The 214,737-nt window shown below is 42.2% G+C and overlaps 3 protein-coding genes, 1 long non-coding RNA gene and 1 pseudogene across 8 annotated transcripts; 2 read left to right on the forward strand and 3 right to left on the reverse strand.

Annotated features, from left to right (window-relative positions):
- Window positions 1–1,299: 1,299 nt before the first annotated feature.
- On the reverse strand, window positions 1,300–66,937 carry CUNH11orf65 (chromosome unknown C11orf65 homolog). Its single transcript, XM_040977243.1, has 9 exons — window positions 66,908–66,937; window positions 57,250–57,338; window positions 46,298–46,390; window positions 28,602–28,655; window positions 28,276–28,476; window positions 26,784–26,914; window positions 14,608–14,778; window positions 5,046–5,101; window positions 1,300–1,710 (listed from the first exon to the last, which is right to left on the reverse strand). The coding sequence occupies exons 2-9, from the start codon at window positions 57,328–57,330 to the stop codon at window positions 1,559–1,561; spliced, it is 939 nt and encodes a 312-aa protein (XP_040833177.1). The 5' UTR covers window positions 57,331–57,338; window positions 66,908–66,937; the 3' UTR covers window positions 1,300–1,558.
- Window positions 66,938–81,752: 14,815 nt separating this feature from the next.
- On the reverse strand, window positions 81,753–102,918 carry POGLUT3 (protein O-glucosyltransferase 3). 3 transcript variants are annotated; one of them, XM_040976897.1, is made up of 8 exons: window positions 102,698–102,918; window positions 94,646–94,843; window positions 92,048–92,334; window positions 89,277–89,493; window positions 87,693–87,889; window positions 85,741–85,935; window positions 84,253–84,357; window positions 81,753–82,729 (listed from the first exon to the last, which is right to left on the reverse strand). In XM_040976897.1, exons 1-8 carry the CDS (start codon window positions 102,906–102,908, stop codon window positions 82,604–82,606), a joined length of 1,536 nt encoding a protein of 511 aa, XP_040832831.1. In that variant the 5' UTR covers window positions 102,909–102,918; the 3' UTR covers window positions 81,753–82,603. The 3 variants fall into 3 exon arrangements, with proteins under 3 accessions (XP_040832831.1, XP_040832832.1, XP_040832833.1); XM_040976898.1 differs by lacking the exon at window positions 84,253–84,357; XM_040976899.1 differs by lacking the exons at window positions 87,693–87,889; window positions 89,277–89,493.
- A 4,467-nt stretch (window positions 102,919–107,385) lies between these two features.
- EXPH5 (exophilin 5) lies at window positions 107,386–181,319 on the reverse strand. Of its 2 annotated transcripts, XM_040977245.1 has the most exons (7): window positions 181,078–181,319; window positions 139,569–139,729; window positions 136,937–137,099; window positions 128,089–128,122; window positions 127,222–127,239; window positions 115,062–115,197; window positions 107,386–112,727 (listed from the first exon to the last, which is right to left on the reverse strand). In XM_040977245.1, exons 1-7 carry the CDS (start codon window positions 181,194–181,196, stop codon window positions 107,452–107,454), a joined length of 5,907 nt encoding a protein of 1,968 aa, XP_040833179.1. In that variant the 5' UTR covers window positions 181,197–181,319; the 3' UTR covers window positions 107,386–107,451. The 2 variants fall into 2 exon arrangements, with proteins under 2 accessions (XP_040833179.1, XP_040833178.1); XM_040977244.1 differs by lacking the exons at window positions 127,222–127,239; window positions 128,089–128,122 and adding an exon at window positions 123,967–124,015.
- Window positions 110,005–147,689, forward strand: LOC121154282. Of its 2 annotated transcripts, none has more exons than XR_005883474.1 (3): window positions 110,005–110,312; window positions 121,074–121,166; window positions 147,323–147,689. It is a non-coding gene; the product is annotated as an uncharacterized LOC121154282 (long non-coding RNA). The 2 variants fall into 2 exon arrangements; XR_005883473.1 differs by lacking the exon at window positions 147,323–147,689 and adding an exon at window positions 132,868–133,249.
- Window positions 181,320–212,225: 30,906 nt separating the features above from the next.
- On the forward strand, window positions 212,226–212,315 carry LOC121154329 (annotated as a pseudogene).
- Window positions 212,316–214,737: the final 2,422 nt, after the last annotated feature.

Here is a 214,737-nt window from a genome sequence, read left to right on the forward strand (position 1 = left end):
TGTCCATTAGAATATTAATGACATTCTTTATAGATTTACCAAGGTCAGACCTAAAATTCACCAGAAAACAGTAAAGAGATCAAATAGACAAAGAAACCTTCAGCAAAAAGAAAAATGAAGGCATAAGAATTGCAACAAAGCAAAACTAGACCAATGAGATTAGGTAAAACTAGGAAATTTCTGCACAGTGAAGGAAACGGCGTAGAAAGAATTTACAGAATTGGAAAAACAAAATTAATATCCATACCATTTCTATACATATGTGTGTGTAGAACTCAAAAACAACAACAGTGCTATGACAAAGCATGTTAAGTCACTGGTTGTGATACTGGAATTCCATATCAGAGTGCTGGTTTGAGTTCTGACTGCTCCGCTTTTGATCCAGCTTCCTGTTCATGTGTCTGAGAATGCAGCAGATGATGGTCCAAATGATTGGACACCTGCCCACCCACGGGACATCTGGCTGGAGATTCTGATTGCTGGTTTTGGCCCGGCCTGGACCTGGCTGTTACGGTCATTTGCAAGAGTGAACCAGTGGATGGAACTCTCAGATAAACAAATATTGCCCCCAAAATTCTAAAAAAGACAATCTCATCAAGAAATATAAAAATGAGGGCTTTTGTGGTTTTGTAACAGGCTATTCCTCTGCTTGTGAGGCTGGCATGACATTTGAGCACCAGTTTGTGTCATGGCTGCTCCACTTCCAATCCAGCTCCCTACTGTGACCTCGAAGAGCAGTGGAAGATGGCTCAAGTACTTAGGCCCCTGCACCCACATAGGGAACCAGAAGCCCCTGGCTCCTGGCTTCGGATGGGCTCGGATCTGGCCATTGCAGCCATTTGGTGATCGACCAGTAGATGGAGATCTCCCTCTTTCACCTGCCCTCTATAAATACATCTTTCAGATAAAAACAAAACAGTGCAGACACATCATGGGCTCCACCAAGAACCATCATTGGGGACAGACTCCAGAAATGAAAGTTTAAGAAGAGAAATTGGCAACAATGAAGAAAGCATGCAAACAAGACAGATAAAAATCCTAGGAGCAAAGACACAACTTATATATAAAACAGCAACCAGGTGACTAACAGATGAAAAAAAAGGAAAAGACATCTGGAAGAGTGAGAAGGCTCAGAGTTGAGAGGAAGAAAGGACAGTGGAGAAATGGAAGGATTGGGAAACAGCAGAGGGAGCAGGCAATGCTCACTGGACTTGGGATAAGTGCACAAGCAGCCCTACTGTGCACAAACGCACTTGACTGTGTCTCATAAAGGAAAACTACCAGTTGAGCCTTTTATAGTACCTAAATATAGTATCTTTATTTCAGTGTGAATGTTAGAATAGTGAAGAATCTCAGAAATTCAGGAATAATTCTTACATCATTCCTGACCATACTTAGTCCAATATTCTGTTTTCTGACATTTACTTTACTGGACTATATTCTGCACTATGTGTGTGTGGCCATTTACATATACACAAGTCAATCCAGTTGCACTAACTTTCCTTTGGCTGTGACTGACAGGATAAGAGCTTGAAAGGCAGTAACTTGGAAAGAATATTTATAGTCCATATGTGGAGTCAGGTGTTACTCTGCCAAAATTTGACTGATCATAAATATTTTCGAGGAAACGATCATATGGTACTCCCATTTGTAGATGTTGCACATCTTCATAGTTATATGTATCTTTCTGTTCTTGCTCAAACCTGAAACCTTAACAGAAATGACCAATGGTTACAAAGATGATAGGTGTGTAACAGACTCATCCCGCCTGCTGCTGTCTGGTTTCACTTCCCTTCTCATTGCTCACAGAGCAGTTATCTTTACACACTGTTCCAGTGACACCGTAAGCACCCCATGTTACTGAGTTCATCCTATTCTTACTATTCTCATGTGTCATTACTGATCTGTACAGAAGACTGAAGGACCTGGGTTGGAGACTTGATCCACCAGCAACTAGCTGTGGAATTCGATCTAGGTTATAAAACCCTTAGACCTCCAGTTGACACCTTGCCGAGTTTGCTCCTTTCTTTCCCCAAACCTCCCCATTCTTTGCAGTAGATTCCAGCCATGAAGACTGGGTGCATAAATGACTATTTCTGAAGATTGTTTTTCTAAGTGTCACCACCAAACTGGCTGAAGTCAGATTCAGCTAGACTCAGACTGACCAGCCTCAGGAGCCATGGATGTGCAAAAAAGCAGGACTATGACCAAAAATGACACCTCGAACCCAAGTGGTGGTCCCATCACAGAGCCACGACAGGGGATCAGTGAATGGGAATTGAAGAACCAGGCAGCCATAGGAAATGAAGGTTCTGAGGAGAGCCACGTTGCCTGCCTCGTGGGCTGCCCGGCCCGGCCCTGGCCACAGGCATTCATGGCTCCACCCATCACAAGGTTCCCAGGCGGATGTCCACATCCCGGCTTCCTTCCTGAACCCATACCACTTTCCCCAGAAGCCCACTGGGGAGAGGAGACTAGAGTTTCTACCCTCATCTCCCTGCTCGTTGGCCTTTTCCCAGAAGACCAGTGACTCCAGCTGCATTTCTGTGCACCACGGGCAGCAAATATACCTCCCATCTTGTTCCCTAACAACCTTTCTCAGTCGCCACGTTCTCATCTATAAAATGGGCTAATAATGGCACCTGCCTCATCATCTCCTTTGTTTTTTTATTTTTATTTTTTTTTTTATTTTTTTTTTAAAGATTTATTTTTATTATTTTTTCATTGGAAAGGCAGATATACAGAGAGGAGAGACAGAGAGGAAGATCTTCCGTCCGATGATTCACTCCCCAAGTGAGCGCAACGGGCCGATACTATGCCGATCCGAAGCCGGGAGCCTCTTCCGGGTCTCCCACGCGGGTGCAGGTTCCCAAAGCTTTGGGCCGTCCTCTGCTGCTTTCCCAGGCCACAGGCAGGGAGCTGGAAGGGAAGCGGGGCTGCCGGGATTAGAACCGGCACCCATATGGGATCCCGGGCGTGCAAGGTGAGGACCTTTAACCACTTGCGCCACCGCGCCGGGCCCTCATCATCTCCTTTGTGAGCATTGTCTAGAACTCAGCATGGCCTGGTATTTTAGTTAGTGTTCCATAAGTATTCACTAACAGTGCTTCACTCACAAAGAGATGCCTCTTCCCTCTTCAGAACTAAATAGCCTAAATATACGCTAGATTTGATCTTTTCTTGTTTCTTGAAAAAGTGGCTTGCACTCTTTCGATGCCAGCATCTTCATGACTCTACTGCTTAAAATGCCTTTCGCTTGCTCCTACACTGCCATCCTGTATCCTTCCTTCGTTCCTGTGCAGTCTTTTAACGCAGTCATTTATAGTTTACTTTCTGTACTTGTCATTTTTTAACATTCTCTTATTCTCTGAGCTGCCATTGAGAAGCCACTGTATGCTACAGAGTTCAGAAGCAACCTAAGAGCTTCCTGCTATAGACAGTTACCTGTAATTGACCCATCAATCCTTTAATCCCACGAAATCCAAACATTAGGCAATAAGGTCAGTGACACAGGATGATGTATGTGAGGGGAAGAACAGCACGTGCAAGGGTGGACGCCTGGGACACAGCCTCAGCCAGGGGTCAGTTTAGAATCTTAGCCCAGGGGATGGAAAGCTGTGAGGGGCAGCCAGGCACAGTCACAGTTAAGAGCAGACTTCCTGTGCTCATCTCAGTTCAAGTCGTGGCACGCCCATGAACTTCGAGCAAGTTCATGTATACACACATCTTCTTTGCCCATCTGTACAATGCAGATAACAGGGCCTGCTCTCACAATCATGGCTTGGAAAAAATTTGCATTAATATTCAAAGTATTTTGGTATCATACTTAGGAAAGAAGAATTTGTTAAATAAATCAAAGCATTTCAATTGTGCCAGTTTAAATGTGTAAAAGACCATCAGGTGCTGTGTGGAGAGAGGACCGGTGGGGCATTTTACAAGCTTGTGGAAGGATGAAGGTGGGGAGGAGTGGGGTGCTGCAGAGGCTTAGACATAAGCAGGGAGAGAGGTGCACTCTGAATAATGTGTCATCTGCTACGCCCGAGTCCAAGCTGTTCATGTATATTACTAACTCACAGCAACCTATGAACAGGGTGCTATTTGTTGCTCTTATTGTTACATGTGAAGAAACCAAGTGACTAGTGGTCTCAGATCACAGAGGCAGCCAATAGGAGAGGCCAAAATTAAGCCCAGACAGTCCGAAAAAGATTGTACAGCTGCAACGTCCCTGATTTTCTGCTTTTCACATGACAGAATCTGCATACTTGGATAGTGTAAAAACCACAAACGGGCTTTTGCTATGTTAGAACTACCAGTGTCTCTGGGATTGATGATTCACTTCCCAAACCTGCTACCACTGTCAGCTCTTCAGGGTTCTGGACCACTAGCAGGATGCAAGTGCATCTGACAGCTTTTCAACATGTTAAGACATTTTAACAAATGAGGTTTGCTCATTAAAAAGTACTACTGAGGGCCCGGCATGGTGGCACAGTGGTTAAGGTCCTCGCCTTGCACACCCGGGATCCCATATGGGCGCCGGTTCTATCCCGGCAGCCCCACTTCCCTTCCAGCTCCCTTCCAGCTCCCTGCCTGTGGCCTGGGAAAGCAGTCGAGGACGGCCCAAAGCTTTGGGACCCTGCACCCTCGTGGCGTGGGAGACCCGGAAGAGGCTCCTGGCTTCAGATCGGCATAGCATCATCCGTTGTGCTCACTTGGGGAGTGAATCATCGGATGGAGGATCTTCCTCTCTGTCTCTCCTCTCTGTATATCCGCCTTTCCAATAATAAATAAATAAATAAATCTTTAAAAAAAAAAGTACTACTGAAACCATAATATCTATAACTATTTAAAAAGTGTTCACTTTAAAAATGCTTTTATTTCAACTAAAACGGGCATTTTTCCCTTTGTTAAATAGCATTCTTACAGATAAAGGTGAAAATGACTTGGCCAGTTCTTTTGCATGTATGTTTTCTTCAGGACACTGATACGCCAACGGCACAGAAACACATACAGGTGCATGATTTAATCCATCATTAACAGTCACCTACCTTGGAAGTTAGCTGAAGAGTTGCTTGTGGCAATCTCCTTCCAGCTGGCAATATACCTAAACAAAAGTATATGGACATTCATTAAATTATATTGATTCACTAGTAAGTAATAAGTTGAATCACTGGCACATACTTGGGATACTTCAAAAATTCCACATTCTCTAAGAAACCTTAGGTTAGTGGTGACAAACTCACTAGTATCAGTGTTTAACATGTATGACTTTTCCCACTGTCTAATCGTTAAGTGAAGCCAAGGCAGTCTTCAGGACAAAGAATTACATGAGGTATAAAAGCAGAATCGGCCATCTACCCTGGTAGGGTTCTGGCTCCCTCTGATCCTGTCTCCTGCAACATCGTGCTCTCAGGTGAGTGACTATTCAGATCTTAGTAATTCTAATGGAACCATATGGACAGAAAGTTCTGCATAGCCACACCTAATGTCTTTGATATCTCAGGGAAACTAAAGCATGTGGCTTATGATCTCATTAGAACAACAGTTTCGTCTTCACAGTATCTGGAAAGCAGAAAGGTAACCTCCAAGCAGGAAAGACGCAGCTGTCACCGTAGCTTCCCAAACAGACTGACCCGAGGAGAAAGGGAGAGGGGGATGTGAAAGAAGTTGGTGTGATGAATAGGAAGGGCGAGGGGGACCCCAAGAGGTGTGTGTCCTGTGACGGAACTAAGGTCCCATGCACCCAGGTGGGGTAAGCCCGTTCGAGGACCTCAATAGGCAACTCATCCACTTGACCTTAAGCTTAGCCAGACTTTGTTTTCTGTGGTTGCTCAGGAACATGATGAAGAGTTGAGTGTCAACTGCCTTTCTGCCTTGGATTTATATCAGGTGGTTTTCAAAAAGTCCACGGAGAACACAGATTACAAAATGGTCACATACGGATTTCAAGATTTTTAGCACCAAAATCAACTCATCTTTATTTCCATTTTCCATAAGCTTTTTGGAGTACCTTCCTATACTTAGGGTTTTTGGGGTTTTTTTTTCTCCCTTCAGGAACCAAAAAAAAAAAAAAAAAAGATTTTGATCAACAGAATGCAAAGTTCCTGGTTAAGCACTGTGACGCTCTAGGACAGGCTACCACATGGGGTCCACATGGCTTGTCAGATTGCCACACTTTAAGAAGAAAGGAAGAAAGGAGAAAAGCAAGGAAAAATCACACAATGGCATGCCAAGTGGCCCCCAGTTCATGTCCTGGTTGCTCCACTTCTGATCCAGGACTCTGCTGATGGATCTGCTGGGAAAAGCAGCAGAAAATGGCTCAAGTGCTTTGTCCACTGATGCCCACATGGGAGACTAAGAAGAAGGGCCTGGATTCCACCTGACTGTTGTGGCCACCTGAGGACCATGCCTGTCTGTCTCTCTCCCTCCCTCCCTCCCTCTTTCCCTCTCTTTCTCTCTCTCCTTAACTCTTTCAAACAAATAAATATTTAAAGCAATACGCAAAGAAAAGAATGAACGAAAGAAAGCAAAGCAAAAGAAATTGAGAGGATAAGAGGAAAGGAAGGACAAGAAATAAAGGGAGAGGGAGGGAGGGAGGAAGGAAGGAAGATCATAATTGGAATTATATCTCTGAAGTATATTGATTCTGTTAAAACCTTAAGTAAAACTAAAATAAAATTAAGGGGGGAAAAAAAGAATGCCTGGCTTGAATCCAGGATATTCTTCTGTTGATTCAGCTCCTTGCTAATCCTGGGAGGCAGTAGACCCTGACTTCAGTACTTGAGTGCCTGCCAATCATGGGGCAGACAGTGACCTCGGGGTCTCTGCTTCCAGCCTGGCCCAGCCCCTAAACTGAATTAGGAAATGGAGAAATCTCTCCACCACCACTCCAACTGTATTTCAAACAAAAAATGAGCACCAAAAATATATATATATTATACAAAGCCCTTAGTTTCTGGGGCACAAATATGCCATATTTGAGGACAATCATTGGCCCTGCTTTAAGATTAGAATGCGAATTTATTCCATTACTTAAATTCTTTTAAGTCATACCAGTACATTCTCAGCTTTAGAAATACTTATATGTTTTAGTAACAATCTGGTAAAAGTGCTAGTATGCTGTTTATATTATGGAGAATGTCTCATCAAGAATCTTAGATAATTAAAAATAAAGTGTATGTGAAATCTACAAAGAATCCCTTCAGGGGTATAAACTTAACATTTTAAAATGAATTTTTTAAAAGATTTTTTAAATTCGAAAGGCAGATTTACAGAGAAGAAGATACAAAAAGAAAGATCTTCTATCCGCTGGTTCCCTCCCCAAGTAGTGGTAATGGCTGAAGCTGAGCTGATGCAGTCTAAAGCCAGGAGCCTCTTCTGGGTCTCCCACATGGGTGCAGGGTCCCAAGGCTTAGGACCATCTTCTACTGCTTTCCCAGGCCACAAGCAGGGAGCTAGATGGAAAGTGTAGCAGCAGGGACACAAACCAGTCCCCATATGTGATACCAGCACACACAAGGTGAGGATGTTAGCCACTAGCTACCACACCGGACCCAAAACATTAACACTCTGCTAAAAGTCCCCACTAATGAAAAGCCGAAGGACTATACCACAGTATTTTGAATAGTTCATTGAAAATGGACTAGGTGCTCCGATTTCAGTGTTCTCTCCCTTCCCAAAAAAGCACCTTAAAATCAATGTGTATCAAGGGTTGAAAATTGGCCATAGAAATGGCATATTATGGGGACTGGGGCAGCGGCATGGCAAGCTGACCCTCTGTTAGTACCGGCATCCCATTTTAGCACCAATTCATGTCGTGGTTGTTCTACTTCTGATCCAATTCTGTTTATGCCCTGGGAAAGCAGCAGAGGATGGCCCACGTCCTTGGGCCCCTGTGCCTACAAGGGAGAGACTGGAAAGAAGCTCCTGGCGCCCAGTTTTGAATCTACTCAGCTCTGTTCATTCTGGCCTTTTGGGAGCAAACCAGTAGATGGATTACTTTCTCCTCTCTCTGTAAAATTTACCTTTCAAATAAAATTAAGAAACTCTTTTTTTTTAAGAAAAATACATATTATAAAACTATGCATAAATTTCAATTCTTAGTACCAAATGAACTTGCCTTGTAATTTCATTATTTCATGAATTCTTTGATTTTCCTGTCATTCCAATGCTCTGACTGGAAACAAAAGACTCTAAAAAATGTTCTTTAAGCAATTAGTGGTTATCACTTCCCTTAGAGGGATTAAATGTCAGATTTGGAAATGCTCTTGAAACCAGGCATCACTCAGTCATATCCAGCCAGCTGGAGGATTTGAAGAAACTACGCAAGGACTGTAAGGGCAGAATGCATGGCGAGGAAGGCGCATGCATGTAACACCTGCAGCAGCCATGGCGACGTCGGTAGCTCTGCCTGGCTTAATCCTGTCAGTGCTTCTCATCAACAGTGCTGGTAGAATACTCCCTCATCATTCTAGAGTCTGCATTTTTTTTTTCCAGTGGAAAACCTTCCTTTCAAAGGTTCCCAGTTGGTGCCAAATTATGAGCATTATCCAACTCAGAATGACTCGATACAAGTTGTACTTATATTAGAAACACATGGTACCTGCATTTTTAAAAACAGAAATCTTCAGCTACTCTTACTTTATATAAGCTGAGTGTATCCATCCCACACCACACAGAGCACAGAATTGAAGAGACTACTTCCACTCTTGGATTAGTCTCACCTGATATTTCCACTTAGACCCATTTGGAAGACTCGGACAAAGCTCCTGGCTTCAGTCTGGCCAAACCCCATTCTGTTGTGACCATTTGGGGAGTGAACCGCTAGGTGGGAGAGCTAACTTTATCTTTGTCCTTCAAATAAACAAATACATCTTTTTTTGTTGTTGTTAAAGTAAGAGATAATATCCAGTGGCTGGTGCCATGGCATAGTAGGCTAAGCTTCTGCCTGTGGAGCTGGCAGGTTTGAGTCCTAGCTGTCCCATTTTTGTTCTCTCTGCTCATGTGCACAAAAGCAGCAGAAGATGGTCCAAGTACTTGGGCCCCAGACATCATGTGGGTGACCTAGAAGAAGCTCTTAGCTTCATGTGGGTCCAGTCAGGTAGTGAACTAATGGTTGAAAGATCCCTCTATATCTCCGTCTCTTTCCTTTCTCTGTGATTGCCTTTCAAAATAAATTAAAACACAATCATTTAAAAAATAATATCCAGGGCCCAGCACAGTAGCCTAGTGGCCTAAGTCCTCACCTTATGTATGCTCAGATCCCATGTGGGCACTGGTTCATGTGCTGGCAGCCCTGCTTCCCATCCAGCTCCCTGCTTGTGGTCTGGGAAAGCAGTTGAGGATGGCCCAAAGCCTTGGGACCCTCGTCCCATGTGGGAGACCCAGGAGAAGCTCCTGGCTCTTGGCTTTGGATCTGCTTAACTCCTGCCATTGCAGCCACTTTGGGGAGTGAACAAGCGAATGGGTGGATGGAGGATCTTTCTGTCTCTCCTCCTCTCTGTATATCTGACATTCCAATAAAAATTTAATGAATCTTAAAAAAAATTCTAAAGGTGGAAGCTATAATGTCAGCCTTTACTTCTTTTCACAAGAGTTAAAATTGTGTGGAGAAGAGGGGGATCGTGGGGAGACACACAGCGGGGTCTACTTGGAATGGCATTGTGGGGATAGAGCAGGGATGTCTCTCAGGTGAGTTTTTGAAATCCTGCTTTCCTAAGCGGTCCGCAGAAACAGAAGAACGGTAAGCTTCCTTCGGGACTAGGGAGAGGAGCTTTCACTGGTCCTTACTTAGTTCCAACTTTGGATCCCCATCCTTTCTTGCAATGACCATCAGGGTCGCTCCGGAGCCCCCCCACCCCAAAACACACATGCATTAGACAGACAGAACAACAAGGAAAGCTTAGACCCAGACAGGAAACGGTCAGCGTGGACTCACACATGCCTTACTAGGTAGGACGCAAAGATTAGTTACTCCTCACTAAGGTACTGAAGATTTCTCTGCACACCCCTCCTAAAACTGTTCTGTACTTCAAGTGTTGACATATGTTTTGTTAGTTATTAGCCAGTTTAGACTGTCCCAAAATCTGCCAAGTTCAGCACAATTATGCTTCAACACTAAACTGCTGAATGCTAAAATGAAAATAGTCACAAGACAGCTGAATAGCACCCTATAGCCATTTTAAGGTGTATAAAGCCAGTAGTATATAAACTAAAATAGAAATGTCAATGAAGTAGTCACAGGATGTAGTTAAGAACTTGCATTTTTTAACATATTTGTTACTTGATACCATGTCAATTAATTTCATAATGTTGTAAATTGTTGTTGATGTTATGTTGGGGCTTTTAATTGATCGGGATGATATTCTACCAGCTCTAATTTCAAACCTTAGATGGTCTCCCCAAGCAACCATTGAATTTATCTGGACAATAAGATGCTGGATTCTATGCTTGCAATGAAAGAATCTTGACTGATTTTGAACTGTAATACTGCACCAAGGTGGAGGAATCCACCATGGGGGGAGGTTATGGGGAGGGGTTGGGGGAATCCCAGAGCCTATGAAACAGTGTCACATAATGCAATGTAATCAATAAAAATTAAAAAAAAAAAGAAATGCTGCTCTGCCTTTCCTCTAAACTGTTAGCCCATTCACCAGCAAGTCTCAGTGAGAGAGGATTAAAGATCCATGCCTGATGCCCGGTCATTACTGGAATACAAATGATTAAACAGCTGCATGTGAGGGAAAAAAACCAAACAGAATTTTGGTCTACAGAGGATGGTCCTCGCTCATCTGCCCCTGGTCCCTTCTCTGGTACTACACAATAGAATGGGGGTTGGCCAGACTGAAGCCAGGAGCTCCGTCCGAGTCTTCCAAATGGGCCTAAGTGGGAATACCAGGTGACACTAATCCAAGAGTTGAAGCAGTCCAGAAAAGCCATGATGTTTTTCCTATGTCAAGAAAAAATTGCAACTTCTCATGTTTCACCCAGAAAGATTACAAAAACAGATTGAAAAATTATTTATATTATTCATTTCATGTTTCTAGCCTTTCTTAAAAATCTCAAAGTAAAAACAAAGCAGAGTTAGACTAAGGAATAAGAATAAAGTCTGGATAGAGAGCAAAGATGGTGGAATAGGTGGAATATAGATTTACACAGGTGGAGGAGGATTAGCCGAGACAAAGCAGAGAGGCTGCGATCCCAGGAAACAGCAGAGGACAGGGCGGCAGCAGAGGGATACCTGGAGACCTGAGGACATGGGGAAGCAGCTAAAACAGTGGAGCACTGTTGCAAGGACTGGACACCCCAGCAACAATCAGCGAACAGCAATTGGAACTCTATGGCAGCCAGGCAGGAATGGGAGTTTGCCAGGAGCTCAGGAGGTGAACCCAGCCATAGCATTGCCCATCCTGCTGGGTTGTTTAGTTGGACCACGAGCAGAAGTGGCAGAGTGGCAGAGCCCAAGCAGTTAGATGCAGCAATAGGGTGGATGTCATGGCCCTCACCAGTGCCACATCAGGAACCATTTTGTGTACTGAGGCATAGCCTGTGGAGGTGGAGGAGCAACAGCGAACTGTGCATGCACTAAGTCAGTGCATGCACTGCCAGCTCAACACATTGCACTGGTCCCACTGGGAAAACAGTGCCAACTTGGCATCCTACAGGCTCTACCCAAAACAGGTCCAGGTGGCCTCCAGGCCTAACTGCCAGCAGGTTCCAGCAAGAAGGGAAAGAAAAAAGTATCTGTGCCACTGGCACCACTGACAATCCTAGGACAGCTGGCGTCTCCCTAGCCCCAGGTACTGCTCAAACCAGGAGTGGGAGAAAGGCTGTGCATGCAACAGTGTGGCCAATCACAGGATCACGGTGGGTGGAGAGTGGTGAGCCAGGAGCTGAGGCTATGGAGATCCTGGTGGACACCTAACATGAGAGCCTGGGACTGAAACTTGCTGGAGGGAGTGACATGAGCAGCTGCAAATAAAGAAATAGGTACTGAATGGGATCAGTAAAATTGACCTGTAGACTTGTTGGCAACACAGCTTAAAAATCAAGCCTGGCATGATAGCCTAGTGGCTAAAGTTCTTGCTTTGCACAGGCAAGGATCTGATACGGTCACTGGTTCATGTCCCAGCTGTTCCACTTCCTATGAGCTCCCTGCTTGTGGCCTGGGACAGCAGCTGAGGATGGCCCATGGCCTTTGGATCCTGCACCTGCAAAGGAGACCTACAAGAAGCTCCTGGCTTCTGGCTTTGGTTAGGCTCAGCTCTAGCCATTATGGCCACTGGGAGAGTGCATCAGTGGATGAAAGATCTTTCTGCATCTCCTTCTCCATACATCTTCCTTTCCAATAAAAAAAATGGCCCCAAGGAGAATCCATTAATCAGAGTTGCAATGACTAAGAACAAAAGAGACAGACACAATGAATATTACTGATGCTTCCCTCCCAAAGGAGCAAAAGTCTTTGTCAATCTCACAGTTAACTGAGAAAGACATTGAGGAACAGGGGGATAAAGAATTTTTAAAAATTCTAAAGTTCATTAAAAACAAGGAGAACCTTTTCAAGACATTAGAAGGGGTGGCAATCCTTCCAAACTCTTTCTATGAAGCTAACATTACTTTCATACCAAAGCCAGATAGAAACACAACAGAGAAAGAAAGAAAATTATAAACTAATCTCTCTGATGAACATAGATGCAAAAACTCTCAACAAAATATTCAATGAATGGGATATATATCAACAAATTGAAAAATGAAAACCATGTGATCATCTCAACAGACAGGAGGCATTTGAAAAAAATCCATGCTAAAAATGAATTTTTAGCACCTCATGCTAAAAATACTAAATGAGACAGGCACAAAAAGAACATTCTACAGCACAAAGCAATTTATGAAAAACTCAGTGCTGAATCATACTAAGCCATGAGCCTGGAAGCTTTCCCACTAAGACCTGGAACTGGAAAAGAATGTCTGCTTTCACCACTGCTATTTACTCAGCACATATTGGAAATTCTCACTAGAGCTATTAGGCAATAACAAGAAATTAAAGGAATTCAAATGAGTAATGAGGAATTAAAATTATTCCTGTTTGGACCCAGCATGATATCCTAGTGGCTAAATCCTCCCCTTGCATGCGTGGGATCCCATATGGGTGCCAGTTTGTGTCCCTTCTGCTCCACTTCCCATTAAGCTCCTTGCTTGTGGCCTGGGAGCAGTGGAGGATGGCCCATGTGGGAGACACTCAAGAAGGTCCTGGCTTCTGGCTTCAGATTGGCTCAGCTCTGGCTGTTGCAGCTACTTGGGAAGTGAACCAGTGGACAGAAGGTCCTTCTTTCTGTCCCTCCTTCTTTCTGTATATCTGTCTTTTCAATAAAAAAAAATTTTAAATTATCCCTGTTTTTATACAACATGATTGTCTACATAGGAGAAACAAAAGACTCAATTAAGAGACTACTCAAACTCATTTCAGTAGCAGGATATATCAACAAACATAAATTGATGGTCCTATTATATGCACAAACAACTCCATAGCTGAGAAAGAACTTGTAAATACAGTCTATGGAATACTATTCAGACATTAAAGAGAGTGAAATTCTACCCTTGCAACAAAATGGTCCCAACTAGAGACCATGACGCTCTGTGAATGAAATAAGCCAATCCCGAAAAGACAGATATCATACGTTCTCTGATAGAAGCCAACCTTCAAGTAAAATAGAAGATCATAGCTATGTAGTAGATATTCACGTACATATATTCATCCAGAGGAGCTATGTATATTGGAGACTAGCATACTTAGAGGTGAAGATACATAGCAACATGCATTTCTACTCCTAAATAAAACATGGACTCCCAATGAAACTGGAAAATGTATCTTGGAAATAAGATGCCAGACTTTACACAATTGTCCATAGCCACATTGTTGTGATACACTTATATAGAATGATGGACTTGTGCTATTGTTAAAGGACTACAGGGGGAAACCTGAGGGAAGAGCGAATGGGGAGGGCAAAAGGGGAATTCCCTGAAACCTGTGGAACCGTGACATGAAAACAAATGCTTTGTTCCAGATATTTTTCCTTTAAATATTTTATTAAGAATGATCAAGTATTTTCAATTAAATATTTGACCTTTGGGCTAAATTAGTCATTCGTATTTTAAACAATCAGATTTATGTAATTTTTGAGCAGGGTTTTTTTTTTTCCCCAAGCACGGTAGAGATCTACTAAAAATGAGCTAGAATGTTATAAAGAAAATAAAATAAAGTCTAACAATAGCAAATATCAGATTCTAAGTTAATAGTTCCTATTTTGGAGTAATTCGTTTTTCTATCCCTTATTTTTCCCTTTTAAAGTGAGTAATAAATATTCATTGCTTCTTGAAGATTATGTTTCTGGGCCCAAAATTCAACAAATAGGAAATGCCATGCAGAAAAATACATGATGATTGCTCCTTTCTCCCAAAGACAGAAACATACAATAAAAAAAATTCTTTAAATTATTCCTGTTTTTAGACAACATGATTCCCTACACCGGAGAACCAAAAGACTTCAGCAAGAAGCTACTTCAGTAGCAGGGTACATCCATGGACATAAACTGATGGTCCTAATATACCCACTCATCAAAATCCAGTGCGTTGGTCCAGTTCAGCACTTCATCCACCTCCCATTCCATCACTGAATCGATTCCACCATCTTCGACAGCTCTTACGAGCCCTTTTGTTGCTGTGTGAATTAAGTTTAGCGTTTCATCACGTGTTGCCTTAGCTTTCAGAGTTCCTGTGTAATACCTACACAGAGCAAGAGTGGGAAATCTCTTTAAACAGATTACAAGTAAAAGCAGCTCAAATATATGGTTATTTGCAAATCAAACTATTTATTTACATGTTTGATCAACTATAAAACATACTTATTTTACTTGTTGGTCAGAGTTACAGAGCAGACAGAGAAAGAGATCTTTCAACCTTTGTTCACTTCCCAAATGACTGCCAACGGCTAGAGCTATGAAATTCAGTATTTTGGTGAGGAGGAGGAGTTGTAGAAAATAACTTGCTCAAACTGAAAGGAGATGTCACTTAAAAATTATTACTCAAGAGGGCCTGGCACAATAGCCTACTGGCTAAAATTCTTGCCTTGCATGCACCAGGATTCCGTATAGGTGCTAGTTCGTACTCCAGCTGCTCTACATTTCATCCATTATCTTGTTTAATCCTCTTTTGAAAAAGATAGTTATTTGTGGCAGTTGCTTTTTGTTATGCTTTTGGATAAACAAGTTAAAACTTGAAGATTGTGCTCATGAAAGCCATAGTGGGTGTAGGACAGGCTGGGTTAGGTTTCTGCTCCCACTGGGCCACATGAGAGCCGTGTCAGGGCATGGACTAGGTGTGGCTGGGCTGTAACACCCAACAGTAAGAACCGGGTTGGGTGTGCGCCAGTTGGGCAAGGCTGCTGGTTCCTGTTAGGACAGGTGGTGGACTAAGTCAGCCTGAACCAAGACCCACCAGTGTGTGCAAGATCTGCCACTGAGAGGAGACCCGATAGAGGAACTTGGGGAACTCCTTTGTCAGGGCACAGTCCCTGCTGGTAAGCCCAAGAGCCAAAGCAGGGACCAGGTTACAGTAACTGCCGGCATATGTGTGGCTCAGGTATGGGGACAAGTGAGGCTGGGTCAATTCGTAACACTCGCTGACAGATCTGAGACCCAGAATGGGGTGCAGGAAAGGCTGGGTCTGGTTACGTTAGCAGTCAGTTCACATTAGGGCTGGCACTGGGTGCTGACTGCACCAGGTTGGGCTGTAGCTCCTGTCAACATGAGCTGGAATGGGGGCAGATCAGGCTGGGCCAGGCTATAGCACCTGCTAACAAGCACTGAGATGACACAGGCCATGCCAGACTGGGCTGCAGCACCTACCAGCACACACCAGATTGGGGCAGAAGAGGGGATGTGAGCCTGGTAGGGGAATAGTGGGGACTCCACTGCTGGGCTACCACTGCTCATGCTGGGAAGTGTCAGAGCTATAACTAGAGGCAGATCAGGCTGGGCAGGGCTACACCTGTTGGTCTACATGTGAGCTGGGTTAGGTGGAGAGCCAAGCTAGGGTAACCGATTGTATCCACTGTTACAGGTATGAGCCAGAATAAAGGCAGGCGGGTTGGGCTTTGCTGCAGCATCAGCTGGCAAGTGCTAGGACTGGGGCAAGTCCTGTTGAGCTAGAAACCGCAGAATCCCGTGGAGTACAATATTCAGGGCAGGGAGTGGGTCCAACGGGGGAGATTGTGGGCTGCACTCTGATGGGCTGCAACTCCCACTGATGAGGATGAAAACCAGGACTGGGGGAGGGCCTGGCTGGAAGGCCATGGCACCTGCTGGCAGGAGTGTGGGCTGGAGGGTGAAATAAGTTGGGTTGTTTAGGCTTCAATGCTCAATGATGTATATGAGATCTCAACGGAATGTGGGGCAGACCAGATCGGTCCACTGCACATGCTGGCAGGCACAAGAACCAGAGCTGGGGGGCTGGCCCAGTGGGGGTTATTAGGGGTCACTCTGACTGGGCTGTAACTCCCCTTGTGGCACATGAGGGTTGAGTGTGTATTGGGCAGGGCTTGGGGGGCTGCAGTATCATTTTGTTGAGGATAGAGGACAGAATAAATTGATCAACTACCCCAGTAAAGTTTGAAAGCAAATTTCTGGGCCAATGGAAACTCTGAGGTGAACTATGACAGCCCATGGACCTCAGAAGGATTTCCTCGTCCATGGAGTGGAGACATCAGCAGCATCTCAGAACTATGGAAACCCCATGAGCAGAACCCTCAGAAAATGCTCCACAGTGGGGACGCTGGGATGACACTGGGTGGCAGTTCCCCATCCCCTGGGTAATGTGGCAGTTGGGATGCTGGGCATGGTTTCTCCTCTCGTCTTCCCCTTTCCCCCATACACAGGAAGAAAAAGAAAATGTGTAAATAATGGTTTTATCCACTATCCCCTGATTCTTGACCCTTTCCATCCCCCCAAACAAACAAGCTTGCTGAAGAAATTGTTCAAGATCATACTGGTAGCAAGTATGTGCCAGGATCAATGTTCCAACCCGATTCCAGCTTTCTCAGCAGCACCATCTGCCATTCATGTGTGCACATCGATTGGCGGCTCCACGACACATGAGTGAGAGGAGAGGTTAGTAGGCTGTGGGCTGTTCCGGGAGAACTGCAATACTTTACACACTGTTTAATGAAGGGGGGAGGGGTCTGCTGAGAAATACAACAGGGAATTCCTTTTTTTCTTCTTTTTGAAGATTTATTTATTTCTATTGGAAAAGGCAGAGCTGCAGAGAGCAGAGATAGAAACATCGTTTCATCCATTAATTCACTTCCCATGTGGCCACAAGGCCAGAGCTGAGCTGATTGGAAGCTAAAAAATTAGGAACTTCTTCTGAATCTCCCACACCAGTGCATGGGCCCAAGGCTTTGGGCCACCCTCTACTGCTTTTCCAGGCCATAAGCAGGGAGTTGGAAGCAAAGTAGAGTGGCTGGGATGGGACACATATTGCCACCCATATGGGATCCCAGTTCTTGAAAAGGGAAGATTACCCAACTGAGCCATTATGCTGGGCTCACATCAAGGACTAACAGGACATAACAGCACATTTACACAAGCCTGGGTGGAACAGCCTACTGTACCATCTAGACTATGTGGTATAATCTATCATGCCCAGGCTTTGAAACCTACACAGTACAAGGTTGTATTAAATACCACAGGTGATTCTAACACTTAGATCCCAGAACCAGCCCTGCTGTCATGAGACCAAGCATTCTAACAAAACCCAAAGCCTCCTGCTTCAGGTCAGTGCTCACAGACACAGTCTGAAACCCACTGCTGCATCAGGCAGTGCCTTGTGCTGTGGTGAGCTGGACTGGTTCTGACAAGCAACACTGCCAGCCTTGCCTGGGCCTGTCGTGCATTCCTGAGACTTTACCTGTTCTAATGACTACGACAGCCATGCATGGACCTAACTTAGTGCTGTTCTGGAAGCCTAAGGGACTGCCTTTACCACCTTTCCTCCATCCCTGGGTAGACTGCAAAGAACTGCAGAACTGTTTTTGGGATTCAGTATCAGGATACTGCAACCTAACATCAGGCACGTCTTAACAGTTCTGTCCCCAGGCAGAGCCTCTGGACTTGGCTCAGTGCTCAGTGGAGGTCTGTCACTCTAACAGACTACACACTTCCCAGAAAAACATCAGCTGTGGCCAGATGCTGTAGTTCAGGCCAGCATTAGGAGACCTTTGAATGACTGAGCCTCTGAAGAACCTTGGGGAGGACAAAAGGATAGAAAGCATAACTAGTATGATTAAAAAAAAAAAAAAAAGCTTTTCAAACTTGGAGATACACCCATCGCAATACAGGAAGTCACCCATCAGATTTCACACCAGCCACTCTACCAAGATGTTAATAAAGTTCTCCAAGATTAAAGACAGAGGATCCTCAAAGCTATAAAATAAAGAGGGGCACATGTATTTGACCACATATTTCAGCAGAAACTTTACAGGTCAAAACTGAGACAACATTTTTACAATACTGAAGGGAAAACAATCTAACACCTACTAGCCAAGAATTAATGTATCTGGCCAAGCTAACCCTTAGGTGTGAAACAGAGACTGGGGTTCCTAGAAACACAGAAACTGACAAATGATCACTCCCAGACCTATCTTACAAAAAATGAGAAAAGGAGTTCTAGATTAAGCAAAGAGGCGTGAACAGTAAAGAAGAAAAACAGTAAAAACAGAAACTCACTAGGTAAGACTACACAGTTTCAGAACTTCACAGAAGTACAGTACATAAATAATTTATATCTGCATTATGAAGATTAGAAATCAACCTAAGGGCTGGCATTATGGCATAGCATATTAAGCTACTGCTTGTAAGTCAGCATCCTGTATCAGAGTACTGGGTCAAGTCCTGGCTACATGGCTTCTGATGCACTTTCTGATAATATGCCTGGGATGGCAGCAGAAAATGACCCCAGACCTTGGACCTGTGCCATCCATGTGGGAAATCCAGATGAAGTTCCAGGTAACCGGCTTAGGCCTGGCCCGACCCCAGCTGTTACAGCCGCTGGGGAGTGACCATCAGTTGGAAGACCTCTCTATCCATCTTCCCCTATCACTTTTTCAAATAAAAAAAATTAGTTACATCTTGAGAACGATAAATACAAATAATTATAGGTGAGTTTTGTTGACATACAAATATGTGTGATGGGACATCAGAAATTCAAAACTAAGATCAAGTATCATATGCAGTGACTAAGACACCAGTTGGCATCCCATAGCTAAGTGCCTGGTTTGAGTCCGAGCTCTGTTTGCCATGTGGCTTCCTGCTGATGCACATACTGTGTAGCTGCAAGCCACAGCACTACGGAGTTTGGCCCCACAAGAGAGACCTGGACTGAGTCCTAGGCTCCTGGGCTTGGGCCTGTTCCAGTCCTGGCTGCTGTGGCCATTCAGAGAATGAGCAGCAAGTGAAACACCTCAGTCTACTTCTCTTTCAAACAACTGATCTTTTAAAAATTTTAAACGTGTGAAGGAATGGAGCACAAATGTAGATTTCTTTCACTGATTTTCACACATCAAAAAATGAATTTAAAGTTTCTATCACTTCATTATAAGCATAATGCTTTTTGTAATCCTCATGGTAACACAAAACAAAACAAAAAAATCTTTGATACACCAAAAATAATATGCAGGAAACCAAACTCATCAATAGGGAAAATAATTTAACCATAAATGAAAATTGTAAGAGACAGAGATAAGCTACAATGAAACTAGAAGCAGAGCAAAAATCACAGGAATTACAAAATCTCAACAAATCTGAAAGAACAAAATTCATATTGAGCACCTTTTTGGACCACAATGAGGCAAAACTAGAAATAACAAGGAAAACTTTGAAAATGATATGAACACACAGGAATTAAACAACTTACTCCTTAGGGATCAGAAGTCAAATGGATTGAGAAAATTAATTCAAGAGGTTAAAATATTTTTTGAAATGAGAACAGAAAAATGACATTAACAGGGAAGTTTATGAGCAAACAATGGCTGCAGCTGAAGGCAGGAAGGTCTTCTATAAACAACTTCTTGCTGTACCTCCAGAAACTTGAAATTCAATTTAAAAATCAGAGCAGAAACAAATGCAACATATACTAAAAACAGCCCAGTGAAGTGAAGAGCTTGTTCCTTTTAGAGATCAGCAAATTTGACAAGCCCCCACGTAGAAAAAGAAAACTATGAGGGAAAAATCAAAGATGACAGAGCAGATGCTGTAACTGGCACCATGAACATATGAAGCATTGTTAGAGATTATTACAATTACACCCCGACAAGTCTGATAACCTAAAAGAAATGGACAAATTAGTGGATACACAAATCTCACTGTGACTGAATCATATACGGAATCTATAAACATTTCAATAACAAACAGATTGAATCTGTTGTAAAAAACCTCCTGAGGGGGAAGAACACATCAGAGCAAGATGATGTCACTGCTAACTCGGAAATAATTGAAAGAAAAACTAATAACAAATTTTCTTAAATTATTCCAAGAAATAAAAGATGAAGAAACTCCAAACTCATTCTAGGAGCTCAACACTACCTTGATAGGAAAATTAGACATGGGGCCTGTGGCGTGATGGCTCAGTGGCTAAATCCTCGCCTTGCATGCACTAGGATATCATATGTGCACCAATTCGTGTCCTGGCAGCCCCACTTCCCATCCAGCTCCCTCCTTGTGACCTGGGAAAGCAGTTGAGGACGGCCCAAAGCCTTGGGACCCTGCATCCATGTGGGAGACCTAGAAGAAGTTCCTGGATCCTAGCTTTGGACTGGCTCAGCTCTGGCCTTTGTGGCCTCCTGGGGAGTGAATAGTGGAGTAAAGATCTGTCTCTCTTTCTCCTTGTATATCTGTGTTTCCAATACAAAAATAAAATAAATCTGCAATAAAAATAAATCTAAAAAAAAAAAAAGGCATGGAAACCATGAAAAAAGAACCTGATAAAAGAGCATAAAAATCATGAAGAAAACAAGTCAGTTCCAACTCATGCGGCTGGCATTGTGGCATGGAGGGTAAAATCATTGCCTAGAAGGTTGGCATCCCATAGCTCCTCTTTAAAGACTCAAGTGCTGTGTTCTTGCAACTCACAGGGAGACCTGGATGGAGCTCAGGATTCTTGGCTTCAGCCTCATTCACTCACTCCCAGCCATTACATCCACCCGGGGAGTGAACAAGTAGATCAAAGACCTTTCTGTCTCTTCCTCTTTTCTTATTTTGTTACTTCTACATTTGAAGATTTGTTTTATTTATTTGAAAGGTAGAGTTACAGAGACCGGGAGGAAGAGACAAATATGTCTTCGATTCTCTGATTCATTCCCCAAACAGCCACAAGGGCCAGGTCTGGGCCAGACCAAAGCCAGTGAAAAGAACTTCTTTTGAGTCTTCACCTGGGTGCAGAGACAAACACTTGAGCCATCCTCCACTACTTTTTCAGGCACACTTTTTCTGGGAGCTAGACCAGAAGTAGAAGATTGAGTACTTGAACTCCCACCTCTATGGGATACCAGTGGCACTGTAACCAGTAGCTTAGCTTGATATGCCACAATGCTGGCCCCAATACATGAATCTTAAAAAGAAACCCAATAGCACATTTAAAGCATTCTTTGTGAGCAAGGAGGTAAAAATGGCTTAGCTTATGAAAACAATAAACCTGGTATGTCAGATGAATAGAACACAGAAAAAAAATCATATACATCTCAGATGTAGAAAAATAGCTGAAAACATACAGAATTATTTCATAATTGTAACATTGAACACATTAAAGAAGGAAACATCTCAGAGTAATAAAGGTCATATGTAACACGCTTAAAAAATATTATGCTGAATGAGAAGCTCAAAGTTTTTAAAAATCTGGAGCAAGACTAGGATGCTACTTTAGCCATCTGTATCCAACACAGTTTTCAAAAGTCTTAGGAAGATAAATCATGAGAGAATAAAATATAACAACCCAATTGGAGAGGAGGAAATCAAATTCTCATTGTTTTCACATGACATGACCTTATCTGTCAAAAGCCTCAAAGATTTCACCAAAGGATGGCTCAAGGCCTTGGGCTCCTGCACCCAGGTGGAAGCCCCAGAAGAAGCTCCTGGCTCATGGCTCATGGCTTAGGATCAGCTCAGTTCCAGCTGTTATGAGCATCTGGGGAGTGAGTCAGTGGATGGAAAGTCAACCTCTTTCTCTGTCTCACCATCTCTGTGCAATTCTCCCTTTCAAATAAAAGCAAGTAAAACAGAATCTTGGCTCAGTGCGGTAGCCTGGTGGCTAAAATCCTCACCTTGCATGCACTGAAATCCCATATGAACCACAAATCGTATCCCAGCTGCTACACTTCCCATCTAGCTCCCTGCTGTGTCCTGCGAAAGCAGTAGAAGATGGTCCAAAGCCTTGGGACCCTGCACCTGTGTGGGAAACCCGGAACAAGCTCCTGGTTCCTGGCTTCAGAGAGGCTCAGCTCCAGCCATTGCAGCCACTTGGAGTGTGAACCACCAGATGGAATAATGTTTCTCTGTCTCTCCATCACTCTGTAAAATCTGACTTTCCAATAAAAATTTTAAAAGTCTTTTTAAAAGCAAGTAAAACAGAATCTTAAAAAACAGACTGCACCAAAAATTGTTAGTGAATGAAGTGTGCAACTAAATCAGTGTATAATAACCAGTAATTTTGTTATATTCCAATAGTAAATTAGCTTAAAAAGAAATCAAAAAAGCAATTCTATGTCTAATTTCTGGAGAAACATACAGGTCTTTACATTAAAATTAAAATATAATACCAGAAATTGAAAAGGACACAAGGAAATGGAAAGAAATCCCGTGTCCATTGATTGGGGGTATCAATATTCTAAAGTGTCCATATTATCAACAACAATATGCAGATTCAATGCAATTGTATGTAATAGAATCTAAATGACTTTTGTTATGGAAGTAAGGGGACACTACTAAAGTTGTATCGAACAATAGCAACAAAAAAGACCCCAAATAACCAAAGCACTGTTGAACAGAAATAAAACAAGCAACACACTTCTAAACACACTTCACAAAGATGTGGCAATGAAAACAGTTTGGGAATGGCGTAGAGGCAGTCGCTGAAAAATGCATGGCTTTTGGCCGGTGTGAGTACCTGACCTGTTGGTCTGGGGGTGTGGGTTTGCAAAGGCCCTGGGAGATGAGATCAATGGGGGCATGTGGAGACCTGGGGGGTCCTGCCCAAGCACATGAAGTGAGCCTGGGGATTTCTGCATGTGCTTGTTCCCAGGAGGGGTTAGGGGAAGGAGGGGAGGGCCCTAGGTTAGCATGCTGGCATGGAGTGCTGATGGACTGGGCTTTGGGAATGTGAGCATGCTTGGGTCTTAGGTTGGCAGAGGGGTAGGATCCCAGACTGGCACAATATGTCAGAGGACTGGGTCTGCGGACGCATCTATGAGCTTGGGTCCCTGGTGAGTTGGCAGAGCTTCAGGACAGCCTGCCACCCAACCAGAAGACTGGGCTTGGAAGGCCAGGGTGGGGAACCTATGCACCCTTGGACACAGGGACCGTGGATTGAGCAGGGAAAGGGGAATAGGGGTGTGTGGGAGGGAGGATTACTGAGGGAGTATGTTGTAGGTAAGGAATGGTTTCTGGGGAACTTCCACCAACAAGGCCACAATACTTACAGATAAGCAAGGGGGCTGAGACCCAGTGGCTTGGAGGAGGGAAGCTGGGTCAGACCGATGCACCCACCTGCATGGGAGACCTGAGCTGGGCTACCATCAACCACCACCTTCTGGTACACACTAAAACTAGGGCTGGGGGCCTACCTGGCAGGGCTAGATCATAGTACCAGTCAGTGAATATCAGGACAGGGGATGGGTCATATTAGGCTGGGCCATGACATCAACCAGAATTCCAGAGAACTAGGTCAGGGAGCAGATTCCAGGGGGATATGTGGGTTCACCCTTTAGGACTGCAATATTTGCTGGTTTGCTCAATGGCTGCAGGTAATAACAAGCTGAGCTAGGCATGACCATGGAATCCCCTGGCACTCATTGGTACCAGGGCTGGGAATAGGCAGAGTTGGTCCAGGTTGCAACACCCATACATGCACTCAAGAATAGGGTATGCAGCAGGCTGGGCTGCAACATTCACCAGAACACACAAAGGGTCAAGACAGAGGGGCCTAACTGTGTTGGGTAAGGGACTGGCAACCACTGAGACATGTGAGATCTGGGTCTAGGACTGGGTCTGGTGGGGGAACTTGGGAAACTCCCCTGGTGGTACAAAGCTCCCATTGGAAAGCATGTGATTCATGCCTGGGTATTGATCAGGCTGGGTGAGGCTGCTCTACTTGTCAGCAAATGTGTGGGTTGCACCTGGGCTGTGCTGGGGTGGGGGCAAAGTGGGGAGGATCAGGTAGGGCTGGACTAAAACTCAGACTGGCATTTGCAGGAGCCAGGATGGCATGCAGGTCATGCTGGGCTATGCTAGCACATTACTGGTTTGCATGAGCCAGGGATAGGGACAGACTGGGTGGAGCCAACAGATGCTCATGCTGCAGCAGCCTAGCTCTGGGGAATGGGCTGTACCAGGCAGGATCAGAGCAGCCACCAGCACGACAGGATCTGTGGCTGGAAGGGGGCCTGGTTGGGAAGCTAAATGGATGCCCGGGGGTTGGGTTGCAGTTCCCACTGGTGAGCGTGAGAGCCAGAATAGGGGCAGGAAACTGGGCTGGATGTGGCTGCCGTATACCTTGGTATGGGTGTAGACTGAATATGGGGCGTGCCTAGGCTACAGCAGCCACTGGTGTGAAAGCAGGATTGGTGTGGGATGGGATGGGATGGGCTAAGTCTTGGCACCCAAGTCAAGCTGGGCCAAGGAGCCACTGGTGTACATGAGACCTGTCACTGGGAGGGGACCTGACAGAGGAACTTGGGGCATTCCTGTCAGGACATATAGTCCCTTCAGCTGAGTACAGGAACCAAGACGGGTAGAAGCCTAGACCAGGCCAGGTTACAGTACCTGCTAGTACTGTGGGTCAGGTCTGGGGATGGACCAGCCTAGGCCATTTTTAGCATCCACTGACAGATATAAGAACCAGGATGGGGTGCAGGACAAGCCTGGTTGGGCCATAACACCAGTCAGTTCACATTAGGGCTGGGACTGGGGGCAGACTAGGCTGAGCCAGGCTGCAGCACACACTGGCAAATGCTGAGGTCAGATGGCCCATGCCACACTGGGCTACAGCATCCACTAGTACATATAACACTTGGTGGGGTGAGTCCTGTGGGGAGGAGGTGGTGGGGCCTCCCTGCTGGGCCATTACTCCTGCTGGGGAGCATGAGAGTTGGGACCCAGGGTGGATCAGGCTGGGCATGGCTGTTTTGCACCTGCTGGCTTACATATCAGCTAGGTTGTGGGGAGAGCCAGTTTGAGCTGATCCATCATGTCTTCTGGTGTATGCATGCTCCAGACTAAGTGCAGGCTGGTAAGGCTTTGCTGCAGCATCAGCTGGCAAGTGCTAGAAGTGAGGGAAATTTTTTGTCAGGCTGAACCACCTAGAAGTTGCAAGATCTGAGGCTAAAAGTGGGCCTAGTGGGGAAGCTGTGCACATCCATCTGACGGACTGCACATCCCATCAGTGAGCATGAGAACCTGGGCTGGGGGTCGACCTGGCTGGACAGGCAGTGGCACCCACCACTGTAAGTGTGGCCTGGATGGTGCAGTCAAATGGGCTGAGCAAGTACAAAAGCCAAATGGGATGTGAGATAGACTGGACCAGTCTGCTGCACATACCATCTTGTGCAGTAAACCAGTCTCACCCACTTTGCTCTAATATTTGACCCTTCCCACCCTAATCAGCTATGTAAATATCAAAAATTTTTTTTAAAAAAAAGTAAGAACTTTTAGTTTTGTTTACGGGTAACTTAATTTTTCTTTCAAAGTTCATGTTTTCTTTAACTTCATACTTATTGACCTCATTTCATGGCTTCTCATTTAAGGGAATATATAGTAATGGAGTAATAGAGACTACCAGATCCAGGTGTGAAGATACAATGCAGCATGCATCCTGCTTCCAAATCAAAGATAGACTCCCAATGAAACTGTTGGACATGTCTAGACAATAGGATGCTGGACTGTCTGACATTGTACCAGCAATGTCGGGGCACACTTAAATAAGAGATTGATAGAATTATAACTCCTTAAGAAGGACTGTCTATTGTAACAATATGCATACATTGGGATAATCAGTCGGGGGTGGGAATCCCAGACTCTATGCAATTGTACCATAAAATTTAAAATAAAAATTAATGTTTATGTTTTCTGTGTTCTATTTAAGAAATTTTACATTTTAAATGGGTCTTACTGCCCAAAACTGAAGTCACTACTATTTTCTCCTTCCATTATTTTTAGCTGCATTATGGGTTTGGCCTTTCTATTTGCATCTATAAGTTAATTTCATGTGTAATGTGAAGTATGAGTCAAGGTATATTTTCCTGCATTCAACATCGCATTTCTTGAGGTTATGTTTTCTCCATTTCCCCGATACCATCATTAAAAATCAGTGTGGGGGTGGGGTTTATTTTACCTTGTTTCATTGATCTATTTGTCAACATCACATTATGACTACAGGAACTTGACAATTCTTCAAAATCAGATAATGCAAGTTCTCCAATTTCTGTAGGTAAGATACTGTCTCAGTCACTGAGTATCGTTCGTACTTACATTTGCCTCATCCATTCTATTTTTTTAATTTTTCTCTTCCTTTCCAAATCTTGTCTTCTCTTCAGTTTAGAGAAATGGAATTCACTTTCCTTTTTTTCTTGCACAATCTCACTTTCCCCAAGTATCCAAAACTATCGAGAAATGAAAACACAAATATTCAAAATGCTGAAATACTGATTGCAAAATTATCTGGTTCTAAGCAAGAACGTTTGTGTTTAATATGAATTTAGGAAAACAGTAACAGAAGAGAGGATAGGTTCTTTAAGGCATTTCTAATTAAGTGTTGCACCAGTAGTACTTTTGAGCTTCCAGAAGCATATGCTATAGAAAGATTTTAAAAGTACTAGTGTATTGGGGAATTATTTACTGATTGAATGAATGGACATACACATACTCTAAGAAAGCCTAATCTTGGGCCCGGTGCGGTGGTGCAGTGTTTGAGGTCCTCACCTTGCACGCCCGGGATCCCATATGGGCACCGGTTCTATCTCGGCTGCCCCGCTTCCCTTCCAGCTCCCTGCCTGTGGCCCGGGAAAGCAGTCGAGGACGGCCCAAAGCCTTGGGACCCTGCACCCATGTGGGATACCCGGAAGAAGTTCCTGGATCCTGGCTGTGGATCAGCATAGCATCGACCGTTGCGCTCACTTGGGGAGTGAATAATGGACAGAAGATCTTCCTCTCTGTCTCTCCTCTCTGTATATCCGCCTTTCCAATAAAAATAAAATAAAAAAATAAATCTTTAAAAAAAAAGTCTAATCTTCTCACATGAATATACCTGGCATGTTCTTGGCCGTGTTGCTGTGAAATGACTGATTCACAGAATACAATTAGCCAGCACTCCCCTGCACCTGCTCCCACCCCAGAACACACTAGTCCCTCGACCAGGTCCCCAGGCCGCTGTTTCCTTGCATGACACATTCTGCAGTGTGCCTACTTTTCTTGCTTCCAATTCTTACCTGCCCTACCCATCATGCATACATACTACATAACAAGAAGAGTTTGCTACCCCATCCCAATACCATGTATTTTTCCCCTAAGTAAGCCACTCTAAAACATCCTCCTTATGCAACACCTTCCTATTGAAGAAGCAAACTACTTGAACGAAAGGACTGGTTTCTTAACCATGGTCTTCTCCAGCATCTGCGATACTTGTTATAGGACATAAAGAAAGCCTGTTGAATGAATGCACATCTTGATTTTCAATGTTCATGCTTAGCATGAAAACATATTGCAGGCTGCAGACTGCATCTTGAGTATGAAATTTGCCAGATTTCAGAGAATATGCAAAGATATTCTAGTTGACAAAGCTGATTACTAAAAGAAGCAAAGGGATGGGAGGAAGCTCACTGAATTGCTCTACCTTGAAGTATTTCTAACTCCAGAATAGTCATCTGAAATCTTACCAGTTAAATTACTAAGATTACCTTAATTAAAAAAAATTTCAAGAGAACAAATGGATTTCTAAGCATATAGTGTTCTTATTTCTTTTTACCTTATCAGAGACAATTCTCCAGCCGTTGTTTTCTATGCGCTGGTACCAACCACTCCGATCTTCTTCCTGAAGCTCGTTATTTTTATCATGAGACACATGCTTTACTGAAAATTTTGTGTAATCTCTAGGGCTATTAGCACACAAATCTTCAATATGTCTGTGAGTGAAAATTTTATAGTATATATCAGGTGGAAATTTATCCTGTATGTGGAAAGATTTCAAAATATCATTGCAATGCCAGAAAGGTATGCATTTTAAAAATTAAAGCTTTTAATTTCATATAGATGTGTTTTAAAACCAGTACATAAGAAGTCATCTTTACTTACTCCTCCTAATCTGAACCGTACATGAATGCCAGCTGCAGCATCCAGGAGCTCTGCCTAGAAGAAAACATACTCTTCTTCAATAGTCTGTATACATCAAAGTACTACTTGTCACAATTATCTTAAATTACTGCTATGCAATACAGAAATATAAAGACCATGTAATTTGCTCATCATAAAGCTGAACTTTCAAGTCTGACCCTCAACATGTGATTTTATATTATAGGAAAAGTCAGGAGGAAAAAGACTGGTTTGCATGACTTCAACATCAGATGACAATTTCTTAACCAGCTTTTGTTCTGTCAGAAGCCCATGTTTAAATTTCTGTCAGAGGTGTACATAATAGATACAACTTTAGTGTTCCACACTGAATGCAAAGTAGGAATCAAAATTCTTGGTCTCTTATCAGAAGACAATTCAAGCTTATTTCCTGATAATGTGAGTTGAAACATAGATAATATATTGTCCAGTCTGTAATGCTTGAAAGATAGTTTGTTTTGCAGAATTTTGTCCTCCTTAAAAAGCTTGTGAATTGAAGTGTGAGCTTCTAGCATAAAACGTTTTTTCATTTTGAACCATGACACTATGCTACCTTAAAAAAATGAAGAGGACAAATTTTAAGAGTACAGCCATACAACGCCATCTTGAATCCCTGTTGGTCCAGGGTCCTCTGAGGCAGCCAGGCAGCTTCACCCAGAGTTACGCTGACTGAGCCTTATTTAATAGCCAGGTGAACCTGCCAACCTCACGCAGCACTGAGAGTTGTGTAAGAAGTTCACCCTGAGTGGCTACCCTCAAGAACCTTCCAAGGAAAGTCAGGAGGCTGGGTTCACCTGTACTGTTTCCCAGACTGCAACTGTGCAGCCAGCCTTGAGTGACTCAGCCCCAAAGTCCCCGAGATTCACACAAACAGCTCTGTTCACTGCTCTGTGTTCCTGGGAAGTGACACAACAGGCCCCGAGGTCTGCAGTAAAGAGGAGAATGGGCTGTCCCTCCACCCATGACCCTGCGGCACTGGGAGAGCCTTCCACGAGTGACTTAGCTCAAGGAAGCTCCTTAGAAGCACCTCAGTGTACTCATCCAGCTTTCTATGCCAGGAAGCCGGGCATCCTGACTTCACAAGCTTGACCCACTGAGGCCCAGGAAAGATACAGGTGGTACTACTCATCCTCCTACCCCTCAGAAAACATCCGGGCAGCCTGACCTGAATGAGTTTGCCTCTGGATATCCAGTAAAGCTGTTCATAGTCACTGATGTTTCTCCCAAACTCCGTTTTGTCCATGGAACTTGCAGGTGCGCTGTTACTGGCATGCTGCACTGTACCCACGGGGCACGCCTAATGTGGCCTTCAACAACTGACATTTACCATTGCTCTGCTGTGACATGAGCTGACTTGCTCACATTGCCTGCTGGAAAGGCCTTGCCCCAATATGTGGGAAGTCACAAAGGCCCACAATTGGCAATCACACCATCAGAAAATGCTCTTCTTCTACCTGCTGATAGAATGGTACAACACCTGTAATGTTGATTATAAATGACCAAGCTACATGAGCATTCTCTTAAGGCAGCCATCTGGAACAAAGCCCAACAGTTTTTCCAACAGACTTCAAACATGAGTGAAAATCACCCTGTAAAGTTTGTAGAAGTCACTGAGGTGCACACGTAAGGAAACAAGCATTAAAAGCAAAAAGGTGTGACATCTCTGCAAAAACACAAGATTCTAGCAACTCCCCCCCGAAGAAAAGGAAACTGAAAACTGTCAAATAATCCAGAAACAATATTCTAAGGACACATAACTTGATACAAGGAAATTTAATTATCAGGAAGATCATTTCAAGAAACTCAGCTAAGAGACAGCATTCCAGAGAATCAAAGAGAAATCCCAGAGCTAAAAGAGAGCAAATGAAATGAAAATACAATTGAGAGCTTAAACACCACAGTGGATTAAACAGAAGAGAGCTTTTGTAGGCTGATGCAGATCTTTTGCCATAGGCTAGTCATAAATAAATAAATAAATAAGAATCAGTACAGCTTACAAGACTTACAAGTTATTGGAAAATGTATAAACCATCACTTAAGGGTGTTTCAGAAGAGGAGAAGGGAATAGACCAGAAAAACTGTCCAATGAAACAATTGCTGAAGGCTTCTAATATTTAGGCTGAAGTCACTCATAAGACCTGTAATAGACTTCAACAAAAGCTATCCTCTGAGGTATTACTACAAACTATCAAAAGTAGAAGACAAAGACTACCAAAACTAAGAGAAAAGCTCCACGGATGGAATCTTAATAGACTTTGTAGAGAATTATTAATGAGTCAGGAGAAAATTGGATGATATGAAGGTACTTCAAAAAGTTTCCTTTGGGGCCTGGTGCAGTGGCCTAGTGGCTAAAGTCCTCACCTTGAACGCATTGAGATCCCATATGGGCACCGGTTCTAATCCCAGCAGCTTCACTTCCCATCCAGCTCCCTGCTTGTGGCCTGGGAAAGCAGTTGAGGACGGCCCAAAGCCTTGGGACCCAGCACCTGTGTGGGAGACCAGGAAGAGCTCCTGGCTCCTGGCTTTGGATTGACGCAGCACCGGCCGTTGCGGTCACCTGAGAATGAATCACTGGATGGAAGATCGATCTTCCTGTCTCTCCTCTCTTTTTATCTGACTTTGCAAAAAAATGTTTCCTTATGTATAGAAACTGCACGGTCTTTCATCCACTGATGGCTATCTGGGTTGATTGTGTATCTTGGCTTATATGAATAGTGCTGTTGTATGAACACCTCACATGTGAATGAACCATCTCCTGGATGAACTCAATCTGTTTCCTCCAGACACGTATCCATAAATGCAACAGCAGGTCACATGGTGGATATATATTTAGTTTTGGGAGGCTCTCCATTCTGTTTCCATAATGGCTGCACTAATTTACACTCTCACCAGCACTGCATAGCAGTACCTTTACTTCCACATTCCCACCAGAATGTCTCATTTGTATGCCTATCATCTTATTTTGGTTTTGAGTTGTATTTCTCACATGGATAATTATATTGAGCATCTTTGTAAATATTTGCTGAGCCTCCCTGTTTCTTGAGAAATTTCTAATCAAATCTCTTGCCCATTTATTAACTGGATTTTTGTTATTATTGAAACTTTGGTTTTGAAATCCTAATAATCCTGTATTACTGAATGGCCTTAGAATGTTTCACTCCTTTTCCATTTTTTTTTAAAGATTTATTTTTATTATTTTTTATTGGAAAGGCGGAAATACAGAGAGGAGAGACAGAGAGGAAGACCTTCCGTCCGATGATTCACTCCCCAAGTGAGCACAACAGCTGATGCTATGCTGATCCAAAGCCAGGAGCCTCTTCCGGGTCTCCCACGCGGGTGCAGGGTCCCAAAGCTTTGGGCCGTCCTCGACTGCTTTCCCAGGCTACAGGCAGGGAGCTGGAAGGGAAGCGGGGCTGCTGGGATTAGAACTGGTGCCCATATGGGATCCCGGGCGTGCAAGGTGAGGACCTTAACCACTGTGCCACCACCGCGCCGGGCCCTCCTTTTCCATTTTTAAAGAAGAGCTTGAGAAGAACTGGTGCTGGGTCTGGTGCATTAGCCTAGTGGCTAAAACTCCTTGTCTGGCACTGCTGGGATCCCATATAGGTGCCAGTTCCTGCAGCCCTGTTTCCCATCCAGATCCCTGCTTGTAGCCTGGGAAAGCAGTAGATGATGGCCCAAAGCTTTGGGACCCTGCACCTGTGTGTGAGACCTGGAGGAAGCTCCTGGCTCCTGGCTTCAGATTGGCACAGCTCTGGCTGTTTCGACCACTTGGGGAGTCAATCAGCAGGCAGAAGGTCTTTCTGTCTCTCCTCCTCTCTGTATATCTGACTTTCAAATGAAAATAAATAAATCTTAAAAATAAAGAGAGAAGAACTGGTGTTAATCCTTCAGCATTTAGAAGAAATCTGCAGTGAGGCCATATGGACCTGAATTTTCTTTGCTGGAATTACTGATCCAACCTGATCATTTGTTACTGGTTTGATATAGTTTTGATATTATAGATGTTCAGAGATTTCTCCTGGGTATTGCAATTGTTTAAAACACAGTTGGTGATAACAGATCCCACTGATTCTTTTATCCCTTTATCTCTTGTTTGCATCTTCTAGCTTTTCTTGCTTACTTAAGCTGATTCAATTGTCTATTGATTTTATTTGATAATGGAACTCTTATTGATCTTTTGTACTTTTTCATTTTTCCACTGATCTTTGTTGTTGCCTTCCAATTTTAGATTTGATATTCCTTATTTTCTAGGGTCTTGAGATGCTGCATTATTAATTATTTGATATCTTTTTTCCCCCAAATATGGGCACTAATTTCTAGAAACTTCCATATTGGTACTGCTTTTACTGTATTCCAGAAGTTTGCGTGTGTTTCCTTTTTTTTCAAATATGTTTATCATTTTGCTTTCATTTTCCATGAACAATTGGAAGTGTATTCATAGTCCTAAAAGAACAATGCCAACGAAGAATACTTCATCTGGCAAAGCCATCCTTCAGACATCAAAGAGAAACAAAGATGTCGTAAGAAAATAAACGGCTGCAGGGCTGTATCTCAGTGCCCAGGACCCAACAGCAACACTGAAGCAAAAGGACAGCTAGCATCCTGAAACACCAGTGTAACTCAGCAGCACAGCAGAAATGCAGAACAGCCTGCATTGTACAAAAAAAAAATCAAACTACAAAAATGAATAATAAAGGAACGTAGAATAAGCAAAACAACCAGAAACATTTGGCAAATGAGTATGTCTTTGCTTAGCAATAATAACCTTGAATGTAAACGCTTTAAATTAAAAGGAATAGACTGCTTGAATGGAATGAACAGGATCCAATGATAAGCTGCCTCTGATAAATCCACTTTACCAGTAAAGACAAACAGACTGAAAATGAAGTGATGGGGAAAAGCCCCACATAGTGTATAAATGGAAATCAAAAGTAAGCAACAGTAGCTATGTTTTTACCAGTTAAATTAGGTCTTAACTAAAAAGTTACAAAGGAAAACAAACCAGGTCACCGAACAGTAATCAAGGGATCAGATCAAGAAGATGCAATAGAGCTGTAAATACATACACACCCAACAAAAAAGGTACTCAACTGTATAATGCAAATATTACATCTAAAAAGGAAAATGGTCTCCAATAGTAGAGACTCCAATACTGCAATTTCATCAGTGAAGATCACCTAGCCAAAAATTAAAAAAAGGAGAAGCATCGAATCAAAGTAAACTGTAGAGCTAATGCCCTTAACATTTACACAGTACACACTTTCTTCCATTCAGTACATAAAATATTTTTATGATAGATCATATGTTAGGCCACAAAGCAAGTATAAGTTCGGAAGAATCAAAATTCTAGTACTTTATCTACTCTGACCACAATAAAATATGATTCAGATTAAAATAAAAAAGTAAGGAATGGACAAACACATGCAAACTATTTAGCATTCTCATGAAAGAACAATGGACCAAAGAAAAAGATCAGGAAGGGAATTTTGGAATTTCTTGCAACAAAATAAAAATTAACACATAACATATCAAAACCTGTGGCACATAATAAAACTGCTACTAACAAGCAAGTTTATAGGCATAAACATGCACATATTTTTAAAAGGCTTCAAATAAACAACCTAACAGTGAAAAAAAAAATGAAGGAATTCGCTAGGCAAGAAGTCAAAACCAAAAATTAGAAAGAGCATAAAAAATAAAATGAAGATAAAAATACAATATCAATAAAACGAAGAGTTGCCTTTCTGATAAGAAAAACTGGCAAAACTTTATAGTCGTATTAACCAAAGGATATGAGAAGACCTAAATCAGACACCAAATACAACATTATAATTGATACCATAGAAATTAAAAAATTAGGACATGTGTGAATTACACAACTAAAGGGAAAAGCTAGAAGACATAGAAACAGTTGTAGACATGCAGCCCATGAAAATTTAATCACAAGGACACAGAAAACCTGAAAAACCCATAAAAAGTAATGACATTGGATCAATAATAACATATCTCCCCCACAAAATCCCAAGTTCCCATTGCTGAGTTCCACCAAACTTCCAAGGACAGATCAGCAATAGTTCTTCTCAAATGATTTTTAAATATCGAGAGGGTGTAAAACCTTCCATATTAAGCTAATGACCCAGCATCACCCTGATCACAAGACCAGAAAAGAACGTGGCAAAATAAGAAAGCTAGAGGCCAATCTCCCTGATGAAGGAAGTTGCAAAAAATTCTCACAAAGCACAAGGAATTGAATCCAACAATACAGCAAAAAGATACACCATAATCAACCGGTATTTTTCTAAATGATACAAGTATGGTTTGAGTCATACAAATAGATGATTCATATATAACAAAGGACAAAAACCATACATACATTTGTCTCAATAAATGCACAAAAAGCACTTAATAAAACTCAACATCCCCTAAAGATGGAGTCCTCAAAAACTGGAAACATACCTCTTACAACATAGTCTACATATGACAAACCCACACCTAACTTCAATCTGTGTGGAGAAACTAAAAGCACTTCCTCCCTGACCAGGAATGCAATAAGGAATTTCAATCTTACCACTCTTATTTTCAATATATTAGAACTATAAGGTGAAACATACAGAAACAAACACACATAAATCAGCAACTTTCTCATACCTCTTTAAGAAATTTTCTTACAATGCAATTAGGAGGCAAACGATACTTTCAATAGATACAAGATAGTATCTAGGAAAAAAATTAGCCAAGAATGACAACCACGGGCACCCAGTGTGGTGACTAAAGTCCTTGCCTTGAACGCATTGAGATCCCACATAGGCACTGGTTCTAATCCTGGTGATCCCATTGCCCATCCAGCTCCCTGGGAACTTGTGGCCTGGGAAAGCAGTCGAGGACGGCCCAAGGCCTTGGGACCCTGCACCTGCATTGGAGACCCAGAAGAGGCTCCTGGTTCCAGGCTTCTGATTGGCTCAGCTCTGGCCATTGTGGTCACTTGGGGAGTCTAACATTGGACAGAAGATCTTCCTCTCTGTATATCTGACTTTCTACTAAAAAATAAATAAATCTTAAAAAAAAAATGACATCCACAACAGTCATGAGAAACACCAAGAAGACTAACTGAGGAGAACACCAAGAAATGGAAAGACAGCTCATATCCATGGCTTGGAAGAATTGGTAATATTGTTAAAATAACCATACCACCCAACACTATAAATTCAGTATAATTCCTGTCCACAGACCCACAATTCTCTTTACAGAACAAGAAAAATAATCTCAAAATTTGAACAGAATATCTGCAGAGACCCAAACAGCCAAAGCAACACTAAGCAAAAAATGCTTCATAACATGCAAGACAATGCCAACAGCACAGCATGGTCCTGGTGCGGAAAGACACTGAGACAGAGAAGCCAAGCATAAATCCACACATTTAGTTTTATCTTCAAAGACAGCAGAAATATACACTGGAGAGTGTAGAACCATTTGATAAATGGTGCTGGGAAAAACAAATATCACATGAAAAAGAAAAAAAAAAAAAACTGGACTCCTCTCTTTCATCCCATACAAAGAATAAATTCAAAATGGGTTAAACACAAATTTAAGACTAGAAGTTCCAAAAGCACTGAAATAAAGAACAGAGGAAGTGCTACAGAACACAATCTAAGCAACACCTTTTGATAGGATCCAAAAATCACAGGTAACAAGAGCAAAAGTTGCCAAGTAGAATTATTCAGACAGGGAGCTTTCGTACAGCTCACAATCAACAGAGTCAAAGGGCAGCAGAGAGGATGGGAGGAAATGCTATAGCCGCTTCATCTCACAGTGGTAAATTATGAATATGTAATTTTGCATGTTAAAGCAACAGCAAGAAACCAACGCTTTCTAAATTTTTTATTAAAAAGTGAACAAGTGACCTGTACCACTTCATGCCCAGATGCTCCACCTCCTACCCAGCTCCCTCCTAACATGCCTGGTTAAGTGGCATAAAATGGCACAAGAACTTGGGCTCTGCCACCCAGATGTGAGGTCTTGGAGTTCCAAGTTCCAGGCTTTGTTTTGCCTTTGCCCTAGCCAATGAACTCATTTTACTCATGTAAGAGGCAGAGTTAGAGAGAAAGAGCTTTTCCATCCTCTGGTTCACTCCCTAAATGTCTACAACAAGTAGGGCTATGCCACGCTAAAACCAGAAGTTTTTTCCTGGTCTCCCATGTGAGTGCAGGGGTCCAAGCACTTCAGCCATCTTTGGAGGCTTTTCCAGGTGCATAAGCAGAAGGCTGCATCAGAAAAGTAGAGCATCCAAGCACTGAGCCAGTGCCCATATGGGCAGTGGCTCAACCCACTATGCCACAATGCCAGCTCTGGAGCAGCTATACTAATTTCAGATAATGCTAAAATCAGGGCAAGTAAAATCAGTGTTAAAGAGAATCATTGCCCGGTAGAAGAGGTCACTGCTCTGATGCTATAATGATTCCTAATGCATATGCACGTCACAGAAGGCCTGAGTATGTGAGGCAAGTCCAATCGAAGTACAGGAAAAAAATATAAAGGGATCCACTATTGTAATAGAAGATTAATATTCTTCTACCAGTAAACAGCAGATTGAGCAGGCAAAACAACAAACAAGACCATAATCAACTGGATATAACTGAAACCTGTAGAAAACACTTTATCCAGCATCAACAAAACATACATTCTCATGCTCCTATAGAATATTTAGCATAACAAACCACACTGCAGGCCATAAAATACATCTGAAATTTAAGAGAATATAAATCAAAATATATTCTCAGCGCACAGGGGACCTGATCTAGAAACCAGTAGTAGAAAGATAATTAGGAAACCATAGGATATTAAACAATACACTGTAAGCAAAAATCCAAATAAAAATTGTAATAAAATTGATAAACTTCTGATCAGGGCAACAGACAGAAAACAGAAAACACAAATTATTAGCGTGACAAATCACAGAGGACCAGCATTCATGAATCCACACACACTAGCAGGGGAGTCAAGATTTACAATCCTCTGTTGACAGACATTAACCTAGGTGAAATGGACCAATGCCCATAAAGACACGATTTTCCAGCTTATACAAAAAGAAATAGACAATCTGAATAGGCCTATGTGTAAAAATTGAATCAGTAATCAAATCCTTTCAAAACAGCACGGGCTCAGATGGGTTCAGGAATGAGCTCTCCCAAAGCTTTCATGAGCTATAAGAGGTGTTTGGCCTAATGGTTGAATGTCCATGTCCCACACTGGAGTGCCTGGGTTTCTGCTGCCTGCTAAGTCAGGCCTTGATGGGGCGCCAGTAATAACTCCAATGCTATGTCCCTCTACCCATGGAGGAGAACTTGACTGACTTCCGGGCTCCCGTCTCTGGCTCAGGCTGCCAGTGTGCGGAATGTGAATCAGCAATTAAGACTGCGCTATCATGTGCACATGCTCTCTGCATCTCAAACAGATCTTTAAAAAAAAATTTTTTTTAAATAAATTGTATTATTTAAAACTCTTCTAGAATACAGAAGCAAAGGTAGCATATTTTATGAGGCCAGAATTACCTTCATACCAAAACCAGTCAGGCATAAGAATGGAAAACTACAAGCTAGTAGTTCTTATGAGCACATGTGTGAAAATTCTCAAAAACATTAGTGAATCTAGCACAACCGTGTGTAAAAAATCATACATCATGACCACGTGATAGTTACAAAGCAACAGTCATTAGACAGGAGTAGAAAAATAGGGAACTCAGAAACAGGGCAGAACACACATGACCACTGCTCTAATTATAAAGGTAGTGCTGCAAAGCAGAGGGGATGACAATTGACATTTTTTTCATTTTTTACTGGAAAATCAGATGTATAGAGATAAAGCGAGACCAAGAGAAAGATATCTGATCTGCTGGTTCATTCCCCAAGTGGCCGCAACAACCAGTGCTGAACTGATCCGAAGCCAGGAGCTTCTTCCAAGTCTCCCAAACAAGTGCAGGGTCCCAAGGTCTTGGGCAGTCCTCTACTGTCTTCCCAGGCCACAGGCAGGGAGTTGGATGGGAAGTAGAGCAGCTGGGACAAGAACTGTTGCTCCTATGGGATCCTGGCACATGCAAGGTGAGGTAGGCAGCTAGTTCAGGGTTACCAGCTTGGAAGCCACTCCCACACCATCATCTAGGGGTTCCCTCCTGCCCACCTGTGACTCTCACCTATCACCTGAGAGGGGGTGGTATTGCATTGTTGCGTAACCACTCCCCTCATATAAAGGCTATCAATATAGCTAGAATAAGGCTATAAAGAAGGCTAAAAGCCCCTATATAAAGGCTCACGATGAGGAGGGGCTCTCTCTTTGGTTGGGTTCCTCTCTGGCATTCTGGACACTTGCCTTCCCAGTACCTGCCTGCTCTCTGGCTTCCGGAGGATAGGGAACCCCCGAGCATGGCCCCTGTGTGTCTGTATTCCTCACCTTCTGCTCACTTCCGGGGCAGGTCAGTGAAGACAGCAATGTAAGATGCTTTGTATTTCTAATTTGTGTACTATCAGGAGCTCCAGGAGAGGTGAGGCCTAGCAGTAATGGGATGTGGGCAGAGAAGCCGGGGAAAGGTGGATGTCTGCAGCTTTGGAAGTGTACCCAAGTTGTTCACTGTATGTCTCTTAGGGTAATTTATATTACTGGGGAAGCTGGGACATAGGTCTTCAGCTTAATGGATGGACTTCAGGGTAATGACCATTTGTTCCTCTTGGGGTTATGACTGACTGGATTGCCATGTGGATTTGTGATTTGCTATTTATAGAGTGCCCTGTTATCACCAAGCTTGGTTAATAAAGGCTCCTTAATAAACTTTAGACTTGTCTGGCGTGATCTCGCTTGCACCCTGCAATAAGGACTTTAGCCACTAGGCTACCATGTCGGGCCCAACTGTCTTTTTAATAAAATGTTTAATCAACTGGATATCTCTATGGAAGGACATAGATGTTGACTTCTCCACGCTACACGAAAAAAAAAAAAAAAATTAAGCCCAGTAGATTCAAGATCTAAGTATGAAAGGTAATTCTGTGAAGTTAATCCGAGAAGGTTGCTTGAGCTTAACTTGGGAAAGGTATAGAAAAGGCTTATACTCACAGAAAAGATATTGGTAAGTTGGACTTTATGAAAATTAAGAACTTGTTCACTGGAAGACATTGCTTCAAAATAACCTAGGGCTTGTGGGAAGTGGTCGAGATGTGGATAAAACAGGAATGGCTATGAATTGCTAGCTGTAAATCTAGCCAATAGGTACATGGTAGCTTGTTAAATTCTTTCAACTTTCATGCATATTTAAAATTGAAGTGCTATCAAACATGTATTTATCTGTGGGCACTGCTGTTTTGATGCATATGTGTGCACTGTTTAATATCCAAGTGAAGGTCTGTGCATCTTAAGATTTTTAGTTTTGATTAATAGCAGTCACTATTTCTGGGGCACACTGCAACACCCACTGTGTGGATACAACGTGTAATGGTCACTTCTGGGTAACAAGGAAATCTATCACCACCACCTTAAAACAAAGTACATTTTCTTTTCTTCTTTTGTGTTCTGTGTAACAAAATCTGTTGACTTTGTGAATGATTAGGCCTTATGTTTAACCCAGTAGGTACACAGTGCTTAGAAATTTCAGTGCTTATAGGAAATGCCTAGAATTCCAAGAACCCAGATAAGGAAGGAATTTGCATCCACTAATCCAATGTCAAAGAAACACACCCTCATCAGGAATTTATCACCACTGACTGACTTTAAATCAAGAGTTGGATTTTAGATCAAAGGGGACTCCATCAAGAGGGCTATCATAACTGACCTTGGCATTGTGCCTGACAATAAACTAAGCCCATTATTTCTCCCTAACCACTTCAAATATTTATCAAGCTGATAATTATCAAGTTGAGATTATTCAAAAAAATTTCTCTACCAGCTATTTTAAATCAAGCTAACACTTTTCATAGCAAAAATCCAAGGAAGGACTTCCTTAAGAATGAGTAGACCAAAAAAAAGTGTGTTCATAAGTTATCTGACCAAGGGCTTGAGATTGAACCCATGTGACAGGATCCAGCCCCTCCTGGCTAGCCTCTGTAAGTCCAACGTGGCCTTCCTGCCCTTTATCAAAAGGAACTCATTGCTTGAGAGAGTGACACAGATGGCCTCGCTGGACTCAACTGATTTGTTTCACCAACAGATAAAATCTTGGCCAATATGATCTGGAACATTGGGTATAAGGGAATTCAAGCTCCAGGAAGAAAAATTCCGTATTTGGGACAGAAGGTAAGTATGATAAATATAACGCCCATATCAACTGGAACCTGGGCATCATACACATTTTCTTAAGAGCTTACCACTGCCAATCAATCAAAGCAAGGTCGCAAGTACCACTGCCCAACCAGGAACTTGGACACAAGCCGGAATTGCACCTCTCAGCAGCTCCTTTAGGAGCCCAGGAATTATACAACTACCCAGCCCCTTGCTCTATGCTTTGCAATAAATACCTATTTTCTTTCATCACCCTGATGTCAGTGCAGGCTCAGGTTTGGACAAGTCCTCCAACTAATCAGAGAGGTAGCAATACCATTGCACATTGTTAGTGGAAATATACAATGGCACAAGTACAATGGCGACACAGCTGTTCTTCAAAAATAAATCACACAATTCTGCAATTCCACTTCTAGATGTGTGCCCATCTTCAAAGCAGCGATACTCATTACAGCAACCCAACCAGCTGCTGAAGGATGTATTATAGCCACACAATTGAGTATTATCACATCTGAAAAGGAAGGAAATTCTGTAATATGCTACAGTGTGAATGGATTTTGAAGATTTTGTGCTAAGGGAAATAAGGCAAATAATACATCATTCCATTTACATGAGGTAATTAGAGCTGTCAAGTACACAGAGGCAGAAAGATTGATGGCTGCTAGAGCTGAGAAGAATGGGAATTTATTATTTTTAAAATTTTTTTAAAAGCTTTATTGTAAAGTCAGATATACAGAGAGGAAGTCCTTCCATTCAATGATTTAATCCTCAAGTAACTGTGACGGCCGAAAGCCAAGAGCCAGAAACTTCTTTTGGGTTTCCCATGCAGTGCAGGGTCCCAAGGACTTGGGCTGCCCTCTACCGCTTTCCTAGGCCACAAGAGGGGAACTGGATGGGAAGTGGAGACACTGGGATACAAGCTGGTGCCCATATGGAATCCTGGCGCTTTCAAGGCGAGGACTTTAGCCACTAGGCCACCTCGACAGGCCCTAAAATTTATTTGACAGGCAGAGTTACAGAAAAAGCTAGAGAGATCATCTCTCTATTGGTTCATTCCTGAAATGGTCAAATGCCTGGGGATGGGCCAGGAACACCATCCAGGTCTTCAGGATGGGTGCAGGGGTCCAAGCACCTGGGTCATCTCTCACTGCTCTCCCAGGCACAAAGGTAGGGACTGGACTGGAAGTGGTGCGGCCAGGAGTTGAACCAGCGCCCATACGGACTTTAACCTTTTATGACACAACATCACCTGCTATGAAGTTATTGCTAGGGAGTGAACTTAGGGCGTCAGGTCTACATCATAAAAATATTTGTGGAAGTGGATAATAGCTGTACAACATTATACATTTATTTATTACTAATGAATGATATACTGAAGGGTGGTAAAGATAGGAATATTTGGGATTGGGCATTTAAAATAGCAATCTTTTTTTTTTTTTTTTTTTGCATCCCACAATCTTTTTTTTTTGCATCCCACATCAAAAAACATGTTTAATTTCCAGTTTCAGCTCCTAACTGGCTTCCTGCCAATGCAGAATCTGGGAGGCAGCACTGATGGCTCTGGTGATGAATTTGGTTGCTGGCGGTCACATGTAGACTTGAACTACGCACCTGCCTCCCATTTTTGGCCCTCCGAGGGCTACTGTGGATATTTGTAGAGGGACTCAGTGAATTGGGAGCATTTTAAAAAAATCTTTCTCTCTGCCTCAACAAAAATTTAAGAATGAGAATAGTTATGTCTTATTTACCAGAATAAATTGAGAAGACAATTAGTTAAACAATAGAACTGTTGGAGCCGGCATGGCGAAATAGTATGCTAATCGTTCATGCTGTGTATCAGCATTTTATGGGTACCAGTTCAGGTGCTGGCTGCTCCACCTGGATTTTTTTTTTTTTAAGATTTATTTATTTTTATTGCAAAGTCAGAGAGGAGGAGAGACCAAGAGGAAGATCTTCCATCCAATGATTCACTCCCCAAGCAGCCTGAATGGCTGGAGCTGAGTCGATCTGCAGCCAAGAGCCAGGAGCCTCCTCCGGATCTCCCACTTGGGTGCAGGGTCCCAAAGCTTTGGGCCATCCTCGACTGTTTTCCCAGGCTGCAAGCAGGGAGCTGGATGGGAAGCGGGGCTGCCAGGATTAGAAGTGGTGCCCATATGGGATCCTGGCACATGCAAGGTGAGGACTTTAGCTGGTAGGCTACCACGCCGGATCTGGGTGCTCCATTTTTCAATTCAGCTGTCTGCTTATGACCTGAGAAGGCAGTGGAAGATGGCCCAAAACCTTGGGTCCCCTGCACCCACTCTGGAGACCTAGAAGAAGCTCCAGGCTCACAGCTTTGGACCAACCCACCTTTGACCATTGCAGATATTTGGGGAGTGAGCAGTGAATGGATAATGTCTGTGACTCCTTGTTCACTACCTCTGACTTTCAAGTAAAATAAATAAATCTTAAACTAGGACTCTTAAAAGCTGTAAGAAGAGGGAATGCAATACACATATAAAATTTGAAAAGGCAACTTCAGAGAAGTGGTTCAACCTCATAAATATCAGAATGCATGCAAACTGACAATACATCGAGAGTTTGAGGATGAGGACCACTAAGGGTCCCATACACTTAGCACACATAAATAAGCACAGTAACCTCTAGAAAGCAGCTTGATATTCTCTCCTAGAGTTGCAGGCCAGCCTGACTCATTTACCAGTTCTGTTTCTAGGTGGAATGGAAATCCTAACAAATGGGAATGAGAACATTCCAGAAGCAGTTATTACAATAGCTCCAAACTGGATGTCCACTCCTCTGTGGGGTGCCCAGGGTTCAAATCCTGGATCCACTTTGGATTACAGTTTCTTATTAACACAAAGTCTGGGAGGCATCAGGTGACAGTTTGAATACTAGGATCTTGGGCCCAGTGCAATGGTCTAGCAGCTAGAGTCCTCGCCTTGCACATGCCGGGATCCCATGTGGGTGCCGGTTCTAATCCCGGCAGCCCCACTTCCCATCGAGCTCCCTGCTTGTGGCCTGGGAAAGCAGTCGAGAATGGCCCAAAGCTTTGGGACCCCGCATCCACATGGGAGACCCAGAAGGAACTCCTGGCTGTTGGCTTTGATTTGACGCAGCTTTGGTTGATGCAGCCGCTTGGGGATTGAATCTCTGGGTGGAAGATCTTCCTCTTTGTCCTCTTCTCTAGATATCTGACTTTAATAAAAATAAATAAATCTTTTAAAAATAACAAAATATATAAAAAGAATACTAGGCTCTTTGACACTTGTATGGGAAACCAGAAGTTCCGAGTTCCTGCCTTTGGCCTGGCCCAGGTCTGGCTGTGTCAGGTGTTTGGACAGTGAGTTCACACACAGAGGATCTCTCCATGGCTATGTCTCTCTTTCAAATCAGTGAAGAAATACTTTTAAAACTCAGAAGACTAAAGTTCAACGTCAGAACCAGGGAGTTGGCTGTGATTTGCTGGTATGAAAACCTCAAGCTGAGTGATGAATACAGAAACATATGGCGATGACTTGAGCAATACGTTCATACTTGATGAATTTTCAACATGTAAGACTTGAATAGCGGAGGTTTTAGAGAGACAAACATGAACACACTGAAGTGATAATGTAGTCACATGTTTTAAGATAAAAGATTCTATATCGACAAAGTCCTTACCTCTTTAGGATTAAAGTACTTCAGTATGTGACGTGGCTCCCCTTGTCTTTTTAAATTAATCAGACTCTTAAAGTGCTCAAATACAGCAAGATTCTAAAGGTTCAAACAGAGAAATTTTGGGGCGTGGGCTTGACCCGCAGACATGGCTGGGGGGAGGCGGAGCTTGGAACTGGAGGTGTGGTTCCCCAGTGCCAGGAGGAGGCTGGGGTGCTCCCACCAGACCACCTCTAGCTCGGTAAGCACCAGGCGGCCTTCATGCTCACTCGGGGGGCCCTCCGGCGGCCAGTGCGCCAGTTGGCGCCAGGCTTCGCCTGCTGGCTGCCCGACCAGGGAGCCCTGGGAATTTGGTTCTCTGAATGCTGCTCAGACAACTCCATGCCGAATCTGCAGTGTTTAGGGGACGCGAAGCAACCCTAAAGATTTCCATTGATGGTAAATCTTCCTCAGATGAACCTGTAACTAATATGGTCTCACCCCACGTGTTTTGAATGATTGTAATACCCAATACACTCTCAAATCCTTGCGACACACAACAACTGGATGGGAGCAGAGAAATCTCTCATCTCCTTGAAAAAGTTAGGAATTCGTGAAGTGTAACCTACAGGAACTGGACAGGTATCTTATAGTCGACAGATTCAGAACAGCATTAGACAATAGTAAAAACTACAATGACATACAGGGGGAATCAGGAGCGACCCCAATAAACTATTAACAGGTGGTCATATGCACAGAATAGGGGAGAACCCCAGAGCGGAGCCGCAGGACAGGAGGAGGTTTGTATCCCACTCTTAAGGACTCCCGGACTCCCATCAAGGTCTATCGGAACGGGCACCAAGGACATCATCACAACTGCCAAAGAGAACACAGGGAACTGGAATGCCTTCGGATGCCGAGAACCCAGAGGACAGACATCCCCCTTCTTTGGACAAACTACATGAGATGAAAGAAGCCCGAGTCCTTCCACATAGGAACCAACATCATCAGAACCACAGCCAAGAACCACGATCGGTCATCAGAATGAGAAGAACAATATACTTCCCTTGGGACATGGGAGAGGAGCCTTCTCCAGTCCTTGCCCAGTTCCAGCTCTGGGCCTCCACCCTCTATAATGACCAACAAGGTGGCTCCAGAACCCCCTTCCCCCCAACACACCCACACACACGCACACAGACACTCACACAAATAGGGATAGATAAGCAGAGAACAATAAAGAAAGATAGGTCATCAAAGACTCACACATACATACATACACAAAGAACAAGTACTCATCACCAAAGTTTGAGAGGTTTCTCTGCAACTCCCCCCAAACCAGTTATGCACTTCAATGGTTAAAATGTCACTGAACTAGGCACAGGAGGTTCTTAACAACCTACATGTAATTTTAACATATTGTTTACTCAGTGCTGTGTAAATTAATTCCATAGCGATATATATTGATGCTGCTGGGGCTTTTAATTGACTGGGATCTTGCTCTTTTGGCCCTGCCTCCGGACCAGGGAGGGTCTGCCCGAGAAGCGGATGAACTTATCTGGAGAATAACATGCTGGACTCTATGCTTGGTATACGCTTGCGGTGAAGGTGTCTCAACTGATCTTGAACTGAGGTCTCACAACAGGGTGGAGGAATCCACCAGGGGGAGAGGGGTGGGGAGAATCCCAGTACCTATGGAACTGTATCTCATAATACAATGTAACCAATTAAGAAAATGATAAAAGATTCTATATCGACAAAGTCCTTACCTCTTTAGGATTAAAGTACTTCAGTATGTGACGTGGCTCCCCTTGTCTTTTTAAATTAATCAGACTTTTAAAGTGCTCAAATACAGCAAGATTCTAAAGGTTCAAACAGAAATTTTATGGTCAAAACTTGATTTTTTTACTTCTAATTAATTTTTTGCCTAAGTAGTGAAAAAACCAAAAACCATAGACTTATATACAAAAACTGTATTTTAGGTATATTATGTATTAGGGTTTGCTTTGACAAGCTAGCTGGTATTGCTCTTGTCTCAACCTTGAATTTCCAACTATGTGACTGTCAACTATACTCTAAAATTTTGTTCAGTTACCTGTCTACTCTATATAGAATATTCTAGGAAAAAAACCAAATATAGTGCAATTGCTAATAATGCCTATCTAGGTTCAATTGTTAGTAGTTAATAGGTGCATGAACCTGAACATGTTGTCTAACCTCTCTGTGGTTTCTTAATCTAAGAAATAATTTTAAAAAAAGAAATAAAGAAATGGGAGGTCATAGAGTACAGACATGTTTGAGATGATGGAGAATCATTAGACAGGGTAAAGCAGAGAGAGCAGATTACAGAAAAAGAAAGGAGTCAGGCAGTCAACAGGGAGGTACTTGGAGACTCCCTGGACACAGGAAAGAGGAAATGATGGGGCGGTGTTACAGTGAACAGAAAACCCACCAGCAACCAGTGAGCAGTGATCCCGACTCCAGTGACAACTAGGGATCCAGCAGTGGCCACAGATCAGCCCTTGTGGCAGCCAGGTGGGAGCTTGGGTTTGCACAGGGAGCTCAGGAGGTGAAGGCAGGCTGGCACTGGCCAATCCTGCTGAATACTTTGGCCCAACAACAAACAGAAAGGGAGCTGCAGACACAGTGGCCCGACTGGTGCCAGGTCAGAGCTAACAGCACAGGGATCAAATGTTGGAGTGGGCACACTCCAATCAAATGCCCAGCTAGTTACACCAGGCTGATCCCATGGGGAGGACAGGGCCAGCTTCACGTCCTACAGAATCTGTGTGGTCCCCAATTTGGAAGGTCAGCACTACCAAAAAAACCATTTATCTGGGACAGTTGGCTTCTTCCTAATCCAGGATAATGATCGAACATAAAAATTTACTTCTACCTATAGACAATACATCCTAGAAATCTGTGCTAAGGAGAAAAATTCGCCAAACAGGATTGCAATGTCAAAAGTTAAGAGAAGAGACAGAGGCACAATGAATGTTACTGAAGACTCCCTGGTAAAGGAGCAAAAGTCTCTACCACCTTCAGAGTTAACTGAGAAAGACACTGAAAATATGAGGGACACAGAAAACTCATAATAAAGCTTCTGACCAACAATGGGCGGCACACAATACAGGAGGTCAAGGAATTTAAGAGATATGTCACACAGGAAATGAATCAAGTGAAAGCTGACATTTCAGAAAAGAATACAGTGGAACAAATTAAAAGTACAATGGAGAATCTCAAAAACAGAATGAATGAAGAAGAAAGAATATCAGAATTGGAAGGTTTTTCTTGTCAGAAGGAGGAAAACAAAAAGCTGGTAGCAGAGCTAGGTCAAGCTAAAAAAAAAAAAAAAACCCAAGAGTTAAATGATATGATTAAAATGCTCAATGTAAGAATTATGGGGAGTTCCAGAAGGTGCAGAAAAAAACTGTGATTAAAGGTGTATTCATAAAATAATAAATGAAAACATCCCTAATCTGGAGAAAGAAAGAAAAACAATATACAGGAGGGTCACAGACCTCTCAACAGATTTAATCAAAACCAAACCTCACCAAGACACATGATAATCAAGCTCTTCTCAGTTGAACATAAGGAAAGAAATCCTTAAATGTGCACGTGAGAAAAATCAAGTGACCTATAGAGGAACCCCAATCAAACTCACAGCTGGCCTCTCAGAGAAAACCCTGCAGACAAGGAGAGAATGGCGTGACATATCCCAGACTCTAAAAGAGAAAAATTTTCAGCCCAGAACATATCCTGCAAAACTCTTCTTTGTCTTTGAAAATAAAATTCTTCCACAATTAAGAAAAACTGCAAGAGTTCATCTCCTGCAAACTTGCCCTACAAGTAATACTCGAAGTTCTCATGAAAGAGAAAAGGAAGAACAGCTACCAAAACCAAAGGCAAACGTGGAGAACGCCCCACTACAAGGCTAAGAGAAGACTCAAAGAACAATCCATTACTAAGATGACACGATTCAATTTTTTTTCTCCAGAACTGACCATGTTCTAGACCACAAAACAAACTTTAGCAAATTAAAAAAATTGAAATTATACCACGCATCTTCTCACACCATCATTTAGTGAAGCTATAGAGCAAGAAGTCAAAACACCTAAGAAAACTTGCAAACACATGGAGATGGAAAAATATGTTACTAAATGAGCAGTGGATTAGAGAGAAAATCAAAGGGGAAATTAAAAAATTGCTTGAAACAAATGAAGGCATCAACCTATCAAAACTTTTTCTTTGAAAATGTAATAAAATTCTTCCACAGTAAAGATAAATTGAATGTGCCTCTTCAAAACCTTCCCTACAAATAATACTTAAAGATGTTCTCTAGACAAAGAAAAGGAATAGCACTCACCAAAAACAAAGGCAAATGTGAAGAACATTCCAGTAAAATAGCATCAGAAGACTAAATCAATGAACAGCCCATTACTAAAATGACAGGACCAAATTACCACCCATTCATATTAACCCTGAATATAAATGGCTTAAACTCAAACCAAACATCATAGATTAATAGACTGGATTAAAAAAAACCCCACATCTATTTATTGCTTACAGGAGACACATCTCACCATCAAAGATCAGCAGAAACTATTTCATGGATTTTGATATTTTTGTTAGTTTCATCTCTTGGAAACAATTTCTTCTGATACATTCCTCAATGACTCATAGATCATACAGTAGCATCACTGTCTTAAAGAAAGTTCTTCATTTTCTTTTTCATCTCTTCAGCTACACATTAGTCATTCAATAGCATGTTATTTAACTTCATGGCATTGTGATTTTCTATATTTCTTCCTGTTGTTGATTTTGTATTGTGGCTTTTGATTAAGGGGATGTATAGTAATTATGTAGTGGAGACCGTCATATCCAGATGTGTGGATACAATGCGGTATGCATCTCTACTTCCAGACTGAAGATGGACTCCCAGTGGAACTGTTTGCTGTATCTTGACAATAGGATGCTGGACTCTCTGCCATTGTCCATACCCACAATGATGGACATATGATTGTATGAAGAACTATACTATAATAACAATATAGGGAAATTCAGTGAGGGGAGGAATTGGGGAGGGATTAAGGGAAATCCCAGGGCCTATGGAACTGTATCATAAAATGATAATAATAATAATAATAATAAAAGCAAAATTTAAAAAACTCATGGGGTACAATCAAGGCAGTGTTAAGAGGAAATTTCATCTGAATCAATGTTTATGTTAGGAAACTAGAAAGTCACTAAGTAAGTCAGCTAACCTTATAGTTGAAGGAACTAGAAAAACAACAGCAAAGCCATCCCAACATTAGTAGGAAAAAAGAAAAATCATCAAAATAAGGGAGGGAATAAACCAAATAGACACCAAGAGTATGGTTTATAAAATCAATGAATCAAAGAGCTAGTTCTTTGCAAAAATCAACAAAATAGACTACACACTAGCCCAATTAATCAAAAAAGGAGGGGGAAGATATGCATCAATAGCATCAGAGAAGAGAAAGGAAATACAACAACAGATACCTCAGAAATACAGAAAATTATTAGGAACCATTATAAGTAACTATATTGCAACAAATCAGAAAACTTACAACAGATGGACACATTTTGGACAGATACAATCCACCAAAATTGAATCAAGAAGCAATTAACAATCTAAATAGACCTATAACTTGCACTGAGATTGAATCAGTAATTAAAGCCCTCCCAACCAAAAAAAAAAAAAAAAAAAAAATCCTGGACCAGATGGCTTCACTGCTGAATTCTATCAAACGTTCAAGAGGAAACTACCCAATCCTACACAAGCTTTTCCAAACGGTAGCAAAAGAGGCAATTTCTCCAAACTCTGAAGCCATTATCATCTTAATACCAAAGCCACATAAACAACAGAAAAAGAGAACTACAAATATCCTTGATGTACATAGATGCAAAGATCATCAACAAAATACTAGCCAACAGGATCCAACAACACATCAGGCAGATCATTCACCTGGACCAGGTGGGATTCATCCCAGGCATGCAGGGATAATTCAACACTCGCAAATCAATAAATGTGATACATCACATCAACAAATTGAAAAATAAAAACCACATGATCTTCTCAATAGAAAAGATGCAGAAAAGGCATCTGATGAAATCCAACACCACTTCATACTGAAAATCCTTAGCAAGATAGAAATAGAAGGAACATTCTACAACACAATCAAAGCAATTTATGAAAATCCCAATGCTAGCATCATTTTAAATAGGGAAAGATTGGAAGCCTTTCCACTAAAATCTGGAACTGGACAGGGATATCCACTGTCACCACCACTCCTCAATATAGCATTGGAAGTCCTTGCCAGAGCTATTAGGCAAGAAAAAGCAATTAAAGGAATGCAAATTGGAAATGAGGAATTGAAATTATCTCTATTTGCAGATGACAGGCTTCTCTACCTAGGAGAACTGAAAGACTCAGTCAAGAGACTACTGGAACTCATAAGAGACTTTGGCAGGGTAGCAAGATACAAAATTAATGAACACAAATCGATGGTACTAGTGTACACAAATAATTCCATGGTTGAGAAAGAAATTTTAAGTACAGTGCCTTTTTAAAATAGTGGAGAAAAATCTTAAATACCTAGGAATTAAGCTAACTAAGAAGACCTCTATGATGAAAACAATAAAACATGAAAAAACGAAATAGAAGAAGATATTGAAAAATGCAGAAACTTACCATGTTCCTGGATTGGCAGGATCAACATCATCAAAATATCCATCTTACCAAAAGTAATATGCTGATTCAATGCAACCCCAATCAAAAGCCCAACAACATTCTTCTCAGAAATAGAAAAGATACAAAAGTTCATCTGGAAGCATGAATAGCTAAAGCTATCCTGAAGAATAAAAATCAATCTGGAGGAATTACAATTCCAGACTTCAAGACATACTACAGAGCAGTGGTTATTAAAACAGTCTGGTACAAGTACAGAAACAGAGAAGATCGGAAGAACAGAACAGAAGCACCAGAAGGGAGCCCACACATGTAAAGCCAACTCATCTTTGAGAAGAAAACTGAAACAATTCAGGCAAAAAGCCTGGTCTCTTCAACAAATGCTGTTGGGACAACTGGATAGTAGCTTGCAGAATTAAGAAGCAAGACCCCCACCTGTCACATTACACAATAATCAGCTCTAAATGGATCAAATGCCTAAATCTGCACCTAGAAATTATCAAACTACTGAAGGAAAACATAGGAAGCACTCTACAAGAAACAGGAAGAGGGAAAGTCTTCTTAGAAAAGCACAGGCAGTCAAATCCAAAATGAACAAATGGGGCTACATCAAACTAAAAAGCTGCACAGCAAAGGAAACAATTAAAGTGAAGAAGCAACCAACGGAATGGGAGAAAATTTTTGCACATTACACAAGTGATAGGGGACTAATATCCAGGATTTACAAAAAGCTTCAGAAACTCAGGGACAGTAAAAAGAGTAACCCTGTTAAAAAAATGGGCAATGGAAATGAACAGTCCTTTTTTATAAGAACAAAATCAAATGGCTAACAGATGTATGAAAAGACATTCTGGTTCTCTAGCTATCTGAGAGATACAAATGAAAATCACATCAAGGTACTACCTAACTCCAGTGAGACTGGCCTATATTCAGAACTCAGCTAACAACACCTGCTGGCGTGGGTGTGGATGTGGGGAGAAAGGTACCCTCCTTCACTGCTGGTGGGGGTATAGGCTAGTATAACCACCATAGAAATCAGTATGGACAGTGCTTAGAGGCAAATAAACCTGCCATATGACCCAGCTATCCCGCTCCTAGGAATATACCCAAAAGGAAATGAAAACTGCATATGAGAAAGGGATCTGCAATCCTATATTTACAATAGCACAATCTGCAACAGCAAAGACATGGAAACAACTCAGATACCCATCCAAAGAGGAGTGATTAAAGAAACTGTGGTATGTCTACTCCATGGAATATTACTCAGCCATTAAAAAGAATGAAATTATACCAATTGCAACTAGATGGTCCCAACTAGAAACCATTATGCTTGTGAAATAAGTCAATCCCCAAAAGACAAATACCACATACTCTCTAATATAAGGAAGCCATCATGCAAAGTGGAATGTATAGTGATGGAGTAAAGGAGACTATCATATCCAGATGTGAAGACACAATGCAGCATGCATCCCTACTTCCAAACAGAAGATGGACTCCCAATGAAAGTGTTGCACATGTTTAGACAATGGGATGCTGGACTGTCTGACATTGCCAGCAATCTCGGCCACAGTGACATAGCAGACTGACGGAACTGTAACTCCTGATGAAGAATGCACTGTTGTGACAACATGGGAAAAATCATTTGTGGGGGTGAAAACTGGGAGGTGCGGAATCCCCAAACTGCAGAATTGTATGATAAAATTCAAAAATTAAAATAAATGTAAATAATAGCTACCTCACAGAGCTACCATGAGGAATAAATGAGTACTGTAAGACACACTGGACAGTGCCTGGCAAGAGAAAGCATTCCTTCCTCCTTCCTCCAGTCATTCCACTGATTTAAAGATCTTATCCACTTTTCAGATTAGTACCAATTTAGCCAACTCCCAACGATTTTTTAAAAGATTTATTTTTACTGAAATGTTACATATACAGAGAAGAGGGAAGACAGAGAGGAAGATCTTCTGTCTGTTGATTCACTCCACAAGCGGTCCCAATGGCCACAGCTGAGCTGATCTAAAGCCAGGAGCTTCTCCTGCGTCTCCTACACAAGTGCAAGGTCCCAAGGCTTTGGGCCGTCCTCAACTGCTTTCCCAGGCCACAGGCAGGGAGCTGGATAGGAAGTGGGGCAGCTGGGATTAGAACTGGTGCCCATTTGGGATCCTCGCACATGTAATTTGAGTACTTTTAGCTGCTAGGCTATTGTGCTGGGACCTCAACTCCCAACGATTTTTACACCTTTGAAAACTTTTTGATAATTCTCTCCTTATTAACTCTTGATAAACTGCCTATTCCTCTAATGCTTATTCTTAATGAAATAAAGTAAAACCAAATTAAATTCATAATACCAACATGAAAATCTGAAGCCCTGTTACAATTTTGCAATGCCAGTTGAAATTCTATTACTTGCAAGGAAAATATAATTTTCCTGAAATTCAAAATTTAGTTTCAGGAAACATAATTAAAAATTTAAATAGTATCTGCTGCATATGTCAATTTCTATATTTGTTTTAGACTAGTACATAGGTTACATAGGTTACTCCAAAAACAAGTTAGAACAAAAATAATTTATTGCTTCTGTTTGGGTGGGTGACTATAGTCAGCTGCCAGCCCAGCAGAAACTGGCACATGGGCACTAATTTGTGTCCTGGCTGTTCCAATTCTCATCCAGCAACCTGCTTGTGGCCTGGGAAAGCAGTGGAGGATGGCCCAAAGCCTTGGGACCCTGCACCCATGTGGGAGACCCGTAAGAAACAACTGGCTCTTGGCGTTGTCAGATTTAGACAGAGGAGGAGAGGCAGAGAGAGGAAGATCTTTTATCTACTGGTTCACACCCCAAGTGGTGCTAACAGTTGTAGCTGAGCTGATCTGAAGTCAGGAGCCTCTTCCAGGTCTCCCACATGGTCCTGGGTCCCAAGGCCTTGGGCTGTCCTGCACCGCTTTCCCAGGCCACAAGCAGGAAGCCGGATGGGAAGCGGAGCAGCTGGTACGTGAACCTGTGGCCATATTGGATCCCAGCACATGCAAAGCGAGGACTCTAGCCATTATGCTATTTCACTGGGTCCAATAGTTTTTTTTTTTTAGACACAAATACACTGGAGCATCATTCAGTGCTGTATGCATTGATGCTATCCTGGACCACAAGTCTTCACACTCCTTCACAATTGGTGCACTGATGGCAGAGTCTTATCTCACCTTTTTTGTTTATAGGATTCCTGTATTTATTTTCAAGATAACACGCTATTTTTTTTTAATAGGACTTTCATTATCAAACCATCCCTGCTGGATGTACCTTCTTTTTGTGCTCTGGTTTGCCTTTCTGGACAGTGGCCTTCATCATGGCATCCACATCAGTTGTAGGAAGTCTGTTCAGCTGTCCCTTGGTCCCCTTCCCAGGGATGAAACAGATTTGTGGTCCCTGTGTTGTCAGCACAGTGATCAAGGTGCCTACCAGAGGACGCAGGGGAATCTGGAATGTCACACACGAGGACACACAACATCCGCTTCGACATCTTGGTCGCTAAAAAAGAAAAACTGCCCTTCACTTCTCAAGGACAGTTTCACTGGACGTAACCAACATAGTTTAAGGTTTTGTGTTTTTAAGACCTGGAATATTTTAGCTCATTTTCTTCTGGCCAGTAGTCTAATTGATTTTTATATTTAAGTTTATGCATTTCTCTTCCTTTTGGATCCTTTATTTGTCCTTAACTTTGACAGTTTGGCTATAGTGTGTCCTGAAGATCTTTTTAGGTTCAGTCTGATTGTGGCCCGTTGAACTTCCTGTACCTGGATGACAACATTGTTTCAAGACTTGGAAAGTTTCCAATGAGAGCTAGGCTTCAGTGCCCTTTTCCTTTCATTTCAGGTACGCCTATGAAAACATGTTCTTTAAATGGTATCCATTATGGCGATACATTGGAGCCTGCAGAGGACACCTGCTACCATGACAGAGGATGAAGGATTGAACAAATCTATCAACAACCCAGTCAAGAGTTGGCAGTGAATACTTGGACAAACGGAGACTCTAAGATGAACTGTGTCAGTCAGTGGATTCTGGAGAGATTAACATGATAGGAGTGGCAAGATCGTCAGCAATTCAGAACTGTTCAATTATCGAAACCACTAGAGCAGTACCCTCAGAGCATGCCCGCATCAGGGACCCAGGGATGGGTGGGAGGCTGGGTGTGGCTGCTCCCTGTCTTCCCCCGTCTTTCCCCTTCCCCTAGACACAGCAATGAAAGCAGAGAATGTAAAAATGATGATCTCACCCATTTTCCTCTAGCCCTTGGCCCTTTGCACCCTAATAAAATATGTAAAAAATTATCAAAAAATTAAAAATGGTATCCATGTTCCATTCAATCTTTTATATATATATATATAAAACAGATGTCTAAAGCAGTATTTTATGTGAAAGGCACAGTAATAGAAAGGAAGAATGGGAAAAGGAAGGAAAGAGTGTTATACATTTGCTGGTTCAATCCCCAGATGGCTGCAATGACTGGGGCAAGACATTGGATGAAAGAGGCTCCATCAAATGAGATTTTTCTGTGTGGGAAAAACAGTATCATGTGAGAAGATGCCACCAGGCTTTCAGAGCTGGAGAGGAAAAGTCAATGCCTGGCCTCAAAGTTCCCTGATCCCTTCCTGGAGGATGAAGGCACTGCCTCCTTGAAGGTGAAGCCGACAGCCAGTTACTCTTCCCCAAATCTCACACCAGAAGTCTAGCCATCCACCTGCTACTCATTGCTAACTCTATTTCTGCTTTTTAAATCTCTGCTTTGCTTGCTTAGCTGAGATACTAAGTCAGCACGCAGACCTAGTAGCCTGAGAGGGTAGAGCCTTCCTGCAGGCAAAAACTCCTGGTGTGCCTTTTACATCAGACTTGGTCACTCCTGGTGTGCCCCCATAGCCATTGCCCCGTGGCTCCCAGCCACTTGGCTTAGCCCGCCAAATTTACCTGTTTAAAATCTGTCTGCTGCACCAACAGAAACCTGCCAACTTGCTCTTTTTAAAAACAGTTAAACTAACCTGACATGATTATGTAATTATGTGGAATTGGCCTGAGGTGTATAAAAACCCTATGAATATGCTGTTTGGGGCCATACTGGAGTGAGGGGTGTTGGTCCCAGCCAGCCAGCCGGTTGGTCAGTAGGTTGGTCAGCCAATTGCCTGTTCTCAATCAGAAACACAAACTCAAACATGCCGAGTTTGAATAAATCACCCTTGTGCATTTGCATCAACCTCGGATTCCTGGTGACTTCTGCGGACCTCAAAATCTGGGTACAACACCTGCTTTACAGAACCCATTCTTTTGCCCACGGATTAAGAAACTAAGTCTTTTTATTTTTTTTTTTAAAATGCATCTAATAAGGTTACTACTGCCATATGAAACGATGGATCTGGGCAAAGTTAACTGAAAACCTTCTAGAAAGAAGTCACCATTCTAGATGCCATTGGGAAAGCTAGGGGCTCATGGGAAGAAGCCCAAAGTTAACAGGAGCTTATAAAAGACCCTGGCTCAAACTTTCATAGAATGTTAAGAATTCAGTCGAAGTGAGTATAAACGTGGTGGAAAAGGAGACCTGAAACTAGAAGTAGAGCATGATTGCCTGGCTGAATTTTGACAATTTCAGGAGAAAACCTTTAACAGGCCATTTGCTTTGTAAAGGGAACAGTTTCTTGAGATAACGTCCACTCCTGGTAAAGGTGTTAACGTGCAAAATTGAAAGGACAAAGAACTTGGTGTATTCCCTAAACTGAACAGCAGTGGGATTTGAGAGGACAAACTCCAGGGTTGGAAATTCTGTCATTTTACAAGTGCCTAGCCCGTTCAGGAACTTAGTTTTCATAAAGCAAATTAGAAAACTTATTTAAACTTTTGAAGTCTGTCATTAAAGAGATGGTAAATAAATCTGCGAATACACTAACAACTATTGAACTGTATAGTTATAAACTGACACGTTTTATAGCATGTACATTTTTAACTCATAAAGCTAATAATAAACTTACAAGAAAACGCCTCCAGGCCTTTTGAATGACTCTGGCAGCTTCTTCCTGCTGCTGAGACTCTGTTTCCTGTTTCTTGTGCATTTGAAATCCTAAGCAACCGTAAGCAAAAAGGTGTTTTGTAACATTTGATATTTCAAAACTATCACTACAACTCAATGGAAACTGGAAGATTATATGAATAACAATACATTGAGATTTTGCACCTAAATACTTGGTTTTTTCTCAAAGATTTATTTATTCTTATTAGAAAGGTGGATATACAGAGAGGAGGAGAGACAGAGAGGAAGATCTTCCGTCCGATGATTCACTCCCCAAGCGGCTGCAGCAGCTGGAGCTGAGCCAAACCAAAGCCAAGAGACAGGAACCTCTTCCAGGTCTCCCATGCAGGTGCAGGATCCCAAGGCTTTGGGCCGTCCTTGACTGCTTTCCCAGGCCACAAGCAGGGAGCTGGATGGGAAGCTGGGCCGCCGGGATTAGAACCGGTGCCCATATGGGATCCTGGCACATGCAAGGTGAGGACCTTAACCACTGTGCTATCGCACCGGGCCCACCTAAATACTTGTAATAAAATTCAGTCACCTATTACTGATTGGACATAGAAAATATAAATACAAATGATACAATGACAATTCTGCATAGCAAGCCTTACTATTGTGATTGTATTTAAGGTCAAGCTTCAAGGCACAAGGTTTAGTAGCAACTAGTCTAGTCTTGAACTCAAGTCTGTCTGGAAAGTCTGATCTGTTTATACATGCTGTTTCATGACTTCCAAAGACATGTCTCCACTTACATGTAGAGTTGTAGCTTCATGTACAAGATTTTCCAGGCCCAAGACCTCAAATTAGAGTGTTATAGACTTTTGAGTCTTAACTTCATTGACTAGTTTCAGGTTCACCACTAAACTGTCAAAACCATTAACACTATTAGGAAGCAAAATATCATTAAGATGAAGGATTTAGAAGTCAGGAAAGCATTATGCTTCAAGTTCGTAAAAAGTCACATTAAGCTAAATTCTCACCTACGCTGTTTAAACATCTCTAAAGCAGCGCATTCAAAGCGCAGGTGCTGCTCCAGTGTCGCGAGGGCAGTGCAGCCCACACAACCTGGAAGTTACTGTCCATGACCTGTGTACCACGGCTGCACTCGTTTCAGTATAAATAACGACAGGAAATACCTAAGATTTGCAAATAACTTCCTTCTTTTGGTAGTATTCTTAAATATGACCTTAGAAAGATTAGTGAACTGAAAAACTGAAAGTGTCTTGAATTCACACTGTTTATTAAATATAATCATACACACATAGATTAACATTGTTAAGTTTCAAGTTCATTCCTTTATAGGAAAGCTTTACAATAAGCTCCAAAGCAGTGGTCAGTTTCACAAATCTGAGTTTGCACTAAAAAGGGTACAAATAATAAGAGTAAAATCGAAAATTTAAAAAGGCCCTGTATTAGGGCCTGGTGCAATAGCCTAGTGGCTGTATCCTCTCCTTGCACACACTGGGATTGCATAGGGGTGCCGGTTCATTGGTTCATGTCCCAGCCGTTCCACTTCCCATCCAGCTCCCTGCTTGTGGCCTGAGAAAGCAGTGGAGGACGACAAAGCCTTGGGACTGTGCACCCGTGTGGGAGACCTGGAGGTAGCTCCTGCTGTTGTGGTCATTTGAGGAGTGAACCAGCAGACGAAAGATCTTTCTATCTCCTTCTTGCTGTATTTTTGCCTTTCCAATAAAAAAAAATAACAAATTTAAACAAAAGGCCTTCTACTAAACACATGGGAAAAAATGGCTTTAGTTAATCCCAGAGTTATTAATACATGCCACATAAACTATGTTGCACTATATTTATAGTAATACTTTGTTCTCAGATGCTTTGTCACAATCCAAAGTGAGTACATTTCATTAAGTTAAAAACAAATTTAAAACACAACATCTATTACTTGAAGAACCAAAGCCTTCAAAATTATTTAAACTTCTAAAAATGCATTATTTAGAGATCAAACAGAAAACCTGTCTAAAGGATGAGTCACTGGAAAAATGAAAGAAAAAAATCCATTTGTATACTTTTAGTTAACACTTATTTGGGGGCTTAAAGCTAAATGTTATATCATCAAGTTTTTAAGAAAATTGACATTCCAATGCTCAGTGAGGTTTCTCCAGGGATGTGGTTCCATGCAGACAGGGAAGGGGTCGTGTCTGCGTCCGAGCTGTAATACAGCATGTTTAACTCAACAAATTCCACCTCGTACCTAGTTGTGTGATCTTGTATAAGTTGCTCAGAGAACAGAAGCATCTATTTCATAGAATTGTGAGGATTAAACCAGGTAATAAGGGTAGTGTTTAGTATAATTCCTAACTTATCATAAGAACCACTCAAATGGTATGATTGCTAAACAGTTTTCCCATGTCAAGCCTATTTCATACATTACTGTCATCAGAATATGATCTAACTGAATAATTTAAGCACAATTATTCCCTTACCAAGAATGAGAACAGAAGAAGGTAAAGAATGATGCTTGGGTCTAAAGGTACATATTTCTTCAAGGAACCATATTTTATATTCTGGCCAGCAGGTGGAAAAACAATGAAACCTGGTTCATTTGTATATTTCAGGACACTTTAGGAAAAGCATTTTCCTTGTGAATGGTATAACTAGCTGTAATAATTAAAATTTTTAATATTAATAGTCATTAAAGAGAAAAGGCAGCTATCTGAGATTGGTTATAACTTTAAAAAATCTTACATTTCAAATTTAAGATATGGGATGTGGAGAATCAAGATGGCAGAATAGGGTAAGGACACATTTAAATGGACAGAGAAACATTTAATCAGATGAAGCAGAGAGGACACCTTCCAGGAAATAGAGGACAGAACAACAGCAGAGGGGTACCTGGAGACTGACAGACACAGGAAAGCAGTGGACACAATGGTGTAGTGTTGCAGCGACTGATACTCCAAGCAGCATTCAGCTAACGGCCATCTGAACTCCACCAGCAACCAGGTAGGAAGGGACTTTTCACTGGGAGCTTGGGAGGTGAACCCAGACAAAGAACTGCCCATCCGGCTGGTTTGCTTGATTTGACCAGGAGCAGAGACAGGGCAGCAGATCTAGATGGACAGTGCAAGAACAGAGTGGATTTCATAGCCCAGTCAGCCCCCTGGAGCTGAATTGGGCGCCATTTAGCTTAAGGAGGAAAGGGCAAGGGAAAGGACGGAGCTTGCTCTGAGCTGGGAGTGAACTCATTTCGGACTCAGTGAACTGCATCAACGTAGCATTCTACAGGTTCCACCCAAGACAGGTCTGGGTAGCCCTCAGACCTGAGGGCCAGCAGATCAAGAACTCTAGCAGTGGTATGGCGCGTGCCATTTTGTACACTGTGGCAATAGCTTTATGACTGCAGAGGACAACAGTGAGCTGCGCATGTGCTGAGGTCACAAGAACTCACTGAATTCCATGGATTGGAATTCAGGTCCTGCAGGAAAATAATACCGACTGTGACATTGTACCGGTCAAAATAGGTCCATGTGGTACCCACACCTAACGTCCAACAGGTTCCAACAAGATCAGTGCCACCAACAACCTAACTAGATAGGACACCTAGTGTCTCTCTAATCCTGGGACCTGCTCCAACCGCAAGTGAGAGAAAGGTTGCAGAGACAACAGTGCAGCCTCAGCACTGTATCACAGGAGGTGGAGAGTGGTGAGCCTGGAGCTGGGGCTGTGGAGACCACGGTGGAAATCTAACATAAGAACCTAGACCTGGGGCCCGGCGCGGTGGCGCAAGTGGTTAAGGTCCTCGCCTTGCACGCCTGGGATCCCATATGGGCGCCGGTTCTATCCCAGCAGCCCCGCTTCCCTTCCAGCTCCCTGCCTGTGGCCTGGGAAAGCAGTCGAGGACGGCCCAAGGCTTTGGGACCCTGCACCTGCGCGGGAGACCCAGAAGAGGCTCCTGGCTTCGGACCAGCATAGTATCGACCGTTGCGGTCACTTGGGGAGTGAATCATTAGGCGGAAGATCTTCCTCTCTGTATATCTGCCTTTGCAATAAACAAAATCATAAAAATAAATCTTTAAAAAAAAAAAAAGAACCTAGACCTGGAACTTGCTGGAGGTTGTGGCACAAGTGGCTGCACCAACTGCAATAAGTTGTGCACCAACTGCAATAAGTAAAATCAAACTGTAAACCTGTGGGTAACACAGCTTAGGAGAAGACTCTGCTAACCAGAAGTGCAATGACCAAGAGCAAAAGAAGAGACAAAGGCACAATGAATATTACTGAAAACTTCCCTGCAAAGGAACAAAACCCTATCCCAACCTCAGAGTTAACTGAGGAAGACATTGAGAAAAAGGGGGACACAGAATTCATAAAACTCATTTTAAAGCTTCTGATCAAAAAATGAGAAGCACATGCAAGAGTTAAAAGAATTTAAGGAAGCAATAAAGCCAATCAAGGCTGATATATCAGAAATTAAGAACACAGTAGAGCAAATTAAAAGTACAGTGGAGAATCTCCAAAATAGAATGAAGCAAGCAGAAGAAAGAATCTCAGAACTGGAAGATATTTCCTGTCATCAGGGGGAAACCAACAAAAAGCTGGATGCAGAGCTGGATCAGGCAAAAAAAAAAAAAAAGTATTCAAGAATTGAAAGACACTATTAAGAGGCCAAATATAATAGTTATGGGAGTCCCAGAAGGTGCAGAAGAAGATGAGTTTGTAAATGTATTTAATGAAATAATCAAGGAAAATTTTCCTAATCTAAAAAAAAGAATTGGGAAACAAGATCCAGGAAGGGCACAAAACTCCCAACAGGTTTGATCAAAAGCGATCTTCACCAAGACACATGATCATCAAGCTCTCTTCAACTGAACGTAAGGAAAGATCCTTAAATGTGCACATGAAAAAAAAATCAATTGACATATAAAGGAATGCCAATTAAGTTCACAGGAGATCTCTCACAGGAAACTCTTCAGGCAAGAAGAGAATGGAATGACATATTTTCCAGATTCTAAAAGAAAAAAATTGTTGGCCTAGGATAACATACCCCACAAAGCTTTCTTTCATCTTTGAAAATGAAATAAAATTCTTCCAGAGTAAAGAAAAGCTAAAAGAATTTGCCTCTTCCAAACCTGTCCTACAAATGATACTTCAAGATGTTCTCTTGACAGAGAACAGGACTAGCACCTACCAAAACCAAAGGCAAATGGGAAGAACATCTCAGTAAAATGACAACAGAAGACTAAGCCAATGAACAACCCATTCCTAAAATGACAGGACCAAAGTACCATCCAAACATATTAAACTCTGAATGTAAATGGCTTAAGCTCAATCAAATGTCATAGATTAGTAGGCTGGATTAAAAGACAAAACCTATCTGTCTGGAGGAGACACATTTCACCAAAAATCAGCAGAAACTATATCTCATGGGTTTTGTTGTTTTCTGTTAATTTCAGTTCTTCAAAAAGACTTTCTTCTGATTAAATCACTCTGACTCATAGATCATGCAGTGGCATAATTTTCTTCAAGAAGGTTCTTGATTTTCATTTCTTTAGCTACACGTTAGTCATTTAGTATCATGTTATTTAACTTCATGGTGTTGTTAATTTTCTTTTTTCTCCCTGATGTTGATTTTGTTTTGTGGCTCTTCATTTAAAGGGATGTGTAGTAGCTGTGTAATGGAGATTGTCATATCTAGTAACATGTTATTTAACCTCATGGAATTGCAAATTTCTAATTTTCTATTGTTGATTTTGTATTATGACTTCTCATTTAAGGGGATGTACAGTAGCTGAAATGGAGACTAACATCCAGATGTGAGGATACAATGTAGTGTGCATTTCTACTTCCAAAGATGGACTTACAATGAAACTGTTTACTATATCTTGACAATAGGATGCTGGACTATCTGCCATTGTCCATGCCCGCAATGATGGACATATGACTGTGTATGAAGAACTACATTTTAGTAATGATATAGAGGAACTAGGTTGGGGGGGAGGGAATTGTGGAGGGGATAAGGGAAATGTCAGGAGCCTATGGAAGTATATCATAAAATGATAATAATAAAGTGTTAAAAAAATAAAATATAAGATATGGGATGTGTCAGCATTATACTGCAGACACTCCTGTACCAGCCCAGTTTGAGTTCCACTATTCCACCTCCGATCCAGCTCCCCACTACTAGGTCACCTCTCACTGCTTCCTTTACACCAACATGGAAGACCCAGATGGAGTTCCAGTCTCCTGCCTTCATCCTGGCGCATGCAGGCTGTCGCAGCCATCCGGGGCCTGAGCCAGAAGAAGCAAGGTCCTTCTCACTCTCTTCCTCAGTCTCTGTCAACTCTGCCTTTCAAGTAAAAATAGTGAATTTTGCATCATAATGGTCATCACAATTATTCTTCTGTTTATGTGCCTTTTTTTTTTTTTACTGGTCATTACACTGAAGCAAGTTATTTCAGTTTTCCTGAAGTAACCACAGAATCAGGACAACCAGAGAACAGTCTTAAGAGATAAGAGGACACTTCAAAAAATCTTACAGAAAAGTAAAATTAAATGTTGGTTGACATAGAATTTGAAAGCCATTGCTTTTTCATATACACATTTGCAATGAAGTTTTGGAGACTTCTTGCATAATCACGTGGGAAATGGAGTGGAGTGGTTTGCTTACTGGAGCTGTTTGGCTATAGTAGGGTCAAATCTAAAATTTTTACATATTTTGTGAAATGGTGCTGGTGTTGCAGGTAGTGGCTTAACCTGCAGAGCTAGAACAACAGCTTTTTTGAGATGTTTTTAAAGACTTGAAAGGCACATCAGCAGAGTTAGACAGATCTTCCATCTACTGCTTCACTCCCCAAATCACTGCCAACAGCCAGGTGTCGGTCAGACACAAGCCTGGGACCAGGCACTCCATCTGGTCTCCCATTGGATGGCAGCAGCCCAAGCACTTGAGCAACCACCTGCTGTCTGGCCAGGTGTGGTGTGCTAGGAAGATGGGTCGGAATTACAACAGTAAGAACTTGAACTGGCACTATAGTATATGAGGTGTCACTCTACCACAATCCCTGCTCCTGAGAACTGTTCTTAAACATAGCTATTGTTACATTGATAAACTGAGACTTAGATAACGGTAATCAACACTCAAGACATATAGTTATTTTACTACTCCTTGGTGTGTTTTCAAGTTTCTGATCAATGGTACTAGCGATAGTTTGGGCTAGGCAATTTTGCATGGCAAAAAACATCTTATGTATGGTAGGACATTTAGTAGAGCTCCTCTCCTTTATTCAGACACCAGTACCACAGTGTTGACAAGCAGAAAACGCTTCCAGAAACTGTCACAGGTGAAGGCACTGGACTCACGCGTGCTAGGAATCCTAGGAGAATATTTTAAAAATCTATTGAAGATGGAATTAAAGTTTATTTTTACTCATACACAATGTAATTCATGCATAATTTCTTTGTAATATACATTTAAGTCCCATGACCTATTTGAAGATCATTTGTCAAGTTGTTATTACTGCCTATTTCTTCCCAATTCCTGAACGGACATATCAATAACCTGACACTGGCCACATGTATCATTTACATCACAGAAATGATCGAATATAAGCCAATATGAACCGTTTCATTTTTTAGAATTAAAATGTAGTAAAAATATTGGTAATTACGACTTTGAAATGTTGACTGCTCATTATGGCCATCATAAAATACTGAGCCAATCACCTTCTAGTGTTTAAAATCATCTGGCTCAGAAACAAGTCATGTCCTTATTGAAATGAAATACACCTCACTTCAACAGAGATAATGCTCTTAACTGTGTCCAGCATTGCTGAAGGGACCCGTAAATAGAGGATGAAGAATTACATTCATCTTCAACAATTGCACTAAGTTTTGGCTGAGTAGCAGGACCAAGTCTTGGATGGACTTGGGAATTTGGAAGATTGAATCACCAGGGCATAGCAACAGTTCTTTGGGGGTGATACAAGGAGCTGAAAAGCAGAATGGTAGGAGGCGGCTGGGAATGCATTTCTTTAACAAGGGAGAATCCGAAGTATTATGTAGTATTGAAGGAAAAATTAAAGCTCCAAGAGAGAAAATTAAAGGGTAAAATTCTGAGTAGCTTCAAGCAGACAAATCCCACACCAGAAAAGGAGAGGTTGCAGCAGGGGCTGGGGAGCAGCTAAGATGGACTTCACATAGCTATTCTGAAGCTTTAAAGAGGGTGACCAAGAAAATCCTCCAGAAGTTCTAAAATACTACAAGCTACAAAGAAGTATTTTCCTACATTTAGGTACCACATGCAAGTTTACAGATAAAAAACGTCCCTGTCACCCATTTGGGAGACATGTGTGCAGTTCTTGCTCCAGCCTGTCCTGGCCCTTGCTGCTAAAGGCATCCAGGCAGTGAGCCAGTAAGGATCTGACTCTCACCAATCACTTAAATAAATGAATCTTAGATTTCGCAAGTGTGTTGTCTACTCTGGGAAGTACTAGGCCAATGGTCGCCCATAGCTCTACCATTTGTTATAGCTAAAGAGACAGGGATTAGAAAAAGATTTAAGAAACATGTCACCATATCCTTCCCCTGGGGACCAACTCCAACGCACCTTCCACACTGGGAGCCCAAGATCCTAGGAAAGCAAAGCTGATCCCAGAACATGCAGAAAACAAGCAGTGTGGCCACCTCCACGGCCCTGGGATAGCCATAGGATGTCATTGTAAAGACATTACCATGGCTGACACCCCCACTTTCATTACACACTTGATGCTGAATACCTTGTAGTCTTCCACAAAAGACCAGATTGTGGGCAGTCACAAGAGTCCTGATTATCTGCCAGGTCCTGCCAAGTTCCACCTAGAGCACCAGCTGCCACCCCTACAAGTCACATGAAGGGTGAGCCCAAGGCTGAAGCACTCCCGCTCCAACTGGAACTTCCACTTCACGAAGTAGTCCCAAGTCTTCCGCTAACCTTAACCTTCCCCTTGAATTAATTGTCAGCTGTGGGAGAAAGCAGCATGGACTCCTGGCTGCCCAACACACCAGCTGACTTCACTTTCTGAATCAAAGCCGTGACATGCGCTTGGGCTGTAAAGCAATTCTCGACTTTTCTGTGATCAGAACCTTTGTTTCCTATTTTGGCTCCCCACGCTAAATTCTACAGAGCAAACACGTTTGATTCATGGTTTTTGCCAATTTCATCATCTCACCTCTCTATCTTTGGTCCCCTGCACTTAGGTTGGCTACCCTTTCCTTTTCCCACCTCCAAATAATTTAATAAATAGTTCTAAGATCATTTCATGTATTAAAACAGTAAAATCTTTCTAACTCCAGGAAACTGATCATAGGTATTCTCCCTCAGCCAGAGCTGATGGGGGAATCCAAACTCCCAGGGTGGATTTTCAAGGGAACCCAGACAGGCAGGACACGGAAGGGCCCAACAAGAGATTAATCCAGGCAGGGTCCTAAAATTATATACTAGGGGCTTAGAGGTAGACTTTGTTGATCTTTTTAAAATGTTGCTTCTCCAAGCAACCAACGGATGGGGCGGGGCTATGGAGTTTATGGGAATTTTAAGCAGCACCACCAGGCTTAGCGCAGCCACCCAACAAGCCCAACAAACGGAGTAGCAGTACCCCCTAGGCCGGAGAGGCCACTGTCTTCACCTGCCAAACGAAGCTGGCTCCGGATCCTCTCGTTTCCTTGGTAACGCAGCAAACGGAAATAACCTAACCGGGTTCCGTTAAGCCCCGCCTTCTAGCCTTAGGTTTTGCTTTATCCTGTTGCCGAGGTCCAGAGATCTTAGAGGCGTAGTAGAATACAGCTGAAGCTGTCACATGCTCGCCTAGTGTCAGAGGCTTAGAGGTAAAGGATGAAAGGAACACCCAAGTCATTATAACGAGGTTGGGCTCAATAGATTATGAAGTCTGGTGACTTCAAATCTTACAGAAGTTAGAAAGCACTTAAATGTAGTATTTACTCATTTTTACGGAGGAAAACTGTTCCTTCTAGTGGGTTGACAGGCTTGGATCTAGATGGGAGAATCAGTGCATGGGGCTACATTCAGTGCCATTTCTTAATTCACGGTCTTTAGCTGGTAATGCCTAAGCCAGTTTGTAGTGAAAACCAATGACTCCGAGTTTTCAAACAGCGTTAAGTTAGGTAGGGTCTGACTGCAGCTTAGCTAGTTCAACTGTGGGTTTTTGGGGTCCGTATCCCATATCCTGGGGTCTAAAGATCAAATCTGCTTCCGTCTGGGTTTCCTGAGAATGGGCACCCTAGAAGGCAACAGATAACCACCCAAGTGTTAAGATCCCAGTCACCCACAGAGGAAACTTGGATGGGGCTCCTCATTCTTAACATGGCCTGGCCCAACTCAGGCTGCTTTGTCTGTTAGAGAGTGACCAACCATGAAAGCTCTGCCTCTCCAACTCTGCACACTTTGACCCACCCCCTTCCTTCTCAAATCGTTACGGGAAGCACAAGTTGACTTGTTTGATTTCTGACCAACGTGGTGATGCTCTTGTCAGTCCCGAGTTCTTGCCCCTGTAGTTTGTTCCCAGAATCCCATCTCTGCTCTTTCCCTCCTTACACAGGCAAGCAGCATGAGCAGTATACAAGCAGGTCAACATCCCAGGGGAAACAGACACTCCACATATAGGAAAGTCATTCGTACGGATGCCTTTTAGGGCTAGTTCGGGGAACCTAACAGCTCCGACAGTTCTTTAGAATCACCGCTACAGCACAGTCATATTAAGCCAGCGGGTGCACTTTAGCTCACATCCCACGTAGTTGTGTTAATGCACGGGGTTATGAGTAATCAGTGTGAAACTGTAGTCATGGAAACATACATACTCATACTGAAGGATCAACCTAGTTGATATTGGACTTATTAAAATTTAAAACCGCAGAAGTATACAATGAGAATATTTTGTATTTCACTCAGCTGTGTACTTAAACGTAGATAGAATAATTTTGCATGCATTTTGGTATAACTTAGAAAATTAAAATTGTAAACCATAAAATGAAGCCAGCACATTCAGAACAAGGATTTCTAGTGGCAGAAAGTTTAACAGAAACACATTTAAGGCATACTACCCTGTCAAAGTAATACTCAAAAAATAATCTCAGAATTAGAGTATTTCTGAAGATTTTTGAAAGATGCAGGGCCTAGCCTCTTGGCTCCGTGGGTTACCTTGCTGCCAGGATTCCTCTTGGGTTGTGGATTGAGGCCCTGCTGCTTTGCTTTTTTAAAAAAAGATTTTTATTGCAAAGTCAGATATGTATATAGAGGAGGAGATACGGAGAGAAAGATCTTCTGTCTGATGATTCACTCCCCAAGTGACCACAAAGGCCAGTGCTGTGCTGATCCAAAGCCAGAAGCCAGGAGCGTTTTCCGGGTCTCTCGCGCAGGAACAGGGTCCCAAGGCTTTGGGCCACCCTCAACTGCTTTCCCAGGCCACAAGCAGGGAGCTGGACGGGAAGCAGGGCTACCGGGATTAGAACCGGTGACCATATGGGATCTTGGCGGGTTCAAGGCAAGGACTTTAGCCGCTAGGCCATGGCACTGGGCCTGAGGCCTTGCTGCTTTGCTTCTGATCCAGCTCTCTGCTAATGCCCCAGCTCTGGCCATCACCGCCATCTAGGAACTGAGCTGGGAGAATGAAAGGTCAGTTTCTGTCCTAGTCTCTCGCCCCCTTGTCTCTAACTCTGCCTTTTCAAATAAAAAAATGAGAGAGATAAATCTAATGATTTATTTTTATTTGAAATGACAGAGTTACAGAGAGGACAAAGATCTTCCATTTACTGTTTCACTCCCCAAGTGGCTGCAGTGGCCAAAGTTGGGTCAATTCAAAGCTGGGAGCCAGGAGTTTCATCTAGATTTCTCACCTTGGTGCAAGGTCCCAAACAGTTGGGCCGTCTTTAGCGGCTTTCCTAGGCACAGTGGAAAGGAGCTGGATCAAAGAACAGCCAGGTCTTGAACTGGCATTCATATGGGATGCCAGTGCCTCAGATAAAGGCTTCACTTACTATGCCACAGTAACAACCCCTCAAAATGTTTTTTCTTTAAATAGACAATACTTAGTACTTGATTGTTTATGTCACCTCTAACCTGACCCAAAAAACCATGATTTCTATGTAGAAGTGTTGGGCCTTCTCTTAACTGCTATAATACATCTAAACTCCTTCCAACTCTTAAAAAAATAAAATTACCCAGGCCTGGTGCTAGGACTCATGGGTAAATCCTCACCTGGCATGCTCCAGGATCCCATATGGGAACCAGTTCATGTCCCGGTTGTTCTATTTCCTGTCCAGCTGCTTGCTCATGGCCTGAGAAAGTAGCAGAGGATGGCCCAAAGCCTTGGGACCCTGTACCCATGGGGGAGACAAAGAGGAAGTTTCTGGCTTTTGGCTTCAGATCAGCTCAGCTCTGGTCATTGCAGCCACTTGGGGAGTGAACCAGTGTAAAGATAGAGCTTTCTCTCTGTCTCAGCTGGAGCTGAGCTGATCTGAAGCCAGGAGCTTCTTTTGGGTCTCCCATGTAGATGCAGGACTGCAAGGTTTTGGGCCATCCTCTACTGCTTCCCAGATCTTAAACAAGGAGCTGGACAGGAGGTAGAGCAGCTGGGACATGAACCAGCATCCATATGGGATCCTGGCACCTGTGAGAATTAGCTCATTGAACCATCATGCCAGGCTCTTAAATATCCCATTTCTTTTCTCTGTGATTTTTGGCACTGGAACAAGCTTCAGTAGTGGGCAAAATACCCCTGGATGTGAGTGCAGAATGTAACCATGGAAAATCTCAGGTAGTAGACTACCATAAGGATACACGTAGGAAATGAGCATGCAACAAAGATGGGAGCCATGCAGTGGCCCAAAGGAAGCAGAAGGGATCATCCATCAGGCACAGATGCTCCTCAGGCTTAGCGGTTTGAAGCAGAGGGCAAAAAATTGTTATCTTTCTGATTATTTCCACAGAAACAATCCTCCTTATCCCCGTGATAGAGGAATTTCCCTGTTGCTTTCTTAATAGGAGCTTACCCATCCACAGTATTAATAGCAATGAATCAGTATACCAATAATAAATTTCATGTTTGCACATGTATGTACACATATGTACTCAAGTTATAGTTCCATTTATTCTTAACATGCCAATACCTGTTTCTGTTTTGTAAGCCACTTTAAATTCATAACCAACGGGCTACTTATTGTTAGAAAGATTACCATCTCTTGGCCTTTTGGCTGAAATCAGGTGTAGAATGCATGTTGGCAAACTACTGTTCAAACAGAACTACAGCACAACACATTAATTCCCTATTTGCCTCATTTAGCAAGTTTTGGTGCTAAAAATACTAGGCCCCAGGGGCAATTTAAGGTGCCACCATTTCAACATGGTTTGTGAGGGAAAGTCCACTGGACAGCTGATTGGAGTGGAATCTGGGACATCACCAACCGGGGCATTTCAGAAGCTGCTGCTTCAGACCCTAAGCTGGTCATTGTAGCACTCCGCTTCTGGGGTCCATGCACTTCAAAACTACCCTTGGGTCCTGTTTCATTTGAGGGGAATTAGCTGTGAGTCCCAACTGCATCTTAACACATTCTGGAGTCGAGGGATTGAAAGACATTTTTTTAAGACCAGTTTAACTTAGTAGCGTTTATTCAATAAAAAATAAATGCTAAGCAAATGAGGATGAAAACTCCAAGCAACATTCATCTGATAATCTTTGGGAAAAAAACCAGAAATGAAGCATAGCCAAAATTTAATGGACTACAAGCTAATCAACCAATCAGTTATAGCCTAGTTAGCTGCTATCTCTTAACCAGTTCACTGGCATACCAGGCTTTCTGTAACCAGCCAAAGCTCAATGACTACATTTGAACGCTAATGGTTTGTCCTGTTGGGTCCAGTGGCGGTGCCCAGTGCAACTCCCTTCCATCCCAGAGTTTGTTGAACAAGTTTCCATCCTGAGCCATGTCCCCCAAAGTGAGTTCACATCAGTGACACTGTAGGTCACCATGCATCCGGGTCTCCAGTGTTGACACAGCCACGGAGTACATCATTCTTACATTTGTGTGTTTAAGCTCTTGTCATTCCAGCTAGAGAGAGATCACTTACCAGTTGACAGATGGTCTATGTGGACATTTGTGGAATGGACATTTATGGAGGGAATGCTGCTCACCAGCGTAAACTGCTCTTTTGCTGACTTGGAAGGTAAGACCTGGAATGTGGAAGATGCACCTAAGCCAAGTTCTCCACAAAGCAAACCAGTTAAAGAGTCACTTGACAAGGAGTTGTTCAGTTTTTAAAAAAACACCCTGTTGTCAAAACTTTGGGGTGGGGGGTGAGGAGTAGTGGAGTCTCCTCATCCATATGCAATTACAAGCATTAGTTACTGTGTAAACTCCTCTATGCTTAGCTAATAATCCAGCACTCCATAACCTGGTTCAATTAAAACAAGGCAGCGAGGTCTAGTTGCTGCAAGTTTAGCTACTAGCTTTATCTTGTCAAGCAAAAACGGTAGGTTCAAAGAAGAATTAAGAGTAACAGTTCCATCGCGGCATCTTACTCTGTCTCAGGGAAATCTGGTCCCAAGGTGCTGCCTTAGGGGAAGCTTTACCTTCAAGCCTCTAGCAGGTGTACTAGGAGTCCACAGCGGCTCCCTTGTATTGAGTTAGGGATCCAAGATAACAGATCCCAGGCTTGTGCTGTGGCATAGTAGGCTAAGCCTCAGCCTGTGATACTGGTGTTCCACATGGACATTGGCTTAGAATTCAGGCTGCCCCACTTCCAATTCAGCTCCTGTTTATGACCTGGGAAAGCAGTGGAGGATGCTTAGTCCCCTGTACCCAACTTGAAGACCTGAAGAAGCTTCTGGCTTCTGATTTCAGCCTGACCCAGACCCAGTCATTGTAGCTCAAGGAGCCAAGTGCATCGAAGGACCAGGGAGCCATTTAGAGGCCAGGGCTTGTATCTAACCTTGGAACACCAAGTGGCAGACAAAAGTCCCCAGTGCTATCTCTCCTTTGTGTCTCCCTCTGGTTACAAATAAAAGAAAGCATCCCTGTCTTTAATACTATCTCTTCCTGATGCTTTCCTTGAGTTGTAAGTAACAGACCAAAGCATACCAAGATGCTGTGTTAATCTCTTCTCCCTTACTTTTCTTAGAATAATTTTTCTTTTGTTAGTAAAACTAAGAATTGCTAGCTTCACATAAAGCTTAATGAAAGCATTTGTGAGACACCTGTGTTCTTTTGGGGGATAAAAGTCTGTATGTTCAATAAAGTGTGTCACCCTGAAAGTGTGGATGATGGCCGCAGTGTAGATGAATAAAAATCATTTCTCTGTTAAGCATCTCCTTGTTGTCTGTTCGATTAATCCAGACAGCAGCCATTTGGGGAGTGAACGAGAGGATGGAACATCTCTCTATCCCTTCCTTTCAAATAAAAATAATTTTAAAAAAGGTTGCACGCTCCTGAGTTTTACTGAAGTGTGGTTTTGAGTACAGTTTGGTGTAGCACCCATAATGAGGGTTAAGAGCAGTTTTCTGAGCATTAACCAACAAGCCATCCAAAGCAATTCCATTTTCATTTTTAGTTCTTAAGTTCCACCATTGGTTGGGCTGGCTTGCGAGTCTGCATCATCATTTCTCTAGTATTCAGTCAGTTCCTGCCCCACCAGATGTGGCTTGGCTTCAATGATATGACCTCAAAGCCATCCGAACCTGTACTTGCTTTTTACATGAACTTTCTCTTGTGCAGAAATCTTTGCCTGGGGCCTGGCAGCGTGGCCTAGCGGCTAAAGTCCTCACCTTGAATGCGCTGGGATCCCATATGGGCACTGGTTCTAATCCCGGCAGCTCCACTTCCCCTCCAGCTCCCTGCTTGTGGCCTGGGAAAGCAGTCGAGGACGGCCCAAAGCCTTGGGACCCTGCACCTGTGTGGGAAATGTGGAAGAGGTTCCTGGTTCCTGGCTTCGGATCGGCGTAGTACCTGCCATTGCAGTCACTTGGGAAGTGAATCATTAGATGGAAGATCTTTCTCTCCATCTCTCCTCCTCTCTGTATATCTGACTTTGCAATAAAAATAAATAAATCTTAAAAAAAAAATCTTTGCCTGTAGCTATTTGCTAAACATTTTAGAAGAGAATTAAGACATTCACTGTGCAACAGAATTATGACAGAAAAAAATCAAAGTTCATTATAACTTGCAATTGATAAGGAAACTCGTTCAAGAAACTGCATACATCTTCAGAAACCTAAAAATTATAACCAAACACACCAGAAAATAGATTTCTGAATTTTTCATGATTTCCAGAAGACAAACACATCCATAGAAACAGAGCTCAAAGATGAAACATTTGACAATGCTTGCCATATTACTCAACCTGTCAAATACATCTGGTTAGTCAAATGTCTTTCACATGTTCTAGAGTCTTTTCTGGAACAACCCAAATTCAATTAAGTTAAAAGATTTTATCTAGACTTTGATTCAGGGAAATTTGTCTGGCATATCAGAAGTTCAAAACTTTTAAGATCATAGGTCACTGCAAAATTATTCAAAAGGATTATCAGAAAAATTAAAATGCCAATACAGAAAGCCACAGAACCAGAGGAAGAAGTCCAGCTGCCTATGAGCTGTGTAAGGTCTCCTGAAGAACCACAAGGCCCTCAAAGCTCTATTCTGTATTAAGTGCAGGTCAATTCCCCAAGAAAACTGTTGTCTCAACATGGGGAAACAAGCAGCAGTTCTGCGTACCTCTGTGTCCAACTAACGTGCGATTCTTAGACTTACCTTCCTTGCATTAGTCATTTTGATGACAACATCCCTTTTACAAAAGTTTTCTACATTTATTTTATTTACATTTGGTTATCTCCCCTGCCAGGTAAGTATTATTTTGTTTACGTTTGGTTATTTGTCAAACAATTCTCTCTCATTTTGGAACTTGCTGTTCAACTTCAGTCCCAAGTTTTTTTCTTTCTGAAAAAACATCTTTTAAACCCTATACCTTCACCTAAAAGTTTTAGTTTCCTGCATAAGGAGTTATTTTCTCTTAATTACATGTATTGGAATTTCAGCTTAGTAACCTTAATTTCTAGTGAGAGCTTTCAAAGGAAGCAGTCCTGATTTGCATTATATTAACATCTTATGATCACCATGTCACCCCCTAGAAACATGTTTCCCTGTAATAGAGCCCTTTTTGTGTCAGATCCCGATACACTCAATTTCCTCACATGACTAAAAATAAAATGGTCCACTAGAACTTAGTGAACATCAAATACTGAGCTGTAAAAATCAATCCTATATTTTGCTTTACTAGATGGCAAGTAAAATGGGACATAGCAAACCACTCTCCTATTTACAAATATGAATGAGTGAACCATCCTTTATTTCTTTTTCCACAATAGTAAAAAAAAACCCAACATAAAATTAATTACCTATGTTATAGTATACATTTGTTTCCTCTAGAATCCTCCATAAGGGGAAAAAGCCCTACATCTACTTTCTTTGTTGTTACATCTGTGGCCCTAGTAGAACATGTCACACATAAACAGTCCAGGATCTCTAGCCTCACAGGGTATCAGCCTCAAATGACTTGTGATTTTGTTAAGCTGTGTCTTCCAGTTAGCCTAGACAAGTTCCACATGGTCTTGGAAGCAGTGAGCAGCTGTTCTCAGGATGTCTAATACCATGCTCCCACCAAAGGTAGTTAGGAAGCCTCCCACAACGAGAATCAGTCCGCTGGAGGACCACAGGATCCTCCAAGTGTTTAGGCCCCTGTCGTGACTCAGGAGAGCTGAATGAGGCTCCTGGTTTTATCCTGGCTGTTAAGGCCATTTGGGAAGTGAACCAGCAAATACAAGATCTCTCTCCTTTTCCTCCTTCCCTCCCTCCCTCCGGCTTCGTCCTGACTCTCAAAGCACATCAAGCAAGCTAACAAGCAGGCTCCTGGCTTTGACCTGGTTCATCCCTAGCCATGCCAGCACAAACAGAAGATTCATTGTTCTCTCTTTCTCCACCCCCGCCTCTGTGATTTTGTCTTTCAAGTCCATATCATTTTAATAAGGCAGGTTCCATATCTTACCCATCTCAGGAAGACCCAAATATTCTAACAGTAGCTACTGCTTTCCTTCATCACAGTGTGACACCAAGATGTTAAGTCCTGGAAAAAGACTCCTAGAAAGATTCCACTCTCCTCCCATTTACATACTTCACAGGTCACATGTATGCTCCAGTAGCTCCGAGCTGCCCGCACACTGTAATGTACTGCTGGACACTAAGTTGAAGGTACCTGAAGGACAGCACACTGCTGGCCCTTTCCATTTGCACACAGGCCAGACTCCAAAGCGATTCAACCATTACCAATCCTCTGAAGACTTACCACAGGAGAGGAGTCACCATAGCCTAGGCCACATCCATTCGTCTACTCCTCTAAAACCAACCAGTTGTCTCAAGAACAATCTTTGAGCCAGACTTCCCTCCAGGACAGCCCCTCTTCCTACTTTACCAAGTTCAATTTCAGACTGACCAGGTCAGACACCTGAAACTTCACTGTCCTGCTTCTGTCACAACTTTCAAGCCCAGGCTCGACCCAAAGTCTTGCTTACACAGTTCAGCTCAGAGCACAAATCTGTGGATTTTTGGAGGCCAAGACAATATTGGCTCACCAGCCCCAGACACGCAAGAAAACGGCGAGAACGGCAGGCTCGGTGAGCACAGATGCCCGGTTACCTGGGGCTTCCGAGGAGTCAGCCGAGGTCAGAGCCTGCAGCCAGCCGGCTCCCGGAACGGTGAAAACAGAAATTCCGTAGGCTAACTCTTCTTAGTAAGGCTTATTTGAACAAAGTGAAACAGGGAAGCTTTACAAAGCAGACCCCTCTCACAACCAAAGGAGATTCTAAGAGCACTGACCAGCGCTTGTCTGGCTGCATTTGTAGAGAAACACAAGTGAGGGCTAGATAATAACTTCAGTGGCTACAGCTGAGTCAAGCAGTGGCTTGTAACAGCAGCCTTAGCTAATTCTTCACACCTTGATTAGCTAATTGGCTGCAGGGCCTCTGGAACCAAGTGAAGCTCAGTCACTGCTGTTAAACTCTATATGGGTTTGGCCGGCTTACCCAGTGTAGATGCCCAGTCCATATTCACGACTTCCTATAAATTTTATTTAACAGAAGGAACAGAACATTTTGATTGTGGCAACATGAACAGAAGTTTTATAAGTCTTCCTGTCATTCTGAACTATTCCCAGTCAGGGAGTCACTTGATGAATCGTGCTAACTACACAGGATAAGAACATGGGGCAGTGGCCAAGACATTTTCCTTGTGGGACTCATGTAGTTCCCTCCCAGGGAGCAGGGCATCTTAGTGCTAGTGGTGCTAGCAATTGGCAGCATTTTGATTTCCTCCCTTCTTTCCTTTCCTTCTTCCTCTCTCTCTTTTTTTTTATGTTTCCATTGAGGTCTCCTACCTGGGTAGGAGGGACCCAAGCAGTTGGACAAGCTTCCACTGCTTTCCCAGGCACAGTATCAGGATATTGGATTGGAAGCAGACCAATTTGGACTTGAACTAGCACTCTGATGGGTGAGGCTGGCATCTAAGCTGTGGGTTAACCCACTGTATCACCATGCCAGCCCCAGCAGGTGAGTTTGATCACTGGTGACAGGAAGATTCAGCAAATGGGATAGGATATAGAGAACAACTTGTATGCTTCTCAAACCCGTTCTAAAGCTCAGAAATTCTTGCTCCTGAGTTTAAAGATAACAACCCTTGAAACCACAGAGGGAAGCTTACCTTAAAATACTCCAACACATGACATGTCCTATGATAAATTAGAAGGGAGTTGGTTAATGCTTATTTTTACAGAAAGGCTCAGGTGTTTGTCCCACACCTTCGGGAGTGAGGGTAGTGCTTGTATTACCGCTTTGTACCCTGACGTCAAGTCTCATGGTTGCAGGGTCCTCGGCTCCCAAGCCTTGAGAGTTGCTTTGCGTTATAAACACACTGGTATTTAAGGACTCTCATTCTATGCACAGAGCTTCAGAAACCCTTAGAGCTTTTGGGTAGAAGTGTGTTTGTTGCAGTGTTGCTGGACTTCTGTGGTGTGCTTCTGTGGAGCTGCAGAATGGAGTTGTCCATCTGTAAGTCCAAGCATGAGATCAGAGTTGGGTTTTTCAACAGCCTGCCTCCAGGAGCTGGAGATCGAGCAGATGACACGTGGTGTCTGTGGAATGAGATTTCTATGACATTCTGGACACCGAGGCACACTAGAACTTCCTGGTAGCTGGACACAGATGTACTGAGAGGGGTGATGAGTACTGATGAGGCCCAAGGAAAGTATGTGGAGTTTACTACCTCATTCCAGATCTCAGCTGAGTGTTATCCAAATTAAAATTGTCATCAGGTACAGGTATTTACCAACTTATGATGCTTCAGTATAAGATGGTCTGCTTTTGCAATGGTGTGAAAGCAACATGCTCTCAGTAGAAATTGTACTTTGAATTTTGATTTTTTTTTTCCACCCTGGGGTTAGCAGTATGCTCTAGGAGACCTCTCAATAATGGGAAATGGTGAGTTGCAGCTGCTAAGTAAGCCATGTGATTACCAAGGGAGAAAATCTACACTCCACAGTGTCCTGTGTTGCTCAGCTGTGATGGTCGGTAAGTGAGTGTATAAAATGCATTTGAAATTGCAATATTTCTAACTTATAAAGGATTTATCAGGACTGGCACCTTCATAAGTGGAGGAGCACCTGTACAAAACTCTCCAGGGTTTTTGAGTTCTTCCAGTGGCTCATCAAACCCTGAAGAGGGCCTGGGAAGCCCTGAAGTGAGCCAGCTGCTCAGAATTGGGAAATGTGTTGTGACTCACACTTGCAGCTGGTGTCTGTAAGGACAGACATGTGGAGGATGGATGCTAATAGGCGGTTAGCAGTATGGAAGTACAAGCTGAACGTTCCTAACAAAAACCCCAAATCCAAAATGCTTTAAAATCTGGAAACTCTTCAGTACTAATATGCTGATAAAAAGTTTCAGATTTTGTTGTGTTTCAGCTTTTCATATCAGAAATGCCCAGCTGGTAGTCTTTGCAAATATTCCAAAATTTGCAAACTTCTGAAATCCGAAACACTACTGTTTCCAAGTACTTTGGATAAGGAATATTCAACATATACACCTAATTTCAGGGAGAACAGAATGGGCATTTCATGAAAATCCTCTTCCTCTTTCTTTCTCTCTTCCCCTCACTTCTGGCTGTTACGTCCTCCTATCTAACATGTCTTCCCTATCAAGCCACCTCCAGCCCACTTCCAGCTTCCACTGGTTTATGCGAGGGCCAAGTATGTGCTGGGCAGAACCAGGCTGGACTGCAACACCCATTGGTTCCAGTGGAAGTCAGGGCTGAAAACAGAACCAACCCAGCGATCGCAACCACCAGCTGATCAGGGCCATGGACTGAACCAGGCCCTGTACCTCCTAGTACATACAAGAATCTGGTCAGAGAACACCTCAGAGTTTCTTTGGAGATCGTCCCAATTGAAATGCCAGACTCAGAGTCCTAACCAAGAAAAGACAGAAGACGGAACAGGTCAATCAACCATCTCAGCTATATGTTGGCAGTGAAATACAGGGCAAACGGAGACTCTAAAATGGCCTATGTCAACCAGTGGTTTCTTCAAAGGCCTCACAGTGCTTGGAGTGGCAAGATTGACAGCAATTTATAACTGGTGAATTATCAAAACCACTTGAGCAAGAACCTCAGAGCATACCCTACATCCGGGACCTGGGGAGGGTAGGAAATTGGGTGGGCCTTCTCCCTTAATACCCCCCTTCAAACATGAAGGAAACAATATGGAAATAATAGTCTTACCCACTTTCCTATAGCCCTTGAACCTTTTTACACTAATTAACTATGTAAAGATTGTCAAAAATATAATAAAAATAAATTTTAAAAAACATAAAGGAAAAAGAAAAAGAAAGAAATGTGACTCTTACCGGCCAGTTCTAGGAGGAAATGTTTCAGCTTCATTGTTAGCTGCCTCTGCCACTTGTCTCTGTTGAGAGGATTCATCCTAGAAGAGCCTGCTATGAGCCCAGTGTCAGCAGGGGCCCCACCAGAGGTGGAAGACAGGTAGAGGCAGCTAGGGGTGGGAAAGGGGGACTCTGCTTCTGAGCACAAAAGAGGGGTTTCATGATAGCTCACTGGCCTATCCTCCGCCAGTAAGTACAGGCATCCCATATGGGTGCCAGTTCGTGTCCTGGCTGCTGCACTTCAAATCCAGCTCCCTGCTTGTAGCCTGAAAAAACATTGGAGGATGGTCAAAAGCCCTGGGACCCTGTGCCCACAAGGGAGATCTGGAGGAAGCGCCTGGCTTCAGATCGGCTCACTCCAGTCATTGTGGCCATTTGTGGAATGAATCAGTGGACAGAAGAGCTTTCCCTCTCTGTCTCCCCTTCTCTCTGTAGATCTGTCTTTCTAATAAAAATTTTTAAAGAGAAATTTCTATGCTGGAGTTTGGATAGTTCTTTGCTCAAGTAATGTAATTTAAATCAAACATACCTCATCACCAAAAGGATGGTTTTTCTACTCATTTGGGATTGAGTGGTGGTAATACAGGTTTTGCTTCATTTATTCATGAAGACATAATCAAAAAGAAAATTAGACCAATTTTGTGATGGAAACACCAAGGTTATAGGTGGTGACATTTTCTTTAAAAATAAAATATCCTTCATAATAAAACAATAACAGTATCTTTTTAAACTTTTTAAAAATAAAATTTACTTTATTTAAAAGTATACATAATAAAAGTATACATATGTCCCATGATACAAAATAAAAGACACAGCAGACTTAAAGAGCATAATGAAAAATATAAATACCTGTTCTCATTTCCTAATTATATCCTTTGTGCATTTATTATCTTTTCCAAGGTTGGAATTTTTCTTTTACAATTTGATTCATTCTTATAGTAAAAACAATTTAAATATCATAGAAATGTTTATGACAAAAACTTAAAATGCCTTTTTTCTTCATCTTTCTTCCAAATTTTCAACTACTTGGATACATTTTTATTTTTTCCATACTGTTTCACAACACATGTGCTCTTCATGCCACAACGGAAAGCCATTTGATAGAAATAAAAGATACTTATGGAAATTAGTAAGTAAAGCTTTTGTTAAAGATATGAAGTTGATGTTTTATAAGGAATGTGGATTTTTAGTATATGAATAAGTTAGGCTCTAGGTATAAGAATGTAAACTGCCTGCCAGTGTACAATTTTTTAAAAGATTATTTTTATTGGAAAGGCAGATATACAGAGAGGAGGAGAGATAGAAAGAAAAATCTTCCAAAAAATTGAGTCATCTCCCAAGTGGCCGCAACAGCTGGAGCTGAGCTGATCCGAAGCCAGGAGCCAGCAGCTCTGGTTTCTGAGTCTCCCACGTGGGTGCAGGGTCCCAAGGCTGTGGGACATCCTCAAGTGCTTTCCCAGGCCACAAGCAGGGAGCTGGATGGGAAGTGAGGCAACCAGGATTAGAACCGGTGCCCATATGGGATCCTGGCACATGCAAGGCAAAGACCTTAGCCACTAGGCACCGCACCAGGCCCCCAATGTACAATTAAATAAGACTCCTTGAAATGCAAGGCATTCTGTTATAGTATTCATCACTGGAGTTGGGAGCAATAAAAAGTAATAAAAAGCAAAAGCAAAATTTCCTGCAAGGTCTGTTTTGGAACCAATGGTGCTGATTTCTCGTCCCAGCAGTCTACATTAGCAGGCGGCTTGAGTCAGATGTCAGAGCTTGAAATCTAGGCCTTATATATTGCCCATAGGGTGTCCTCTGTGTGAGAGTACTTCCAAAAGTTCATAGAAAAATGGGCTTAAAAAGTAAATTCACTTTGGTGCTGAAAAGCTTTGAAATTCATGTATATTTTTTTATAATATGAACTTTTAAAAAGATTTTTATTTTTTTATTGCAAAGTCAGATATACAGAGAGAAGGAAAGACAGAGAGAATGATTCACTCCCCAAGTGACTACAATGGCTGGGGCTGTGCCGATCCGAAGCCAGGAGCCAGGAGCCTTTTCTGGGTCTCCCATGTGGGTACAGAGTCTCAAGGCTTTGGGCTGCCCTCGACTGCTTTCCCAGGCCACAAGCAGGTTGCTGGATGGGAAGTGAAGCTGCCAGGATTAGGACTGGCGCCCATATGGGATCCCTGTGGGTTCAAGGCAAGGACTTTAGCCACTAGGCCACAGTGCTGGATCCTATTATATGGATTTTTAAGATCTTGGGTGTATGGAGTTCAAAATTTTTGGCACCAAAATAAACTTACCTTTTAATTCCATTTCCAAGAATCTTTTGAGGTGCCCTTGTACGTTAAGAACTATGTTGTCTTTAATGTGTGTAACTGAGGTAGTGTAGAAATTAGTAGCTTAAGGCAGTTTTTCCTTCTTGTTTGACGCAGGCCTCGGTTAACAGAAAGATACAAGCTGCACTTTAAACCACATTCCACCACTGTCTCCACACTACCTTTAATACCAGTCACCATCTTCTGTAAATTACTTTTTTTTGGACCTTCCAAGAGGAAGTTAGTGTCCATTTTAAAGAATTTTATTTATTTTCATTTTATTTGAAAAACAGGAGGGAGGGAGATGGGAAGGTGGGAGGAGGGAAAGAAGCAGTGAGAATATCTCAGGTACTGGTTCACTCTCCAACTTCCTAAACATCAGCTACAAATGGGGCTGGGCTAGGCTGATGCCAGGAACCAGGAGCCCAATCCAGATCCCCCACAAGGGTGACAGACCCGCCCCACCTGCTGCTCCCGATGAAGTGCATTAGCAGGAAGCTGGACTGGAAGCTGAGGAGCTAGACAAAGCCCCTCCTCCAATGTGGTGGTGCTCTACTGCTGTCTTAAGCACCTGCTGACAGGCCATGATTACTGATGCTAAAAGCAGCTTCTAAGAGGGGAGATCGTGCGCTGCAGCGCTCTGGAGGGGGCTTCCGAACAAATACTTTCTTGTCATAACTGGAAGTGGCACAAAGTGGACAAAGAATGGAAGGAAACTAACACATGGGGTGAAAATGGACTCAGAGGCGGTTTACAGCTGGGCAGGACCCTATCTGCTACAGTCTCAGGCTTTCCGTTCAGAAAAACCATGATGCTGATAAAACAAGCTAATATTTACCTAAATATTTACCTAAAACAAGCTAATATTCAAAGATATTTGGTAATAGCTGCTCAAATACTGCCATGCGCAGCCGCATGATGGCCACTGGGTGACGTCTTGTGTACTGTTGTCCTTCACAGCTTGATGCCCATCCCAGGGCTTGTTGGAGCTGATGTACACAGGACGCCGAACGTGGGCTGACTACAGCTCTTCTCTCGAGGGCTTTTTCCTGTGGCACTGGCAGAGGGAAATGTCATCATCCGGCTGAGGCACGAGTTCCATTCCCTCACGTACTTTGGGTTTGCTGGACTGGCGCTTGGCATATTCCTGAAATGTGTATTTGAAGGCAACAGAAAGATTAGTCCACACTTCAGTGCCTACTGCCCCATACCTCTACTTTTCTAGTTCCTGTGTCGTTTCAGACTCAAACCAATGGCTTATTCCATTTGCGTGCATTTGAACTTGAGTAGCCATAAACTCTTCTGCCATATTTGAGAATCTAGCAAGTGACCCCGGTACGCAATTTTATGTGTTGGTGGGCATCGGAAAACAGGGTGGCCGAGCCTACAGTTCATGCTTGAACGAACAGCTCTCAGGATCTGCTCCACTTGTTAAATGGATGACTGGCTTTGTAGGATACACAAACCAGCAGAGAAAGATGATAAGCTTCTCAAAGTCAAGCCAGAGGACTAGACAAGTGTCCCCGGGAGGCCGGCGGCTGCACATATTTAACAATGGTGACAGGCCTTTGTTTGACATGTTGTCCCACCCCAGGCATGGACCGAGACATTCCTACAAATCAGATATTTCATTCATGGGCTCTGTGCACATATAGTGGTACATTCCTGGCATGGTGTCAAATCCAAGAAAATGTTGACACAAAGAGGTGAGCCAAAAATATTTTAAAGAAAGATTCTTATTAAAATCAAAGCTGGACAGGCAGAGGAAACAAGAGCTGCTCATAATAAATGATGGTATAATTTATCCTTTTATTTTTCTGAGAGAGGGTAAAAGCCACGGGCACATGAGAAAATGTATTTTCCCAACTCAATGTGTATTTATTTTCTTTCTTTCTTCCTTCCTTCCTTTCTTCCTTCCTTCCTTCCTTCCTTCCTTCCTTCCTTCCTTCTTCTTTCTTTCTTTCTTTCTTTCTTTCTTTCTTTCTTTCTTTCTTTCTTTCTTTCTTCTTTCTTTCTTCCTTCCTTCCTTCCTTCCTTCCTTCCTTCCTTCCTTCCTTCCTTCCTTCCTTCCTTCCTTCCTTTCTTTCTTTCTTTCTTTCTTTTTTCTTTCTAGCGAGATCTTACTGAATGAACCACAAAGCAGTTACTTAAAGATATGGTCCACAACATCCTGTAGATTTGGCACAGGCTGTTATAACGGGTACAGCATTTTTCATGTTTGATTGCTTTAGGTAGACACCAAGTATTTTGCTTTTCACAGTGTACTGACAGCAATGAATTTTAAGCAACAAGGAGGAGGAATTTCAGCAAAGTGAGCTTCATGACCTCTAACTAGTTCAATTTTCTCACTTTCCAGGTGAGGAATAATACTGACATTCACAGAACATCTGCACAGAAAACCCACAAGGTGTTTCACAGAGAGCCATGTCAAGATGGGAGAAGCTTCTATCCCACATTCCTAAGGGCTTCAAGCACTGTTTTTCATAATACTGTGGATTAAAAATAAAAAAACAAACAAACAGAGGCCACAAGAGATTCACAATAGTCCTATCTTTGCTGTGGCTGGTTCTGCAACAGTGCTACCAGATGACCGTGAACCGCTTGGGAAGAATCAGACCCCACGCGAGGTCTGCGGGCACCTGACCAGCTGGACGCATGTTCTCCACTGACCTGTAGGACGCTGTAATAGTAGCAGTAGAGCCTGTGTGGCTGGAGCAGTTCTCTGGCCGTCAACTGCCCTGCTTTGGCAATCTTCTCGGCTTCTTCATCATTTTCCTAAAAAAAAGTTTTTTAAAACCCTGAATGAAAATCCCTGTTGTGACCCACAAAGAAATCCAGGGGTGAGCCCAGGGTTGAGCGTGCACAGTGTGAAACTTGGAACATAATGGAAATAAAACAAGAATGAAGTTAGGAAAATACAGTGCCTCCATAAGCATCCCTGTTAGAGACATGGTCACGCAGCTGGGACCCAATTCCACAGCTGCAGTAACCTTCCTCTGCACCTGCTGCCGCAGCCCCCCTGCAGCCTGTGATGATCTCGGCTCTTCCTAACTCGCCAGCAAGCAAACCTGCAGTTCTTCTCCCATCTCTCCAGCCTTGCCTTGTCCGCTTGAGAACAGAATGAGTCTGTTCTCACACTACGACATCCTTTACAAGGGCCTGGAGATGTGGCTCAGTGAGTTAGGCTGCCACCTGCAATGGGTACCTGTTAGAGTCATTACCGCTTCATTTCCAAGCCAGCTCCCTGCTAAAGGCCTGGGAAAAGCAGCAACTGATGGCCCAGGCACTTGGGGGCCCTGCCACGTAGGTGGGGGACCTGGAAGAAGCTCCTGGCTTCTGGTTTTGGCCTGGCCCCTCCCAGGCTGTTATGGCCATTTGGGGAGTGAACCGATAGATCAAAGACTTTCTGTCTCTTCCTCTCACTGTAACTCTGCCATTCAAATACACAAAATATGTAAGGTTTTAGAGTCAGAACATTGTTATAACATGGTAGTTACAATAGGCTATCTTTGTTGTAATTTAAAAATCCAGTCATTAGCACCAAAGGGCTAGTCTTGCAGTATCAGAAACAGACAAGGTGCTTAACTATATTTGTGGAAAATATGAACTTTGTGCCAGGCTGCCCACAGGAAAAGCCATTCCAAGCCACAGAATCAAATCTGCCTTAGGCATCTAGTTATTTCCATAACCAAGTACAGCTTCTTAGAATGAGAGGGTACATTTTATAGCTTTATATTAAAAAAATAAAGTTTCAATACTTTGTATTATTTTATAGGAAATTTGAGATTCTTAGAGAGGATACAGCATACATTCATTAACATCCTGTGGGTTTTTTTTGTCACTATCTTTTTCTAAAAAAAAAAAGGCAAGCCATATTTGTGAAGGGTTTTCTGTACGAGACACTTGCACTCTAGTATTCTCAATCTCTAGTTTGCATTTCATATGTTCTTGTTTGTGTGTGTAATTATGCATAGTACTTCATTTAGAAAACCTATATTCTAGAACACAGAATGGGTCTGATGTTGACAGTTTCAAAACCATTCATACTTCCTTTGGTTCCTTTATGCCAAACTGATCTGTGCAGTTACGAAACTCATATAACTGTCTAAAGAAATGAAATGTTACTGTCTAAGGAAATGAAAACTGTGGGATACATACCTTGGCCCATTTCACTTTCTCTAGTACATCACTAAGATTCCTTTTAATGGGAACATAATGTTTCCAGGGCTTCAGTGCCATGTAGAAATGTTCGTAATACGGCGAGTCCTGCTTCAGAACCAGGCTGTCGCCCAGCATGAGATAGGGGTATCTGTAAGCAGCCACAGTCCCATCCACATTCACCTGATACTTGTACTGAGGATGTAAACAAACATAAAACAAGCAACACTTTAACAGTCATTGGCTCTACGTGGCTTCTCATCAATACTGTAACACTAAACACAAAGGAATTATGATTGCTTTCCAACTTGCATGTTGGAAAGTTTTATAACACATTTTTCCTTCGCATCAAAATCCTAAGGAATCTTTAGTGGATGGGTTTTAAGAAATACAATGCACACAGTACTAGGTTTTCTACTTTCGCCTATAGCTACAGTGCCGTGATGTGCTTTAACAGTAAAATGTTAAACTTGTGACTGCTACTAAACGACTATATTACTATAATAGATAGGGGAGGGGAAACAGTGGGAGGGAAAGACGAGGAGGAAAAAATGGGATGGGGAGGGTGGAATACCTGTACTTGTAGTACTGTATCATGGAAAATAATAATAACAATAAGATAATTTTTAAAAAGAAAAAATACAGTGCACTTAAAAACAAGATGATAAATAATCTCAGGAATCAGAAATGAGTGTCTGTTTCAGTTATGTCAGTGATGGGGAGATCCAGATTTATACCATCAGGTATTAAAACTGGCTGTTAAAATTATTAAAATGAAGGGCCTGGAGTGATGGCTCAATTGGCTAATATTCCCCTGGCAAGTGCCAGGATTTCCCTACGGGTGCCAGTTCATCTCTTCGCTGTTTCACTTCCCATCCAGCTCCATGCTTCTGTCCTGTGAAAGCAGTAGAAGACAGTCCAAAGCCTTGGGACCCTGCACCCACAAGGGTGACCCGGAAGAGGCTCATGCCTCCTGACTTTGGATCAGCACAGCTCTGGCCATTGTGACCATTTGGGGAGTAAACCAGCAGATGGAACAGCTTTCTTACTGTTTCTCCTTCTTTTTGTAAATCTGCCTTCCCAATATAAATACATAAATCTTTTAAAAATTAAAATTGAATAGTGATAATAATTCATATTTTCATTTACATGTTATTTCATTTGTTCTTTATCTTTAACCTGTGAAACAGGAAGAAGGCATTATCTTTATTTTATAGTTTTAGAGTCAAGAGAGAGAAATGTGGAGAAGTACATACTTTGTATATTTACTGGATCAATAACTTTTATTTACATATCAAAAACATCTTTTGTAGGTATTAGGCCTCAATCAGTTGTAGCAATATGAAGCAGGTATGACTAACCTTCCCTCCCTTTCTGAAATCAAGAAACTTAGTAAACAGAGAAATGCGTTGCTCTCTATTGTCTGTGTTCACACCTCTTGTTTTTAATACATCAAGTCACACTGAAATTATGAGGATATTCTCCCAGATATGGTAACTAATTTATCACATTATTCCTATTTTTGTCTCCTTTGAAGTTCTGCTAACATTCTGAGGACCTTGGCAGTTTAGAGACCAGAGTTGGTCCCGCCTTCATCAACAGGGCAGGATCGGAAACAGGAGCTAAGTCCTGATCCCATTTCTTAGCTTCAGATGTGGGATTCACACTCCATAAACAAAAGAAATTTGAGATTACTTCATTTCTAGTTGATTAAAACAAATTGAAAAAGAGAGCAAGAGAATAACCCCAACTTGACCCTTGTACTATATTTTGAGCACCAAACTTATGAGATATTTGATAAAGTTAACATCAACAACAACAAAAACGGAAATCACAACTTTCTGTGTCTGATAAGAAAATGTAAAAGCATGTGTCAGTTCACAAGATAGGAGAAATTTAGACTTAAACAAATTTATTCCTTCATAACCAAACAGGAAGACTGAAAGGCATACCTTAAAGAAATCAAAGAAACCTATCAACTTGGCTTTTCCAAGCTCTTTTTCTTTCTCTTGGAAAAAGAAATATCCTGTAATTCCTGCATCTAGTAGCTGCGGATTCTCTTTGGAAAGCTGTACCAACTGGAGCCTCTCCTCTCGGCTATCTCTACCTCTGAAGAAAGCTTTCTCTGTTTTATTGATCCAGGAAGGGCCTAGAAGTTTGAGGCCACAAAAAAAAATATATGATTATGAAGTTGACATTTATATGATAAATACAGACACCTTTAATCTACCACTGCTAATTAAGATGTTAAACCCCTTCTAATCAACAATTCATTTTTAAAAGTAGATGCTGAAATATATGGAACTGGGTCTTAATTTGCTTGAGATAACTTTGAAGTTTAGATTTTTGAAAGCAGTCCTTTCATTTGCTGTATTAACAAATGCTCTGATTTCATCCACTTCTCAACTGATGAGCTTTCACATAAGAATTGGTGCTTTCTTTTGTACACCACCAACAAACATCCAAAATGACACTGGACCAAGCTCAAAGCAAAAAGAGATTTAATGATCTGTCCCATTCACAAAGGCATCAGCTTCTCCCACCTTCTGTGTTTCAAAACTAAACTTGTAATAGGCCTTTATTCTTAGACAAAGAGGCAAGAAAGAACTGTATAACTCAGCAATGCCCACAATCTTTAGCACTTGACACTGCTCAGCATTCTGAATGTAGGAAAGACGATACTAGGCCAATAGAAGAGAAATACATCTTATCTTTCCTGGAAGGGAAACAATCTTAAGTGTTTTGATTAAGCTGCAGACAAACGTCTTGTTTAATGCCTGTCATGTGTTCCTTAGAACATATCATAAAACACAGAAATTGGAGGGAGTTACAACTTTACTGTGCTAGGACACTGCTTAGAAATGCATTGTTATCAAATTAAGTCAGTTTTAGCTTCATGTTATCTTTAGAGTTTACAAAAAATATATCAAATCATCTTTACTAAATAAGTCTACTGAACCATACGTTATAAAAATAAGGCAGGGTTTGTTCTAGTCAAGGAGTTTGGTTTATTGAAAGGTGTGCTGTGCCATACAAGGGTAAAGTCACCAAATGGGGGGAGGGTGAGAAATCAGAAACTAAAGGATGGGGAGAATTCCTTACAAAACATTAGAAGCAATAATATCTAAATTACACTGTTATCACCATTCTCTCAAATTCATGTATCATTTATTACTTTCAGAAATTCTTTCATCTCAAAAAAAATTTGTTCATCCCACTCAGCATTATAAAGGCAGTAGAACTGGAATTCAGTTACAACTTTACCAAATACAAATTTTTAAAATGGTATTTATAAGTGATCAACTCAACACAGTCTCAGTTAAAGTAGGTGTGGGCATTAGTACCTTAAACAGCATTTATCTTTAATTCCTGGACTAGAAAATTCCTAAACAAACCCTTGATTTTTTAGGGTGCTGTTTTCCTTTATTCTTGGTTAGCAAATTAGAATGGTTATTTAGTTAATATACATTTCCTCTGGATAACCCCCGCACTTTTCCTGACTCCGTACTTTTTCTTAAAGATTAACCTTAACATACCTGTGTTTCCCTGAAGAGAGAGGAGATCATTTGTAACACCCCTCATTGCTTCAAGTGTGGAATGAGTGATGTCATAGGTTGGAAGGATAACATCTCTTGAATCCTGGGAGCCACACCATGAAATGATTGGTACAGGGCCAGGGGTTTCATTGACTTTTCGATGCTCCAAGGGCCAATCGCCAAGATTGATATAAAATTCTAAGTCTGGGAGGATGACCTAAACAAACAAAAGTGTCAATCTCAGTGCTAAAAAGACCTCCTTCTTCAGTACTAAGCACTGCAGTTCTTTGGCTTTTCAAGTATTTCTGATAGAACCGACCATCTGAAAACAGAAGAGAATATTTCTCGACCACTGGAAGTATTGGAGAACCAGAGATGAGGATGGCTCAAGGCAAATTCACTTAACCAGGTGTCAGCTGACTATGGAGTAGTTATAGTTTAGCATTACAGCAGTGAAAACCAGGCTCAAGACACAAAATGATAGTAGGGCGAAGGTGACCGTTATTTAAATTAAGAATGGACCTCAGCCACACATTCAGGAGACTGAAGAAGTTATATCAAAAACTTGGGACATGGTATCAGGAACTTCCTATCAGGAAAATCGTCTTGTGGTTTGGGAAATGTCCTTGATGGTCTCTCTAGGTGAAAGACCACTCTGCCTCATCAGGAACAAGAAAGGAACTTAGAATTCAACTGTGGTGGGAAAGGAGGGGATGAATAACAAGACAGAGGAAGTTACTGGGGAATATGGAGCGCCTAAAAGATGAACCAAGAATTTAGTAAGAGGTCAAGACCAGAAGATCAAGGACAGCCAGAAATTCCCAGAGGCAAGCCTGACTGTGAGTCTCATTAATACAGGGATGTCTTTTTACTTTAAAAAATGTTTGAGACCCCACATGATGGCTCAGTTAACTAATCGTCTGCCTGTAGGCACCGGCATTCCATATGGGTGCTGATTGTGTTCCAGCTGTTCCACTTCCCTTCCAGTACCCTTTTCATGTCCTAGAAAAACAGCAGTAGAGGATGGCCCAAAACCTTGGCAGTGTGCATGTGAGTGGGAGACCCAGGGAAGGTTCTGGGTTCCTGGCTTTGGATCAGCTCAGCTCCAGCTGTTGCAGCCATTTGGGGAGTGAAGCAGTGAATGGATCTTTCCCACCCTGTGTCTCCTTCTCTCCATACAAATCTGCCTTTCCAATAAAAACAAACACATCTTTAAAAATTGTTTATGAATTTTAAAGGGACAGATACACATAGAAACTCCCATTTATTGGTTCCCTCCTCAAATGTCTGCACAAGCTTGGGCTTGGCCAGGTCAAAGTCAGGAGCCAGGAAGTCCAGCTAGGCTTCCCAAGTGGAAGGCAGGGAACCAAAACTTGGGTCATCACCTGCTGCCTTCCTGGGAATGCAACAGCAGGAAGCAGGGATGGGGAGTGCAGCTGGGACTTGATCCCAGATACTTCAGTATGGGATATGAGCGCTCTAAATAGTGTCTCAACTGCTCCACCAAATGCCTATTTTTTAAATGCTAGGATTTTTATTTGTTTCTTAAGTATGTGTTGGTTTTTGTTTTCTTTTTCATTTCTTCATCAACACATTGGTTATTCAGTAGTGTGTTATTTAACTCCATGGTATTGTAATGTTTTTAACTTTATTTCTGTTGTTGATTTTGTTTTATGGCTTTGCATTTAAGGAAATGTATAGTAACTGTGTAATGGAGACTATCATATCCAGATGTGAAGATACAATGCAGTATGCATCTCTACTTCCAAATCAAAGATGGACTCCCAATGAAACTGTTAGACATATCTCAACAATAGGATGCTGGACTGTCTGACATTGCGTGTACCCACAAAGTCAGGATATACTTAAATAGCAGAATGATGGATTTCCCACTGCTTATGAAGGACTATAGCATTGTAATAATATGAGGGAAATTAGTCTGGTGGATGGAATTTGGGGAAGGGATAAGTGAAATCCCAGGGCCTATGGAATTGTATTATAAAACTAAAAATAAAATAGAAGAAAAATAAAGTATGTGTGGGTACAAAATAATCCCTATTACCCTATCCTTCAATAAAATGTGTCATGCTCACTATTTTAAAGAGGCACTTGAGATAAAATGAGGGACTGGTTTTGTAGCATAGTGGGTGTAGCCACCACCTGCAATGCTGGCATCCCATATGGGTACCAGTTTGAATTCCCAGTTGCTTCACTTCTGATTTAGCACTCTGTTAGCGGCCTCAGAAAGCAGCAGAAGGCGGCCCAAGTGCTTGGTTCCTGAACCCATGGTGGGGACCTAGAAGCAGCTCTGGCTTCTGCTTGGCTTAATCCTGATGGTTATATTCATTTGTGGAGTGAATCAGCAGATGAAAACTCCACCCCTCCCCCCACCCCCCGTCTCCTTTTCTCTGTGTCACTCTTTCTTTCAACTAAATAGATCAATCTTAAAAAAAATGAAAGAAGGAAAATACTACGTTCAAATCATTTTGAGGAGAAAAGAATGGCAGAGGGGGGAAAGTGAACAGGGGGAGTATTAAATGTGGAAACTTAAAGAAGTGCCTGTGAGGCTGTAACATCCGAGAGCTGACGGAGATTTGGGGTGGGGGCACCTTATGGCCTGGCTACTGGGAGCGGCTTCAAGCCACTTCTTTTAAATCACAGCAAAGAAGTTTCATTTTCATATTTTTGTCATTATAATTCTGAACATTTAAGTGCTATAATGAAACAATTCAACAATTTGACTGTCGAGGTCACTTCTTTTATCCTCTTACCTTTCTTGCCAGTGACAGCAAAATCTCATCAGAGAACATTTTGAAGTCTGTGTACTTCCCTAAAGATCTCCGGTAAATGCGATTATCGAGAATAGTATAATGAACAACGGCGCCCCTCTCATCCCCAAACCTCTTAGGGATTTCTTTTAGCATCTGCTGAAGATTGATGCTGGGGAAGGAAGCAAAATCCTTGGCAATCTGAGGTTCCTCAGTTGGACAAGAAAGGGTTTTCTGCCAGACGTGGGGCTCCTCCTCCGGACACTCACAGTACTCGTGGTACACTGGTCCTAGGGGCACAAGGCACAGGAGACCATGTTTCATTAGCAAGCACACAACACAGGGAGCTGTTTTTGTCCCTGATGTGAACGCGGGGGTGACTTCTTGGTCAGTTTGAAGATTGTCCACAGATACACTCCCCTAAAGAAATCTTGGTCAGGGTTGCATAGTCCTGACTATTATCCACTTTTGCAAACACCACGGACAACCCAGTATAGCACATGCTCTCTTCTCATCTAGTCTATTCCCAGGCAGTTAGTTGCCTGGTAAATTCATTTCTAGTGAGATATGTATGGTTGATGAAAATAAAACAATTTTGGCATGGCGCGGTAGCCTCGTGGCTAAAGTCCTCGCCTTACACATCTGGGATCCCATATGGGTGCCAGTTCATGTCCTGGCTGCTCCACTTACTCCTGCTTGTGGCCCGGGAAAGCAGTAGAAGATGGTCCAAAGCCTCAGGACCCTGCACCCACGTGGGAGACCCTGAAGAAGCACCTGGTTCCTGGTGCTAGCTCCTTGGGTTGCTAGGTTCTGGCTGGTGCGGCCACTTGGTGAGTGAACCAGTGAATGGAAGATCTTTCTCTATGCTTTTCCTTCACTCTGTAAATCTACCTTTCCAATAAAAATAAATTAACATTAAAAAAATAATTTGCCTTTCAATAAGGAAAAAGAGATGATGTTAAGCTTTAGGCTTCATAACAGCAGGAATGGTACCCTTTAAAACAAAAAATCAAGACGGCTTCTCCTTCATCAGCACATGTCAAAGAAGAAATGTACACAGCTAGTTGGGGAGAGCTCTGGTACTGCAACTTGAACTGATCAACCAGAACATTCAATTAAAAAAACTAAACAAAAATTATGTGAATTTTATATCTTGTTGCAATACATATCTATATTTTACATGAGAAAAAAATTAAAAAGCAAGACATTTTTTTTAGGATTTGTATTTTAGACCAAAATGAGTAACAGGGACTGACCTATCTAAAAATAAAAACAACAGATGGAATATATGAAACAGGTGCTGAGACACAGGACATGCAGCAATGTGGGATACAGGGCAATGAGGCCGAGAGGAGAAAACCAAGGAAAGTGAGTCCTGGAGTTGGCACAGTTTACCATTCAAAGCAATTTCAGGCCAGAGTGGGGGTGGGGTGGAAAAGCAGGCAGAACCTTACGATCTCACTGACTTGCAGAGCTGCGCTCAGTGCTGAGGGATCAAGTCAGCTATAATTTCTAGGACAGAGATGTGCACATACAGAGAACCCCCAAGATCTGAATAGATACTTACCACAAGAGGAAATACTAAATGGCTATCAAATATATGGTATCACTAGCTAGTAGGAAAATGCAAACCCAAACCACAATGAGATATCATCTCACTCCAGCTGGAATGACTGTTATCAAAATTGCACGAAAGAACAAATGCTGGCAAGCATGCCGAGACAAGGGAAATGCAACACACTGCTTGCCGGGAGCAAATTAGTACAGCCACTGTGGAAAGCAGTGTGGTGGCTCCTGAGAAAACCACAAACGAATGCACTACACACACGATCCAGCCATCTCTTCTGGGTATACACATGCAAAGGAAATGAAGTCAGCTTATCAAAGAGGAACCTGCACTCCCATGTTCACAGCAGCACTATTCGAATAGTCTAGCCATGATGTCAATCTAGGCGTTCATCAATGGAGGACCAGATAAGGAAAACGTGGTATCCATATACAATGTGATGTAATTCAGCCACACACAGACACACACACACCAAAACCAAAACCAAAACCTTAGCATATGCAGCAAAACTGATGGAATTGAAGATTGTAATGTTAAATGAAGTAAGATACAGGAAGACACATTTTCTCTCATTTAGAAGTTAAAACAAATCATAGTTAGATACAAATTCGTATGTATGTATTAGATCTGAATTTGATAAGTAATTACTAAGTGTTGGGAAGGGTTGGGGAGAGCCCAGGAGGTTGGCTAATTCATGGGTACCAGAACAGAGCAGGGTGAAGAACAGTGGTAACCATGGTTCATGACAGATTCTACACTGCACTCATTGATCCTGCGAACAGTAGAAAGACAAGGACACGGAAATGCTAACTGTCTATTATGATCACTTTACACTGTGTGTAAGTCCTGAAATATTGCAGCATATCCAGTAAAACTGTACAAATATCCATGTTAATTCAAAATTGAAAGATAAATGTAAAAAACTGAGTTCCAACTAGGTAGACAATGTTCATTTGGTGGCACATGACTTCAAGGACATCACACACCATTGTGGAAGGCCTGTGACGTACAGCTAAGCTTGTAAAATCACTTACCTTTCAAAATGTAAGGAGACTGCGCCACGTGTTCACCGTCATACAGCACCTCTATTCTTAGACCTTCACTCACAGTTTCATACATTCTGTATCTCACCAAAAATGTTCCATCATTCCTGTCCAAAGGCTTAGGGACATGAATCCGGACTAACTCTTTAGGAGAAAGAGATTTCACTACTACTTTGAATAACGTTTCACCTGAAAAAAAAAAAAAAGAACTCTATGATTTCATCATTATCACATTATTGGACAGAGGCCCTATATAGAAGTCACTTTTTGTGGTAGTATCAATGGTAAATAAAATCTTTTCAACTTGGAAGAGCTACAACTGACTCATGTGTTCAAACGAACGCTTTGATTCAACATTTGATTCATAAAGTCAATAATGACTTATTGAATGAACGAAATGGATTCATTAAAAAACCATTAAAGCCAAAGTAGTTGAAAAATCCATACACTCAAATATAAACTCGAAGACTAAGTCTTCAATGGCATTCACCCATCTCCTTGTGAATTATACAAGTTCTCTTTGTGCAGCATTTAAGTATCTAAGAACTCTAATTTCTGAGAAAATGTCTCCCTTTTTAAATTCAAATTCGAAGTTATATTTCTAAACCCATTTCATGAAAAGCAAATCATAATTACCAGACTCTATGTAAACACACACACGATTACATATCTTTGGAAAATAACGGCATTTACTTGAATCTGTTTCTTTACCTTGAAATGAATAAGTTACAATATGATATTCTCCTCCAACTCCCAAATTCCTTGGATTTTTTTTTTTTGATTCGGCTAAAAAATTCCTTCTTCACAAACTCACCTTTCCTATCAGCAGATTCATTCAGGCTTTGAAGCAACACCGAGGGTTAGTGTTTCTGTGCTCTAGGAGTATGCTTTGCAGCACTTTGTATGGAAAACACTGGGAATAACACTGAAGGCTCCGCATCACAGGGTAAGCCAAGGACGCCGTGAGTCTCTGAAACCCACTGTCCCGGCAAATAGTAACCTGTGACCGAAGTTGTCTTTCATCCCACATCTATCCTATTATTATGAATTAAGCATATTTAATAGAATTTTAAAAATAATTGAATAATGCTATATCTCCTATTCTTAGTTTCCAAACCCAATCAGTATATGATTCTACTTTCTTTTGAACTTTAAGGATTCTATTTTTTTTTCTCCTGGCTTAGGAAAACGTTTTCCAGCCTCTTCAGCTTAGTAAGAAGAAGGTGGTAGCTAATTTCTTGCCATTAAGTAATAAGCACCAAAGTTACACATTTTATGATGTCAGAAAAAATATGATAAAATTATGGAAGAACATTCTAACATAAAAGAGCCAACAAAATATAAACTAAACATAGGGAATATTATAAAAAGATAAAAATTGAATGTTAATTGAAATCCTATAAAACTCACAAATTATTGCTTTGCATCCTTTCCCACTTCGGTTTGAAAATCAGGAAGGTGGGCTCTGGAAATTAGAAAGTTACTTCCGTTGCTTCCTCTCCAAACCGGAAAGAGCCAAAAAGAACTTTTTGCCTCCTAGTTAACTTTTCTTATTCTCTATAAAGCATTATTTTAATAAATAAACCAGGTACGCGATAAGACTGTTTTTTAATTATTTGAACTTTGTATTGGAAAGAACTAGACACTCAGAAAAAAAATCCTATAAAGATGCCTCATTATTTGAGGATTGAAAATGGTAATTACATCATTGCTTTCTCACAGTTAGAGCAATTCTGTCTGAGGTAGTACCTAAAAGTTGTATTTTAAAATGTGTTGGGTCCAGCATGATAGCCTAGTAGCTAAATCCTTGCTTTGCATTCTCCAGGATCCCATATGGGCTCCTGTTTGTATCCCGATGCTCCACTTGCCATCCAACTCCCTGCTTGTGGTCCGGGAAAGCAGTCCAAACCTTTGGGACCTTGTAACCATGTGGGAGACCTGGAAAAAGCTCCTGGCTTCAGACAGGCTCAGCTCCAGCCTTTGGAGCCACTTGGGGATTGAACCAGCAGATGGAAGATCTTTCTCTCTGCCTCTCGTTCTCTCAGTATATCAGCTTTCCCAATAAAATAAAACAAAATAAAATAAAATAAAATAAAATGTATTTACAAGTATAAAACTATAATAAAGCCACTGAAGGCACAAATATATATACTAATTATTATTGTTTTTATAGTATTCTTAACTCATTTGCAAAAATGATTTGTTTCAATCAATGCAAAATAGCATTTATTGGTACTGAAATAGAAATTAGCATTTTTTTAAGATTTGTTTATTTTTACTAGAAAAGCAGATTTACAGAGAGAAGGAGATAACGTACAGAAAAGATCTTTCATCAGCTCGTTCACTCCCCACATGGCCACAACGGCTGGAGCTGACTTGATCCAAAGCCAGGAGCCAAGAGCTTCCTCCGGGTATCCCATGCAGGTGCAGCGTACAAGCTTTTGAACCATCTTCTACTGCTTTCCACAAGCAAAGAGCTGGATGGGAAATGGAGCAGCCAGCACACTAACTGGCATCCATATGCATTCTAGCACATGCAAAGCAACGTTCTAGCCACTGAGCTATCATGCCAGGCCCAGAAACAAACAATTCTAACTGCATATAAGAAAAAGGTAAAGGGGCATTAGAGTCATGGTGGATCAAGCTACTGCCAGTATCCCGTGTAAGTGTTGGTTCAAGTCCCAGCTCTTTCATTTCTAATCCAGCATCGTGCTAATGTGCCTGTGAAGGCAGCTTAGAAGTACTCGTACACACATGGGAGACTTGGATGAAGCTCCTGGCTTCAACTAGCCAGGGCGCTGTGGTCACTTGGGGAGTGAACCAGTGAATGAATGATCGTTCTCTGTCTCTGTAGTTCTGCCTTTTAAATAGATAAATAATCTTCAAAAGATAATTGAGAAGAGTAAAGTATGAAATGACTTCAAATGGAAGGAATGTGAATTCTTATTTGCCCTGGGAGCTAAAAGAATCAAATAAAATTGAAAATCAGCTTGAGCTTTCTACTCCACAGATTTCAATTTCATTTAGGAAGAACAGAAAGATGGGAATTCTGTCATTGTGTAAACAAAAGGCAATATGGACAGCTCACATCCATAGCATCACAAATTCTGAATACTATTGATGTGGAAAAAATAACAAAGGCATTTCTTACAATTTACTTTTTAACCTCTATTATGGGCCAAAGATTAGCTCATCCTTTATATCATATGTATTTTCTTTTAAAAAAATTAATTTATTTATTTGAAAGAGTTACAAAGAAAAAGAGACACAAAGAGAGAGGTCTTCCATCTGTGAAGCCAGGAACATTCGGGTCTTCCACATGGATGGCAGAGGCCCAAACACTTGAGCCATCCTCTACTGCTTTCCTTTCTTTCTTTTTTAAGATTTATTTATTTATTTTAAATTGGAAAAGCAGGTTTGTAGAGAAGGAAATAAAAATCTTCTGTCTGCTGGTTTACTCCCCAAGTGGTCACAATGGCAGGAGCTGTGCCAATCCAAAGCCTGGAGCCAGGAACTTCCTCCAGGTCTCCCACATAGTGCAGGGTCCCAAGGCTTTGGGCCATCCTTGACTGCTTTCCCAAGGCACAAGCAGAGAGCCAGATGGGAAGTGGAGCAGCTGGGACATGAACCGGTATAAATATGGGATCCTGGGACATGCAAGATGAGGACTTTAGCCACTAGGCCCCCCCACTTTTTCTTACGTCACTACCAGGGAGCTGGATTGGAAGTAGAGCAGCTGGGAATTTAACCAGTGACAATACAGGATGCTGGTGTTACAGGTGGCAGCTTATTTGTTGCTATGCTATAGCACTGACCTCCATACTTCCATACATACTTTTTTTTCAAAGACTTGAAAGTACAGAGAATGAGAGACAGAGAGAGATCTTTCACCTGTGAGTTAACTCTACCCAAGTGGCTACTATGACTGTGCTGGGCCAATCCAACACTGAGAGCAAGGAGCTTTTTCTTAGGTCTGCCATGGTGATGCAGTGGTCCATGGACTTGGGTCATCCTTACTACTTTCCCAGGCCACTAGTAGGAAGTTAGATCAGAAATGGAGTGGCCAGGACTGTCGTCTGAACTGTCATCTACTTTAGATTCTGGTGCCACAAATGGAAGATTAGCTTGCTACACCATTGCACTAGCTCTAGAAAACAAGTTTTTTTAAAATAACTTTCTTTCTTCAAACGTTTCAACCATTCCTCCTTCTGTCCTTTCTTATTGATCTACAGTACTTACTCAGTCCCACGGCCAGACAACATTCTAGATGCTTGGAATAAAACAGCATCAACTAGACTTGGGGAAATGTTCACATTCAGCCAGTGGAAAGAATAAATACAGTTATGGTGGGGACAGCATTGTGGCTGAGCATGTTAAGCCACCCCATGTGACGCCTGGTATCCCGTATGAGAGATGGCTTGAGTCCCCGTTGCACAGGCTGCTGATACAGCTCCCTGATAATGCTGGAAAGGTGGTGGAAGATGGGAAAGCAGAAGGGTATCTATACATCATCAATCTTTATTCTGTTTCATTTAGATCTTGAAGATAGAAAGATTTGAGGATGTGCCAAAAGGACAGAAAATCTAAGAAACTGGTGGGGTAAGCTTTCCGTTACCACAGGCAGCTTTGTAACTGCATGCTAGGAATCAAGTGCCTGGAAAGGAAACAATGGAAGAGACTGCAAGTACAGTGGTCTGAAAGGTCTTTGGCAACTTGGTAAGTCGCTAGTGTTCTTTTTTAAAAAAATATTTATTTTATTTTTATTGTAAAGTCAGATATCCAGAGAGGAAGAGAGACACAGAGAAAGATCTTCTGTTCAATGATTCACTCCGACCGCAATGAAAGGAACCACAATGACCGGTGCTATGCTGATCCAAAACCAAGATCCAGGAACTTCTTTCAGGTCTCCCACATGGGGGCAGAGTCCCAAGGCTTTGGCCCATCCTCAACTGCTTTCCCAGGCCACAGGCTGCAAGCAGGGAGCTGGATGGGAAGTGGGGCTGCCGGGATTAGAACCGGTGCCCATATGGGATCCCGGCATGTTCAAGGCGAGGACTTTAGCCGCTAGGACACGCTGTTGGGCCCAGCTAGTGTTCTTTTCTCACAATTTCCTTTCCTGGTTAGGAAAACATTTGAATCAATTTGGAGAAAAATTTTCTGGGGGAAGTAAAGAAGAATATGAAAAAGGAAAAATTCCTAATTTCTTGCTGTAACCAGTGAGAACACAGATAAGTATAGAAATCAGTTCTTTTTCTTTATTTTTAAAGATTTATGTCTTTTTATTTGCAGATTTTTACAGAGAAACAAGGAGAGCAAGATCTTCCATCTGCTGGTTCATTCCCCAAACGGCTACAATAGCCAGAGCTGAACTGATCCAAAACCAGGGGCCATGAACTTCTTTCAGATCTCCCCCATGGACGGAGGGAGCCCAAAGTCTAGGGCCATCTTCCACTGCTTTCCCAGACCAAAAGCAGAGCTGGCTTGGAAGCAGAGCAGATGGGATACAAATCACTCTCCAAGTGGATGCGAGTGCTACAAGCAGAGGACTAGCCTGACATTATTAATCTATGTGTTACTTTAAATTTTTAACATTTTAAATTGTGGTAAAAAAAAGTGCATGAAATTCAACAACTGAGTCACTTTAAGTATATATTTCAGTAATATCAAGCATATTCACAGTGCTGTGCATTAAATGCCCCAGAATTTATTCTTTCATCTAAGAGGCATATAAAGAAAAAGCTCTCATCTACTGTACATTCCCCCAAAGCGTGGAATGGCTAGGTCTGGGCCAGGGTTGGAGCCAGGTCAGGAAACTCAGGCCAGAGTGGCACACATGGGTGGCAAGAACTGGCTGCCTGAGTCATCCCTTGCTGCCCCCTTGGGTCTGCTTTAGCAGAAAGCTGTAATCTGGAGCTGGAGTTAGGAATTAAATGGAGTCACGGTGACATGGGGGCTGTGGCATCCCAAAGGGCAGCTCAACTGCTTTTTGTTGATATTTAACATACATGTTTGGAAGTGGATTGTCATGCAAGTGGATTGTCACTCCCCCAAAAAATCTATGTATATGCTTATGTTCACATGTATACAACTTTGAGTCCCTTATTGTACAGTGTTTCACATTTCAGTCAGAGAGACAAAGAGAGGGAGACAGACAAGAGCTCCTCCTTTGCTGGGTCACTCCCTAAATGTCTAACAGCTAGGGCTGCCCAAGGCTAAATAAACCCTGATGCTTGGGACTCAGCATTTCTGGGAGGGGGTAGGAACCCATGTGCTTAGCTCTTTTCCTGGTTTCCCAGCATCAGGAAGTTAGAAGTGGACACAGAGTGAGTGTTCAAACAGAAGCACTATCATATGAGAGGCAGGTGCACCTGCGGGGTCTCTACTCCTGTGCCCAATGCCCACCTCCTATTTAAATTTATTGGATAATCAGAGTCAGAAAGAGAGTGACAGAGACAGTTACCCAGCTTTTAATAGAAGCAAACTGTGGCTGATGCAGCCCACTGGCTCTTTTTTGCAAAACCTGTGAGCCAAGAAAACTTTTTTACATTTCCAAATATCGGAATGGGAAGGGAGGAAAGCCAGAGATGAGGAACACTTTTGAACTCGTTCCCTGATCCTTCAAAGAAAGTTTGCCCAATCCCAATACACTCTTGGAAATTGGTCAGCTACATCACAATGATCCTATCCTAATGCAAACAAAGCCCATGAAACCAAAAAAATCAGGGTCTAACTGACAGACATCAAAGACGATTTTGGAAATGGCAACCAGTCACATACAAACTCTCAATCACACAGCAACTGGCACTGACTCGGTTAAGGAAGGCATGAGTTCTGTTACACCCAGCTCAGAGACCCACAGTGGCCCGATTACCCAGTACTAAAACCTGTGCTTGGTATTCAAGGCCCTTGAAGATCTCTGCCACAACCCGCCAGCAGCGTCTGCTTAGCATCATTAAATGAACCCATTCCAGGAACATTACAGCTCCCTACACCTGTGTGTGCACATGCTGGTGTGTCCACCGGGACCTTGCCCAGCAAACTCTGCTCCTCTCTGCTTCTTCAAGTCCTCCCAGCCTTGCAGCTCTTCCGCGTTTCTCCTCTACTCTTTCACTGCCCCAAACACACGTTCTGCGACTGATTGCAAGTCCGGCATTTTCATTCTTATAGCCCTAGCAGAATAGCCGCCACACACACAGCCAGCCAACCACCATTTCTTGAATGAATGGAATTTTAAACATGGAAAGTGAATGTTTGTGTCTTAGATTCTCTGCTTTGCGTCATCTGCTCACCCCCTGCCTGCTCCTGCTCCAACTTCAGAGGAGGGGACTCTGGGTCACTCCTATAAAGTCCGTTGATAACACAAGGTGCCAGCCGGCTGGAGCCCTACAGCCCTACGCGTAAGACACAGATTAGCAATCCTGACTGGCAACAACTTGAAACCAGCAGGGCAAGTCGAAAGGAGCTGCAAGTGAAGATGTGAGCAACAAGGGAGGCAGACCTGGTAAAAAGGATTCAGGACAGGGTCCACCCTCCGGTGTGGGAAATGTTCTGGGACTTTCTACTGAGTTTCTCCAGCAAAAACTGAGAAGAAACCAAAGCTGGCTCCTTGGGGCCTACTGCCTGACATTTCATAAAAGTTGGCATTCCTGTTTCAAACCCATCAGGCCCCTGCGATGCTGGGAGATTCTGGGAGTCGATGACTCATCGGGCAGGCACGCCCTGCAGGCTCCCACAGTTGAGGCCGAAGCCGGAGGCAGCTGGACAGGCTTCCATCGCAACACCCGGGCCCATCCATCCGGCTTAGAGACCGTGGCCGGGCCCTCGGAGTCATCCATTCATTGCACAAACTTTCGTGGCGACTCTCGCCTGCCCGTGTGTCCGGAAGGGAGGTGGAGGCGCAGCGAGCATGGGCAGAGCCCAGAGAGGATGGCAGGCCCGGGGGAAGAAGGACGTCACGCAGCCCGTGGGCCGGTTCCCGGACGGCGGGGCGCGCGTAGGGGAATGGGCAGCGGGGCTAGGGAGGCCCGCGCGGCTGGACGCTACCTGGGGGCGAGCGAGTGAGGTTCTGGCCCTCCGAGTTGACCGCCTGCACGTAGAAATAACGGACGGGCAGAACGACGTCCGCCTGCAGCCCGGGCCCCCACACCAGGCTCCGCGGCGCGCTCACCCGCGCCTCGGGCACCCCGGCGGCGGCGGCTCCCAGCAGGGCGAGCTGCAGCACCAGCAGAGATGCGGCCCGGGGCAGGCGGCGCATGGTGGCCGGGCCGCTGCGCTCCGACTCCGCGGTGGCGGCGAGGCGGGCTCGGGAGCGCCGCGGGCCGGGGCTGGGACCCACCGGAGGCGGGCCGGAGCTGTGCGCCGCCGCCCGCTGCCTGGGGGCGGGAACTCGGGCAGGCGCCAGGCCAGCGTGCGCGCGCCTCCTCTTCCTCCTCGCCAGGAGGAAAAGGGTGCAGAGTGGTTTCCCCGCGAGACCGAGGGTGCCTGGGTGCTCCCCGCGTGGCCGCGGGTTTGCCACGGCTTCCCTCACCTCCCGTAAACCGCAATGCCTGCGACTTGGTAAAGGACGCAGACCTGATAGTCCATGTTTGGGGAGCAGAGAGAACCCTTCTTGCGGGAAGAACTTGGCCGGGTTTGAGGGAAACGCCTTCCCCAGGGAATCACAAACCTTTACAAGATGCAGAGCCAAAGCCACCTGCCCGCGGTCTGTTGTTTCCTCTGCTCAGTCTGACTGGAGTGATTCCCTTCACTGCTCCTCTTTTCCTCATTTTTCCTTTTAACCCACAGCACCCCCACACCTCTTGGTCAACAAACTTGTTGAGTCTCCAAGCCGTTTGGGCCAAGTAAAAAAGTGGGCCCTGGGGCGGCAGCAGACGGAGTGGCATGGCAGGCCTGTCTAAGCCTGGTAGCCGAGATTGCCCTCAAAGCCGGAACCTACCTCTGGGAAGGGATGTGAATTGTTGGCATTGGCCTGCTACCACTGCTGTAAGCTGAAGGGGGATGCTGGAATACAGCCTGACGGGACCTAAAGGCCGGTCTGCCCTCTCTTCTGACCATCCAGTTTACATTTTGTTCACTGCTTTTCCTCTTTTGTGTGTACTAAGGTCTTGAACCAATTGGAGGGAAATGTCAATTATTCTAAGCAGAGTGTGCAAGGAGAACTCATTTTGGAAACCACATAGTATTTCTGTACCCTCTTGGTAGACCTCAGTCCCAAGTCTCTACCAGGCACCGTGCCACCTTCGGTCCTTTTCAGCTTTGGCTTAACACACTGTGCCACAATGCCTACCTTAAGCCAGCGTTCTTAAAAACCACCTGTATGTTAAATCTCATTCAATGGCCACCAGTAATATTGGTTTGGATACTTCTGCCATCCTCCCCTTTATATTTTTCCTGAAACTTTCACGACTGAAAACCATCTCTTGAGAATATAAGTAAAACCAAATCAAATAGTGCATCTATTTAAATCATTTATTTTAACAAGGCATTATTTTAAATTTACACAGTCTTGTAACATATTTCATTCCTGGAGAACAAATATGAGACTAACTACGTAAAAAGATTATTTGACAAAGTTTTAATGAAAGCGCTAACAGCTTATTGTGTCAGAAACACAGAACTGGCAGTCACACAGAGGTATAAAATGGCAATGCATTCACACATGTAAGATATGTACATACTTACAATGCATATTAAATAGAATATTCTGGAGCATCATTCTAAGAATAAATTCAGCAGTCAGGCCTGTGATGGAGGATATTAAGTGTTAGCACCCATCTTCACCAACTTTCTGTCTACACAAAGAAGCTTTGCTAGTAACAGTAGGAGTTTTACTAACATCAATGTATTTATAATGTAAGTGTAAATTATTTAGAGAAACATCTCTAAAACCTAAGTTCCACTATTTTATTTATTTTTTTTTAATTTGAGAGGTGGAGAGAGAGAAAGAGAAAGAGCTCTGACCACATGTCACTCCCCAAAGAGCTGCAACAGACCCAGTAGGGTCAAGTCCAATAATCAATGCCAGTCTCCCATGTGGGTGACAAGGACCCAATGACTTGAGCCATCACTGCCATCTCCCGTGGTCTGCATTAGCAGGCAAGCCAAGAACATAAGCCAAGAGAGAAAGAGATTGAACCCAAGGCACTCCATGTGGGTGGGTGTCTTAACTGTTACCTTAACCACATTCCAAACATCTGCCCCAAGTTCAATTTGAAATGGACGTTGTAATATAAAACTACGCTTACAAAGTCTGATATCTAAACAAATGGCTATTTTACAAAGAACTTGTTAATACTTACTAGTACTGATTTCCTTGTGATTTGCTCCATTTACATAGTTATTTTAACAATGATTATGCCTTTCAGAAAACAAGTTGTGGATATACAAATGGCTACCAACAAAGATGCCAAAAATGAACTTTAAAAACCAACAATTTATATGTTAAAATACATTAAAATTTGTGCCACTTCTTTAACGAAGTGTTTTATAAAAATATAAAACTCTAGCAGGTGCTATTTGTTCAGGTTTTCTTGTTTCTCGAGCCAGACCAACAAGCAAAAACTACAAACAGTGCAACTGAGCACAGTCATCACTCACCTTTGAATTCAGAAAGCAGATTTTGAGCACAGAAGGCCCAGGCTCCAGAGCACTTGTGTGTCTCTTTCTTAAGAAGATCTGTGACATAGCCTGAACTTATGGAAACCTCATTCACTTTTTGCAGCATACTTATTGACTCACAGTAGCTACTGAAACAGAACTTACAAGCTGATCATTTTAAAAATCAAGAATTTTAATATTAAATATTAACAGAATATTTTAACATTACATAGAAAAAACATATTACATATGAAAAATTTAAATAATTTGATAAATAGAAAAAAGAACTTACACATGTACATTAGACAAGTAATAAAATATTAGCTATTCTATGCATGTTCTAGATTGTCTGTGTCCTTCCAAAATTAGTATGTTGTAAAGTTACTCTCCCAATTCATAGCTAAGGATATTTGAAGCTGGAAGTTTTACAGTATAGTTAGCTTCAGATGACACAAGAGGAAGAGACTCCAGCTAAGCACTTGCCCTGTCTTGCCATGGGATCCCTTTCGCCCTGTTATGACGCAGCAAGAAGTCACCAGATGCAGAGCAGATACGCAGATACTAGTGCCACACTCTTGGGCAATCTTGCCTCCAGATTGATGAGACCAACACACTAAGAGACCCTACAAATTTGAGTGGAAACAGTCTATTTAAAATGCTGTTGTCCATGTAAGGAATATTTGCATCTTAGTTATCTCATGCTCATTAGTTCTGAATTTCCTAGAGAAAGATAATCTCACTCTGGAATTTTGTTTTTAGGCAAGGCAATGATTAGAGGGGAATAATAATAATAATGATATAGTAGCTATTTTTCTTGGATTTCTGTCAGTTCCAGATCTCTATATGGCTCACCAACATCTATCATTATTCTTAATTTATATGAATGAAACAGCATAGTTGAGAAAAATGAAAAATGACATGATGTCAGGAAGCAAATATAAAACAAATGAGATAAAATCTTCATTTAGATTGACCACTCTGGTGTTGAATCATAACTACATGCTCTCCATGGTTCTCTGCAATTTACTGATCTTCATTCTGAATTAGGAGAGAAACCCTAGATGTTCTGTATGACAACTAAAGAGTTAGGTAAGTTAACTTGTCAATATTTATCAAAGGGATTTACTCTTGATAAGTTGCCCCTGGAGCGACTGTTAGAATTTCCTGAGGGCTTGGTAGATGATCCTCAGAGGAGCCTGTGGACCCCAGCAGTCAGATCTGAACTGACAGCATTAGGTGTTTGGCTAGGGATCCCATTTTGTACTGTGCTAAAAATGTCCTGAAAAGAAGTGCTCCATCTTAACAGTTTTCTTAAAGAAAATAGTGAAATTGGTGTTTCTGGGAAAACTGGAAGAACAAGTTGCTGTAAGAGTTGTTGTAAAGGTAGGTTACATCTCGTAAAAAAAAACTTTACTTACTTCTGACCCTCAATTCTAACTCCTTCCCAAGAAATTCTACTGCCAAGCCACTTGCCTCTATTGTCACGTGGCCTGGATGAAAGTCCTTGGCTTGATTACAACTCCATCCTCAATATTTCACTTATTCCCTTCTGCACCTACCCCCTTCCCAAACTGTTTTAGAGGAATTTCTAGGAGTGCCAAGAGAAATTCAGATCCTCATCTGTATCTTCCTGTGCTTCCTGGGCTCCACTACAAATATAACCAGATCCCCTTAGAAAAACTTTCATCTTCGCTTTAAAGGGAGAGAAAAAACTCACTAACTTTCTAAATGTTGATTAATCACACAGATAAGAAAGTGTACCCCCCTGTCATGGTCCCTATATTGCATCTAGTATTATGAATATAGAGTGTGGACAGGAAGGAAAAATACAATTTGACAGTTGTGCCAGATGATTAATAAATTTTGCATGTGCTGGTGATACTGAGTAAAAATCACAATGAACATGTTAAAAATTGGGGAGACAATAAAGCCCCAGTCAAAATTAGACCTTGTGTTAGGAATTAAAATAAGTTTAGGAAGGCAAGCCAAAAACATATTCAAAGGGAGAAGCACTCAAATTGGAAATTCATTGTTCTGGAATTCAGTAATGTAGAAGGCAAAAAAAAAAAAAAAAAAGGAATTTGGGTCATTTCAGTGCAGATATTGCCCAGACCAGATATTTTCATATCTTGTCTTCTCATGGCCACACAGATTTACGCTAGAGTCTTATTAAAAACCTTTGTATCTAATTGAGAAAAGTCTCACAGTTCTGATTCTTTGTCGTTTTCATCCAGATAGTATTCATCATCTGTAGTTGTGTCAGTGTCACAGTCTGAATCCACTGGGTCCTCCTCATAGATATTGAGGGGCTCACTGGGGGACAAGTCACCTTCTGGCACCTGACCATCAGGGGAATTTGAGCTTAAGGAATCTGATGGTTTGGGAGAGTTGACTATATCATCTTTTAGGAAGCCAGGGTTCTTAAGAAAACTTGGTTTCCACAATCTACCTTGTGTGAGTGACCTCTTAACATTCTCTAAGAAAGCCAGCTGTTGTTCTTTCCCAAAAATCCCATAGTCAATAGGCCTGGAGATAGAATTTGCGGACCTGGGACCTGCTTTTGTTCTGTCACTATACAAAGACCAATTTTCATTTTCATCACAGGAGGGAAGTTCAGAAACCGATTTGAATCTTCGACTGTACCCATTGTTCACAGAGAATTCGTTTCCAAGGGTCAAGCAACCCAGGGCATGGTCAATAGAGGTGCTTTCAGAAAAATGGCGTTCTCTGAGTTTTGCGGGATGACTTTTGTGTAGCATGTCACCATGCACATTGATGCTTTTTAAACTCTTGGAACGATAGAGTTGTGGCTCAGGACCCCCTTGTGGTGATGAAAGATTCCTTTGTCGCCGCTGACAGCTGGCCAAAGGGATGCTTGCTGTCCATTTCTGGGCAGGCTCCAATGGACAAGGAGGGCTCAGCGTCCTCTGTGGGAGAGAGTAGCCTGTATCCCTGAGGCTGGGAGAGGTGAGCTGGGCCAGGCACCCTGACTCTATTTGAAAAGAGTGAACAGCTGCTGCTGCTGCTTCTTTAGAATTCTCTGACTTGGGTGATGATCCTGAGAAACTTTTATTAAACTCATCCTGATGTACTTGTGAAATGCTGCTAGACCTCTGAGCTCTGCTCCCTTTTACAGGAAATTGGACAGGGCTTTCAGACTTCTTGACTTTCAGCCCAACCTTGCTCAGCATGCCTTCATCGGTGGAGTGTGTAGACTTTGGGATGGGTTCAGGCAACAGCGAGTTGCACTCCAGGCTGCCAATATATAAGTGGCCAAAGGCAGATCTGCTTGCACTCTGGGGGGAGATGGTGTCTAGATCTTTTCTGGGGCTTAAATCTTGAGCTGGAGATTTTCTACTTGCTTTAGACATGTCTGCCAATGCATGTGTCACTGAAGATCTCTGTCCTCCCTTTCCTAGGTCATCCACCTGGGTTTTATTTCTTTTATTTCCTCCTTGCAGTAAAGGTTGAGTCCATGTTGGCTTCTGCAGATCCTTGGCAGCCTGCCTGCTCTCTGTTGGGTTCTTCTCCTGCCCGCTGGGAGGTAATTCTCTCAATTCAGACCGTACCTTTTTTGTATCTGCTTCATCAGAGCCAGTGTCTTCAATAAGCTGCAGTTTATTCAGTGCTGGTATAAGGGCAGAGGCTTGACTTTCAGACTCATGAAGTGCTTCATCAGTCCTGTTTTGGTGTTCCATTCTGATGTTTTCTCGGACTTCCCTAGTCTCTGATCCAGTGGGGCTATCATCTATAGCTGCGTGTGCTTTTGGTGGGCATGTTCTACTCCCAGTGGCTGTAATGGCTATACCACCACTTTCTGTACATTCCCCAGAACTCTTTCTGGCTTGGAAATTTTCATCATTATATTCTGAATGGGCTGAGACATTCTGGATACCTGAATTAACAGACGGTTGACAATTTTCAGATTTTTCATCTGTAGCTGTTTCTCCTTGAAGCACCAATGAAATATGCAGGATTTCACTTTGCAATTTTTTCTCACTTTCTTTCCTACTTTCAAGATCACCTAGAGATGTTTTGGCTAATTTATCTGGAAAAAGTTCCTGAGTTTTAGATCCCTCTAGAGAAACAGCTGTCTCTGTGGAAGCCACTTCTTGTAAGACAGGTCCTGAAGATCTCCCATTTGGAGATTGTGAGGCAGTCATGTTTTCAATGGGGTGAGAAAGACAGTGGTTGCTCTGAGCAGAGTCGACCAGCAAGTGTAGGTCTTCACATGGTTTTCCTGCTAACTCGTGTGTAGAAGCATCAGCAAATGTTTTGATACCCACATGAGGTGATTCTGTGAGAGAATTCGCATTTTGTGTATACTGTTGAAGGAGGCTACAGAACTTTTTGCTGGGTTTCCTTGGGAGTGTATAATACACTGAAACCACCTCAAGACACTTTACATTATCTTCATCTCCAGAAATGGAAACCAAACTAGTAGTCTTAAGTTTATGTAATATTTTCCCACTGTCATTTCCTGACACATCAGAATGAAAAGACAAAGGGTCTTTGTCTGAAAGGGAAGGTACACTTGTCCTGGAGGCAGCAATTTTATCAGCTTTTTCCATGCATTCGTGAGGATATTCCTTTTGGTGGTATCCTTGGGTTAAAAAAGAATCTCTGGTGGATGAGTCACTTTTGAGAGGGTGCAAAGCCCGCCCCCAAGGTCCGGGGCTTGCAGCAGCAGTACTCGTATCTGATGATTTTTCCCCATCATCTCTTCCAGTTGAGCTATATGGCTCTGCTGAAGGACAAGACACAGCCCTCCTGATGAGGAACGGAAGTGGCCCTTTTCTCACAGAAGCAGACCGAAGGGCTTTCATGTTTGTCTTCCTCTCTGTGACTATAGTTACTGCTGGGATGGAGCCAGAAGCCACTTGGGAATGTTCATCTCCTGACTCAGGAGAACTGGCACTGGACTGATGGGCTGCCTGCTTCCTTGCTGGAGCTTCCACATGGTTTCTGATTTGAAATGGAAGTGGTCCATTCCTAATTGAAGTCGTCACTATCTTACTTTCCGACTGGCTAGTATTTCCTGGAGTGCTGGCTGATTTTCTCGGTAAGGTACAGTAAATTGTGCCAAGTTCAGAAGCTTTGAGATTTTTTTGCTTCTCCTCACTGAGGCTACTGCTGTCACTTGCAAGCGCCGATCTACTTTCTGCTTTACTCAACTTCTCAATACAGGATACACGGGGTCTTACTTTTCCTTTTCCCTTTCCATTCCGGAAAGAAGAGTATGAATGATATTTGACAGTATCAACTGTGTCATCATCTGTCAGCCTGTGAGTATCATTACCCTTTTGGTTTTCTAAAGAACTTTCAGAAAACCGATTCTTTTGGTTCTGGCTGGCCTTGTCTTTGTCTTCTATTTCTCCCAGAGATAGGTATCTTCTGTCTGAAGGTCTCCTCCTGGTGGACACTGTAGTAGAAGGAATCACCAGAGAATTAGAGAAAGAATTACTTGGTGGGGAGGAATCTGGTGGCGCACCTGCTGACAGACGGACAGAATCACATGAGCCACTGTGCTCAGCAGCATCAGTTGTGGGACACGGTTCTCCTTCACTATCTAAAATGACAGGCTCCATTGGAGATGGTGTGTGTGAATTGTCAGTGGGTCCAGAGTGCCAACGGCTATTTTTAATATTGCTTGAATTATCTTCATGACTTACTTGATTTGAGTTAGGGAAAGATGATGGTGTTCTGCTTTCCTGAATGAAAGATGGCAGGCAAGTTGCTGAGCCAAGTTTTCCATTCCCAGGACAACCCTTATCTTTATTAAGTTCATCTGCTTGAATTTTATTTGTTATGTAATTTTTGATGGTATCTTTCCTGGAAACAAGTCTGGGTACTTTTGTTGAACTCACAGTGGCAGAGGTGTTGAAATAAAACCTGTCATTCTTGGCAGATTCCTGACAGAGGGAATTTTGAAACTCAGGTAAAGGGTTACAGCTCGCTGCCTGTGAAACAGGTTGGGGTATGTCACCTGTCATGTCTGTCTGGTCCTTCTTGTTTAGTTGTTTATCTTCTTCTGAAACAGAGTCATTCATGTCTTTCTTATTATTCATGTCTGTGACCACAGCATTGGCCTGGATTTCCAATGGAGAATCAACTGAATCTTCATTGACTTCCACATGGTTTCTTATCGGAAGAGAGACAGGCTTAATGCGAATAATTTTCTGCACAGTGACTGTGTGGTTCTGAAATGGGGGACTCTGAAAATTCCCTTTAACATTAGAAGTCTGGGGGAAGAAAGTTTTGAATGGAGATGCTTGAGTCTGAGCAATTCCAAAGGAGTCTTTGTTTATATCTTGCTTATAGTCTAAACCACCAGATTTGATGGGATGGTTTGGATCAGTCTTGTGGCAAACATCTGGTGCTCTGAAATACATAGACTGGTTCTCAATACCTTGTGATACCTCCATGTTCTCCACAGAGGACATCTGAAAATCACGCTGCCAGGCATGGGGCCCTTCTTGGCCTCTAGAGAGATTTGTTCTATAACCAGGGGAAGGTGATTCCCAGGACTGAAAAGGGGCAGTATGCCCATGCATAGCTGATGCAGCGGCAGCTTCAATGGAAAAGATTTCAAGGTTTCTGTCAGATGAATGGAATGATCTCCTGGTTTGATGAAAATCATACCATAAAGAATGCTCTGTCTGTTGGCTCCAAAAAGAACGCTGTGCAAATCTCTGTTCTCTTCTTTGTCCAGAAGAATTGCTCAAGAAAGGCCTAGCAAATGGGTTGTCTTCATGGTAGAACGGCATGTTCTCTGAGTTCTCAAATGTGTCAGGACTCATTGCAGTATCCATAGGAGAATTTAAACCAATGCTTTGACATACTTGCTGTGAATGGCACAATTCATATCTTCTATTCTCCTGGAAACACCTGGGATTTATATACTGGTCATCAGTGTCAATTTCCATTGGGGAAGGTGCCCCCAAGAACTCTCCTTGGTTCTGCTTATCTCTAGAAGAATCTGATGTGTTCCATATGATGGATGATAAAGGCGTTCGCTTTGGGCTCTGCTGGTGGCATGGTGGTAGAAAAGCACTCTTGTTCTCAGTTGTGGCTGGAAAATGCAAGCTTCGTGCTGTGAAATGCCTTGGGGCTAGTGAGGCTGACCGCTGCCTGTCATCGAAATGCAGAGAAGTGCTACTAAAAGAATTCTTTTGTTGGTGATCCTCTGTTAACATTCTGGGCTCCCTTGTTCTGTACATATCATAAATTGTCCTTGTCCTAGGAGAAAAGGTTTTAAAACGTTCTCTAGGAGTTCCTGGTCTTAAGATGTCATAGATGGACATGTTGGAAGTTTCATTATAGCGATTTTTGTGCTTTCCTGTGACATTACTCTGTGTGTTCTCACTGGGATGAAAATGGTTGAACGGTGTTCTTGGTCCATAGTTGAAGGGCGTTCTGGTATTTACTGAGTTTGCAGATTGTTCCTGAGCCAGTTTGCTATCCAAGTCATCTAAAACTAAAAGGAGAATATAAATCATTTTTTGGCATATGCTTTTAATTCAATATTAATTTGAATTGTTGAAGGTCATATTCAAGACAATATGATCCTTTTAAAGTATTTTACCTCTGTATTATCAAAAATGTGATGATTTTGATTTTGTTTCAAAGGCAATCTGATTTTTAGAAACAGGAAATAGAAATTTACTTTCATATTTTTCAAATTATACTTTTTCAAAGTAATTCTTCCACAATGCCTTAAAGATATACATATGAGTATATATATCTTTTCCTAACTGATTTTTAATCATGGTCTCTTTTAGAACATCTAAATTTATTGTGTCTTTGGTAAGATATGGCAATTAATAAGATATTGAAGTATTGGTTCTATTGTGAAATAATTAGATAACCACAGTGCTATTTAGCTATGTCTTTTATTTCTTCCATGGGAGTGTTCCAGAAATGAATATTTAGACAGTATAGCTCTAGGTTTCGACCTGTCTTGACTCAGCCTTTGTGGTCATCTTGGATGTAAATCAGCAGAAAGATTTCTCTCTTTCTCTCTTTCTCTCTCTCTCAGTGTAACTCTGACTTTCAGATAAGTAAATCTTTTAAAAAGAGAACAAAAACTACGTAAGTGCAAACCTGTCTTTAAAACATTTGTAATACATTATTAAAAATAATAAATTAATTAATATAAAAAACCATTTGCAACAAAATATTTTTGCTCCTCAGTTTTCCTTTCAAACTGTTTTCATTTTTTCCTTTAAAGTCTTGGATTGACTACATAAGCAAATGTAGTTAGAATAGAAAATACAGCAATGTATACCAAAAACGTAAAAATACCTTGAATCCTATCCAGAAGAAAGTACTTCTTAATATTTCTGTAATGGGATTTTAAGTTATTCAAAGGGTTGATCTATGGCCTGCCATGCTGGCATCTCATATGAATGCTGGTTTGAGTTCTGCTTATTCCATTTCTGATCCAACTCCCTGCTAATGTGCTTAGGAAAGCAGTGTAAGAAGGCACAAGTCCCTGGACTACATGGAAGTTTCTGGTCCCAGCTTCATGCTGGCTCAGCCTGGCTAACTCTTGGCTCTTGTGTCTATTTGGGGCATAATTCAAGGATGGTCTATCTTTGTCTTTCCCCTTTACTTCTATAACTACCTTTCAAAGAAACCAATAAACCTCAGAATCAATTACTCAAAGCTCCTTAGAGTCCCCTATTTGTAATTTCTTTCTTTCTTTTTTTAAATTATAACTCTCAAATCAAGACAATGCCTGGGGAGAGTGCTGTGGCATTGTAGCCTAGAGTTTTGCTGTGGTACCGGCATTCTATGTGGACACAGCTCCTCATTTATAGCCTGGGAAAGCAGTGAAGGATAGCCCAAAGCCTTGAGATCCTAACCCCACATGGGAGGACCAAAAAAAAAGCTACCGACTCCCAGCTTCATATCAGCTCAGCTCTGGCCACTTGGGGGTAAACGAACAGAGGGAAGATCTTTGTCTTGCCTTTGTGTAAATCTGTCTTACAAGTAAAAATATAAATCTTTAAAAACACAAAACCAGACATCAAGTCAATTCCCGCTCTCCTTCTGGACTTTGTTTTCAGAGAGCTCTTGTCTTAACTGCCTGGTTTCAGGACAGAGGTTTTCCTCCTGGTGGCCAGGAGCCATCTCACTAGGGAAGCCTCCAGGGACCTGTCCTCAGCACTGACTCTCACTGGCTACCTCACCTGACATACACTAAAGGGTCAAGTGGATGTCACTGTCATGGGAAACTAAGCTTAGTTTCTTAAGGTGAAGCGGATGGGTGATTTAACTTTTCCAATGGTCATGTTTGTTTTGAAGTAGAACAACCCACATAAAAGTGAACTTTGATTATATAAAAATAAGGTACATGTTCATTGGTACTTGTAGAGACTGTTTCCGTTTTTATTGTTATCTATACACAAGGTTAATCTTTGAACAGCAATTAGATTTCATCACAGTGCATCTATGCCCTAATCAGGAACAAAGAAAGTCTTCATATAAATAGCAAAGCTTACGGATGTGTTTCCTACGGATGTATTTTCTTCTTACCTGAGGTTAAATTTTAAATGTTGTTACTCTTCCAAACATCTATCAGTCTTGGGTCTTAGACCATTTGCTCTGATTACATTTAATCATGAAGTTCTTTAATTTTTATGTTAACAGTATATATCAGTATGTTCTTCAGATAAGGTAAGCAAGAGGACTTAAAAAATGAATCACAGGGTTTGAAGTGTGTTGCGCACTTTAACCCACACTGTAATTATCATTAGTTTCCTTTAAGTATCAGGATTTCCAAAGACAATTTAATACAAGGACTTACCTTGGAAAATCTCGTTCTCCAGGAGTGAGGCATCCCAGACAGGAGGAACACCACTGCCCTCCCTCATGACTGCTGGCTTGGGGACAAATGTGCTGTCGACACGTTGGTTTTCTAGAGCTGAACTGAATATTTTTGCCTGTTAATTTAAAGGTAGAACACAAAATATTACTTCTAAACTTTGAGCCAGAACACTTACATGTTTTCCACAAATGCATCACAAGCTTAAAAGTCCTTGTCTAAGGGTTACAAATCAACTTTCCTAACTTATTCTTTCTTTCTTTCTCAACTCAAAATATTTTTTTCTTATTTTTGCCATTTGCAACTTAAGGTGGTCTTCTATGTACCCTACACTGATTTTTAAAGAAAGATGTATTTATTTTACTTGAAACTCAGAATTCCAGAGAAAGAGACAAAGAGAGACAGAGAAAGAAAAATTTTTCTATCTGCTGGTTCACCTCCCAAATGGTAGCTATGGTCAGAGCTGGGAGCCAGGAGCTTCTTCTGCATCTCTCATTTGAGTGCAGGCGAACAAAGAGCAGCATTCTCTGCTACTTTCCTAGGCCATTAGCAGGGAGCTGAGTCAGAAGTGGAGTGGCCTGGACATGAACTGGCACCCAAATGGTATGCCAGGACCATGGATGGAGGATTAGCGAACTATGTCATTATGCCAGCTGCCCTGCAGTGATTTTTTTTTTTTTAATTTTTTAACTCATTAGGAAAGATACTGAGCCTCTCTCTGGCAAATTTTCCTGCAAGTTCATACTGTACAACACACATTAAGCAGACTCCTGCTGACCTGTGTTGGGTGGAGAGATCTCTCTAAGGACACAACGAGCTGCGATTTTGGATTTCCTAACATTATACTTCTTCTCTCAAGATCCTGTAAGCTGAAGCTCATAGTAGACCTTAGCACTGATGGATTTAGAAAACAGTGTTTTTATCCAGAGATCATCTACAGCCCCAGAACCCTGCTGCCCTGGCCCTTTCTGAGCACGATGAAATCTCTTCAGAATCCACTGGCTGACATAGTCTCTTCATGGTTTTGGGGTTCTGAGATCAGCAGTTCAGTTGGAGGGATCTCCAAAAAAACTTTGCCTGAGGTGATCCCAGACCTGATTCTTGTGTGTGCTTGCCAGTACGGGGTCCGGCACAGTCGGTTGCCCCAATCAGTTTTTGCATATGCTGGTGGTTGCAGTTGTTGGGTCAATTCTGTTTCCAGCCCTGTCTTCCACACAAACTGATGGGTATTGTAGTCCAGCCTGATCCTGCCCACTTCATACTCGGCCCTCATGCTAACCAGTGGAAGCTGCAGTCTAGTTGGGGTGACTTCTTATAACCCCCACCAGGCTTGCCCCCTACCCTGGTTCCCATGCATGTCAGTATGTACCGCAGACTTGTTAAGTCTGTCCCAAATCCCATTTAGCTCTCATACATGTCAATGGGCATTGAAGCCTAGTTGAACCCAACCAACCCTACTATCTGGTCCACACACATACTGGCAGGTGCCTTTCTGTCTGGCCACCCCTGCCCCTGTCCTGGTTTTCATGTTCTCCAGTGGGAGTGGTAACCCCGAGGGGGGGTGCCCACTCTCTCCCTACTAGGCCACTCCCACTCCTGAATTATGCACTCTCCAGGTGGTTTTGGAGTTTAACTTGACAGTTTAAGGCCCCAGTGCTAGCCTCTGCCAACTGATGCTGTGGCAAATCCCAACCAATCCTCACCCACTCTAATTTCGCTTGCACTAGTCGAATACACCGGCTTATTCTTAAAAATAGCATCAATTAAATATTGATTATTTCAGGCCAGGGGCTAAAGGGATTGTTTCTTTTGCAAACATTTTAATTAATTAATTTATTTCATTTTATTTGAAAGACAGAGAGGAGAGAGACACTCTCCATCCTCAGATTGATTCCTCCAATGCCTGCAACAGTCAGTGCTGGGCCAGGCTGAACCAGGAACCCAGAACTCAATGGTGACAGAAAACGTGTGCTTGAGCCTTTGACAGGCTGCCTCCCAGGGTCTGCAACAGCAGGAAGCTCGAATTAGGAGCAAAGTCAGCTCCTGAACCCACTTTTCACATAGGGGCAGACATCCCAAGCTGGTTCTTTTTTTTTTTTATATTTATTTATTTTTTATTGACAAGTTAGATATACAGAGAGAAGGAAAGACAGAGAAGAAGATCTTCCATCCAATGATTCACTCCCCAACTGGCCACAACAGCCAAAACTGAGCCAATCCAAAGCCAGGAGCCAGGAGCCTCTTCTGGATCTCCCATGTGGGTGCAAGGTTCCAAGGCTTTGGGCTGTTCTTGATTGCTTTCCCAGGCCACAAGCAGGGAGATGATGGAAAGTGGGGCTGTAGGGATCAGAACTAGTGCCCATATAGGATCCTGGTGCATGAAGCATAAGGATTTTAGCTGCTTGACTATCACGCCAGATCAAGCTGGGTCTTAACCTCTAAGCCAAACATCCACTTGAAGTTTGGCTTCAAGTGAAGTTTGAAATATATGTATTTATTGGGTGCCTTATAATGTTTTGATGCAAATATATTATATAACCTCCAATTAGAGTAAATAAATGTTGCTTCTCAAAATTTCATTTTTCTTTATGATAAAAACATGCAAAATCCTTTCTATTATCTTTTTAGAGAAATACATATTACATTATCATTGTCAATAGCTACCCTAGAACTTTACTAGCTAAAAGAGCTGCTTTATTACTCTATTTTTAAAAAAGATTTCTTTTCTTCAAAATTTATTTGAAAGGCAGAGTTACAGGGACACAGAGAGAGAGAGAGAGAAACTTTCATCTGCTTGTTCACTCCTCAAATGGCTGCAATGGCTGAAGCTGGACCAGGCCAAAGTCAGGAGCCCAGAGCTTCCTTTGGATCTCCCATGTGTGTGCAGAGGCCCAAGCACTTGGGCCATTCTCTGCTGCTTTCCCAAACACATTTTTATGGAGCTGTAGAGAAAGTGGAGTAGCCAGGACTGGGAGCAGCTTAACTTGCTTCTTCACAATTCCAGTCCCCATTTTATTACTTTTAACAACATTAAAGTACTACTATTATAGCTACTGTAAACAACAATAGCAACAACAACAAGCAAAAAGCTGAGGTTTCAAGAAGCCAAGTGCCTGCCTTGGATCACAGTGCAGGAGAGAGAGGATTCACTGCTTGTCTGTAGGACTTCAGAGCCCAACTTCTAGCACCTCTCCACTCCGATCACATTGTGTGGCTCCTGGCTTATTAATATGTGCTTACCTTGCAGTGGGCATTTTCTGAATCCCAAAGCAGGTTGGAGACCTGTTAGGAAGCATCTGAAGTCTTAAGACCCCTTCAGGCCCAGAGTGGCTGCTATCAGGGCTCAGTGGTCTCAGGCTTCCACTCAGAAGAAAGTCCCAAGCTGTGGAGTTGCAATAAAAGGTGACGCCTATTCCCCACCACTGTCTGCAGGATGAGGCTCAAACGTGTTTTGGTAGTAAAATGGTGGCAACCAATCCTTCAGAATCAAAGAGGGATGGATGGATGGATAGGTAGACAGACAGACAGACAGACAGGCAGGTAGGCAGGCAGATACGGCACCATCTCTTGCTCTGCTGGGCAGAGTTGATGTTCACAGTATTCCCAGCACCACAAGTTTCAGTCTCCTCTGTAATCTAGCAAACCAAGCATTCAAACACAAATCAATCGAGGCCCTGGAAATAGACTGAGCTCTAAAATGACTAAGAAAAAAGTGTTCCCTTTTTTTCTTGAGCATCTAGCATGTCTTGCATATAAGCAGCTGATTAACATCAAATCTGAGACTATTCGCACAATCACATTCCATCTGGACTTCTCCAAGACATTTTTGTGTATTTTTTCTCTTTCCTCATGGTTGAACAGAATTACATGTCTATTCAGATTTTAATACCATATGCTTTTTATATCTTCTCTTATTGGATTCTTGAAACAGTTTTGTAAATTAGATAGGGCTTATCATTCCCATTTTGCAGATGAGAAAATCAGGTATTAGGTAAGTGTCTTACTTAAGTGCCATGAATAATATATATGGTAACATTGGCTACTTACACTCTTATGCTTGGTTCCCAATTCTGGTCTTTCTATTACATATTTTTGTTATTATTTTATTAATGTACATATCTTCAGCTAGATGGTAAACTTTCTAGACAGAGAGAAGCCTTGTCTTAAACATTCCATGCCCTTCATTGCCTGTAGTTTATGGTATTTTCCATGCAGTTATGAATTACTAATGATATAGCCAAAGTATAAAAGTACATATATGGAGCCGGCTTTGTGGTAAAGCTGTTGTCTGCAACACTGGCATCCCACGTGGGTTCCTGTTCATGTCCCAGCTGTTCCATTTCTGATCTAGCTCCCTGCTAATAGCCTGGGAATAGCAGCAAAGGATGACTAAGTGTTTAGGACCCTGCTATCCATGTGAGACATTCAGAAGAAGCTCGTTGTTCTTAGCTTTCAGCTTGCCCCAGCCCTGGCCACTGTGGACATCTAGGGAGTGAACAACAGATGAGGATCGATTTTTCTCTCTCTCTCTTCCTCTGTTTATGCAATTCTGCCTTTCAATTAAGTAAAACATAAAATTTTAGAAATTGATATATATGATTATAACAGAAATTGAGATACTGGAAATTTACAGAATTAAAATTCAGAGAAGCACATTGGGGATAGGTTCGGTTGGTGTAGCATGTAAAGCCACTGTCTGTGGTGTCAGCATCTCGTATGGGCACTGGTTTGAATTCTGACTGCTCCACTTCTGATTCAACTCCCTGTTAGTGTGCCTGGGAAAACAGCAGAAGATGGCTCAAATCTTTGGGCCATTGCATTTATGTGGAAGACGTGGAAGAAGCTCCTGATTCATGGCTTCAGACTGGTCCAGCTCTAGTCACTGCAGCCATCTAGAGAATGAATTAGTGGGCGAAAGGTCTCTCTCTCTCCCTCCCCCTCTCTTTTTTTCTCTTCCTTTCTCTGTAACTCTTCCTTTCAAGTGAACAAATCTTTTTCAAAATCACATTGCAGCAGCCCAGTGCAGTGGCTAGACACATGGGTTCTACATAGGTTGCAATTCTGGCTCTGCCGGTTAATACTAAGTGACTTTGGGCAGATTACTTAACCTCTCTGTACCTCAGGTTCTTAGCTGGCAAAATGAAAAAGAAAAGAAAACCATAAAAACAACACTACTGACCTTTTAGTTGGCATGAGGATCAAGTGGATTAGTAATTCAAAAACACCTATAAGTGTCTAGTCCTTAATAAGTCCTTACTGTTAACTTTTGTGGTCATAGAGAATTCCAGGATGTTCTTATTGATGTCTGTAGGCCAATGAGCCAATGAGAAAAGAGGCTGCAGTCTCAAATCCTGGGTTTTAAAATCTCAGCTACTCTCTCAAATATAGTACCTAAGATAGGCTAAGCAGGGGTAAATATTGTTCAACAGTGCACTAAACCCCCAGTTGAGTCACATGTGGCCCATCTTGGAGTGTCTGGTTTGAGTCCCAGTACCTCCATTTCCAATCCAGCTTTCTACTAATGCTTCCTAGGGAGCAACAGCTAATGGTTCAAACACTTGGGCCCCTGCCACCCATAGGAGAGATCTTAATACAATTCCAGGCTCCTGGTTTTGGTCTGCCTCAGCAGTGGCTGTTGAGGCCTCAGGGGAACTGAACCAAAAGACAAAAGATCTTTCAATCTCTCTGTCTTTTACTGTCTCTCTTCCTGCTTTGCAAGTAGATGAAAACAAATAAAATATAAAAAACGGGCTAAGTAAAATGAGGGGTTTTACATAGCTCCAATTCTGCAATTCCGACACGGCCAGACAAACACGCCTTCTGCCACAGAGTAACCTCAGTATAATTGAGAGCCTCCTCAGGCAGCCAAACCTGCAGAACAGCTGTTGGAGCTGAAACCCAAGCTCACTGATGTTATCAAATGGCTTGGTAAAGTCAACAAATTAATTTTTCAAGGTGTTCCTTAATTTGTTCTGTGTCTGTTTTTCTACACAGGTCACATCCTCCAATGTACCTTTGGCTTCACTCATTGATTTATTCTTTCAGTTGTGGAGTGCTCAGGTTAGATTGGGCAGCAGGCATGCATAGGTGAGTGTGATACTGTCCCTGACTCAGAGAGCTCACACAGACCCAACATTGTAAGTGGACACTGCAGGGGTTCTTAGGGTCATAGGACAAGGCTTAGCTGGAATTTGTTCAGCCATGAGACCATCAGTTTTGTCTCTATTCTCAAAGATGGTGGCTACACTGACATTGGATTCTGCACCTGAAAGGAGATGGTTTGTAACTGGAGACCATTTGTTCTCCAGGCAGGGACTATTTGCCAATATCTGGAGATATCTACAGATACTAACATCCTACTCTACAATATACATGGCAGCCTTTGTCCAACAGAGAAGTATAACCTACAAAGTCAGTAGTGCTGAAGTTGACAGAAATCCTGGCCTACATGATCTCTAAGTTCTCCACAGTTCTAAAAATTTTATTTTCTCAAACTTTTTGCTTTTTTAAACATTAAGTAAATGTTTAAACAATAGCTTCATTTTGTTCTGAGAGGAAGGTCATCCACTAACGCAATCTTACACAAAGTCCTAGATCTCCCTTAAAGCATTCCTATCAGGCTGCCAACTATGTGATGGAAAGCTCATTGCCTCAAACATTGGCAAGAATCCTGTGGCTCCCAGGGTTAACTACCAGTTCCCGTGGGATAAGGGAGTAAGGATCTTTATAAATAGTGAAAAACCTACAAATCATACAGAATTCTATTTAGTACTTTCATTATTTTCTCTGTCCTACTTCGAAAAAAATTTTCTAAAAACACTTTTTGTCTTGAAAAGGAGGGAAGGTGGTAAGGAAGAAGGGACAAAGAAAGAGAGAGAGGAAAAGAGGGAAGGGGAAGGAGAGAGAAAGAGAGAAAGATATTTCCACCAGCTGGTTCACTTCCCAGTATCTACAACAGCCAGGGTTATTACGAGGGCAGGATACAAAAACTTAACCTGAGTCTCCCACCTGGGTGGAAGGAACCCAAGCATTGAGCCATTCTCTGCTGCCATCTGTGATACAATAGCAGAAACCTAGGTCAGAAGCAGAGGTGCCTGAATTCAAAGGTGGGACTTTGATATGAGATGTATGTCACCCAAATGTCAGTTTAACCCATTGGGCCAGAATGCCTCTCCCCAACTTTCTTTATTAAGAAAAGTATTCAAAACAATCATAAAAAATGTGTTTTATTAGGAGACCATGCATGGATTTTGCACCAAAGTAAACTTATCTTTTAATTCCTTTTCTCCATGAATTTTCTGAAATATCCTTGCTGCTATTAACTGAGAACAGCAATCTCTGGCTTGAGTTTCATTTGTTTGCCCAGTCTTTCCATTTGAGACTTACCTGCACTGAGCCATGAAATGGGTAATACAAGCAGCAATCAAGAGTATCAAAGAAAGCATCGATAAATCCACAGGTTGGATTTTCAAATCCTGAGGATGCCAAACCAGCATTACTGTTTTATTGTTTCTAGGCATTTGTATTTCTTTTCTTATGTTTCATCTATTTCCGCTTCCATGGGAAACTCAAGAGGACAGAAGTGTCCTGGAAGAAGCTCTATGCTTTGGGCACAGCTGCACATTGAAGATGTGCTGTTTTAGTCCATTGTTTATCAAAGGAGAATCTCTGCAAGCAGCACTGGGGTCCGTATGCAAACTGGGTTTGGGCTGATGAGCTATCAGTATTATTCAGTCTTGGCTGTGGAATTCAGAGTCCTAGGTTTTCTAATCATGATTTGACCATTTACTAGTATGACACTGATCGTGATCTTTAAAAACTCTAAACATCAGTTCTTCATCTTTAAAATACGGATAATGAGAGTGTCTACGTCATAGACTTTTCTCCAGGAATTAAAGGTGATGATGACTGTGAACAGCCTTTGAGAGTAACAGCTGTGGGTGCTGGGGTCACAGTTGGACAGAAGCACAGACAAGAGAGATGCAGGTTCGGTGTCATCATCCAGAGAGAACCAGCATTGTTCTCAGAGGAAAGAGGACTCATTTTGTTTTTTGACATACAGAAGTTACGTATACATGAACTCTTAGAGCATTCTACTCCATTCTTTTTGCGAAAAGGGAAAGAAAAATAGGCACTAGAACCAAGGCCACAGGCAATGGAAAATGTCTCTTCCCTGTATTTATTATTATTATTATTTTGTTTTATGACAGTTTAATAGACATTGGGGTTTCCCCTAATCCTCCCCAAGTTCCTCCACACTCCACTGATTTCCCCTCCAGTTTCACAATGGGTGTCTTTCATTAACTTTCACAAGTCCATCTCTTCCTTGTATTCTTAAGTTTCTTCCAAAACTCTACCTTTTATCTTCAAAACTTATGTCACACAGAAAGTTTGGAGGCATGTCTAGACCCAAAGTGAATAAGCAGAAACAGAAAGCTTAAAGCTTCTCAATTTCAATGAACACACTCATACATTTACGCTTAAACCTTTAGTTGGGTACATCTCTTCACATGCACTTACCGTGGCCACATGCATCTGGTGCTTTAATGGTTCCCTCTTTGAGTGCAAACAATGACCACATTCAGAAAGCATCCAGTCTGGACTCACACTACCTTTCAAGGCAGATGTGACTGTCTCCCTTTAGGACTACACAGGAGTGGTGGTGTGGCCTTACTCCTTCCTAGCAGAGCTTACTATTTGCACGTTGCAGTATCAAAGCCACCTGGAAATCAACCATGACTGGGAAATTTTATACTTCCAGGAGAAATCTCAACTTCAGCAGTATGTTTATAACTGAACCAATGGGAATTCTACATAAAATAGCAGCCCATTTGGGATTTCATTAATGGAGTTTCTTGGCATAGCCTCCAACTCCCTGGCTACTCACCGCAGAAGTTCCCTTCAGCGAGACAGAAGGTTCTATACGGCCATCACACCTGTGGAGAAAATTTCAAATAATTTCTTTGAAGAAAAACTTAATGTTTTTTATCAGGGGGAAACTTAGCCTGTTTACCAATAAGTGTTAATAGCTTAAGATATGGGAATATTATGTGATATTGCCATATATATATGTATATACACACACACACATATATATATGCATTTTACTATGTTCAAATCAGGATAGGTTTATTAATGCAAACATTTATCATTTCTTTTTATAAAAACATTCAGAATCCTTTGTTGTAGCATTATTGAAATATACAGAACATTATAATAATCTATTGTACATATATGTATACATACCATACATTATGTATAGTAACTCTACTATACACAATCATCAGAACTTCTTCTCTATTCTCCTTTCTAATCATAGAGTCCTCTTTTTTTTAAAAAAAAATCAAGATTTATTTATTTGAAATGAGAGGAGAGGAGAGAAAGTGAGGGAGAGGCAGTAAGAGGGATCTTCCATTTGCTGATTCTATCACCAAATGACAGCAAAAGCTATGGTTGGGCCAGGTCAAAACCAAGAGCCAGGAGTTCCATCCTGGTCTCCCATATGGTTGTCAGGGGCCCAGTTAGTAGGCCATCTTTTTCTGCTCTCACAGGTGCATCAGCAGGAAGTGATCAGAAGTGGGGCAGCTAGAGCTTGAAAAGGTTCCTATATGGGATGCTGCAGTTGCAGGCCTCTGCTTAACCTTTTACATCACAGTCCTGGCCCTAGGGCCCTCTTTCTTAACCTGTATGGTACACTGATGCAAACAGAAAGCATATTTTCTATTTATGTTTGTTTTAAAGAGTAATTAAGTCAGGATCAGACTTAACAATCTACAAGAGGATTGTTTAGAAGGCAAATCCTATTAAACTTGCATAAGGATATTTAGTTTTGTAAAGATGATTGACTTATTACAAAGCATTTGGGATGTGAACAAATGATTTTATGTTTATGTTACTTCTTTCAAATTCAGATAGAATGGACAATATATAAGATCTATATCTGAAATTGAGGTATATTTTTTAAAAAATATTTTATTTATTTTTTATTGGAAAGTCAGGAATAGAGAGAGGAGAGACAGAGAAGAAGGAAGGTCTTCTGTCTGCTGGTTCACTCTCAGTGGCTGCAATGGCTGGAGTTGAGCCAATTTGAAGCCAGGAACAAGGAGCTTCCTCCCGGTCTTCCACATGGGTGCAGGGTCCCAACGTTTTGGGCTGTCCTTGACTGCCTCCTCAGGACACAAGCAGGGAGCTAGATAGAAACCAGCACCCATGAAATCCTGGTGCATGCAAAGCAAGGATTTTAGTGACTAGGTTATCGCGCTAGGCCCAAGGTAGATTTTAGTCTATTAAACCTGTAATACTATGTTAAGGGGTGTTCTCTCTGAATGTCAAACCAAAAAAATTTTTTTTTCTGCCCCAGACAAAAATTGTATTGATCATGACTCAGAGTCCTGCCTAAAATCTGGTCTTCCCCATTAAGAGAATAGCAAGGAGAATCAAGAATTCAAGGAACTGGGATTCTCAGATCAATCAAAAGTCATAAGGTACAGCTATCGTTCATTCAAATTCCTACTGTTTTACTGCTCATTCAAGTTGATCATAAAGCTAGGCAGGATAGATTTGTGACACAGCAGGTTAAACAGACACTTGCAATACTGGCATCCCATATCAGTGTGTTGGTGTGATCCCTGGATATTCCACTTTTAACCCAGCTTCCTATTAATGTGTTTGGGAAGGCAGCAAAGACGGCGGGGTATTTGGGACTCTACCACTCATGTAGAAGATGTGACTCTTGGCTCCTGGCTCCTGGCTCCTGACTTTGGCCTGGCTTAGTCCTAGTTATTTCAGTCATTTGGAGTCAATGGATGGAAAATCTCTCTCTTTCTCTCGCTTTCTCTCTGTCTTTGTTTCTCTTTCAAATAAATGAACAGATGAATAACTAAATCTTTCTTAAAACTAGGAAGCCAAATGATTTTGTATTTTAAAACTACTTCTATGTATTTAGTAGTTTACTTCGAATTTCAAACAAATTGAAATTAATATCATGGATTTGTTTCATATTATTCAAAAATACTACCTCTACTAATAACAGCTACAAGTCAAAACACAGGCTGAATATCCTTGATCCAAATTGCTTGGAACCAGAAGTATTCCAGATTTCAGGTGTTTTTGAATTTTGGAATATTTGCATTTACATTACAAGGTATCTTAGGGATGGGATTCAAGTCTAGACATGACTGTGTTGCTAATACATCTCATAGACATGCCTCTAGGGCAATGTTTTTGTGTTGCTATGATCTGACATTACCTATCACACAAGGTCAGGTGTGGAATTTTCCATTTGCAATGTCCTCTCAGCCCTCAAAGTTTCACATTCTGGTACATACTGGACTTCAGCTTTCGGATTAGGACTCTTATTTTTAGATCTTCTCTATGTATACATTTATTGAATCCTGGAAACCTATCTATGATCTTGGGTCTCTGGTGGCAGGCAGGACTTCAGAGCAGCATGCCACCCCACCATAGAGTGGGCTTGGGAACCCACGTGTTCCCTGGCACTGGTACTGTGGATGGCTCAAAGAAGCGGATATGGGATGGGGATGTGTGGAAGGGAGGACTGCTGATGGAGTATATTGCTGATAAGGAATGACTTGGGGGAATTTCCATTGATAAGTCCACAGTAATTGCAAGTAAGCAAGGGGCTGAGATTGAGCAGTTTGGAGGGGGGAATCCAGAGGACCTTTCTGGGTCAGACTGATGCACCTGCCCAAGTGGGAGACCTGAGTTGGGAAAATGCCTGGTTGGAGAGCTAAGGGGATGCCCTAGCTGGGTTGTGGTTCCCTCTGGTGAGTGCGAAGCTGGAATGGGGCGGCGATCTGGGCTAGACATGACTGTAGTGTTCCTTGGCATGGGTATGGACTGGGTTTGGGGTGTACTGGATTGGGCTAGTACTCCAGCACCCATTGGTGCTTAGGAGAGCCAGGGTGGCGTAGGATGGGTTCAGCTAGGTATCAGTTCCTGCTGAGTCACGTGAGAGCTGTGTCTGGGCATGGACGAGGTGAGGCTGGGCTATACCACCCAACACTAAGAACCAGAATGGGTGGGCCTGGCAAGATGGCCTAGTAGTTAAATCCTTGCCTTGCCTTGCCTTGCATGCTCCAGGATCCCATATGGGCGCTGCTTTGTATCCTGGCTGCTTCACTTCCAATCCAGCTCCCTGCTTGTGGCCTGGGAAAGCAGTAGAGGATGGCCTAAAGCCTTAGGATCCTGCACTCATGTGGGAGACCCAGAAGCACCTGACTCCTGGCTTTGTATCAGTTCAGCTCAGGCCGTTGCAACCACTTGGGGACTGAACCAGCAGACAGAAGATCTTTCTCTCTGTATTTCTTTCTCTGTGTTAATCTGCATTTTGATAAAAATATATAAATTAAAAAAAAATGCCAGAATCAGTGTGGACTGGTTGGATAAGATTATTGTTCCTGCCAGGACAGGAAGAGGACTAAGTCATTCTGGGTACCTACCAGTGTGTGCATCTGCCATTGGAAGGAGACTTGATAGAGGAGCTTGGGGAATTCCTTTCTTAGGATGCAGTCCCAGCAAGTGAGTGCAAGAACCAAGGCTGGGAGTAGCTCAGACCAGGCTAGGTTTCAGTACCCACTGGTTTAAGTGTGGGTCAGGTCTGGGGATAGGCCAGGCTGGGCCAGTTCATAATACCTAGAAGATCTGAGAACCAAGACGGGGTGCAGCATAGGTCAGGTCAGGTCACAACATCAGCCAGTTCACATTAGGGCTAGGACTGGGAGCTGGCCGGGCTGGCCGGGCTGGCTGGGCTGGCCTGGGTTACATTACCCACCAGCATGAGCTAGAACTGGGGGCAGACAGTCAAGGCCAGGCTGCAGCACCCACTGGCAAATGCCGAGTTGAGGAGGGCCTTCCCAGACTGGGGTGCAGCACCCACCAGCACATGTGAGACCTGGGTGTGTGTAGGGGGAGTAGGAACCTGGTAAGGGGGCAACGGGGGCTCCCCTGCTAGGCCACCACTCACATTGGTGAGCACGAGAACTGGGACCGGGGGCAGACTAGGCCTGGCAGGGCCACAGCACCTGTTGTCCTGCATGTGAAGTAGGTTAGGGGTGCCACCCATTGGTGCATGCATGAGCCAGAGTAAGCGCAGGGTGGTTGAGCTTTGCCATGGCACCAGCTGATTAGCAGGCAAGTTCTGGGACTGGAGGCACATTCTGTCCAGCTAGACTGCAGAACCACTCAGAAAGTGCAAGATCTGGGACTGGGAGTGGGCCTTGTAGGGAAACTGTGGGTACCTCTCTGATGGGCTGCAGTTCCCACTGGTGAGTATGAGAACAAAGTTTGGGGCTGGACCTGGCTAGGACAAGCAGTGACACCCGCTGGCACAAGGGTGGGTTGAATAGTGGAGTTGGTTCAGTTGAGCTAGGCTCTAATGCCCATTGACATGCAGAAAAGCTGAATGGGATGTGGGACAGCCTGGATTAGTCTGCTGCACATAGGAGGGCCTGGTTTGGCTTATTGGGGGTAGCTATGACTAGGCTGCAGTTCCCACTGGTATACATGAAGGTCAAGTGTGTGGAGGGAAGGATTGGGCTAGGCCACAGCAACCACAGGTATACTAAAAGATGGGGCTGGAGACAGGACTGACCCAGCAATTGCAACTACCAGTGTGTGAGTAGGCTGATGTGTGTGATGGACTGAGCTGAACCCTGTACTGACAAGCAAACACAAGAGATGGGTCTGGGATCATTTCAGATGAGGTTTCTTTGGGGATCCCTCCAACTGAACTGCTGGACTCAGAACTCAAACCATAGAGAGAACTGCAGGATCTGTGGTCTGACTGTGGAGTGTGTATGTCAGAGTTGGGCCTCCTCTGTGGCTTAGAACAGAGCAATGGACGGCATACCCAGATGCACATGGAGGATATAGTAGTCCATTGGGGCCTGCAGAGGACATCTGGTACCATAGCAGAGGAAGGAGAGCAGAACAAATTGGTTTGTATTGCCAAGCGTTGGCAGCAAATATCTGGGCAAATGGAGACTGTAAGGTAGACTGTCAGCCAATGGACCTTGGAAGGATTTCCTCAACAGCAAGATCAACAGCATTTCAGAACTATCAAAACCACTTGAGCAGAACCCTCAGAGCATGCTCCATATCGAGACCCTGGGATGACACTGGGTGGCTGTTCTCCATTCCTGGGTACTGAGGTGGCTGGGAGGCTGGCTGTGGCTTCTTCCTTTCTCTCCCTCCTTCCCCCAGATACAGGAAAAAGAAAAAGATAATTTGGAAACAATGGTCTCACCCACTTTCTCCTAATCCTTGATCCTTCCCACTTACTCAACTATATAAACTGAATCACAAATAAACTTTTAAAAATGTATTTACTTATTGAAAAGCAGAGATACAGAAAGAAAGCTAGACTTATAGAGAGATTTTCCATCTGCAGGTTCACTCTCCAAATGACTGCAATGACCAGAACTGGGCCAGACCAGACCCAGGAACCAGGAGCCCCATCCAGGTCTCCCAAGTATTTGGACAATCTTTGTTGTTTTCTTAGGTGAATTAGCAGAGGGCTCCTATCAGCTAAGTTGTTTCTGATGGGAATGACTTTTCCTTGTAGAGGGAATTCGAGCAACTGTAGTGTCATATAAGCTATGCTGGTACAAGCTCTCCAGCCTTAGCCATTTCAAAGGAAAAAAGATACCCGTCTTCCACATTTACTCCCAAGACCTACTGATGCCATGTCTTAGAGATATCCCTACTTTTTTGTTTCCAATAATTCAGCCTAATATTAAACATTCACAGGGTTTTCTTCTGGATTCTTCTCCAATCTCCACACCACCAAATAGAAAGCTTTGAAATGTAACTTTGATCTCATCAAGCTACTGTCTAAAAACCTTATAAGGTATTATTCAAAATATTCACCTGACACAGACTTCCATGTGGCACATCTGCCCGGTGGCCCTCACGCTTCAAGCCTCATTTCCCTATACCCCATTCTTCCATAGATATTCGTTCTCTAGATTGAGCAAGTTCAGCTCTATGATTTTATTTTCTTTCCACACTATTGAAGACACCATTTGGAAATTCTCATCTAAGGGTAGGGTAGGGCTGAAGTATATACATTTTCTCACCAGAATCCTGGGTGATATTCCTCCAAATGTTGATGAGGCATACTTTACCTACTGTGGAGCTCCCCCTGGACAGCCACAGTCTGAACCCTACATATCCAACATGACCCCCACAATCGCCTTCCCTTCATAACCTCTTATCCAATCAATCAACAAACCCAAAAATATATCATAAACAAAACAAAACTAAAAACCAAATCCAACCATATTTCTACTTTTCCCTGTCTTTACTTTAGTTAAAACATTTATCATTTCTCGAATGACATTGTTACAAGGGTCCCTTACCTGTCCTTCCTTCTGCAGGATTTGTGCCAATCTGATCCATTCTCCAGAGCTGGCCAGTGATCAGTAGACACTGAGTGATATACAGCCCTGCAGACTTCCACCTGCTCTCAGGTAGAAGTTAGAATTCTTGTCTGTATGCATCAGGCCTCATGTAATCTCTGCATACTTTCCAGGCTCCTCATTCACCTTCCTGCAGTTCTTCTGCTATGAGGTCTTCACAGACCTCCGGGCTTTTGCACATATTGTTTCTTTGCTTTTCTTCTATCTCTTTGGATGACTAACTCATACTTGGAGAAGCATCATGTCATCTTCTCTCAGACATCTCCCTAGACTTAGTGTAAAATATATACACTCTCCTAACTGCTCCCACAGCATACAGATTTTCCCTGTCGTAGCATTATTCTTCTATGTTCCATTACTTCCTTTTTGTTGTTGTCCTCACAAAACCAGTTCCTATGAAGTCAAGAACTGTGTCTCTGTATTTGTGCTCCACACAGTGTCTTCCAAGCAGTTTTTGTTGAGTACATGAACGCATGGTGCTGCACGTGGTATTCTCCTAGTGATTTTGTTGAATTAGTGACTGAATGCATTCATTTTAATCCTTGCTACACTTGCTCTTCCTTTTATACTTTTCATGGTTATCTGCTTAAATCTGCATGTCACAACCAGAAAGTTTGTGTCTTCTTCTTTTTCACTCCCCACTTTCCACTTATAGGTACTTGTGATTTCCCATTCTAAATCCTATACAAATCTACCCATTTTCTTTGCCTTCTTCATTGAGTCTCCCTTTAAGAGGTGGAAAATGTCCAGCCTACAGGCCATATAAGGCCCATGAAATCATTTGGTCTGGCTCTGCCAAGATAACCACAAGTGGTACCCAAAATCAAATAACGCCGCAGCAGGCTAATTTTTAAGTGCGGGTCTTGTGTTACTCATATAGAGTGTTATGGATATCTAAATGGACTTGGCAGAAAAATGGTTCTATACCCCTTGAAGGCTGTGGTCTGGATAGTCTCTTACCTGTTCTCTGACTCTGGCTTGTCCTCTCAAATATGTTCCTTGTTTAACAACAGATGCCAAGTAAACTATTTTCAAATATTGTCAAATGATCCTTGGGGACAAAACTGTTTTTGTTTAGATACTCTGAGGTCAAATGTTCTTTCTAAACTGACAATCTGATTATATCATTTCTTCATTTGAAAACTTCAATGGAAAAAATTCATGCACGTGTACACTAATTTGAAATACTCTGAAATGTTAATGTTTGTCCATATCAGCAGGTTGTGGGTGATTTTATCTGTTATATATAGATAATAAGGAAAAGAAGGATTATATAACCTTAGGCATCACTAACTACTTGTCTCTGCCCACAGGATCAGATCCAAATTCTTGAGTATTGCACTGCATACATAAGTTCCTGTGTTTTGGCCTTGCCAACTTCTGCTCCTTCTCTTATCAGTCCTTACCTACACTGTGTCATTAAATCTCAGTGATGTAGAATAATTCTTGCTTTCTCTAGTCTCAAGTTTTGCTGTGTCATTCCTTTTTTGTGGTGTAGCCTCTGGACTTGTAATTGCTTAGCTTAATCCCAAACACTGGCTCTCCTCTTCCAAGAACCCTCAGGATTCTCTAGTATGAGTGAAGTTCTCCTGTTTGTTCTCCTGGCAGGAACACTGTATGAGGGCCCAGAGCAATAGCTTAGTGGTTAAAGTCCTCGCCTTGAATGCGCCAGGATCCCATATTGGCACCAGTTCTAATCCCAGCAGTTCTACTTCCCATCCAGCTCCCTGCTTGTGGCCTGGGAAAGCAGTTGAGGATGGCCCAAAGCTTTGGGACCCTGCACCCGCGTGAGAGACCCAGAAAAGGCTCCTGGCTTTGGATTGGCTCAGCTCCAGCCGTTGCGGCCGCTTGGGGAATGAACCATCGGAAGGATCTTCCCCTCTCTCTCCTCTTATCTGTATATCTGCCTTTCCAATAAAAATAATTTTTTTTTAAAAAAAAAGAACACTGTATGAACTGTGTTATAATGCAGTCACCCATGTTTTCATCTGTTACACAGGTGGCAGCCAGGCCACATCACAGGTGAAGTCTACAGAATACCTCTTCCTCTAGATCCCTGATTGTTATTTTCAGGAAATTTCTGTAGTAAACTTTAACAACTGGCCCTCCCTAGAATTCTATGTTCTATCTCTTGCCTGACTGCAGCTAAGAATCTGGCAGTCCTCACTGGGTTATAAATCTCAGGAAAGGACTTTGCTTTATTTTCGCTATTTTATCTCCAGCACTAAACAAATTATTGGACTTAAGGTAATAACTTTGATAAAAGCTTGATAAATACATGAAAGGGTGGCTATCACTTGTAACTACTATCACTCATGCTAAGAATTTTGACAACCCTATCATTACAGGAATAAGCTAAGCTAAAGTGGTTCCCAAACCTGAATGAGCATCCAGGAAATAAAATAAGTCAAGCTGCTGTGCCCTACTTCATGTCTTCTGAAACTGAATCCTGAGCTTGAGGCCTGATTATCTGGTATTATCTTAAAACTGCTGATGAGAGTCTAATAATGATCAACCAGATCACTTGGGACGCAAATCATTGGCCACCCAAGAAGAAACTCAAAACCACTCCCTTAGTCCCACTTCTTTCCAGCTGCCTAACTGTGGACACCACACCTGGAATCCTGGAAAGAGCTGGCCAAAGAACGTGCCTGCTTACTCAGTCTTCCCACAGGCCTAGGTGTCTCCGATCCCTGCATCATCCAGTCCAAACAGAGGAATCAATCAGAAAAGAGGAAAGGAAAAAATGGAAGAGAAAGACAGCAAGCACGGAAAACAAAAACTGCCGTTTAAAATTTCCAAAATAGTATTTGCTTTTTTGCTTACGCAAGGGAAGATGCAGCTGCATGACCTAGGCTGTGAACGCCCTGTGGATCAGGCAAATATGGGCATGTCTGAAGAGCAGCTTGGTGGAGCCATCAAAGCTCTTCACGTCCTACAGCAACAGACTACTGGGCACGTGAACGCTCATGCCAAGACGGCCAGGCTGCTCATCACAACCCTGTGGTGAGCAGAGTGCTGCATGCAGAGCCCTGTGAGCATTCTCACAGGGAACAAGCGACCTGAACTGCACATGCTATTCATTAACCTTTTGACCTGATTCCCTGTACTTTACCTTTCCTTAGTCCTTGGAACTACCACAAGGAAAAGAGAAGAAAAAACTTCACATCCCTAAAATCATGAGAACAAACAGGTAGCATGTGGTTGTACCGCTTTGATTTGGGAAGGTGTGTGGCCAGAAGAATAAGTGCGCCCCGAGAGCATGATCTCATGATGGAGCCCAATGGAGGAGCCTGGATCAGAGAACAGCAACGCATATCACTTGTTCATAATGGGGAAGGGTCCCTGGAAGGACTTGCATTTACGACAAGAATGGAACACTCGGGGACAAACATGGCTTTGTCTTGCACACTTGGATACTTGCTGAACTTATATGAAAGGAAGTTGCAAAATAATGCAGTCACTAACATTCCATGGTTGTGGGTTGACCACCTTATGCCATAAGCATTGGACACTTCATTACAAGAGAAGAAATGGGACTTCTGGAAAAATTCTGAGGGAAAGCTGCATACAATATATGTATTCTTTTCTTGAATTTATTGGCTAACAGCAAATAAATCAAAACGCAAACAGAAAATATTTTTCTTTCTTCCTGAGGTTGGGGGCAGATCAATCCTTAACAATGTGATTATATTATTATAGTGGGTCTGGCATTGTGCTGTAGTGCGTATAGCCACCTGTAATGTCACATGGATGCTACTTTGTGTCCCAAACTGCTCCACTTCTGATCCAACTTCCTGCTAAAAGCCTAGGAAAAAACAGCAAGAGGGCTCAAGTACCTGTGACCCTGCCACACACATGGAGACCCAGATGAAACTCCTGGCCCTTGATTTCAGCATAGCCCAACCTTGGCCATGTGGCCATCTAGGGAGTAAACCAGCAGATGGAAGATCTGTGTCTTTCCCGGTCTCTCTGTCTCCATAACTCTGACTTCCAAATAGATGTTCTTAAGTTATAATGACATAATTTGGGAATGTATAAACTTGGAAGAATAAATCATATTGTTAATATATTTTATGCCCCCTTTGAAAGATAAATTCATGAGGCTGCTGTCTTCCTTGCAGCTTTTTTGAATCCATTGATTTTAGAAAGCTGGAGTGTGAAGAAGTTACCAAATGCTTTTATTGGCGGGGCCTTAAAGTGAAGACATGCATCTGGTAAAATGAAGACCATTTTCTTCAGTGTCACTGCTCAGTTAAACCCCAAACTAACTTTTAAAAGGACGAAAAAGATTTCTCTGACAGTCGAGTATTTTTAGGGCTGAACAGAAGATGGACATTTGCACGCAAGGAGCTGATTGTTTTTCTATGTTTTGCAAAAGATCTTCTAACCTGCTCTGCTGCCCTGCTCTCCAAGGCACCTAGTGTGACAAAGTCAAGCAAGCCCGAGTTGACTTGAGCAAGTAGGAACCTGACTGTTGCCCTGCACTCCCAGGCCCTTTGGCGGTCCCTCCCAGCGTGCTCGCTGGCAAGGAGGAGCTCCTGGCGCAGAGCATGGACTTGGAAGGTTGATTTTGTGTTTTTGGAAGATCAGAGCTGCCAAAGGAAGCTCAGTCTTCCCGAATTGAAAGATCCCCTCAGCACGTCTGATTCACTGTTGATAACGTTGCCTTAAATACTGCTTCCCCCACAAGTAGGATTTATGGCCAAAGGGCACATTCAAATTTAAAAATAAAGGACAAGTTTTAACATTTTGTCATCTGAGGTCTCCAAGGAGCCCAAAATATACTTCCCTTATATTCTACACCAGTAGAATCGATAAATATTTATCAACACCAATGGTAATGTGATGGTAAAGGTGATAGCCCCTTTTCTATTTTGAAATTAAAATGCAATTACGTGAACATTTTTGAAAATCACTATACACACACGCTTTAATGATGTAATGTGATTTCTGCACTCCGTGTTGTGTGTTTCAGTTCACCTTGCTAAAAGCAAGATGTCATTTTGGTATTTAAGAAGGAAAATTGCCAGGCAGAATTTTCCAAATTTTTTTTCCCCTTCAATTTATGTGTAACCAAAACATATGACACTGAGTATGAATATTATAGATCTTTTATCTTGTTTGACCCACTTGTATAGTAACTTGAGCTTGGAAATAACTTGTCCATAGATTTAAACAGGTCCCTTGACTTTTCCCAGTTTAACAATGTTCGACTGTCAGCTATTTAAATCTCTGCCTCAAAGGAAACCCCTTACAATATAAATCATATCACAAATATTAGCTGTCCCACAGACTGGATATATATTTTTTTTCTCCTTAAGAGCAGCACTTTCCAAGCATAGAAAACACAATCTTCAATCCCACAAACAAGAGAAGTACTGGCACTGCAAACATTTTTACAAAGAAAAGCGACTCACCTACTCCCACAGGTTTTTTTGGCATGGGACTCTGGCAGAGGTAGACACGCAAATCTACATTCTGTTCAGCTCTCCGTGATTTCATCAGACAAAAAGCAGCCTCAGGTGAAAGCCAGGAGTGAAACGCCTTCCATCTACCCTGCAAGAGGGGCGGTCTGGGCTCTGCTCAGCCGGGAGCCTCATCCCCCGCCCCGCCAAGCGCGGCTGCTTCTTGTTTTTCAGCGCCGGCGACCTCCAACACCGGTTTAGCGTGCAGCCACGCACTGTTAATGGTTTGACGGCACCCGGAACACATCACGTGCCAAGCCAACACCTTAAGGGGGTGGGAAGCTTTGCATCCGGGAAGACTTGCCAAAAATATTTTGCCTAGCCTTGCTCTGTTTTTCACAAAAACAATCCAACAACATAAGGAGACCACATGGACCGATTTTTGACTATTCCAGGCTGGAAATCCTTGGGAACTATGCTGCTGCAGCTCCAGTGGCTGCCCTCCTGTACCTCACCTCTACATTCAGGGCAACCACGTGGCAACGGCTGCTCTCCGCATTTCTGGCGACAGCAGTACCTTGATCCCTCTGTCTCAAGAGTTCCTTTTTTTCCCCCTTTCCCCTCCACTGTATGGCTTATCTTTTATTGACTCGCATGGAGTCTTTACACCCCAGTTCTCCTTAGGTTATGGGCACACACTCCCCAAAGGAATAGCTTGGCTTTAAATGTGTCCTCCCAGCCAAGACTTGGGTTCTTTTGCAGTAGGGAAGAGGTCAGGAGCTATTTCCTAACATTTTAGCCCACCGTATCAGCAGGGACCTCTGTTATTGTCTGGAAACAGGACTTTGGGACTCTGCTGCAGTTTCCTGTGAGCTAACTGCTGGCTCTTTTGTTATCACTTGAACTGAAATACCAAGAACAAACATTACACATTTTGAACACAAAACAGGCTGCTGATTTCTGATGTCCTGTAACCAATGAGCTGCCACAGGATGGGAGTTTAACTCACCCTTTCTGTCCCAGCGACTGAGGCTTTGAACTCTCCTTTCCAGACTTTCTGAATGAGAACAGGGACGCAAAGGACGCTCGGAGGCTCAGCCGAGAAGCAGCAGATGCTCGGTTTTTGGGGTTAGCTTCGTTTTTAGATCTTGATGTTTGTAATTCCGTAGGATCTAAAAATAGAGTAAAGATTTTGCCTCGGTGAATCCTTCCCAGGTTTGAGGATGGCGGCACTGTGGCACAGCAAGTTAAACCCCCTGCAGAGCCAGCATTCCACAATAAGCTCCCGGTCCAGTCTTAGCTGTTCCTCTTCTGATCTGTGCTCTGCTAATGTGCCTGGGAAAGCAGCTCAGGATGGCCCAAGTGCATGGACCCCTGCCACTCAGCTGACCTGGAAAAGGCCTTTGGCTCCTGGCTGTGGACTGATCCAACCTTGCTAGTGCGGGCAACCATTTGGGGAATTACCCAGATGATGTGAGAGTCTCTTTCTCAATTCTTTTCTCTCTTAATAACCCCAGCTTTCAAATAAATAATGAAATCTTTATATTCCTAGGTAAATCTTCAAAAGATCTTCAAAAAGTTAATAGAAACACATATTTATAGAAAAAAAAAGGATACAAGCATGGATTTCAATTTCTTGCGCCCAAATCAACTTTTATTTTATAATTTTTATTCATTTAAAAGGCAGAGAGAGAGAGAGACAGGGAGCCTCTATTTGCTGGTTCACTCCCCAAAAAGCCACAAGGGCTGAAGCTGGGTGAGGCTGAAGCTGGGAGCAGGCAATCAATCCAAGCCTACAAGTCTGGCTGGCAGAGACCCAGTTACCTGAACCTGAGTCTTCTGTCTCCCATAGAGTGTATGTTAGTAGGAAGCTGGAATCAAGAGTTAGGACAAGAGACAAGCCACTCCAGTATGGGATGTAGGCATCCCAAGAAAGTGGCGTCATTGCTTCGCCAAATGCCTGCCCCAAACTTATCTTCTACTTCTCTTCCACAAAAATTTTGAAGTATTCTCATACCATAATACTTTTGGACATAGTGACTATAAATATTAGAGGAATTCAAAAATCAGAGTCAAGTCACTAATGGTATGGATGGCATTAACGTGAAACTCTAAGTGTGAGTCTGTTCAGATTTACTCACTGTGGGAGTTGCAACATATTGCCAAATGTAAATTTAGAAATATCATTACATGTTTCATGATGTTACCCGTGTTAGTAACATGTGCAAAAAGCAGTGCAAAAGATACTTAGCTCCATTTTTCCATTTTGTAATTTCTAATGCACTGTTATTGCCATAACAGACCTCTGGAAGTGGGTTTAACCATTCTCACCTACAGATAAAAATAACTGAGTGGTGGTGGTAGTCACAGAGGCTGTCCACAGGTATTTATTACAGCCCATTTGTGGAGCTCACCAAAGTGACAGAGCGGGTGCCAGCTCCTCTCCTTTTTCCTTTCTTCTTGTCTCCCTTCCCCCACTCTTCTGCATCCTCCTCCTCCTTCATCACCATCCCTTTTATTCAAATGCTCACTGTGTTATGGCTTAAGACTTTACACATATAATTTTTTTAAAGATTTATTTATTTTTATTACAAAGTCTGATATACAAAGAGGAGGAGAGAGAGAGAGGAAGATCTTCCGTCCGATGGTTCACTCTCCAAGTGACCACAAGGGCCAGTGCTGGGAACCAGGAACCTCTTCTGAGTCTCCCACACGGGTGCAGGGTCCCAGAGGTTTGGGTCATCCTCAACTGCTTTCCCAGGCCACAAGTAGGGAGCTGGATGGGAAATGGAACTGCCGGGATTAGAACCGGAACCCATATGGGATCCTGATGCGTTCAAGGCGAGGACTAGCTCCTAGGCCACGGTGCCGGGCCCTTAAGACTTTACATATATAATTTCATTTAAATGTCATAATCACCATTTGAGGTAGCTATCATATTCATTTGAAAATGAAAAAAAATCAAAATCGATGCAGAATAAATATCTTGAACAGATCTACATGGACAGAGAAAAGGGAGATTTGAACCCATACCTTTCTCGAAATCACTATCTATGTTCCTAACCACTATGTTATGTTGCTACACTGTCTGATTCTAAGAAAACACACTGCTCAGACATCATTACAGCAAAATTTCAGCTCACTTTTTTTTAAAGATTTATTTTATTTTATTATTGAAAAGGCAGACACACACATGGAGGTCCATCTACTGGTTCACTCCCCAAGTGGCCTCAACAGCCAAGGCTGAGCTGATCTGAAGTCAGGAGCCAGGAGCCTCTTCCAGATCTCCCACATGGGTGCAGGGTCCCTAGGCTTTGGGCCGTCCTCGACTGTTTTCCCAGGCCACAAGCAGGGAGCTGGGTGGGGAATGGAACAGCGGAGATACAAACCAGCGCCCATATGGGATCCCAGCGTGCTCAAGGCGAGGATTTAGCCACTAGGTTATCTCTCCGAGCCCTGTCAGTTCACTTTTCAAAGTGTATGCTGTGTTATAAAATTTTTGTGCCTTAACAATGTTAAATTTAATAGTCCTAAATTATGGACTGGTTGATTTGGAGATCCATAGATCCTTTTTATACAATACTATGCCACAAAAGAAAAGAAAGAAAATCAATATATAAATACATATATATATTTCTCACCATTTTTTGCCATTTCCTTCCTTAACCTGTGTTTAAGTGGTTGTTTCAACATTTGGCTAACATCTGTTTCATTACAAAACTTTTTCCTTTGAATCTCTTCAAACCATTCACCAGTCACTCCTTGAAGCCATCTGATATCCCTCTTTGTCTTCTGAAGTTTGCTGAAAGAAAAGAAATCATATCAATGCACTCTTCGAATCTGAAATTCATTCCCATCCAGGACAAGTCAAGAGAAGAGCTAAATTTTACCAAATGGAGATGCAGTATCAACTTAATCTTTTTTTAAAAAAAATTTACTTATTTTTATTTGAGAGCAGATATTGCAAAGAGAGGGAAAGAGGGGAGAGAGAGAGAAGAGAGAGAGAGAGAAGGAGAGAGAGACTGCCTTCTATTGTTGTTTTACTCCCCAGATGGCCGCAACAGCCAGAGCTGAGCTAATCATACAAAGCCAGGAGCCATGAGTTTCTTCAGGGTCTCCTACATAGGTGCAGGGGCTCCAAGAACTTGGACCATTCTCCACTGTTTTCTCAGGCCATAAGCAGAGAGCTGGATTGGAAATAGAGCAGCTGGGACATGACACCCCATGTAGGATGCCAGCACACAGGGTGGTGGATCAGCCAGTTCCAACTTAAAAAATTAAAAAGTTTCACTCTGGGACCAGGGCTGTGGTTTAAGATGCTGAGCAGTGCTGGAATCCCATATGGGTGCCAGTTCAAGTCCTGGCTGCTCAACTTCTGATCCAGCTCCCTGCCAATGTACCTAGGAAAGCTGCAGAAAACGGCCTAAGTACTTGTGCCCATGTACCAATGTGGGAGGACAGGATGTAGTTCCTGATGCTGGTTTTGGCCTGGGCCAGTCCTGGCTTTGTGCTCATCTAGCAAACCAGCATAAAGAAGATCTCTTTCTGTTTCTCTCTGAGCTGTGCTTTTCAAATAAATCTTATAAAGATGACTCATAAGAATTTCAGCACTGCATATCTGTATAAACCTAGATGTATTTTTCTAAATATGATGACAACCTAAGGTTTTTTTTTTGTTTGCCAGTTGTTAATAGTTGACAACTGAGTAATGTGCTAAAAACCAACTTACTAATGCAATAAGATGTTGAATGACATGTAGAAACTAGAATATTCTGGTCTGCTTACTCATTATCCCATTAAATATTTATTGAATAATGTTAAGCAATTAATTGTTTATTGAAGGCCTGTGTAGGCAATGGGGATTCAACGGTAACTTTAATAGAGAGAATCCTTATTTGGTCAGAGATAAACGAAAATTTCGTTGAGTGTTAATTCTTAGACAACATAATTCTTTAAAGACATGAAAATCCATGAATGGGCACAGAGCTGTGGATCGTAAGGGACAGTGTAATTTCAGATAGACAGAAAAAAGTCACCCAGCACACCAATGTGTCTGTCTTACCCCTACAGAATACCAGATCTGAAACCCCATCATTTGTGATTTTTGTCTTCAATCCTGGCCTTTTCTACTTAGTTCTCTTTCAAATGAAAGTGCTGCTTCAAGTCCTAAGTTAAACCATTGAGGATTGTGATTTTTTTTTTAGACAAGTTGTTTTTAGTGCATGTTAGAAAGGCTCCAGAATTTTTCAGGAATGAGAGGTTAATCCAGAGGTAGCTATCCTTGAATGAGGCCAAAGGAGCAGGAAGGGAGTTGGAAGAACCTGCTGACAAGCTTAGCAAGAGGCCTGTTTGGCACTGCACTGGGAAGTTCTGATGTAGCCAGCGCACTCAACAGCTGTCTTCCCTGTTTCAGGGTTTGCTGTAAGGCACAAAGTGAGCATCTTTGCTTCCAACAAGGTGGTTAGTGAGCAGGCTGCCAAGTGGCACATTTGGGGTTAAAGGTAAGGAACTGAGGTGGTTATAACTCACGCTCCTGCTTGGGGCTACGATACTGCCATTTTATAAAAGTATTCAAGAAGGAAGCCAGAGGGTATCCTGCCCGGGCTTGCATATTGTGGAACATTAGGTAACAACTGTGTTCTGTTTACAGAATTTGCATGGGTGCTTCCTCTTTTGTCACCCTGACACCAGGTCACTCCTGTCATTATTGCTGCTTCCCTTAGTGGCAGAACACACTCATCACTTCTCGGCCTTTTGGCTAAGATCTAGTGTAGAACAGACTCAAATTCCCTGAGGATCTGCTTCTAATCCATACTGGCTGCTTCCGATTCATTAACACTTGCTTATTAGTGTCTGTGCTTATATGCAACATTCACTTCCTGAGCACCACCCTCAGCACCACCCTCTTCCACATCTCAACACATCCATGTTATTTCAAGGGACACTCATGCTACCAACCTGGCTTAGAAACACCCTCTATCAGCACAACCTATTTTCCCCTACAGACTTGATGTAACACCGACTCTCTGAAAAGAAAACCACCATTCACGTCATCCTAACTCAAGCACCCATTCCACACTTAAACACACCCCCATCTCTACCTGTTTCTTCTCCACCTGTGGTCAATGACATCAGAGATCTATGTGAACACTCAAACATTTTGAATTTTGTTGTAGGAAATGTATTTTTAACCAATGACCCCACCTCAAGTACATTAATTTAACTGAATATAACATGGTTGCTAAGTAGTAATTTCACGGGCAGTGTAGATTCCTGAGGAAAGGCATGTGACACAACATGAAGCAGGAAACAAAACAGAACATTTTCTCTGTTTATAACGATGCAAAAAAGATGAAGCCACTTAGATACAGGAGGGAAAAAAGGCAAAACATCTGGTTGCTCACAGTATAAACAATTATGTGCCATTTCTATGTTTAGTTTTTTAATTGTTTATTCAATAAATATAATATGTATAACTATTATTTTTTCTTGCTTAACTGTAGATTTCTATTTATATTGTAATTGTTCCATTACATATTTTTTGGAGATAGAGAAAAAAGCATTCATATATATTTTAAACATTTCTTTCTTTATTTTTGGGCCCAGCGTGGTGGCCTAGTGGCTAAAGTCCTCGTATTGAACGTGCCGGGATCCCATATGGGCGCCGGTTCTAATCCTTACTGTTCTACTTCCCATCCAGCTCCCTGCTTATGGCCAGCAGGGTCGTTGGGGTCACTTGGGGAGTGATTCATCGAATACAAGATCTTCCTCTCTGTCTCTCCTTCTCTCTGTATATCTGACTTTGCAATAAAAATAAATAAATCTTTTTAAAAAATTTAAAAAATAAAAAGGTATATTTATTTTTATTGCAAAATATGATTTACAGAGAGAAAACGAGACAGAAATATTTGTCCAGCTGCTGGTTCACTCCCCTAATGACTGCAATGGCTGGTGCCAAGCCGATCTGAAGCCAGGAGCCAGGCACTTCCCCCAGGTCTCTCAGGTGGGTGCAGGAACCCAAGGCTTTGGGCCGTCCTCCACTGCCTTCCCAGGCCACAAGCAGGGAGCTGGGTAGGAAGTAGGGCTGCCTGGATTAGAACTGGGGCCCATATGGGATCCCGGGGCGTTCAAGGAGAGAACTTTAGTTGCTAGGCCACTGTGCTGGGCCCTGGATTTCATCTTTATACAAGCTCTTCCTAACTGCAGGTGGGATGTAGACTCCGATGAGGGTCGAGATATTTGTAGGATGCAGAATGGTTTTCTAGGACCAGGATGAAAATGGTGAGGCAGAGGAAAGCAGTGTGTTCAGAGAGACACAGGAACTAAAAGTGACTGCCAATATCTACCAAGTGTGAAGTGACTCTGGGGAGGCACCAGATGATGGCTCAAGTACTTGGGTACCTGCTACCCATATGAGAAATCCACACTGAATTCTCAGCTTCAGCCTGACTCAGCACCAACTACTGTAGAGACTTTCCAGTAAACTAGTGGATGAGAGATCTCTGTCTCTATTGTTTTGTGTTTGTCTTTGAAATAAAGTGAAAATAAATTTTTTAAATGCTTAGAATTCATTTTGAAAATGCTATTCACAGAGTTCATGCCTATGCAACCTTTTTAAATTAAAAAAAATTTTATGATACAGTTCCATAGGATCAGAGATTTCCCCTCCCACCCTCTGCAGCCCTCTTGCCGCCCACTGATTCCCCTTATATCATTAGAGCAGTATAGTTCTTCAACAATAGTCACAAGGCCATCATTCCATGTACACACAATCTCAAAAGCAGAGCACTTTATCAAAATCATCTTTAGCATTACTCATTTTTCAGAGCAATCCTTCTGTACTTGCATACAATTAAAACTACTATGTTTTCCATAATCTACTCTTCTTCTGATTCAGGACATTGACATTCTCCCTAATAAATACGCCCGAGATGAACATTGCTGTGCATTTCCTGATAAGACAGTGTTACAGGATTGGGTCAGAGTCCAATCATTTTTGTGATTCCACATACATATTACCAAAATGCTTCCTAAAATGGTTTTAATAAGAGCATTCATGCTGATAATGTGCAGGACTATCATGAGGCCCTCCTGGAAAACTATATAATTTTATTTTCCTAGCATAAGCTTCTCATGGTGCAGTGTTTGTTACTGTCAATAAATATGCTTCTTTAAATTTTTTTCTTTTCTTTATTTAATAAAACATGTTACCATCATTTGATAAATAGTGCGGTTTGAATACTTTCCCGTATGTCTGTTTAGCAATTACATTTTGTGTTTTGGCAACAGTATGCTTTGTCAATGTATAAATCAGTGCCTGACATTTTTATTACCCTGAGACATGTTTAATAAAAAAAACAGCAATTCATTATTTTTCTTATCTGTTTTAAATACTTGATTCGAGTTATTTTCTAAAGATCTGTTGATTTATATGAAGGGCAGAGTTACAGAGGGAGGAGAAACACACACACACACACACACCCCACACATATACCCCTTCCATTTGTTGGTTCATTCTCAAATAACTGAAACTGCCAGGGGTGGGCCAGGTTGAGCCCAGGAGCCAGAAGCTTCATCTTGGGAGCCCATGCATGTGGATGTAGCGGTCCAAATACTTGAGCCATCTTTTGCTGCTTTCCCAGGTGCATTATTAGCAAGGAGCGGGATGGGAAATGGAGCAATCTGGGACTCGAATCAGCACCCATATGGGATGCTTGAGTCACAGATGGCAGCTTAAGCTGCTACTGTGCCAAAGTGTGGTTCCCCATTTTGATAAAAATCATTCTGGCTTAGGCTGGAGTAGGTAAAACATAATCTGGAGAGATGTTTAATACTAATTTTTATTTCCCAGAGGCAGTGAGAAATAAAATCAAGATAGCTGTGATATGCAGATACATGCAGAGGACAAGATTCTGAAGAAATTCAGAAGCTTTTAAAGCAGACACATTTTAAGAATGATCCTGGGGATGGCTGTCAGGAAAGTGGGTGAAAATATACAGTCAGGGCCCGGCGTGATAGCATAGTGGTTAAAGTCCTCATGTTGCACATGCCAGGATCCCATATGGGCACTGGTTCTAACCCTGGCAGCTCCACTTTTCATCCAGCTCCCTGCTTGTGGCCTGGGAAAGCAGTCGAGGACGGCCCAAAGCCTTGGGACCCTGCACCCATGTGGGAGACCTGGAAGAGCTCTTGGTTCCTGGCTTCGGATCAGCGCGGCACCGGCCGTTACGGTCACTTGGGGAGTGAACCATCGGATGGAAGATCTTCCTCTCTGTCTCTCCTCTCTGTATATCTGACTGTCCAATAAAAATAAATAAATAAATAAATAGATAGATAGATAGATAGATAGATAGATAGATAGATAGATAAAATATACAGTCAAGAGATAGAAAACTCAACATTCGGATGGTTTTCAATGGCACTGTGCTTACTACTACTAAGGAAGAAAAAAGAACAGCTCCAGCCTGTGAAGTAAGTGGCTGAAACGGGGAACTATGCTACGAAAATCTAAACATTGCACATTGTCTTCTTCACCTTACACACCCAACCGCTCTGTGTACTATAAAATACAATTTGCATATTTATAATGGTTGACTGAGCTTCTTCTATTGAAAAGAACACAGTGATTTTTAAATCAGTAAGTTTACCTCACTCATTTACTGAAAATATCATTGGGGGGTGAGGTTGCTGGCATCCATGTAGGCACTGGTGTGGGTCCTGCTCCCCTCCTATAATGGAGGAAGATGATTTGGGTGCTCAGGTCTGTGCATCCATGTGGGAGACCTGGCAGAGGCTCCTGGCTCCTGCCTTGCCAAATCCAGGCTGTTTAAGCTGTGTGGGAAGTGAACCAGTGAAGCAAAGATCTCCATGTCTTTCCCTTTTCGTGGCTCTACCTTTCAGATGAAAAAAACAAAATATCAACTAAGTTCAATAGTAAGAGACCTTCTGAAGATAAAAGTAGGGGCACAGTGATGTCTGTGCATCTGGAGAATAGTGTTTTACTTCACAGGTAGCTTCGATTTGACAGGAAGATTTGTTACCAAGTGGAATCCAGCTAGGTTCATAAGCAGCCTGCACAAGGCTCTTCTTCACCCATGTCGGTTTGTTACATACTCAGCCAACCAAGTAGAGTATACAGTCCAACTGAAGATAAAGACAAGAACCTTGGGGTAAAAATGACACGCAAACAGGCAAATGATAGGATGCAGCCTGTGTGCTTAATTAGTCCAGTTTGACTCAACATATCAAAAGGGACTACTGTCTACACTTTTAATTTCCTTCGCCCCCGGGCTGGCCAGCTTGACTAAACAAAATTAGGTCTCTTCTAACCGGGCCATGGGCCCAGCCATCTGTTCCAAGTCCAGATGTCCTTTCTTCCTTCACAGGAATCCTGGTTTGGATTCTAACCTAGCTCTGTCTGAATGTATCACTCCCTTGAGTTTCAGCTCCTGAATTCAGTGGATTTTTCCTTTTTAATTCAGCCCTCAGTTCTAGATCCTAACCTCTCCCCATTCTTAGTGGTCCCCCATTGCACCTTTGCTGAACTTTACTAGTCACCTTCTCTGTCTTTAATCTGAGTCCTTGTCCTCACCTTTATTTTCATGACTAATTAATTATGTACTATCCCTCTAGAATGTCCTTAGTAAATGATAGCTGTCTCTTCATCACCTCTTTTTGAGTCACATTTATCTGTTCTCTTTTAATCAAACCATGTGTCATTCTTGAGTTACCATCAGATAGAACCGGAGGAGTGACTGCTTCTGGCTGGACGATTTAGCCCAATACTTAATTCTTTGCTTTATTTTTGTTTGTAACTGAGAGCTAGGCGATATGGTGGACTGAAGAAGGCCTGTACGATTCCCCTCATCCCAGAAGATACTCTCCTCTGCAGGCTAATGTTGCCATTCTTCCCACGGACAAGTAGGGTCTTTTCACCTCTCCTGGAATCTGGGTTAGCCTTGTGCTTGCATAGGTCTCAGAAATCTAAAGGATTCTTCCATTCAGTACTTATAGATGCTTCCCAGAATCAAAAGGACTGGTCCTTGGGGCAGATGCCCTAGCTGTCAGTCACATGGCATTTGAAAAATGCCCACAAAGAAGTCAGGTTAATTTGTAACAAAAATTTGGGGAGAAGAAAGCATGAATTACTGAAGTTGACCCTACAATAGCTATAGTCAAGAAAGGCAGGACAACACGAAGATGGGAAGTCCTATGATAGAACAGAATAGCTGGTGGCTTCTCAGCTGGCTGGCTCTGTATGTAGGACACCATACTGCCTGATGACTACCCATCAACGCACTGAAAGGAATATGGAGTATTTTTTCCCTCTTTCTTGGTTTAGTCCAAAGCTGTCAGTTTAACATAAGCTCTCTTATCTATTCTTTCCCTCCTCCAGCTTGTAACGTCTATAATCAAGATCATTCAGAGACGCAGGCTCATCGACTGAGGGATATCACAACTGTGCAGACATGTGAATGAAGTCATCTTAGACCTCAAGACACCGCTGAGCACAGACTACTGGAGGCAGATGAGTGATCCCACACAAACTATTTGTGCAAATGGCCATCCCACAGACACATGGACTAACATAGACATTATCCTCATCCTTCAAGTTTTAGAACAGTTTGTAGTGTACAATTATAAAACTGGATATTACATGAAAATACATTGATGGTATCTTCTGATTTATAAATCAACTGCCAAGAAAACTCAGCATTCTTCATAGCATTTAAATCACTGAGAACTCTTATGAAGCTGAAAGAGGATTGAAGACAGAATCTGCTCAAGTTTCCTATCTTCAGGCAAAACTGTAACAATGAAAAATAATGACAATAGACAACAGCTATTGAGCTCCTCCTACCTATGGGATTCAATATCGGTGTGTCTAATAACCCTGCAGGTCCTTGAGGCAAGCAGCCGGGCAGAAGTCCTTGAACTGGGATGTGAACTCCTGTGTCTGATTCTGAGCCCATCCTTTCTATCTTGTCATCTCCCAGCCTCTGGGTACAGGAACCTCACTAATATGCAATGCAAGTGATTGATAGAAACTTAACAGTTACATAGGTGGCAATGATAATCCAAAATACAACTGAAGAGAGAACCATTTTACAACATTTGAAAGGAAACACATTTCCTAAGACTGAAAACACAGAAATTGAAGCTTCTGTTTTCTTGTCAGCAAAATCCCAAATATTCTTTTATCAGCTCTTCTTACTAAGGGCATCAATTCCTCTTGGCACTGTTCAACTTCTTTTTTTTGTCTTCTCACTGATTTCTCTTCTGCCTTTCTCACTTCCTTGCCTCCTGTACACCATTTTTTTTTTCACTTCTGGTCTTTCTATACATGACCATCATATTACACCTTGTACTACTTTCCAGGCAGCTAAGCAGCCTAATCCTTATCAACCCCCTATTCTAGGTTTCCAGAACCTCTTGCCAAATATCACTTAAACCAACCCTGGCATTGTCTTTGTATCACAGGTTCAGTAATCGGTGAAAAAATTTTTCACCTATATTGATTGTGTGGATTTTGCAATCCTAACCCTATCTACAGGCGATCAAACACGTTGAACTTTTCCTCCCATGCAGGCATTCAAACATATTTTTGTTTCCCATTGCCCAGCAACTACAACACAAACACAAATGGAAAGCACTGGACGTGAACCGTGTCCAGAGTCAGAGCTTGAACATAAGGCTGATGGCTAATAGGTCATGCATCCCTTAAGTCCCAGAGGAGACTCACCATGCCTAGGAAGGGTTAGTTGGCTTCCTTCATGTTCCTGCTCCAGAGAAGGTAACACTTCTAGACATACAGTTCTGACCTCGTTCAGAGAAACTACTGAGAGTTCTCAGCCAGGAAAAGACAGAAAAAAGGCAACAGAAGCCTTGTGGCACAATGGCAATTCTATTGTATCAGAGCCTAGCCTCTCCTCTCCCATCTGCTCTTCATTTTTAAGGATTTATTGATTTATATTGGAAAGTCAGATTTACAGGTAGAAGAGAAATAGACCTTCAGTTCACTGGTTCACTCCCGCAGTGGCCGCAGTGGGCTGAGCTGAGCGGAAATGAAGCCTGGTGCATGCAAGGCTTTAGCCACCAGACAACTGTACTGGGCACGGGGAGGGGAGGCCTCTGCTCTTCTGTTTTTGGTTTGTTTGTTTGTTTTGTTTTGTTGTTTTTAATCGCAAAGCCAGATATACAGAGAGGAGGAGAGACAGAGAGGAAGATGCTCCATCGGATGATTAATTCTCCAAGTGACTACAGTAGCCAGAGCTGCGCTGAGCCGAAGCCAGGCACTTCCCCCAGGTCTCTCAGGTGGGTGCAGGAACCCAAGGCTTTGGGCTGTCCTTAACTGCCTTCCCAGGCCACAAGCAGGGAGCTGGATGGGAAGCCGGGCTGCCAGGATTAGAACTGGCACATGCAAAGTGAGGACTTTACCTGCTAGGCTACCACTTTTCCAATTCTTGCCCCTCCCTGTTAGGAGGCTCCCAGCTCCTGGTTTCAGATCGGGAGTGGATCAGCAGACAGAAGATCCGCCTCTCCTTCTCTCTGTATATCTGACTTTCCTATAAAAATACAATAAATCTTTTTTTAAAAATTAGAAAAAGTAAGTAGGTATATGGGTGGGAGGCACTTGTATTCTTTTGATAAGAGCAGAGTGAAAAGCCACAGAGGGAAGTGAAGTCTGGAGGAAGGGAGCTCAGATAAAGGGGGTAAACTAAAGCAAGAAATAGCAATGACGTTTCAGAGCTCTGAAAAGTCACAACACTGTCCTTCGGGGAACTAGGTAATAAAGCCCTAAAGCCCACTTTAGATTCCTCAAAGAGCTGTGATGGAGACCACATGCTACAGGAAAAAAGACCACCTTCCTGATGTTTTTAAGACTGACCATTGTATCCTTCCCTGATGTTTATTTCACACCACACAGATTCATATCGGAAGGACACACTAAATCATCTAAGTAACAAGGATGCATAATAGACACACTGGTTTAGATCACAAAACCTGAGACCCTTTGCCAACATTCACCCTAAGAAAGCATTGCTGAAAAGTCTAGAATTTAGATTCAAGTTTTCTTGCAGCCATCACAGTGCTTTTCTCCTTGTAAGTTTATCTGAGCTCTTTGAATCCAATTATACCTTCTACCAGAACCATCCTGAAAACCACCCCGCATCAACTCCATATTTACCAAATCACATTGAGTTACCTGTCATGCACCTGTTTTTGGTGCAGTGAAGCTGTCTGCTCCTTGACAAGGAGGGACTGTGCCGCCTGCACCTTCACATGCCTGCCGTACTTAGCTTGGTCCCTGACTTGCATCCAGTTTATATTTGGTCTGCTTTTGGAATAATGAATAAGTTATACAAACTTATCCCACCAGTGTGAAGCAAATAAATGAATCCCTGACATAGATGACAGATGTAATTTTTGCATAGGGAGAAGTCTGGAAAACTGACCACAGCTATTATTTACACAGTGTTTATACTGGGTCGGATGTCATTACACATATAACTCGCTTAATCTTCACAGGAAGTTTTGTAAAGGTAGGTATCTCACACTTTACTGAGGTAAAAATTACAATATTGAGAAGATGAATTAAATTTAGACTATTTGAACACTGCTCCTGATCTTTATGATTATGCAAATGATAGGAAACACTCAAATGCATGATGGGAAAGGGAGTGTGCTTAACTGCCATGGAAGAGGGTGGGTTTTTTTTTTTTTTTTAATAGTGCATGGCTAGGGTGCAAAGACTGCTAGAAACCTCTCAGCATCTTTGACCCTTGCTAACTCCCTACCGAACCAATACATACTGGGACTTAGAAAATGCACATAAAGGTGATAAAGTTGGTAAAGAAGGAATAGTGAGGTGGAAATTGTTATCACTATCTCCACACAACAGAAGTCAATGGCATTAAAGAGAATAACACTTAGACCATTTTCCTATAAAGAAATTTTTAAAAAAAATCTCTTGTTTGACTTACGCCCAACAAACATTCTCTTGGATCTCTACATTGCACTTAAATCAATAGCGTGATTATGAGAAAACTAAACTGTGCATTGTCAGCGTTCACTAATAGCCTGGGAAGCAGAGTTAAGATGGAGGAGCAGGCTGGGTAAGGTTCACTGGACAGACCTTTACACTGTACTGAACGCACTGTTGGGTGCCACAGTTTGGTCTGTACACTTACTAAGAACACTGTAAATACTTCGATTAAAAGACCTAGATAAATGAGCTTGCCAGAGGTTGCAAAGTTTAAGAGAAGAGCTAGGCTTCTATCTTGACTCAGACCCTTTTTGTTGAATGAGTATGGTTATTTCCAGATTATTTCCCACAGCCTGAATTATTCCAAATTTTCCTGGAAAAGCCCTCCTTAGCTGAGTAATAACCACTTTTTCTTGCTGGTTGTCCTATCACCAGATTGTCAGATCCCTAAGTCAAGTGTTAAAATCCCTGAACACACAGCAAGCAATTCATAAATATTTGTTGAGTAAACCAACAAATGATGTAAGAGATTAAAAAGAGAGCCTCTAGCTTTTGCATCCCACCTTCTGGTATATTTATTAGTTGGGGAGAGAGACCCCTAAATGATTGCAGCACCTAGGACTGAGATTGACTGAATCAAGCATCTAGGAGATCCATCCTGCTTCCCTTTAGGCGTGTCAGGGGCCCAAGCAATTGGGCCATCTTCTGGTGCTTTTCCTAGGCATATTAGCAGGGAGTGGAGTAGGAAATAGGGTTGCCAGGACTTGAACCAGCATTTGTATAGGATGCTGGTGTCATAGGTGGCAGTTTACCCCACTACACCACTTCCTAGCCCCTTGCCTTTGTACAGATATTCAGACATCTTCCACTGACAATAGTAAGGCAAGTGAATACAAGCTGATTGTTAGGATTCTACAAGCACAGGGAAGCTTCTCAGAGCTGTGGAACTGGACAGAATGCCTCCTGTAAGGCTGTTGCCAGCACAACAGCAAGGTGGGTAAGAGTGTACAAGCTTCTGATGCACAGACTGTACGACCTTAACATGTTGAACTTGTTTACTATATTAGACATGGCTTCTTTCCAATGACAACTGCATCATAAATCCTGTCCTCATTCTCTACATTACTGGAAGAGTTAGAAAACAATATGGAATTGAATGCATGAATATCTACTGTATCACTTCTTTACTTTCATTGATAAGAATGCAAAGTATGGTTTTCCCTAAAGTCACACGATTTAATATTTATCCTCAAAAGCTGTCCTGCCACACAACATAAAAAGAGGAAGCTAGCCAATCTGACAGGGTTAAAGGAAAATGATACCTCATAAACTCATTCCAAATTCCAGGCATAAAGTTTACAAATCTACATTATTTTCACTTGTCAAATTGTAACTAAACTTAGAAAATCACTTCATTATGTAACATTCTGAAGTTAGCCTCAGTTTGAAAGAATTTCTTGTTGCAGAAAGAATGTGAGAAATCTCTCTCTTTCTCTCTCTCTCTTTCTCCTGTTCCACCCATACACACTGATCAAACATGCAAGTAGGAGGAAAGAAACATAGACGTCAGAAAACTATCCATTCTTTGCTATAGGGCACAGAATGCTAAGAAAACTCTCTGTGGCTGCTAAAGTCACACCTGGGTTAAAGAAAGCTGGCTGTTGATGGCAGTTTGTAGTATGTGTGCAAAGAGTGTCTGTCCTTGAAGTACGTGTTAGGTACATGGCTACAGTCTTTTCCAAATCTGATCTCCATTTATTGACAAACCACTTGACCCCACAAGCCATTGCACCTCACTCAAAGAGCCTACATAAACACATTTCCAGGGGTCTCCTTTGAACATTTCCTCCTCGGAGCCTTGTGCAACATGGAATGATGGAGCTATTACTTGGCAATATGGTTTCCTGATAATACTAGCTCATTCAGAAGACCTTATTAAGTTGTCTTTAGTTTTAATAAGAACTCACTAAAACATCCTCCTCAGAAGCCTGAATCTTTCATAAAATCTGCACCTGGGTGAAATGAGATTAAATAATGCTGGCAGGACACATCCAGGTCTCTATTCAGATTATGTAGCATATTTGTGGAAGCTTGACTTTGTTATGTATGTTTAATATTTGCTATGCTTTAACTTCAAGATGTTCGCATGTTAATTCTTTCTCAATCACAATAGTGAACAAAATTTGTGATGATTCTTCAAAATGCATTGTGCACCTCATCATGAGAGCTCACTGAATTTTTGTAGAAAAGGCTTAAATGAAGCTTTGTTATACTTGACAATTGATAATGCAGCTTCAGAGAATATTATGTACTTTGAATGGCGATATCTCAGAGCATCAAGAATAGGTATGGAACAATTGTACTCAACCAGGAAGCAATCAAGACAGTTCTCAAAATAAACAGAAACCTCCACACAAGTAAGCCACAATCCCAGATAAACACTACAGAAGAAAAATGGAAATGAAAAGAACTAGTTACCTGGTATGCGTATGTGGGTGTGGTGTATTCTTTATAAAGAATTAATTCAGATTTTAAAAGCTTCCATCCATTTAGTTTTGAATCATTTGGCTCTGTTTGCAAAGCTGTTTTCTTTTAGGTAGGATTAAGAAATGTCTGGGTGAGGGCCCGGTCGGTAGCCTAGCAGCTAAAGTTCTCGCCTTGAGCACGCTGGGAACCCATATGGGCACCGGTTCATGTCCCAGCAGCCTGTCTTCCCATCCAGCTCCCTGCTTGTGGCCTGGAAAGGCAGTCAAGGACGTTCTAAAGCCTTGGGACCCTGCACCCATGTGGGAGACCTGAAAGATACTCCTGGCTCCTGGCTTCGGATCAGCGCAGCTCCAGCAGTTATAGCCGCTTTGGAAGTGAATCAACGAAAGGAAGAACGTCCTCTCTGTCTCTCCTCCTCGCTGTATATCTGACTTTCTAATTAAAAAAAAAAAAAAAAGACTATTCAGTTAAAAAAAAAAAAAGAAAGAAATATCTGGGATGGAAAAAGAAATCTGTTCCTGATCCCTGCTTCCTGATTTAACTCATTCTGGCACCTCTCTTTTCTTCACTCACACCCCAAAATAGAACTCAATTAAGCCACAGAACAAATGGATTAAGCCATGGATCTGTCTGGAAAAAGAATATTTCTCTGGCACACAGGAAGTCCATGACGTATGGGCAGCCTATCCCACTCACAATAAAGTGTTCATGGGTAGTTGCTGTATTTTTAGAAAAGGAATCCAAAGTTCTTTGTTATTCTTGGCCTTAACCAACTAAACTGGGAAATCATGCTTGACCTAAATGCTAAACATGAGCAAGAATGCTGCCCAGTGATAACGCTGTGTTTTAGAGAGTGATTAACAATCTAATAACCTCTTTCTTATTGTCATGTTTTGAAATCATGATGACAAGCAAGATAGACTAAAGTGACAGAGAGTCTATATGACATACAGGAAGAAGACATTGAGCAGAAGCCACAAGACTTGTGAAAAGTGAACAGGCAGAAACACTGGGGCAGACAGAAAAATCACAAGGAGTACGTCACCCATGGCGATGGGAAGCCGAGAAACAGAGCCACAAGCCTCTCTGTCTTTCCCTGTTTTTCTGTAACCATGCCTTTCAAACAAAAAACTAAATACTAAAAAAAAAAAAAAAAAAAAAGCTTAACATAGACAAAAACAAGACCTAAAGTTCTCTACTAAGTCCTTTGTAACACTGGTTCAAGATGAGTGGAGATGGAGAACTCAGCTGTACTGCTAGAAGAACTAAATCATGTTTGCACAGCAGGGATGGGGGAAGAGAGAGCGGTGTCCAACTCTCACCTGGGAAGTTTGAGTTTGGGAGACCAGGGACAGGCAAGCAGATTCCCCTGTGGTCAAGTGCATTAGCCTGCTGGCAACCCATCCTCACTTCCAAGGGTTCCAAGGGCAAACACTACATGTGTTTTCCATGAACAAAGAGGGTGAGGAGGCATGGGGTAGTCTTAGTTCATGGCAAAAAGGGCTGGGTTAAAGAGACTACAAGAAAGCAATTGTGAGTGAATCACTGGATTCCTAGCAGAAAGCAAGGAGAGGTCCACTGCGGGCTTCCCAAAGGGCTGCTGGAGGACATCATGCAGCTCCAGGGCCTTCCCCCAGTGACATTCCAACCAAGCTCAAGGGCTTCCGCACACACCTCCCATTCACACCCAAGCCTCTGCTCCCCTCCACCCTTCACCTGAACCCTGGAATGAACAAAACCTACCACCACCAGTGTAGCAAGGGAGAGATGAATGGGGAAAAGAGGATCAACTTGCTCCTTGCTGTTGCAGGCGTCTCGTTGAGCAAGTGGCAACTGTGCAAGGCCAAGCAGCTGCTTCCTCTGAATAAGCCGGGATTAATCTGGGCCCAGACGTTCTAATTATCCCATTGAAACAAGACTGTGTTTTATGTCTTAAAGGGACCAAAGGACTTCTATTTTCCTTGTGTGAGCATAAAGTCATGGGATTGCCCTTGTTTTTCTCCAGTGGAGTTAAAAGAGATGGTAGGAGACAAAACTAAAGGTACTTTCATATTATCCCCATACTCTATGACTCCTACTTGCTCAACATGCCAGTTTCACATATATACATTGTTAGAAATGCTCTTCCACTATACACACTGTTGTGTAGCTTTGGTTGCCCATTTAGCATTGTAGTCAGAATGCTGTGCTTCATCAACATTCTACCAGTAGCTTTATAGTATGATAGACTCACATGCATCTCTCATTCCATCTGTTGGGTATGAATTATTCCAAATTTTTCATCATAATGTTGAAATAAACAGTTTCATAACAGGAATCATGCATATCTCTGATTAATATCTTAGAAGAAATTTTCCTGAAACACAATTTTAAGGCCAAAGGATGAATATGTTTTAATGATTTATGAAATATGTCACAACATTATTCTGTGGAAAGGCTGTACCTTTTTTTGCCTCGATGAAGCTCTCTTTACCCACCTCCTTACCACTATTAGCTAAGAAAATTTTCAGCTTTTGTTAATCTGATGGGCAAAAAGCAGATCTGGATTACTGGGGAACATTTCTGAGATTACTAGAGAATTTGAACATTATTTCTATATTTTTTGGATATGTATAGTTATATGACTTAACTGCTCAACATCTTTGCTTAGGGTTTTTCTAAATATTTGTTTATTTTTATTTGAAAGACAGATTTTGTAGAGAGAGAAGGAGAAATAGAGAGAGGTCTTTCATCTCCAAATGGCCATGACAACCAGAGCTGCACTGATCCAAAGCTGGGAGCCAGAAGTTTCTTCTGGGGCTCCCACATGGTGTAGGGGACCAAGGCTTTGGGCCATCCTCCACTGCTTTCCCAGGTCATAAACATAGAGCTGGATCAGAAGTGGAGCAGTCAGGACATGAACCAGGACCATGTGAGATGCCAGCACCACAGGGTAGATTAGCTCGCTACACCATCATGTTGGTCCCCTTCCTTACAATTTTAACCCAGGTATCATTGAAAATGCTGGGTTTGTGAAGGTCAAATAGCCAGAATCATGGCAGACCTGGTAACTGTTTTAGAGCATAGCTCATAGGCTGGTCTACACAGTACCGTCTGGGGTTTCAGCTTGGCCATGCCAGCCCATCACAGATGACTTCACTATGAATGCTGCCTTCACTATGCCTAATTTTCTTTGTTTGCTTCTTCTTGCTCTTGTCTCCATTCAGATTGCAGGGATAACTACAAAGAGAGGTATCATGTAGCCTAATTGTACAGATAAAGGTGTCATAGATAATCTGTATCTCTATCTTCATCTTCTCCCAGCCCCAGACTTGCGTGGGAGCAAAAAGTCACTGGCTACCCTTACAAGTGGGTGTTGGGTCTGGATGGTGGAGATGATCAGGGGCAGGCTCTAATCCCTTTATTACTTGGCTAATCAAATAACTTTCATATGTCTCATTTTCCTCACCTGTAAAACTCAACTCTTCACAAGCAGCTCATGCTTACCTATTTTGACTTATTTCCACCACTCCCTCATCTACATCCTCTGTGCCAAGCATTATAAATTCTCTGCTGTGCTTTCTGGCTCATCTTCCAAGTGTCTATTTTGCTTGTCTTTTTATACATTCTTCGTCTCATTGGTTCAGTGTTGGCACTTAGCTAAAGGGTTGTAAAAAGACATTCTGAGTGGAAGAGTCTCATTCAACCATGATAAGCATTAAAACTTGTAAGGATGATATGCAGACACTAGGAAATGTAGGACAGACTGAAGGAAAATGATACCCACAAAATATTTGTGATACAAAGTAATACCTAATAGCTTATATACTGGAAACCTAAGATTTTTGCTTTAAAAACATAAAGGATAGCATTAATACCATATAAAAACTTGTAAATTAGTCACAGAAATAGGCCTTAGGGTGTGTTTCTGTACAATAGGTTCAAAGGAAGAGTTAATCCATAACTGAAAAGTTATTCTCCCCTTTCCACCTTCCTGGCATCCACACCCTACTACACTTCAAAGCCCCCCTCTGTACAAACTCTTTCTTAATAAGGCTAGGAAACCATCACTCTCTCATTTCAAAACCGATTTCACTCCTGCCTTGCCACACATCAGGCACTTAGTCATGCATCCTTTAACATTATTTAAATTTTTATGTCCAGTCCTTCCAAACAGATTATAAATATCTGGCTCTTACACTTTGCATTTACCATAGCAAATTGCATAATCCTTAAATTAAAACAGTGGGTCCTCAGTATCTGTCTCTGATCTTAGTATAAATTTAGTATAAATTAAATTAATACTCCCAAATATTGGGATTTATTTAAGTACATTCACATCACGACAAACGTGCAAAGGGGTATCTCTTTCCTTTATAATCACCTTGGAAATAATAGCTCACAGCCTTGTTGCTTTGAACCAGCAGCTGGAATATGAAGGCCGGACGGTCTTCCAGGGCCCTCTTTGGTACATGGAGCTTACCTGGTAGGTGCAGGTGAGCACACAGTACAGTGCTAGCTTTGCCTCTGTCCTCAGTGATTCCAGATAAGCTTCAAGATCAAGATCCACAGTGCCCTGGGATGATCCCCCTTCACTGAAGGTGAAATGCCTCTCTACTGACTTGTACCAAAGACCGGGGTGCTCTGAAAAGTCAGCTTGTTGAAGCTCCAGTGAGCACAAACAGCTCCTTGAAATGCCGTGTTTTGCTATTTGTTTTATTTTTGAGAAGCGGAGTAGGTATCTCCATGATCAGGTGGCCTTAAAGGTTTTTGCTTAGAAGAGAGATTAAAGTGCTGACAAAAGTCCAAAGCTGATGGGGGAAATGAGAGCACCTGCAGTTCCTCTGGCTCGCAGGACACCTGCTGTCTGGCAGGCTATTTGCCAGGCTTGCTGGTGTGTGGTTCCCATGGGCCAATCAGTTCTCTTCTCTACCATCAGGTGGCTGCTTTTAATCTTTCCCCAAGAAGTCCTTCACCAGGCCATCTGGAGCTAGGGAACACATTCCAATTCCCTTGCCAGCATTCTGCTTTGAAATCTGCCCACCGCTCCTTGCATCCCCAATCCTGGTCCCAGGCTTAAAACTTGACCTCAATTGCTAAGAAGTAATGGTCACCAAGAGACAATGTATCTGAATACATAAAATCTGGTGGAGAAGTGTATGTCCTTCTAATTCATATTATCTGGCCCTGGACTCACAGAACACAGTCCAAGGGGACTCACTAGTTTCGATGTAAGGAGTACATCCAATGCAACAAAGCTAGAAATGAGCACCATATCAAGTTTCTTTGCTACTGTCTCCTCCAATCAGTCAGCCACAAAGTCCTGTTAATTTGACTTTCAAAGCATTTCTCGAATCTTACCATTTGTTTGCCCCCAGTCAAAAGCCTCTGTTTTAGTTTGTTTTGTGTTGTTCTAATAAATCTGCGCTGACAGATTGTGTAACTTATAAAGGAATTAGTTTCTCCTAGTCCTGGAACCTGTCTAGAAGGACCTGGCAAGGACTTTCATACTGTGCTAATCTTGATGCAAAAGAAGAGAGAGAAAGAAAGTGTGAAAATCAAGTAAGAGAACCAGAGGGCCCCAAATCCCTAATAAGACCGGTCTAGAAAATGCATGCCCATGATGGCAACAGTAACTCACCCGCAAGGGCTAATGATCTCCTGTTAGGTTCCTCTTCACCACATTTTGCATTGGAATTCAAGTTTCCCACACAACCTTCAGGGAACACAGTCAGCATCTAACTACAGCCTTCCTTTAATTCAGACTTCACCCTGCACCCAGAGCTCTCCACACCCAGGAAAAAACTGAGTTGTCACTACTGCCCTAACTATCCCCAACAACTTCCGCTTGCCTTCTGCTTTGTCTAGACCCCCAGGGTCCTCAGGATAGCACACAGGCCTTTATCCCCTTGTTTGTCTTGCTCACATTTAGTATTCTAGTGATAGCCAGTGCCAACAACACCTGAATCTCACCACACTCATCTTCCTGTCCTATGGAATGGTGCTCACTCTACTTGGAGTATTCATCCCATTTCCGCTTACCCCTTTGCCTCCTTCAAGATTTAGTTTAATGGGAGGAGTGCTGACCTACCACTTGGGATGCCTGCATCACATTTCCTAGAACCCATCTATTTAACAGTAACAGTTACAGAGAAACATCTGCTGGTTCACTCCCAAAGTTTTATCAATGCCATGGATCTGGACAATAAGATGCTGGACTCTATGCTAGGTATATGCTTGCAATGAAGGAATCTCAACTGAACTTGAACTGTGGTTATGCAGCAAGGTAGAGGAATCCACCATGGGGGAAGGGGTGTGGGAGGGGTGGGGGAATCCCAGTGCCTATAAAACTGTATCACATAATACAATGTTATTAACAATAAAAAAAATAAATAAATAAAATGTGAATGGTTAAAAAAAATCAATGCCATGGAGCTGGGCCAGGCCAAAGCCAGGAACTAGGAGCTTCTTCCAGGACTCCCACTTTGGTACAGGGATTCAAATACTTGGGCCATATTAACAGGGTTCTAGATCTAAAGTGGCACAAATTTACCATATTCCTGGATTGGCAGAATCAACATCATCAAAATCCATATTATTGAAAGTATTATACAGATTCAATGCAATCCCAATCAAAATCCTAACATTCTTCTCAGAAACAGAAAAGATGATACAAAAACTCATCTGGAGGTGCAAAAGGCCTTAAGAATAAAAATAAAGCTGGCGAAATCACAATTCCAGCTCATAAGACATGCTACAGGACAGTGGTAAGCAAAACAGTCTGGTACTGGTACAAAAACAGAGAAGATCAGTAGAACCAGATAGAAACTGCACAAGTGGGCCCACCTATGTACAGCCAACTGATATCAACAATATAACTGAAAATAACCCAGAGAAAAAGTCTGGTCTCTTCAACAAATGCTGTTGAGGCAATTAGACATCAACCTGCAGAAGTAAGAAGCAAGACCCCCAGCTGTCACTTTATACTAAAATCAGCTCTAAATTGATCAATGACTATACCAAGAAATCGTTACACAATTGGAGGAAAACACAGGAATCACTCTGTAAGGTACAGGCATTGGTAAAAAATTCTTAGAAAAGTCACCAAAAAGCACAGACAGTCAAAACCACAAGAAAGAAATGGGACTAAACAAACTAATAAGCTTCTGTACAGCAAAAGAAATGCTCAATGAAATGAAGAAGCTACCAACCAAATGGGAGAAAATCTTTGCACATTACACAAAAGATAGGGACTAACAGTCAGGATTTACAAAGAGCTTCAGGAACTCAACAACAGCAAAACAAACAACCCTATGAAGAAATAGGAAAAGGAAATGAGCAGACATTTTTCAAAAGAATAAACTCGAATGTCTAATAGACATATGAAAAAATGCTTAGTTTCCCTAGCTGTCAGGGAAATACAAATGAAAACCACATTGAGATTGCACCTAACTTCAATGAAAGTGCCCTATACTTGGAAATCCATTAACACCTTTTGGCACGGATATAGGAAAAAGATACCTTACTCCACTGTTGGTGGGAATGTACGTTAGTGTAGCAACTATGGAAGTCAGTATAGAGTGCTGACAAGAAAAAATTTATCTACTATTTGATGCCGCTATCCCACTGGGAATACATACAAAGCAAGTGAATTTGCATGTGAGAAAGTATTCAGTTCTGTATTTATATCAGCACAATCCACAACGGTGAAGACATGGGAACAACCCAAATGCTTGTTGAAAGAGAAATGGATAGGCCCCAGTGCAACAGCCCAATGGTTAAATCCTCACCTTGCAAGTTCCAGCATCCCATATGGGTGTTGGCTAATGTCCCAGTTGCTCCATTGCTCATCCAGCTCCCTGCTGGTGGCCTGGAAAAATAGTAGAGGATGGGCCAATGTCTTGGGACCCTGCACTCACGTGGGAGACCTGGAAGAAGCTACTTGCTCCTGGCTTCGCATCAGCTTAGCTCTAACCATTGTGGCCACTTGGGGAGTGAAATAGCAGATGGAAGACCTTTCTTTCTGTCTCTCCTCTCTGTAAATCTGATCTGCCTTTCCAACAAACCCAAATAAATCTTAAAAAAAGAAAAAAGAAAGAAAGAAAAAAGAATGGGCAAAGAAATTGGTGTATCTACTCCACAGAATACTACTCAGCCACTAAAAAGAATAAAATTCTACCATTCGCAACAAAATAGTCCCAATCAGAGACCATTATGCTCAGTGAAATAAGTCAATCCCAAAAGGACAAATATCATATTTTTTTCTGACATAAGGCAAATTTCATGCAAAATACAAAACAAATGTATACATAAGTAACCATGTGTATACATACATTTTCATAGATGTATAATGCTGACTAGCATACAAGAAACTGAAGATAGATTGCTTTATGCATCTTTAATCCAGTCTAAAAGGAGGACTCCCAATGAAATTGTTAAATATACCTTGACGACATGATATCAGATTTTCTCTGTTGTCTATACCTACAATGACATGATAGCAGAATGTTGGACTTGTGACTGTTGCTGAAGGACTATACTGTTATAATAATAGGGATAAAATGCTGGGTATGGGAGAAGGGGGGGAGGAAGAGGAGGTAGAGAAGAGAATCCCTATACCTACAAAGCCATATCATGGAAATAATAACAACTTAAAAATGCAAAGAAAGAACTAAAAAAATTAATAAAGTGAGCAGACTGGACTTAAACCAGAGTCACAGTATGAATCTGGAACCTCTGCTTCCAGTCCTGCTGATGCACCCTGAGAGGCAGCAGGCGATGACTCAGTGCTGGGCCCCTGCCACCAGGTGGAACTCCTGGATTATGTTCCTGGCTCCTGGCCTTTGTTTGGTCCAGTCTTGCTGTTGTGGGCATCTGGGGAGTGAGCCAGTGGATGGAAGATCTCTCTCTCTCTCTCTCAGTAGACATACCTTTCAAGTAGATAAAAATAAATATATTTTTAAAAACCCCTTAGTTCATCTGTCACTTTCTTTAGCAAATCTCCTCTGAGACTTTACATGCGGTAAGTGACCTCCGTTCTTGTCCCTGTCTTATCTGCTCTAGTATGCTGAATAGACTTTTTAACGGCATCTCCCTCACTACACTGAAAGATTCTAGACAGTACTTCTGCATCTCTGGCATACAACATCTCAACCAAGTAGATGAGTATTTGCTCTGGACAGAAGTGTTGTTGAATCATGCCATGCAGTATAGTCTGTCCTGTGGTGGCCTTGTTCTAGAGATCACAGACAGCCCAATGCGATGAAACACCACAGCAGGGATAGATCCCAAAGGAAGCTGCAAAATGCTGCAAAAAGAGGAGCTGGTCATACTTGGTGGCTCCATGAGAGAAAGGCAAAGTTGCAATGCTGATCCTGACACTTAATTTTCATGGTTGGCTGAGCTATAGTTTAAAAAAAAAAAAGGTACTGATGACTACCTGTCTTCCAGGAAGGAAGACGGATCCAAGCCAAAGAATTAACCAGAACTTGGCTTATCTCTCAAAAGGACACAGGCCCGGTGAAGGTGTAGAATCATGAATCTTCAGGGGGCTGTCACCTGTGAGTGCCAACAGCCTCTCAAACATGCAGCTTAGGTAAGCTGGAAACAGGACAGTAGATTTACCCCTTCAGGGATAACAGCTGCCGTTTTCTTGCAGCACTACTTGGAAATTGTGGCATTTACAATGTTTTGTAAGTTGGTTGTTAGACAGACTAAATTACTTTCAACCCAAAATTCACATTGATGTGATTGTTTTGTTCCTGTAAGCTCTCCTTAAGACTGAGGGGTTCAGAACAAGATGAGAGAGTTGACACGAGATAGGCATATCAAAATGCCAATTAACTTGTCTGTGTCCTTTGGAGTGTTTGCCTTCGATGCCCAACTCCGCCTGTGACTTCAACTTCCGGATAATGCAGACTCCAGGGTGTAGGGGCAATGGCTCTGTTACCTGTGTTCCTGCATGTGAGAAACCTGGATTGAGTTTTCAGCTTTGGCCTGGTCCACTGTGGGCATTTGGAATATGACTCAGTGAATAGGCACAAACTTTGTGTGTGTGTGTGTGTGTGTATTTGCGTGTTTTCCTTCGAATACATAAAAAAATTTAAAGCTAACACATGAAGGAAGTGGAAAGAAAGCTGGGAAGGAAGCTGGAGCCGTTGTTCAGAGCGGGTGTACAAAGAGTTGGGCAAAGTCAGGTGAGGGTGGGGTCTGGTATGGCTTTGAAGGTGGAGACAGCTACCCTGGAGGGAGTATGTTACTCATAAATCTCTTGAAGGCTTTTGCCAGGATGCCAGTGCAAGCCATTAAACAGCTGTGGATAGCCATGACCTAATTTATTGGCCTTTCCAGTTGCCTTCTGTGGAACCTACAACAGAATGTGCTTTGGAGAGGTGAGGAGGAAGATTGCTAAAAATAGGAGAAAACAGGTCCCTAAGGAGAAGAGACTCTGGGAAGTGGACAGACATGGCAAAGAGGCAGCCACAACTCCCCTGACATACTAATACAGGGCTGTTGTCAAAATCCCCTCAACTAGTACTACTAGGGACATTGAGGAGCTTCAAATCTAAGCTCAAATGCAAATGTAGTAATTCAGCCAGCACCTTAGATCTACCCTCAAATATGCCTAATGCTAAGAGTCTTTTTACATGCCCTTATGGCACTGAGAAGGAAGACAAGGACCTTGCATCAAATTCTTGAAGTAATTGTGAAAACAGGCATGGTAGCCACCCAATGTGCTTACAACTCCAGTGGACTTCAAAGAAAGCCATCTACAAGGCCCAGTCCTCATCAGCTTGTGGGTGTTACAGCATTTATGTTAATGGCAACCCACACTCGCCTGGGCAGTAGAACAAAACAAAAACAAAAAGTAAGAAGTGAGTCTTCCAGTTGCCAGACTAAACAGCTCCAGGGCAGAAGGTGCCTTTGATCCTGTCAAGCTATTTTAAAGTGGGAAAGTACTAGCAGTCAAGTTCATTCTATGGTGCTGGGCATAGGCCTCTCCATGGTGCTTTGCCAGGACCTCACACTTTCCCCAATTCATGCCAAGTAGTGGACTATAAGAAAGATGGCACAGTGCAGGTCAGTGACCCAAGTGCCCAGGCAGCCAGGATGGGATCCCTTAGTACCATAGCAACCCAGTCACAGAGCAATTAGGCAGGAATGTCTTGGGGTGAGGTAGGCGTTGGGAGTTTCCAGAATTCCCGAGGGGGGTGGTGTAATTTCAGCTATGGCTCAGGACCTCCATCTCAGCAGAGACTGTGGCCTCAGATTACAGACACCAGGCAGACATCAAATGTGTGATTATCTCTACTGCACACCTGGGCACACTAAGAGGAAAGCAAAGCAAGTCGAAAAAAAGCATGTGCACAACTCCTCCTGGACGTGAGATCCTGGAGCCTGCAGTGTTCACGGTTCATTATGTGAGTTAGATGGCCCATAGTTCTGGCTTAGAAAGTCCAGCACTGAATTTTCCTCTGGGAGCTCTGCTCACAGCAGCAGGATGTAGGCAATTATCCTAAGAGGGGAAAACAGAGTGAGAGGCTGGTTTCTAGAAGCCTCTAAGTTTCCCAAATCCTCAAATTCCAATTCAGCCCAGGATTAATCTCTGCAAAACCCTCTCTGTCTAAAGGATCCCCCAGGTGAGACTTGTCCTCACCTGCTGAAGACCTAGGACAGTGCACATCCCAGAGTCTGATTCCTGTCTTTCCAGGAAGATATCTAGATACAAGCAAGACTACAGGAGCTGGCAACTCTGAACAGTTGCAGAACAAGAAGAGAAGTTGTAAAAGACCAAAGAAAAGGCATGGAAAATTGATCATGAACAGGAAAATTCGTGAGAATCTTCAAAAGAGAAGCAGAGCCTTTACAACGTAAGACTGAAGAGTGAGAAATACAGACTCTAGGGAATGGCAGGGATGAGAGGGAAAGAGAAGGGGACACGCTATCATTGTTCTGTGCTACTGGGAGAGACCCTCGCAGGTGGCATGTCCCAGGCTCAAACTGGTCAGAGGTTTTCAACAGAGTTTTTCCAGGGACTGATGGGACATTAGAAGATGAGAGGAAGGGAAAAGTCAGGGCTTTCCTCCTGCTCCTTCTGCCTCATTCATAACTTTTGGAAGTATCTGTCTCTCCCACATCACTAAATCCCCAGTGAACCTGCCAGGGTTCTGGTTTCTCTCGCAAGATCCCAGACTACTGGCTTGAGTAACTCCAACAGTTCCTCTAAGTCTCTCCGGTTAGTGGTATGCTAGAGCTCACTTGTGCGGCTCACAAGGGCAGACTGGTAAATATTTGGCATTGTTGCAAGCTGACGTTAAACAGTTGCTATCATGGAACTGGACAGTGCCACAAGTGAGGGCTCTCCCCAGCTCCACCCCACCTCCCCACCCCTCCCACCAGTTATTAGCTCTCTACTGCTCCCAGCCTAGGGCCGGTAGAGACTTTCCAGTGCTGAAAATCTCTGGTATGCCGCACTGTCCCTGATGGATTTCTCTGCCTTTTTTTTTTTAATCACCTTGTAACCAATTCATTAATTCACTGCATTGAATTCTGTTTTAAATACAGATCATTTATAGCTTCCTGGCATGACCCTGGCTGAAGTGCAGACAATAATCCCTGACAGCTCACTTCCCCAGGAGAAGTTTCTCTACTTATCTGGATGCTTGTCTAGTAATCCTGTTAGTTGCTTAGCTGCGTGATTAAATAATCCTCAAAGGAAATCAACTTCAAAAACTTAGAGCACCTCTAGTGAAGAAACTCACATTATCTCCTTAGTTCTCACACTACAGCAATAAACCAGACTTCTGGGATGCCAAATCAGTGAGCTTATCTCCCTCGTCAGCCGGCAGTCTTTACTTCAATTCTCCACCTGCAGATAACATTAGCTGGCCCAAGCTAAGGGCTCAATCCCCATGACCAGCCCTCTGCCCCCATCTCTAGATGCCAGCTGCAAGCCACCGATGAGCTGTGCTTGTGATCTATCCAGGTTCCCATAACCCCCTTTTGTGTTTAACTCATTTGCTTAAGCAGCTCCCTGATCTCAGGGAGAGCCTTAATTTCCCTTATATTATAAGGGACATTACAGCGAAGAGATGTATAGGCCACGTGTGTGGGAAGGGCCCCTGAACCTGCATTCTCTTTTCCAGTATATGTGCCCTCCAGGAACTTCCTGTCCAACAGCTGCCTGGTAGCCTTTTGAGCGTGTCAAATTTTATTGTTATTATTTTAAATTTATTTACTTTTATTGGAAAGGCAGATCAGATTTACAGAGAGAAGGAGAGACAGAGAGAAAGATCTTCTGTCTGCTGATTCACTCCCCAAGTGGCTGCAAATGGTCAGAGCTGAGTTGATCTGAAGCCAGGAGCCAGGAGCTTCTTCTAGGTATCTCACACCGATGCAGGGTCCCAAGGCTTTGGCCCTTCCTCCACTGCTTTCCAGGTCACAAGCAGAGTTTTTAATGGAGGCTCCCTCACATAAGCATGGTCCTGTTGTGATTAGACAAAAGTCTTCTGTCTGATGCCTTACAGGCTGGGGAGAGGAATACTCAGCAGGGTCTGTCCTGATTCTTCAGCCTTCTTTCTTTGCAGGCATGAGGAAAGAGACATCAACTACCGCTCAAGGACAGTGAGACAGTTTCTCTCATGGTCAACAGCTTTGAGGTGGTGGGAGCGTGTGGGTTGGTAGATCAGGATCTCCATAACTTGCCTTGATGAATTCTAGCTTCTATGACCTGCCTGAGAGGGAGTTACGAACCAGGAACCATGGATGAAAACCAAGTATCACAACACCCAGCACATGGGTTTGCCCTGCCGTAAAAGCAGGCTGAAATGATATTCAAGCCACCTGATGGAAACTTCAAAATGAGAATTTAGGTCTGCTGGCCACTTGGCCCAGGAAATGGAAAGAGGGAAGCACCTGAGAGGTGATACTTTAACTATGCCTACTGTGAAAGGCCTAGAAGTCGCAATTCCCTACACAAAGCCTTTTCCTTGAAATTCCATGAAAGTTGCCTCACCAATCCTTTCTGTCATTACAGTTTGGTTGTTTCAGTCTTTTAACTCAGGAATAGAGTACCCTCCCTTACTCATGGAGGAAGCATTCCACAACTCGCAATGGATGCCTAAAATGGTAGACAGTACTAAATTCTACCTATGTTTTTTTTTCCTATATATCTTATACTTATGATAAAGTTTAATTTACCAAATTAGGGACAGTAAGATATTAACAACAAAATAGAATAATTATAGCACCATAGTTGATCTGATAAATGAGAGGGACACGTGGTGACTAATGGGAAGCTGATATGCTGTGGATACAATGGAAAAGGGATAATTCACAACCCAGGGGAGATGGAGCTGAACAGCACAAGATTTCATCAGGTTACTTGGGATGGCACACTATTTAAAGCTTAGGAATTGGTATTTTCCCATCCAGGGAGCTGGATGGGAAGCAGAGCTACCAGGATATGAACTGGTGCCCATATGGGATCCTGGCACCTTCAAGGCAAGAACTTTAGCCACTAGACTACCACACTGGGCTGGTGAAAGGAATTATTTTTGTTATGAAGCTACGTAAGTAACAGACAAAAATGTAGACAGTTTAACCACAACTGTGTTAAAAGTGGGTGTGAGGGAAACACGTTGATAATTCCTTAAAAATTTAAACAGAATTAGCAAAAGTCCTAGAAATTCCATCCTTGGATATAGATTCAAAAGAAGTGAGAACAGAGTCCGGCAGCGTAGCCTAGTGGCTAAAGTCCTTGCCTTGAAGGTGCCAGGATCCCATATGGGTGCCAGTTCTAATCCCGGCAGCCCCGCTTCCCATCCAGCTCCCTGCTTGCAGCCTGGGAAAGCAGTCAAGGACGGCCCAACACCTTGGGACTCTGCACCCGTGTGGGAGACCGGAAGAGCCTCCTAGTTCCTGGCTTTGGATCGGCGCAGTACCAGCCGTTGCAGTCACTTGGGGAGTGAATCATCAGACGGATTCCACTCTGTCTCTCCTCCTCTCTGTATATCCGACTTTGTAATAAAAAGAAATAAATAAAATCTTAAAAAAAAAAAAAAGAAGTGAGAACAAACATTCAAACATAGACTTGTGGATAAATGTTCACAGTTGTATTATTCACAATAGCCAAATATCTACCAAAAGATAAATGACTAAACAAATTGCATGTATATATGTGTGTGTGTGTACATAAAATGTGTATATAAACACATTGGAATAATATTCAGCCATAAAAAGAGCAAAGTACTGTTTCATGCTATAATGTTGATGCCCCTCAAAAAACATCATGCTAATTAGAAGCCAGACACAAATGTTATGTTGAAATGATTACATGTAAGAAATAGCTAGAATAGGTAAATCCACAGAGACAACAAGCAGATGAGTGGTTGTCAGCAGCAGTTAGAGGGACACAGGAATGGGAAGTGACTATTCAATCAGTTCTGTTTTAAGATGATGAGAACACTTTGGTACCAGAGACAGCAACTGTACAACACTGTGAATACACTAAACTGTCCACTGTAAAGTGCATAGTTCTGGGCTGGGTGTTTGGTGCAGCAGTTAAGTCTCTGCTTAGTGTGTCCACATCAACATGCACTGTTTTGAGTTGTGGTTCTTTTGCTTCCCATTCAGGTTCCCCTTCAATACATACCCTGGGAGGCAGCAGATGAGGGCTTAAGTGCTCGGGTCGCTACCACCCATGTCGGAGACTCAGTTTGAAATTTGTCAGGCTCTGTTCTGACTGTGTTGAGCATCGGGGGAGCAAAATAGTGCGTAACAGCTCTTCCTTTCTGAGTCTCTCTACCTTTCAAACAAAAGGAAAACAGGGGGCCTGGCACAGTGGCCTAGTAGCTAAAGTCCTCGCCTTGAAAGAGCTGGGATCCCATCTGTGTGCCAGTTCTAACCCCAGCAGTCCCACTTCTCATCCAGCTCCCTGCTTGTGGCCTGAGAAAGCAGTCGAGGATGGCCCAAAGCCTTGGGTTCCTGCACCTGCATGGGAGACCTGGAGGAAGCTCCTTCCTGGCTCCTGGCTTCAGACTGACGCAGCACAGACTGCGGATTCACTGGGGAGTGAATCATCAGATGGAAAATCTTCCTCTCTGTCGCTCCTTCTCTCTGTATATGTGACTTTGCAGTAAAAAATAAATAAATCTTCTTTAAAAAGAAAAATAGTAAAAATTGAGCAGAAGCTAACATCATTAAGAAAGTGAATATTTTTGTGTTCTATTAATTTCCCCTTGATAAAAATATATTTGTTGGAAAAGTAAATGTAGGGAGCGTTAGTTCTACATATAACAGAGTAAATGCTTTTACCCCATCTCTCCTAGTGAATGTAGCCGTAAAGCCTGAACAGAAGTGCACAGAGCACTTGTCTGAGGAGCCCAGCAAGCAAACAACAGCAGGCAAGTTGTGCAAGAAGACAGTGCCACTGAAGCACAGCTCAGTTAACCTTCATCCATCCATCCTCTTCTGTTATGCCCTTGTGTGGACAGAGGGCCGTCAGAGCCTACAGCTGCACTGGTGTGAGTAGAAAGTGTCCTCAGAAAAGCTCTCTGATGCAGGACTGAGGCCCAGGGACAGGGCTTCCTGACAGCAGGGCAGCAGGATCATGCACCCATCTACACTGCAACCACGACAGAAAGGAACCTTCCCCTAGGAGCCGTGGTCCCAAAGAGGGGGTGGCGTACAACTTTTGTTTTATCTCTCATTCTGTTCTCCCAGTAGAGGACTGCTGAATGAAAGGGGGCACCCCAGGGAGCTGAAAAGTCCAAGCAGTGCACAGATGTGGCTCATGAGGCCACCACTGCAAAGTGCTAAGAGAAAGGAAACTTCCACCCTGAATTCTATGAAAACATCCTTATGGGATGAAGAGGAAAGAAAGATGATCTCGCATGAAGAAAAACAGAAATTTTTGGCAACAACCCTTTGCAGGAAAAGAGTAAAGGAAGTTCTTAAGATGGAAGGGAAGCAATACAACATCTTACAACACCCCGAATGGAGAAAAATCCATCAAAAGGGCAAACCGGAGAGGTGCAGTTGTCCCTCACCATCTGGTTTCAGAACTTCCAGCAGATAACAAACTCTGAAGATGTTCAAATTCCTTACACAAAATAGTGCGTGTAGTATAACCAAATACATATATAACTAAATAGCTATAACTATATATGCAACTTTCATATATGCATATACATATATATCCTATACAACCTATGCAAATCCCCTTGTATACCTTTATATGTATATTTATTTATTTTCCCCTGCAATACAGGTTTTCTTGTATAAGGAATCACCCCCCCTTGTAGTTTCTATTTTGTGTGAGCAAGTGTGCGTGTGTGTGTGTGTGTGTATGTGTGTGTTCTGTGTATCAGCTGTTGCAAATCAGAGAGAACATGATATTTGCCCTTTTGGAACTGACTAATTTCATTAAGCACAATGGTTTCCAACAAGGTCCATTTTGTTGCAATATAAGAATTCATTTTTTTTATGGCTGAATAATACTGCATGGAGTAAATGTACCACATTTTCTTAATCCATCTAACTGTTGGAGGGCATCTGGGTTGTTTCCATCTCTTAGCTATTACAAATTGCACTGTTATAAACAAGGGGTTGCAAATACCTCATATGTAGATTCCATTTCATTTGGCTATATTCCCAATAGTAGGAAGGCTGTGTCATATGTAGACCTATTTCCAGTTGTCAGAGTAATCTCCATATGACTTCCACAGTGATTACACTAGTTTACATTCACACCAAGAAATGGAGTAGGTCACCTTTATCTCTGCATCCCCACCAGTAATATTTGCTTATTGATTTCTATATATAGGCCATTTTCACCACAACAAACTCACACATCTATAGCTAACTGATTTTTTGACCAGTGAATCGAGTTTAGCCCAAGGAGAAAGGATAGTGCTTTTAATAAACCATGTTTGGGAAAATTGGATATACACTTGCCAAAGTAAGAAACAAAATGCCTACCTTTCCTCTTTTTTTTTTCTTTCTTTTTTTTAATTGTTATTAACATTGTATTATGTGATACAATTTTATAGGCACTGGGAATTCTCCCCATCCCTCTCATACCCCTCCCCCCACTACCTTTCCTCTTATACAAAAATCAACTGTAAGTGGATCAAGGATCTACACCTAGAACCTGACACCAACAAGTTACTAGAGCAAAACATCAGAAACACCCCGAAAGACATAGGAGTGAGCAAAGACTTCTCAGAGAGGACCTCAAAAGCACGAGCAATTAAAGCAAAAATAAGCAAACAGGATTACATCAACCTAAGAATTTCCTGTACTGAAAAGAAACGGTCAGTGAAGTGAAGTGACAACCAACAGAATGGGAGAAAATATTCACGAATCACTTGACAGATAGAGTACTAATATCCAGCATTTATAAACAACACCAGAAAGTTAACAACAGCAAAACAAACAACCCAATTAAAAAATGAACAAAGGACATAAACAGATATTTTTCAAACGATGAAATCCAAAGGCTATTATACGTGAAAAAAAAAATGCTCAGGTCTTTTGGAAATCCTCTTATATAGGTTTAATTATTTATAAATTACTTGTTCTACCTACTACAATGGGAATGCTGTGTAAATAATCATTATAATGGATTCTGTATGGAACAAAAATTTTAAAAGTACTACATGTTTAATACAGAAGCAATTTTATCTGTGAATATCTTTATTTGAATATTTCTGATTGAATTTTACAGATAAGGAGCTCACACAGAGGACTGTTTGATAGACTTCCCTCTTCTTGGACCATCTTTTAAAATGATTACTTCCTATCTTTATTTGAAAGAAGAGTTACAGAGAAGGAGACACAGAGTAAGATATCTGTCCACTAGTTCACTATGCGAGTGGCTCCGATGGCCAGGGCTGGGCCAGGCTGAAGCCAGGAGTATCAGCTCTATCCAGAATTCCCACAGGACTGCAGAGGCCCAAGGTCTTTGGCAGTCCTCTACTGCTTTCCCAGGTGCATCAGCAGGAGAGGGAAAATGGATTTAAAAAAAGATAAGCAAAACAAATAAAATGACAACTTTAAACCCAAACACATCAATAACTGCATTAAGTGTAAATGCCCCAACTAAACAAAATACTTAAATCATAGAAATTATCAGAATAACCACAAATACAAGGTCTAACTAAATGCAGTCTGCCATAAACTTACTACAACAATTTTGTGCGTATAATTTTGATGGCTTAGATTAATTTCTCAAAAATAAATCCCACCCATCATGAGAAGCTTAAAAAACCTAATCTACCAAAGAAATTGAATTCAGGGTTTAAAATCTTCTAAAAAAAGAAAACTCCAAAAAAGAACAAAAACAAAAATCCTTCACTTCCAGTTCTATGCAGTTTTCCAGTGAATTTTACACACCATTTTGTTATTTTTAAAGATTTATTTTTAGAAAAGGAGAGATACAGAAGTTCCTCCACCTACTGCTTCATTTCCCCAAATGGTCAGAACAGCCACAGCTGGGCTTGTTTTAAGTCAGAAGTCAGGAGCTACTTCCAGGTCTCCCACATGGTACAGGGTCCCAAGGACTTGAGCCATCCTCCACTACTTTCCCAGACTATAAGTAGGAAGCTGGATGGGAAGTGAAACAGCCAGAATACAAACTGGTGTCCACATGGGATGCCAGCACCACAGACAGAGGCTTAACACACTATGCCACAGAATTTTACAAAAGACTGAAAGGAGACTCTGTAATATCATTGTTATGCAATCCACCAAAGAGGGGAGGACATTTGGCCCAGTGATAAAGCTACCACTTGGGACGTCCAGATCCCCTATCAGAGAGCCCGGTTGAGTCCTAACTCCTTTGCTCCTGATTTCAGTTCCCTGCTAATGTGCACCTTTGGAGGTGGTGGGCAGTAGTTTAAATACTTGAGGCTCTACGTCATATACAGGAGACCTGGATGGAGTTCTGGTCTCTGAGTTTCAGTCTGGCTCAGCCCTGGCTGACATGGGCATTTGATTCAGCATAGGGGAGATATCCATTCTCTTTCTCTCTCTCTTTCTCCTTTTCCCACCCCACCTCTTTCTTTACCTCTTAAAAAACGAAAACCAATGAAAAAATAGAAAATATCATGTGAAGCCTCAGGAAGGCACCATATTTGAGAAATAGGTCATTATCAGATAAGAAATCAGATCCACACTGTGAACAGGAAGTTTCTGTTGATTATGAATTACCCAGGCTGAGCTGTAGCTGCCCAAATAACTATGACAGAAATCTGAAACTTCCATATATCGCTGGTACAAATGTAAAATGGTATAACCACTGAAGAAAAGATTTGGCCGTTCCTTATAAATTTGAGAATGTCATCAAGCCATTCATCTCCTAATTAAAAAAAAAACCACATTCACACGAAAATCTATGCAGATATTTGTAACAGCTCTAGTCAATACCACCCAAACCTGAAAACAATTCAAGCCAGTGGCCTATTTATACCATGAAATATCACTCAGAGATATAAAATTATAAATTATGGGTGTAACAACTTGGATGTATCTCAAAGGTACTTTTTCTGAGTTACAGAGGCTGGTCTCCAAAGATCATTCTTTGTGCTTTCATTTGTACGTTTATGAAAAGATAAAGCCACAAGGATGAGAGCAGGACACGGACTGCAGAGCGAGAACTCTGCTTCACTCCCTTTCTTCAACTGCTGTTAAATGCATGATTTTATGTGGAAAAGAAAGCAAAATATGAAATCAGTAAAAAAAAAATCACCCCCTTTTGTTGGGGCTAGGGATTGGATAACAGCAGTCATCAGAAAGCCTACCGCACAGTAGAATGAGGAAGCTGGCTCCTGTGGTATGCCAAGTTAATATCTGAAGTGCAACCTTTGAGTGGGGTCATTGGCAATGTCAACAAGGACACATTCCTGAGCAGGAGAAGAGGGTGAGTGTGTGCCTCTTGAGTGTCTTTAGCTGGGCAGTGAAGAACTGTAAAAAGCCAGAGCTGACTCAAGCGGGAGGAGAGCATCCCCCAGTATGTGCGTCAGTGCTTCAGCAAGGCTCTGCGCCACCTGCTTCTCAGTGAGTGTGCTCACAGGGCAGGGAACAAATCCTTACTAACCTGAACCTGAGCTCCTTGGGACCTTCCGGCGACCTCAGGTTTAACATTGTGTATGCTAATTAGGATAGTATCTTATAAAATAAACTTCATCTGATCTTTTGTTTTTCACGTGCTTTCTCCAGAACTTTCTTTCCTTTAGCACGTATTCCCTACACAACAGTAACTCAAGCTTCATTTAACTAGGTGTTGAGGACCTTCTAAGTGTGAGGTTTTCCACAGACAATCCTTGCCCACAACAACCAACCATCATTTTAAAATAAATTATTTTCTAAAACATATATATGATGGTAAAAATATAGTTAAACATTTTATATTTCTGATCAAAAGAAACAATGATCATTACTTTAAAAAAACCGACAACTATAATAATACACTAGTAGGAAAAGGATTGAAACCCTTTGAGTATCAATTCCAAAAGGTAAATATTTTAGTATCCTAATAGACGGATCTTTAAAAACATAAACAGTCACCAGAAACTTTTCCTACATGGCTAGATACTCCAGGTTGTTCCCAGATATCCATTATGCTTTTATCCTTAACAGCAGCATCAACCACTTAGAATCTCTTAACAGGGAGCATATAACCACTTAGAATTGTATGTCCTCTATTTTCAGGATCTAAGAAGATAGGAAGAATTTCAAAGTGAAGAAACGTTATCCTGGTCATGTTGCAGCTGAAACAGTCACCTAAGAGATGTGACCTTAACCGTTTTGTACTGTGGAAGGTGGTCCTGCACAATGTTTATGTGTCGATGTCCACCCCCCCACACCCAACCTAAACCCTTTAGAAGTAGCATCTCAAAAAAGGCACCCATCCTCTGTGAGTTTTTTTGTTTTGTTTTTCCCCTTGTGGAAGAAAGATAAAATAGGGCAATGCATTGGCTCATTTGGCTGATCCTCCACCTCCAGGTGCTGATATCCCTATGGGTGCCAGTTCATGTCCCAGCTGTTCCACTTCCCATCCAGCTCCCTGCTTGTGGCCTGGGAAAGCAGCAGAGGAGCAGCAGAGGATGGCCCAAGGCCTTTGGAACCCTGCACCTACGTGGGAGACCCAGACAAAGCTCCTGGTTCCTTGTTTTAGAACAGTTCAGTTCTGGCCATTGAGGCCACCTGGGGAGTGAACCAGCAGATGGAAGATTTTTCTATCTCATTCTTTCTGTAAATCTACTTTTTCAATAAAAATAAGTAAATCTTTAAAAAAAGAGAGAGAAAATATACTTAAACTCAACAGTTTGTTGTGAGAGTTAAATAAGATTCTGCTAATCAATTATGCAGCAAGTACTCAACAAACTGCAGTTATTATTATAGTTTTTCTTATTAGTCTCAAAAAATAAAATGAAAGTGCATTGCTTTATCAAGTTTAGGATGAGGATAAAAAACAGATATGAGGGCCTATCACAGTAACCTAGTGTCTAAAGTCCTTTTCTTGCATGCGCTGGGATCCTATCCCATGTGGCAGCCCCAATTCCCATCCAGCTCCCTCCTTGTGGTCTAGGGAAACAGTGGAGGATGGCCCAAAGCCTTGGGACCCTGCACCCGCGTGGGAGACCTGGAAGAAGTTCTAAGCTCCTGGCTTTGGACTGGCACAATTTCAGCCATTACGGCTACTTGGGGAGTGAATCATCAGAAGATCTTCCTCTCTGTTTCTCCTCTCTGTTTATCTGACTTTACATTAAAAATAAATAAAAATCTTTTAAAAAAAGACTTTAAAATTATTTCAGATATGAGTCTAAATGCTAAAAGAGGTATAATGTCACAATGCCCAAAAAGAATATTGCTTCCTGAATTTGGGCTATGGTGGTATGTTCCTACAAGAGTCCTGTATGTGCTGCATATGACGGAAAAACCACAGGGAGAACGCATGTGAGAGAAGATTCTCCCCCCCACCAGAAAGGCATCAACTATACTATGTGTTACTAGAAAGTGCAGACACCTCAGAAATTCTGATGTCAATCGAACATCTTACTTTACAGCAGAACACTCAAGCCTATTGAGTAGGCCTAGAGCACCCAGGCATTGTTCTGGGCATTCCTGGCCACACAGGGCTAACTAACGGTGAGCCACATTCATCTGACTCCTTCATCTCACAAGGTTGTACCACCAAGCACTGCAGCCCTATGGAGCAGTCCCTTTACTCATTGCTGTAGTCTCGGGGCCAGTACTGTGCCTGGCACATAATACAAGTCCAGATTATAATGTCTTTGAAACCTCTTGATATGCTATTAGCTAAAGGCACATTTTACAGGCTAAAGAGATGAGAAGCTTGGCAAAAAGCGCAAGAAAGACAGGAGACTTAGATATATGATTTTTAATCTCTGCAAGATGCTACTGCTTCCAATGGCTACTGATCACTTTGATATATAATGTCCCCTTCAGAACTCTGTGACAGCTCAAGGACACTAGTGGAAATCTATCAGGAACAAGTAAATTCTTCAAAAGCCTCCTGAGCAATTTTGACATTGAGCAAAGCTGATGTGGCCACTCCATTTTTCAAACTTCACTATGTCAGGCACTGTAACTTCTTACACTTTGCAAGTGCAGCACAACAGGAAAAGTAAACATTTTTTACTTACTGGTATCTCTTCTGTGAGCTGATGCGTGATATGCGTGTAATCTTTCAGACTTTTCTAATTCAGAGTTCCATTCATGGTAGAAAGGGGGAGGAGAGGTGTAGTCAGGTTTTTAAAGACATAAAAAGCAGGAGGCTTTTCAGATTACACAAATATCTATAAGTATGTGTATATCAGTTTAATATACACATGTATATGTTTGGACATGAGAGTGCTAAAAAGGTTACAGAAAATGAGCAAATCATGTAAAAATTATGCATGGGTTTAAAAATATTTTGCAGCAAAAGAAACGTCTTTCCATTCCATTTGCCGTGAACTTTCTGAGTATCCTCATCTTTCTGCATATGCAAAGCATGCAGGTTTTAGAGACAGGTAAATCTAGGATTGAAATTCTAGTTTGCCCTTATGAGCTGTGTGACCTTGGGCAAGATCCTTAATCTTGCAAAATTCTAGTTTCTCTTCTGTAAAAAGCTGCAATAATATCCCCGCAGAAACAGCTGTGAGAATTCCTCCATGCTGATGAGAAGACATTTTGAGATGAACCAGGTTTTGAGTTCTGACTCTGATGTCTAACTTGGCAAAGATCCTCTATCTTTCAGTTTTTTTTTCTTTCTCTGTGAAACGTGAATTATATAATGTGTCTAACAAGGTTATTGGGAGGATAAATGAAGTCTGTATAACATGCTTATACCATCGCTTGTCTACAGTAAAGACTCAATAAACATTAGCTGCTATTATTGCCATAATAATTACTATTATTATGTGAAAGGGTAGCACTGAATAAACGCTGGTGTGGACACCACCCACACCTCAGTCTCCCAAGTAATGAGAAACATCCAAGTACCAAGACAAGTGGGTCAAGAGTGAGAGATGTGCAGTCAATTCATAGCATCGCTAAGAACATTCAGATACCATTCATTTCATTCCACACCTCCCAACAGTTTTCTTCTGTTATTTTTAAAGGGACAACATAGTATCTGGAGGTTACTTCAACTTCATTTACTACTTTGAGTAGAACAGATTTCCCATCTATTTTGTTCACAGCTTGATACATTCTAATGTGAAGATTCATTTCTATCTGTTACCTATTCCTCAACTTGAACCTTATTTTTTTAAATTTTTATTTGAAAGAGTTACAGAGAGAAGGAGAGTCAGAGGAGATCGTCCTTTCACTGATTCACTCCCCAGATGGCTGCAGTGCCCAGAGCTGGGCTGGTCCGAAGACAGGAGCTTCTCTGGGTCTCCCACGAAAGCGCAGGTACCCCAGGACTTCAGCCATTCTCTGCAGTTTTCCCAGACCATAACTAGGAAGCTGGATGGGAAGTGGAACAACCAGGACGTGAATTATGTCCATATGGGATGTCAGGGTCACAGTCAGAAGCTTCTCTCACCATGCCACAGTCTCAGCCCAAATCTTGGTGCTTTTCTTAAAAATTCAAATGAACTATCTATTAGCAACAGTAAAGACTCTATTGAATGTAAATACTTTCTGAGGAAGCTGGAGCCAGACAAGCCTGATACAAATGAGGACAGATCAGAGACCAGTTCTGTGCGCCCAGGAGCCACTGTCATCTGCAAAGAACATCTCTTCAACATCCATCCCTGGACAACTCTGGCCCTGCATGCCACTGCACTTCTCCACTTGTACATATTAGGATATTTCTTCTTAATTGTTTGTAAATGCCACAAGTCTGTTCATGGATACAATCGGACACATGAGTTGTTTCCTCACTGCTGTATTCTCCAGACTTCCCTATTTGGTCCCTTCTTGTGCTTGCCAAGAGGGCTGCTTCTCAACGTACCACAAGAGCCTTCTGAGTTTCTCATGGAAGCCACTAAACTATCTCTGAAACCACACTCCTGAGCTGTCAGTCACATGTCCTGGGCTTTGATTTGGAAAATATGATGATCATACACACTGAGAGGAGGAGCTCAAGAGGCAGCCAAGGAAACAGGCCCTTGCTGCAGGCCGGTATCTGCTTCTGAAATCTATGCCTGTGAGCCTCCTGCAGCAGGAAAGGACAGCGATGCCAGGGGCTGTTATCCAAATACTGGTGTTTGATCATGGGTGCCAGGAATTGTTCTGGCGGAAAGTGCTAGTGAGCACTGCGCTGGGCATTTGGTCTGAGCATCTATTGCCTTTACAGGACTTCCATATTTTCATGGCTCTGTGTTTCAAATTATTTAAGTAAGAAACGACTTTTAACAGTTGATTACAGTGTTGATTTTGTCTTGGCCTTAGAGATTTTTCTGTGGACTCCTCAGTTAAGATCTGAGAGCCATGAAATCACACAGTGTTCCTAGCCTTCCTTAGGACACCTCGTCCAGAGGCCTTTGCCACTGACAGTAGATCCAGTCCTCGAAGGTCAACTGAAGTGGGCCCCCTGAGCTGATGCAGCAAAGCAAGGCAAACATCAGATAAAATACAAAAAGTACAATTCCCCTTGTGTGAAATTAACTTTTAGCACTATTCTTAAGATGCTACTTTAAGCCAAGCTGGTAACCTCCTACAGGGAAGCTTCTCTTCTTCTCTTTATTGTGATCTTATTTAAAAGATTTATTTATCTTCATTGGAAAGGCAGATATATGGAGAGGAGAGACAGAGAGAAAGAGCTTAAACCCACAGGATCACTCCCCAAATGGCCACAATGGCCAGAGCTGAGCTGACCCAAAGCCAGGAGCCAGGAGCTTCTTCCAGGTCTCCCACGTGGGCGCAGGGTCCCAAGGTTTTGGGCCATGTACCGCTGCTTTTCCAGGTCATAGGCATGGAGCTGGATGGGAAGTGGGACACGAACTGGCTCCCCTATGAGATCCTGGAGCTTGGAGGTGGAGGATTGGCCAACCCAGCCTTTGTGCTAAGACCCTTTTCTCCTTACTTTATAATCCTCACTTCAAATTCCCCAGTCACACAATGCATCCTTAAGAAGTCCCATCCTAGTCAGACAAAAGTCACATCCAATAACATTCACCTGGAACAACCAATTTCTTACTGTTATGGAATATCTGAGGGGAGTTCAAAAAGTTCAAGGAAATTGTATTCTAAACAAACTACACATGGATTTCAAACTTTTTTAAAAAATTTAATTCCCTTTTTCATGAATCTGGGACCTCAAAATTCCTATCACCATGCAGTTCATCATCAATCAAATGGTTTTCTAAATTCCAACCTGTGCCATAGATTGTAGCCTTTGAATGGTTCCCAGAATTCCTTTCACAGAGTCCTACGGAAGATACTGGATGCGCCTGATTCCAAGACAGGAGAAGGGGTACCCTCAATTCACCCACCTCACCCCTCAGAAAACTTGCTTTATTAATATCCCAGATAATTACCTCCATACTTTCCCTCCCTCCTCTCCCCTCTCCCCCTCTAGTAACATATCGCTCACCAACAACCCTATAAAGGAAAGTCAAGGGTGAAATTCCACAGAAACTTCCTTCCCACAGCACCACACAAAGGCCCAGTTCAAGCCCTACTCATCCACACAGCCTACTTGACGAATTCCTCACGTTCCCGCCTGCGGGGTGCGGAGACGTTGAGCCAGCTGCCCGTGAGGGGGCACCCCCGACCGTCTCCTGGGCCGAGGGAAGCGCGTGTCTGTCAGGCCGAGTGTGGGCTCGCGGACTCCGAGGCCGCCCCAGGGCGCAGCGCCGCCGGCCCCCGCGCTCAGCGCCGCCTGCAGCCCGGCTTGGCGCGGAGCAGCCGCGCGGGACCCACGCGCCGGGAACGCCCCCGGCCCGCGCGACGCCTCCGTGCGCGACCCCCGGAGGCGCAGCCGAGCGCGGCTGGGATGCCGCCTGCAGACAGCGCCGAGCAAACCTCGCAACGGCCTTGGGGAAGATCCTCCACGCACGTTTCCTCATCCTGAGGTGCAACCTCCACAGCCTCGCGAGGCCGAGCCTCCGGGCGGCTTCCCCGCGTCGGTGCCTCACAGCGTCGCGCGCGCGCGCACCACCCGCTCCAGGGCATCCGTCGGTCCCGGGACCCTCCTGCATCCAGGCCCAGGGGAGAGAAGAAAGGAATTTGTTCTGTACCTGATCCTGTCCTTCTCTGCCCTCTGCAGCTCCTCATTTCTTTCCAGCACCTGAAGGATCTTCCTGGCTTCTTCCTCATTTAAGAAACTCAAATCAACTCCCTGAGGAACTTTCGTCATTTTCTTTACTGTGTATGGCTTACACTTAAGCTGCTTGGCGCTTCTTGTTACGACGGCATTTTTTTTTTCAAGGTACAAAAGAGTAGTATCAGGAACTTGTCCCAAAGCCAATTAGTAGTCCGCCTCTTTGAAAATCTAAAACCACAAACCTAGGAAACAGCCCACACGGACGGGGCTCATTTTGACAACACCTTAATGACATGTTTCTCTCAACCCGTCCAACCGAGATGCAAAATAAACCACTCAGAGGAGCCAGGAACCAATCCCCTTCAAAGGGGGGCGGGTCACCCGCGCCCCGCCCCCCAGCATCTGACTGGTTAAGCAAACAAGCCTACACAGTACATAACTTTGCCTGGAAGTGAGACCAAGGCTGCAGTGCTGACCCCGAAGTATTTGCTTTGGCGGTTGTTGTTTGCTCTCAGAACTTGAGCTTGACTAATAGAAAGAGTGAAGAGGAAAGAGATCCACGACTAATCCTCTCTTTCAATAACTAAGAACCAAGAGGAAGGAGAATTGCAAATAGGAGCCGTAGAACTGCCTAAAGGATTGCCCTGCTAGGAAGACCAGGAAGGGCGGAACGCATTACACTGCCACGTCTGTGCACTGACCAGACCACAGCGACGGAATTAGGATATCCTTGGAAATGAATGATTTGCCAAGTCTCCCATCCTTCAGACACTCTTTATTACACGAAAGTCTCAAATTTTAGAAAACAATCCCACCACCACCATTTATGATATTTTACAAGACAATTTCTAAACAAAGGATGATAGAAAACACCTAATAGAGATCTGCTGTACTATTTTATAATTTTGACAGACTGCGTCAGAGAAGTAAAACACCTAACACTTCCAAATAATCTTCTGACAAAAGCAAATTTAATCTTAAGAAGCTTCAGACAGGTTTTCCTAGAAAGTCAGTGACTCCATGATGAAACAAATTACGATGGAAATTTCCAAAGACATCCCTCTAACACACATTTGAAAAATTATCAAGGGGTTTTCCAAAAATGTGTTATTTCTCCTGGGTTCACTCCCTACATAACAATAACTTGTCAGACAGACTTTCCTTGAGCATTGCTTAATTTCATCATTTCCCATGAGAGGATGATGATCACTAACAATTAGGAGGTGCCTCCACCTATAGGACCTCTTTCCATGGCAAGCAAACCTAGTAAAGATTTTGTCTGTAACAAAAACATGATGGAAATGAATGAATGAATAAAAGCCAGGTTTTGACCTCATGGCCCTGGTCCTGATCATTATTATTTCAGGCAGGTTTGGGCAAGTAGCCACTCAAATAGCATTCTGTGAGTACCTGTTATTTATATGAAGCAGGACCCATTTCTGCTCATCAATGCTGTACCACAGATAGAGCTCCTTTATCAATTGTGTTGACGATGGCTAGGGATTGTGTTTTGTGTATGCTACCAATTTTCCTAGTGTGACCATTGATTCAGCCTACATGATTGGCTTTTTCCTATGGACACTGGCAGCATTCTTAAGTTTCCAGTGTATCAGTGAATTGATTTCAAACAAAAATATGCACGTGGTGATGAAATCAAGGCATTGTGCAATGTGAACAACACAGTCCTTGTCTTTGGGAGGCTTACAGCCTAGGAAGAGGTAATACAATAGAGGAAAGATGATATAACAAAAAGAACATGGTAAGGAATAAGAACAATCCTGTGGCAGCACAGACAGGAAGTTAGTTACAGTAAGGTGAAGATAGGGGGAGGCTGCTGACAGATCGCCTTTTAAGAAGAGGGAGTAACAGGGGGTGAGAAGAGATGTGGGATCTATTGGAGGCAAGGGGAGAAACTGCAGAGTAGCAAAAACACACACTGGGAATCTTCTAGCACATTGAGTACTCTGACCAATGACCAGAGGGGAGCAACAATTGAAAGGTAGGAAAACTAGGGCTACATTTAGGACTTGATAAGTAATTTGTTTTGGTAGGAGTATACCTCCTTCTCAGTAGGTGCAAAATGTCACTCTGTATGCATAGAACACAGATACACAACACCTAGACAGATACACATCACACCTGTGGTATTAGTATTTCATGAGGGAGGTGATGTGGCAAAAATTCTAGAAAAGGCTCCTTGTGGGGGACAATAATGAAAAAGAGTATTAGGAATACCCTGGCCAGCATACATGGCATTTGATGAGTAAGGCTAAAATGTGACTGTGATTGTCATGCTAAAGAATCTGGATTTCATTGTGCAATTAATTAAAGGGTTTGTTTTTCAGAAATTAAAAAAATTAATTTTATTTGATTAGAGAAAGGCAGGAAAGAGGGGGAAAGAGAAGAATGTCTACTCTAGGGAGTCATTCTTCAAAGGCCCTACTTCTTAGGGTCTTCTTTAGCAGGAAGCTGGAGTCAGGAGCCAGAACTGGGCATCAAACCCAGGTACTCTATTATGGGACACAGGTGTCTTAACTGACATCTTAACTTTTGAGCTAAATGTCTACCACCACTACAAGTTTTGTTTTAAATTCTATTAAAAAACATTTTATTTATTTATTTGAGAAGCAGAGTTACTTATTTGAAAGGAAAGAGAGAAAGACTTCCATTCACTGATTTTACTCTCTACATGGCCTCAACAGCCAGTGCTGGGTTGGTTTAAGCCAGAAGCCAGGAGGTTTTTCCAGGTCTCCCACATGGTCAAGCAAACAAGGACCGAAGCCATCTTCCACTGCTTTTTCAGGTGTATCAGCAGGGCACTGGGTTGGAAATAGAGCGGCTTGGGTCTCCAACTGGTACCTATCTCACTAAGGTTTTGAGGCTAGTTATGATATGGTTGAAAGTAAACTTTGGGAAGACTACTCTGATGGCAGTAGATAAGAAAGAGAAGAAAGAAGATGGCAGCAAGAAAACCGTTGTGTGAGAAGGCAGATGTAAGAGAAAGGAGAAGAGAAATAAGCATGGAAGTCAAAGTGGAAAAAAGTAGATTTGAAAGATATTGGCTGGATTTGACAACTCATTAGATGTGAGAATTAAGGAAAAAGGGTCATAAAGATAATACAAGATTTCATGAAAGTTATCTGAATGGAGATTAATCTACTTAATGGTGCAAGAAACATAAGGTTTGGAAAAAAGGTTTTCAGCTTACAGATGATGAGTTTTAGATACTTGAAATTCATCCATACAGCAATGATGCTCAGCAAAAGTGAGAAATGTGAGACTGGAATTCTTGAAATGGTGTTCAGTAACTAAGTTTGGAAGTCTTCCACTACAACATGATTGATAAAACCATGAGACTTGAAAAGATAGCTACAGATAAGGCTAGAGAACAGAGGCTGAGTACCTACTTTGGAATAACAAATCCCATCCGATGACAACACCAAGGCATGCTTCAGTCCTGAATTGTGGAACAAGACATACTATTGAGAAATTTTTTATGTGGAAGTTTTATACTGAAAAATGTACAAGGCATTGAAGGCATGCCCAGGAAACCATACATGATAGCTTCCAGCAGATTCTAAATGCTCTTAAAGAGAATTCTTAAAGGCTCTAAAAAATTTCAAAGTAATTTTTGCAAGGCTTATTTAGCCAACTACAAGCAGTATTTTCCTTCTTAGAATCTAGAAGCCTGGACAAGCTCCTGCTCATCAGCTTGGTTTTTAATAGGAACAGCTAGGTAGGTAGCATTAATCTTCAGAAATCCCAGGTTATTTTCTAGCTCCTCTGATCTTATGGCCAAATCCCTAGCATGGGGTTACATTTTTTCCCCCTGACAGTCACTCACTCAGCCTAGAGAAATGTTCATTGCATCCCATGTTTGAATGTCTCAGTCAGATGGATGGAGAACAAAATCCTCACACTTACTACTAGGAACATCAACATCCAGTGGGACCAGTGGGACAATGTAGCTTAGTTCTGGAGATAAATGGACTGACGAATGCTACTTCTTCCAAATCTAGGTCCCAAGGCAGATAGCACCAGATGCAGTCCTGGATGTGAGGAGAGGCATAGGTGATAGGAAAGTGGTAGAATGGCAGCCAGGCGCTTCACAATTTCTAATTGATTAATGACATCCCATCAGAAACTATGCTTTGGGCTGGCACAATGTATCAACAGTTAAATCTTCACCTGGCAAGCTCTGGGATCCTGTATGAGTGCCAGTTTCCATTCTGGTTACTCCATTTCAGCCAACCCCCTGGTTATAGCTTGGGAAGGCAGTGGAGGATGGTCCAAAGCCTTGGGACCCTGAACCCACATGGGACACTTGGAAGAAGCTTCTGGCTTAGGATTGGCTCCACTCTGAACGTTGAAGCCATTTGCAGAATGAATCAGCAGATGAAAGAGCTTTCTCTTTGTCTCTTCTTCTCTCCATAAATCTGATCTGTCTTTCCAATAAAAATAAAAACAAAACAGGCTTCAACAAATTCCATACCCTCTCTTTCCAGTTAGATAACTTGCTCCCTTCTTAGTCTAAGAAGGAGAAAGTATGAAAGAATGGATCAGGCAGAGAGGCTGGAAGTCACTCCAGTTGTGGACACCCCCTCGTGGAATAGTGAAGGCGTCGTTATTTCCCACAATAGTCATCATTCTGTACTTAAAGACAAGAATCTAGAAAGGAGCAAGAAGGTATTGATATCCTCATTAACCTTAGTAACCAACTTTAATTAATTAGTGCCACAATTCTCACTTTACATATTCACTCATATCCTTGTATATTTATTCCTTTCTGTCTGTGTATATAAAAATATTTATAAGCATATGTGAATAGAAAAATCACTGTATTAAAGAGTCTTCCAGAATGTCTTATATGAGACAAAGGGGACTGCAGCCTTCCGCTCTGTCATGTTAAAAAGCAATAAATTGAAGATTTCAAAGACAAAATCTACCTGACAAAAAGTCAAAGCAACAACCTGACAAACCCCAGCCCTAAGCCGCACACACTTAATTCTATCCTAGTCATAACTTTTAATTCTGCCTGATTTCCACATCTTCATGCAAAAACTTTCCAGTGTTCCCATCTCTGCAAAGGTGAAGGAGGGAAGCAGTGGACTCTAAGGTTTGTATGAAGGCCTTAATTATGTGAATCTATTGCTGTTCTGATAACAGCACCTGGGAAAACAAGACCAACAAATGAGAACAAATCTCAAAAAACAAACTGCAATTTTCCTCTGAATATAAGTGGGGAAAAATCTGAAGAAAAATACCAGAAAGCAAAATGTAGCAATCCATTACATGGCTAAGTAGGAAAGAAAGAACATTTTTTTTGTGTGTGTGTTAACATAGGCCACCCTATCAGGAGGTCAAAGAAAACTGATTTTAAAAATTGCTGATAAAATCCAATCTTTCTCTTTATAACAACTAAACCAAATTAAATTAAATTTAAAATCCTTAGGAAAGCAGGATGAGAAGGATGTTCAACATAATAAGGAACAGTTTGTTCCAGATAATATAAATGTCATGATTGGTGATGAGTCCACTAAAAGAAAACAAATGAAAGATATATGCTACTGTCTGTATTGTCTAAAATTTCTTTGGTAGTAGTAATTGATAAAAAAAAAATAGAAATATATAACCCTCAGCAAAAAAGAATATTATAGATAACGATTAGCTATTTTAGAAAAACACAAATGAATCAATTTTAAAACAACTAGAACCAAAAACAGACCATATGATAAGTGGCCAGTGTATTGCAGTACTAGTATTATTCAGGATCTAACACATGTTGGGAAAGAGTCTAGATGCTGTGTAGAAAAGATGTCCCTGCTCTCAAGAACATTACATTCTAGCAGGCAGAGGCAAAAATCAAAAAAGTAGATTAACAAGGATGTATAGAGAAGGGCCACAAATTCAGGAAGCAAGGGTTGAAGGACGGACAAGGGAAGGTGCCTGTGTGAACAGCTTGAGAAGACATGGATGAGTGGAACGTGAATATTAGGACACCTGACATCTGAAGAACATAGGCCAATGTACAGATGATCTCTAAGTAACCCAAGTTTGAACAATAAGGTAGCCATGGGCTATTTATGAAATCCTTTGAGCCATCACCTGCATATAAGAAATGATCTATTGGATCTGTTCAGATATTGTATTTTAGTGGTTAAGGGATTTACTATCTGTTCAACTTGGCCTGGTGCCTGTGCTGGAAACACAGGTGTAAAGATATACAGGTCTCTGCCCTTATGGAGTTTGCACTCTTGAGAGAGGAGACAGGCAATGCACATGTCAACAAAAAAAAAAAAGATGCCCAAAACGGTAGAAGTGCTTGGAAGAAAGTTTACAGGCTGATGTGATTGAAGAGGATGAGATGACTTGACCTCAGCAGTCAGGACGACCACACTGAAGTGACACTTAAGTGGGCACCTAAAGAAGGCTAGGGGCTCAGCCCCGGTAAGAGGCAGGAGGAGAGCTTTGCAAGCAGAGGATACTGAGGCAGGAATCTCCAAAGCTTTCAAAAACTTCTACTATCCACTCCTTCAAAATTAATGGCTTTGAGATTGGTGTTTGGCTCAGAAGTTAAGACATCTGTGACCTGCATCAAAAGTGTGACCTTGACACCTGGCTCCAGCTTCCTGCTGTTGTGTACCCTGGGAGACAGCAAGTCTTGTCTTGAGTTTGTGGGTTCCTGCCATCCACATGGGAGAAACGGATTAAATTCTAGGTTCCTGGCTTCAACCTGGTCCAGCCCTTCCTGCTGGTAGGCATGTGAAGGATGAATCACTGGACAGGAGCTTTGTCTGCCTTTTTATCTGTGTCTGCATCTTCAACCAAAAAAAAAAAAAAAACCTTCTTTAAAATCTGCGATTTTATTTGCTTTATTTCCACAATACTAATTAACTGCAACTGGCTTTACTTTTGAGTCCAGAGATTAACATTTCAATAATTTAGAATATTCAAGGGAGTCAAGGGGAGAAAACCCTGCTCTTCCCACATTTTTTTCATAAAGTTTTTTAAAATTTTTTTAAGATTTGTGTGTGTGTATTTATTCATTTATTTTAATTTGAAAAGCAGATTTACAGAGAGAGAGAGGGAGAGACAGAGAGAGATCTTCCATCTACTGGCTCACTTTCCAAATGGCTAGAATGGCCATTTCTGAACTGGTCTGAGGCCAGAAGCCTGGAGCTTTTTCCAGATCTCTCTAAGGGCCCAGAGGACTTGGGACATCTTTCACTGCTTCCCAGGCCATGAGCAGGGAACTGGATTGAAAGTGACACCCAGGGCCCGGCGCGGTGGCGCAAGTGGTTGAGTCCTCGCCTTGCACGCCCGGGATCCCATATGGGCACCGGTTCTAATCCCGGCAGCCCCGCTTCCCTTCCAGCTCCCTGCCTGTGGCCCGGGAAAGCAGTCAAGGACAGCCCAAAGCTTTGGGAACCTGCACCCGCGTGGGAGACCCGGAAGAGGCTCCTGGCTTCGGATCGGCATAGTATCGGCCCGTTGCGCTCACTTGGGGAGTGAATCATCGGATGGAAGATCTTCCTCTCTGTCTCTCCTCTCTGTATATCCGCCTTTCCAATGAAAAAATAATAAAAATAAATCTTTAAAAAAAAAAAGAAAGTGACACCCATATGGGATTCTGACATCCCAGGCGAAAGCTTAACCTACTACCCTAGCAATCCTGCCCTGCCCTTTCTACTTTTTTTGAGGGGGTGGGGGGAGATAGGAGAAAAACAGCACAGAAGAAGCTACAGAAAACTCCAGTATAGGAGACTGAATCTAGCTTCTTCCAAATATTAAAGTCACGTCCAATCAGAGTGAAGGGAAAGAGATGGAAAGTTAACATGTGTCTTTCCCCGTCCACAGCCTTAATACTGGTACACGAGTGTCTCTTGCAACATCTAATTAGCTGGATGAATGAAATTAATGAACACATCAGTTACCTCTAATCAAATGATCAGAAGTTTTTTTTTCCCTGTGCATTTTAAAGAGAGTGTTAATATATAAGAATTTTTTTCATTTTGATTAGAGAACCTGGATTTCATACTGGATAAAATTTATCTAGCATAGTACCAAAAGTATAGTTCTTCAAAACTTGTACAGTGATTTAAATAGGCAACTTTTCAGTAGCTGGAATTGAAAGTACCTGTATCTTTGCTGGTTATTTGTTCTCATATGTGGAGCATGCCTTAACAATGCCTGAATCTCACATATTTCAGGATTGTAGCCATCATCCTTTTCCATAAAACACAATTGTTTTCCCTTTATATGTGTTGTCTCACATGGCTAGAAACTTACTGTCACATGACGAGTTACATGATCAACACAATGTCATCCAGTGACTCCAAACAGAATAATGATATGGAAGCTTCTACCAGCGAGCAATTGAGAGCACCCAGAACATTGTGGCTGTGTGCAGAAGCGTGCTGAGTCCTGTGACCAGACCTAAAATCAGCCAGCACTGTCTGTGCTAGACAGGTCTCCCAAAAAGAGCAGAATCTTCCTGCTGTCGGCTAACACAGGCCATGTACACTTGGAGTTCCTGAGTTAGTGTCCAACCTGAATATTAATAGAATAGAAATGTGGACTGTCTTGAAATAGAATAATTTCTAGGTCTTGTTAAACCCTATTAGACTAATTATTATGTTGATGGAAATAGGCTAGTGCTTTAATGAGCTGTATTGTGATACCAATAGTCACACGATGGTGTGTATCATACCAGACATTCAACTGGTCAGGGGTTGACTAGAGAGACAAGCTTTAATTAATAGCATACCTCAATGAATAGTCATAGTGGAGAAAATGCACACAACATACAAATACACACTGGGAATACTTTCCTCGAGACTGAAAAAGATGCACATAAGTTTACCACAATACTAGACTTTCCAACTAAATAACAATCTACATAATAACAGATCCCTTTTCTTTCTACCTTTTCCTTAAATTCACTCATTATTTTCCCCCTCGAAGTTGTATTCTCATAATCGTCTTTAAATATGATAAGCAGCAAAAGCTATGGAGACTTTGATCTTTTTCTTTTTAGTGTAAATATTTGAATATGAAATGATAGATTGTTTACATCTCCTTAAAAACTGTTTGTTTTTAAGGCAGGTCTACCTACAATGATAGTCATTATTTAGCATGCCTCCCCTGCTGGCTTATAAATTTCAGCCTTGAAACATTCTTCTCTGCATCCCCTGTCTGTCTCCAATGTGTCCTTCTATCTATTCCTTTTATTTTCCTTTTGCCCATCCATTCATTTAATAAATGCTTATTAAAAACATATTTATTCATTACTTTAAAGTTAGAGCAAAAGAGAGCGGGTGGCTAGCCACAGACAGATGGAGAAAGATTTTTCTATCCACTGATTCATTCCCCAAATCGCAGCACAGCCAGGACTGGACCATGTCAAAGCCAGGTGCCAGGGATTCCATCCAGGTCTCTTACACGGCAATAAGGGCCCAAAGTACTTGAGCCATTCTCTGCTGCCTTCCCAGGCCATTTAGCAGGGAGTTGGACTGGAAGTATAGACAAGAATGGAACGGGCACTGTAAGATGGGATGTTAATGTTGCCAAACGTTAACTTCACTTGCTGCACCATTGCTCAATAGTTATTGATCATCAGCTGTGTGCTGCACAATACCCCATGAATATTCTTTACCTCTCTGCTTGAATGCCCTTTTTGGTTTAATATCCTTTAGATTCCTACTTTGATTATTTTAAACAGTTATCTGCCTCTCCATCTCCTACACTTTCCTTCCTTGCTTCCTTCCTCTCTTTCCTTCCTCCCTTCCTTCCTCCTTTCCTCCCTCCCTTCCTTGCTTCCTTCCTTCCTCCCTTCTTTTTCTTTCTTTCTTCCTTTCTTTCTTTCTTTCTTTCTTTGAAGATTTCTTTATTTGAAAGAGAAAGAGAAAGAGAGAGAGAGAAAGAGAGAGAGAGAAATCTTCCATTCACTGGTCCACTTCTCAGATGCTGACCATAGTCAGGGCTGGACCAAGCTGAAGCCAGGAACTCCATCCAGGTCTCCAATGTGGGTGGCAGGAACCCAAACACTTGGGCCATCTTTCATTGCTTTCTCCAGACTATTAACAGGGAGCTAGGTCACAAGTGGAGCAGGAAGACATAAACCCAGTTCCCAAATAGGATGCTGGCATCAAAGGTGCTGGCTTTACTTGCTATGCCTCTCTCCTATACTTTTCTTCTTGAAGAATGTATTCTCCATAGATTTTTTATCCAACAATTTTCCAGAAATATAGGTTATCTGAACAACAGAAACTTTCTGCTGTTCTTCTTGGACTCCAATTTCTGCCCTCATTTAAAAAAATATTTATTTATTTGAAAAGCAGAGTTAGAGAAAGAGATTCCATCAGCTGGTCCAGGAGCCAGAATTTTCCCTTGGGTCTCCCACATGGATTGCAGGGGCCATTTTCTTTAGCTTTTCTAGGCACATTAATAGAAAGCTTGAAGAGAAATGGAACAGTTTAAACATAAACCAGCACCCATATAGGATGCCAGGTTAACTGGCAGCAGCTTAACACACTGTGCCACAACGCCAATGACTGGACTCACATTTCTATAAAATTATCTTTAACATGAAGTAGGTTATAAGGATAAGTTTAAAAAGAAAAGAAAAGGAAAGAAAGAAGAGGAAGGGGAAGATCAATACCTACTTTAAATAGTGCACAAGCCACAGACACAGACTCCCAAACAGTTTAAAAATGATCTTTAGGGCCCAGCATGATGGTTTAATGGCTAAATCTTCGCCTTACACAAGCTGGGATCCCATATAGGTGCCAGTTTGTGTCCCAGCTACTCCATTTCCCATCCAGGATCCTGCTGGTGGCCTGGAAAAGCAGTCGAAGATGGCCCAAAGCCTTGGGACCCTGCACCTGCATGGGAGACCTGGAAGAAACTCCTGGCTCCTGGCTTCTGGATTGGCTCAGCTCCAGCTGTTGTGGCCATTTGGGGAGTGAATCAGTAGATGGATGATCTTTCTCTCTGTTTCTCTTTCTCTCTGGAAATCTGATCTGCCTTTCCAATAAAAATAAATAAATCTTATAAAAGAATTATCTTTTAAACTGAGCAAGGTTTCCTTCTGGGTACTGGAAATGTTTTGGAATTAGGCAGAAGGTGTAGTTGCTCAAAATTGTCAATGCAGTTAATACAAAATTATGATGGTATATGACCTCAAGGGAACATTTTTTAAATCTTGTTTTGTTTTATTCCATGTTTGAAAAATTTGTAACCCTAGGAGCTGGTGTTATGGCACAGCAGGTAAAGAAGCTGAAGGCAGTGAGTACATCCATTTCGGCGCTGGCCTGAGTCCTGGCTGCTCTACTCTCAATCCAGTTCACTGCTCAGCTTCCTGGGAAAGCAGCCGAAGATAGCCAACTCCTTGGGCCCCTGCACTCACAAGAGACCTGAAAGAAGCTCCTGATGCTTCAGCATGGCCCAGCCTCCTGCCATTGCAGCCACTTAGGTAGTGAGGCAGCAGATGGAAGACCTCTCTCTGTTTCTGGCTTTCACTCTTGTTGTAACTCCGAATTTCCCAAACAAATACAATAGATATTTTTTTAAAAAAAAAAATGTAATCCTACCTATCCCCACCCTGGTAATCCAGAGAATAGTCCAAATGTAAGCTCAGTGCATTGAGCACAGTGCCATCATTAACTCAATCTTCTCCAGATGAAACGCTTCAGTTTGGTTCATCGTGACAGCTTTAGACTTCAAGAGCTGTAAACACTTGAAACACACAGGCATTGTGTTCTGATTTATAGCCCATTTGCTCACATGACTCTGAATGCTGGAACAAATATGATCTCCACCTATGGGTGGAGAACAGCTTCCATTAACCAGGAAGAGCAAGAGTGTGTTACTTAAGCATTAGTCCAGAGGAAAGAAAGGCTGTTTCTTTCCAGGAGAAGTGTATATGGATTTCTGAGACCTGAAGAAAAACATGATAGAGATCCTGGAAATATGTTGGGGGAAACATAGTAGGGCTGTATCCTAAAAGAAAATAGACATTCAGTGGTCCCAGTCAGAAAGCAGGATGATCTGATAACGGTTCATGTGTTTAAGTCTTTGGAATAGGCAATTGATTCTTGGTCATTAAATTGAACGTAAGGCTTATTATTTCTGCTGATTTAAGAATTGCCCCCACCCCAGCTTCCCCTTCTCTGATTTTGTTTTCAACTCATCCTCTTCCCATCATTCTACACTATCTCTTGGTATTTTATGTATTTGTTTTAGGTATTACTGGAGAGGTCCCTATCAAGCAGGTCTGAATTAAACTCTCATTGTTAAGTGTTCTGGTTTTATAGATGACAGCATAGGATGCCAATGGAAATATTGAAAGGATAATTGTTGGGCCTGGCCTGGTAGTCTAGTGGATAAAGTCCTTGCTTTACATGCCTAGGATCCCATATAGGCGCTGGTTCATGTCCTGGCAGCCCCACTTCCCATCCAGAGCCCTGCTTGTGACATGGGAAAGCAGTTGAGGATGATCCAAAGCCTTAGGACCATGCACCTGTGTGTGAGACCTGGAAGAGGCTCTAGGCTTCTGGCTTCGGATTGGCTGCTGCAGTCACTTGGGAGTAAATCAACAGATGAAAGATCTTCTCTCTCTTCTCTGTATATCTGACTTTCCAATAAAAATAAAATAAATCTTTTTTTTATATATATAAAGATAATTGTTAAGCAGGAAGCTAAAGAAAGACGACCATTAAACTGTTCTGGAAATGAACATGAGAGCCAAGGAGAATGCCAAAGCTTGAATGGCCTCAGATACGAGGATCAATGGAAAGAAAGCAGTGAAAAAAGGGGTCCTGCCCAGGGTCAAGGGGAAACTGAGGACAAAATCAGCTTCAGGCTAAAAAGGCAAGGTCACTCAAAATCCATGAATGTATGGGAAAATATAAAGAGTTCCAGATGTAACAAAGTAAGTATGTTAGCGAAATGGACTGAGTCAGAAGGGACTCAGTTAGATGAGACTGACTTGAAAATGAAAAAAAAAGAAAAAAAGATCAGTGGACAACAGGGATGTTCCCAAGAGCAAGGTCACAGAAATTGGGAGGAAGCCTTGGTGGGAATGGGTTATAAGATAATTTCTGGGACTAGAGAATCAAATGTATCATCCCCAGTGCTTCGACCAGACCTGCGGTGTGAATGTGGAGCACCTCCAAGGGAGAGAACTGCCCATTGCTAATGAATTTGAGCCACTGTTTCCAAAATGAGTTGGCCACAGAAGCAATGACCCTGTCACCCTGTTCTCATCCTTCAAAGATTCAGTGTCTGAACAACACAAGTGAAATCACAGAAAATAGAGATGCAGGTAATACAGAGAAGGAGATGTTGTTCTTAGAAAAAGTAAAGGACATGACATCTTACAGCAGTTATTTCCAGCCTAGTGCCACTTACCAATCCTGGGGTCATTTGAAAACCTCTGGAGTTGGGCCCGGCAGTGTGGCCTAACGGCTAGAGTCCTCGCCTTGAACGCCCCGGGATCCCATATGGGCGCCGGTTCTAATCCCGGCAGATCCACTTCCCATCCAGCTCCCTGCCTGTGGCCTGGGAAAGCAGTCGAGGACGGCCCAAAGCTTTGGGACCCTGTACCCATGTGGGTCCCAGAAGAACTTCTTGGCTCCTGGCTTCGGATCGGCATAGCATCGGCCGTTGCGCTCACTTGGGGAGTGAATCATCAGACGGAGGATCTTCCTCTCTGTCTCTCCTCCTCTCTGTATATCTGACTTTCCAATAAATAAGTAAATCTTTAAAAAAAAAAAAAAAGAAAACCTCTGGAGTGATTTTCATTGCAATAAGTGAAAGGAAGTTAGCGTCTGGTGGGTAGAGACCAGAAATATCGCTGACTTTCCTACACTGAGCAGGGCAGGCCTTCCACCCCCAAAAGAGTTATCTACACAAAATATCAACAGGGATGGGTTTGAGAAATCTTGGTTTAAAATCATTTGGATTCAGAGAACCTCGTTTCTTGAATATGCTTTCCTCATTGTTAACTCTTAGTGCTTTAAAATCTATTCAGCTTCTCTAAAGCTTAAAGTTGCTTGCCATGCCCTTGAACTAGTGGAAGTATTAGACGAAGAATCAGGACCTGGTACAGTAGCCTAGCAGCTAAAGTCCTGGCCTTGCACGTGTCAGGATCCCATATGGACACCAGTTCTAATCCTGGCAGCTCTGCTTCCCATCAGCTCCCTGATTGTGGCCTGGGAAAGCAGTCAAGGATGGCCCAAAGCCTTGAGATCCTGCACCCATGTGTGAGATCCAGAAGAGGCTCCTGGCTCCTGGCTTCAGATCAGCACAACTCTGGCTGCTGAAGCCGCTTGGGAAGTGAATCAACAGACGGAGTTTCTTCCTCTCTGTATATCTGCCTTTCCAATTTAAAAAAATCTTAAAAAAAAAAAGATGAAGAATCAATTTGAAAGGCATGGAGAAAAATAAACATGTAGAGTTCAACATCAGAGGCAGCAATGCTTCTACTTGCCTCCAGTTCTGTGATGGTGCCCCATGGTGGATCACAGCAGCCTCTGCACTGGCCTTCATGACTTCGGCCTAAGTTATCTAAAGTCCATTGTTTGACATGGAAATCAAACTTGTTTTCCTAATATTACTGCTTTCAGTGTCACTTTTGGCATTAGGAATCTATGAAACTCACCACCACTATCTATATCAAATACCCAAACTACTGTGAATCTGTCAAAATCAAGATGAAGTCCCTCGAGTCAATCCATAAACAATAAGTAAAATTGGAGGTTATAAAAGACAGTCTTTTTTTCTTACACATTACTGCCTCATAGTAACCATCATAAGACTCTTCTAGAACCACAAGCACACACAGAGGCCACTGCAACATTATACAATATGGTGTTTCCACAAGGACATCTGCCCAGTTACCACCAGTTCAATTTCTAATATTGCTCTGATTTTTAATCATTGTAGTCAAAGGTTATGATTTGAAAATATCATTTTAAGAACTTTGCCTTGCTTCAACCTCTTCCAATACACCCATGCTTTTACTATGACATAAATGCTCCCTTTGTGACTCTGCTATTCCCAAACAAAAATCATTAATTTTGGAGAATGTCCCACTAAATATTTTAGCCTGGCATTGAGTAGCTTGGTCATGATGTAACCCTGTAAATCCCATTTCACCTGTGCTAGCTTGTGCCAGGTGCTTTCTGTTCTAGACAGCTGATGTCTGCCGTCCTTGTCTTTGCTTTGACCCTTTTCCTGTCTCATGCCCCCTAGGCTTCTCTGCCATTCTTAACCATAACCTGAGACTTTGGTGCAACGTGACCTCCTTCATGGAGCACCAACCCACCTACCCTACTTTTCCAAAAGTTTTTTTTTTGTAGCCATCCTGTACAACTTAATGTTACATTATTCAGTAATTTTAAAATATATTTTAAGCTTGGATTTTCTGTTGAGATTGCAAACGCCTTGATTTTCAGCCTCTGAAAGACAGAATTGCATACTCAAGACTCACTGAAACTCAGGTTGGGTACGATGAGTCTGAAGTTCTTCTCCATTCCTTCCCATCTGATTCATCCTTGCTGGATGCCACCAACACAAGCCTCATCCACCCATACAGAGCTTTCTCAGGGCTCGTGTAACTCTTCATGGCTATTTGTGTTTACATTCCTCTCTCCCTTAGCCAGACAGAAATTCTGTGAAATAGGGACTCTAATTTGATTTTCTATAAAATTCATGTATGTTGCATTAAGTCCAACCTTTTCATTTTAAATTTTCACTTGAGAGACAGATGGACATACAGGAAGACAATGGTTCACTCCCAAAATTCCTGGATTGGCCAATTGGGCTGGGGCTGAACCCAGGAGCCAGAAACACGATCTAGTTTTTTCAGGTGGATGGCAGGCACCCAATTATTTGAGCTATCACTTCCACCTCCCAGAACCTGCACTAGCAAGAAGCAGAGTTAAGGGCTAGAGTTGGGAAGTTAGTAAGCCAATTGCATGATCTTCAATTGTTTCATCCCGCTGATAGATTTTTTCAAAGTGTATAAGCCATTGCGAACACTTGTGTTTAACTTCATAAACCACCCAAGTAAGAGTCATCAAACTGAGACCCAAGAGAAACTGGAGAGATTAAGAGAACTTAAAAGCAGAAGCTGGTCCTTCAAATTCCACTGAGCTACAAACCTGAGAATGAACAGAGTTCCATGAACTATTTCAGAGTTGAGCTCAATACAAGACAAATACAAAACATTACTAACGAAAATATTATTATCTAACACAAGATATTAGAAAAGGGAGGAAGCACTTCATTTTAAAAATTATTCTTTTTATCATCATGTATCACTCACATGCCTTTAAAGAACTGAAAGATAGAATGAAGAATTCTAGAATTTCATGCTAGGAGTACTCAAATTACCATAAAAAAATGAGAATTATTTTTAAACTTGTGTAGGTGTTTATGTTGTATGTCTTACAGTTTTTAGTGTGAGGAAAGTATGGAGTCTACTGGAAAAGACCATTTTCCTCACTGAGTGTACAAAATACTCTCCAAATAAAAATTCTTATTTTGATATATGCATATCTGATCATCAAACAATTAGAAATCATGTCATTGCTTGTACTTACATCTGGCCAGCTGGAAATGATGGTGTGACTGGCATGATGGCTCTCTAGAATGTGCTAACAATTGTCTTTGTTTTGCTTGGCTTGCACATATATATATATGCTCTTCTAATTCGCATGCATAATTATCTAAACGTCAAGTAATTACCCACTTTCCTCACACATGATTTATACATGTGAGGCTCCCTCCCCTTCACTAATGTTTCATCCCTCCACCCAAGGTTGCATCAAACAAGGGCCATGTGCTTGCTAATTGTCTTCTCTTAGATCAAATCTAGGTACGTTTCTGTGGCCCTAGGACTCTAATCTATTATTTCCATAGCTCTTCTCCATGAAGCAATGTTTTCGTCTTATTTTCATTGAAGGAAGTTGCACTTTGGCATCTCTGAAAAATTATATATTTCTGGCTTTTCTCAGTGCATTCTTTTGTGAACCAGCACTTCTCTTAAGATTTATCTGAGGATTGGAACTATCTAGGTTGCATGTTTAAAATGTGCATTCCTGGTCTACTGAGTCAAAATCACTAGCAATACCAGAATCTTTTTTTTTTAAGTAAATATTTAGATTTTAATTGAAATGGAAAGAGAAGAAAGAGAGAGAGAAGTCTCCCATTCACTTGTTCTCTTCCTGCAAATGCCTGGAATAGCTGGCACTAGACCAGGTCAAAGCCAGGAGCCAGAGACTCAATCTGGGTCTCTCAACACCTGCTACTTCCCAGAAAGCTCAAATCAAGAGTGGAACTGGGACTTGAACCCAGCTGCTATAGTAAGGGGATGTGGGAGAATTAAGCTGCATCTTCATTATTATAGGAAGTGTCCACTGCAGTAACATACATTTTAAATAAGGACTACAAGACAACACTTACGCATATTAAGGTTTGCTACCAAAATTTGGTGTTCAAATTTTATCATCCTAAAGTAAAAATTTAAATCTCATTATCTCAGAACAGCACCTCTCAAAAAGAGAAGCAATTTTTTGTTTGTTTTTATTCCCAACTTCTCAAATGGACATTCAGGGCAAGCTAGCCATATTCTAGAAATAGAAGACGTGTCAAATATACCCTGTTTAACTTAATCCAATGTGGAGGAGGCTTGGTGGGTACAGGAGGAAGGAAGAGCTCATGCTTCTCCACAGATCTTTTCCAGAAACTCAGAGAATTAAGCTGACCCAAATATCATGGTATAGAAACTTGTTCAGACAGAATTCTGCCCTAGAGTACGTTTTGTTCAGGTGAAACTGCATCCTCAAAGTGAGAGACAGAGAGGAGAGAAGAAAGGAAGATGCTGAGGAAGAAGAGGAGGGGGAAAAGAGGAGCAGAGGAAAGAGAAGGGAAAAAGGCTAAGAGACAACAAGTCCAGGGATGGCACCTGATTCAGTAACCACTGACCCTGAGAATGACTTGCATCTGAATTAGTCATTGACACTCGATCACCTTGTAAGGCTCTCTCTCAGTATCTCACGATCCACAGCATTTTACTTTCTGGTATTATCCAAAGTAAGTGGCTCCTAACACAGAGAATTTGATCTTCCATGTATGCTGGCAAGATCTGTAGACGTTTTTGATGCTTATAGTTCCAGGGTAGGAGTGGAAGAGATGATGGGCAGAGGGTGTTATAATCACCTCGTTGATAGGAACCAATAGTACTAAGTGTTCTTCAATGGCATTGCAAGTATTGTGGAATAGGAATTTTTCTTCAAATTTTGAAATATTTGCAAATACATTAAGTGTTATCATGGATATGGAATCTAAGTGTAAATACAAAATTCATTTTTGTTTCTAATACCACTTGTAGTAGATGTAGCCTAAAGATAATTTTATATATTTTAGTGCACCTGTTTTATGGCTGCACTCTGTCATATTAACTCAGTTGTGGAATTTCTGATTCATGACATCATGTTGGTGCTCAAACGATTTCCAATTTTGGAACGTTTTGGATGTTGTATTTCAAGTTAGAGATTCCCAAAGAGCACTCATGTGCAGAATTCCAGTTCTCAGATCAGACATTATCACTCACAAAATTTTGAATAATTTTATGGAGTATTCATGGATATTCTGGGGACAGGATAAGGAATCACAAATCAGAAGGAATCACTGCACTGCTGTTTAGTTAAATTGTTATATTATTAATATATTTGATATATGTCTTGTTAATCCTCACACTAATTCTATGAAGATTGTTACCCAAATTTTATGGTGCACCTGACAATGGATGATGTCTCATAGTTACTGTGCACAAGACAGTAGTCATACACCAATTGTCATTAGCTTCCCATGAGCAAACTTGGTGACATGGAAGTAGCAGCAATAAAGAAAGACTTGAAAGAAATTCTTGGCAGCAAAAGTAGAGTGATTTTTTTTTTCAATGAGCATCATTAATGCTCCTGTTGGCTAGAGGCCAATATTGTGTAGAAAACTGGGACAATGATGAATGTGGATCAAAACGTGATTCAGAAGGAACTCATTCCATCATACTGAGGAAGGCACTAAGTAATTTTTTCTAAAGTTTTTCTTTTTATCTCTGCATCAGGAGGATACATAATTAAAATACTTCTTACTATATTTAAAGATATGTTTCAGAATATGTATATATTAGAATATGTATAAATATGGAATAAAAATTTTGTGATGTAAGCAAGCTTTCTAGCTAATTGGCAGTGTTTTCTTTTACTTGCCTGTACATGAAAGAACAGTGTGAACCTTACAATTTTAGGTAGAATATTTAATGTAATATAGATATAAGGATGGATTTCTCTTCCCAATACACAAAAACAATAAAATACACCAACCAACTTGTCATTTTTAGGTATCATACATTTGTCTTGCAAAAAAAATTTAGAAAATTAAATAATGCAAACTTTTCCCTGATGTTGACTTCTTTTCTACAATGGAGTTTGGTATTGAGTAGTAGAGCTGGTTTTCCTTAGACGATTTAAACCAGACATAGTTATCCCAATTACTAGTTCCTCAGGTGATTCTTAAGCGATTATGAATGCTGTGTCAGGGATGTTTCTCAACATCCCTGCTCCTATTGGCAAAGGAACAATCACACCTTATGCTCTCATTAGATACATTAGAGTTACCCAGTGAATCCTTAAAGGATCCAGATGATGAACCAACCCTCAGAGGAACTTGTTCAGATATTTGAAGTCAATGGTGGCCCTTCAGGAAAGCCATTCTCCCATGTTTGGAAGAGAAACAGGGTCAATCAACCAATCACTTTATCCTTTATCCTATGAACATTCCAACAGCATACTGAAGAGTCTCTTGTTCATAAAGGTGCAAACACTAAATTATTTTCAGAAATTTACAAGTTACATGAGTTTCTGAGTTCATGTTTCACAGACGTTGGGCTATTCATTCTTGTATGAGTCATCATCAGAGTAAGCAGTATAAAAACCTTGATCATCAGAATCCAAAAATACTTAATTCTTACCTCAAGTCCTGAGAAGATATGGTGATTATATAGAGAATTAGGTTATATAAATGGTAAAATGTATGAAACTGTTATATGGTCATGTTTATTAGTGTGTAAATGTCTGATGAGACACACCAAGTGAATTATTATTGTATTGAACAGGTTAACTTACAACAGACTAGGTAGAGTCTAAGTTGTGCTGATGAGTCATATGTTTTAATGTTTCCTTTACAAAGCCTGTCAACCAAGTAGTCCAGGATAACTGGATTAAAATTGGTAAAAGACATCACAGCCATTGATGATGGAGGAAGGAATTATGCTTTGTGGTCTGTGTTCACAGATGATTATAGGGCTGCAGCTCAGGACCAAGGAGGTCACGTCCTTGTTTCCGATCCATGAAGGAACTTAAGGATGAGACATAAATAAAGGTTAGCTGAGGAATAAGATGATGAGCAAATTGGAAGTACGTACTCAACAGGGAGTTTGGGCATGCTCCAAGGTGAGCTGTAACCCATGAAATTTGTGGTCATCCTTTTATGTAATCTGAAGACACAAGGATAGGTGCTTTGTGTGGAGTTTTACAGGAAAGAGTGGAAATTTTCAGAAATTTGTTGAAGGCCCACTTTCTGGCCTTTTAAGGGAATCTTGAAAGCATCATGATAATCGGTGCATGGCATAATGTCAACTGTGGTAGATTTATGATAATGATATTATAATAGGCTATAGACCATTCCAGGGATGCAGTCAGCAGTCAGGTTAGATATTTTCGGCTGGCAGAGGCTTTGCTCTAATAACTATTTGGAGGTGCCAGCCATGGGAGGAGTACTAAAGGTGACCCTGTGGAGAAGGGTGTGATGATGTATTTCCTCAAGCTCTTTCCTTGACTGTCTCCTTACTTAAAACAATACTTGTGAGGATGTGCACATTAAGACTGCTTATTTGGTCACCCTCAAGGTTAGTAGATGACCATAAAAGTGGCTGCTTGTGACAAAAGTGTCCAGAACAGTGTCAGGCAGGCTTCCTGAGTTCATACAGAGGGCCTACCTTAAGTCCAGTGTGTCAACTCAAGAAATTCACTAACTTGTTCACTTTTTCATACACTAAATACATCCTGGATAACCACTGTGTGGAAGATACTTGGTTGGAACCTCAAGTTGCTAAGGAAGTTGTTACCTGGTAGAGGAAGTTTTGGTAAGTGAATGTCTACTCAGAATTGAGATTATTAAAGAATAGAAGTAGCCTCTTTCTTTCTTATCAAAGGCCAGGAAAAAAGTTTTGCTTACCAAACGTGGTGGAACTTTAAGATTTTCATAAGCGTTTTCTTCCTATTACGGTGTAACTCTCCAACACCAGGATAGTGCTTTGTCATAGGAAAGTGACAAGAGATAAGAATTCAAGTTATCTCAGGAACAATGGCCATGTTGTTTATGTTAGGAAAGTCTTTAGTACTGGGAAGACTATTATTCATCCTTACTTCTAATAGTTATGCACAGGAATTTAGGACATGTTATTGGAATGAATATATAGTTTGGAAATAAATAGAACGCTTAGGAATGAATACAAAAGGTTTGTAAAAAGGAAGAACACACATATAACTCATTTTACTTCTTCAGCAGTCATAAAACTAAAATATATATATTTGCCTAAAGATTATTTAAATGAGAAAATGCAAATAATTTGGGACCCTTTTTTGTTTGGTAGTAGGTATGCTGTCTATTCAAACCTGAAACATTACTCTAATGACTCATTATTCCTGCTTGACTCTAAATTCTATTGTCTGATGGTTGCTCCATTGGAATGATATGACTCATGACGTTGTCCTCTGTGTGTTGAGTAACTAAAAGGAGTCTCCTAGTTTCTCTTGAGAGATGACTTCGTTTATTGTGGTCAACATCACCATGACACTTCTGTTGAATGATCACATTCCAGAGTAGAAGGTGATCACTGAACCAGGAGAGTACATCAGGGACAGCATGAGCCTGTCCTGTCCCTTACCAACTAGGGGAGCATGTGTTCAGCGTGGTGCTTAGTGTCCTGGCCCCTGACTGCACATCTTTACAACCAGGCAGGGAAGTAGACAATGTAAGCTGGTCATGGTAAGAGATAGCATTTTAAAAGACTTCAACCAAAGTAGTCTTCCATTTCAGGATAGAAAACCCTAAGACAAGGGCTTGCCCTGTGATATAGCAGGAAAAGCTGTTGCCTGAGACACTGGAATCCCATATGGGTGTTGGATGTATCCTGAATGCTCCATTTCCCATTCAGCTCTCTCATGCCTTGAGAAAATATCAGCAGACAAAGACACACTGGTTCCTGGCTTCGGCCTGACCCATTACTGGCTGTTGCAGCTACCTGGGGAGTGAACTGGTGGATGGAAGACGTGCCATCTTTGACACTCTTTCAAAAAAAATAAGAAATCAATCATTTTCCTTCAAAAGACATTTTTTTTTTAAAGATTTGTTCGTTTGTTCTTTGCTTTATTTATTTACTTGTAAGATGAAGTTACAGAGAGAGAGAGGAAGAGACAGACCAATCTTCCCTTTGCTGGTTCACTTCCCAAATGACTGAAACAACCAGAGTTGGGCAAGTCCAAATCCAGGAGTCAGCAGCTTCTTCTACATCTCCCATGTGACGCAGAGGACCAGGCACTTGGGCCATCTTCACTGCTTTCCCAGGTACATCAGCAGGGAGCTGGATCACAAGTGGAGCACCTAGGACTAGAAGTGGCACCCATATGGAACACCGGTACCACAGTCAGTGCCTCTACTATGATACCACAGCACTAACTCCAGGAAAATCTTCAAAAAAGAAGAAGAAGAAGGAGGAGAAAGAGGAGGAGAATAAAATCCTCAAGTAGGTTCCTAATTTTTTAAACACCTAATTAGATGTGGAGCATAGGAAAATATAACATACATGGCTATCACTAAGTGTCACTTAAGAGTGTCTGAGCACTAGGGTCTAATCTATACTGCTCAGTTTTTGTAATCTTCTGTTTTTCCCTTTAAAAGTAAGGCTTAACTTGCTGTCACAATGCCACTAAAGTCATTACAAGATGGAAGGCAAACGCTTTGTCTAATGATTTCTGTGTCAACACTCCAAGGGCATTATTTACTAATGGAGTGTCATATTTGTGTACCCAGGGAGATGGAGGGAAGAGGGAGAGGACCAAGATCTAGTCCAGAGGCACATCAGAGACTCAAGACAACGTGGGAGCTTCTCCTTCTCACAGCTGTTTCCTTAGCCTGAGAGCTGCAGATGCTGTTTGTGGACACGAAGAGCTGAATCACCTTGCAAAGGGGTAAATGCATCAAGACCTGTTTGACTATCTTCCTTTTCTGATAACAAATGTACACAAGAACTACACAGGTTGAAAGTGCCTTGGGCTTGTATACAACCAGTAGAGAACCAGTGAATTTATGGCAAAATTTCTGGCCAACTTGGAAAAGAAAGACAGCTGAAGCGGAAGTTGCCCAAGCCACAAGCAGGGTGTGGAGGCCAGGATCACATGGCTATAACCTGTTGGATAATCATGACAAGCAGGAACCCTCTCTCTTTCCTCATCTCTTATGAATTTCCTGTGGCATGATGCTGCTGCTTTTCTACTCTTAGTGTACAAATTAGCACTAATAACAAAATTTTAAAACTGCAAGACAAGATTATTTTCCCCTCAGTGCAGATGTGTTTAAGTATAACTTAAAGATAGCAGGAGTTATGTGCATCTAGCTGCTCATTTTTGGGCTCATTTTTGAAAATAAAGGGCTTCATATCAAGAAAAGTCTCTACCATTTACATTTATTTTCCCAGAATGTGGAGAACATATTCTGGGAATATTTCAGGATACTTCCGCCTAGCACCTAAAACATATGACCCTTGAATGGAAAAAGGTCACATCATACAACCTCTAGTTGAGAAATAATCATGTCCAGTTTTCAACAGGGTTGAAAATCTCCCTCTCACATGTCAAGTTTTACCCAGAGTCATGTTTTTGTAAAAGGATTTGGATTTTTAAGTTAATTACACTGTGGTATCTCCTGTATTCCCTTCCCCTATAAGTAGCATAGGTTATATCACAAAGAGTAGTCATGTTCACATGACTGATGTGATTCAGATCTGTAGTAGCACCTTGTGAAACCTCGTTTGGTAGTACCTAATTCTCATGGCTGCCTGAGGCTGGTACTTGAGAAATGACCATCATTCTCACAGCTGTACTTCAGATGGAATCTGTTGTCACTCTGGCTACTATCAAAAACGTGCAGATGCTGCCCAAAACTGGCTGGCCAACTTTGGCAATTCTGAATTCCTTATAAGATAATGATTATTATTCCCTACATTGTGTGCACATAAACATGTTTGTATGCATGACTGCTATTAAGTCAAAGGCTGTATACATGTTACATACATGTTCGTGAAGTTGTATACAGTTACATATTCATGCAGCTACAGACTACTCTCAAATTTTGCGTTTTTAAATAAGATTTTATTTATTTTCTTATTGGAAAGTCAGATTTACAGAGAGAAGAAGAAACAGAGAGAAAGATCACCATCCCCAAACCTTGGGACTCTGCACCCACATGGGAGACCTGGAAGAGACTCCTGGCTCCTGGCTTCGGATCAGTTCAGCACCAGCTGTTGACACCACTAGGAGAGTGGGTGGAAGATCTTTCTGTCTCTCCTCTCTGTAAACCTGACTTTCCAGGTCACTGCCTGCTGGTTCCAGAGGCTTCTTCTGGGTCTTCCATATGAGTGCAGGGTCCCAAGGCTTTGGGTCATCCTCTACTGCTTTCCCAGGTTACAAACAAGGAGTTGCATGGAAAGTGGAGCAGTCAGGACATGAACTGGTGCCCATATGGGATCCTGGCACTTGCAAGGAAAGGATTTAACCACTAAACCTTTGTGCTGGGCCCAATGTTTTGCAGTTTTGAAAGACTTTCCTTCTCCTTCACCTAATTAAGACTCTACCAGAATATTAGTTGCTTATTAATCATTAGAATTTCGTATTTATTTGCAATGCAGAGACATTTTCTATCTGCTATTTATCCAGAGAAACAGAGACACACAAAGGGGGAGAGAGAGGGAGAGAGAGAGAAAGAGAGAGAGAAAGAGAAAGAGAGAGAGAGAGAAGAGAAAGAATCTAACCAGTCTGCTGATTCCCTCTCAAATGTCCAAGGCCTTTGGGGCTGGATTGGGACAAAGCCAGGAGCCAGGAAGTTAGTCCTGGTCTCTTACATGGATGGCAGAGATTTAATTAAAGTGTCACCAGCTGCCTCCCAGCAGCTGGAATCATGAGTAGGGCAGCCCAAATCCAGTTACTCTGATGTGGGATTCAGGTGGCACAAGCAGTGTCATACCTGTCACACCCAGTGCACATCTCCATGCATTATTAACACCTATTAGTTTGGTCAAGTAGACAGTGACCATACAATTGTGAACTTGATAGTCTTTGGTTCAAAATAGAGCATGAGTTTAAATTTAATAAATTAAAAATACTGAAAGAGTTTTCATATTCTTTTTCACTCCCCAAATGCCTACAGTGACCAGGGCTGTGCTGGGGCTGAAGCCTGAAGCCACAAATATAATCCAGATCTCCCATGTGGGTGCAGCAACCCAGTGGCTTGAGTCATCAATGCTGTCCCACCTGGGTCTGTGTTGGTAGGAGGCTGGAGTCTGTACCTGGAGCTGGAAACTGAACCCAGCAGCTTGCAGGTGAGCTATGAGCTTCTTAGCCAGTAGGTCAGCTACCTGTTCCTGTTATTTGGATTTTGACTAAAGTAATCAGTATCTTTACAGTTTTTCTATGTAAAAATCTTACTATTTCTTGCCTGTTATATTACTGTTAATGTCTTGTTTTTTTTGAAGGGCATTTAAGCCAGTAATCAGAGCTGTTAGTCCAACGTTGTATAAAGAATAGGAATGTGAATTGAGGCTGGCTATGTGGCATAACAGGTAAAACGGTCACTTGTGGCACTGATATCCTAGGTGGGCACCAGTGTGAGTCCTGGCTGCCCCACTTCCAATCTAGCTCCCTGTTAATAGCTTGAGAAAAGCAGCAGAAGATGATCTAACGTAAAGAAACTTCTGGTTCCCGGCTTTGGCCTGGTGCAGCAATGGCTGCTGTGTTTTTGGGGGGAGTGAGCCAACAGAAGACCTCTTTCTCCTTCTGTCTCTCTCAGTCTCTGTCTACCCTCTCTTTGTGTAAGTCTGATTTTCAAAGAAAGAAAGAAAGAAATCTTATTTTAAAAATAGGAATATAAACTCCCAAAGATTGTAAAACCATCTTTGAGGCTTGTGGGTAGCATGGGGAAAGCAATGATGTCTCTTTTCTATTTTTGAGAAAATTCTTTTATCTAATTCTTTCTTCTTGCCTAATGGTTGAGATGACCAGGATACTTCTAGTGTCCCAGAGGAAATGTGATGATAAGGGAGGAAGGGGAGTTGTCTGATTATAAAAGATACTAATTTCTTGGACTATTTCCCTGACAGGGAAAATTTGACCCCATCTATGAGATTTGTAAAAGAAATCCTATTTGGGGCCCGGCGCGGTGGTGCAAGTGGTTAAAGGTCCTCGCCTTGCACGCCCGGGATCCCATATGGGCGCCGGTTCTAATCCCAGCAGCCCCACTTCCCTTCCAGCTCCCTGCCTGTGGCCCGGGAAAGCAGTCGAGGACAGCCCAAAGCTTTGGGACCCTGCACCCGCGTGGGAGACCCGGAAGAGGCTCCTGGCTTCGGATCGGCATAGCATCGACCATTGCGCTCACTTGGGGAGTGAATCATCGGACGGAAGATCTTCCTCTCTGTCTCTCCTCTTTGTATATCCGCCTTTCCAATAAAAAAAAATAATAAAAATAAATCTTTAAAAAAAAAAAAGAAATCCTATTTGAATATATATACCATTGTTGTGACAGAACTATTTTTCTCGATTTTAGAAACGGGAAAAAGTAGACTCAAGGAAGTTTATTACCCAGGGCTGCATATTTATTATGCATCATTTCAATTTCTGTAGGTAAAAATTTTTATTTATTTATTTATTTATTTATTTATTTAAAATAATCTTACTTAGTTGATTAGGGTACAAAGGGTCAAGGGCTACAGGAAAGTGGATAATACCATTGTTTCCACACTAATATCATTTTTCCCCTGTATCTGGGGTCAGGGGAGAAACAAAGGGAAAAGCCCTGCCCAGCCTCCCATCCAACCCCGGACTCCGATGTGAGGCATGCTTTGAGGGTCCTGCTCAAGCAGTTTTGATAGTTTAACAGGTCTGAAATTGCTGCCCATCTCGCCATTCTAGTCACTATGAAACCTATTCAGAATCCATAGGTTGACATAATCTCTTCGTGGTTGGGGTTCTGAGATCAGCAGTTCAGTTGGAGGGATCTCCAAAGAAACTTCATCTGAGATGATCTCAAACCTGATTCTTGTGTGAGTTTGCCAGTACATGGTCTGGCACAGTCCATCGCCCCAGTCAGCTTATGCACATGTTGGTGGTTGCAGTTGCTGGGTCAGTTCTGTTTCCAGCTGCCCTGTCTTCCATTTGAACCAATGGATGTTGTAGTCCAGCTTGATCCTACCCACTTCATACTCAGTCCTCACGCAAACCAGTGGGAGCTGCAGCCTAGTGGGGGCGACTCCCCATAACCCTCACCAGGCCTGCCCCCTACCCTGGTTCCCATGCATGCCAGTATGTACCACAGACTTGTTAAGTCTGTCCAACTTTCCATTTAGCTCTGGTACTTGTCAATGGGCATTGAAGCATAGTTCAACCCAACCAACCTACTATCCAGCCCAAACACGTACTGGCAGGTGCCTTTCTGTCTAGCCACCCCTGCCCCTGTCCTGGTTTTTGTGCTCTCCAGTAAGAGTGGTTACCCATGAGGGAGGTGCCCACTATCTCCCTACTAGGCCTCTCCAACTTCCAGATTATGCACTCTCCAGGTGGCTCTGGGATTTAACTTAACAGATTTAGCCCCCAGTGCCAGCCTCTGCCAACTGATGCTGTGGCAAAGCCCAACCAACCCTCACCCACTCTAGTTTTTACTTGCACCAGTCGGAACAGTCAGCCCAATCTGGCCCTTCCTCAATCTAGCTCACATTAGGTCTATAGATGTTGTAGCCCTGCCTGGTCTGGTCTGCCCCCATCCCAAATCATGCTCTCCAATGGGAGTGGGTGTCCAGCAGGGGAGTCCACATTCCCCTGCTGGCTTTGCCTCCTTCCCCCTGGTTCTCACATGTGCTGTTTGGGCGTTGCAAACGCATCTAGTACAGCTTACCTCACCTTGGCATTCCTTAATGTGCACTGGTTTGTGTTGCAACCAAAACTGGCTTGACCCACACTCTATGCTGGTGCTTGGACTCGCCCGCAGCTGATGTGAACTGGCTCAGCATGGTCTGTCCCCCACCTATGCCTTATGTGTGTTGGTGGGTATCTTCCTCCGGCCTGGTGGTCCGGGTTGCTCCATATTGTGGTTCTTGCACTCACCTGAAGGGGCTGTGTTCCGACAGAGGAGTTTCCAAGCTCCTCCTTCAGAACCTCTCCCTATGCCAGGTCTTGCACGTTCTGGTGGTTCCATGGGCCAGCCCTCATTGCTGGCCTTCAATCCACTCTGATTCTTGGTGTTAGATGCTTCACCCCAGCCAAGGCTTGTCCATACCCAGACACTGCTCACACATGGCTCAGTAGGGTCAGAGACCCCGCCTAGTCCGTCCTACATCTACCCAGGTTCTCCAGAGCTCCAGATGGTTCTGGCGTCTAGTCCAGCTTGTTGCGCCCAGTCCCAGTCCACATTTGTGCCTAGGGAGATTGCAGCCATACCCAGACCAGATCGCAGTCCCCACTCCAGCCCTCGCACCATCCCGTGGGAATCCCAAGTCAGCAAAGGTGTACTCTCACAGCTTCCCCACAGTCTATTCTCAACCCTAGATTGCTCGCAAGTCACTGGGTGCTCTGATCCAGTTGGCTTAGCCCCTCACCTGTCTCAGCCTTTCCCTTTGCTACTGTGTCGTAGTATTCCTGCCTCATGAAGACCAGTTGGGGTAAGAGCCTAGGTTGGAATGACATGTGCTGCATCCTGATTTCTGTTCTTTCCTGTGAGTTGAGATTTGCTTGGTCCTGCCTGGTCCACCCCTTCCAGGTGCAGCTCAGCCCACCCAACATCCTATTTTAGGATGAAGCTTTGGGTGGTGCTGCCTTGACCTGCCCAGATTGCCATCAGTTCCTTTACCCGTAAGTAATGGCAGGTGCCATGGTCACTCCTAGCTTAGCCCATCACCACCCCAGCTCGTGAGCTAACTTGTGGGACTTGTATTTCCACAGGGTTCGGCCCATACTTCCCCCACAGACTTTACCCCTGGACCAAGTTCTCTCGCGTGCTGGTTAGTGTCTTGACCCAGCCAAATGAGAAGAGTCCACTATTCCACCACCCAGTCAAGTAATGGTACCTAGCCCTGCCAGACAGGCATTCAGTGTGTAGATAAAATTTTAACAGATCATATGGTTTAACCAAATTGAAAATTCAGAAGAGTGGGCTTTTAGCCCAGCAGTTAAGATGGCTTTGCCCCACACCGGAATGCCTGAGTTTCAGTCCTAGCTCTGGCTCCTGATTTCTGCCCCCTCCAAGAGCAGATCCTGGGAGGCAGCTGTAACGGCCCAGTAAATCGAGTTCTTCGAGACAGAATGAATTCCCAGCTTGTTGTTGGGTCTGGCCCTACTTCAGCCCCAGATGTTGCAGGCATTTGGGGAAGTGAACCAGCAAATGGCAATGTGCTAACTCTCTGCCTTCTCTCTCTCAAATAAATAGCCAAAACATTTTCCTTTGAAAGAAAGGTCCAGAGCCACATGTGTATTCTGTCTTGTACTCTAGAGTTTCATCTTACATATCACTGCTTGGATCTTGAATGACTTAAACTGTCTGTATTTACATGTTACTTAAACAGATACAAATATTTTAGGCATAAGTCACTGCTCATGTAGATTTGTTAAAATACATGAATAATTTAGAAAAATCAAAAAATAAAAAGAAAATCAAAAGAAGTAAAAATTAATTTATTAACAAGTATGTGATGATGAGGGAGGGGAAAATAAATATATAAAAGAAAGTATTGATGAAATAAGGTGTTGTTTTGCTGAAAGAAAATAATGAACTTTGTGTTTTTTTTTAAACCACCAATGCTCTACTTTAATGAAAGATTCAACTTAACTGTATATTCAGAATTCAATATGGATGGATTAAAAAAATCCTCAGAAATTCCTTCATGGTACCTTTACTACTATGTAATATAGTCATAAACTGTTGCAGCTTGCATGAACAAAAAAGGAAATTTATGTAACACATTATCTTATACGTGACAACATGCTTTTTATACTTTTATAACATTTGCTTCATGATGACTCAGTTCAATTCTTCCAGCACTTGGCTTCATTTGTGCAACTTGTAAAACTTTCATTCATTTATACTTTAAACCTCCGTTTGGAATAAACCCATCATTCATTATTACTCTTGTTTCTTTCTCTTTGGTCTGAAACAATCAAAGTGATTCATGACTCTTATACCATGTCATGTTCATACAAGCAGATGCAAATCTTTTTTTTTTTTTAAGATTTATTTATTTATTGGAAAGTCCGATGATTCACTCCTCAAGTGAGCGCAATGGCCGATGCTATGCCAGTCCGAAGCCAGGATCCAGGAACTTCTCCCGGGTCTCCCACACGGGTGCAGAGTCCCGAAGTATTGAGCCGTCCTCGACTGCTTTCCCAGGCCACAAGCAGGGAGCTGGATGGGAAGTGGAGCAGCCGGGATTAGAACCGGTGCCCATATGGGATCCTGGGGCGCTTTCAAGGCGAGGACTTTAGCTGCTAAGCCACGCAGCCAGACCCAAGCAGATGCAAATCTTAATGAATTCACTTTGCTGGGACACCTGCCTTTTCCTATGAAATGGCCTTTAATTGTGAATTATCACACACACAGGTATTTGACTTTGGATAAAGAATTAAATGCACACTACTTTGAATACATTTTAATACTAGGACATCTAGCAACTACAGATACTTGCCAACAAATTAAAAATCCAATGGTGAACATCAAGTTCTAACAACATAGAGGATTTTTATCGCTTCTCAGCCTTTTGGCTAAGATCAAGTGTAGTACAACATACAGGCTTAAAATAATAAATAAAATAATTCTTGTCTATGAACCTTAAAAAGCTGAATAACAGAAAATATATAGAAGTACAATATAATTTAAAACATTATATAGAAATGAGAAATCTTCAATAGCATAAATAGAAATAGGTTGAGACTTATAGATTAATAGTAATATTTAGTGGCATGAGTTTTAAATCTATACAAAGATACAGAAAGGTAATGCAAAATGTGACATGGCTGTCATGAAGAATTAAAAATCAAATAAAGAAGTATGTAATTTTGGTGGTTACTCAGTGGCTAAAGCCCTCATCTTACACACCCTGGGATCCCATATGGGTACAAGTTCTCATCCTGTTGGTCCCACCTCCCATCCAGCTCCCTGTTTGTGGCCTGGGAAATCAGTGGAGGATGGCCCAAAGCCTTGGGACTTTGTACCCACATGGGAGACCCGAAAGAGGCTCCCTAACTCTGGTTTTGAATTGGCTCAGCTTTGGTTGTTGCAGCCACTTGGGGAGTGAATCAGCCGACAGAAGATTTTCCTGTCTGTCTCTGTATATCTGACTTTGCAATAAAAATAAATAAATCTTTAAAATAGATAAATAAATATTAAAATTTCTAAAAATAAAAATATGAAATAGAGCTAAAGAATTCTTAATCTGAAATATAGATTTGAAGTAATGTACACATGTGAATCTCCAATAGCTTAAGAAATAAAAACTAGTTTACAAGATATAGAGAAAACAATGAAGATGTCCACTATCTGTCTAACAAGAATTTCTAGGAGCAGGGCCCATTGTGATGGCTCAGTTGGCTAATCCTCCCTTTGCAAGCACCTGGGTCCCAGTATTCATGTCCCGACTGCTCCATTACCCATCCAGGTCCCTGCTTGTGGATGAGGAATGCAATGGAGGATGGCTCACAGCCGTGGGACCCTGCACCCACATGGGAGACCCAGAAGAACCTCCTGGCTCCTGGCTTTGGATTGGCTCAGATTAGCCATTGCAGCCATTTGCAGGGTAAACCAGTGAATGGAAGATCTTTTCTTTTGCCTCTTCTTCTCGGTAAATCTGCCTTTCCAATAAAAATAAGTAAATGCTTAAAAAGACAAAAAAAGCTAACAACAACAACAATGAAAGAATTTCTAGGGGTTCACACTGTGGAGTAACAGCTTAAGTCACCCTCTACAGTACCTGCATCCCACACAGGTTCAGGTTCCATTCTTGACTACTGCACTTTCAAACCGGCTCCCTGCTGATGCACCTGGGAATGTAACAGGGGACACCTACATGGAAAACCTGAGCGAAGCCCCTGGCTCCTGGCTTCCATCTGCCCCAGTTCCAGCTTGTGGTCATTTTGAGAAGAAACCAGTGGATGGAAGATCTCTGTCTTTCCCTCTCTGTAACTCTGCTTTTCAAATCAGTAAAAATAAATCTTTTTTTTTATTTCTAAAGGACAAAATGATGATAATGTTTCAGTAGCTATTGAGAAACACTTTTTTTTTAGATTAATGAAAACAACAACAGGATGAAGAATTATAGAACACCTAAAATTAAAAAAAAAAAAAAAGTCAAGACAACCAAAAAAAAAAAACCTGTCCTAAAAGGAAACATTGAGTAAATTTTCCTACAGGAATTATTAGTCAGAATCCATGGCATAAGTTTCAAAGCTCTGTTATCTTAAAATTCTATCCCAAACTAGATGGTTAATCATTTGTGTGAGCAAAATAAGGAGAAATAGATACGATGTGAGAGAAAATAAAGTTTCCACTCATGTCTCCCTAATAAAAGAGCTAGACAGGATTTTATTCCAGGAAGAAATAATATATACACAGAAGGAACAGGGTGGAGAGAGGGATAGCTGAGTGCGGATGGTGGCGCTGGTTTTTTCCATCTTTGGCCAATCCTTCTATCACCCTCTGATATCAGAAAGAGTTCTGCAGCCTCATCTCGTCTGTGGTTACTCACCTTCCAAAACATAGCCATCATTCTATGAGCATTCTATGTTGTTTCTCTGGGTACAACATCAGCCTCAAAATGAATTATATTAGGATACTAATTTACAAGAGAAATAAGAATATACATGTGTATTGCTACAAACAGACTCTGCTTACATCATTTACGTTAATTTCTTTGCAGTAACACTACAATAAAAACATGGAATCTTATCAAAGTGTTCAAGGTCACCCTCTTGAAATATCTGTTCAATAACATTTGGCTTCTTTATTCGAAGTTTTCTAATGTTTTTCTTAGCAGCAGGCTTCTATTTATCATGCTTCTATTTATCATGCTTTATATTTATCATGTTTATTCCAAGCAAACATGCCAACAGATGTTGTTTTGAAAGAAAAAGTTTTTCATTTAAGGTGGAGCTGCTGTGTTGGAGATGTGGCCACGATGTGATTAGCACTGACTATTTAAGGCAATTTTTTTTTTCAAGAATCAACATAACTTGGCCTCATGTGCTTTCTGGGTGCAGCC

Source organism: Ochotona curzoniae, unplaced genomic scaffold (genome assembly GCF_017591425.1).
Source record: "Ochotona curzoniae isolate NIBS_2020 unplaced genomic scaffold, NIBS_Ocur_1.0 contig_2723, whole genome shotgun sequence".
Classification (NCBI taxonomy): Eukaryota; Metazoa; Chordata; class Mammalia; order Lagomorpha; family Ochotonidae; genus Ochotona; species Ochotona curzoniae.

Excerpts from the sequence above, each read along its gene's own strand:
- CUNH11orf65 (XM_040977243.1), bottom strand. The coding sequence starts at position 57,330 with ATGCACAAGAAACAGGAAACAGAGTCTCAGCAGCAGGAAGAAGCTGCC. Across the intron at positions 46,391-57,249 it reads AGGCCTGGAGGCGTTTTCTT|AATCTTGCTGTATTTGAGCA; the intron begins GTAAGTTTATTA and ends TTGAACCTTTAG. Across the intron at positions 28,477-28,601 it reads TACGGTTCAGATTAGGAGGA|GATAAATTTCCACCTGATAT; the intron begins GTAAGTAAAGAT and ends TTCCACATACAG.
- POGLUT3 (XM_040976897.1), bottom strand. The coding sequence starts at position 102,908 with ATGCGCCGCCTGCCCCGGGCCGCATCTCTGCTGGTGCTGCAGCTCGCC. Across the intron at positions 94,844-102,697 it reads CCTCACTCGCTCGCCCCCAG|GTGAAACGTTATTCAAAGTA; the intron begins GTAGCGTCCAGC and ends TTTTTTTTTCAG. Across the intron at positions 89,494-92,047 it reads TGCTGTCACTGGCAAGAAAG|GTCATCCTCCCAGACTTAGA; the intron begins GTAAGAGGATAA and ends TTGTTTGTTTAG.
- EXPH5 (XM_040977245.1), bottom strand. The coding sequence starts at position 181,196 with ATGACGAAAGTTCCTCAGGGAGTTGATTTGAGTTTCTTAAATGAGGAA. Across the intron at positions 128,123-136,936 it reads CAGTCGCTGGGACAGAAAGG|GTGCTGTGGCCCTGCCAGGC; the intron begins GTGAGTTAAACT and ends GCAGGACAACAG. Across the intron at positions 112,728-115,061 it reads GGAGAACGAGATTTTCCAAG|TTTTAGATGACTTGGATAGC; the intron begins GTAAGTCCTTGT and ends TTCTCCTTTTAG.